Below are 288,358 nucleotides of genomic sequence, written 5' to 3' on the forward strand. Positions count from 1 at the left end.
TTCAGTAGAGTTCCCGGTGCTATACAGTAGGTTTTATCAATACTTACATATGTCTTGATTGAAGAAATTAGGCAGAGTTGATTTATGGTGGAGGCTAATTCATCAGGGTATTGTGGTGGTTGTTGAATTTTTGTTTATGTTACTTTTCTAGCTGTCCTCAGCCCTCAGAAATGGGAGCAGTGAAACAGCTGGTAGGTTCACAGAGTAAAATGAAAAGTAATTGATTGTTGTTGAGAGGTTAGCTTTGAAATATCTGACCATGAAATGGAAGCTGGGAGGGAAGATGTAAAATCCAAAGATAGAGCTGTTAGTTAAGAGGGCTAAGATGAGAAAGCAGAACCCCTCTTACTTTCTTTGTATTTGCTCTCAGCCTTTACCGGTATATTCTCTGCAGTTCTTCAAGACTCTTTGACCCTGAATCTTCAATAATCCTGTGTACCCCAGAGGAGTAAGATCACACCTTCGGAAAATGGCAGTATTAGCTGTCTTCAGCAATTTTATAGACCATTCTTTATCCCCAAAACATGAAGTTATATGTATGTAGCCTGATGTGATATATACACTTGAAAACGTCGGAGAGTTAACTGGAGCAGTTAACACATCACAAAAAAAAGCATCAGTTCTTGCTGGAATTTTTTTCTCTTATCTATGACATGAAAAGTTTGATGAATGAACTAATATGACCCTTCCACTGAATTCAGTTTTTCAAATATTCTAATGAATTCCATCCAAATCAAGTATGTGTTGTGTTAGTCACTCAGTTGTGTACAGCTCTCGCGTTCCCATGGACTGTAGCCAGCCAGACTCCTCTGTCCATGGAATTTTCCTGGCAAGAGTATGGAGTGGGTTGCCATTTCCTTCTCTAGGGGATCTTCCTGACCCAGGGATTGAACCCAGGTCTCTTGCATCTCCTGCATTGGCAGGCTGATTCTTTACCACTAGTGCCACCTGGGAAGGCCCAAATCAAGTATATATAATAGTCTACTCAAAAATATGTCTTTACTCTCTCATCTCATAAGTCAGAACCGTTTGGGGAGGGGGAAAAAAGATTTAACTTGACTGGGTATTAACACGACTGAGCGACTTTCACATATCACATTTTTTATTAGTCAAAATGTGGTCAATATTCTCATATCTCAATATCTATACAAAGATCATTTCCCTCTGATTGTTAAGAACACCTATGCATAGGATTATACACTATAGAGTGGGAGATTTGAAAGCATATTAGAACAGGAATCTGGATGACAATTTTTTTAATCTCAGTTTTATCATCTCAGCCACAAAGTTAAGCAATTCCTATATTGTCCAAGCTATTAGTTTGATCATTTGACCAATTCAGAAAAGTTGGTCCTTCCTAGAATTTATAATTAATTTATTGAATATCTATGAAAAGCTTATTCTGTGTGGAGGAATGCAAGGACCGCACTTGGGATTCTTGCTCTCAAGAATAACACTGTTCAGAAAGATGCTATATAAGCAGGAGGGGAGTCAAACTAAGTACTTGAATTTTTGGAAGGGACCTGTGAAAGTACTTTGAGGGGAGTACAAGGATTTTTAGGCATATGAGGTGACAGAGAGAGGAGTATAGAAATATCATCAGAGTGGGAAAACTATGACTCACCTGAAGTTGTAAAACATATTTCCACAAAACTGTGGATACATCTTATAATGTAATACAAACCAGACTCAGATTAATGACTGAGAGATGTTACTGAAAGATTAAAAAAGATAATCTGATGTATTCTATTAAATTTATTAATATTTTATTTGTTACTATCAAGTATTAGTAGGATTTCCTCTCTCATCCTAACGTCATCCTAACTCGTGGTATTGCCTATCAATCTGCTATACTTAGCATAAATAAAATATAGAGAAGATATTTACTTTCTATGGAATTATGGTTATCATTGTAATTTGTTGATGATTCACAGAAAACTTCCAACTGTTTATCACAAAACATAATTGTGGTCTCTTTTATGTATTTCATTTAGGAAAAACATTTTTACTCCAGAGCTGAGTCACATTTGGTAGAATTTTCTATAAATAGAACTGCTGTTGCTAACACGGTATCTTAAGCAGAAATGGAATAACAAATTAAACACTGGAGACAGAAAAAAAGGTAGTATATGCAGAGTTCTCTTTGAATGTGCTTACACCCAGATGTGGAGAAAACGCTTGGGAAACAGACACAAAATTGTGTTCTTCAACTTATGTGGTTGAATGAACATCAGTATTGTGTGATATTTTAAGGAAATTTCAAAATGTTAGAAATTATTTAAAGTATTGCAAAAGAACTTCTACCTTTCTGCATCTTGAATCTGACGTGGTTTTGGTGAAAATAAAAAGTATACTTTATTTAAATTATACCAGCTACAGTGAGGCATGGAGAAGGCAATGGCACCCCACTCCAGTACTCTTGCCTGGAAAATCCCATGGATGGAGGAGCCTGGAAGGCTGCAGTCCATGGGGTCGCTAAGAGTCAGACATGACTGAGCGACTTTACTTTCACTTTTCACTTTCATGCATTGGAGAAGGAAATGGCAACCCACTCCAGCGTTCTTGCCTGGAGAATCCCAGGGACAGGGGAGCCTGGTGGGCTGCTGTCTGTGGGGTCGCACAGAGTTGGACACGACTGAAGCGACTTAGCAGCAGCAGCAGAGTGAGGCAAATGGGACAGTGGAAACCGTTGTCCTGAATATACATGTAAGCTAACTGGGGGAAGACAGCATATCATACAATGAATGTTATATTTGTGGTACAAACCACTGATACTGCAGAAGCATATGACTAACCACAGAGACTCTAGGAAAGATCAGTATATTAGGGTTGTTAAAGAATATGACTTGATTGGATAAAATGGAAAAGAATGGCAGATACATATGCTGATGTCAAGACTGTAAATGGTGACATGAGAGAAGAGAGGCTTGAAATTCTGAAGGTTAGGATTTCATAGAGGTGACAATAGCTGCTATCCTTTATCCCTTAGTGTGTACCGTGAATAATGTTAGTGTCTTACTATTTTAACGTCATAATAGGTTTATTATTATTACTCCCAGTTTTCAGATGGAGAAACAGAAACTCAGCAAGTGTTTCAGTTGTTTTAGGTCTCACAGCTAAGAGATGATGCAGCCAGCTTTTATTTCTAAATATATATGGCTTCAGTCCTAATTATTCTTTATTCTGTGGCCTATGTTTTGAAGATTCTTAAGCAAACTGGAGAAGGAAATGGCAACCCACTCCAGTATTCTTGCCTGGAAAATCCCATGGACAGAGAAGCCCGGTGGGCTACAGTCCATGGGGTAGCAAAGAGTCGGACACAACTGAGCGACTTCAAGCAAAGTGGAGGTGTGTTATGTTGATAGTTACAAAAAATTACTGTGTTAGTGATGTGGTTGGTGACTTAGAGGGGAAAACAGACTAAAGATAAGAATGTCACACAGAGCACTTTGGTTGTAATTCCAACATTTCCATTTAATTCCTTCTTATTGTTTCCATCTCTGCTGAAATTACCTATCTAATCTTGCATGTGCTCTCTTTCCCACTGCAGACTTGAATGTACTAATCATATTTGTTTTATTTATTTATTTAAAATTTTCATTGGAGTGCAGGTGATTTACACTGTTGTGTTAGTTTCAGGAGTATAGCAAAGTGAATTGGATATACAGATATCCAGTTCTTTTAAAGATTCTTTTCCCATCTAGGCCATTACAGAGCATTGAGCAGAGTTCCCTCTGCTATATGGTAGGTCCTTATAAGTTATCTATTCTGTATGTATATACGTCAATCCAAATCTCCCAATTTATCTGCCTCTTACCCCAATCATAGTTATTCCTAATTCCCTGTCTCATACGTACAACTTCTGTGTCATATCTGAGTCAGGTTCTGATGATGGCTTTGTCCCTTCAGACTGCATTTCTTGCCTTTTTTGCATGCCTTGGAATTTTTTGTTCGACATGTTTGAGGGGGTAGGTGCTGAGGTAAATTGGCCTCTCGGGTGGGAATTTGAGTTAATCAACTTAGGAGGTGTGCTATGTTTGAAGTACATTGTTGCTGTGAGCACCAGAAGCTGACATTTTCTCTAGCAATTTTTTTCCTGTTTTTGGCTTTTGAGCATCCCTTTTGTAGCTCTCCCAGCTGTACTGAAGGCTTGTTAGCGTGGCAGCCAGGTGTTGTGATTGAATCTCCATCTCTGGCATGCTTATGGGGCTTGCATCTTAGGGCAATAACCTCCACAAAGGTTTCGGTCTTTCTTTGGGAATAGAGGTTTTTTTCCCTCTGTCCACAAGAATGGGCATCCTCCAGGGTTCTCTGTTTATCTAAAAAAATGATAAAGCATGGAAATGAGGAAAAATATGGTTATTTCCAGAAAAAGAAAGAGAAATACAGTTGCAGTAAAGCGTATTTGAAGAAGAAGAAGAATAAAGGGTGGCAAAAGAATGGGCCAATGCATAACCACAAGCCACATCATAAAAGGGAAATTAAGCTAACTGTTAAAGTGCGGGCTTTAGCCCCGGTGGCTCAGACAGTAAAGAACCTGCCTGCCAGTGCAGGAAGCCGGGATTTGAGCCCTGGGTTGGGAAGATCCCCTGGAGAAGGGAATGGCTACCCAATCCAGTATTCTTGCCTGGAGAATCCCACAGACAGAGGAGCCTGGAGGGCTACGGTCCATGGAGTCGCAAAGAGTCAGTCGGACATGAGTAAGCGACTAACATTTTCACTTCAACGCTTTTAGCAATGAAGAGGGTACCTGTGATTGAACTTGGCAATAGCAGTAGATGAGTCTGTTTCTTCTTGCCAGATGTTTTTCATGCCTATTCTTTATCCTGCTTTTGATATGAATCCCCACTGACTTTAAGTTCCAAATGAGGAATACTTAAAATCAAGAAGAGAATACTTGGAAGAGGTAATGTTTTCAAATGACCCCTCTGTGTAGTGACTCCAAGAAGACTGAATATATATGGTGGAAATACTATAAGGTGAAATTGGCAAAATAGGTTAAATGTAGCTTACAGTGGAATTTTTTAAATTGTTGTAAAAAAGATCCCACATAAATTAAAATCACCTTATAACCATTTTTAAATACACAATTCAGTAGTGCTAAATATATTCACGTTTGAAACATTTCTCTAGAAATGTTTCTTTCTGCACATTTGTAATTCCATATGCATTAAACAACAACTCCCCTTTCCCACCTCCTCCCAGCCCCTGGTAACCTCTGTTCTACTTTCTGTTTCCATAAATATGACTTTTAAGATCATCATATAATTGGAATCATAGAGTGCTTATCATTTTGTAACCAGATAATTTCACCTAGCATCATGTCCTCAAGTTTCATCCATTTTGTAATACGTGACAAGACTCTCATTTTAGGGCTGAAAAATACTCCATTATATATATAAACTATATTTTGCATATCCATTCCTCTGTCAATGGACGTTTTTGTTCCTTCGACTTATTCACCACTATGAATAGTGCTGCTATGAACATTAAGTGTATAAATAGATCCTTGAGACCCTGGCTTCGATTCTTTGGGATACATACACATAGGTAGGATCTCTAGATCATACTGTAGCTCAATCTTTTATTTTTTTGAGGAACTTTTATTGTTTTACATACTGCTTGCTGGCATGCTGCAATTCATGGGGTTGCAAAGAGTCAGACACGACTGAGCAACTGAACTGAACTGTGCCATTTTACAATCCTACAACAGTGCACAAAGATACTAATTTCTCTGTATTCCTGTCAACACTTGTAACTTTCTGACTTTTTTATTTTTTAATAGAAATCCAAATGGATATGAGTCAGCTTATTATGATTTTGATTTCTATATGTCTGATGATTACTGACGTAGCGCATCTTTTCATGTACTTGTTACGTACTTGCATATCATCTTTGAAGAAATATTTATTTAAGTCCTTTGCCCATTTAAAAAATCATGTTATTTGATTTTGTTGTAGTGGTTAAGGTGCATGAATTCTTCGTGAGTCAGTCCTGGTAGGTTGTGTGTTTTTAAGGATACATTGATTTCTTCTAAGTTATACAAACTTCAGATAGTTTTTATAGATGCAAATTCTTTTATCCTTTATATTTCTGTGGCATCAGTTGTGATGTTGTGTTTTGTCTGACTTTAGTTACTCGAATCTTCTATTTTTTTCTTAATCTAGCTAAGAATTTATCAATTTTGTTGATCTTTTAAAAAAACAAACTTTTACTTTTTAGAGCTTTGGTGACTTTTTTCTATTGTTTTTATATTTTCTGTTTCAATTATTTTTTGCTGTAATCTTTATTATTTCCTCCCTTCTGCTAATTTGGTTTGTTCCTTTTCTAATTTTCTGAAGTGTTAAGTTAGGTTTTTGATATGTGATCTTTCTTTTTCTTTAATGTTTATATTTATAGTTATACAATTCTTTCTTTGTACTGCTTTCTCTGTATCATGTCAGTTTGGGTATGTCATCTTTTGATTTTTACTTATCTGAAAGTGAAGCCACTCAGTCTTGTCCGACTCTTTGCGACCCCATGGACTGTAGCCTACCAAGCTCCTCTGTCCGTGGGATTTTCCAGGCAATAGTACTGGAGTGGATTGCCATTTCCTTCTCCAGGGGATCTTCCCGACCCAGGGATCGAACCCCGGTCTCCTGCATTGTAGACAGACGCTTTACCGCCTGAGCCACCTTGAGCTCTGCTTTGATCCATTTACTGCTTAACAGTGCATTGTATTTCCACATAAGTGGATTTTCCAGTTTTCCTTGAGCTACTGATTTTTAATTTTACTTCATTACAATCAGAAAAGATACTTTGTTCAGTTTTAATTTTATTGATTTTTTAAAAGGTTTGTTATATGCCTTAACATGTTAGCTATCATAGAGAATGTTCCATATGTACTTGGGATGACTATATACTTTGCTGTTGTTGAGTGGAATGTTCTGTAAATGACTGCTAGTTTTGAACGGTCTTTAAGTGTTATCTATGCTTCCCTGGTGGGTTAGCAGTAAAGAATCCATCTGCCAATGCAGAAGACATGGGTTTGATCCCTGATTTGGGAAGATCCCCTGGAAAAGAAAATGGTAACCCACTCCGGTCTGCCGGGAGAATTCCATGTATAGAGGAGTCTGGCGGGCTACAGCCCATGGGGTCATAGAGCTGGACATGACTTAGCAGCTGAACAGCAACAAAGCAGTTTTGTTCAAGCCCTCTGTTTCTTTATTGATCTTCTGTCTGGTTGTTCTATCCATCATTGACAGTGGGGTATTGAAGTCTCCTACTGCCATTTTGTTGCTATCTATTTCTCCCTTCAATTCTGTCAAAATTTACTTCATGCATTTACAAGTTCTGAACTATGTTGCCTAAATAATTATAATTGTTATATATATTTTAGTGAATTATCACTCATCATTATGTATCCTTCTTTGTCTCTTATAGGAGTGTTTTTATTTAGAAGTCCATTGTAACTAGTGTTAATATAGCCATTCCTGCTCTCTTTTGGTTACTGCTTGCTTGGCATATTGTTCTCCAAGAAAAATTTCCAGTGTATGTGTGTACTTAGATCTAAAGATAGCATGTAGTTGGATCCTGTTGTTTATCCAGACAACCAATATATATCTTTGATCAAAGAGTTTAATCCATATACATTTAAAGTGACTATTGATAGGAAGGGACTTACTATTGCCATTTTGTTGTTTTCTGTACGTCTTTTAGCTCTTTCTTCTCTTATCGCCTTCCTTTTTGTTTTGTTGATTTGGCACAATGATGGTGCCTTCTCATTTCTTCTGTGAATATTCTATAGTTATTTTCTTTGCAATTACCATTGCAATTACATAAAACATTGAAAAGATGTAGCACTCATTTTAAACTGATAACAACTTAACTCCAATTGCACATAAACATTCTACTTCTTACAACTCCACTCCCTCTACTTGATGTTATTGATATCACAAATTACATCATTATATTTCATGTCTATTAATATAAAGTTGTATTATTTTAAAGTGTTTTGTCATTTAAGTTCTATGCACAAAAATTACAACAGTACAGATTACTATATTTGTTCAAGAATTTTCTTTTACTGGAGAAACTTTTAGTTTTGTGTGGATTTTTTGTTGCTGTCTACCATTCTTTCATTACAACTAGAAAGACTCTTTTTTGCATTTCTTGTAGAGTAGATCTAGTGGCAATGAACTCAATTCCTTCAGCTTTTGTTTCTTTTTCTTTATTTTTTAAAGGATGGTTTTCTCAGATACAGTGTTCTTTCTTGAAATTTTCCTTTTGTCTTTCAGTATTTTGATCATATTATCTTAGTAACTTCTGAATTTCTAAGTTTCTGCTGAAAAATCCACTGATAACCTGATGAAATATTCCTTGTATATGACAAATAACTTCTTATTTTGCTTTCAGGATTCACTGTTTGTCTTTAACTTTAGACAGTTTGAGTTTAACGTGTCTCAGTATGACTCTGAGTTTTTTTAGTTGGAGGTTTTTCAGTTTCTTGTATCTACGTTATTGTCTCAGATTTGGGATTTTTCTTTTTCTAACCGTTATTTCTTCAAAGTTCTCTTTCACTTTCTCTCTTCTCTTCTCTTGAGAGTCTCATAATGTAAGCATTCATCCCCATGACATCATTCTGTAAGGTACTTAGTCACTCTGTACTTTCCTTTATTCTTTTTTGCTTTCACTCTTCTCACTCAATGATTTGAAATGCCTTGCCTTCAAGTTTGCTGATTCTTTCTTCTACCTAATCAGTTCTGGTGTTGAATACATATAATTAATTTTTCAGTTTATTTACTGTCTTTTTCAGTTCCAGAATTTCTGTTTAGTTCATTTTTATAGTCCATCTGCTGATATTATCCTTTTGTTCATTCATCATTTACCTAATTTTGTTTAGTTGCTTGTCTGTGTTTTCTTTTACCACATTGAGCATTTTGTGACAGTTAGCTCATAGGTCTGCATTTCTTTAGAGTTCTTCTCTTATCGCCTTCCTTTTTGTTTTGTTGATTTGGCACAATGATGGTGCCTTCTCATTTCTTCTGTGAATATTCTATAGTTATTTTCTTTGCAATTACCATTGCAATTACATAAAACATTGAAAAGATGTAGCACTCATTTTAAACTGATAACAACTTAACTCCAATTGCACATAAACATTCTACTTCTTACAACTCCACTCCCTCTACTTGATGTTATTGATATCACAAATTTTATGAAGTTTTATTTTGATTGGGCCATGTTTCCCTGTTTATCTGTATGCTTTTATTTTACTTGCTTTTTTTGCGGGGAGGTGGAGATAAATTGGGCATTTCCTGGTAGCTCAGCTGGTAAAAATATCCTGCCATTCATGCATGAGACCCCAGTTCAATTCCTGGGTCAGGAAGATCTGCTGCAGAAGGGATACGCTCCCCATTCCAGTATTCTTCTGCTTCTCTGGTGGCTCAACTGGTAAAGAATCTGCCTGCAATGTGGGAGACCTGGATTCGACGCCTGGGTTGGGAAGAACCCCTGGAGAAGGGAGCAGCTACCCACTCCAGTATTCTGGCCTAGAGAATTCCATGAACTGTATAGTCCATGGGATCACAAACAGTTGGACACGACTGAGTGAATACACAGAAGAACTGTACAAAAATGATCTTCACAACCCAGATAGTCATGATGGTGTGATCACTCATCTAGAGACAGACATCCTGGAATGTGAAGTCAAATGGGCCTTAGAAAGCATCACTACAAACAAAGCTAGTGGAGGTGATGGAATTCCAGTGGAGCTATTTCAAATCCTGAAAGATGATGCTGTGAAAGTGCTGCACTCAATATGCCAGCAAATGTGGAAAACTCAGCAGTGGCCACAGGACTGGAAAGGTCAGTTTTCATTCCAATCCCAAAGAAAGGCAATGCCAAAGAATGCTCAAACTACTGCACAATTGCACTCATCTCACATGGTAGTAAAGTAATGCTCAAAATTCTCCAAGCTAGGCTTCAAAAATACATGAGCTTCCAGATGTTCAAGCTGGTTTTAGAAAAGGCAGAGGAACCAGAGATCAAATTGCCAACATCTGCTGGATCACAGAAAAATCAAGAGAGTTCCAGAAAAACGTCTATTTCTGCTTTATTGACTATGCCAAAGCCTTTGATTGTGTGGATCACAATAAACTGTGGAAAATTCTGAAAGAAATGGGAATACCAGACCACCTGACCTGCCTCTTGAGAAATCTGTATGCAGGTCAGGAAGCAACAGTTAGAACTGGACATGGAACAATAGACTGGTTTCAAATAGGAAAAGGAGTATGTCAAGGCTGTATATTGTCACCCTGCTTATTTAACTTCTATGCAGAGTACATCATGAGAAATCCTGGGCTGGAAGAAACACAAGCTGGAATCAAGATTGCCGGGAGAAATATCAATAGCCTCAGATTTGCAGATGACACCACTCTTATGGCAGAAAGTGAAGAGGAGCTAAAAAGCCTCTTGATTAAAGTAAAAGTGGAGAGTGAAAAAGTTGGCTTAAAGCTCAACATTCAGAAAACGAAGATCATGGCATCTTGTCCCATCACTTCATGGGAAATAGATGGGGAAACAGTGGAAACAGTGTCAGATTTTATTTTTTTGGGCTCCAAAGTCACTGCAGATGGTGACTGCAGCCATGAAATTAAAAGACGCTTACTTCTTGGAAGAAAAGTTATGACCAACCTAGTTAGCATATTGAAAAGCAGAGACATTACTTTGCCGACTAAGGTCCATCTAGTCAAGGCTATGGTTTTTCCTGTGGTCATGTATGGATGTGAGAGTTGGCCTGTGAAGAAAGCTGAGTGCCGAAGAATTAATGCTTTTGAACTGTGGTGTTGGAGAAGACTCTTGAGAGTCCCTTGGACTGCAAGGAAATCCAAGCAGTCCATTCTAAAGGAGATCAGCCCTGGGATTTCTTTGGAAGGAATGATGCTAAAGCTGAAACTCTAATATTGGCCATCTCATGTGAAGAGTTGACTCATTGGAAACGATTCTGATGCTGGGAGGGAGTGGGGACAGGAGGAGAAGGGGACGACAGAGGATGAGATGGCTGGATGGCATCACCAACTCGATGCACACGAGTTTGCGTGAACTCTGGGAGATGGTGATGGACAGGGAGGCCTGGCATGCTGCGATTCATGGGGTCGCAAGGAGTCAGACACGACTGAGTGACTGAACTGAAGTAAACTGAGCAGCCACATGCTTTTAGAAATTATATGTTGTATAATATTTATAGGATAGGTGATAAGTAACCAGGCTCATCTAAGTTTTGGAAAGGGAATTTGCATAAAGAAAAACTGTAGTATTTTGTAATGTATTAAAGAGTTTGGTGAATAAGAAGTTTCAGATGTGTGTTTCTGGAAAGCTTAGTAGAGATAATAATAAAGAGAGCTCTATATAGTGAGAATCTTTGGGGAAAATGGAAGAGGGGAAGCTTAATCTGAATCATGAGAAAGAGTTTATAATTGGATACTAAAAGAAGGACTGTTGGCCTTTCCAAACTCAGCAAGTGAAATGACTAAAGGTACCAGTCAAAAATAGTCATTGCCATTGTAAATGATAACAAGAACTGCAGCATAATTTGACTGGAATGTTTAAGATAGTCATTGAGGGTATAAATATGAAGGTATATAGTGAGGGCTGTAGAAACCATTAAGACTAAATGGAAGAGCTTGATTTTTTTTCCCAATTTTAGAAGGGATTAGACCTTTATATTTGAAAAAAATGTTCAGAAAACATGGCAAATCAATTAAGATTTGATGACACACATATATACATATATACACACAAACTCACAATTAAAACAGCTTTAACTTCATAATATGGGGCTCAGGGGTAGTAAGGAGTTGGTTAGCTTAAAAAGTGGGGAAAAAGGCCAGTAATAATGGAATAATCAAATGATAGTAGGAGTAACCTACTTGTATAACTTACAAAAGTAATAATTTTTTTTGTATTTGTAGACTGATAACTCTTGTAGTAATTAAGAAATAGCTTAATGCTTAATATGAATTTGAATTAGGATTTTGGAAATGAGCTTGGATGGTATAGAAATCATTACTAATTATTTCATTAATTTGCATTATGATACTATATTTTATCTCAACCTATTTATTCATAGAATATCTATAATTGTAAGAGCACTATTCAACCCTTAAAATACGAAATTTCTAAACTTTTGTGTATTGAAATCTGTTATAAGTTTATAAATCTGAGCCATAGTTATAAATGACAATACTCCAAAAATACAAAGTATAAGCATTTATTAGCAGTATTATATCTGTTGTTCCAAATATTGCAAAACAAATATGCCCACCTTTAATAAATATTAAAAATAACATTTCTAGCAACACTACAAAGTTTTAATTCCATGTGCTTTCATGGCTAAGCACATTCTAGTTGGCTATCAACAGATATTTTCTTTTATATGTTCTAGTTTGTTTAAGGATTTCTCACTATTAATCTCCTTATGTTCTTAATAGCAGTTCATTTAAGACATAGTTCAGTACTACTGGGAAAATGTAACTAAAAACACAATCTCCTCTCAACCCAGAAATCTTCTCTACAAGGGTAGGAAGGAAAGTAAACAGTTTTTACTACTGAGTAAGCATTAAACCAGACATACATCACATATAATCCACTAAAAAGAGTTCACGGATTATAAAGAAATCTTACTCTTTTATGTAACCAAGCAGATACACCCACTGTACACATTTTCTCAAGATAAACCAAACCAGTCTTCACATAAGCACAGTTGTCAGCAACATTTACTCTTTATAAATTTATTTGTTAATTGGAGTGACCATCTGTGTTAGTTAATTGGCTTTATCTACAGGGAAAAAAAGTAAACTTTTCATATCTTTCTACTGGAAGGCAGTTCTGTGATTTGGAGAGAGGCAGCTTTGGCTGAAGTTAGGCTGCAAGGGGAGTCCTCAGTGACTCAGCAATAAAGAAGGCACCTGCAATGTAGGACACACAGGAGACATGGGTTCGATCCCTGGGTCAGGAAGATCCCCTGGAGGAGGGCATGACAACCCACTCAGATTTCTTGCCTAAAAAATTCCATGGACAGAGGATGATGGGCTACAGTCAATAGGGTCCTATAGAGTCAGACACGACTGAAGCAAGGGAAAAGCTGCCAAGCTCCCATTTACTGGCAGGTAGGGTTACCACCCTGGGTGATTACATTTCAAAGAGATGGTTTCCAGGCACTTGAGAAACACAGTTCTAGGCTGTAAAACTGGTAAGAGGCTTATTTAGCTTTTAAAAAGATTTACATACATTTCAAAGAGATGGAGAAAGAACTTACAAGTTTTCCAAAGTACATATTTTAAGAGAAGGAGGGGAGAAACAAATTTCTTCCCTTATTTTTAATGGAGAGAATTGTCTCTTATATTAATTTTTGCATACTGCCACACTACCTAGAAGTCAAGATTTCATTTTACAACGAATTTATAGCTAGTTTCTAACAAGTGCCAAAAAAAGTCATAATCTTATGGTGAAACATTAGTTATAAAATAGAACAAAAGCCATATGCTATAGCAGGATTAAGAATGCTGATTTCAAAGTCATCTGAGGTTAGCCTAAATTGCTTCACAGTGGGGTTTTATCATTCAAGTGAAAGGAATATATTTAAAGTAGAATTTTTAAAAAGGTATTACTTACACTTCTAAAAGCATTTACACCTAGTATCTACCAACATTATACACATTCTTGTCAAAATACATATTTTAACATCAAGGATTTCTAGTTTTTGGTAATGAAAGATACGGTTACTTAGATCAACTCTCCAACTGAAACTAATAAGAGTTGCTGGAAGAAATCTGTTGTCAGAAAAGCATATTATAAATTAATGTGGAGTCAGACAGACAAGAAGCTCCAATATTTTTGTAACACCCTTCTAGTAGAGAAAGTAAAAGTGGAAGAGTTAGCTGCTCAGTCATATCTGTCTCTTTGCAACCCCGTGGACTATAATCCACCAGACTCCTCCATCCATGGGTCTTCCAGGCAAGAATACTAGAATGAGTTGCCATTTCCTTCTCCAGGGGATCTTTCTGGCCCAGGGATCAAACCTGGGTCTCCTGAATTGCAGCCAAACTCTTTACCATCTGAGCCAGAGAGATGAACATTAAATCTGTTTTGCCTTGGGGACATTTGCTGATAAAGTTCTGGGGTTTGATGTGATAGCATTACACAGCAAGAAAGACAGAACTTAAGTCCCAGGACTTGACCAAGGTCTAGTGTCTGTAGAATTCCTTCTCTCAATAAAGCTGGGCTCTCAAAGACCCATATCCATGTGTGTTAGTTGCTCAGTCGTGTCTGACTCTTTGCAACCCCATGGACTGCAGGTTTCTAGGCTCCTCGGTCCGTGAAATTCTCCAGGCAAGAATATTGGAGTGGGTAGCCATTCCCTTCTCCTTGGGATCTTCCCAACCCAGAGACTGCGTCCAGGGCTCCTGCATTGCAGACAGATGCTTTGCCATCTGAGCCACCAGGAGAGCCTGGATACTAGATTGAATTCCGCTTTTCCCCACCTGATCCTGAAACTCCAGGGACTGCAGGGAAAGCTGTTATGGCTCTGAGGAATATAGGAGAACAAAATGGAAGAGAAAAATAAAGATTTATTACCAAGGACCTGTCCTTTAATGAATCTCCTCTCTAGGTATGCTTAGTCCAGGGTTATCACGAAACTGCAAGGCATGGGTTTTATTTGAGGTGATCCCTCACTAGCAGTAACTCTTTGTACCTGGCATAAGCACATGGAAAATGTTTCTGAAGGAGGCTTATGCCCCCTAGACCCAGAGAATGTTCACAAATAATTCATCAAAACCAATGACTCTTAATTTTTTAAAAAAATTAACAGTCACATTGAGAAACAAGGCATCATGAATATGAATTAGCAGAACTAAACAAATTGCAACCCTCAGACATAAATTTTTAAACAACTATGCTTATTCGGCTTAAATATATAATGTCAAACATCAAATCACTTGCAGGTAAGGTTTTATAAATAGAAAATAGTAGGCTTCAACAGTAAACCAAATTTATTTCAATGAATATCAAGATAACACAAATTAAAAACTTAATGTTTGTATGTGGCAGGAGATTGAACACAGCAGAAGAGAGAACTGAGTGAAAGATGAAAAAATAAATAATTATTCAAATATATCACACAAAGAAAAAAAGTAGAAAATTCAGAACAGAGGGTAAGACAGAAAACAAGTGCTATTCCAGATTTGGTTGCCAGACTAGCAACATTGGTCTCATCTGAGTATTTGCTTAGAATATAAATTCCTGCTTATTGATTTGGGGCTTGACCATGTGTATTGGCAATGCAATGTTAGGGAGAATATACAAGTAGTGGTATAAAATATAATTTTGGAATGAACCTCACTTTCTTGCACCCCTGACATGAGGTGAATATGCATGAAACATGCCTCTAAAATGTGGTCCCAAGCCAGTAGCAGAGGCATTACTCAGAAACTTATCAGAAATGTAAATTTTCTGGCCTCCACTGAAGACCTATTGAATCAGGAACCCTGGGGAAATCTCCAAGGCTATATAGTCCATCTTCATGTGATCACTACAGGGAAGTAAATAGCTGTGGGTAACAATTCAAATAACAGGTTAAAATTAATGAGAAGTTGAAAGACTGTGAAGAGATATACTGAGTGAATACTCATACCAAGGAAGTTGGTGCAGCTGTATTAATAAAAGACAAAAGCAGATTCTAGGTCATGGATCTAGAGATAGAAAGTTCAACTCACTTGGAATATGTAACAGTTCTAAGTATATATACTTTAACAACATAACCTCACGTTTATTAGGATTGAGGTATAGGGTTTTTGATGAGACATTATGTGATATTTCTGCAAAGTTCTGAAATGTAACACAGAGTTTATCTATCCAAATACTTATTCATTTATCAATCACTTCATAAACGCTATATGCCAGACATCATTCTAAATATTAGACATAAATAGGTGCACATGATTTCTATCAATAAGAAGATCATCACTACATGGGTTTAAAATGTTTTTTGATTTTAATCAAATTTCATTTAAATCTGAATGTTTGGAAAGAGGAACAATTGCTCTTTCTGCTTCACAGAATCTCCAACAACTCTAAGAAAAAGGTAGCAACATATTTGACTACAGACGTGGTCTTAGGAAGCAGTGGTATGCTTCAGTGGACACAGACATGGCCATCTGAATTTTGTGAAGAAATGGCCTAAATGGGGATGAAAACTGTAGGAAGAGTTCCCTCTGAGAAACTGCTAAGGCTCCATGACAATTAATGTGACCCTTTATATCTTAGAGTCAGTTCTTGAATGGTATGAAGAGAGAGTCTTAAGAGGTAAATTGGTGTGCAACATACCAAGCTGATGATGTCTCTCTAGTATTAACTCAAGAGATAGACAGGCGGGCTGCACACCCTGAAACACAGAAATACGCAACAGCAGACCTTTGTAGCCTCATCTGCTGCTTCTCCCCACAAGACAAGTACTAGTGACAATGAATTCCCAGCAAGGAGTGCTTCAGTGAGCTTATTATCCAGATGGTTAGCAATGCTCTCAGCTAGCTCCCCAGGCTAGTTTCTTTGCGTGTGTGTGTGTGTGTGTATTTATATAGGCAGTACATTCACACTGAACAAAAATCAAGACAAAATTAAAATAAGATGTATACTGTTCCCATCCACCTATGCCTTCTTCCTAAAGTGTTGCTTATTATTTTCTTTTCTGAAAATATAAGCAAGTAAGAATATATGTTAATAGCACTCACTTTTTTTAACACAGAAGGTTGGACACCGTGTATGCAATTCTGTTGCTTGTTTTCTTCCTTCATAATGCATTTTAAAGATCTTTTGATGACTGAGCATAGATTTTCATTCTCTTTTGCAGCTTCATGGCATTTCATTGTGTTGATATACTGTTATATTGTTGACTTGTGTCCCATTGAAGGCCATTTGTCCTTAATATTTTGCTATCATAAACAATTCTGCAATGAAAAACTGGTAAAGTACAACAGACACATTTGCTTACAAGTGGTTACAAGGTGTCAAAAAACAATCTCAATTTACGAGATTTTGTTCAAAATGACTTTTGCAATAAAGGGAGAGACGTTATTACGGTAGGGGGTATTCTCCAATTAGAAGATATGCAAACATCTAAAAGTCAGGCAGAAAAGGGTTATTCTTTCATAAGAAAGACAAATAAGGCTAGAAAGAACTGGGTTTGGGGAAGTGGAGAAGTGAGTAGTATAATCAAACAGATGAAATTTCTCCCTGAAGTCAAGGGTCATTTTACATCCCTGTGAACAGACGTTTTACAAAATACCATGTCCTCTGCAAAGTGCTGTAGTTTGATTTCATCCTTTCATGTGTGGATGGCCTCTGTCTCGCCTAATTGTCCTGGCTGGAAGCTCCAGTGCTGTGTTGAATAGAATTAAGAGAGCAGACACCCTTGACTGGAGAACCATCCAGTCTTTAATCATAAATTTCTGTCTCTTTACTGATAGCCACTACTTGATGTTCTCTTGTTCCCACTGTGTTCCTTAATTCTTCTCCTGGATTCAATAAGTATTTTTGTGACTTTGAACCCTTTATTAAGTAACTTGCTAATTTCATTTGGGATTTTTTTTTCTGGAGTTTGTCTTATTCTTTGTTTGAGAAATATTTCTCTGCCTTATTTTGTTTGACTTTCTCCGTCTTTAGGAAATTAGGCAAAACAGTTACCTATCCTGGTCTTAAGTGTGTGTCTTTTTGTAAGAGTGTCCCTAAGCCGACTGTGTGTGCCCAACAGCTTTGGTAGAAGAACTGGAACTGAAGCAACTGCAAGCTTGCTTCACCTTGTCAGGATGATCTAGATTCAAAGCCCAGCACGGGTCGGGCTGCTCATGGGGTGCACTGGTAGCTACCACACTGGTAAGGCTGTCTGGAAACAAGGGACTGGAGCTGGATCCCAGAACGATCTGGAGCTTCTTCCCTGATGCACTGAGGGCTGCCAACATGAGGGGAGTAAGGATGGAGCTAGAGCCTAGCATAGGCTGGGGTGCTGAGATGATCTTAGCAGGCTGGCTAGAGTGCCTACTTTTTTTTTTTTTTTTAATCTGTTGCCTCTGCTCTGGAACTTGATGAGAGTAAGTCTGTTTGTATGCTGTTTAAGAGCAAAGTTTTCTGTAGTCCTCTGGCTCTCCTGATCATAAACCCTGCTTGGTTCAAAGCTATTTGTTATTGTTCAATGCTCAGTCCTGTCTGACTCTTTGCAACCCCATGGACTGCAGCAGGCCAGGCTTCCCCGTCCTTCACCATCTCTGAATTTGCTTAAACTCATGTTCACTGAATCGGTGATGCCATCCAACCATCTCTTCCTCTGTCACCCCCTGCTCTTCCTGCCTTCAATCTTTCTTAGCATCAGAGTATTTTCCAATGAGCAGGCTCTTCACATCAGGTGGCCAAAATATCAGAGCTTCAGCTGCAGCAACAGTCCTTCCAATGAATATTCAGAATTGATTTCTTTAGGATTGACTGGTTTGAACTTCTTGCTGTCCAAGGGACCCTTAAGAGTCTTCTCCAACACCACAATTTGAAAGCATCAGTTCTTCAGTGCTCAGCCTTTTTTATGGTCCAGCTTTCACATCCATACATGACTACTGGAAAAACCATAGCTTTGACTATGCAGACCTTTGTAGACCTTTGTTGGCAAAGTAATGTCTCTGCTTTTTAATACATTGTTGGCTTTGTCATAACTTCTCTTCCAAGGAGCAAGCTTCTTTCAATTGTAGTCACCATCCACAGTGATTTTGGAGCTCAATAAAATTAAATCGACAGTGTTTCCACTTTTCCCCATCTATTTGCTGTGAAGTGGTGGGACTGGATGCCGTGATCTTAGTTTTTTGAGTGTTGGTTTTCAAGCCAGGTTTTCACTTTTCTTTTTCACCCTCATGACTAATAAAGGCTCTTTAGTTCTTCTTTGCTTTCTGCCATTAGAGTGATATCATCTGTGTATCTGAGGTTGTTGATACAAGCAACAACCAAGATTGTCCCAGCAATCTTGATTACATTCAAGGGGGCTTATTTTTCCAGGGCTGGACCCTAAGTCTGGAGTACCCAATATGGGGTTTAAACACCATATTCCTGAGGGAAGACCTCTGAATTTATGATATCTCCTTTTTCTTTTGGGTTGCCTTCTGAGGGTGTGAGTCCTAACCAGATTACTTCCCTTCCCCTTCTACACATTTCAGTGTTTTTTCTTTATATTCTTAGTTTTAGAAGAGCCATCCTGTTATTTTGCAAGTCAATCTTAAGAAGAGTTGTTCTACACGTGTATATATATATAGTTCCAGTTTTAGCGTGTCTGTGGGAGGAACTGAGTTAAGGGTATTGCTACTCTACCATTCTATTCCGTTATTACTGGTTTTTAAATTTTTCTTTGTTTGTTGGTAATTATAGTGACATGAGGTATTCTACTTTTTAGTTTTGAGAATTTATAGTGTTTTACTATCTGTTGCAGCTGTTCCCATCATTATTATTATATCTTTAAATTTATTGATTAAAATTTTACCTTTTAATTCTCCCCAGTGAAGTTTAGAGTAAGTTACCCTATCTCTACAACAATAAATACGTTAGTATTTTTATTAGTTTTAAGTTATTTTATAAATGACTCTGATAAAAATGATGTCGTAATAGCTTCCTGCGTAAGACAATTCTTTGGTTTCCATTTGTTCAAATTTTTTTTTGAATTTTTACTAGTGTTTAAAGAATTCCCTTATATATGATTTACATACACCTTGTTAAGCTTGTTCCTAGATATTTTATATTTTTGCTTGCTACTATAAATAATCTTTTCTCCTTTTGTGTCTTTTTATTTAATTCTTTACTTTTTCTTTTTTTTTAGTAATAATATTTCAATATATTCTTGCCTTTTGCCAGTTTGTGATCATATTCTCTAAAATGAGAAATTTTAAACTATTTTTTTATTTCTAACTATATTGATTTACATCTACAGTACAATATTAAATAGTATATATAGTAACAATATTTAATATTTTAACCTATTTTTGATGGAAATGTCTCTAATATTTCATATAAGCACATATAGCATATATTATATATAATCCTAGTTATACAATTATATGTAAGCATATTCATAATTTTAAAGTTAGGTTTTCCTATATAATTGAATAATTTATAGAGTAGGTTTTCAATTTTGTCAAATACTTTTCTAGCACTTATGAAAATTATCACATAACTTTTGTGTTAGCTCTGTTAGTAAGGAGAATAATATTTTTATATTTCTTAATATTGGGTCATTTCCAATCTGGAAAGAGCAAACATTCATGACTTTATTCTTTTAACATATTACTGATTTTTGTTCAGAAAGATTTTATTATTTTTGCATCAATATTTAAAAATGTAGTTAGTCACTCTTCTTATGCATGAAAACTATACATAAAATATCAATAATTATAAAACAACAACCAAAACAAATACACATATACATCTAACACCTGTTTAGAGATTAATTTAAAAAATTGATTTACTGGTAAGGGCACAGAAATGGAGCACAGTGACACTATTTTCTTTAATACTTATGTCTCTTTTGGGAGGGATTATCCAAAGTCTGGCTTAGGGATATGTGGCAGGGAAATAAATAGGAATCTGAATTTTGTAGGCTACAGGAAGAGAGAAGGATGGGGCGGTCATTATCTGGAAAATCCATGGATATCTCAGTTGAGTTCAGCCGCTCAGTCTGTCCAACTCTTTTCGACCCCATGGACTGCAGAATGCCAGGCTTCCCTGTCTGTCAAAAAGTCCCGGAGTTTACTCAAACTCATGTCCATTGAGTCGGTGATGCCATCCAACAATCTTAACCTCTGTCATCCCCTTCTTCTCCTGCGTTCAATCTTTCCCAGAATCAGGGTCTTTTCCAATGAGTCAGTTCTTTCATCAGGTGGCCAAAGTATTGGAGTTTCAGCTTTAGCATCAGTCCTTCCAATGAATATTCAGGACTGATTTCCTTTAGGATGGACTGGTTGGATCTCTTTGCAGTCCAAGGGACTTTCTTTTCTTTTCTTTTCTTTTCTTTTTTACCAACGGACTTTCAAGAGTCTTCTCCAACACCATAGTTCAAAAGCACCAATTCTTTGGTACTCAGCTTTCTTTATAGTCCAACTCTCACGTCCATACATGATTACTGGAAATAAGATACCTTTGACTAGATGGACCTATGTTGGCAAAGTAATGTCTCTGCTTTGTAATATGCTATCTAGTTTGATCATAACTTTTCTTTCAATGAGCGAGTGTCTTTTAATTTCATGGCTGCAGTCACCATCTGCAGTGATTTTGGAGCCCCCCAAAATAAAATCTGTCAGTGTTTCCACTGTTTCCCCGTCCATTTCCCATGAAGTGATGGGACCAGATGCCATGATCTTCGTTTTCTGAATGTTGAGTTTTAAGCCAACTTTTTCACTCTCCTCTTACACTTTCATCAGGAGGCTCTTTAGTTCTTCTTCACTTTCTGCCATAAGGGTGGTGTCATCTGCGTATCTGAGGTTATTTGTATTTCCCCCAGCAATCTTGATTCCAGCTTGTGCTTCCTCCAGCCCAGCATTTTTCATGATGTACTCTGCATAAAAATTAAATAAGCAGGGTGACAATATACAGCCTTGACATGCTCCTTTTCCTATCTGGAACCAGCCTGTCATTCCATGTCCAATTCTAACTGTTGCTTCCTGACCTGCATACAGATTTCTCAAGAGACAGGTCAGGTTGTCTGGTATTCCCATCTCTTTAAGAATTATCCAGAGTTTGTTGTGGTCCACACAGTCAAAGGCTTTAGCATAGTCAATAAAGCAGAAATAGATGCTTTTCTGGAACTCTCTTGCTTTTTCGATGATCCAGCAGATGTCTAGCCTGAAGGAAAACTTTTAGTGGGTGTTGCTACGATAAACTTGCAAGAGCCAAGATACATTGAATGGTTTTAAAACTCACTCATTCCCTCTGCCACAGTGTGTTGTACTTTCTCCTCCAAGATGCCTAATGTTTCTTAATCTGCTGATGCAAACACCTTGCATTAGTTATTTGTAAAACTAAGGGCAGGTATGGAGAAAGCGATGGCACCCTACTCCAGTACTCTTGCCTGGAAAATCCCATGGGTGGAGGAGCCTAGTAGGCTGCAGTCCATGGGGTCACGAAGAGTCGGACATGACTGAGTGGCTTCACTTTCACTTTTCACTTTCATGCATTGGAGAAGGAAATGGCAACCCACTCCTGTGTTCTTGCCTGGTGGGCTGCCATCTATGGCGTTGCACAGAGTCGGACACGACTGAAATGACTTAGCAGCAGCAGCAGCAAGGGCAGGGAAGGGGAGAAGTGCAGCCCCTTTCTCTGGGTCCACTTTGGCAGGAGCATCACCTTATGGAAGGATTCTAGGGTGAGACCATAATACATGCAGTGGAGCCCAAGACAGAGAGTCGTACTTCGGAATCAGAAGTAGGTCTGTAAACTAGTTTAGGAATGAGTGTGGAACAGACCATCTTATCTTGAAATACTATGGGAAGGTGACATTTGAAGAGGCAAAAATGTAGCAGGGTGATAATCAAGTCTTCTCTTGAACAGCATTTAAGACTGGAAGTTCATGTTCATATGCATAATTTCATTTTAACTTTATTGGCATTTCTTATGTTTGGTGAAGCAAGCTATGTCATTTTCTAGATGATTATGAGAGGTCCGAGATCACACAGCTAACAAAAAATGAGACCAGATTTACATCTAGGTCTTCTGAGTATCTTCCATTTTTAAAAAATAATAATTCAGACATATGTAAACCATGTGTGTCTAAGAACTCTTCTGCAATCACTTTGGGATGTGTTTGACTGTATTCAACTATCATAAATTTGATGTAATTCTTTGAGACTTTCCTGGATGTTACTGAGCAGTGCCAGCTAGATCCCTAAATTACAAAATTGCATTGTGGCTCAGATGGTAAAGAATCTGCCTGAATGCAGGAGACCTGGGTTCTATCTCTGGGTTGACAAGATTCCCCTGGAGGAGGCATGGCAACCCACTCCAGTGTTCTTTCCTGGAGAGTTCCAGGGAGGGAGGAGCCTGCTGGGCTACAGTCCATGGGGTCACAAAGAGACAGACATGACTGAGCGACTTTCACACACCCATTGATCCTCAAAAAGAAGTTGGATCTTGATTTTCTAAAACTCTTATTACACTTAAGATGCCATTTCTGTGCAAATTTAATGCCATTTAAGGTATTTTCAACTGCAATCAAAATGCATTTGTATGCTTTCTTGCTTTGAAAAATGATCCTGCTGCTAAAAGTAATTCAGTAGAGATCTCTGATCATTGCCAGTTTGACAGGTATGGATCAAAGTGAACTTCTTTGAGAGAAAGTAAGTTGCTCAATGATTCAGTAAACTGAACTTTAAAATGTGCTACTAGTAGTCTATGAATATAATGCTATGCGTGGATGACACCTCAGATTTCCACTTGGCTGCTTGCAAAGATTAATGACCAATGTCACAGGCATGAAAGAAAAATTGTACTGATTCTGTATAAATGCACAGCACACCATATAGTTTCCCTAAATAGCACTTAAGGTTTTTTTTCCTCTTGTGTAAAGCTATATTTTTAATCCTACCAATAAGTGAGAGTGTATTCTAGACGCTCAAAAACTTTATTAAAAATATACTGTACTCTGTGACATTCTGTGTCATGTCAGTAAGCCCTGCCCCCTTTTCGAATTAGGGTTACCTTCTTGCATTTCAAAATGCTTGACTCTACAATAGGATATATTTGACAAATGTGCTTGTGACATATTTTTCAGAAAAAATTTTAGAGTGCAAGTTATAAGCTTTTTGATTATGAAAGAATAAGAGTCCTTTAAAGCTCTTTAGGCTTTTAAGAAGGAATTTAAGGCATTTAAGAAGATGAAGTGCTATCCTGTGAAGTTGAAGAAGGAATTCATAGGGCCTGGACTCCATCTTAGGCCTGTTCATGCTGATCATGCTCGGCCACCTTTCCAATGGACTCTGAACTCTGTGTTTAATGCCTATGAAAACAACAACAGAAGGATAAGACCCCTTCCAGACAGGGGAACCTTGAAGAGCATATCTAGGTTACTCATCGCCTAAGAGAAAACATACACTAATCACCCCTTCCTCCAGACAGGCCATAAATTTTTCTGTATCTGTCGGAGTGTAACCTCAGGTTTATTGATTATTGGCTAATTGTTTGACTGTTTGAGCACATAGCATGTGAATGATGGGGTTATTGGGATAGTATTTTCCTTGGTTTATGTAAGTCTCAAGGAATTTGGAGTGGTGGGTTCAGACATGTACTCATGGGACATAAAAGACCTTCACAAATGCTGGTCGGGGTCCTTGGCTAAGAGGAGACTCTGCCTTGGGCCCGCCGGTGTAATACACTGCACTCCACTATCTGCATTGTCCTTCTGAGTGAGTTTGCTTCCCGGAACGTGTGGCTACAACAAAGTCTACCAGACTTTTTAGTGAAACCCTCTTATGGATTATTTAAGGTTTTAAACTGAATAGGCAAATTACCTTTACATAATCTGATACTCAATTACAGGGTTTAGGAGACTTGTTACAATTATTTTTCTTCTTGTTCAACACCATGGACTACATTGGGCTTCAGCCAGTGATATAGGGCATTCAAATGATGCAAATTAATTCTACTTGTGACAATACCCAAACCTTTTGTAGGGTTTATAAAAAGTAGAATCTACAGGACTATACTTCCCTAACTTTCTATATATGGCTAAACTAAACTATTACATGCTAATGAACTTTAGACCCAAGAAGGGCAAATGGATGAAATAATAGCTTCCCTCTATGCTACTGTCGATTAAAACGTATAGTCACAACCCAAAAGTAGAGAGTTATTTATTTGATGGGGATGTTTAGGACTCTGAGCCAGATGGGGAGAGAGCAATAGCTTTGAGAAAACTGCTCCAAGGAGGCAGGAGGGGAAGCCAGGCTACTTACAAGTTTGCAACAAAGAGAGCAGGCAGACTGAACATCGAAGGTCAGGGATCAAGGTAAAGAACTTAGCATTCTGTGTATGGGAAGCTGCAAGCCTCTAAGCTCGCTGAGTACACTCCTTTCATATGCACCTCAGCTATCTGGGGCAAATCCTGTTTCCTTGTTCACTTTGCTTCTTGCTTTCCCCCCAGCTCCTCAGAAATCACTATGAGGGGGCAGCGACATCCCCTAGATTGCAGTTTTGGGAGCCCTCATTCACATTTGGAGGCCAGAAATCGCTGATGTTTGTGACATACCTTGTTTGTTTATATACAGAAGACATTTGCATTTCACACTACACAATGAAGAGATTTTAAGTTAGCCCTCTTTATTTTTAGAGCGACTTTTATTTTTTTAGACTAACTTTATTAATAAGCTTTCACTTCAATTAAATAATTCTATAGTAGTAATAGTAGTGTTACCTGCTCAATCGTGCCCAACTCTTTGCAGCCTTGTGGACTGTAGCCCCACCAGGCCCCTCTATCCGTGGAATTCTCCGGGCAAGAATACTGGAGTGGGTTGCCATTCCCTTCTCCAGATCTTCTGGATAATTTACTTAAAAGTCAATTTCAGTTGTTGTTAATTATAATGAAATATTTTAATATTAAATCACTGCTATAAAACAAATATAATATTTTATCTTTAAGGAGAAATTTAAAACTATTATATTTTTGTAGAAAAGTAAGGTGATTGAAAGCAGGAGCTCTCATTTTTGAAATTTCTTATAATGCTAATGGAGCTTAGAAATATATGCTGTATTTGAGTTTCTTGGATGGGGTGGGTGAAAAACTAGTAAAAGCTAGTATGCAGAACCATATCTGTGCATGCTGAGGGGTAGAAATGAAACTAGATTAGAATAATCCTTTTTCCTAATTCTGCTCCTTAGGAACTTTTACCAAGCGATCCCCAAGTTTTCAGTTCAGTCGCTCAGTCCTGTCCGACTCTATGTGACACCAGGCACTATAGCATGCCAGGCTTCCCTGTGCATCATCAACCCCCTGAGCTTGCTCAAACTCATGTCCATCAAGTTGGTGATGCCATCCAACCATCTCATCCTCTGTTGTCCCCTTCTCCTCCTGCTTTCAAGCTTTCCCAGATTCAGGGTCTTTTCCAATGAGTCAGTTCTTTGCATCAGGTGCCCAAAATATTGGAGTTTCAGCTTTAGCATCAGTCCTTCCAATGATTATTCAGGACTGATTTCCTTTAGGACGGACTGGCTGGATCTCCTTGCAGTCCAAGGGACTCTCAAGAGTCTTCTCCAACACCATAGTTCAAAAGCATTAATTCTTTGGCACTCAGCTTTCTTTATAGTCCAACTCTAACATCCATACATGACTACTGGAAGAGCCATAGCTTTGACTAGACAGACCTTTGTTGGCAAAGTAATGTCTCTGCTTTTTGATATGCTTTCTAGGCTGGTCATAGTTTTTCTTCCAAGGAGCAAGTGTCTTTTCATTTTGTGGCTGCAGTCACCATCTGCAGTGATTTGGGAGCCCAAGAAAATAGAATCTGTCACTGTTTCCATTGTTTTCCCATCTATTTGCCATGAAGTGATAGGACCAGATGCCATGATCTCAGTTTTCTGAATGTTGAGCTTTAAGCCAACTTTTTCACTCTCCTCTTTCACTGTCATCAAGAGGCTCTTTAGTTTTTCTTTGCTTTTTGCCATAATGGTGGTGTCATCTGCATATCTGATGTTATTGGTATTTCTCCTGGCAATCTTGATTCCAGCTTGTGCTTCATCCAGCCCGGCATTTCACATGATGTATTCTGCGTGTAAGTTAAATAAGCAGGGTGACAATATACAGCTTGAGGTACTCTTTTCCCAATTTGGAGCCAGTCCATTGTTCCATGTGTAGTTCTAACTGTTGATTCTTGATCCACATACAGATTTCTCAGGAGCCAGGTCAGTTGGTCTGATATTCCCATCTCTTTAAGAATTTTCCATAGCTTGTTGTGATCCATATAGTCAAAGGCTTTAACATAGTCAATTAAGCAGAAGTAGATGTTTTTCTGGAACTCTCTTGCTTTTTGATGATCCAATGGATGTTGGCAATTTGATCTCTGGCTTCTTTGCCTTTTCTAAATCCAGCTTGAACATCTGGAAGTTCATGGTTCACGTAGTGTCAAACCCTGGCTTGGAGAGTTTTGAGCATTACTTTGATAGTGGGTGAGATGAGTTTTGCCCAGTTACAAAATGCTGTATAGTTTCTTCTGAATGTCCTACGGTTTCCATGGAACTGGGGCTTAATTGGCTGGGACCCTGACCATTCTACTCATTTTGCGAGATTCATTCTCCCAGGCCAAGACGTTGGTGTTCTGTCTTTGGTTTTCTATCCCAGTGACTGGGTTCCTATTTCAAACTTGGTAAATTACATGGAAATCTAGCAGTTCACTTTCCTGATAATATTTTAAAGGCTATGACTGATTAGACTCTCAACAGATAATTCCAAATGAAGATAGGACTTTCTAATTATGGCAAAATACTTGATTTTTTTTTTAAGTTTCTGCTTTAGATCCATGTTGCAAAGTTGGAAACACAGAGGACATCATAGAAAAGACTCTCTCTTTGGCATGCTCAGATACCATCTTTTTCACTTAATATAGTAGCAAGTTGATACCCACAGTAGAATTCCTAATCTTACATGGGGAGCAGTTGTGGAAGGCTGATTTATCAGTATAAGAGGAAAATGGGTCAACCATGGTTAGTCTATACTTTGGTTGCTAGTATTCAATACTCAAAAAGAGAAGCAGAGAAAAACCAATAAGATATCTAACGGAGGTTGTTTGTCATGCTTTTTCTGTGTCTCATTACTTTTCATTTTCTTCCAAATACGACCAAGAAATCAAAAAAGTAAGGCTGAAAATCCATTTCTGCTTTATTAATGTTGATGTAGATCAGGAATATACATCCTCTGTTAAATAATTTCATCAACAACATTCCAACTGCCACTGCCAACAGCAGCTAATGCTTGCCTGTTGCTAACCATGTATCAGGCACTGTTTTAACCGTTTGACATATTGTTGTTGTTGTTCAGTCACTCAGTCATGTCCAGCCCTTCATGAGAGTTAGACTGCAGCACACCAGGCTCCTCTGTCCTTTACTGTCTCCTGGGATTTGCTCAAATTCATGTCCATTGAGTGGGTGATGCTATCTAACCATCTCATCTTCTAGCACCTTCTTCTCCTTTTGCCTTCACTCTTTCCCAGCATCAGGGTCTTTTCCAGTGAATGGGTTTTTTGCATCAGGTGGCCAAAATATTGAAGCTTCAGCTTTAGCAACAGTTCTTCCAATGAACACCCAGGGTTGATTTCCTTTAGGAATGAGTCTAAGGGAATCTCAGTAGTCTTCTCCAGCACCACAATCTGAAGCATAAATTCTTTGCGACTCAGCCTTCTTTATGGTCCAGCTCTCACATCCGTACATGACTACTGGAAAAAACATAGCTTTGACTATATGGACCTTTGCTGACAAAACGATGTCTCTGCTTTTTAATATGCTATATTTGTCATAGCTTTCCTTCCAAGGAGCAAGCATCTTTTAATTTCATAACTACAGCCACCATCTGCAGTGATTTTGGAACCCGAAAAAATAAACTCTGTCACTGCTCCCACTTTTCCCCCGTTTATTGCCATGAAATGATGGGACCAGATGCCGTGATATTAATTTTTTGATTATTGAGTTTTAAGCCAACTTTTTCACTCTCCTCTTTCACCCTCATCTAGAGGCTTCACATATACTTACTCATTTTGTCTTCATAAAAATTTGCTAATCAATTTTATAGATGAGAAAACAGAGGCACAGTATGGGGCATTCTTATGGGTTGCACAACTGTTATGTAGTGAAGGGTTTTTGTTCAAGTAGTGTACAATTGACAATCTGTGCACTTAGCAGTGTTTGGGACAAACTCTTCTTAAATTTAGTCTATTGGGGTTTTGTTATCTTTCTTCTCAGCTATGAGATGAGCATTTCACAGGAAAGCACACACTTGCAGTTGAGTATGCAAATGAAAAGACATTTAGCAGGTAACAGGAAAAATGATTTTATGAATGTTACTTATCACTATGTAACAGAAGTAAAAAAGTATCAAAAGTTACACAAATCTTCATTAATTAAAGTTGAAGCCTCTGATTGAACACCATGTATGTTTAGGCTCTGAGGCCCAAACTTAGCAATAGATGGGGATAAACCCTTAATACACTCGAAAGAATTAGATTGGACATAATTATGCTGAGTCAACTGTTGATATTAATACATGTGAACCATAGATACATTCAAAATAATTATAGTAGGCAAAAACAGTCCAAGAATTGAGTATGTTGCATTATTCAATTAATTCAATTCTTACAAAATTTTAAAAAAGGAAAATTGATCCCTAGTGACAGAAGGTGGTTACTGTTTGCCTGGCAACAGGGGACTGTGGGATGATGGGGGATGGTGAAGGTGGGGAACATAGGAAAAGAATTAAAAAGTGACTTAAGGAAAGTTTTTGGAATAATCCATTTTTGTTACCATGGATCTATATGTGTACTTCGAATGGGTGCAGTGTTTTGTGGGCTTCCCTCATAGCTCAGTTGGCAAAGAATCTGCCTGCAATGCAGGAGACCCTGGCTCCATTCCTGGGTCTGGAAGATCCCGCTGGAGAATGGATAGGCTACCCACTCCACTGTTCTTGGGCTTCCCCTGTGGCTCAGCTGGTAAAGAATCTGCCTGCAGTGTGGGAGACCTGGGTTCTATCCCTGGGTTGGGAAGATCCCTTGGAGAAGGGAAAGGCTACCCACTCCAGTATTCTGGCCTGGAGAATTCCATGGACTATATACAGTCCGTGAACGTGAAGTCGCTCAGTTGTGTCCTACTCTTTGCAACCCCATGGACTGTAGCCTGCCAGGCTCCTCTGTTCATGGGATTTTCCAGGCAGTAGTACTGGAGTGGATTGCCATTTCCTTCTCCAAGGAATCTTCCCGACCCAGGGATCGAACCCGAGTCTCTCACATTGTAGACAGACGCTTTACCGTCTGCGATCTCAGCCAAAGTCAGACAGGACTGAGCGACTTTCACTTTCACTTATACCTCAATAAAGACAAAAAAAAAAAAAAAAGATTAAAACAAACAAAAGACATTGAAAGGATTGATTGCAGTGCTGCTGGTGTCTCTGACCCTCCTGGACTCTTCTTCCCAAGTCAAACAGAGCTGAGTTCTTGTGAGTTAGGGGAGCTGCTGTGTTTGGGGGAATTCTCCTGTGACAGTCTCTCCCACGAGCTGGTTTTCTGTACTACTTGAACTGCTTTAATGATTCTCAGGAATAAAGGAGGGAAGGATGGGGAGAACACTCTGTTTCACTTTGATTTCTGGTCTCAAGCCTGCGTTTATGGCTCTTACAACTCCCCGGTGCCTCCACCTCCATTCATGTTCCATAACCACTTCCAACAGTCCATGCCTTTATGTGGTAGTTCTAGCTTGATGCATGCTGGTGGGTTACTACTATACCAACAATGAATACGCCGTGTGTATACAGCATAAATGGGCCAGTGCAACATGGTCTATTGCTTCTTAATGCCCCATGTCTAGCTGTAATAGGTACTTAGCAGCAAGCCTCTGAAAATGATTTGTGTGGTATCATTTTTGCTTATTGCACAAGAGTAGCTTACTGCAGTTTTTTGGTCCATACTTATGAGTCCAACTCAGGTAGGCAGATTTTTCAGCTCTTAAACTTAAGGAGGAGAGCATCTTAATTTTATTGGTGTTGCTAATGCTGTTAACAGCTGTCCTGACAATAGCTTTTATGAGAATGAATGCTTTCTGACAAAAATTTCCTTATTAGCATACTCCTGAGAAACCCTCCATCAGATCAAACTAAACCAAATTTGTCTCCTGCTTGATATAATATCTTCTCTGCAGCCTTATTTAGATGTCTGGAGCTCTCAGGACAGCCTCTTGTTTTATGAGGAGGTATGATGCTCAAGCAATCTTAGTCAACACTTCCACACAACTAGGTTTAACACAGAGTTGTCCTTAATGTGTGCAAAAATACACCCCTTAGGAAAGGGGTGCTGTATGTTAGGAAAGTGACAAATGCAACCTTTGCTTCTATTATTTTTGTCATTCTTTCTAAGACAGAAAACTGGGCCAGGTATTTTTCTTTGCCACTGCTTTTTATTGCTCTTTGCTGTTTCCTTGACTTCATGGCACATTGAATTATCCGTCACAGCAAAACTTGAAAATGCACGCACTTTTTTCAGCAGATGGAAGAAAAGAAAAATTTTCTTCTTGTCTACCTTTCTTCTAATTCTGGCAAACGCAAACAGCTCTTCATTGAATGGGCAGCACTTCTGTCTGCCCTGTATATCTCCAGCTGTCCTTGAATTCTTTGTTTTCCTACCTTTAGTATTGGAAGTTGGTAGCAATGCTATTTCTGAAATATTGTTCATGATTCATTTTTCAAACATATTAAGAAAAGTCTTGTCATCTTGTGTACTTTATGCATTAGGAAAAGGGATTTTGAGATGGAATATTCATAGAGCACTTCACAATATATTTTCTCTTACTATGAAATCAATTCATCAGATGCAGAGAATTGCTTTAAGCACATAAATAAAAATAGGCCCCAAATGAGCAGTCATAGACTTCCAATATAGTATAAACTGACATTAAGATCCAGAAAAAATGGAAGGATGAATATAGTACAGCTAATAAAGTGGGAATATCTTAAAGCTAATAGGAATACAAAAACAAAAGAAGTAAAAAAAAATAATTAACATGAAAATGCAGAAGCTGAAGGTAGAACATTGCAGAGAGATCCCTAATGAGGACTAGTGAGAGATCATTAAAGCCGATGAATGTAGTGTTTTTGAGGGTTGCAACAGGGAGTTGCCATGAAATAATGAGTCATAGTCTCTGGAGCTCTATCACTCCCTGAGTTTGAGTGAACTACTTTTGGAACTGGAATCAACTTTTTAATGTACAGAAACCTTCCCTAGTAGCTCAAACTGTAAAGCATCTGCCTGCAAAGCAGGAGACCCAGGTTCCATCTCACGATCAGGAAGATCCCCTGGAGAAGGAAATGGCAACCCACTCCAGTATTCTTGCCTGGAGAATTCCATGAATAGAGGAGCCTGGCAGGCTGCAGTCCATGAGGTTGCAAAGAGTTGGACGTGACTGAATGACTAACACACACACAAACCTCACCAGAGCCAAGTTTACTTTCCAAATGTGTGCCATACAAAGTGGGACTTCCATGGCCTCTTCCAAAGGAGTTTAACTAAGGAAGAAGTAGGAGGTTTTTATTAGGAAACATGATACAACAAGGCTATCCCAATGCATATACACCAACCAAAGCTAGAGTTGTTTGTTGTTGCTTAGTTGCTAAGTCTGATCTGACACTTTGTGCCCCCATGGACTGCAGGACACCAGGCTTCCCTGTCCTTACTGTCTAGAATTCTAGAGTTTTCTTCAACTCATGTTCATTGAGTCAATGATGCCATTCAACCATCTCATCCTGTGTTGCCACTTTCTCCTCTTGCCTTCAATCTTTCCTAGCATTAGGATCTTTTCCAATGAGTCAGCTCTTTACATCAGGTGGCCAAAGTATTGGAGCTTTAGCTTCAGCATACGTCCTTCCAGTGAATATTCAGGGTTGATTTCCTTTAGGAGTGACTGGTTTGATCTCTTTCCAGTCCAAGGGACTCTCAGCAAGAGTAGCTGGTGTAAAGTATTAGGTTGGCCAAAACATTGATTCCAGTTTTTCCAAAAGATGTTAATGGAAAAACCCAAACAAACTTTTTGATAAACCCTATAGAACTAGTAAATTACACCTGTTTTATGTGAAAGAACACAAAATAGCCTTAAAATATCTCATGTCTTAACACAGAACTAGGAGTTTAGAAGGACATATATCCTTTATTTTGTATTTTTCTACATGTCAGTTGACTTAACAATTCCCCAAAGAAAGAAAGGGCAGAATAAACCTTATAGAACAAATAACTGTAAGGAATTCAGAGCTGACAGTTAATTTATTAAATGTTCTGTGTTATAGAATATAAATGACAACATTACACCCACACACTAATTCCTGACTTCATAATTTATTATTTGTATTATACCATCGTCATGTTCTTGCTTTAAATATCTTGCAAAGCAATGATCTTTTGAATGGGAGTGTTACCTTTTTAGAGCTGGATGAAGAGAATCACATTATTAGAAGGCAGCCTCTGTTTGTAAGTGTGACTCTATTTCTTGCTAATCCCTTCAAGAAACTTATTGCTTCTATTTAAGTCTCTTTAGGAATTTATTTCACCTCTGGAAATTTTTTTCCTCAACTAGCTTTAGGTAATTCAATTTTAAGTTGAATACTTGAATATTAATGGCAAAACCCTCAGAAAATTTAGAAAATCATCTTGCATAAACACCTACATTTTCCTTATGCATGATGGTTATTGATGTTACAGTAACCCACCATCAATAAAAGATCATAAATAAAACCACTTAGAGACGACAGGAGAAATAAAATCAGAAAAAGGTCTTAGTAGGATGAGTTATTGAATAAAAATAATATCTTCTTAAAATACATCAGAATTTTCAATGACAGATCAAAAAAATTTAATGAAAATTACTGGACTGTGTTAAAGATGTCCTTTGTGAAAATACTCAGGAGCGGAGGATAGAATCAGGTCTATGCAGCTTGACATGTAATGAGCCTGACTCATGCCCTCCTCTCTCACCTTGTGCACCTTGGGCTTTACGACCTCTCTAATCTTATCTCATAATACTCTTCCTTTTTTTCTTTTATAGAGGAAATGCAAACAATCTAGAAGCTCTTCTTTAAAGCGATTTGAAATAGTCCTAAAACGTGGGACATTTTACAGAAGATTGCTCAAAAAATCTAAAGTGCTAGAAATATTAAGAGTTACCTTCTCTATCAATACCCACTTCACTTGCATAAAGTTCAGTGCCTTTAGAAAATAAGAAGGAATATGATGGGCTATTCGTGGGAATAAAGAACAAGGTCTTTGCTGTATCTATTTTGCTGTTCTCAAGGAAAAACGGGACTCTTTCTGAACATCCTTTGACAGCTAGAGAACCCCTAAATTGAATTTATATTGTAGGTGTAATTTACTCAGTTGGAGCTAATTAAGAATAATTAATCATTAATTTTTCTCCTATTTCTTTTCCTTTTATAATAAATAATGGAAGAGTACTAAGATAATTTTAACATGAAAACTCACTGGCCTGAAACACTGTGAGGATGCGTGTTAATAACACCAAGCAAGTCATTGTATGTCACGAGGACTTAGTGGGCAAGCCCAGTTGTCACTAGCTACTTACTGTAAAACACTGACAGTAGCAACTCCACAACAACATCTGTTTTTCTCTTCTCCCTCGTTACACCAAAATTCTTTTTCCTTTTTTTCCCCTTTTCTTTCTTTCTTCTTTTTCCCTTCACTTGACTCTGTCCTCTCTCTCAACTGCAACATCACATTATTGTGTGTTCCCGATACCTTCTTTCTTCTAAACTCTCTGCAGTCTAGTTTTCTTTTTTTAAATATTTATTTATTTATTTGGCTGCACTTAGTTGTGCCACGTGGAATCTTCGATCTGCTCTTCCTTGAGCATGCAAGATCTTTAACTGCGGCGTGAAAATGCTTAGGTGAAGCTTGTGGGATCTAGATCCCTAACTAGGGATTGAACCTGGGCCCCCTGTATTGGGAGCACGGAGTCTTAGCCACTGGATCACCAGGGAAGTCCCGCTGCAGTCTAGCTCTCTTCCTGTGACCTCCGCTGTAACTGTTTATTCACTCAAATACTAGCGAGCACCTACCATGTGATAAGCACTGTGCCAAACGTTACAAGCTGTAGTGATCAAGACAGTTATTGAACTCAGAGAGGTCACAGCCTAGCTATTCTAGGTTTCCAACTACTTCATACAAGTCTGGTATGCTGCAGTCCAAGAGGTCGCAAAGAGTTGGACACGACTGAGCCACTGAACTGAACTGAATGCAAGTTTCTTCTTACTCAAGTCATCCTGCTCGACCCCTGCTTCTTTTCATTATTTCGTTTGACCTCTTTTTAAAACCCACCCTTTCTTTCACTTCACTGGCCTCTAATTAAGTAACTCCCAAATGAAGTGAGAAACTTTGATATGAGACCTGTGTAATTGGTCTCATTGCTTTATAATTTCAGCACTTTTTCTTATGACTTCTTGCCTTTGGCAAGAACATAACAGCACCTGTTTTCTTTAGGCTCATAATTCACAGATATGTAACTTTTGTTTAACAATTTTCCTAGTTCCATTTTATTATTGATTTCTCAAAATAGAGCCCTCACTCACTCCCTCTCCAAAATATATATATATATATTTGGTAAGTTTCTAGTCTTCCTTTTACTGAAGTAACCTCATTTCTAGTTTTCTGGATGTATCAATATTATCACTCTTCTCTCTGACCTAGAGCTTAAAATCATATTTATGATTGGTTTGCATTCTCTATAGATGAATGATTCTCAGACTTTCCTTTTTGTACCCTTTTGCTAAACACTATAAAATACTTTCTACTTGAGTTGAGAATAAAGAATACACATAAAATAAATCTTTGGTCTATTTCTCATCAGTCAAGATAATTTTGAATTCTATTTATTAATCTTGAATTTTTAAAAACCAGCTTTTTAATCAAATATAAAATTATTCCACAAAATCTATTATGCTTCTTAAAAGACACACACGCTCATACACACACACACACACACACACACAGACACACATACACACACTGTTCATATATCTCATATACCCACAAGTGAAAAAAGACTTTTTAAAAAATTCCATAAATTCCCCTATTTTCATAATCCCTCACCTGAGAATCACTATTTTACCTAATCAGCTTTTTTTTTGACTGATTGTTCAGTGTTTTGGGGCTTCCCATTCCCAGGTGGAGCTAGTGGTAAAGAACCCACCTGCCAATACAGGAGACACAAGAGACACTGAGGCAGTCCTGGATCAGGAAGACCTCCTGGAGGAGGGCCTGACAACTCCCTCCTTGCCTGGAGAATCCCATGGACAGAGGAGCCCGGGGGGTTACAGTCCATGGGGTCATAAAGAGTCAGATATAACTGAAGCGAATTAGCACTTGTGCATTGCCTTTATTTATTTATTTTTAAAAATATTACTCTAATATAATTAACACAGATAATAGAAATGAAAGTACTGCATTAGAAGTCCACAGTGAGGATAGACTATGTGGACAGGACATTATCCTTTTTTTTTTCATTCACATTATAAGTTTTTCTAATACATAAGGCATTTTACTTACATTCACATAGTGCTGCTTTAAAAAATAATTTTTTAAATTTTAGATCAGTTTTAGATTTACACCAAAAAATGTGAAAGTATTTAGGTTGATTCTGTGTCCTGACTTTACAGTTAAATAGTGCTTCAGTGAACACTGGGGTGCATGTATCTTTTCAAAGCATGGTTTTCTCCAGATGTATGCCCAGGAGTGGGATTGCTGGATCACATGGGAGCTCTATTTTTAGTTTTTTTAAGGAACTTCCATACTATTCTTCATAGAACAGAGTGAAATAATGCCATCTGTAGCAACATGGGTGGACCTAGAGATTGCCATACTGAGTGAAGTCAGTCAGATACAGAAAGACAAATATTATATCATATTGCTTATATGTGGAATATAAAAAAAAGTACAAATGAACTTATCTACAAAACAGAAATAGAGTTGCAGTCATGGAAAATAAACTTATGTTTGCCAGGGGGTAGGGAGGGTGAGGGATCAATCCAGAGATTGAGATTGACATATACACACCTGGTCCTGGTGGCTCAGGTGGGAAAGAATCTGCCTGCAATGCAGGAGACATGGGTTTGATCCCTGGGGTTGGGAAGATTTCCTGGAGAAGGGAATGGCAACCCACTCCAGTATTCTTGTCTGGGAAATCCCATGGACAGAGGAGCTGTAGAGGTTACAGCCCATGGGACTGCAAACAGTAGGACAAGACTGAGCAACTAACACAGCCAAAATAGGGGAGTAATAAGGACCTGCTCTGTGGCATAGGGAGCTCTGCTCAATACTCTGTAATGGCCCATATGGGAAAAGAATCTAAAGAGTATATATGTTGATATCGACAACGGATTCACTGTACTGTGTACCTGAAAGTAACTCAACATTGTAAATCAACTATACCTCATTAAAAATTTTAAAAAAGAGAGAGAGGGGTGGGTGAAATGTAAGACTACACCACCATTCTCACTACATTTTGTTTTGAAAAATAATTTTTGTTATTAAAATGTAAACTAAACTATAATGGATTTATTATTTTATTAATGAATAAATAAATATTTTTTAAATGAAAAAAAATCTTGAAGATAAAGAAGAGTTCCTATATATTCCACACCATTTCTCCTAGTATTAACATAGTATGGTACACTTGTTACAAAGAGTGAATCATTATTGATAAATAATAATCTAAGAATATGTGCTATTGACTCGATGGATATGAGTCTGAGCTAGCTCTGGGATCTGGGAAGCCTGGAGCACTGCAGTCCATGGGGTCGCAAAAAGTCAGACATGACTGAGCAACTGAACAAACTGAACCAAACCTAACTGAACTGAGACATCGCCAACTTGCTGGTACAAAGGAGGGTGCATTAATATATGTGCCCAAATAGAAGTTAGTCAGTTGATACTCCTACATGCAAGGTGACAGCTTCCCTTCTTGAGTTTTTTCCTCCCTCCCCCCACTCTGCTCTAGAGTCTCAAGAAGTCGTGGGCTATAGCATTAACAAACACAGTCAGCATCTTGGACTTCTTCCTAAGAAGTGTTTGCTTCTCTGCCAAACATTGCCTATGAAATGAATAATCAGGCACCTTGGTAGTGGTGGTTTAGTTGCTAAGTCATGTCCAACTCTTGTGATCCCATACGCTGTAGCCTGCCAGGCTCCTCTGTCTGTGGGATTTCCCAGGCAAGAATACTGGAGGGGGTTGCCATTTCCTTCTCCAAGTGATTTTCTCAACCCAGGGATTGAATCTGGGTCTCCTGTGTTCCAGGTGGATTCTTTACCAACCTAGCCACCAGGGAAGCCCAATTCCTCCATAAATGACTCTTGTAGAGTCTTGTCACAGTGGAATTTTGGGGCTCTATGGCGCCAGAGTGTGTACATTGTCTGCAATGAAAAATCTGAGAGAGTAAAATTAGAGAATAATTTAAGATTCCTACTAGAGTCCATTCAGTAAGATATTTAATTAGGACCATTCAAGCCAGGCTTATTTACAATGTGTCATATGATGGAGATGTGGGCAGGGTGCTAGGGAGCCGCAATAGTATAGAGACCTGGGATGCTAACAGTGGAGGTGATACCACTCCTAGGGCCAAAGAAGCAAAGAGATGGAGATAAAGTCATGTCGAGCCAGCTGCCTTGAACAGAGAACAGGCTTTGGTGAAGAGACAACCAGCATAAGGAAAGGAATCAGTGGAACACATGGTTTACAAATTGATAGTACCAGACTGAAGAGAGCAGAAAATGAATATAATGAAAGCACTTAAGTTCCCTCCCTTTCTCTGATCATTCTAGAGCTTCTCATTGGCTGAACTCAACTGGAAGCAAGAAGCATTGTTATCCTATTGATGCAATCCATACAGTTAATCCTCAGGGGCCCAGAAGAGGATGGAAAGTGGTTGTAGAGTGGCTGTAGAGTAGATTATGAAAATATTTGTCACTGCCAATCTCGACTAGTCATATCTGCTGTATATTAAGCAATCAGATACATTTCTTTTATGCTAACTGACAATTGTCAGAATTAGCCACACACATCAGGGTCACGATGAGCCACAAAAATCAGACTATCATAAAAGACTAAATTTCATATTGATGAACTTTGAATTTAAGAGGAAATTTCAATGTCACAATAAAAATAATAATGACTTGCACTTTGCATAGCACTTTATAATCTTAAATATTTTTTTACATATTCGATAGACATTAGTAAAACAATAAGTAATATCCATTGGTCCCATAGTATAGAATGGGTGCTAATCTGAAAGATTTAATTCTGATAATTCCAGGAAGTGGTCCACTTTATAGATAAGGAAAATGAGACACAGTGAGATTATCTCAAGTTGTTAAATAGTAGAGCCTCCCCTCAAAACCATGACAATATACTGGTGCTCTTAACATACACAGTGAAAGTGGAGAATAAATGTGAATTCATGTTTATTTTGCATAAGAAGAAACTGAGGCTTGAAGATAAGATGAAATGCTTTTGAGCAAAGAATTTCGCACTAGGACGATAGTCTTTAGACTATTCTAATTTCAGAGCTTTTTTCATGTTTTCCTATTCATAAGAAAGATTTCTTTGGAGGTCATGATGAATTCATGTTTCCAGATCTTGTTAGAGTTAATGCAAAAAAAATCAGATATAAGTAGCTAAACATAGATATATTCTAGTTTTAATGTAACACATAAATATAGAATTGAATTCATTTAATTTAGATATCCTTCAGTAGATGTTGATGCCAGTTCCTCTGGTAGTGCCTCCAATTTCCTGTGATGGGTGGTTGTCATCATTTTTATAGCATTGTGTGTGTGGAGTTCGTCTTGCTTTCTTAGTACTTGAAAGATGTCACTACCACATAACACAGCTGTGTAGAGCTGCAGAATCTATGATATTCTGATGCACCATACATTGTTTATGAATATTCCACTCAAGCAAACAATTTCAACCATTTTTATAAGAGCTATTTACGATCCAAAGTTTCTTATCTTCTGCATGAGTATGGAACAGCTTGAGTTTATATTTGGTACATATGTTCTTTACTTATTAATATTCTTTGTTGTCTCTAGCCTAGTATCCTTAAGATTCATATTCCTTAAGATGTTTGTATAGCTAAAAATCTTACCATCTCTATATTTTAGAAAAATTCACTTGATTCAACATATTCCATTTTTCTTAAAAGCCAACCTGTCTTGATTGCTTTCTTTGACTTACTATGTACTTCAAAACATTGGTCTGGTCTTACCTTATACTGAAAATGAGTGTTTATTCTTTAGAATACAAATCACAAAGCTGAGAGAGGAGGGGAATAAGAGTTACAAACTATTGGGAATAAATAAAGCTTTAAGGATATATTGAACACAGAAAAGTTTTATAATGACTATAGATGGAATATAACCTTTAAAATTATGGATCACCCTATAGTACACCTGTAACATATAATATTTTATAGCAACTATACTTCAATAAAAAATTAAAAATCTTGAAACCAGTAGACATGACCTAACTTTATAATACCTACTGTGCTCCACCTACACTGGCCTTCATTCAGCAACCCACATACATCAAATCCTTTTTCAGCTCAGGGCTTTTGCACATCCTCTTTTCTCTACTTGAACTGCTTCCAGTCTCTCTCAATACTTGGCCAATACTCCCTTCATATTTCAGATCATTCATTGATATTAGTGTCTAGAGGTCCATGAACTCCTAGTTTCAATATTGAAACATTGCTTTATAACACAATATATTTGGAAACTCAGCCTCTCAATTTATATTAGTTTATGAATCTGTGTGGCATCTGGTCCCATCACTTCATAGAAAATAGATGGGGAAAAAGTGGAAATAGTGAAAGATTTTATTTTCTTGGGCTACAAAATCACTGTGGAAGGTGACTGAACCCATGAAATTAAAAGACACTTGCTCCTTGGAAGAAAAGCTATGACAAACCTAGACAACATATTAAGACACAGAGATATCACTTTGCCGACAAAGGTCTACATAGTCAAAGCTACGGTTTTTCCAGTAGTCATGTACAGATGTGAGAGCTGAACCGTGAAGAAGATTTAGTGTCAAATAATTGTTGCTTTTGAATTGGGGTGCTACAGAAGACTCTTGAGAGTCTCTTGGGCTACAAGGAGATCATCCCAGTCAACCATAAAAGAAGTTAACCCTGAGTATTCATTGGAAGGACTGATGCTGAAGTTCTAGTACTTTAGCCACCTAATGTGAAGAGCCAACTCATTGGAAAATGAGCCAACACATCCCTGATGCTGGGAAAGATTGAGAGCAGGAGAAGGAGTTGACAGAGGATGAGATGGTTGGATGGCATCATGGACTCAACAGACATGAGTTTGAGCAAACTCCAGGAGACAGTGAAGAACAAGGAAGCCTGGCACCCAGCAGTTCATGGGGTTGCAAAGAGCCACACCTGACTTAGTGACTGGACAACAGTGAATCTGTGTAAAAAAAATTTTTTTCCATCATCTGTTGCTTCCATGGACAGTAGGCCCCCATGAGGTCGGGGATCATATTTCCTTTGTTCAGCACTTTATAGGTGGTAGAAAGCCCAGGGATCAGCAAATAGGAAGTATTCAACAGATGATGGCTGGGCGACTGAGCGACTCTTGATTGTCAACTGGATTTCAATGTTATCTGTAGTAGGAATAGTATTTGGACTCCTTGTAATATCTAGAGACTTTAATAAATCTTCATCCTCTGTCCTTTTCTCTCTTCCTTTCTGCCAAAACTTATCTACTTATTGCCTTGCTTGATCTAATATGAGAGCTTACTTGGGCTATATTAAGATTCTCACCTCTCTTCTGCTATTTTAATCTGCCTAAAATTTCGCACTTAGTTTACCTTCTTTCCTTTCTGATTTTACAATTTATTTATTATTCAAATCTCCCCCCAAATCATGTTATTTCCCCAGATTTGCCTTTTGAACAAGCATGTTTCCTTCCTTCCTCACTCCCTTCCTTTTTTTCATCCTTTTTTCCCAGGTTTTTTTTTTTTTGTTGTTGTTGTTGTTGTTTGTTTGTTTTGGTTTTAATTCTGAGACTTTGTACATATCATTACCCTCTCATTGCCCTCACTCCTGACATGTTCACTTAACAAACACAGCTAGTCTTTAATAATTACATCTTGGAAGTATTCACTTTTAATTAGAATGGGCTTACATTCATATCCACAATGTCTGAATTGTTTTTTCACCCCTGAAGAGTACCCTCCCCCCCAAAACGTGAGTACAAGTGTCCTTCTGTAGCTAGAAGATTTAGGAAATTTCTCCAGGATCTGTGTTTTGTTCACTTTACTAAAACTAATTTGTCCATGGTGCCTGGCTTCTGTGATAGCCTCTTTATTTTTTGTCTAGGCTTTGCCTGTCTCTCTCCCTTTGTGCCTTTTTTTTTTTTTTTGAGCCTTCTCTTACTTTCTGTCCCCAAATCTTTGATTAACCAAGATTTTCCTTCAACACTCAGTCCTTGTTCTCTAAAATCTGGATTAGAGCCCCAGGTCTCCTGCCTACAGAAGATAAGAGTTCACAGCCACAGCAGGACAGCATTTATTTTCTAACATTGTGTGTAAAAAGTAAACAAAAGATTAAAAAAGGATAAAAGTAGAGAAGAGTTGGTTGAAGTGGAAAAGCAAAATGTAAGTTCTGCATGAAACGGATCTTATACTACAATTTCTGAATATTATAATTAAGTTTGGTATGTTGTCTTCAATTTGTGTGACAATCTTAAAATATATGTGAATTGTCCATCCCCTTAAGTCAGAATGTGTCTACATAACCTCTGCAAAATATATTAATTCCTGCTGTAAAACATAGTCTATAAAATGTATAGATTTGGACAACTCATCCTAGAGAAGATGGGCCAAGTTTTTGATATTAGCAACCTTGCCTAGAATATAGGTACAAGTGGAGTCCATACACCATATGTGAAAATATCTTTTAAAATTGGAATAAAGCCAGAAAACTATTTTCTTGCCTAGACAATTGTCTTCCATAATGGCCTGAAAGGCCCGCTTTATATTTAAAATTCTTGGATTCTTATAGCGACTTGCAGGATGATGGTAGTCTCAGCCTTCAGCTCTTTTCGCCAGCCCACCTGTCTCTTCTTCCTATCCTTGCTGGGCCCCACACTGTGAGAGGCGTTATGCACATTTGTGGATACAAAGCCCACATGCCCAAGCTCTTTCCACACCTCTGCAAATGGCGGCTCCTTGGACTGGGGGAAAATATGTACTACATGGCCTCTCTCAGGAGAATAGACCTTGGGAAGAAGTCTGCACGTGCTCTGTATGCAGGTCTGGGATATTAGCGCAGTGGTCTCTGGCTTTAAGAATCTGAATTATAACCGAGAAAAGTAGGGTAACTTGAAGTGGGAACATCAGTTTGATTTGCAAACTCACTCTGTTTCTTGGAAGAGATATAGCCATTAGAAGGTTCATGAATCAAGGCAAAAATCTTCCTTCTTGGGTTGAAGGGTGGATTGGACTTCAGGATTGGGCTTCAGGGCTTGTTAAGAATTTCTGCTTTGCAAATAAATCAAGAAATATATTTTTTTCTTCATTTAGAATAAAAATTCAATGGAAGACCTTAGATTGGGTAACGTAAAGATTATTTTGTTTTCATTTTGTAAAGACTTCTAGAAACATTGTGTCCATCATCAAAAATCAAATGATCTGTAGTGAAATTAGACAAAGCTGAGTGCCACTAAATATGTAAAGTAACATTGGACCTGAACAGGAACTAAATTTCTTTACGGCTTAGAGACACAAATATTTCAGGAAAGGTGTAGGAAATTTAGCCTTAATATAAAATAATCTGAAGTATAATGTAGAACTTTAGGACTACTTAATAAGAATCTTTATCTAGATTCAGGGAAATTTGATAGGACCAGAGAATTACAAAATACAGTGAAACTCAGGACTAAAGGTGATATTGAAGTCACATTTAGAAAGACCAGCAAGTAGCTTGGGAGAGACTGAGACTCTCATTAGATGTCACAAAACAACCCACTGAAGTCATCTCATATTAGAATTTACTCAGTCAGAATTAGGGAAGAAGTTGGTAGTCATTGCAGGATATTCAAGTCCTTAAAAAATTATGCTAACCTTGAAATCTGTTACTAGACTTTTGTTACAAATTTAGAAATGTTCCCTATAACTATTCCTTTATTTATGTATTATTTAAAGTTCTTAGTAGAGTTCTTACATAACCCAAATGCTTTGTTGAAACAACAAAATTTGACTCAGGGAAATTTTAACATATACTTAATTTGCTGAAGAAAAATTGTATAGCTTGCAGAAAAATTGGGAAGAATGATGAAGAACATGGGTAGAATTAATCAAGGCTAGAGCCATCTGGGGTCAACATTCAAAAACTAAACACTCAAAATGCAGCATTCAAAAACTAAGATCACGACGTCCAGTGCCATCACTTCATGGCAAATAGATGTGGAAAAAGTGGAAACAGTGACAGATTTTGTTTTCTTGGGCTCCAAAATCACTGCAGAGAGTGACTGCAGACACAAAATGAAAAGACACTTGCTCCTTGGAAGAAAAGCTGTGACAAACATAGACAGCATATTAAAAAGCAGAGAGACCCCTTTGCTGACAAATGGCTGTATAGTTAAAGCCAAAAGCTATGTTTTTTCCAGTATTCGTGTATGGGTGTGGGAGCTGGATCATAAAGAAAGCTGAGCACAGAAAAATTGATGCTTTCCAATTGTGCTGGAGAAGACGCTTGAGAGAACCCTGGACATTAAGGAGATCAAACCAGTCAGTCCTAAAGGAAATCAACCCTGAATAGTCATTGGAAGGGCTGTTACTGGAGCTGAAGCTCCAATACTTTGGCTACCTGATGGGAAGAGTTGACTCACTGGAAAAGACCCTGATGCTGGAGAAGGTTGAGGGCAGGAGGAGAAGGGGGTGACAGAGGATGAGATAGTTGATGGCATTATCAACTCAATGGACATGAATTTAAGCAAACTTGACTTCCCTGGTGGCTCAGATGGTTAAGCGTGTGTCTACAATGCAAGAGACCTGGGTTTGATCCCTGGGTCGGGAAGATCCCCTGGAGAAGGAAATGGCAATCCACTCCAGGACTATTGCCTGGAAAATCCCATGGACAGAGGAGCCTGGTAGGCTACAGTCCATGGGGTCACTAAGAGTCAGACACAACTGAGCGAATTCACTTCACTTCACTTCACTTCAGGGAGACAGTAAGGGAGAGAGAAGTCTGGTGTGCTGCAGTTCATGGGGTTACAAAAAGTCAGATACAACTTAGCAGCTGAACAACACCTTGCTGGGTTGCCCAAACACTGCACGTTCCAAAGATCTTCAGAATTGGCCCCTGGATGGCTCCTGATATGTAACTTCTGAGCCAGTGGATTATCCTGGCTGATAAGAATATCTTTGTATAACTGAAACCTTGGTCTGTACCAGATAGATTATGTTCACGTGATTTAAGGTAAACGTGGATTTTTGCATGTGCGCCTCAGGACTTGAGCCATGTTATATCAGTTTGACCTCTGGGAGGCTCACACTGGAGTAGTTGAGGTTAATCACACAGGTGCTGCACGCCTAGATGAGTAGTTCTCAATGAAAATTACTAGATACCAAGGCTCAGGTGAACTTGGCTGGCTGGCAGCACTTCCTAGATATTGTCACATGTTGTTGGGAGAATTAAATACTAACTGTGTAAATCCACTGGGAGAAGACAACTGAACTCATGCCTGGTTTCTTCTGGACTTGGCTGATACGGTTCTTACTTTGCTGAATGTAATCTATATATTCGTTCTGTAATAAACTAAAACCACAGCAGTGCTTCTGGGTCATGTAAATCCTTCCAGTGCATCACCAAACCTGGGGGTGACTCTGTGGACCGCTGACACACACAGGATACAGGATTTAAATTATGATTTCCAAAAAGATCTTTAGCTAAAAAGTAGAGGCCATTTTCTCCTCTTATTAAATGTTTTCTTAGAGACTGCTCTCCTAATGAATTGTGTACATTTATATTCTGTTTTTATTTAAGGATAAATGTAATGCCCTTTGGATAGAAGGCAAAATACAATAAAATGGAGAAAGAATACTTGATCAAATATTTCATAAATACTGTGTGATAGTGTAAAGAGCAAGATAAATAAGAAACAAATGGAAGAGACCTAGAAGTTTATTATCCATACAAAGCAAAGTAACAATACAACAGTTTACATCATTCCTTTCATAGAATGGAGTTTATTGTACACTATTTTTGCATAAACTGTTTTTGTTGACTCCCTCCCTTGTTACCTTCTGTATTTGTCCCTATGAGATTGAGTTGGGGAAATGTGAGTTACAGTGACAAAACAAACATGATAAATTTCTGCTGCTCTGGTAAAATTTGTTCAGTGTAGCATTCTTTTGCTATTTTGAATCCTAATGTTATGCTCAAGCAGCCCTTTCCATCTATCAGATAGCATGCTGCCATCTGTAGAAGTGCCACAGTACCAAGATTTATGTGTTACTATTTAAGGAATTTAGGTTTGGCAACTCCTTACTGTTCATTTGGCCAAACAATAATACGCTAATTAACCTGCTTGACCTAAATTATACAGCACTTGAGGATGTGCAGCCAACCCAATTGCTCAGTTGGCTGAGCATTCCTGACCCTATAGTTTTGCATGTAAGGAGCTTTACATCATAAAACAAATGGTTATTGGACTTCTCCACTTCATCATCTGGAAGGGAATTAATTATCTTCAGTTTACTAAAGGAAATTTATATTTCATTTGGTTTGTTATGATTATACCAATATTTCACAATTAATGTACAGCAGCAGGGACCAAATATTCACCTTCTTTCCCAGGACAATCTGTATTTTTTAGTTGTTTAAAACACTGATAAGGAAGTGTAGATATTCATATATATATATATATATATTTTATTTTTTATTTTTTTTTTGCTTGAGCTTAGGATATGGACTTCAGGATCCATATGTAGGTTTCAGAGAACAAGGATGCCCAGAAGCTATATGCAAAGCTTTATACACCTGTCTAAAGCAGTTTACTGAAAAAAAATTTTCTTAGGATTCTCAAAAATGGATTATTGATCCCCCCAAATAAAATTCTAAAATACTCACTAGATATTTAATACTAAAGATCCTTTTTAAAAATAACTTCTGTCTGTAAACACATATAACTGGTTTTCTTAGGGTTATTTACCATATAATACTGAAAAATCATTGCAATATCTCTTACTGCCCCTGCTACTCACCAGTCTGCTACCTCAGCAGTATCCAAATAAATGACACTCTCCCATAATCAGAAACAAATTAAAACAGTAGAGATTGAAGAAATTATTGCAAGGAAGTTCATAAACGGTTACATTTTCTAGTATAGGCTAAAAGTGTGAGAATGAAAGTTTCAGTTGCTCAGTAGTGTCTGCAACACCGTGGACTGTAGCTTGCCAGGCTCCTCTGTCTATGGAATTCTCCAGACATGAATTCTGGAGTGGGTAGCCATTCCCTTCTCCAGGGGATCTTCCTGACCCAGGGATCAAACCTAGGTCTCCTGCATTGCAGGCAGATTCTTTACTGTCTGAGCCACTAAGGAAGCACCCAGCACAGGTTAAAACAGTATAAAATTGCCCAGATCCCACAGACTAAACATCTCTTGATATCTTGATAACAGAAGAACAGGAAAAGAACTTAGACAAAGAAAAACATTCAGCAGGGAAAAGAAAAAAATTCAGCAGGGAAAAGAAAACCTGAGAGAGAAAGAGAGAGAGAGAAATGGCAAGAAAATGCAAGGTAGAAAAATTTACAGGAGACTTTACAATACGTGTAAATACTGCATGTATATATTGTTGTTATTCAGTCGCGAAGTTGTGAGTAGCCAAAAAAGCTAGGCGTATTGTTCTGTAAATCAGTGCTTCTCAAACTTCACAGGCATAAACATCATCTGAGGCTCTTTTTAAAATGAAGACTCTGACTCTACAGTTCTGTGTTGGAACCTTCCTTTCTGCATCTCTAATAAGCTTTCAGGTGATACTTCAGCCATACTTTAATTACTAAGCTGTAAACTAAGATCAGGGTCTACTGCCTGCCTGAATTTCATAATCAAAGCTGAGACACTTTTAAAAACCTATACTAATAGCAAAAGGAAACTCTGTCTGAGCATGTCTTATGAGAAAGCAAAAATAAGTTTAGTAAAGAATGCAGGATTATCTCATCAATGCTAATAAGCATCATGTGAAGATGCTTTCTGTCTTCGCTAGTACAGTATCATGTAATGATGTAAACATCTTGAATCAGTGTGATTGAATTAGTGCATGGGGGAATGGTATTTAAATATTTTCCAATGAAATGATTAGGTAAATATATATATATGCTTGGCCTAATACTTACTAAAAAAAAAAATAACAACAATAGAAGAAAGCAATTTGCTAAGCAGTATAGGAGGCTTTAAGGTTCTGTCTCATCTTCCCAGTACTTCTGCTCTTTAACATATAACTGTCATTTGTATTCATACACAGATTCATGATCCAAATCCAAATAGAGAAATAAGCATTTTTATTATTTTTCCGTAAAAATCTGCATAGTATGCATACTCTTCTAGACTTTGCTTTCTTCGAACACATGACGTTATGCACATTTTTGTATTAATATATCATTATATTGTGGTTCACCTAATTTTGGGGCTTCCCAGGTAGCTCAGATGGTAAAGAATCTGTCTGCAATGCAGGAGACCTAGGTTTGATCCCTGGGTTGGGAAGGTCTCCTGGAGAAGGGAATGGCAACCCACTCTAGTATTCCTGCCTGGAGAATTCCATGGACAGACCATGGAGTTGCAAAGAGTCGTACATGACTGAGTGAGTAACACACACACATAGGATGTTCTTATTCATTTTATAGTGATTTATTTAACCAGTCTCCTATTTACAGACTTTCCCCCCCGCCCTTAAAACAGTATCATATCCAAGATATTTTGTACATGTGCAAGTATACTATGGGAAAATTCCTCAAAAGTGCAGTTGTTGAGTCAAAAAGTGCATTTGTGATTTTGATAAATGCTGTTAAATTGTTCTCCATAGAGGTTGGTACCCATGTCATTAATATCAATAGTATATTTTCCCCTAGCCTTACCAACAGAGGGTGTTAATGCTTCATTGGATATTTGCTAAGTTGATAAGTGAAAAGAATGTAAACCTATGCAGTTTAAATTAGCATTTCTCTTGTTATGAGTTAAATTCAGCAACTTTTATATGATAAAGAATCACTTCACTTTGATGACAAGTATTTGCTCATGTTTTTTACTTGTATTTCTATTGTGTTATTGACCTTTGTGATTGATATCTGGAGGCTTTTTGTCTATTAAGAAGATTAGCTTTTGTGATATGAGTTGCATGTTTTTTCCCATTTCATGTTTTACCTTGCCTATTTTCCCTTATTGCTTTGCCAAGAGTTTTCTTATTTTTTAATTTTTAATTTTATATTAAAGTGGGGCTTCCATGGTGGTTCAGATGGGAAAGAGTCTGCCTGCAATACTCTGGATTCTTGGATTCAATTCCTGGGTTGGGAAGATCCCCCGGAGAATAGAATGGCTACTCACTCCAGTGTTCTTGCCGGGACATACAGTCCAGTCAGACGTGCCTGAGTGACTAACACTTTCACTTTCACATAGCCCATTAACAATGTTGTGATAGTTTTGGGTGAACAGAAAAGGAACCCAGCCATACATATATATGTCTCCATTCTCCTCCAAACTCCCCTCCCTTCCATTTTTAGGTTCTAAGGGTTTATTAACAAAAGAAACTACATGTTACACACAAAGAAACAATTTCAATTTTTATAGAAGATTATTTGACTTAGTCTCAATATACAGTCACTGAAAGAAAAGGAATTGAAGCATCAGAGAGAAGTAACAGCATATACATCACCAAGCTGGGTCAACAACCTACATCCAGACTTGAACAGTGCTGGGAAGGCCCTCATTAACAGCAATCTGGGGCCCCTATTGGGAAAGGGTCCCAGGTAGTTCATCTACCCCGTGGGTAAGACTTCCAATCGCAGCTTTGACGGCTCCCATTTGTAATCCCAGGCCACAGACTGGTATCATTATCATTTTGCATGCAAAAATGCAGCTTTAGTTTTAAATTTTACAAAGCTGTTTGTCTCACCTTGTGAGTCATAAGACTTCTTAGACCCCAGGGTGAGGGGGGTGGAGTGGTTACCCAGAACTCCAGGGACTTAAGAAATTCCAAAACCTACTCCCTTTCTTATCCAACAAGCTGCTTAACTTGCTAGTAACATTTGATGTGTTCCCAAGCAGGCAGGTAGTCCAGGTGGGGTCCAGGCAAGGTCAGAAGTCGGTCAGAAGTCTGCTCCCCTACTTCTGAAGCCTGAACAAGACTACTTTAATTTTAATTTCCGTAGTACTTATAGAAGTTTTTGTTTTTTTTTTTTTTAAATTTTTATGAGGTTGCTTTTATCAGTCATTTATTTCATGGCTTCTGGATTTTGTCTAAAATCAACAAGGCCTTCCCTACTCCAAAATTATGAAGCAATATGCCTGTTTCCCCTTCAAACATTTCTTCACACCATATATTAAAATCATTTATATAAAGTTTATCCTGGTTTATGATGTGGGTTTTGGGTGAATACTATATTGAATAATAGATATTTCCTTACTAATTTGAGATGCTATATTTTTCATATACCAAAGTTTCATATATATATATATTTGTCTGATTTTTTTAATGTTATATTTTGTTTCTGTCCCAATGATTCATGGGTTGCTGCTGCTATTGCTGCTGAGTTGCTTTAGAGCCATATTATTTCAAATATTGAGACTTCATGTGTTTAAATTCCTGGTGTTTGGACTTTCTTCATGGACCTTTCATTAAAAGGCACTGAATATTTTTATTTTTTATAAGAATTTCAACATCTGTTTATATAGGTCTGAAGAAAGTCTATTGTTATTTGAATGTATTTTGTATGTGTAGGATAATTTATTTGGTACTAACTCTGTGCTAGGCATTGTCCTGATGCTGGGAATACAGAGTGCACAAAAAAGAAAATAATCACTGCCCTTAAGGAACTTAATTTTAGTGGTGCTATATAAACAATAAGACAATAAAATGGATCAATAGTATAATAAATTAAAGGTTTTTAGTGCTATGGACAAAACTTAAAAAGGGAATGGGGTACAGAAAGCTAGTATGAATCTGTCTATTGATCTATCTATCTATCTAATGTTGATTGTACTTATACAATAACCTAGTGTATGTCCCCATTTATGCAACCCTTTTTGTGTCCACAGTACTTGCTAACTGAATACTTGTTATGCACTAGAACTTGTCTAATTGATGGAAGTCAACTGCCTATGCAGCTCACATTATGGTGAAGGGAAAGAAATGATTCTGGTGAAAAAAAAAGTGCAATGAGTAAATGAAATGGTATATTCAAAGTGAATAAATAGTTGGTGTTAAAAGGCAGGAAAAGGGCATAGAATTTAGTGTGCCTACGTGTATGTGTGTGTGTGTGTGTGTGTTTACACAGGTGGGGGTGGAACATGGGGTAGACATTTTACGAAGCAGTGTTTTGAATTCAAAATATTCAGTATACATTTTCATCAGTTCCATCTTCATTTAATGTATTTATCTACTCTTTTAAAATATTCTCTGTATGTCTTACGTATTTTCTTTCAGTTCACAGCAAGTTATTTTAGCCTTTGCCTTTGGTGTTTCTGCCATTAAAAATAGAATCTTTTCTTCCACCATATCTTCTAAACACTTATGTATGCGTGTATTTATGACAGTATATGCTGATTTTAGGTTATTACTTTGGTACTCAGTCATGAAACTGAATCCATTGTTTTTTTTTATAGTTTGAACTCAAAATAGAGTTTAGCAAGCTTACTGTAACCAGAATCATATAGGATATATATATATATATGTTTAAATATATGTCATATGTGTGTACATATGCATGCACTATATATATGTATAAACTATATATACATATATTTCATTCAGTTGCTAAGTTGTGTCCAGCGCTTTGTGACCCCATGAAGTTGTTCAAACTCTCGTCCATGAAGTCAGTGATGCCATCCAAGCATTTCATCTTCTGCTGCCCCCTTCTCCTCCTGTCCTCAATCTTTCTCAGCATCAAGTTCTTTTCCAATGAGTTGGCTCTTATCGTCTAATTTCTGTTTTGTAAATAGGTTCATTTTTATCATTTTTTAGATTCCACTTATAAGTAATATCATATGATATTTGTCTTTCTCTGCCTGATGGTGGCTAAAATATTGGAGCTGCAGCTTCAATATCAGTCTTTCCAAAGAATATTCAGGGTTGATATCCTTTAAGATCAACTATTTTGATCTCCTTGCCATCCAGTTTTCTATCTTTGCCTCTGTCTTTGTTGCTCTCTCTTTCATATATAAATGTATAGACTATACTGACAAAGGTCCAAGAGTCAAGGTCTCTCTCTCTCATATACATGTAAATATATATATGTATTGACTATGCTGTCAAAAGTCTGTACATATGAGAGAGACTGACAAAGAGATATACAGAGGGACAACCTTGTAGAAAACAAAATGCAAAATATCTCTTTAGGGAAACAATATTGAAAAACACTGAAGAAGATAAGAATAAATGAAGTGACATACCATACTCCTGGATAGAAAGAAAAAAATCAACTATTCAAATCAATCTTTAATGTTAATGCAATTGCAAACAAGCTCTAAGAATTATACAGGAGAACTTGATTAGCTGGTTCTATCATTTCAGCTGGAAGAAGAAAGGCCAGAATATTCGTGAATAAAATAATCAGGTCAGTGATTTGCTTTTCCAGATATCAAGACATATCATAAGGCCATGATAATTAGATAGGGCATTTGGTACACAGATAGATAAAAACATTAATATGACAGAATTGAGAATTCATTGCATTCATAAAATTCTTGTATAAGATTAGTAGAGTTAGAGTAGAATACTCAACAAGTGTGCTGGAATGATTGGTTAGTCATAAGAGAATTAAATGAAAAATGTCTCTATGTCCAACCATACACAAAATCAATTCAAATAGATAAAGGATTTAATTATGAAAAGTGAAGTCCTAAACTCTTATAACAAAATATGGAAGAAGCTATAACTTCTTTTTTAATTTTTATTTTATATTAGAGGATAGTTGATTTATAATATACTAGCTTCAGGTATGGAGAAGGTGATGGCACCCCACTCCAGTACTCTTGCCTGGAAAATCCCGTGGACGGAGGAGCCTGGTGGGCTGCAGTCCATGGGCTCACTAAAAGTCAGACATGACTGAGCGACTTAACTTTCACTTTTCACTTTCATGCATTGGAGAAGGAAATGGCAATCCACTCCAGTGTCCTTGCCTGGAGGATCCCAGGGACAGGGGAGCCTGATGGGCTGCCATCTATGGGGTCGCACAGAGTCGGACATGACTGAAGCAACTTAGCAGCAGCAGCAGCTTCAGGTATAGAGCAAAGTGATTCAGTTATACATATTCTTTTTCAGATTCTTTTCCGATATAGGCTGTTATAAAGGATTGACTAGAGTTCCCTGTGCTATGCAGTAGGTCCTTGTTGATCTTCCTAATTTATCGCCATCCCACCTTTCCCCTTTGGTAATCTTAAATTTGTTTTCTACATCTGTGAGTCTGTTTCTGTTTTGTAAATAGGTTCATTTATATCTTTTTTTTAGATTCCACTTATAAGTAATGTCATATGATATTTTTCTTTCTCTGCCTGGCTTACTTCACTTAGAATGGTAATCTCTAGGTCCATTCATGTTGCTACAAATGACATTATTTCATTGTTTATTATGACTGAGTAATATTCCATTGTATTTATGGATTGGGAATGTCCCCTGGAGAAAGGAGTGGCAATTGACTCCAGTATTCTTGGCTGGAGAATTCCATGGACAGAGGAGCCTGGCAGGCTACAGTCTATGTGCTCGCAAAGAGTCAGTCATGACTGAGTGACTTTCACTTTCTTTCATATACATATTATACCACATATGCATTTAGTCATTTAAGGAAGGCTTATTTGAAAATCACAAATTTGGAAGTAAATATTTGTTCTAAATAGAAAAGAAATCTGTGCAAAGTTGATTCATTATTTTTAACAAAATAACTTCTTAGAGGTACAGTATAATGTTAAAATTTAACACTATAATAATTTATATCTGTGTTGTATGCTTGTTTATTTAAATGAAAAAGAAAGTCATTGTTAATCATAATTTACAGATACTCATATTCTTACATCCTTTTCTTCTTTTTCCTCTCTTAAGCCAGAGGAAACTAGGGATAATCTTCACATCATAGAGTTTAGGTCGGGCCCTAGGCAGAAGAGCAAAATTATTTTAATAAATAATAGGTGTCACTGAAGTCACTGCTGAAATACATAAATAAATATTTCTATAGAAACACTATGCTTCCCTATTCATATTTAAGGTGATATCTATTTACATTAATATTAATATTTGTTTTTTATCATATATAACAAAAACCTGAAGCTAACTGCGTTAGGATTGCAAATGTGTCTAAAACATGATGTCTATCCGTCCAAATTAGATGTCTATCCATCTAATCATCAACTATCAATCCATGCATTCATTCAGCAAATATCTAGTGATTCCACTATTCTCTGTCCCAAGTATAAAGTAGTAAATAAGAGAGATAAAATGTCTAAGATCTGAAAACTTTGATATTAAAGACAATAATTTAAAAGTAAAATGAAATCAAATATAATCCTGTGTTATGGTTTCACATGGGCTAATTGCTCAGAATTAATGTTAAAATTTTGGGTGTGTTAAATGTCTACTGTTAAGCCATTTTTATATTTCTTTTTTTCCCCCAACATCTTCTGATCTATTTAGCTATTTAATTATTTATCTTCTTTAGAAAACCAGGTCTTTTTGGTGAAAATATAATTTTCTTTCCCATTTCACACAAGCCCTGTATGCTGTGTGTTGATACTTCTTCACTTTATTTTCTGAAATAATGTTTGTTTTTTGCATTGTATTTTAAGTAGAATGAGTAAGCTTATTTGTTCAAATGTCTAAGTTTGTTTGTTTGAGATGGAAGGGAATGCGGGAGCCCCAGAGATAATAAAGAAGAATTCTGTACCCTATAGGGGAGAATCAAGTTTTTCTTCAACCCTTCTAGGTGCTTTGGCTGGTCAAGTAATTAATTTGACACAAGACAAATTAATAGGAGAAAAATCTAATTGTGTGTGTATAGGAGCCCAATAAAAGTATGAGACGCAAAGTCAGGCTGACAAATGAGACTTATACACCATCGTGAGCTTAGAAATGGGATAGAGGCCTGGGGCTTCCTAGAGGAAGAGGGTGATTCACAGGAGGACAAGAGAGCTAGATGTTAGGTAATCAGATTCCTGCCCTGCCAAGCAGCTGACTCCTTCAGATAAAAAGTTATCTCTAGTAAGAGCTCTCTTTACAGGCCAGGCCCCCATCTAAATCCTTCTAGGCAGTTAAGGGAGAAGTAAATGTTTTTCTTGCATCTGTTGAATCTTGATCACTTTCAGTTCAGTTCAGTCACTCAGTCCTGTCCGACTTTTTGTGACCCCGTGAATCGCAGCACGCCAAGCCTCCCTGTCCATCACCAACTCCCGGAGTTCAGTCAAACTCACATCCCTTGAGTCCGTGATGCCATCCAGCCATCTCATCCTCTCTCGTCCCCTTCTCCTCCTGCCCCCAATCCCTCCCAGCATCAGAGTCTTTTCCAATGAGTCAACTCTTCACATGAGGTGGCCAAAGTACTGGAGTTTCAGCTTTAGCATCATTCCTTCCAAAGAAATCCCAGGGCTGATCTCCTTTAGGATGGACTGGTTGGATCTCCTTGCAATCCAAGGGACTCTCAAGAGTCTTCTCCAACACCACAGTTCAAATGCATCAATTCTTTGGCGCTCAGCCTTCTTCACAGTCCAACTCTCACATCCATACATGACCACTGGAAAAAACATAGCCTTGACTAGACGGACCTTTGTTGGCAAAGTAATGTCTCTGCTTTTGAATATGCAATCTAGGTTGGACTTAACTTTTCTTCCAAGGAGTAAGCGTCTCTTAATTTCATGGCTACAGTCACCATCTGCAGTGATTTTGGAGCCCCCCAAAATAAAATCTGACACTGTTTCCACTGTTTCCCTGTCTATTTCCCATGAAGTGATGGGATCAGATGCCATGATCTTCATTTTCTGAATGTTGAGCTTTAAGCTAACTTTTTCACTCTCCTCTTTCACTTTCATCAGAGGCTTTTTAGTTCCTCTTCCCTTTCTGCCATAAGGGTGGTGTCATCTGCATATCTGAGGTTATTGATGTTTCTCCCGGCAATCTTGATTCCAGCTTGTGCTTCCTCCAGCCCAGTGTTTCTCATGATGTACTGTGCATATAAGTTAAATAAGCAGGATGACAATATGCAGCCTTGACGTACTCCTTTTCCTATTTGGAACCAGTCTGTTGTTCCATGTCTGGTTCTAACTGTTGCTTCCTGACCTGCATATAGGTTTCTCAAGAGGCAGATCAGGTGGTCTGGTATTCCCATCTCTTTCAGAATGTTCCACAGTTTATTGTGATCCACACAGTCAAAGGCTTTGGCATAGTCAATAAAGCAGAAGTTGATGTTTTTCTGGAACTCTCTTGCTTTTTCAATGATCCAGCGGATGTTGGCAATTTGATCTCTGATTCCTCTGCCTTTTTTAAAACCAGCTTGAACATCTGGAAGTTCACTGGTCATGTACTGCTGAAGCCTGGCTTGGAGAATTTTGAGCAATACTTTACTAGCGTGTGAGATGAATGCAATTGTGGGGTAGTTGGAAATGGCAACCCACTCCAGTATTCTTGCCTGGAGAATCCCACGGACGGGGGAGCTTGGTGGGCTATAGTCCATGGGTCTCAAAGAGTCGGACACGACTGAGCAACTTCACTTTCACTTTGACTTTGATCACTTTAGGCTCAAACTAATCCACAGGCCAACGTGGCACATTGTGGGGTGACATATTCTCTTCCCCTTCACACCCATGGCTGGATCTAGCACCAATTCTTGGAGAAACAACGAAACAAATGATATTAAGAGTTGGCCTTAATTGATGTCAGTATTACTATGCTTAACGTGTAGCTTTGCACAGGTGTTAGAGGACTATGCATGGATTAAGTAGAACAACCCAGGATACTTTGCAGACACTTAATATCTTAGAATTTGTTTGTATGACTTTAAATGTTATTAAAATATTGTTTATATTATATATTATCCTTATTTTAAAAGTTAGAGGCCTGAAACAGGGATGTGTGCATGTTCAGTCTTGTCTAAGTCTTTGAGACCCCATGAACTGTAGTCCACCAGGCACCTCCATCCATGGAATTTTCCAGGCAAGAACACTGGAACTTCCTACTCCAGGGGACCTTCTTGACCCCGAGGATTGAACCCACGTCTCTTTGGTCTCCTGCATTGGCAGCAGACTGTCTACCACGGCGCCACCTGGGAAGCCAGGAAGGTTGTGTAATTTGCACAAGGCAATATGGCTAAAAGTTGGGAGAATTAATAAACCAAACTCATCATTGTGCTGGTGCCCAGGACAGGCTTCCCCAAATGTGCCTCAATGGCATATTTGTTAGTCTAAATTAAAGTGTATACCTGTGGCGGATTCATGTTAATATATGGCAAAAGCAATACAATTTGTAAAGTAATCAACCTCCAATTAAAATAAATAAATTTATATTAAAAAAATAAATTAATCAACAGGGTGATAACAGACAAAAAAAAATTACCTAAGAGAGAGCCAGTGCATAGCATATACTCTACCCATTCTTTCTGTCTTCATAAAAGCAGGAAGTGAATCTCTCATGTAAAAATTGCACTCCCTGCATCTGGAGGTATGATGCCCTTATCACCAGAGATAGGGAATTGGGGGCAAGAAGGTTATACACAAAGAAACCTTGTTACTTCTTTAACTTACTACCCCAAGTCCAAAATGTTTAGATTCTTCATTAATTGAGCACCCCAAACCTAAGGTTTTTGTCCTGTCAGTTTCTTGCAAATTTATTGTTACCATGTTTGAAAAGTATAAAAGCTGCCTGCTTGGCCACAGATTAAAATTTGCAAATTAAAATTTGTTTCTTTCTCTTCTGTTAATCTGTCTTGTGTCAGTTGTATTATTAGTGCAGCCATAAGAACTCAAGAGAGGTAGAAGGAATTCCCCACTTCCTAACAATTGCAAATTCTGATCTTTTTCACCATGATATCTCCAAATTGGGGTCAGAGAAGGAAGAAAGAGAATCTTTTCTTATATAGTATCCCTTCCATCTGCCTTGTCTGCCTAGTTTATGAAATTCTTACTGATATACATACAAAAGAAGGTATGGATCTAATGATAAACAGGCTAATAACTTATTTTTGAAGTTATAATCTAATTTGAAAACATCACGTCATACAATTTGCTTTCTTTTTGAAGAAGGAACTATTTTGACCAGATGTGTCATGACATTAATATTACTTATTGACCAGATCAAATGCTATGCTTGGTGCTGATATCTCCAGGACATTTCTTTGTAAACTATTTATATATGACCAAGAATCATATTCTCCATATTTTGCAAGGCTACTTTATAGGTAATTGAATTTGGATGGCTGAAAAAAATGACTGAGTTCTCTTATTTTAGCTTGAATTTTTGATACTCATAAATAACCACATACAGATTATCAGAAACTTACCTTTTGTTCATATCTAGCATTTTCTCAGTAAATTATTGAATAGTGACAAAGAGACACTTTGTCACTATTACTTGTTGTTCAGTCACTAAGTCATGTCCAACTCTTTGCAACCTCATGGACTCTAGCACACCAGACTCCTCTCTCCTCCATTATCTCCCTGATTTTGCTCAAATTCACATCCACTGAGCTGGTGATGACCCACTTCAGTATTCTAGCCTGGAAAATCCCATGGAGAGAGCAGCCTCGTGGGCTACAGTCCATGGGTTGCAAAGAGTCAGACACCACTGAGTGACTGAGCATCTAATCACCTCATTCTTTGCCACTTCTTCGCCTTTTGTCCTCAATCTTTCCTAGAATCAGGGTCTTTTCCAATGAGTCAGCTTTTCATATCAGGCGGCCAAAGTATTGGAGCTTCAGCTTCAGCATCATTCCTTCCAATGAATATTCTGGGTTCATTTCTTTTAGGATTAACTAGTTTGATCTCCTTGCAGTCCAAGGGACTCTCAAGTGTCTTCTCCAGAAGAAGTGCTCTTAGTTATGAGAAATGTATTTTCTTTAGTCATAAGAAAGTGAAAGTGAAGTCTCTCAGTCGTGTCCGACTCTTTGCTGCCCGATGGACTGTAGCCTATCAGGCTCCTCCGTCCATGGGATTTTCCAGGCAAGATTGCTGGAGTGGATTGCCATTTACTTCTCCAGAGGATCTTCCTGACCCAGGAATCGAACCTGGGTCTGCTGCATCGCAGGTAGACGCTTTACCGTCTTAGCCACCAGGGAAGCCTTAAAGGAAACTTCTACCAGGGATCAGGCTTTTAATACTTATCATTAAAAGTGAAGACAGCTTAGCAAGGAAAACAAAGTAAGGAAAAAAGGAAATAGCTTGCTTTTATTGATAAATATCTTTATCTCACTAATTTCTAAAGGCCTGTTATAGTGAAATATTTGAATATTCTCTCCTGCACAGGAACATCTATGGATGCACAAATAAATACTGCTTTTTTCTTATTTATTAACATTAACATTAACATATACCCCAAAGGTCTAAACTCTTATTTTATTTTGTTAGGTTTATCCTTGAAACATAAGACTTTATCTCAATGATGAAGTATAAGAACATCCTAGATTTGCAAGGGTTGCTTTTAAAATAGAGTTAAAATATGGGTAGATAACATATTTTTCTCTAGTGTCATGCACTGAACTTCCAAGGGGAATAGCTATTTTAAGTAATTCCCAACAGCATCATTTACTGGCACGCTGTAATCCTTCTCTGTTATGGAAGACAAATCATTTCCAGTCATGTCTAATAAGAGAGAGTTACCCATCCATAATAGTTGCAAAAACTATTGATATCTTGACATTTTATCTTCATTACTGATGAAAATACCCTCTGCTAACTGAGCAAGGCCACCTCTGACCACAAAGGTTAACTTGTTTTCTTTGGAATAGAGTTAATGTAGCCTATAAACCTTCAGTTCATATCTGTTATGGGTAGAGATTGAGAGAGACTGGCCACTGACTAGTCATAATGAGAGTGGCACTATACAGTCAAGGCCAAGTTCACAGCTCCATTCTAGAGGCTGTGAGGTCATCTTAATACTGATAATGTAATTGCAAGGGGAATATTTTCCTGACCTTCTTTCATGTCACTTGACATGACATGAATCCTGACATGACAGTCGGGATTTTCAGTTTTCCCAAGTCATAGAATACATCTAAAAAATTAATTTCTCAAAACCTTTAGAAAATTAAGACTCTCTAAAAACATATTAAGCCATATATATTTATTATAATAACTATCAACATTTAATTATATTTACTGTATGTTTGCAAACCAAAACCAGTACTTACGTCTTTTTGGTGAGCATCTCTGTATGCTTTACTGATTTATTATTTTTTCATATTATTCAATAAACCACTATCTCAATGTTTTCATTTTTTTTTTGGTACTTCCAAAAATAGAAAGAACTTTTATACATCTATGGTTTACTAAGGAAGCTACTGTAAGATAGTAAATCATTTTCAGGTACAACTTCTAAAATCTTGGTAAAGAATTTGACCATGTTACCTTATACTTACATGTCTCAACTTTATTCATTCTGAGTAAACAAATTTGTTGGCTTTCCTTAAAAAAGTTACCTGAAATCCATGAACATTTGTTCTGGTAATAACAAAGGATAACTCAGAAGCATACCTTTAATCCTGGGAAAGTATTTGTTCTTTTATGGCTGAACTTTGTGTTTTTATATTTTTAATCTGGTTTTGCAGGCATTTTTACAATATATATTTAAAAATGATGAATACTAAGAAAAGATGATGATATATTACCATAAAGATAAACTGTGAAATACTTAAATTGCTGTTAAATTAAAATATTTTAGACTGCAGGTCTGATCCAACATACAGCAGTCAAGGACAGCTGACTGTAAGCAATATTGCTATGGCAGGAAACATTTCATAAAAAGATGGGCACAATAAAGGACAGAAAGAACAAACATCTATCTATCAGAAGCAGAAGTGATTAAGAAGAGGTGGCAAGAATACACAGAAAAACCATAAAAAAAGTTCTTAATGACCTGGATAACCATGATGGCATGGTCATTCACCTAGAACCAGAAATCCTGGAATGTGAAGTCAAGTGGGCCTTAGGAAGCATTTTTACAAACAAAGCCAGTGGAGGTGATGGAATTCCAGCTGAGCTATTTCTAAGCCTCACCGAGGATGATGATGCTGTGAAAGTGCTACACTAAGTATGCCAGCAATGTTGAAAACTCAGCGGTAGCCACAGGACTGGAAAAGGTCAGTTTTCATTACAATCGCAAAAAAGGCAAAGCCAAAGATTGCTTTACCATAAAATGGTGCTCATTCCATGTGCAAGCAAAGTAATGCCCCAAATCCTTCAAGCTAAGCTTCAGCAGTACCTGAACTGAGAGCATCCACATGCTCAAGTTGGATTTAGAAAAGGAGGAGGAATCAGAGACCAAATTGCCAACATCCATTGGATCATAGGAAAAGTAAAGGAATTCCAAAAATCTACTGACTTCTGCTTCATTGACTATGCTAAAGCCTTTGAATATGTGGATCACAACGAACTGTGGAAAATTCTTCAAGAGATGGGAATACCAGACCATCACACCAGTCCCCTGAGATACCTTTATGCAGGAAAAGAAGCAACAGTTAGAACCAGACATGGAACAATTGACTAGTTCTAACTTGGGAAAGGAGTATGTCAAGGTTGTGTATTGTCATCTTGCTTATTTAGCTTATGTGCAGAGTACATAATACAAAAGGCCAGGCTGGATGACTCACAAGCTAGAATCAAGATTGCAAGGAGAAACAGCAACAATGTCAGATATGCAGATGAGACCACTCTAATGGCAGAAACAGAAGAACTAAAGAGCCTCTTGATGAGGGTAAAACAGGAGAGTGAAAAAGCTGAATTAAAACCCAACATTCAGAAAACTAAGATCATGGCTTTTGGTCCCATCACTTCATGGCAAATAGACAGGGGAAAATTTGAAAGAGTGGCAGATTTTCTTGGGCTTAAATGGATGGTGAGTGCAGTCATGAAATTAAAAGTCACTTTCTCCTTGGAAGAAAAGCTATAACAATCTAGATAATGTATTAAAAAGCAGAGACATCACTTTGTGAACCAAGGTCCATACGGTCAAAGCTATGGTTTTTTCAGTCATCATGTATGGGTGTGACATTTGGATCATGAAGAAGCCTGAGTGCTAAAAAACTGATACTGTCGAATGTGGTGCTGGAGAGAAGACTCTTGAGAGTCCCTTGGACTGCAAGGAGATTGAACCAGTCCATCCTAAAGGAAATCAGTCCTGAATATTCATTGGAAGGACTGATGCTGAAGCTGCAGCTCCAATACTTTGGCCACCTGATGTGAAAAGCCAACTCATTGGAAAAGACCCTGACGCTGGGAAAGATTGAGGACAGGGGGAGAAGGGGGTGACCGAGGATGAGGTGGTTTGGATGGCATCACTGACTCAATGGACATAAGTTTGAGCAAACACCAGGAAATAGTGAAGGATAAGGAAGCCCGGCATGCTGCAGTTCATGGGGTCACAAAGAGTTGGATACGACTTAGTAATGAACAACAACCTGCCTTCCCAGGTGGCTCAGTGGTAAAGAATCAGCCTGCCAACACAGGAGATGCAGGAGACATGGTTTGATACTTGGGTCAGGAAGATCCACTAGAGCAGGAAATGGCAACCCTCTCCAGTATTTCGCCTGGAGAATCCCATGGACAGAGGAGCCAGGTGGGCTACAGTTCATGGGGTTGCAAAGAGTTGGACATGACTGAGCACACATATACACAGACATCTCCTTATCACATGTAAAGCATTCTGGAAATTCAGCTCCAGGTCAATTGTCAGAGTATATATATAATTAATATTGGTCTCCCAAAAAAGAGGAGATGCATATTCTGTCTTGAAGCTACTAAGTTTCCATGCATATACTTGACTGCATATGGCATAGAACAGAATCCTTATTGTCATTTTTTTCTTCAACTATTAAGCAACTATTAATGTGCTTTCTATAGTTCATCACACTGGCTTTCTGTCATTGATCTCAAACTGTAAAAATAACTGTTCTTTTGGGCTAGAGAGCTCAATGCAGAAAATTTTAGTTGTCACCATTATTTGTGAAAGTAGGAATTTGAGTACCCATCAAGACTATTCCTAATGGTAAGTATTAGGACAATGGTAAACATTAGGCAGATCTTTCTAACCATAAACTCATTTTTTCTCATATTTCTTCAAGAATTATGAAGTGTGCAGCTCTCTAAGACATTGTCTAAGCCATTCATGTGTTTGGATACCAAACGATATTTGGCCTTAGTATTTAATTATTCTTGGAAACACTTCCTTGTAAGAGAATTATTGCAAATGTCTGGTATTTACAGTGTGTAATACAAGAGGGAAAACTATTTTTGCGTTTACTCTTCTTTGTTGTTTTATTTGCTAAGTCATGTCCAATTCTTTGTGACCCCATAGCTGTAACCTGCCAGGTTCCTTCTTCCATGAGATTTCCCAGGCAAGAATGCTTGAGTGGGTTGCCATTTCCTTCTCCAGGGTATCTTCCCTAGTGAGGAACTGAACCTATGTTTCCTGCATTGGCTGGCAGATTCTTTACTGCTGAGCCACTAGGGAACCTTTACCCTTCTTTAGAAACGTAATTACAGGATGCTTGAGAAAAGATGGGAAAATGTATATTGGGAAAAACATACAAACTGTTGTTCTGGTAAAACATTCTTCAATGCCATTTGGTGTTTGGCTACTTTGACAAAGATCATTCTTACTGAATTGAATGTTCACACTTAAGGTTTTATAAGATATTTTTCAGCCTTCAAAAAATTTCAAACTCATTTAAACCACGTTTTCTGCATCTGGAATTTGAAAGTTTCATTGCTTTGTAAAGAAAATTCATGTTAAAATTTTGCAGTTCTTTACGTGTCCTATATAAACCCGTTTAAGATAAACTCAAAGACAAAGCATTTTGCTATAACCTATTCAAAGGTTGTCGGATTTAGTATAATAGGTTATGCTAAAATAGAAACCTATTTTCATTGCTTCAATTTTTTACATATACATATCCTGTATATGTATACATATCTTCTCAAGAAGATTTAAATTCTGGAGAGTGGAAATTATGAACTATTTTAATCATAATTGTCATAATCGTAACTTACAAATCAGTTGGGTACTGAGTAAACACACATGGAGAGTTCCTTTAGATGCTGTTGAGGTCTCACCCCAGGTTTCCTTTACTAGGTTGAGGGGCCCAGCCTCAGGTTCTGCTGATGTGTATTACAAATGTGTCAGATACATCCATATCTGAAGGATTGACTTGAGCTGTTGGGAATTGCCTTGCCTGATGATCCCATAGAGCAGGTGTCCCCAAACATTTTGTCACAAGTTTCATGAAAGATAATTTTTCCATGGACCTGGGTGATGGTTTCAGGATGATTCAAGCATTACATTTATTGAGCACATTATTTCTATTATTATTATGATATGATCATATCATAGAATTCTATTTATATGATCATATCATAGAATATGACATAAGAATATGAATATTCTTATTCTATTAATATTTTGAATGGAATGTTCAGATTGCCTGGGTTTAGTCCCCCTGATTTAGATGGTGCAACTGTGGTGCAATTTCTGCTCCAGAGTTCCCTGGGGGATCTAGCTGATATTGACTTCTCTTAAAACTACACCTTCTTCCTAGCTTCATCTCCCAATTAGTGCTTCTCTCATTCACTATAGATTTCCTTTGAGATTATCTTGAATATTATATAACTCTGTATTCTTTAGCACACGAGAGCAATTTTTTAAAACATTTAAAGAAAGAACATAAGAGCATGAAGACACAAGTCATCTTCTGATGGAAGCATGAGCTTAAGGTTTGATGACGGTTAAAATTAGTATGTAGGGTCTTAGCCTTTCTGAGGTTGATGCTATTTTTGCTTTTGCTATTGTCTGTGTAACCCTCTATTTTTATTACTGTGTAATGATAATAATTAAGATATAAGTAGAATGCACTCATGCTTATTGTTCCCAGAGGTGGCCACATAAATAATTTCAGTGTTTTCCTGTTGGTTAGAACTCAGAATGGAAATTCCCATTATTTTCCTGAGACTGCATAACTCTGCTTTTCCTGGGAGATGCTGCCTGAGCAGGCAGGAATTGTCTGGAATGTGGCAGATTGTGTAGAAAAATGTAGAAGAATGTGAAGGAAGGAAGGAAGGAAGGAAGGAAGGAAAGCTATTTTGAAAGCTACGTTAACTCTTTCAGGCCGTTAGGGTATTTAGTATAATAGGGCTATTCTTAACCGATTCCAAACTGGTGATTTACTCTAAATGATACGCTAGAGCCTTGAATAAGTTAGTACAACTTACAAACATGTCATATGAACAAAAGAGCAGCTGACACACAGAAAGAGCCCGGTGCATTGCGTGGGTGAGGCAAGATTCAGGGCAGGACAGCTCTGGTTGGTCCTTTCAGAGCCCAGAGTGGCTGGGGCCAGGCTTATTTTCAATGTGCTCCCTCATTTGTGTTGTGGAGGTGAATCTTCCTGAATGATAATCTATGAGTCTGAAGGAATTGACAGAGTCTTCATTTACTTAGAAATAGATGAGACTTTGGCTTAATCTGTGATCTAAAAAGGGAGATTAATTATTTCCAGTCTTTAAACAAAATCCAGGTTATTCTGAACCTTGTGCATGCCTGCTAAATCTCTTCAGTCGTGCCCAACTGTTTGTCATTTTCCCTCAAATTGCTAGATTTAATGCAATTCCAATTTTAAGGTAATCAAATAAAAATCTCAACATGTTCTTTTGGAGACATTGAGGAGAAATTTAGATATTTATGTTTAGATGTTAAAGAATTAATATCATAATTTCTTCAGGGTCAGTCATCCCCTCCTTTCTTCTCTACCTGCATTTGGCACTGTCATAGTCTGAGGGAAAGAACAATAGTTTAACCATCACTAAAGACTAAGCTTCCTATCATGCCTAGAAAATCAGGTGAATTAAAAACATACATTTATGCAAAATAATCATTGAACGGTTCAAAGGCTTTGCCTTCTATATTGGAAAGAGTGGGGCTGAATACTAAGGTGTATGAAGTCAGTCAAACAGGTATTGAATAAGGTTGCATCCTCTCTACTCAGCACAGGGCCTGCCACATTGTAAACACACAATATATTTGTTTTGAGCAAATGAGTTACTAAATGAGTGAATGTGTGAGCATGACAGAGTAGTGAAATAATTAATGAAAATGGACTCGGAAGGCGAATGTCTTTGACCCTCAAGTCCCACACCCATCAGCCTGAAGTGCAGTCTTACACAGCAAAACTAGGACACCATGATCACTAACGTTGGCAACCATGTTCTAATATTGCCTATTCTTGGGTTTTTCAGTTGGGAAAAGTATGACTCAGATATTTTCCACATAGTGCAATTTATTTACTAATTCAGGCTGTTTCTTCTTATCATTTTGTTGTTCAGTTGCTAAGTCACTTCTGATTCTTTGAAACTTGATGGATTGCAGCATGCCAGGCTCATTTGCCCGCCACTATCTCCAAGAGTTTGCTCAATTTCATGTGCATTGTGTTGGTGATGCCATTCAACCATCTCATCTCAACCAGCTGCCCCTTTCTTCTGTCTTCAGTCTTTCTCAGCAACAGGATCTTTTTCTTATTGTAAATATGAATAAATCATTTCCATTGAATAGAATCTGCTGAGAGAAACACTGTTCCCAATAATATACATAAGAGGAAATTTTCCCATTGGATAGGTGGAAATAGGTATTGAGTTAGGAAAATTCCTAAGAGAAGCAGGCATATCACGTATGTTGGGACTCATGAACATTTTTCCAAAGGAGCCAAGTTGATTCTTGTATTAAAAATTAAGCACCACAGTCTAAGGGAGTAGGGTGAAAAGGAAGATTAAGCACCGCTTTTTTCCTGTGGCTAGGGTAAATCCCAAAGAATGTATTTTCCTCTAACAAGTTTTGGATTTTATTTTTTCCAGTCCTGGAGAGTTCTAACTATAATTGACAAATGTCAGTATAGCTTTAAAAATATTTAGCTTGAATTAACCTAGATAGCATACTCAAAAGCAGAGACATTACTTTGCCAACAAGGGTCCGTCTAGTCAAGGCTATGGTTTGTCCCGTGGTCATGTATGGATGTGAGAGTTGGACTGTGAAGAAGGCAGAGCGCCGAAGAATTGATGCTTCTGAACTGTGGTGTTGGAGAAGACTCTTGAGAGTCCCTTGGACTGCAAGGAGATCCAACCAGTCCATCCTAAAGGAGATCAGCCCTGGGTGTTCATTGGAAGGACTGATGCTAAAGCTGAAACTCCAGTACTTTGGCCACCTCATGCAAAGAGTTGACTCATTGGAAAAGACCCTGATGGTGGGAGGGATTCGGGGCAGGAGGAGAAGGAGACGACAGAGGATGAGATGGCTGGATGGCATCACCAACTCGATGGATGTGAGTTTGAGTGAACTCCTGGAGATGGTAATGGACAGGGAGGCTTGGCATGCTGCAATTCATGGGGTCGCAAAGAGTCGGACACGACTGAGCAACTGAACAGAACTGAATTGAATACAGTAATAAAAATGTCTCTCACATTGTTTATTAGAAAACTTATGATGAATTAATTATCCTTCAGATTGTGGGGGCTCCATACCTACCAAAAATTGGAATTCTATGTGGTATTGATAGCTTGACAGAAACGTTTTAAAAGGAGAAATGAAATAAAATGCACACACACACACAAATGACAGACTGAATTCACAAACTCTGTTGAGTATCCTTGATGCCTACTTAAACGGTTTTTAATGACTATCTAGCAACAAGTTAGCAATTAGTTTATCACTGACCATTGATTGAAGTATGAGCAGAAAAGGCATTAAATATATGAAAGTGTTTAATAGTCCTCAAATCTGTCACATTTTCTTTTGAAGATATACATAGATTTATTCTAAGGCAATAAAAAGTAAACTAGATTCATCAGTACCATCTTTCTAGATTCTATAGATGTATGCATTAATATACAATGTTTTTTTCTCTCTTTTTGGCTTACTTCACTCTGTATAATAGGCTCTAGGTTCATTCACCTCATTAGAACTGATGAACTTACCTGCAAAACAGCAAGAGATACAGACAGAGAAGAGACTTGTGGACACAGTGGGGACAAATTGGGAGAGTAGCATTAACATATATACTTACCATATGTAAAATGGATTTGCTTTCCTAAACAATTTCTTTAGAAACTTTGGTTTAAGAAATTTTCTTGCTAGGTTAAAACTAAGATTGATTCAGCTGTAAACTTTCTCTTACCTGAAATTAAAAAAAAAAAAAATCAGGGGATCGTCTAAAGTCTTAGTAGACAGAAGCTATTGTTATGACTTTGGTGGAAATAGCTTAGCATTTCCAAACTAATTACTTTGGTCTAGACTTTAATGATGGACAGGGAGGCCTGGCGTGCTGCAGTTCATGGAGTCACAAAGAGTCGGACACGACTGAACTGAACTGAGACTTTAATTAACCAACTTTAATACATTCTTTTTACTCGTTTTACTCTTGTTACTCCTTGAGTCAGCCTTTGCAAAAACTCAAAGTAAAGAGAAAAAAATGAAAACTGTTCACATTCATTTTGTTCAAGACACTTGATTTTTGAAAATTGGTTAAAGTTTATAAATAGAATGAGGTTGCTTACTCCTCTGGGGAGTTTTGTTACACTGAATAACATGCTTCAATTCATAAGCATATATTGAGCTACTTCAGCATGGACTCTCTGTGCTTAATGCTGTGAATAATACCTGGATTTTTAGCTATTTTTATTTTTGCAAGTGAGAAAACTACATCCAGAGAAAATTCTGTCCCAGGCTATAAAGGGAACTTCGGGACTTAGCGGGAAGCAGGTCTCAAGTTGCTTACTCACGCCCAGTCCTGGGTTTTGCATGCCTCAGAATTTCAAATTTCAGTGAAATTTTGTATAATTTCTAACCAGAATAATCCCTTGATAGCTGTTAAATTCCCATCATCAAATCTTCACTCACAGTAATAGAAGAATCAAGATTAGATGCAATATTTCAGTTCATTTGCTTCAAACATGTCTTCTCTGAACTAAACCCAAAATAACAGGCCATGTTATCTTTTTTAACTCCAAATGAAAACAGACAAACCAATGAAAAGAAACCAAAAGTAAACAAACAAAACCTCCATATTATCTCCTGGAATGACTTAACTTCCATAACATAAGTTTTTCATAACTTTTTCCTTAAATTAATTTTCACAGGGAGAGCAGGGATAAATAGGATACTGAGAAAGACATGCTCAAAAAATATCATTAGAGGTGAGAGGCATAGAAAGTATTTTAAAAAATGCAATCCACATATATCCCCAGGACATTTTATATAATGTCATTTCTAATCCTAAATCCAGGGTGTGTTCTTTTTTTTTAAAGGTAAGTTCTCCTTATCATTGCATTGACAAAAACTGGCTCACATTTTCCAAAAGTTATTGAAAAAACAACAGAATATATGAAAAATTACTGTAGCATTTAGAATATTTTATTGACAAGAATTCATATCTAAATGGTATATTCAGTAAAGTAGACAATTATGGAAACAGCACTAGATTTGGAAAGGAAAACCCAGCTGAGAGATTTCAAACCAATTTCTTATAATCTAGTGTTTGTTCACTAAATAGTGTTTGTCCCCCACCCCCTACCCAATATCTGATAAATAAGTAGAGCATAAATAACACTCTCTGCTTTGTAAAAGCAAAGTTTTATAGTGATTTCTCAAATTACTTGCCAGAGTTGCTACAGTTTGTTTAAAAAAAAAAAAGAAAAAAAAAGCTGTGGACAGGACACTGTCAGTCAAAATCCAAATAGAATTTGAATTTAGATATTCTGTTTTTAAACAAAATGCCTCTTTGCAATGATACGAAAATGAAGGTGTTAAAATAAGCTTGGGAAGATGAAGTAACAGGAACAGACTTACCTTTTACCTGAAAAGATTAAAAATCAGACAAAATATACAAAACAATAATTTTCAGACTTTAGACATCAAACAGGGCAGGACTGTGATCTCTAAGGTGGGGGTGGGGGGTGATGAGGTATGCTCTCTGATTGGCTCAGTTAACTGGATCCTATTGGACTGGCTAAGCTGAAGAAAAGGGGGAAAATTAAATTAATTAAAACGTGCAGAGCAAAGCCAACTGAAAGAGAGAGGAAGTATGTGGATCTGAATATTTGAGAAGGTTTTCTTTCAAATCTTTAGCTAAGGACTGATAAATGCATGTGAGACAAGTAACTGAGCCTGGGAAAGGATCAAGTAAGAGACTAAAGGAAAAAATTTACAGAGGTCACAAAGGGTGAGAAAAGTTCTTGCTTCCATCGTTTAGCAGGATTGCAATTCTGTAATTAAAGGACTTCGGGAAGAGTACTCAGAAGTGTATTGTCCCAGTTCAGTTCAGTTGTGCAGTCGTGTCAGATTCTTTTTGACCCCATGAATGACAGGACGCCAGGCGTCCCTGTCCATCACCAACTCCTGGAGTCTGCCCAAACCCATGTTGATCGAGTTGGTGATGCCATACAGCCATCTCATCCTCTGCCGTCCCCTTCTCCTCCTGCCCCCAATCCTTCCCAGCATTAGGGTCATTTCCAATGAGTCAACTCTTCTCATGAGGTGGCCAAAGTATTGGAGTTTCAGCTTCAACATCAGTCCTTCCTATGAACACCCAAGACTGATCTCCTTTAGGATGGACTGGTTGGATCTTCTTGCAGTCCAAGAGGCTCTCAAGGGTCTTCTCCAACACCACAGTTCAAAAGCATCAACTCTTTGGTGGCTCAGCTTTCTTCACCGTCCGCTCTCACATCCATACATGACTACTGGAAAAACCATAACCTTGATTAGACAGACCTTTGTTGGCAAAGTAATGTCTCTGCTTTTCAATATGCTATCTAGGTGGGTCATAAATTTCCTTCCAAGGAGTAAGCGTCTTTTAATTTCACGGCTGCAGTAACCATCTGTAGTGATTTGGGAGCCCAGAAAAATAAAGTCTGATACTGTTTCCACTGTTTCCCCATCTATTTCCCATGAAGTGTTGGGACTGGATGCCATGATCTTCATTTTCTGAATGTTGAGCATTAAGCCAACCTTTTCACTCTCTTTCTTCACTTTCATCAAGAGGCTTTAGAGTTCCTCTTCAATTTCTGCCACATGGGTGGTGTCGTCTGCATATCTGAGGTTATTGATATTTCTCCCAGCAATCTTAATTCCAGCTTGTGCTTCTTCCAGTCCAGCGTTTCTCATGATGTATACTGCATATAAGTTAAATAAGCAGGATGACAATATACAGCCTTGACATACTCCTTTTCCTATTTGGAACCGGTCTGTTGTCCCATGTCTAGTTCTAACTGTTGCTTCCTGACCTGCATATAGGTTTCTCAAGAGACAGGTCAGATGGTCTGGTATTCCCGTCCCTTTAAGAATTTTCCACAGTTTATTGTGATCCATGCAGTCAAAGGCTTTGCTATAGTCAATAAGGCAGAAATAGATATTTTTCTGGAACTCTCCTGCTTTTTCGATGATCCAGCAGATGTTGGCAATTTGATCTCTGGTTCCTCTGCCTTTACTAAAACCAGCTGGAACATCTGGAGGTTCACGGTTCATGTATTGCTGAAGCCTGGCTTGGAGAATTTTGAGCATTACTTTACTAGCGTGTGAGATGAATGCAATTGTGCGGTAGTTTGAACATTCTTTGGCATTGCCTTTCTTTGGGATTGGAATGAAAACTGACCTTTTCCAGTCCTGTGGCCACTGCTGAATTTTCCAAATTTGCTGGCATATTGAGTATAGAACTTTCACAGCATCATCTTTGAGGATTTGAAATAGCTCAGCTGAAATTCCATCACCTCCACTAGCTTTGTTCATAGTGATGCTTTCTAAGGCCCACTTGACTTTACATTCCAGGATGTCTGGCTCTAGGTGAGTGATTACACCATCATGATTATCTGGGTTGTGAAGATCCTTTTTGTACAGTTCTTCTGTGCATTCTTGTCACCTCTTCTTAGCATCTTCTGCTTCTGTTAGGTCCATACCACTTTTGTCCTTTATCAAGCCCATTTTTGCACGAAATCTTCCCTTGGTATCACTAATTTTCTTGAAGAGATGTCTAGTCTTTCCCATTCTGTTGTTTTCCTCTATTTCTTTGCATTGATCGCTGAGGAAGGCTTTTTTATCTCTCCTTGCTATTCTTTGCAACTCTGCATTCAGATGGGAATATCTTTCCTTTTCTCCTTTGCTTTTCACTTCTCTTCTTTTCACAGCTATTCGTAAGGCTTTCTCAGACAGCCATTTTGCTTTTTTGCATTTCTTTTCCATGGGGATGGTCTTAATCCCCATCTCCTGTACAATGTCATGAACTACCATTCATAGTTAATCAAGCTCTCTGTCTATCAGATCTAGTCCCTTAAATCTATTTCTCACTTCCACTGTATAATCATAAGGGATTTAATTTAGGTCATAACTGAATGGTCTAGTGGTTTTCCCTACTTTCTTCAATTTAAGTCTGAATTTGACAATAAGGAGCTCATGATCTGAGCCAGAGTCAGCTCCCAGTCTTGTTTTTGCTGACTCTATGGAGCTTCTCCAACTTTGGCTGCAAAGAATATAATCAATCTGATTTCGGTGTTGACCACCTGGTGATGTCCACGTGTAGAGTCTTCTCTTGTGTTGTTGGAAGAGGGTGTTTGCTATGACCAATGTGTTCTCCTGGCAAAACTCTATTAGCCTTTGCTCTGTTTCATTCTGTACTCCAAGGCCAAAATTGCCTGTTACTCCAGGTGTTTCCTGATTTCCTACTTTTGCATTCCAGTCCCCTATAATGAAAAGGACATCTTTTTGGGGTATTAGTTCTAAAAGGTCTTGTAGGTCTTCAAAAACCGTTCAATTTCAGGTTCTTCCAATTACTAGTTGGGGCGTAGGATTGGATTACCGTAATATTGAATGGTTTGCCTTGGAAACAAACAGAGATAATTCTGTCATTTTTGAGATTGCATCCAAGTACTGCATTTCAGACTCCTTTGTTGACCATGATGGCTACTCCATTTCTTCTAAAGGATTCCTGCCCACAGTAGTATATATAATGGTCATCTGAGTTAAATTCACCCATTCCAGTCCATCTTAGTTGGCTGATTCCTATAATGTTGATGTTCACTCTTGCCATCTCCTGTTTGACCAGGAGATGTATTGCCCCAATAGTGAAGCAAAATTAGTTCTTCAGTAAAGTCATGTCTTCTCTCACCTAAAAGAAGATAAAATCAAGCTTTGAAAGAGTCAATCTGTTTCTGAGGAATTCTACTGCACCTGAAAATCAAGAATATTTATAGGAGTATAAAATATGCAGAATCCAAAAAGGGAAAATTCACAATGTTTGTGATATCTGATCCAAAGTGACTAGGTATGCAAAGAAATAGGCAAATGTGATTCAAAATGAGAAGGAAAAAAATTAATAGAAAAATTCCTATATAAGATACAGATGATAGACAAGCATATTAAAACAGTTATTATATGGCATATGTGTAAGAAACTAGGAGAAATCTTATGAATGTAAAGTAGATATATGAAGGATATGCTGCTACTGCTGCTAAGTCACTTCAGTCGTGTCTGACTCTGTGCAACCCCACAGATGGCAGCCCACCAGGCTCCTCTGTCCCTGGGATTCTCCAGGCAAGAACACTGGAGTGGGTTGCCATTTCCTTCTCCAGTGCATGAAAGTGAAAAGTTAAGGTGGAGTCGCTCAGTCATGTCTGATTCTTCGCACCTCCATGGAATGCAGCCTACCAGGCTTTTCCATCCGTGGGGTTTTCCAGGCAAGAGTACTAGAGTGGGTTGCCATTGCCTTTTCCATGAAGGATATACTATGACTCAATCAAACTTATAGAGATGAAATCTACAAGTTCATAGATGACAAATATATATATATATATATATATATGAAAAGAAGAACTGAAGTCAGTACCTCAGCTTCACTTTACAAAAGGCTTTACAAAAATAAAGCAAATTAAATCTGAAGTAGGAGAAGAAAGGTAAAAGTATATATCAGAAAAGCAATAGAAAAAAATAGAGTCCAAAATTTGACTTTTAAAAAAGCTTGATAAAGTTGATAAACTTCTAGTCAAACTAAAAAGGAGAGGTAAGACAAATTATCAATATCAACAATGAGAGAGAAGACATTAGTACACAGTTTCCAGAGTTTAAAAGGATTATCAGAAATATTATGGACAGTTCAGTTCAATTCAGTCGCTCAGTTGTGTCCGACTCTTTGCGACCCCATGAATCGCAGCACACCAGGCCTCCCTGTCCATCACCAGTTCCCTGAGTTCACTCAGATTCACGTCCATCGAGTTAGTGATGCCATCCAGCCATCTCATCCTCTGCTGCCCCCTTCTCCGCCTGCCCCCAATCCCTCCCAGCATCAGGGTCTTTTCCAATGAGTCAACTCTTAGTATGAGGTGGCCAAAGTCCTGGAGTTTCAGCTTTAGCATCATTCCTTCCAAAGAAATCCCAGGGCTGATCTCCTTCAGAATGGACTGGTTGGATCTCCTTGCAGTCCAAGGGACTCTCAAGAGTCTTCTCCAACACCACAGTTCATAAGCATCAATTCTTCGGCGCTCAGCCTTCTTCACAGTCCAACTCTCACATCCATACATGACCACAGGAAAAACCATAGCCTTGACTAGACGGACCTTAGTTGGTAAAGTAATGCCTCTGTTTTTGAATATGCTATTTAGGTAGGTCATAACTTTTCTTCCAAGGAGTAAGCGTCTTTTAATTTCATGGCTGCAGTCAGCATCTACAGTGATTTTGGAGCCCCAAAAAATAAAGTCTGACACTATTTCCACTGTTTCCCCATCTATTTCCCATGAAGTGATGGGACTGGATGCCATGATCTTCGTTTTCTGAATGTTAAGCTTTAAGCCAACTTTTTCACTCTCCTCTTTCACTTTCATCAAGAGGCTTTTTAGTTCCTCTTCACTTTCTGCCATAAGGGTGGTGTCATCTGCATATCTGAGGTTATCCATATTTCTCCCGGCAATCCTGATTCCAGCTTGTGCTTCCTCCAGCCCAGCGTTTCTCATGATGTAGTCTGCATATAAGTTAAATAAACAGGGTGACAATATACAGCCTTTACGTACTCCTGCTCTATTCTAATATATGACAACTTAAATGAAGTGTAATATTTATTGAAAGGCACAAATTACCAAGATTGCTTCAAATGGAAATAGATGAATGAATAATGCTTTTTCTAATAAACAAATCAAAATTGTCAAGAGAATACTCTAGACCCAAGTAATGACTTCTATTAACTATGTAAAGATAAAATGTTACCCATATATAATATGTTAGCAAACACCCCAATGAGAAAATGGTCAAAAAATCTTAACAGACACTTCACCAAAAACAAACAAAGAAAATAAAACCCTAAAAAAACAAAAACAGCAATGAAAAACTCCATGAGTTAATGAGTATTGCATGAAAATATCCTTAAAATCATTACTCATTAAGTAAATGCAGATTAAAATTACAATGAGATGTCCTTACATACTCTATTGAATGCCTAAAATTAGAAGCCTGACCTAAACAATTTTGGCAAGGATTTGGAACCACTTGCCCTCTTATAACTTGTTCATTTCAGTTCAGTTCAGCCACTCAGTCATGTCCAACTCTTTGAGACCCCATGGACTGCAGCATGCCATGCCTCCCTGTCCGTCACCAACTCCCAGAGTTTACCCAAACTCACATTCATCGAGTCGGTGATTTCATCCAGCCATCTCATCCTCTGTCGTCCCCTTCTCCTGCCCTCAATCTTTCCCAGCATCAGGGTCTTTTCAAATGAGTCAGCTCTTCGCATCAGGTGGCCAAAGTATTGGAGTTTCAGCTTAAACATCACTCCTTCCAATGAGCACCCAGGACTGATCTCCTATAGGATGGACTGGTTGGATTTCCTTGCAGTCCAAGGGACTCTCAAGAGTCTTCTCCAACACCACAGTTCAAAAGCATCAATTCTTCGGTGCTCAGTTTTCTTTATAGTCCAACTCTCACATCCATACATGACTACTCGAAAAACCATAGCCTTGACTAGATGGACCTTTGTTGGTAAAGTAATGTCTCTGCTTTTAAATATACTATCTAGGTTGGTCATAACTTTCCTTCCAAGGAGTAAGCGTCTTTTAATTTCATGGCTGCAGTCACCATCTGCAGTGAGTTTGGAGCCCCCAAAAATAAAGTCTGCCACTGTATCCCCATCCATTTCCCATGAAGTGATGGGACCAGATGCCATGATCTTAGTTTTCTGAATGTTAAGCTTTAAGCCAACTTTTTCACTCTCCTCTTTCACATTCTTCAAGAGGCTCTTTAGTTCTTCACTTTCTGTTGTTGGAATGTAAAAAGGCATAGTCATTTTAGAAAAATCACTTACACACATAACTATGACAGAACTTGGCTATTTCATTTCTAGGTAATAATGGTAACATTGTGGGATGAAAGTGTATTTTCACACAAAGATATGTGTATAAATGTTCATAATTTGTTTTTGTTCTAACTGAAAACTGAAAATGACCCCAAAGTCCACCAGTAAATAAGTTATTAAATAAATTGTAATACTCTTGCAATAGTATCCTGTTCAACCATTAAAAAAATGATCTTTGATTATATACAAGGTCATGAATGAATTGAGAATAATTAGGCTGGGCAAAAGCCAGACAAAAGAAAATACACACTCTATGATTTTGTTTACATGTAATTCTCAAAAATTTAAACTAATCTATAAAGAGACATAAAACAGACTTGAAGTTTCCTTGGGTTGGGAGTTAAGGGTAGATTGCTGCTGTTGTGTCCGACTCTGTGCGACCCCGTAGATGGCAGCCCACCAGGCTCCCCTGTCCCTGGGATTCTCCAGGCAAGAACACTGAAGTGGTTTGCCATTTCCTTCTCCAATGCATGAAAGTGGAAAGTGAAAAATGAAAGTGAAGCCACTTAGTCATGTCTGACTCATCACGACCCCATGGACTGCAGCCTACCAGGCTCCTCTGCCCATGGCATTTTCCAGGCAAGAGTACCGGAGTGGGTTGCCACTGTCTTCTCCAATTATAATTGACTCTCTCTCTCTCTCTCTCTCTCTCTCTATATATATATATATATATATATATATATATATATATATTCTTGATTTTATGTCACTAGTCCCTTGGACTGCAAGGAGATCCAACCAGTCCATTCTGAAGGAGATCAACCCTGGGATTTCTTTGGAAGGAATGATGCTAAAGCTGAAACTCCAGTACTTTGGCCACCTCATGCGACGAGTTGACTCATTGGAAAAGACTCTGATGCTGGGAGGGATTGGGGGCAGGAGGAGAAGGGGACGACTGAGGATGAGATGGCTGGATGGCATCACGGACTCGATAGATGTGAGTCTGAGTGAACTCCGGGAGATGGTGATGGACAGGGAGGCCTGGCGTGCTGCGATTCATGGGGTCACAAAGAGTCGGACACGACTGAGTGACTGAACTGAACTGAACTGAACTGATACTTCCCTAGAGCTATAAAACTTATTCTGCAGGACTCCCATACTCTCAAGATCAGACATCAATAAACTGACTCGGGTATCAAGTCCTCACGGACTCCGGGCCATATTGTGGTTCCAGGCAGTCCTTTTTATCCTCTACTTACCCATCTTCTCTTCTCACATGCTTTCCTTGTGGACTTGAAGTCCCTGTATCAGAATAGAAATTTCCACAAGACTCTTAACTTCATACATGCAATTTAAAAGCTTCAGCCACTTTGAATGAAGTCAGCCATCAATAGGATATTGTTTATCTGTGACCTCATTATCTTCCACCAAGGAACAGGGAAATCTTAGGAAGGGGAAAGCAGTTGTAGGCACAGAAATTAATCCACAGATTAGGATTCTTCTTGTTGTAAACCCATCTGAAATTAGGTTTAAAAAATGAATTCATTTCAAAACTCTTGAGGAATGTGTCAGTATTTGCATATGTATGTAGATCAGTTCAGTTGCTCAATCTTGTCTGACTATTTTCGACCCCATGGATTGCAGCACGCCAGGCTTCCCTGTCCATCACCAACTCCCGGAGCTTGCTCAAACTCATGTCCATTGAGTCAGTGATGCCATCCAGCCATCCCATCCTCTGTCATGGTATGTACATAGTTGTAGTGAAAATAGAGCTTTTGCTCTGGGAATACAGTTGGCTTTGAGGACCTCACTCACCTCTCCTGTCTTGTGCATATCTTGAAAGCTCTCAGCTGTCAGTACTACTACAGGATTGTGCAATCACCAACGAGGACTGAACTCTGCAGAAAGAAATTTCATTATGAATTGAGACTAGAGAAGGGCTAAGCTATTTGTCATCAATTTGGATAGATTCAGATATAGCTGGAGTTTTCCTTTGCTAATTATATTAATTTCTGCATTGTTTTATCAAAAATAGGAACAAAGGAAACTCATCTGGAAGTGCTGGCATTTTTTAATTACCTAATTTTGATGGTAATCTTGGTAATACCAACGATCTAAAAAGGCAAATATTGCTATTAGATTAATTTTTTTTCCTTTTAGGACAAATTGTTTTTTCTCTTTTACTTACACATTATTTCTATCTGGCAGAGTAAAGTATAATAGATGGGATCAGGAGAGACAGGCTCAAATTTCAGACTTTTCATGTCTACTGTACTATTTAATGCTCTGTTTTCTTGACTGAGTTGAGAAGCTGGATTAGATGTCTCAAAATTATTTTCTGTATCTATAATTTAATTATTATTTTCTCCTAACACTCACATGTAAAATATTACCCATTTTGGTTACATTTTTCATTAGATCATCCACATGACAACTGCATTTAATGCTATCAGTGAACTAACTCTTCTATATCAGCTGTCAGATGGTTTCACATCCAAAACTATTTTGCCAGCTCTCAAAACTTTTATCTGCTTTCTTTAAACTGATCAATGTTATAGCTATGAAACAAGGCTGAGAAAGAACCTTGGTAGCCTGAAGAAGTATAAGAAATGGAGATGGGTTGTATTTTCAATTTTATTAAAATTCTTATTTTCTGCCAGCTATATACTTTTTATGCTTGGCCTAATTTCCTTTTTGGCTGTGGGCAACTTTTCATGGGTTTTACAGTCTCTTCATAAACCACAACCTATCCCATTATCACATTATATATAACTCCATAGGCATGCAATATTTTGCTCAATTTAGAAATGGGGAAATAAAGGTAAGAGCAGTTTTCAAGGATCTGAACTTTTCATTAAAGTTAATTTATTGAAATTTGCTTCTAGTCACATATTAAACAATATACATGACAAAATACTTGAAATCTTTTTATTTACAGATTACTATGCATCTCTTGGGCTTCCCAGGTGGTTCAGTGGTAAAGAATCTGCCTGCAATGCAGGAGACTCAGTTTTGACCTCTGGGTCAGGAAGATCCCCTGGAGGAAGGCATGGCAACCCACCCCAGTATTCTTACCTGGAAAATCCCAAGGACAGAGGACTCTGGCAGTCTACAGTCCATAGCATTGCAAAAAGTTGGACATGACTGAAGCAACTTAGCATGTAAGCATACATGTATCTCTTATTTTTTAGATACAGGAACCCTTTTAACATGTAATTTTGTTTTCATTTTTATAAATGACACACACAAATTGATATTGGCTATCCTAATCTATCAAAGTAAAAATTTAATTACTCTCCACTCTCTACTCAGTTGGGCAAAGAAAGTAGATTCTTTATTTCCAGTGTTGAATGTACTCTCCACTAAGTGACAAGGGAATTTTTGCACATTAAGATCTCAGTGTTTCTTAGCTTAATGAGCTCTTTTCAGCCTGGTTAGTAATAGTCACTCTACCTAAATTTTAACTCCCTATCAGAATTTTTTAAAGATTTTATTTTGATATGGACAGTTTTTAGACTCTCTATTTGTCTCAATGTTTTTATTTTATTTATTTATTTTTTAAAATCACAAGGAGCATGGAATCTTAGCTCCCTCATCAGTGACTGAACCACATCCCTGCATTGGAAGGTGAGGTCTTAACCACTGGACTTCCAGAGAAGTCCCTTTGGGAATTGGTTTTATACAACAGACTGTCTATTAATTATTCCCTTTCTGTCAAGAGTCTTGAAATTTCACCCCCTACACGTCTACACATCGGGATCACCTCTGATTGTGCTGACCTATATCAGGATGGATAGAGGGAGGTTTTGGTTGACATATTGTTCTCTGGATTTGGGTTGATGGTAGAACGGCATTCCCCGTAGTTGTAGGCTGAGGTCCAGCACTGTTCCTCACTGCATATTGGCTGAGGGTCTTTCCATTTTGAGACTGTCCACATTCAATTCTTGTGTGACTCCCTCCATCTTCAAACCCATCCCTGAAGGCCAAATTCTTCCCATATTTCAAACCTGTCTGATGTCTTCTTCCATTCTGCCACCAATAGAAGGCCACTGCTTTTAGTGACTTTTATCTGATTAGATCAGGTTCACCTAAGTAATCTGCATATTTTAACTTAGCTGATGTGGCTCTTTAATTATATTTCCAAAATCCATTCAAAGCAGTACCTAGTTTAATATTTGAAAATCCACAGGGGCTGAAATCTTGGGAGGGTTGTTTCTAGAATTCTGCCTGCCACAGCCTGCCTTCTGGTCCCCCAAGATTTATGTCCCTTCCCAAAGCAAAATACATTTAGCCTGTTCCATGGTATTCAAACTTTTGATTTCATTATAGCATCATTTTAAGTTCAAAATCTCATCTCTATCACCTTGGCTCAAAAACTCTAAAATATCATTGTCTGAATCAAATGCAGATGAGGTTACATTCCTTTTGAAGACTCTGATGAAGAATTTGCTTCCAGGTTAATTCAGGTTGTTTTAGCAGAATTCAGTTCTTTGTGATTGTAGGACTGAAGTCCTATTTCCATGCTGGCTGTCCACCTGTGGTTGCTCTTTGCTCCTCGAGACCAGCTGCATTATACCTGCAAAGTGCTCTTGCCATATAACATAACATATTCACGGGATTATTATATTCATACCATATTCATGGATTTGTTTCCAAGGTAAACCATTCAGCATCACAGTAATGCAAATCTATGCCCCAAAGAGTGATGCTGAAGAAGCTGAAGTTGACTGGTTCTATGAAGACTTACAAGATCTTCTAGAATTAATACCAAAAAAAGATGTCCTTTTCATCATAGGGGATTGGAATGCAAAAATAAGAAGTCAAGAGATACCCATCAAAGTTTACCAAACAGACAAGTTTGGCCTTGCGGTACAAAATGAAGGACAAAGGCTAACAGAGCTTTGTCAAGAGAACATGCTGGTCATAGCAAACACCCTTTTCCAACAACCCAAGGGATGACTCTACACATGGATATTGTCAGATGGTCAATACTGAAGACAGATTGATTGTATTCTTTATAACTGAAGATAGAGAAGCTCTTTACAGTCATCAAAAACAAGACCCAGAGCTGACTGTGGCTCAGATCATCAATTCCTTATTGCAAAATTCAGGTTTAAATTGAAGAAAGTAGGGAAAATCATGAGGCCATTCAAGTATGACCTCAATCAAACCTCTTATGATTATACAGTGGAGGTAATGAATAGATTTAAGGGATGAGATCTGAGTACCAGTTAGTGAGAGTGCCTGAGGAACTATGGACAGTTTCATAACATTGTACAGGAGGTGTGATAAAAACCATCCCAAAGAAAAATGCAAGATGGCATAGAGGTTGTCTGAGGAAGCTTCACAAATAAGAAGAAAGAGAAGTGAACGTCAAGGGAGAAAGGAAAAGATGTACTCAATAGGAAAAGAAGAGATACCAAGGGAACATTTCATGGCAAGATGGTAACAATAAAGGACAGAAAAGGTAGGCCTAGTAGACACAGAAGAGGTTAAGAAGAAGTGGCAAGAATACACAGAAGAACTGTTCGAGAAAGATCTTAATGACTTGAATAACCATGATGATGTGAGCACTCACCTAGAGCCAGACATCCTGGAATGTGAAGTTAAGTGGGACTTAGGAAGATTTACTATGGAAAAAGCTAGTGGAGGTGATGGAATTCCAGTGGAGCTATTTCAAATCCTCAAAAATGATGCTGTTAAAGTGCTGCACTCAATATTTCAGCACATTTGGAAAACTCAGCAGTGACCACAGGACTGGAAAAGGTCAGTTTTCAGTCCAAGCCCAAAGAAGGGCAATGCCAAAAAATGTTTGGACTACCATACAATTGCACTCATTTCACATGCTAGCAAGGTAATGCTCAAAATCCATGAAGCTAGGCTTCAGCAGTACATGAACTGAGAACTTCCAGATGTTCAAGCTGGATTTAGAAAAGGTGGAGGAACCAGAGATCAAACTGCCAACATTCATTGGATTAAAGAAAAAGCAAGCGAATTTCAGAAAACCATCTACTTCTGCTCATTGGCTATGCTAAAGTCTTTGGGTGTGTGGATCAAACAAACTGGAAAATTCTTCAAGAGATAGGAATACCAGGCCACCTTACCTGCCTCCTGAGAAACCTGCACATCAAGAAGCAAAAGTTGGAAGCAGACATCGAAGAAAGGACTGGTTCAAAATTGGGAAAGGAGTGCTTTAAGAAACCCTACTTATTTAACGTCTATGCAGAGTAGATCCTGTGAAATGCTGGGCTGGATGAGTCATAAGCTAGAATCAATATTGCCAGGAGAAATATCAACAACCTCAGATATGCAGAAAATACCACCTTCATGAGAGAAAGTGAAGAGGAACTAAAGTGCGTCTTGATTCAGGTGAAAGAGGAGAGTGAAAAATTTGGCTTAAAACTCAGTCTTCAAAACACTAAGATCAAGGCATTCAGTCTCTTCACTTCATGGCAAATAGATGGGGAAACATGCAAACAATGACAGACTTTATTTCTTGGACTCCAAATTCACTGTGGACAGTGATTGCTGCATGAAATTAAAAGATGCTTTCCACTTGGAAGAAAAGCTACGACAAACCTGGACAGCATATTAAGTAGCAGAAATATCCTTTTGCTGACAAAGCTCCATATAGTCAAAGCTATGGTTTTTCCAGTAGTCATGTATGGATGAGGGCGTTGGACCACAAAGAAGACTGAGGGCTGAAGAACTGATGCTTTTGAACTGTGGTGTTCGAGAAGACCTTGAGAGTCCCTTGGACTTCAAGGTGATCCAACCAGTTAATCCCGAAGGAAATCAACCTTGAATATTCATTGGAAGAAGTGATGCTGAAGCTCCAATACTTTGGCCACCTGATGCTACGTATTGACTCACTGGAAAAGACCCTGATGCTGGGAAAGATTGAAGGCAGGGAGAGAAGGGGACAACAGTTGATGAGATGGTCGGATGGCATCACTGACTCAATGGACATAACTTTGAACAAACTCTGGGAAATGGTGAAGAACAGGGAAGCCTGGTGTACTGTAGTCCATAGGGTCACGAAGAGTTGGACCTGACTTTGGGACTGAACAATAACAATACTCAACTTAATGCAGAGTTCCAGGGAATATCAAGGAGAGACAACAAGGCCTTCTTTAATGAACAGTGAAATAAAATAGAGGAAAACAACAGAATGGGAAAACCTAGAGTTCTCTTCAAGAAAACTGGAGATATCAAGAGAACACTTCATACAAAGATGGGCACAATAAAGGACAGAAATCGTAAAAACCTAGCTGAGACAGAAGAGATTAAGAAGAGGTGACAAGAATACACAGAAAAACTATACCAAAAAATGTCTTAATGACCCTAATAACCAGGATGGTGTGGTCACTCATGTGCAGCCGGACATCCTGGAGTGTGAAGTCAAGTGAGCCTTAGAAGCGTTACTATGGTTAAAGCTAGTGGAAGTGATGGAATCCCAGTTGAGCTATTTCAAAGCCTCACAGATGATGCTGTTAAAGTGCTGCACTCAATATTTCAGCAAATTTGGAAAACTCAGCAGTGGTCACAGGACTAGAAAAGGTTTTATTCCATTCCCAAAGTAGGGCAATACCAAAGAGTGTTTAAACTACCATACAGTTGCACTTATTTCACATGCCAATAAGGTTATGCTCAAAATCTTTCAAACTAAGCTTCAGTAGTATGTGAATCATGAACTTCCAGATTTACAAGCTGGGGTTAGAAAAGGCAGAGGAACCAAAGATCAAATTGCCAACTACATTGGATCATGGAGAAAGGAAGCAAATTCCTGAAACACATCTACTTCTGCTTCATTGGGTACTTCATTGCTAGTGTATACCTAGGAAAAGAGAATCAAAAGTGACAGGCAGGGGAGAGTTAGGGCAGTGGCTCTAAAATAAGACTATGCTCGGAATGTTCTAGGAACTGCAATAAGGCAAGTGCTGCTAGAGTGGAAGTGATGCCGAGAGTGAGAGGACACATGTAGAGGGGTGGATGGGGTGGGAGAGAAGTCAGGTAGAAATATGCGGTTACTCTAAGGATTTCAGTTTTGACTTTGAAAGAAATGGGGAGACCAATGGAGACTTTGAAGTAGGCTTGATGTAATAATTCAACTCACCTTTTGAAACAATCACTCTCATTGCTTTATTGAGAGTACTTTTATAGGGCAAGGCTTGAGAAAGGACCTGAGTAGAAGTCTATTGTAATAATCCTAACCAAAGAAGATGATGCTTCATATTAGGGTGTTAGATGTGGAAATGTAAGTGGTGAGAAATTGTTGATATATTTTGAAAATATAGTCAAGAGAATTATTGAAGGATCAGCTGTAGGTGTAAAAGAAAGAAAGGATTCTAAGATAAAGCAAAATTTTTGGCTTGAGCATTTAGATTTAGAAAGATGGAGTTGTCGACTTAGATACAGGTACAGGCAGTTTGGAGGATATCAGAAGTTCAGTTTGAAATATTTATGAGATGTCCAAATGGAAATGTTTAATAAATATCTAAGCAGAATTTTCATTAGATGTGTGAGCTAAATCGCCTCAGCCATGTCCGACTCTATGACCCCACAGACTGTAACCTGCCAGGCTCCTCTGTCCATGGGATTTCCCAGGCAAGAATACCAGAGTGGGTTGCTGTGCCCTACTCCAGGGGATCTTCCTGACCCAGGGATTGAACCCACGTCTTTTATGTCTGCATTGGCAGACAGGTTCTTTACCACTAGCTCCACCTGAGAAGCCCCTTTCATTAGATATCCACCTACAAATGTTCACTAGAGATGCAAGGAGAAATGAGTAGAAATTTGAACACAGGACTCTAAAGTGCACAAGAGAGGTATGGGCTGGAGATAAAAGTTTTAAAGTTATTGATATAAAGACCACCTTCAGTTCCAAGAGACTATACAGAATCACTGATGCAGGGAATGTAGATGGAGAGGAGGATTAAGGACTAAGTCTTGGAACACTGTGATTTTAAGAGGTTGGGTGGAAAGGAGGAATAAGAAAAGGATACTCAAAAAGAAGAGGACAGTGGCGTAAGAGGGTATCAGGAGGGTGTATTGTTCTGAAAACCAAGGGAAGAGAGTGCATCAAGAAAGAAGCAAGTGAGGAAAGGCGATGAAGGTGAAATAGTACTGATGGGTCAAGCAAGATGAGGACTAAAAACTGACTCTTGGGTTTAAGGAACTGACTTTGGCAAAATTAGCTTCATTCAAGTGTGGAATGATAGCTGACATAGAGTGGGTTTTAAGGAAACTGGAGAGAGAGGAATGGGATCGACTGAGTTAGGACAGATCTTGGATGAGCAGAAATAGGGAGCTGAGCTGGCTTCTGTTGCAGCCAGAAAGAGATTTCCCTTTTTAAATGAGAGAACAACACAATGTGTTTCTCTGCTGATTAGAATAATCATGTAGGAGAAAAGTGATTATGTAGAAGAAAGAATTGCTGTGGCAAAATTCTTGAGTAGATGAGAAGGAATAAGATGGAATACTCAAGTGAAGGAAATGTTCATCTATTATAACATGTGAGAAGGTGGAGCACATGAATACAGATATTGTAGGTCTATATGTAAATAGTGTGGGAATGGCTTCAAATTTCACAGTAGAGAAGGATGTCAGGTCATGCACTGAGAATAAATATGACGGAAGAAGTGGAAAAACTAAATTTAATTGAGAAATTAAGTGAATATATATAGGATTTTAATTGGCATGCATGCATGTGTGTTTTCAGTCATGTCTGACTCTGTGCAACCCCGAGGACTGTAGCCCACTAGGCTCCTCTGTCCATAAAATTTTTTAGGCAAGAATACTGGAATGGGTTGTCATCTTTTGCTCCACGTGATCTTCCTGACCCAGGGATCAAACCCACATCTCTTATGTCTTTTGCTCTGCCAGGTGGATTCTTCACCACTAGTGCGACCTGGGAAGCCCTTTGAATTGTCATTTCATATTATATAAAAGCATTTCTGTATAATTAATATAGAGAAATGCTTTTATATCTGATCTTGTTTACTTTTTCTTATCATCTCTTGGTAGAATTTTGAGTCAATACACTTGTTTCCCAAGTATTTTTTCACAAGTGCCCTTGTGTGTTGGAACAGTAGTCTATTCCAGAAATGAGAGTACATTCTGTGTTAGATATTTGCATTTATGCTATGACATTCATAATTTATTTTCTCTTAATGACTTTTAGTCACATGCATTAATTTTGTTTCTTATATAGTTTTCCCTTTGGATATGAGAGCACTTTGCAACTTAATTCTTAAACATTTAACATAAAGAGAAGCAAGATCTATGAATGAGAAGTTGCTTAGTATATTTATTCCAGCCACAGAGCAGCACTGTGTGATGATAGTGAAGAAGAAGGAAGAGTCTTGCTGTCATAAATAATGCTATATAAAAATTGGCCACATCATTCTATTTATATTCAGTTCCTTTAGCACAAAATAGGAATTAGTGCATTTAAATAAATACTGGAATAAAAAGGCAAGTCATTCTTCTTCTTGTTCTTCAGTCACTAAGTCTTGTCTGACTCTTTGCAACCCTATGAACTGCAGCATATCAGGCTTCCCTGTCCTTCACTATCTCCCTGAGTTTGCTTAAATTCACATCCGTTGAGTCAGTGATGCCACCCAACCACCTCATCCTCTATCACTCCCTTCTCCTGCCTTCAATCTTTCCCAGCATCAGGGTCTTTCCCAATGAGTCAGTTCTTTGAATCAGGTGGCCAAAGGATTGGAGCTTCAGCTTCAGCATCAGTCCTTCCAATGAATATTCAGTGTTGATTTCCTTTAGGATTGACTGGTTTGATCTCCTTATTGTCCAAGGGACTCTCAAGTGTCTTTTCCAACACTGTAGTTTTGAAACATCAGTTCTTTGGCGCTCAACCTTTTTTATGATCCAATTGTCCCATCCATATAGGACTACAGGAAAAGCCATAGTTTGACTATATGGACCTTTGTCAGCAAAGTGATGTCTCTGATTTTTAATACTCTGTCTAGTTTTGTTGTAGCTTTTCTTCCAAGGAGCAAATGTGTTTTAATTCTGTGGCTGCAGTCATTGCCCACATGATTTTAGAGCCCAAAGAATTAAATCTGTCACGTGTTAAATTCCTAAGAAAAGATTTTAGGGCAATAACTGGTTAGGCATTTAGATACAAACCAGAAATATTATCTCTATTTAGACTCATTAGAACCAAGACACTTGTAAATAGAATTTTTTTGGATATCCTTATGCATTATTCTCACATTTACATCACAATAAAGGCATTAAACATAAATACTTATATTGCTGTTTTATTGGTAAACTCCAGTGCTTTTAAAACACTACAGATCAATAGTTTACACCTAGCAATACCATTTGCGTGGGAGAGTAAATACCTATATGAATTTGGAGTTATATGCTAAGGAAACTGTATGCAACATAAAAGCTTACTGATCAAATACCATTAAATAGAGGAAACTGAATTCTTTCCTCTGACACGAAAATGTATTTTGTTGTCATAAATAAGAAGTAAATTTCTATGTTCTTTCATTCTTTACTATAATGTATTTCCTTTAGTTTTTCCTCTGAATCTCATATTCACCAACACGAACAAATATATCAACTCTAATACCCTACCTATAATTTACACTTTGGTTGCTATGCAGTTTTTCCTTCTCCTCTCTCTCTCTCTTTTTCTCTAGAATTGCTCTTGCTCTTAGGGGCACAATGTAGGTTACTATTGAAAGAAACCAGAGATAAATAAAGTATAAGTGTAGGTATGCATGCTAAGTCATTTCAGTCATGTCTGACTCTTTGTGATCCCATGGACCATGGACCGCTAGGCTCCTCTGTCCATGGGATTCTCTAGGCAAGAATACTGGAGTGGGTTGCCATTTCCTTCTCCAGGGAATCTTCCCAACCCAGGGATTAAACCCACATCTCTTGAGTCTCCTGCCCTGGCAGGCGAGTTCTTTACCACTAGTGCCACCTGGGATTGCCATAAATGTATACACAATATAATTAGAGAGTCAAAGGGACTTAGACATCTATACCAAGTATAGAGAAGGCAACCTATGTCTAGAATGTGGTCTAAGTTTAAGTATAGGCAATTTAAATACTTTAAAAATGTTGCATATATAGCAAAAAAAAAAAAAAAATCCAGGACAGCAAATAATATATTTATGCAAGGCAATATTTTGCTGGGCTGTATATGAGGGGGTGATTAATAAAGGCTACAGGGAGGGTATGTAGGATAAATCATGCAGCCAGAAGTGTTTAAGCAGTTCTGGATTTTTCCTGAAAATATTCATTCTTCTAGCAAATACTGAGCATCTACCAATCAAATTGCTACTAGAACTAGTTTCTTGTGCATGGAATTTGGATTCTTTGGTCTCATGTTTGTTACAGGTGATTAATCTGTGGTGGTCTCAAAGTTTTTGAAATTATTTTGATACAGGTTATATAACAGTCTGGATAACAAGTTTTTCCATAGAAGTAAATGTACATTTGAATTATAAACTAAAAAATTGTACACTACATTTTAAAAAGATAGTTTACTGATGTTGAACTATAGATACATTATTTCTGTTCCTTTGTTTTCCATGATCAGTTTCTACATATCTATCAACTGTGCATTGTAATTGCTTGTATGCCTGTCTTTGTTACTTGGCTGACAAGTGTGTTCTTGAGGACAGACACAAGATTTATTGATTTGGATATTTTGTGTGACACACTTGTAGTCTTCAATGTTATACAGGGGTCATCATCTATGTCAGAGATTAACCAGTGGGTAATAAACATCTGGGTTGGTGGGTAATAGACCTCTGGGTTAGATCTCAGTTCAGTCTCTCAGTCGTGTCCGACTCTTTGTGACCCTGTGGACTGCAGCACGCCAGGCTTCCCTGTCCATCACCAACTCCTGGAGCTTGCTCAAACTCATGTCCATCGAGTCAGTGGGAAACCTAAGAAGACTGAAGACTGAATGGACATTGAAACCACAGCCTATACAAGCCAAGTTGGAACATAAGGCCTAAACTTAATCAGGTTAATTAATTTTAAAAACAAAACGCCAGTATTCTCTGTAGGATTTATATAAGACAGAGTCTTGACATAATATCCAAAATTCATAAAATAAAAAATGACTCATCATATAACAAAAACATGAAAATCTCAACTGATAAGCAAAGACAATTAGCACAGGTCAACAATAAGAAGACACAGAGGTTGAAATTATGTGATATTGATATTAGGACCACCACTGTAAAAATACATGCAAAAATATTTTGTGTGGCCTGCATAGTTGTAACATTTTTAATAAATACATTTAAGTGCTTGAGACTATAAAGGTGGGAACTAAAACTATAAGCTCCCTTCTGATCTAATCACTGTCTAGATTAATCATTTGAAGTGAAGTGAAGTGAAGTTGCTCAGTCGTGTCTGACTCTTTGTGATCCCATGGACAATAGCCTACCAGGCTCCTCCGTCCATGGGATTTTCCAGGCAAGAATACTGGAGTGGGCTGACATTTGGTGCTTATAATAAAAATATTTTGTACCATTTGAAATAGGCTAAATTTTCTTAGTTGTGATGCTGTTCAATTCTTAAGGGGAGTTTAAGAAATGCTTGAGAGTGCTTGGATGTTAATAATTGTTGAGAGTATTACTTGCATTTGATTAGAGGCTGTGAATGCTAGATATTCCGCAATGTAAAAAACACTTTGGTATGGCAAAGTCTTGCCTCCTTCAGGTATCTCTACATTTATCTAAATGTAGGTGAAAGATTTCTTTGTGTTAGCCTGAGTTGAGAATTTAACTTCATATTAACAATGAGCATAAGAAATACTTTATGTATTATTTTATGTAGATTTTTAGGAATGAAGATGTTGTGCAAATTGAGAACAGATTGTACCTAGTTATTCAGAACATTACCAAAAGTTGATTCACCATTTTGCTATTGTGAAACCAATGACTTCTCAGTTCATGGATTTTAAGCCTCCACTACATCATGAATATAGCTGTTGTTCATTTCAGAATAATAGCTAGAGAGTTACAAAAGTACCTTTTATAATCGAGGGTACTTCAGTTCTTATATGTTGTGACCATGGCATAAATCTTCGGATACATGCACATTTCAGTTTGTTTCTCAGGGGTCTGACAACTTTTTGGAATAGATTTGTGGAGGGGTTGGAGACCAACCTAAAATATATAACAAAATACCTCTCTTAACGTGATCAAAGGACAGTGGATCTAGGAATTTAAAACACTAAGATCTAGGAACTTCCCTGGTGGTAGAGAGGCTAAGAATCCACTTGCCAATGCAGGGGACACAGATATGATCCACGATCTGAGAAGATCCCACATGCTATGGAGCAACTAAGTCTGTGTGCCAGTTATTGAAGGCAAAGCAGCTAGAGCCTGTGCTCCATGATAAGAAAAGGCACTGCAATGAGAGGCCCAAGCAGCGCAATGAAGGGTAACCTCTACTTGCCCCAACTGGAGGAAATGAAGCAATGAAGACCCAGTGCAGCAAAGGAAAAATTTAAATAAATGAATACAACTTTATAAGGTATATACTAAATAATTCTGTTAAAAAACACTAAGATCTAACCTCACTTTTTGTAAAAAGGCAGAGATAGATAAACTTTTAACTTTTTACTAGAAATTCTATCACTCAAAGCAAACACACAAACTTGAAAAACAAAGCCCCAAGTCATTTCCCTGTAACTCGTCCCAGTGGTATTATATTAGGGTGGAGATTGTTGATATTACATATTAGTCTTATTCATAAGTCAAATAGCAATAATGTAATAACTTCCATGTAAATTAGATGTGAAATTGATATAATTCAATATCCTATTCAGATACATTTCTAAATAAACACAACTTTGACCCAAACTTCATATCTCATACAAAAATGGACTCAGTTATTTTGCTCACTTTTTAATCAGAAAGTTGCTAACAGACTAGATCTTAAATATTCTCACATGAAAAAGAAATTTTAGCTTTGTAATATAATATAAGTATTAACTAAGGCTATGTCGGAGAAGGCAATGGCAAGTCAGTCCGGTACTCTTGCCTGGAGAATCCCATGGATGGAGGAGCCTGGTGGGCTGCAGTCTATGGGGTCAGGAAGAGTCGGACACGACTGAGCGACTTCACTTTCACTTTTCACTTTCATGCACTGGAGAAGGAAATGGCAACCCACTCCAGTGTTCTTGCCTGGAGAATCCCAGGAACTGGGGCCTGGTGGACTGCGGTCTATGGGGTCACACAGAGTCGGACTTGACTGACGCGACTTAGCAGCAGCACGATGGTAATATTTTTACAATATATAAGTGTATTGAATCAACACCGTATTCACATTAAATACAATGTTACAGTACATCTCAATTCAAAAATAAACAACAATTAAGTGAACCGTGAAATAAATGTAAAACATAAAACTATATAGTTTTTAAGAAAGAAAATGAGAATTTGGGGATTCAGAACTGGACAATGAGTCCTTAGACTTGACTCAAAAATGAGAGTATCGTCAAGTGGACTTCATCAAAATTAAAATATTTTGTTCTGTGAAAGTCTGTGTTAAAAGGATAAAGAGCTATCAACTGGGAAAAAAAAATATTTGCAAGTCTCAAATTCAGCAAACAACTGTTATCTAGAGCAATAAAGAATTCTCAAAACTGCATAGTGAAAAATCAAACAATACCATTAGAAAATAGGAAAAAGGTATGAAGAATTATCTTACCATAGAAAGTTTACAGATGGAAAATAAGCATTAGCCATTAGGAAGATGCAAATTGAAATGACAATGAGATATCACTACTGATCCATTGGAATGACTAGGGAAAAAAAAAAAACTTCAATGGCCCCAGATGCTGGAAAGGATGCTGAATAATCATACAGCTGGTGGGAATGCCAGCCATTCTGAAAAACAACCACATTTGCAGCCATGTTAGAAAGCAATTTAGCAAATTCTTATAAAATTAAATGTAGTTTTACCCAGGATTGAAACTATGATGAGACAGGAGAGGCTCTCACCCTCATATACATGATTTTAAAAAGTGTGTGGGTCACAGAGTCAGACATAACTAAAGTGACTTAGCAGCAGTAGTAGCTGAAAACTCAGTAGTCACAATAAGCAACATTTTGATGCAGTTTTTTTTTTTTTTTGCAAAATCAGAATTGACAAAAAGCCTGTTTTTGTGAAAATATTTCAAGGTGTTAAAGACAAAATAATATAATTTAGCAAATGTATTCCTGTGCATTTGTCCCAGAGCAATAAAACCTTTTGTCCAAAAAAATCTGCATATCATTGTTCATAGCAGCAACATCCACAAATTGCAGTTAATGCCAAGTCCTTCAGAGGGTGAATGGTTAGATATATATACGGTGGTACATCCACGCAGTAAAACAAAGGAACAAACTGTAGATTCCCAGTATCACTTGGGTGGATCTCAGGGGCATTATTACTCTGAGTGAAAAAAGTCACTCACAAAAGTTACACAGACCAGCTTCTCAAGACTGAATTCTCAAGGTTACATACTAAGGTGAGGAAATTCTGCAGTCAACGAAGTGCCATGCTTTTAACTTCTCATATATTTTCCAGAGGGACTTCCCTTGTGGCTCAGTGGTAAAGAATCTGCCTGCAATGCAGGAAACTTGGGTTCAATCCTTAGGTTGTGAAAATCCCCTGGAGAAGGAAATGGTAACCTACTCCAGTATTCTTGCCTGGGAAATCCCATGGACAGAAGAGCCTGGTGGGCTACAGTTCATAGGGTCACAAGAGTTGGGCAAGATTTAGTGACTAAATAGCAACAATGTATTAATATTTTCCAGAAGATATTAATCCTACACGCAGATTTTACTAGTGTATTGACTTCTCCTCAGGTGATTAGAATGCTGATAGAGTCATGCTGTAATTTATTCCTTCCAGAAGCATCTTTACTATTGAAATTTGAGTACATTAGGTTATTTGAATATATTCAATTAAATCATTGAGACAAATAAAAACAATGTGTTGCCTTCAAAAATGTTATACACTGTATGAATCCATGTATGTAATTTTCTTGAAATAACAGAATTATAGAGATGGAGAGCAGTTTGGTGTTTGCTGGAGACATGGGCGGGGGGTGTTCCTTTGGGATGATGGACAGATCTGTATCTTTATTTTGGTGGTGGTTCCATAAGCATATACATGGGATAAAGTTGCATAGAACAACACACACACGCAAGAGATACAAAGCACTGCATGTAAAAACTGGTGAAATCTGAATAAGGTCTGTATACTAAACCTATGCCAATTTCCTGGCTCTTATTAACTGTTGTGGGGCTTCTCTGGTGCTCAGTTGGTAAAGAATCCACCTGCAATGCGGGAGACTCTGGTTTGATTCCTAGGTTGGGAAGATCCCCTGGAGGAGGGCGTGGCAACCCACTCTAGTATTCTTTCCTGGAGAATTTCCGTGAACAGAGGAACCTGGTGGGCTACAGTTCATAGGGTCCCGAAGAGTCTGACATGACTGTGTAACTAAGCACAGCACAGTAACTGTTGTACTATAGTTGTGTAAGTCATTAAAATTCTCTGAAGATTATAGATGACTTTACTATTTTTGCAACTTCTTGTGCATCTACAATTATTTCAAAATAAAAGAAAATTTTCAAGAAATGAATATGGGGATTTTCCTTGTGGTCCAGTGGCTAAGACTCCATGTTCCCAGTGTAAGGGGCCTGGGTTCAATCTCTGGTCAGGGATCTCTAGATCCCATATGCCTCATCTCAGAGTTCACATGCCTCAGCTAAAAAAGATCCAGCATGTTGCAATGAAGATTGAAGATACCACACGCCGAATCGAAGACCTGGTGTGTGTGTACATGCTGCTGCTGCTGCTAAGTCGCTCTAGTCGTGTGCGATTCTGTGCGACCCCATAGACGTCAGCCCACCAGACTCCTCCGTCTCTGGGATTCTCCAGGCAAGAACACTGGAGTGGGTTGCCATTGCCTTCTCCCATATACATGCTAGGTCCCTTTAGTTGTGTCCGACTCTTTGAGACCTTATGGACTGCAGCCCACCAGGCTCCTCTGTCCATGGGATTCTCCAGGCAAGAATACTGGAGTGGGTTCCCATCCCCTCCTACAGGGGATCGTCCCAACCCAGGGATCGAACCCCTGTCTCTTGTGTTTCCTGCACTGGCAGGGGGGGTTCTTTACCACTAGTGCCACCTGGGAAGCCCTAAGACCAGGCAAGGCCAAATAAGTAAATAAGTAAAAATAAATATGAAAAAAAAATGAACAGAAGGGTATTCCCTTAGTTGATGAAACTGTCTTGACTGAAATCATGCTTATTGTTGACACATAGGGTATATGCCTGGTGCTGTGCTGCCTAATAAGACTTCTAGATTATAATGTACTTCCAGAAGAGCTGTTCATAAATACGCTCTGTATTCCTTTGAATGGTATGTTTACTTTCTTTCATGATGCTGAATTCCTTCAGAGTTGCACTAAAGTGCTCTACATCTAGATGAATGCACTTAATTAATGAGATTTGGGCCAGAGAAAAGCTCTGCTCACAGTTCGCCCTTGGTCCTTTGTTTCCTTGGAAGGCACTCAGGCTTACGAGAGGCTGCATGGTTCTTCAAGGTAGTGGTGAGGGGTGAATGACCAGCAGAGGAAATGAAGCAGGCAACTCAAAATCCACAGGAGTAAATATGACCAATTATATGAAAAAAGTACTAAATTGCTTGCAAAGTGATGGAGAATTTGGATGATGAAATGAGAACTGGCATCATTAAGACATACCAAAAGATGTGAAGACAATTTTCACGTTTTAGCTTCTTTGTTAATATTACAGAGGCTATAGAGGATATTTTTTCTTCCTTTGCTTTAGTAGCATGTTAAAGGTGCTTTCATTACTGCTGTAGTCATTCACAATTTAGTTCATCCTCTACAGTCGCAAAAAAAGACATCTTCAGGTAAACTTGCCATGTCTTCGATATGAATTTTACAAAGCAGTGTTAGTAGCATTAGAATTATATTCAGCATAAAATTTCTCAAAAAAACAACAGAATACATTTATAAAAATAGTGGTGGTTACAACTCTTCATATAGCTTTAATAAAGGTAAATGTATTTTATATGTAATGGTATAATTTTCACATTGAAGGTAAAAGTTTTATAAATGGCATCTCACTACCCTCCTGTAATGATAGCAGGATTCAAAAGGGATCATAATTAGAAAATTCTAGTGTCATTCAGAATAGAACAAAATGATCAAGCCACAATCTCCTTTTATGGGACAACATATGAGAATTTTAGGGCCGACTCTGCCAAGACCATAACTGGCAATATTAAGCTCTGTCACATTAATTTTTGGCTCTCTGAAAACTGATAGCCATTATATATTTAATATTTATTTAGTTGGGTGCATGGACAAAACCTTTTCCTAATACTAAAAGTTTTAAGCTTGTTCAAATAAGGAATTTCTTACCATAAGCTTTTCTAACAATTCTTTAAAAGGCATTTTAATTATATATATATATTTAATTATATATACATATAACATATACATACATGTATATCTATATATAGATTTCTCTGGTGGTTTACCGGTAAAGAATTCACCTTTCAATGCAGGAGACATGTGTTTGATCCCTGGGTTGGGAAGATCCCCTGGAGAAGGAAATGGTAACCCACTTCCAGTATTCTTGCCTGGGAAATCCCATAAACAGAGGAACCTGGTAGGCTACAGTCCATGGGACTGCAAAAAGACTCAGACATGACTTAGCAACAGAAGAACACAAATATATCTATTTCTGTCATCTAGCGCTCTCTATGTACATATACACATAGATACATTTGTCCCTAGCAAACTGACACTGTGCTGTCTTCCCTTTTCCCTCTCAGAATATCAGTTTCCTGTGAATGACAGCTTTAAGGTGTCATCACCCAGCTGATGTATTGTGTAGTCATGTACCTCTTCCAAATGTTAGTCAATTTGTACTTTCCCAGTTGTGTAAGGTGTCATATGTGGAAGGCTTAGTTAACTGACATCCTATTTCCAATAGATTCCATTAATGTAGCATTTCATACCTACTGGGAAGCTCCCTCTAATTTGTTAATTTTGTTCTGCTTTCTGCTTTTTTTTTCCTCCCATATTTACCCCATAAAAGTAATTGTTCACTGCTGCTGCTGCTGCTAAGTCGCTTCAGTCGTGTCTGACTCTGTGCGACCCCATAGATGGCAGCCCACTAGGCTCCCCCATCCCTGGGGTTCTCTAGGCAAGAACACTGGAGTGGGTTGCCATTTCCTTCTCCAATGCAGGAAAGTGAAAAGTGAAAGTCAAGTCACTCAGTCATGTCCGACTCTTAGCGACCCCATGGACTGCAGCCTACCAGGCTCCTCCATCCATAGGATTTTGCAGGCAAGAGTACTGGTAGGAAGTAGACTGAGTGATATCATGAACTTGGATAGTCTTAAACTTTGGATACTCTGGAGAATTGTGGTTAAAAATCTCAATGAGTAAACAACTCAGATGGGTTCCCTGGTGGCTCAGTGGTAAAAAAAACAAAAACAAAAACAAAACAACACCTGTCAATGCAGCCAACGTGGGTTCAGTCCTCGGGTTGGGAAGATCCCTTGGAGAAGGAAATGACAACCCACTCTAGTCTTCTTGCCTGGAAAATCCCATGAACACAAGAGCCTGGCAGGTTACAGTTCATGGGGTCACAAAGAGTTGGACAGGATTTAGTAAGTCAACAAGAAGAACAAACAACTCAGATGGCTCTGCAGCTGTATACAGGACTGCATAGTTGGCTCATGGCCATACCACATTGTCTCTAAAGATTCTGGAAGTTCAGAATTGTATTGTAGCAAATTGTTAGCACACCTAATTCTCAATAAACAGTAGGTAGGTTTGCTTAGCCAGTTCCTAAGGATGCTATAGTTCTCCCAGGAGAAAAAGACACTGGCTTCTGGGGCATTCTGTTTTTAGAAAGAAAAAAAAAAAAAGATGATAAAGTAGAAAACTTATGTAATGAAGATATTGTCTCATTTAACATAAACATTCTGATCCATTCCACTTTCACTCCAAGTTTATGATTCCTGACACTCAAGGAAGATTTGATCAGTGCCGGAGTCCACCAGAACACCTGGAGTAATGTAGTTAGGAAAGATTTAAGAAGCACCAGGGATTGTCACCTGAATTTCACTGTGAATGATGACAAGAAGCTAATGCAAGCAATAAAGAAAAGACTGCTCCAGGATCATAATTTAGCCAACTGAGAGTTTCAACTACCTCCTTACTATTTTAAGTGTTTAATGACCACTAAATTTGAGTTGCATGTGGCTATTATGTGTGCTAACTGACAATTCAGCAAATGCCTTCCCCGAAACACACTCTTGCAGTATTAGAGAAAGTGAGCGAAACCAGGGAGTTATTTCTTCTATGACTCCTGACCAAAAAACTGCAATGGTGCTTTATCTTACTAGATTGAAGGCATAAGAACATGCCTTGAAGATATCTTAGATGGGTAATCAATAGTTCAATAGTAATGAAAAAAAAAAGAAATATATATTCACATATATATGTTTTTTTCTCTATGTTTGATGAATATTCTGTCATTTATAGAATTAAAAGCAACAGGTAGGCAGGTTTTAATTGTTTATAGCATATACTTTTGACAGTCTTCAAAACTTTCTCCAAAACTTTTTCTTTTTTATAACTTTTGCAAAGGTGCCAGGCAGATGTCAGGCAACTTCAAAAATTTTGGTGATCCCTAAACATACTTTCCATTAGGAAAATGTTGTCCCTTTAGGGGAAAAATTACAATTAAAACCAATTTTATTCCTGCATTCTCTTCGTACTTATAATATTTTAGTTGTCTTCCTTTTATTAAAATCCTGAATTTTTATCATCTGAAAAAACTGGAGCATAGAAATATTTTATGCAATATTTGCATTGCTAATTAAGTATGGGATTTATTTAAGGGTTGTAGTTTCTCAAACAGTGGAAATAACAGCTGTGACAGTTCATGTTGTGCATTTGAGACTCCATACTCTTAGGCAAAATGTGTAGAGTATAAAATAGTCTGTATCTAATATGGGACACTTAAAACTATTATATTGTTTTCTCTATGGTAAAAAAAACCCTGATATTCTCATTCTGCTGCTAATAACACTTCTTTCTCTGTCTCTCTCTTTGTCTCTCTCCCTCCCTGCGACTTAAGAGATGGGTTGGGCTTCCCTTGTAGCTCAGTTGGTAAAGAATCTGCCTGCAGTGCAGGAGACCCGGGCTCAATTCCTGGTTGGGAAGATCCCCTGGAGAAGGAAATGGCAACCCACTCCAGTATCTTTGCCTAGAAAATCTCACGGACAGAGGACTGCAGTCCATGGGGTCGCAAAGAGTCGGGCACGACTGAGCAACTAACACTTACTTAAGTATTTTCAATTTTAATTCTAATGAAACATTGTAAAAACTGAGAGTGATTTTATGGGATAAGTATGAAACTGTTCTGTAATATTATTTATGTTTTAAAATAGTGTCTGCTTTTTCAGAAAAAGCTAAACAATCCTAAAGATTTCTCACATTTACATAGAAACAGGAAATGTGAAAGTGTTAGTCACTCAGTCCTGTCTGACTTTTTGTGACCCCATGGACCGAAGCTCACCAGACTCCTCTGTCCATGGGATTCTCCAGGCAAGAAGACTGGAGTGGGTTGCCAGTTCCTTCTCCGGGGCATCTTCCTGACCCAGGGACCGAACCCAGGTCTCCTGCATTGCAGGCAGATTCTTTACCATCTGGGCCACCAGGAAAGCTGCAAAGGACATGAAAATGAATCTATTTTGCCACTGTGTGTTCACTGGGATTCTTTAAACTCTTTGTTTGGCCCTATCTGAAAATAGGAATAATACTAACTACAACACAGAGGATTTTCTAAAGATTAAATGAAACTGTGCCTATGGATATCTTTTTTAAAGCTTTCATGTTTTATAAATATACATTATGAACTTGATTTGTTTTATGTTCACATTTCAGCATTTTTATTTACAGAGTTCTACAAACATCATCACAATTTTACTTACTTTAAATTACATGATTGCTGCAGTTGTCAGGATTCTAAGATGGCCCTCCAGAATTCCTGGCCCTTGATTATTCAATCAAGTATTTTCTTTGAACGGCATCCTAGATCATTTGACTTAAAGATACGGATATGATCTGAGTAGGCTGGAATAATCACAGAAGTCTTTTAAAAGCGAACAGTTTTCTCTGGCTGGAGACTGAAAAAGTTAGAGGGATATGGAGCATGAGAGAGCTCTGACAAGGGAGGAGTCCTCCCCTACTAAGATGGAGCAGGCTCCTGGGCAGGGCACTGAGAGCCGTCTCTAGGATCTGAGAGTGGGTCCCAGCCCGGGGCCAGCAGAGAAACGGGAGCTTCAGTCCCTCAAAGAAGGGGTTGGAGTGCTTTAGAGGGGAGATTTCAGGTCAGCCAGCTGAGGATGGGAAAAGTGAAATAATAGAAGGTGGCGAGAAAAGGGTACTAAATCTCGCGGCCACAAAACATGCCTTGGCAGGCTCCTCCCCTTGACTCCTCCTCACGTCTTCACGGCTCACCTACTTCTGCCGTCACTTTTTGATTCTTAAACTCATGCATGCCTCAACTGCGCATTTCCACTACCTTTTACCAGAAGACTTTTCCCTAATTACTCAAAGGTGTCTCCGTACTACTTTATTCACATCTCTGCTCATCAACCTAAATGTTTTAGCACCTGTCAGTCTGACACTCCTTATTCTTTTTTTTTTTTTTCGGTCTTTTTTGAAGTAAGAGTTGTTGTACAATGTGTATAAGTTACAGTTGTACAGTGTAGTGAGTCCCAATTCGTAAAGGTTATACTTCATTTGTAGTTATTATAAAATATTGGCTATATTTCCCGTGTTGTAAAAATATATCCTTGCAGCTTATTTTATATCTAATAGTTTGTATCTCTTACTTCTCTACCCCTATATGGTTGCTTCTCCCTTTCCTTTCCTCATGAGTAACCACTATTTCTCTGTCAGAGAGTCTGTTTCTTATTACATGCACTCCTTTGCTGTATTCTTTAGATTCCACACGTAAGTGTTACCATGATGCCCTCCAAGTCAATCCCTGTTGCTGCAGATGGCAAAACTTCATTCTTCGCAATGGCTGAGAAGTATCTTTGTTCTTTATCCTGCTTTTTAACAGCAATTATCACAGCATTTGGAAATTTATATTTTGGTCCTCAACTAGACTGTAAAGTCCAAAGGGTACAAACTTTTCACTGTAAATCCAATTCCTAGATTATTGTTTGGTGGCGCTAGCGGTAAAGAACCTGTCTGCCAATGCAGGAGACATAAGAGACATGGGATTGACCCCTCAGTTGGGAAGATCCCTTGGAGTAGCAAATGGCAACCCACTCCAGTATTTCTTGCCTGGAGAATCCCACGGACAGAGGAACCTGCTGGGCTACAGTCCATGGGGTCACAAAGAGTCAGACACGACTGAAGCGACTTAGCACGTCCGCACGAAGGTACAAAAAATACTGATTGCTTATCTACATGAGTGAATACTTCTATTATTAAACCATTGGTAAGAAAGTAAAATATCACTTTTATGTGGAAATACACACGTACTAATAGCACAAACTTGTATATGAGATTGAAAATATAATTTCTCAGGGCAGAGAATGAGACAATTGACATGAGTGGGCTTAGGAATCCCCTCCCTAAATAATGTATGTTTTTAATTTAAAAAATCTGAAGATTTGCCAAATATTAGAATTAGGTAGAGGAGGATGATTGGTAATTGGGTGTTAATTTTATGTCCGTATGTTTTAGAAAAAATATTTTGACAAAAATGATTAAACAAACAACATAATTGAAGACAATCAGACTCGCTATGTTCAGTGCTAACTTTTTTTCCTCTTCTTGCTTTAAAGTAACCTTTCTACTGCCTTGATGGTGAAAAAGTACATTTAGCTTTATGTGAAAGTGAGCAATAATGAGAATAGGGAAATTAAAGAACGTGCTCACATAAAATTAAATTGTTGACCTTAAAGCACCACAAACATAAATTCTCAGGCAGCAGCATTTTCTGTTTTAAAAGTGGAAGTCACTACCTACATGGAGAAATAAAGGGGAAAAAAATGTTGAAAAGTTTTAGACCTTGTCCTCCAAATTGGAAAGACTATTTTTAAAATTCTAGTGATGCTTAGTTAAATATGGAGTACAGATCATCTCATTACATTTTAATCAAGACAAGAAAACTGAATGTTAGGTTATATGTCTATGCATTGTTCCGATTTCATTTAGAAATCTGTGAAAATTGCTTTAGTAATAGAATAAACAAACATTCCTCCTGATAAAGCTTCTCTCTTTGCCTTTCTTTGTTTTAAGCACTGTTTCAGGCTAAGAAGAACAAAAACACATTCAGACAATGTCTCTTAGAAATTATACACTGAGGCAAAGTTAACATTCTCATACTTTAGACACGCAATCCTGTGGTTGCATGAATGAGGGTGGGAGGGTAAACAATTATTTACAATTGCAGTTTGGTGTGTTGCCAAGATGCACAGCCTTACAGGAAACAGAGATAATCACTCAGTCAGGGGAGAGGCTTCCAGAGAGGAAGGAAGACTTTATGCATCAGACACTTTCCTTATCCTGATGCCCATCTGTTAAAATATGCACAAAGTGAATTCACTCCTTTGCCCAGCTTCCTTTTGTTACGTGGTGCAAGGCAGCTGCTAGGGGAAGCCAGAGCTTCTCTTGTTGTTTTTCAGCCACTCAAGTCGTGTCCAGCTCTTGGCGGCCCCATGAACTGCAGCACGCCAGGCTACCCTGTCGATCACCAGCTCCCGGAGCGTGCTCAAACTCATGTCCGTTGAGTCAGTGATGCTATCCAACCATCTCATCTGTTGTCGCCTTCTCCCTTTGCACTCAATCTTTCCCAGCATCGGGGTCTTTTCCAGTGAGTTAGTTCTTTGCATCAAGTGTCCAAAGTATTGCAGCTTCAGCTTCAGCACCAGTCCTTTCAATGAATATTCGGGGTTGATTTCCTTTTAGGATTAACTGATTTGATCTCCTTGCTGTCCAAGGGACTCTTAAGAGTCTAAGACCCCATTTACACACAAGGACTGCTGATGCTGTAGCATGTTTGATGCAGGTCTTGTAGAAGAATCATTCCCATGCCTGGGAGAGGCCGATACAGCTGGGGTATCAGATGACCCCAGTCAGAGGTCATCTGAAGTAGCTGAGGCTCTTCTTTGAGCAATTGGATGAGGATGGTGGGCAGAGGAATCAAGGGAATCTAGAGGGCACAGAAACTGGGCTGTAAAGTATAGGAACTCAAGAAGATTTTCCAGAAAAATTTGAATGGGTAGACTCTTCCCTAGCTGAACAATGAATACATGAAAACACTTTGCATAAGCAGAATCTTGTTTTGGATACATATACTTCTTGTAAAATGTGGAAGGAAATGAACAGTGATATTAATCTAATGGAAGCCAAAAGCTTTAAGTAAAAAAAAAAATTCTGAGAATTCTTTTTTTTTATTCTTTTGTAAAAATATTTTATTGAATTATGGCTGATTTACAATATTGTGTTAATTTCAACTGTACAGCTAAGTGTTCAGTTATCCATAATATATGTATTTGTTACTTTTATATTCTTTTCTATTATGGTCTATTAATAGAATATTGAAAATAGTTCCCTGTGCTATACAACAGGACCTTATTGTTTATCCATCCTATACGTGATAGTTTATATTTTCTAATCTTGTGCTCCCGATCCAGCCCTCCCCACCCACCCTGCCTGGACAACCACAAGCCTGTTCACTAGGTCTGTGAGTCTGTTTCATAGATAAGTTCATTTGTGATATAGTTTAGCTTCCACATGTAAGTGATATCATATGGCATCCCTTGTATGATAATCTCTAGGTCCATTCATGTTGCTACAGATGTCATTATTTCATTCTTTTCATGACTGAGTAATATTGCATCAAATATACATATCACGTCTTTATCCATTCATCTGTCAGGGGACATTTAGGTGGCTTCCATGTCTTAGGTATTGTAGATACTGCTGCAGTGAGCCCTGGGATGCATGCATCCATAGTTGTTTCTGTGTATAAGTTCAGGAATGGGGTTGCTGGATCATATGGCAACTCTATTTTTAGTGTTTTGACTGTTTTCCATTGCAGCTGCACCAATTACATTCCCACCAACAGTATGAAAGGCTTTCCTTTTCTTGAGGAGAATTCTTCAGTGAAAAAGACTGAGATGAGGCTGAGAATCCATTAAGAGCAGCCTAGTGTGTGACAGTCTCCAGCTGGGAAGAGCTGCTTGGAAGACATGCAAGCTGCACTTGATTTCTGTGATTGGGGTCAGGAAGCATTTTATCTGATCTAATAAATTCCTGTTTTTCACAGAAAGAATCTAGAAATGCTCATGAGAGCATGGCCAAGGCCTTTTTTAAGGTCCTTCTGACACCTCTTCTGGGGTTTCTCACAGGGACATCCAGGGCTGTCTGTTGAGACATTGCTGAAATAAACTGACTGAGCTCAAACGTTAACCTGGGTATTGGCATTTTGTTTTTGGCAGACTGCCTAAGAGGATCTATTTTGGATAGACTCTTCTCTGAGGCTTCAACAGCTATATTCTTTAATAGGGTTACAATCACATGTCTCAGAAACAATTAGGAGTACATCGAGTACTTTAAACGCAGAAAGCAGAGTGACTGAGCCTAAAGGCTTCAGAGTCCTAGCTCTACTTCACTGTGTGACTTTCTCCAAATTTCCTTCTCTATCAACTGTGAGGAGGGGATAGTCGTATTTAATCCACAGGTCTACAGTGAAAAGTAAATGAAAAATTCATATATAATGACATATATGTGTGAGTGCATGCTCAGTTGTGTGAGACTATTACCCCCTGGACTGTAGCCCGCCAGGCTTCTCTGCCCATGGAATTTTCCAGGCAAGAATACTGGAGTGGTTGCCACTTCTTACTCCAAGGGATCTTCCCAAACCAGGGATCGAACTTGCATCTCTTGTTTCTCCTGCATTGGCAGGAACTCCTGCCAATTCCTTCATTACCACTAGATCCTCCTGGGAAGTAATGGTATATATACAAGCACTTGATATGAGTTGATTATATTACACAGTTCTTCCCACAAACTCTTAGCGCCTTAGAGTAATCTTGACCAGTTTTAATGTTTTATAGCACATTAAATTTCATAAAAGCATAGAGTGATAACAAGGTGGGGGGGGACTTTAGGGTAAATTAGCTCATCCATTATTCTCCACAAAAATTCCTGTTTTCTGTGTTAGACCATTTTTAGTGAATGGTTATCTAGTCTCTGGGTATTACTCATGGTAATGAATGCACTACCTTGCATGGCTGCTTCAGTTCAGCTCAGTTCAGTCACTCAGTCATGTCCTACTCTTTGCGACCCTATGGACTGCAGCACACCAGGCTTCCCTGTCCATCACCAACTCCTGGAGCTTACTCAAACTCATGTCCATCGATGATGCCATCCTACCATCTCATCCTCTGTTGTCCCCTTCTCCTCCCACCTTCAATCTTTCCCAAATCAGGGTCTTTTCAACTGAGTCAGCTCTTCACATGAGGTGGCCAGAGTATTGGAGTTTACGCTTTCAGCATCAGTCCTTCCAATGAATATTCAGGACTGATTTAGTTTAGGATGGACTGGTTGGATCTCCTTGCAGTCCAAGGGACTCTCAAGAGTCTTCTCCAACACCACAGTTCAAAAGCATCAGTTCTTCTGTGCTCAGCTTTCTTTATAGTCCAATTCTCACATCCATACATGACTACTGGAAAAACCAAAGCTTTGACTAGACGGACCTTTGTTGGCTGCTTCACTACTGGGCAAACTTCCTTCTCCATGCTAAGTGGAATTGATCCTATGTCTCTGCAGTGAATTATATTGTGTAGGTTTCTGGAAATAGCAGTTAGTTACATTATATTCAATCTTATTTGTTGGCCATCTTCAACTGACACTGGAAAAATACAATTTTCTTGGTGGAATAAAAAAGAGAACAAAAGTAGTAGCAATTTATGATTTGATTTCTTATTCTCTATCACCAGTAATTAAACATTTTTAATGCCAGGAGTTGAGAATAGGCCTCTACAATTGCATTATGAATTCTTTTTTGTTGTTTTAAAATTTGTTACAATGTTCTGTTGGTTTCTTCTGTCCAACAGTGCGAATCAGCCATAATTATATATGCATCCCCTCCCTGTTTAGCCTCCCTAACCCCCAGCCCCATCCCTCCCATCCTACAGGTTATCACAGAGCTCCAGCCCGGGCTCCCTGAGCTACGCTGCAGTTTATCACCAGCTCTCCATCTTATCCCCAATAGTGTATATATGTTGATACTACTTTGTCCATGCATCCAACTCTTTTCCTCCCACACTGAGTCCACAAGTCCATTCCCAAACTCTGCGTTTCCATTCCTCCCCTGCAAAGAGGTTCATCAGTACCATTTTTCTAGATTCCATATTACGCAGTATGCATGAATTCTAACTTGGAAGTGACCTACAAAATTAGAGAATTCTTCTCAGATCAACACCAGCGTCACCACCACCATCATTATCAACAATAAAACCTGTCATACGGAACCATAGGCACAAAAGAAAGCTTTTAATTAACCTGTCCTATTAGTTGAAAGTCCAGGATATGTTGCCTTAATTGTTCTCTTTAGGAATCTACAGTAGGAAGATAAAATGCATATTGCTTTCTTCCAGTTGTCAAATGGAATTAGATAAAATAGCTTGAATAAATGCCTCTTTTCAAATTATCATATTTTCAGCTCACATTATCTATTCTCTGTGGAAATGCATGGCATATTTTCTTCTAATAGAGGGGAAGCACTGACAGCCCATTGTACTTTAGGTTAAGTTATTAATGATTGCTTTGAGGGTTGGACAGAAGCAAAGGGAAACTCGTACATAGAAGCCCAATAAGTGCACTGCCAGTTCCATCATCAATAGGTACAAAATTCTCTGTCTGGAAGCCTGAAACATGTAGTTGATTTTGATAGAATTAAAATACAACAACAGCATAGCTGTAGCAAGTAATTCAACTTTTTGCATATCATCTAAAGACTTTCATCTGATTATGTATCTTAAGAAGTATGGCATTGGAGAGAAAAAAAATGAATGCTTAAATTAACTATTAAATCTTCCTGAGTATTCATATTAATACAGAAAGAAATAAAAGCATGAATACTGATGTTTTGACTGGTATAGTTTACAAATGCGGATGTGCCCTTTTGCAAAAAAATGACTAGCTTTATACTTTAAACCACATTTATTTTATTTGTTATAATTATATAGGTAGTGTAAATGTGGACGGGAAGGGTCAATGTTATATATATAATTATTTTCCTTTCATATGAAGAATTATTTTTTAAAGAATCAATAGATGTCACAGAACAGAGCTTCCAAGGCATAAGTCAAATAAAGCTTATGGATGAAGATAGCATTGTTCTCTTTTGCACATATCTTTCCCTTTATCCTAGGAAAGCTATAGGATCAATTTGGAGCCATTATATTCCCATTGGTGAAAGAAAAAGAGAGATTACAGTCTATACTCTCCTTACATGACTGAGATTTTGAGATCAGAAGATGTATGTTCTAAAGAACTTTGTTTTGATAATGAACCTCAATGATACAAATAATTATTTTGATATTAACTGAAATGTGATTAATTTGGTGTTTAGCTTGAAGCATCTAGACTTTTGAAATTTTATCCCTGGAAGTGTTATTAAAAGTTCAATATTTTTAAGTGGTGATATTTTTCCCTCTCTAGATTAACAACACATCACTGTAAGTAGACAAAATGAGTAATTTCTAAATATTTCAATATCCACATATATATATTAAAATATAATATGTTCACATATTCTGGACTGATCCCTCTCTGATAGCCTGCAACTTCTTTTACCAACCACATATTTCCATACTATATTAAAACAATTTTTTGAATATTTAATTCATTTAAAATTACTATGAAGCCTATAAAAGCTGCTCAATATTGCAAATTGTTCAAGACATATATGACTTGATTCTCGTATCAATCTTTTGAGGTAGAATATATTTTTTGTAGATGAGGTAGTTTGTAGATAAGTTGCTATGGTTTATGTTTTTATTCCAGACAAGAAAGAAAATAGTATATACTAACAGCACTCACATAAGATTTATATCTAGAAAGTTTAATTTCCACTTGAAATAAAGAACATGGTGTTACATGTGCTGCTTGACTTTCTCAGAAAAATGTACACTATATAATCATAAAAATGTTTGAAAAATAAAGTAATATAGTTATATTTTTTAAAAGAAGTAAGGATACTTAAACATGAGTCAATAATGCTAAAACATGAAGACAGTTTTGTATATGAATATAAGATGTCTGTATACTGAGTGTATTTCAGATAGTAAACTTAGATAAAAGAGTTCTGATTAAAGAATTATAAGAAATCAAAAGGATAAATCTAAGTATTGTTGTTCAGCTGCTAAATCGTGTCCAACTCTGTGACCCCATGGACGTCGGCATGCCAGGCTTCCCTGTCCTTCACCGTCTCCTGGAGTTTGCTCAGACTCATGTCCATTGAGTTGGTGATGGCATCCAACCATCATTCTCTGTCACCCTCTCTCCTCCTGCCCTCAACTTTCTCAGCATCAGGGTCTTTTCCAACGAGTCAGCTCTTCACATCAGGTAACCAACTTATTGGAGCTTTAGCTTCAGCATCTTTCCAATGAATATTCAGGACTGATTTCCTTTAGGATTGGCCAGTTTGATCTCCTTACTGTTCAAGAGACTCTCAAGATTCTTCTCCAGAACTACAGTTTGAAAGCATCAATTCTTCAGCGCTCAGCATGTGGTCCAGCTCTCACATCTGTCCATGACTACTGGAAAAACCATAGCTTTGATCTAAATATACCAGTGCAAAAACTTAGTCTCCTGAGCATTTCTAAAAGGAGAAAGTTCAGAATGAAATACAAATCCAGTAATTATAAGTAAATGTCTGAAAGGTATGATGCATAAAATATATTATCTCTCTCAATTCTTTTAAAAATTATCTCCCTCCATTTCCCCAACCCTTATATTTCTATTTCAGGTGTGGGTATAATGCTAAGTTTCAAGACCAAACAATGATTTTTTAAAGTCCTTACCAGAAAATTACTAAGGAAGTTTTGTTGGAACGTGACTAGGCTTTCTTCTATAATATAGTTTTCATTAAGTTCTTTTTGGCCTTTTTGAGGCCAGGGACAGAAACAAACATCATATGTAAGTCAATAGCTTTTATAGAAAATTATTTTTATGTGTGTGATGTGGATAACGTTGTCTTTCAAAACTTAAATTTGTTCATCTTCTACATTGGAGGAAGATTTTAATTGTTAAACTTGAGAAAATACTAATATAACTTGAACTACTTGTACGATAAGAAAACAATAGTAATAATGGTATAGTAAAGAACCCCAGGTTCCAGTGTTGATTTCCCTTATAGCTAGTTTTTATTTTTGTATGTATTTATTTATATTTTGCTTTGCCAGTAAATATGGCATAGTTTAAGTTCTTTCTCCCTGTAACATTTTTCTGATAAGAAGCTCAAGTTTTTCTGGTCTTATTCAACTGAGCATTTTTATATAATTTTAAGAAACTTTTCCTTTATAGATACTTTATAAATAGACTATCCACTTACAACCAGAAAAAATAAAACAATTATGGATAATTCATGGTTGAGCACTTCTGAAGCCTACAGGAGTACTACAGGAAATTTTCGTAAAGTTAATGTTTAAGTGCTCCAAGAGGATAGTAGTCAAAAAGACTCTGTCTCCCAGGAGTGCTTGATAGCCTCCAGCCACGCTAAAGAACTTCTGTTAGTGGTTCAGTGCCTAGAAGCAAGAGCCTGTAAAACAGAAATAAGGAAGAGATAAATTGACTTAATTGAGCTGGAAAGTCAACTGAAAAGTCAGAGTGAAACAGAATCTGGGGGTTCGGGGGAGGGAATTGTAGGAAGACAGTAATGAAGGGGACAGAGAAACAGCAAGGTCAAGGTCAAAGAAAGAGTAGCCTGTGGTTTAATGTCTCTCAGAGCATTCTTCTTCCATTTGGTTAACAGAGTCATTTTGCTTTTGCTATCAGTGTCAGAAGTATGCCAAATATCAACTCGAATAGTGACTACAGAAATTGACAACCCACTCCTTGGCTGCACTGATTTTATGCCTAATCTATGTTACACTGGCCAGTTTAGTGGAACCCCTTTTGTTTTCTGATGTAGTTGATCAACACCATGTTTTATGCTTAACTGAGTACAACTATATTCTTAAATATTAATATTCACTCTGCTTTGAAAGTTTAGGTTTTCTGTCTGCTCCTGCAACCGTCACTTCATCTCCTCTCTTATTAATACAGCCAGAGAGAAACTTGCAGTTTGAAAGCAATATGGTGCCAGCTGTGATCCCAGCTCTTATGCCCTTGACAGATTCAGATTTGTCCAATGGAAGATCAGGCTGAGACTAAACTCAGCCTGGTGATTTCCTACAAGACTCATGTCTGGTGGTAAAAATTAGATTTCTGCACTCAGCTAGATCTGCATGAAAAATTGGAGCTTATATAATACTTAATCCTAAAACACTTTGCAACCAATAATTCTATGTTAGCCCACTTGCTCTGGTGATTTCTTCACTGCATTTTGTTTCATGGTACTGAATTCTATGAATTATCATGGTCTAATGCCTTAGAAATGTTTTCAAATTACATGATAAGCTCTAGTCAATTTTTTTCTGCACTACATTATAAATTCTTTGAAAGCAGAGACAATTTCATCTTTCTTAAATATCACCAAATACAGTCTAGCAGAGTTTTCTAGAAATCAATCCTTATTATTCATTGGAAGGACTGATGCTGAAGCTGAAGCTCCAACACTTTGGCCATGTGATGTGAAGAGCCAACTCATTAGAAAAGACCAAAATGTTGGGAAAGATTGAAGGCAGGAGGAGAAGGGGACAACAGAGGACAAGATGGGTGGATGACATCACCAACTCAATGGACATGAGTTTGAGCAAGCTTCAGGAGATGGTGAAGGACAGGGAAGCCTGGCATGCTGCAGTCCATGGGGTCGTAAAGAGTAAGACGTGACTCAGTAACTGAAAAACAACAACAAGAGTTTCCTGCCTATGAAACACTAAATCAAAATTTTTTTATCATTCTTAAATGAACTGTTATTACTTGTGATTTCCAAATGAATCACGTTTGAATTTAAAATTTAGTTTTATGTATATATATAATTAAAAAAAAACTGATTCCTGAAATTTGGGCACTGAATAATCAATTAATAAGTTAAATGATAATCAATTAATTAGTTAGTCACTCCATTGTGTCTGACTCTTTGCAACCCCATGGACTGTATAGCCCACCATGCTCTGTTGTTCATGGGATTTTCCAGGCCAGAATATTGGAGTGGATTGCCATTCTGTTCTCCAGGGGATCTTCGCCACCCAGGGATTGAACCTGGGTCTCCTACATTGCAGGTGGATTCTTTACCATCTGAGTACATTAATTTACTATTCAGAAGTGTCATGGAGGGGAAAAGGCTGAGATTAGAGCCTCTGTTTCAGGAACTGAAAATGTGAGCAAATCAGCGAGGCACTCAGATTTAAACTGGGGACGTCTTGATCTGCGGTCAGATACTCTACCCCTTAGCTATACTCCCTCTAATTAGTTAATAATTGATTTTTAATACTAATTAATCAATTAATTGGTTCTGTTAAATGTTATATGTAACATGGGAAATGTTTAAATTCTGGACATAGATGATCTGTCTGGGTGTGTTGTGATACAACTTGCTGGACAATTACAAAGCAGTTCAGTGCATTCAAGAGTATGTTTTGGGATCAGCTGTCTTCACTGTATCCAACACTTGCTTTCAAATATATTGAATTTGAGTTTACAGTTTCGACCTTGTTTGATCCTTACTTATGACAGTGTGCTAAGTCTTATCTCAGGCCAGCAGAGTGAGTGCCATGTTGAATACTGCAGCAACAGCTATTTCTTTTCCTTCTCCTGAAATATTGATGATCTCTGAACTTCCTATTGTGTTTAGCTTTCAGCCGTGTCATGGCCTCCTCCAGCAGAAGCTTAACAGTCCAAAGAGCTGATTGACCAGTGGGAAGGAATATGCAACTACAGCCCAATATCAAGGTTTAGGCTTCTGAGAAATAGTATTATAAAATCAAGTTATCAATATCTCTTTTAAAAAACTCACCTAGAAAGATTTCCCAGGTAACTTTTCTTCCTTGGAAAAAATGCAGATTGTGTAAACATAAAAGGAAGTTTTGTTCAAACAAATCAGAAATGATTGAAATGTGAACAAAAGTTTAAACCTAGAGAAGATGGTAACCAATCTAGCGTATCAGTCAAGGTCAAAATGCTGCTTGGTTAGAATCAAGCTAGGAGTGATGGATGGGGTAATATATTAAGTTGAGCAAATATTGGAAAAAGTGCTTGAAGAGAGCAAACCCAGTTTAATCCACTGTTATCCAGCCTCCTTTCAAGTTTTACGCTTGGATCTTAACAGGTTTTTTTTTCAGTAAATAAATATCATTCAGTCCCCAGTTGCTTGGATTCCTGAAGAACTGACTAGTTATTCGTGTTTCTTTTACTTGGAAAATGATTCTGTGTACGTAAAGACAAAATGTGTGCCCCATCACTCAGTCGTGATGACTATGGCCTATGTAGCCTGCCAGGCTCCTCTATCCACGCAACTTTCCAGGCAAGAATACTGGAGTGGGTTGCCATTCAGTTACAAAACATAGTATTACAAAAAGATAAGAGCTACTTTTTGTACTCAACTATATAAAATGCTGAACAATCACATATATACTATTTTTCTCTAAGGTCCTATTTTCAGGTCTGCTTTATATAACGTAACCATGGTTAAAGTGAGATTTTAAGATGTCTATCCTTTTAGTTTTTGAGGCTATGGTCTTTTGCTAATCATCTCTGATTCATATGTTTACTGGTATACTGTAAAACATTGAAGCCAATTTAAAAGAAGAATGACTTATCTTGCTAGGAAGTTTCCTTTACTCTGAAGAAGTTTTGTAAGCCTTCTGACACATTTATTATTAAAGAAGGCATCAGTTAGGAAATCATTAGGAAACAATACAGAGGCCACTGAAAAATCTGAAACGGAGTTTAGAGTGTTGAATTTTATGAGTAAGCTATATAAGTGCCATTATAGAGGCTAATTCTATATCATAGATGTCATGAAATTATATTGCCATTAATCTCCTAAAGTGAATTTTTCTAGAGGACCTTGGAAAGGTGTGTGGGAGCAAGAAACAGGGAAGCTTACATTAGTTTCCTTAGATTAATATTCTCTGGAAAAGCAGAGACTTGTTTAGTATTATTTGAAGACTACTCCTAATAATACATTTGGAAAACAAGCTAGAAATTTAAAGAAATGTTTACTAATATCAATATTAGTCTAGCAAATTATCAAATCTTAACATTGAAAGAAGTTTTTTTTTTTTTTCCTAAAAAAAAAGAACAGATTTCTTCCTTCCAGTCAATGCAGAAAGCCCTTTCATCCTATCTTCTATAACTGAGCAGTTGATAGCAGTTCACTTATTTCCAATACAAGGTACTCAGAACCCAGGAGTAAAGACACACACTTCATTCTGAGCCATTTTGAAATTTAAATCTTGGCTTTGTTGCTTAATCCTTTCTGAATCTCTCTGCTCTTACCAATAAACATTCCTAAAAATTTTACAGAGTAGTGAGGATTATATTAGTCTCTGTATATAAAGGGACTAGGTTAGCACTGTGAGTGTTACATATATACATATAGTTATTCACTTAGTTGTGTCTGACTCTTTGTGACCCCATGGACTGCAGCATGTTCGGCTTCCCTATCCTTCTACTATCTCTCAGTTTGCTCAAACTCTTGTTCATTGAATCGGTAATTCCATCGAACCATCTTGTCCTCTGTTGTTCCCTTCTCCTCATGCCTTCAGTCTATCCCAGCATCAGTGTCTTTTTCAAGGAATGGGCTGTTTACATCAGGTGGCCAAAGTATTGGAGCTTCAGCTTCAGCATCAATCCTTCCAATGAATATTCAGGGTTTATTTCCTTTAGGATTGACTGGTTTGATCTCCTTGCTGTCCAGGGACTCTCAAGAGTCTTCTCCAACACCACAGTTCAAAAGCATCAGTTTTCGACATTCAGCCTTTTTTATGGTCCAATTCTCACATTGGTAGATGGCTACTGAAAAAAAACCCATAGCTTTGATTATATGGATCTTTGTCAGCAAAGTGATGTCCCTGTTTCTTAATATGCTGTCTAGGTTTGTCATAGCCTTTCTTCCAAGGAGTAAGCATCTTTTAATTTCATGGCAGGAGTCACCTTGTGCAGTGACTTTGGAACCCAAGAAAGTCTGTCACTGTTTGCACTTTTTAACCATCTATTTGCCATGAATGATGGGACTAGATGCCATGATCTTAGTTTTTTGAATGTTGAGATTTAAGCCAGCTTTTTCACTCTCCTCTTTCACTTTCATCAAGAGGCTCTTATATACAGGGCTTCCCTGGTGGCTCAGGTGGTAAAGGATCAGCCTACAATGCAGGAGACTCAGGTTCAATCCCTGGGTCGGGAAGATTTCCTGGAGAAGGGAATGGCCACCCACTCCAATATTCTTGTCTGGAGAATTCCATGGACAGAGGCGTCTGATGTGCTATAGTCCACAAGGTCACACCGAGTCAGACATGACTGAGTGACTAAAGAAGAAAAAAAAAGCTCATGTTCTTTTTTCCAGTGCCAATTAAAACTGTCCTTTGTTTTGGAAAACAAAAAAATCCATCAAAGACTGCATTACTATAAATTCCATTCTGTCAATTCCTGTTGTATTACCAAGAGTTAGTCTATTTCATGTATATCATGATGTTTTAAATATTTAAAGTCAGCCTCAAAATTTATTTTATTTTTTCTAGACCAAATAAACAACCACTCCAACAAAATAGCAAACCCCTTGATTCTCAAGAATTCCTCAAAGACAGTATTCAGATCTTCCTCCACACATATTTATAATTTTTCTGAGCCCCTTTAAATAGAAAATTCTCACCTTAACTCAGAAACTAGGAAGAAAAGAAGAACAATTTTGATGTGAAGTGCTCCAGAAGTGTCATTTTAGTGAAATAGCAACTAGTGTGGAATATGATTGACAAAAGATTGAATGTGAAAAGCATGATTGAGAGATTGCTAAAACGTTATCTGGGAATTAGATTGAGACAGGTCTTGAAACCATATTAATATATTTAAGTAGTTTGAAGTTTCCATTCAAGGAAAGGGAGAAATATTGGTGATTTTCTTTAAAAGAGGGGAAAAAAATGTATCTGGATCTGCATTTTTTGGCAGAGATGAACCTGACAGCATTGATTGGCAGTGGAGGCTGCAAAGTGTGAAGTGAAAAAGATCTCGGAAATTTATGCAATAATCTAGATCAGAGTGATGGGACCTGAGTAGGAGCAATGACAGTGAACTTGGAAGATGCAGAAGCAAGAGAATTCTGAGATTTAGAAGAGGAAGCAGGGAGAGTTGACAATAGACTATAGCCCACCAGGCTCCACTGTCCATGGAATTATCCAGTAGGAATACTAGAGTGGGTAGCCATTCCCTTCTCTAGGGGATCCTCCCAACCCAGGGGTTGAACCCAGGTCTCCTGCACAGCAAGCAGAGTCTTTACGGCCTAAGCCACCAGGATAGAAGCCTCTTGTATGAGTGGGAATGAACAAATGGAGACTCGGATACAACTGAGACTCTGGGAGGTAGTAGGGTAGTTGAATGAGCAGATGGTGATAAATCCACTTAGAACATCCTTACCAGGAAACCCTTTTTCAGATACTCGGATGAAATAGTGCAACCCTACATTTCTTTAATTTTTAGTCATTCATTCAAAAATGTTTGAATATCAGCTTATGCTCTACCTGAAATAAAAATATCTCCTAGCATTTATAATATATTCTGAAGTTCCAAAAAGATTTCAGAGGGGCAGAATATTCATAGACCAAGAATTCTCTAAGGGCCCATGTCCTGTGGCAATACTTCCTAGAAGCATTTAGTTCTCACAGAAACAGAAAAAAAAATGTGAAAAAGTTGAAACATATCCAAACACCATATCATTAATTATTTCTACATGACTGAATCAATAATATCATTTTCTGTGTCTTTGGAATAAAAATGAAATATCCACATTTGAATAATAATTTTCAAAGCACATAGGCATGTATATGCCATATACATTCCTTACAAAGTCTTTTGAACAAACCTAAACAAAGCCTGAAAACATCGTTGCTTGTTAAAAAAAAATTCAAAAATAAATGCTAGAAGAGTTAGATACTTTTTTCTAAGGTTGGTAGTTTTTCCAGGTTATTGGAAAATATATATATATAACTATTAGCAAAACTTGAAGGTAAGCCTGGGTCTCCAGGTGAAATCTAATGAATACTCATTTTAATTCATTATGATAAGCAATTTTTAAGGCAATGCATAAACTCTGCCACAAGAATCTGCAAGATTCTTATATTGGATTAGCCAAAAAATTTTTTCAGGTTTTTCTGTTATGTCTTCAGAAAAACCTTTTGGCCCACTCAGTGTTATCAGAATCACTACCAATGGCAATGGGAGGAATGAGGAGAAATTGCAGGATCAAGCAGCCGGGCAGAACAGCATTCTGATGGAAACAGCTACTGCAGACAGTTGTTGCAATAGTACTAGCAAGATATACCAATTCCTGGCAATTGTTCCAGTAGTATAATGAGGGTTCCCAGGTCCTACAGGAGGCAAAGAATGAAAGCAGCTTTTAGAAAAAGACTGCTTCTGTACATTTGAATATTAAGAAGTTGTTTATACATTTGCCTTAAATGTTAAGTGTAAGGTCAGGCTTCAGAGGAAGACAGTTATATTTTAATTATATAATTAAGATTGATGGTTCAGTTCAGTCGCTCAGTCGTGTCCGACTCTTGGTGACCCCTTGGACTGCAGCACGCCAGGCTTCCTTGTCTATCACCAACTCCCGGAGCTTGCTCAAACTCATACCCATTGAGTCAGTGATGCCATCCCACCATCTCATCCTCTGTTGTTCCCTTATCCTCCCACCTTCAATCTTTCCCAGCATCAGGGTCTTTTCCAATGAGTCAGTTCTTCACATCAGCTGGTCAAAGTAAAGTTTATCCCTCAGCCAGGGACTCCACGGAGGAGAAGGTGGGAGGGGGATGGGGGCGAGAGCGGGCTCTGACTCCCCTGCTGAGGGGATGAAGGGAGCAGGGCGCCTAGGAGTCACGAATCAGATTCCCCAGCTACAAGGAGGCACTGTGGAGAGTTACACATGTAGAGCTGAAACGACTGAAAGATGCCTTCAGGAGGACTTGCGCACTCTCATATCACATGGTTCAGCACCACTTCATCAGGGAAGTGCTTGGGGATGGAGTGCCTCCAAAAGTTGCTGGGTGATAGATATGAGTCCAGCGTAAGATGGCGGGGTAGAAGGCTGTGCGAGAACTTCTCCTGCGAGACTCCAAAACTACAACTCACTGCTGAACAACCACTGACTGGAGAATGTTGGATCCCACCATAAAAGATACCCAATGTCTAAGGGCAAAGGAGAATCCCCAGCAAGATGGTAGGAGGGGTGAGATCGAATTTAGAATCAAACCCCTTACCTGCCAGAGATGCTCAGAGGGCTCAAACAAACCTTGTGTGCACCAGGACCCAGAGACCTCACAGACACTTAGACAGAACTGTGTTTGAGTGTCTCCTGCAGAGGTTCAGGTTAGCAGTAGGCTGCCGCAGGGGCAGGGGCTCTGGGTGCAGCAGACTTGGGTATGGCATAAGTCCTCTTGGAGGAGGTTGCCATTAACCCCACCACAGAGCCACCAGAACTTAGCCAGGACTGGGGAAACAGACTCTTGGAGGATAGAAATAGAACCTCGTGCACACCAGAACCCAGGAGAAAGGAGCAGTGACCCCACAAAAGACTGATGCAACTTGCCCGTGAGTGTCCAGGAGTCTCTGATGGAGGCGTGGGTCGGTGGTGGTCTGCTGCAGGGTCAGGGGCACCGAGTGCAACAGTGCATGCATGGGACCTCTTGAAGGAGGTCGCCATATCTTCGTTACCTTCACCATAGTTTGGCTTCCCTGGTGGCTCAGTTGGTGAAGAGTCTTCCTGCAATGTCGGTGATCTGGGTTTGATCCCAGGGTTGGGAAGATCCCCTGGAGAAGGAAGTAGCAACCCCAGTCCAGAATTCTTGCCTAGAAAATTCCATGGACAGAGGAGCCTGGTGGGCTACAGTCTATGGGGTCACAAAGAGTTGGACTGGACTGAGTGACTAATTTTCTTTTCACTTTCATTTGACCTCAGGTCAGACAACAGGGAAGGAACACAGCCCCTCCCACCAACAGAAAATTGGATTAAAGGATTGACCATTGGTGAGCAAATTTACCGTGGCAACATAATTATAGGACACCACCGTGCAGGGTTCAGTGTCTCAATCTGTGAAAAGAAAACTGCGGGTGAAAAATCAGGCACTCTAGGTAAAGGAAAAACAGATCAGTGGACATAATAATCCAGAAATAGACCCTCATGAATAGAGTCAACTGATCTTTGACAAAAGAGCACAGGTAATACGATGGAGAAAAGATTTTTCAGAAAACAAATAACCATGGGTAAAAGAAAAACATCTAAACACAGATGATATGATTTCACCGAAGTTAACTCAAAATGGATCATAGACCCAAATATAAAGAGTAAAACTCTAAAACTTCTGGAAGATAACACACGACAATACAGACGACCTTGGGTATGGTTATGATTCTTGAGCCCTGAGTATTTTTTCATGTGCCTGTTGGCCAAGTGCATGTCCTTTCTGGAGAAATGTCTATTCAGTTATTCTGCCCATTTTTAAACTGAGCTTTTTTCTGATGTTGAGTTGTATGAGCTTTTCATGTATTTTGGATGTTAACCCCTTATTGATCCCATCATTTGCAAATGTTTCTTCCCCTTTGGTAAGTGGTCTTTTAATTTTGTCAATGGTTTACTTTGCTGTGCAAAGCTTTTAAGTTTAATTAGCTTTCACTTGTTTATTTTTGCTTTTACTTCCTTCGCTTTAGGAGATAGATCCAAAAAGTATTGCTATGTATTGCTATGATTTATATCAAAGAGTGCTCTGCCTATGTGTTGCTATAGAAGTTTTATGGTTTCTGGTCTGATAATTAATTCTGTAATCCATTTTGAGTTTACTTTAGTATATAGTGTTAGAGAATGTTCTAATTTTATTCTTTTACATGTAGCTAGACGCTTACTTCTTGGAAGAAAAGTTATGACCAACCTAGATCGCCTATTGAAAAGCAGAGACATTACTTTGCCAACAAAGGTCCATCTACTCAAGGCTATAGTTTTTCCAGTGGTCATGTATGGATGTGAGAGTTGGACTGTGAAGAAAGCTGAGCGCCAAAGAATTGATGCTTTTTGAACTGTGGTGTTGGAGAAGACTCTTGAGAGTCCCTTGGACTGCAAGGAGATCCAACCAGTCCATTCTGAAGGAGATCAGCCCTGTGTTCTTCGGAAGGAATGATGCTAAAGCTGAAACTCCAGTACTTTGGCCACCTCATGTGAAGAGTTGATTCATTGGAAAAGACTCAGATGCTGGGAGGGATTGGGGGCAGGAGGAGAAGGGGATGACAGAGGATGAGATGGCTGGATGGCATCACCGACTTGATGGACGTGAGTTTGAGTGAACTCTGGGAGATCATGATGGACAGGGAGGCCTGGCATGCTGTGATTCATGGGGTCGCAAAGAGTCAGACACGACTGAGCGACTAAACTGAACTGAACAGTAGTTACAGTTTCCCCAGCAACACTTATTGAAGACTGCTTTCCCCATTAGATATTATTGCTTCCTTTGTCATAGGTTAATTGACCAAAGTGTATGGGTTTATTTCTATAGTCTCTGTTCTATTCCAACAATCTACATATCTGTTTCTGTGATAGTACCATACTGTTTTGATTACTGTAGCTTTGTAGTATACCCTTAAGTTGGGCAGCATGATTCCTCCAGTTTTGCTCTTCTTTCTCAAGGTTGTTTTGGGTATCCAGGATATTTTGTGTTTCAATACAAAATTTAAAATTCGTCAAGCAACTGTATTTATAAAGTTAACATGGGCAATGTATTGATGCCACAAAAATAATAGAAAGAATTCTGCAGGTTATCTCTAATGCACGGAAGTTGATACTACTATTGGGCTTTCTCCATATCTTCTGAAACTGACCTTTCTAATATGTACTACATATTTCCGATACTATCAAAAGTATCCTCCATTACAAGCAAAATTGACAATGTAAGTATCAATCAAAAATATCAGCTGAATAAAAAATGAGACTGAATGAAGAATCCATCTCAGCTAACTCCATAAGAGTGGATGAATTGTTATAGAGTCAACAAAGAAAATCAAATTAGGGTTATGTGAGTAAAGAGTGAACTCTGTATAAAAATTTCAACTGATATTTTTTCTCAACATGATTCTTGCCCTTTCAGTAACACATTGATCTTGCAATACCCAGGAATTCTTTAAAAGTAATGCTTTTATTCTTTTTGCAATTTCTTTTTCAAAAGCACCATTAGCTACTCTTAGATTTGGATGTCTATTTAAAAGGCAATAGTGTTATAAGAAAGGGAAGCAATTGAATTGACTCCAAGAATTTGTGAACCTTTTACCAAGTCATTACCTAACACTAGCCATCTCTACTACTGTAAATAGTAAACAATCCAACTTGATTTGGATCTTCTAGAAAAAAAGGCTTAGTTCAGATAATAAGGTATTAAATTCTGTCTTTATGATTAAAGAGGAAGTTAAAAAGAAAAGTAGGGTAAAACCTGGACTCTCTGAAAATATTATGTTCTGAGCAAATGAGCACAGTAATCATAAAAAATCATGTAACTTCAGTGCAAATATACAAATATGCTTCATTGTCTTGGAATTAGAGTAAGTTATTCACAAAAGCAGAAGTAGGTCCTTATATAAAAATTCTCTGTAGCAATTCCCCTTAGACAGGCAAATGATTCTAATATACTAAAGAAATACATGCAAAACAGCAAGGAAGGGAGCTTTTTAAATGCCATTTAAATGTAATTATAAATAGAAAATCGATTTCTAAAGTGATCTGGTGAGTTTTGAACACATTTATTCACTCTCAGTGACTTTTATATTGGATGTTCTCAGTTGATAAATCAAAAGATCATTTTTTTTGCTGCCAGTGTTGTAAATTCCACCTGCAATCTATTAATCATGCTATGTTCCCTTCCTCTGACATCATCAGCAGTAATAAAGATTCTGCAAATGGAACTTAGCCGACAGTGCTGGAGTTGATGTATGAGATGAAAAGAATCCAACCTGCTCTTTCATAAACTGCATTGGTGCAGCAGGAGGTAATGGTGTTAAAAACTTGCTTTCCATTACCGAAGTCTGTAGATACTGGGCCAAGATACCTAGGGAGAAAAAAGTGTTGAGTGAAGCTCTACAGATTTCACCATCTGGCATTAGCCATGCTTATGGTTTACTTCCATTCATTTGGCTCCCTTTTCATTAAATTGTATTTTGTTTCATTTTAACATAAGTACAGATGGGAAGGGTGATAGGCAAAACAAAATCAGGATTTCCTTCCAGTGTGTAGGTTCATAATTCCTTATAATGCTTTGTCTTTTCTCTGTTGTAATTGAATAATCAACCAGCGCAAAATTTTCATTATGTGGCTCAAGAGAACAGCCCAGGCCAAACTCCAAAGAAATGTCTGCCCTTTAAAAGATAATACTGTATTCTAAAAGAGAGGCAGGTAAACTGTGTACTGTACCAAAACAGAAATACAGAATATCTTTAGAAAAGATCCAATTCAAATTCTTCATTACAGATAGGAAGAAAATAATGCTGTTACACACCTCAAGTTCAAAAGCTAGTTAGTGTGAAAGAAGGTATCTGAATCTGAATTCTCCGAATCTTGTTTTGATCTCAAGTGTTCATTTTGTCACATTTTGCAGTCAAGTATACTCGAGTCTCACTCCTGATTGGACCATATATTGTCTTGTTGTTCAGTTGCTAAGTCGTGTCCAACTCTTTGCAACCCCATGAACTGCAGCATGCCAGGCTTTCCTGTCCTTCACTATCTCCCTGAGTTTGCTCAGACTCATGTCCATTGAATTAATGATGCTATCCAATAACCTCATCCTCCGTCACCCCCTCTCCTCTTGCTCTCAATCTTTTCCAGCATCAGGGTCTTTTCCAATGAGTTGCTTCTTCACATCAAGTGCCTAAATATTTGGAGCTTTAGCTTCAGCATCAGTCCTTCCAATGAATATTCAGGGTTGATTTCCTTTAGGATTGACTGGTTTGATCTCCTTGTTGTCCAAGGAACTCTCAGGAGTCTTCTCTAGCACCACAGTTCTAAAGCATCAGTTCTTTGGGGTTCAACCTTCTTTATGACCCAACTCCCTCACATCCATACATGACTACTGGAAAAACTATAGTTTTGACTGTACAGCCCTTTGTCGGCAAAATAATGTCTCTTCTTTTTAATGCACTGTCTAGGTTTGTCATAACTTTTCTTCCAAGGAACAAGAGTCTTTTAATTTCATGGCTGCAGTCACCATTTGCAGTGATTTCGGAGCCCAAGAAAACGAAATCTGACTCTGTTTCCATTGTTTCCCCATCTATTTGCCATGAAGTGATGGGGCCAGATGCCATGATCTTCTATTTATGAATGAGTTTTAATCCAGCTTTTTCACTCTCCTCTTTCACCCTCATCAAGAGGCTCTTTAGTTCCTCTTCACTTTTTGCCATTAAAGTGGCATCATCTGCGTATCTGAGGTTGTTGATATTCTTGCTGACATTTCTCCTGGCAATCTTCTTTCCAGCTTGTGAGTCATCCATCTCTGCATTTCTCATGATGTACTCTGCATATAAGTAAAATAAGCAGACTGACAATATACAGACTTGATGTACTCCTTTCCCAATTTTGAACTAGTCCATTATTCCATGTACACTTCTAACTGTTGCTTCTTGTCCTGCATACAGGTTTCTCAGGAGGCAGTTAAGGTGGTCTAGTTTTCACATCTCTTCAAGTATATTCCACAGTTTGTTGTGATCTACACAGTCAAAGGCTTTAGTATAGTCAATGAAGCAGAAGTAAATTTTTTTGGTGGGGGGAATTCCCTTGCTTTTTCTATGATCCAGCTCATGTTAGCAATTTGATTCTGGTTCCTCTGCCTTTTCTAAATCCAGCTTGTACATCTGAAAGTAATTGGTTCATGTATTGTTGAAGCCTAGCTTGGAGGATTTTGAGCATGACCTTGCTAGCATGTGAAATGAGTGCAATTGTGCAGCAGTTTGAACATTCTTTGACATTGTTCTTCTTTGAGATTGCAATGAACACTGACTTTTTCCAGTCCTGTGGCCACTGCTGAATTTTCCAAATTTGCTGGCATATTGAGTGCAACACTCTCACAGCATCATCTTTTAGGATTTTAAATAGCTCAGCTGGGACTGTCTTTGTGACTTTGGACAAAAATCGTTTTTCAGAGAATCCGTTTCCTCATGTCACAAGTGAAAATGGCCACAGATAATTCATAAGCTTGTACTGAGGATTATAACGGACTCCTCACTCAAAGCAGCAAGAAAATAACCTATGACATTTTAGGTGCTAAATAACTGGTACTAAAATAAATACATATCATCACTTGTTGGTTAATCTTATGTGTCAAGTTGGCTAGGCTGTCATATGCTGCCCTATGAGTTTTGGACTTGCTATCCGCCAGTTATGTGGGCCAGTTTTCTCTGTTACCTACTGTTCTCTCTTCTCTCTTTTGAAGAACCCTAACTGATACAGTCACTAAAGAAACAGATTTAACAAATGAAACAAATGACCCCTCACCCCTACAACACAAAGTAGTTTATTATTCTGGAAACAATGTCTAACTCTGTGTTCCACCATTACACAGCTGAAGGGAAGCTCCACAGACAGATTTACATGAAGCTATTTTATCCTTGGAAATCACAACTTGCAAGGTGTTATTGACTATAAGTATTAGTAGATAATTGGTGTTATTTTATAATAGGGAAAAGAAAGATTGTGATTGGTTCATGAGCAATCCATTTAGGTGCATCTTGCTTTTAATGCCTGGTTTTATTTGTAAAGGAACAGGTCAGCATCTTCAGGCTGAGAAGGGTTTGGTGATGAGAGGATTCAACAGCCCTCAGGGATCAGATCTAGGTCACATCCTCAGGTAAGACACCTAGGCCAGTAGGGGTACGGCTCAGGGCAAGGTGATAATATGCTGTAGGTTGGAGCAGACACAAATGTGCTTGTCATCAGGGTGTCAATGGGATCATAGAAACTAGGAAGAACAAAGCAAAGGAAGAGTAGGAGTATCGATTTTGATAGTTTAAGTCTAGTTTTTGTTTTTGGAACAAAGATTTTTGTTTTTCCTCTGTATGTTATGATGATTGGGGGTGTAAAAGTACAGGTTCTACACTGAATAATGGGCAGAGAAATCTATCTGCTAGTAAAGTTGAAGGGGACAAATCAGAGTGATCAAGAAAGATGGCAGCAGAGGGAATCAGTGACAGGAAGTGGAAAGCAGCCTATGGTGGGGAGGATGCAGACACACCAGAAATGGTCCCTCCTGGCCAGAAGACTGAATGTGGCCATTTGTCAATAGTTGCCTTTGTTGCTTGGGTTTGTTGATGAACTAGGGGATCTTGGTGGAAAAACACACAGTTACTGTTTCCATTGTTTCCTGATCTATTCACCTTGAAGTGATGGGATTGGATGCCATGATCTCATTTTTTGAATGCTGAATTTTAAGCCAGCTTTTCCAGTCTCCTCTTTCACCTTCATCAAGAGATTCTTTAGTTCTAGTTCCTCTTCACTTTCTGCTATAAGGGTGGTGTCATCTGCTTATCTGAGGTTATTAATAATTTTCCTGACAATCTTGATTCCAGCTTGTGCATCATCCATCCTGGCATTTCATAAGATCTAATCTGATACAAATTAAATAAGCAGGGTGACAATATTCAACCTTGGCATACTCCTTTCCCAATTTGGAATCAGTCAGTTGTGCCATGTCTGGTTCTAACTGTTGCTTCTTGACCTGCATACTGGTTTCTCCATTTCCATCTCTTTAAGAGTTTTCCAGTTTGTTGTGACCCACATAGTCAAATTTACCATAGTCAATAGGAAGATGGAAAGGATAAAGAGAGGAAAGGAAGGAAGTAGAAAAAGAAGGGGGCTTCTCTGGTGGTCCAGCAGCTGAGAATCCTTGCTCCCAATGCGGAGGGGGTGGATTTGGTCCATGGTCAGGGAACTAGAGCCCACAAGCTGCAGCTAAGAGTTTGCATGATAACTAAAATGAAAAGACATCTGGTGTGCTGCACCTAAGACCCACATAGCCACATAAATAGATAATTTTTTAAAAAAGAAAAAGTAGGGAAGAGAGGAAAAGGAGAGCTGAGCTAAGAAGGCAAGGGAAGGTGAGAGGGAAAGTGGGAGAAACAGAGTGATCAGGAGAAAGACAAAGCAATTGGAAAAAAAATAACTCTTTTCCATGTAGGGAGGAGGCAAAGGCGTGGGTGCCTTTGCCACTCCATTACTCTTGCCTGGAAAATCCCGTGGATGGAGGAGCCTGGTAGGCTGCAGTCCATGGGGTCGCGAAGAGTTGGACACGACTGAGCGACTTCCCTTTCACTTTTCACTTTCATGCATTGGAGAAGGAAATGGCAACCCACTCCAGTATTCTTGCCTAGAGAATCCCAGGGATGGGGGAGCCTGGTGGGCTGCCGTCTATGGGGTCGCACAGAGTTGGACACGACTGAAGCGACTTAGCAGCAGCAGCAGCAGCAGTTTCCATGTAGAGATGCTGAAACGATGAGCACCTTTTTAACTCTTAGACATCTATTTTCATGAACTTTTAGCACTCAATTTGAATAATCACTGAAAAATACAATCCCATTACAAATAATTTCATAAAGGTCTCAGGAGTGCATACTGTGGCTATAATTTTATAGAGGAAAAAACCTTGGCCTTGGCTTTCATCTGACCTAGAATCTAGCTCCCAGGGAGACTGAGGAAGCAGACATCTCTATGCAGGCATTCAAGGTTATGAAAGAGGTTAAGAAAGTCTGCATCACTTACGCCTACCTCAGTAGTTTTTCAGGTTTTAAGTGGGGAGATTATATCATGTTGATTATTTTAAAGCTTTTCCAGAAAGAAATTGAAGTTAATAAAAATAAAAGGAGAAAGCGCTTCTACGGAATTCTCTGTGAGGTTAGTAGATATGTCAGGTTTTCTCATGATAGGATCTTGACAAAACTCTGAATTCAGAGCTGTGCCTAGTGGTTGAGCAAAGTTCCTGGTGGATCCAGTCATTGCCTAACTTGAATCTACAAGGAACATGGGCCCAAAAAAATAACAAAACATGCAGAGAATGGTCAGAAGGGTGAGTTTATATGTCAAATACAACTTCACTAACGAAGGTCAACTCATGGGAATTGAAGAAATCATCCAACGTGTCCATGTACAAACTGTGTGGAGTGAAGCCTAAAAGGAGAGGTGTTCTATTGCAGACCTTCCTCAGAAACCATGATTCCTGTGGCCATCAGGCATTGTTCCTGGTTTTCATCTGGGGCAAAAAAGGCTGGAGTATTTTCAGGCAGAGGGCAGGGGGAATGCAAAAGGCAGTGCTTGAACATGAGACATAAAGGATGTCTGGGGACAAAGGAGAGACTGAAGGCTTCATTTGGGAGAAGAGAGAGAAAGCCAACTGACTAGTCAAGAAAGTGTTAAGATTGTGCTCAGTGTAAGGAGTTCAGACACGATGTAGCAAGTACTCAAGAGATTGTTGTTAGGAAGAAATGAGATAACGAATGGGAGAGCACTCTGTAAATGGAAAACCTCTATGCTAATATGAGGCATTAATACTATTATTATCATCCACTACAGGTTCCTGAGCAGGGGAGTGACATGATAAAAGCTTCATTTTAGAAGATTAGTGTGGGAGTGATGTGCAGATTGGCTTGTAAAGGAAGGGAGAGTGCAGACAGGGAGACTCACTGCATTCTGCTAAGGCCAGCAGAAGCGAGAGTTGGAAAAAGTGTTAGTTGCTCGGTAGTGTCCAGCTTATGACCCCCTGGACTGTGGCCCACCAGGCTCCTCTGTCCGTAGAATTCTCCAGGCAAGAATACTGGAGTGGGTAGCCATTCCCTTCTTCAGAGGATCTTCACAACCCAGGGATCAAACCTGGGTCTCCCACATTGCCAGTGGATTCTTTACCATCTGAGCCACCAAGGAAGTATTCCTTGGAAGGTAAAAGTCCTCTGTTCTCTCCTCTCCCTCCCTCCCCATGCCCTTGAAGAAAGCATCCTTTTGGCCCCAGGAGCCAGCTGACAATCAGATCTTGCTTCATTTTAAGGTAAACCATGAAATAATTGTAAAGGGTGCTGCACCATTACAAACACAGGTGATAGTGTAGACCTATCTGGGCTTCGACTTCTTCATTTGATTCAATGTATTTCTCTCTTCTCCCTGCACATTTTGCTCAAGAGAAACAGACGCTGCAGTGCTAAGATAAATCTATAAGTGATTCTAGGAAGAGAACTCCATGAAAACAAGACCTGGACCTCTCTTTTTGGCTTCCTTATGGCTTGGGAGTTTCTGAGTATGCAGTTTATACCACTAATGCAATATTAAGGTTAATCGAGTGGCTTTTCCCTACTTCCTGAAAAATCAAGCTCCCAAATCAATCCCCCTGTGTGCCTTGTAATAAAGTTTAATACCTCATTAATAAAAATACCATGAAGAAACATGCATTTTTAAACAAGTTAAATCCTTAGGGAGAGAAAGAACCCTGAGGTTTAAAAAAAAAAAAAAAAAAGGAGATAATGTTGCTTAGAATAAAGGATCAAGATGGATAATATGAAACTTCAATTCCCAGAAAGAATAATGTGTCTTACAAGTTGAATGATGAGCTGCCAGCAACAAAATTAGAAATCAATATTCTGTAGAAGAATTAGTCAGTGTAAGACCAATAGCAAAATACAGTAATCATTTTCAGAGATGGGATTGAGAATAAAAACAGAAGTACTTGGATCCAATTGAAGGCTGCCACACATTTGTCATGGGAAAAATACCGAAGACTGTCAATACATCATCATCTTTTCTTCTTCTCGGTTTAAATAAACAAAAGCCCCCAAAGAGTCAGCCTATATTTGTGAGCCAGGAGAAAAAAACATATATTAGATTAGCATTTGCTCATAAACCATGCTGTTTGCACACATCGTTTGTCATTTACATCATTGTAATAGGTGTCTATTTGCAGGCGGGCTTGGAAAGCTAGAGACAAATTACTATGGGTTACTTGCCAAACTTCATTGGGGAACCAGGAAGAATGGCTGAGGAGATCTCAGCCTCTCAGTGTAGAGGCTCTTATTTGGTCAAAGCATGTACCTATGCACACACACACACACACACACACAACCAACTATTTAAGTGGTCCTCACTCAAGGTAAGTATGAAAAAGGGATTATAGGATTTCTCACTTCATAATGGTTCATAGCAAAGTGTTCATAACTTACGGTATAATATACATATATGCTAAAACATAATTACATCTTATAACTGATAATTAAAACTTATAGTTCATTTATGTTATAACTTAGAATGTTATTATGAGTCAGCAAAGATCAATTAGAAATCCTAAGATACCCTACTTTTTCCATAGGGATAGTACAAGGTGATGGAACTATCTATTTATCTCTCTTAGAGAAAGCAACGAAATGTGCACAGGACCAAGGGAAGAGAAAGATAAAGGTAAATAATCACTTTAAGTGAACGAAAAGTATGTATGCAGGAGTGTAAAACATAAATGCTCCTAAGGATACATGACTTATAGTTTATAGATCAGAAGAGTGGGCAGTTGTTTTGTGTTGATGGTATTCTTATTTTGGTCCTGGATTCACTTGGCAGAGTGTTTTGGGAAAAGAAATGATGGAACTGGGCCTAAGAATAAGACTCTGTTACCTGTGGAACTGGATCTGCCTCGTCCTGGGGAAAGGATCCTCTGCTGCTGCTGCTAAGTCGCTTCAGGTGTGTCTGACTCTGTGCGACCCCATAGACGGCAGCCCACCGGGCTCCGCTGTCCCTGGGATTCTCCAGGCAAGAACACTGAAGTGGGTTGCCATTTCCTTCGCCAAAGAGGAAGTAAATATCTCCAGTTTGAGAGGCCAACTCCTTCTCCTAATTATTTATGCATGGCTAGGGTTTGGTATATACAATAACTTGCTAATGGAATGAAGAAAAACCATTAATAATGTGTAAATTGATTTTCTACTCACCTGGACAATGTTAGGTTCTTCAGGAAAACAGGACCAAAAACATATAGATGAGTAGTTGATAGAGCCAGAAGAGAAAGAGAGGAAAGAGAGAGATTGATTATAGGAACTGGCTCACATCGTTATGGAGGGCAAGAAGTTCCACGAGGTGCTGATAGCAAGATGAAAAAACCAGGAAAGAGGTGGTGTGATTCAGTCTAAGTCCGAAGATCTGAGACTTGGGAGCTAATGGTGCAAGTCTCCATCTGAGTCTGAAAGCTCAAGAACCAGGAACATTAACATCTGAGCAGGAGAAGATGGATATCTAACTCAAACAGAGAGAGTGAATTTGCCCCCCCTCTACCTGTGTGTTCTATCCAGGCCCTTGAGGGACTGAATGGTATCCACCTGCATGGTTGAGGGTGACCGTCTTTACTTAGTCTACAGATTTAAATGCTAATCTCTTTTGGAGACACCGTCACAGACATACCCAGAAATTGTGTTCTACCAGTTATCTGGGATCCCTTTGCCTGGTCAAGTTAAAACGTGAAACTGTCATCACAAGTCCACCCCTTCTCAACTGGCACTCACACTCATCTAGTTGGGGCTTCCCAGGTGGCTCAGTGGTAAAGAATCCACCTGCAAATGCGGGAGATGTAGGAGACGTGGGTTTAATCCCTGGGTTCCAGACCTGGGTTGGGAATATCCCTTGGAGTAGGAAATGGCAACCCACACAGTATTCTTGGCTGGAAAATCCCATGGACAGAGGAGCCTGGTGGACTACAGTCCATGAGGTCACAAGTTGGATATGACTGACGACTGAGCCCACACTTGTCTCCTTAAACTTCATCTCCAGACAAGACAATAGCAAGGTTGTGATTCCAGCTAACATGATATAATTATCCTAATTCAAACCAAAAATGTGCTAATCTCTTCCCAGGAGAAGAAGTATTTAAGTGTTATTTATTCTTCTTCTGATGTCCTATAACTTAAATACTATAATATAGAATTAACACTAATTAAATACTGATATAAAGTCAATACATCTTATGCAGTAAGATGAGAGAATGAAAGAGAAAAAAAATCTAGAGATATTTGTTTAATGTATGTATAAATGCATACAAACATATTTATTATGAAATAAAAAGAAAATATTGACCCTTGAATGACATGGGTTTGGACTATGTAGGTTCATTTATACACAGTTTTTTTTCCAATAAATACAGTCACCCCATCTGTATCCACAGTTTGTTTTGCATCCATAGATTCAGCCAACCATGGACTGAATTTTAATCCAAGGTTGGTGGAATCAGTAGATGTGGAGCCATGGACACAGAGGGTTGACGGTGCTGTGCCATTTCATATGAGCGACTTGAGCATCCTTGGATTTTGGTATCCACGGGGGTCTAGGAACCACTCCCCTGCACATACCAAGGGATGACTGTGCTTACAGTCTTCATTTCTGTAACTGCTCACAAGGTTGTGGTGGTATTTGTAACAACCTCCTTCTACTGCTCATTCTGTAGTCTCTTGGCCTTCATCAAGCACCTGATCATGGTTCTTTACCTGATGTTGTTCAGTTGCTCAGTCTTGTCTGACTCTTTGTGACCTCACGGAGTGCAGCATGCCAGGCTCCCCTGTCCTCCACCATGTCCCAGAGTCTGCTCAAACTCATGTGCATGGATTGAGTTGGTGATGCCATCCAACCTGATGGAGTGATCCAAACCTTCATTCTAAAAGCTTCTGGCTGAGTAATATTCCATCGTATATGTATACCACATCTTCTTTATCCATTGATTTGTTGGGCATCTACATTGCTTCCATGTTCTGGATTCTGTAAATAGTGCTGCAGTGAACATTGAAGTACTTGTGTCCTTTTGAATTGTGGCCTTCTCAGGTATATATGCTCAGTAGTGGGAATTCCGGGTCATATGGTAATTTTATTCCAAGTTTATTAAGGAGTCTCCATATTGTTCTCCATAGCGGTTTCATCAGTTTGCATTTCCACCAACAGTGAAAGAGGGTTCCCTTTTCTCTACATCTTCTCCAGCATTCATTGTAGGTTTTTTGATGATGACCATTCTGGCTGGTGTGATGATACAGCCGGCTGGTACATTGATACCTCGTTGTAGTTTTGATTTGCATTTCTCGAATAATGAGTGATGCTAAGCATCTTTTCATGTTTATTAGCTATCTGTATGTCTTTGGAGAAATGTCTGTTAAGGTTTTCTGGCCACTTTTTGATTGGGTTGTTTGTTTTTCTGGTATTGAGCTTCATTTGCTGCTTGTGTATTTAGGAGATTAATCCTTTGTCAGTTGCTTCATTTTCAATTATTTTCTCCTATTTTGAAGGTAGAATGAATTTGAGTCAGCCCATTATACAGAGTGAAGTATGTCAGAAAGACAAAAACAATATCATATACTAACACATATATATGGAATCTAGAAAAATACTACTGATGAACCTATTTGCAGGGAAGTAACAAAGATGCACACGCTAGTAAAGTAATGCTCAAAATACTCCAAGCCAGGCTTCAGCAACACGTGAACTGTGAACTTCCTGATGTTCAAGCTGGTTTTAGAAAAGGCAGAGGAACCAGAGATCAAATTGCCAACATCTGCCACATCATGGAAAAAGCAAGAGAGTTCCAGAAAAACATCTACTTCTGCTTTATTGACTATGCCAAAGCCTTTGACTGTGTGGATCACAATAAACTGTGGAAAATTCTGAAAGAGATGGGAATACCAGACCACCTGACCTGTCTCTTGAGAAATCTGTATGCAGGTCAGGAAGCAACAGTTAGAACTGGACATGGAACAACAGACTGGTTCCAAATAGGAAAAGGAGTACGTCAAGGCTCTATATTGTCACCTTGCTTATTTAACTTCTATGCAGAGTACATCATGAGAAACGATGGGCTGGAGGAAGCAAAGGTGGAATCAAGATTGCCGGGAGAAATATCAATAACCTCAGATATGCAGATGACACCACCCTTATGGCAGAAAGTGAAGAGGAACTAAAAAGCCTCTTGATGAAAGTGAAAGAGGAGAGTAAAAGAATTGGCTTAAAGCTCAAGATTCAGAAAATGACAATCATGGCATCTGGTCCCATCACTTCATGGGAAATAGATGGGGAAACAGTGTCAGACTTTATTTTTGGGGGCTCCAAAATCACTGGAGATGGTGACTGCAGCCATGAAATTAAAAGACGCTTACTCCTTGGAAGAAAAGTTATGACCAACCTAGACAGCATATTAAAAAGCAGAGACATTACTTTGTCAGCAAAGGTCCATCTAGTCAAGGCTATGGTTTTTCCTGTGGTCATGTATGGATGTGAGAGTTGGACTGTGAAGAAAGCTGAGCGCTGAAGAATTGATGCTTTTGAACTGTGGTGTTGGAGAAGACTCTTGAGAGTCCCTTGGACTGCAAGGAGATCCAACCAGTCCATTCTGAAGGAGATCAGCCCTGGGATTTCTTTGGAAGGAATGATACTAAAGCTGAAACTCCAATACTTTGGCCACCTCATGCGAAGAGTTGACTCATTGGAAAAGACCCTGTTGCTGGGAGGGATTGGGGGCAGGAGGAGAAGGGGAGGACAGAGGATGAGATGGCTGGATAGCATCACCAACATAATGGACATGAATTTGAGTGAACTCTGGGAGATGGTGATGGACAGGGAGGCCTGGCGTGCTGCAATTTATGGGGTTGCAAAGAGTCGACACAACTGAGAGACTGAACTGAACTGAACTGATGGAATCTAGAAAAATAATACTGATGAACTTATTTGCAGGGAAGTAACAAAGATGCAGGTATAGGAAACAGAGTTATAGACCCAGTTGGGGAAGTAGAGGGTAGGACAAATTGAGCAAACAACATTGACATATATACACTCTCATATGTAAAATATATAGCTATTAGGAAGCTGCTATATAACACATGGAACCTAGCCAGAGGTGGGAGTGGGGAGGGAGGCTAAACAGGGAGGGGATATATATATATATATATATATATATATATATATATATATATATATAATTTTGGCTGATATATATAAAATTGTAGCTATTTCCCATTGTTGCATGGTGGAAACCAACACAACATGCATGTGTGCTAAGTCACTTCAGTCCAGTCCAACTTTTTGCGACCCTGTGGACTCTGACCTGCCAGGCTCCTCTGTCCATGGGATTCTCCAGGCAAGCATATTGGAGAGGGTTACCTTGCCCTCATCCAGGGGATCTTCCCAACCCAGGGGTCAAACTTGCATCTCTTATGTCTCCTGCATGGCAGGTGGGTTCTTTACCACTACTGCCACCTGGGAAGACCAATAATCCTCTAATAAAAAAAAAAAAAGAAAAAAGCTTCTGGACCTTTCTTCCCTGACTGTGTTAGTTTTCCATTGACCTTAATTACAGGGCATGATAATACTAAGAATTGCCCTAAGGGATTTCCTGTTTTCCAGACATACTCTTTCTTACCTCCACTGCAGAAGTCATCCTGCTTTCCCTTGGTAGTCAGGATCCATCACCCCAGCCACAATGTCGTTCTTGCCTTTCCTTTTCCTTTAGAGGCCTGAATGCCCCAAGTGACCAGGTAGCAGTCTTAACTTCTAGTTCAATGGGATCATTGCTGTGTCTTCTGATGAAACTGTCCTTCCAACTGGAACTAAGATTTCTAGGCCAGCGAAGTATAAATCTGAGGGAACAAGAAGCAGCATTTTGCTTGCGGCTCCCTAGGGTAAAAGTGCCTGGTGCCCCTCCAATTATCACCCCTTGATTTGTGGACTCAGAGCACTGACTCAGCCTTTTAGAGCAGCGGTCCCTAAACTTTTTGGCACCAGGGACTTGTCTGGTAGAAGACAATCTTTCCATGAGTGGGGGACAGAGATGGGGGATGGTTTGGGTGGGGGATGTTTCAGGCAGTAATGGGAGTGATGGGGGAGCAATGGGGAGCAATTGGGCGTGGCTGATGAAATTCACCAGCTTGTGCCACTTACCTTCTGCTGTGTGGCCTGGTTCCTAACAGGCCAGGGACCTGCACTGCCCCAGTCCTGCCGGATATTGCCTGGAAAAGAACCTTCGACAGAACCCAGTCATTCTTGAACCTTGATCTTGGATTTCCAGCTTTCAGAACTGTGAGAAATACATTTTGGCCGTTTATAAGCTATGCTGTCTCAGGTTATGGTATCAGGTTGGCCAAAAAGTTCATTCGGTTTCAAGTGAAAAAAATAAAAGACCTATTTTCATATTCGTCAAGAATTCCATTGAACAACAGATTCCCTAATCGAACGGACTTTTTGGCCAATCAAATGTTTTGTTATAGCAGCCTGAACAGGCTAGGATGAATCCTAATATATAGTTTGGGAGATGTGCATGGTTTTTAAATTTTGCTTTATGATCGCCTTCTTTTTTCTTGTAACAGATTCACCAACAATATGGACTAATTAACTTTACGCTATGGCACAGCTACAGATTGTAATTTAATTTCAGACAGTTGTTCTGGGATGCAGCTCAGATCTGAAGAGTGGAGCAGGAAAGTGTGCAGATGGTTGTGTGTGCCAGCCCCAAAAGGCTGCAAAGGCAGCTCAAAGCACAGGGCCTTTTGTGTATTTGTGTGAATGAATAATCTCACTTCTAATTATTAATGATAAAATTGAATTTCAAGGATAATGAAAATCTCTAGCTGTGTAATAAAAACCTTGCAGTCTTGATTATAGTAACAGCTCGCTTTTGTTGTTGCTTTGTTGTTCCATGGATAAATCGTTTCCCACTGTTTTGTGACCTAATGGACTGTAGTCTTCCAGGCTCCTCTCTGTCCGTGAGATTTCTCAGGCAAGAATACTGGAGTGGGTTGCCATTTCCTTCTCCAGGGGATCTTCTCGATCCAGGGATTGAGCTCAAGTCTCCTGCATTGCAGGCAGATTCTTTACCACTGAGCCACCTGGGAAGCCTGGCTCACTTTTCTGAGACCTCTGATTTCAACCTCAGATATTTGGAACCCATTGGGTAAACCTGGAATGAACAACAAACCCGTTATCAGAACTAGAGTAACTAATTAAGAAAAAGTGTATTTATTTTTTTGTGGGAGTATAAATTTATTTAACTGCTAAAGAAAGAATTTGATTTTTGTAACTATTGCCTAAATTTTTCATAAACTTAGAGCATGAATTCACAGATAAAAATCTATTTTAATTGGACAAAAATGATTTTTATAGCATTAGATCCAAAAAATGAGAGCAATGGCAACATTATGTGGAACCAAGGAAAAAAGCAAGTAAACTGTGACATATTCAAGTCATGAAGTTCATGTGGAAATCAAAATTACTGTGTTTGAAAATTTTTTATTGACATGGGAAAATATTTCAATTTAAATTCTAAGTGAAAAAAAGCAGGATATAAGCTGTTCTCTTTATATATAATAAAAACATTAATGATAATCACACTAATAGTAATAATATTAAAATATGCAGAGTGGAAAGTATGTTAAAATATTGAGTTATCTGGCTGTTGAGATTAAATATGACATATTTATTCTTCCTATTTAGATCTTTCTACATTTTTTTTTTAACTAGTGAGCATGGGTTACTTTTCAGTCAGAAAAGTTATTGAAAGCAACCAAATATCTCCTGTAAAATGCAAGCTCATATGCTTTACTTTTAAATGGTCTCTCATAGCCAGCAGATTCCTATTTTAAACACTTAATGATTGGATTTCGAGCCAACAGCAAATTGGTAGCAGGAATTTAAAAGGAGGAATTATGGGAGCTGCTATAAAAAGGCAGAGTAGCAGAAAGATGAAAAGTAACTGACAACTTGTTCCCCATGGGAGGAGCAGGAATATTATGGGAAAGTGTGCATGTCCTCTAACACCATAGCTTCAGCAAGGCCATTTTGAGGAGGGACAAAAGAGCTGCCAATTTCAGCAGCCTTTTAGGAAATCAATAATATGTGGAGGAAAGATTTCTGCACCAGAAATTAAAATAATTTGATTTCCATCCTTGGTCTGACACTTCCTAACTTTCAGTTCTTAAGATAGTCATGTAAGATATTTAAGATGGGATTCTCAGCCTCTAAGTGGGGACAATTAAGTGTTCTTTGCAGTTTGTGCAATTTGGGTTTTGTTGTTTGTGTCATGTAAAAGCGCTTTAAAAATAATGATGTGCCAGGCACATGTGCTTGATAGTAATAGCCCACAGTGTATTAACTGACGTGAACAAACATACACATTTTAGAATCATTTATTTTCTATGTAGTCTAAGAAATTAAAAAGAGGTACAGCATTCTTTAGAAATATGTTTTTGCAAGCAGATTGCATTGAATGTTTTTGTGTTTGGCCCATCTCTGTTGCTACTCCTTTTCTCGAAGAAAATGTGTCATGTTGGAAAGAAGTTAGGGTTTAGCTAACCACTAATATTCTAAAGAAATCAGTATTTCTTGTAATTATATTGAAGAAGTATACTGTGGTTTTCTATTAGAAATGTTTATTTATTAAAAAAAAAACTGTGGCATCTGCTCTGTCCATCTAGCAAGGGAAGTTTCATAGTCTCTGAAAATTAGATTCTGAGCTACAGAGATTGAGAGCCTTCTATTCCTAGCACCTCTAACAAATTTCAAAACTGAGAATGAAAAGAATTCCAAACATCTGATGCAAACCAAAGTCAATATTTTAAAATTAAATTATTGCAGCTGATTAATTAAACTAATCACAATCATTTCCTAAGGCTTTATGAAATGTTAATCCAAATAGGAAAAGGAGTACGTCAAGGCTGTATATTGTCACCATGCTTATTTAACTTATATGCAGAGTACATCATGAGAAACGCTGGACTAGAAGAAACATAAGCTGGAATCAAGATTGCCGGGAGAAATATCAATAACCTCAGATATGTAGATGACACTACCCTTATGGCAGAAAGTGAAGAAGAACTAAAGAGCCTCTTAATAAAAGTGAAAGAGGAGAGTGAAAAAGTTGGCTTAAAGCTCAACATTCAGAAAACTAAGATCATGGCATCTGGTCCCATCACTTCATGGGAAATAGATGGGGAAACAGTAGAAACAGTGTCAGACTTTATTTTTTTGGGCTCCAAAATCACTGCAGATGGTGACTGCAGCCATGAAATTAAAAGACGCTTACTCCTTGGAAGAAAAGTTATGACCAACCTAGATAGCATATTAAAAAGCAGAGACATTACTTTGTCAGCAAAGGTCCATCTAGTCAAGGCTATGGTTTTTCCAGTGGTCATGTATGGATGTGAGAGTTGGACTGTGAAGAAAGCTGAGTGCTGAAGAATTGATGCTTTTGAAGTGTGGTATTGGAGAAGACTCTTGAGAGTCCCTTGGACTGCAAGGAGATCCAACCAGTCCATTCTGAAGGAGATCAACCCTGGGATTTCTTTGGAAGGAATGATGCTAAAGCTGAAGCCCCAGTACTTTGGACACCTCATGTGAAGAGTTGACTCATTGGAAAAGACTCTGATGCTGGGAGGGATTGGGGTCAGGAGGAGAAGGGGACCACAGAGGATGAGATGGCTGGATAGCATCACGGACTCGATGAACGTGAGTCTCAGTGAACTCCAGGAGATGGTGATGGACAGTGAGGCCTGGCGTGCTGTGATTCATGGGGTCACAACGAGTTGGACACGACTGAGCGACTGAACTGAACTGAACTGAATGTCATTAAGGAGATGGAATTATTGTCACTTCCCTGGTGGTTCTGTGGTTGAGATGCCATGCTTCCATCACAGGTGGTGGGGGTTCAACCCCTGGTCGGGGAACTAAGATTCCTCATGCAGTGAGTCTGGCCATAAATAAATAAACAAACTGTAGGCAATGCTTAGGTGACTTTGTAAAATTGATGTGCAAAGATATTTAAGAAAAAAAAAGATGGAAATATTTACTTAAAAAGTTATCAAATTTAGAAGGTTGTTTCAAAGCAATGAGTTCTCACCTTCTTAAATCAATTTTAAAAATATCTTATTCAGAGAAACTGCATACATGTTAGATGTTTTTGAACTGTGTCTAGAGTTAACAAACCAAAGGGAAATCAGTCCCGAATATTCATTGAAAGGACTGATGCTGAAGCTGAAGTTCCAATATTTTGGCCACCTGATGCAAAGAACTGATTCATTTGAAAAGACCCCGATGCTGGGAAAGATTGAAGGCAGGAGGAGAAGGGGACAACAGAGGATGAGATGGTTGGATGGCATCACTGACTCAGTGGACATGAGTTTGAGCAAGCTCTGGGGAGATGGTGATGGACAGGGAAGCCTGGCATGCTGCAATCCATGGGGTCGGAAATAGTTGGACATGACTGAGTCCATTTCACTTGATTAAATAAGAATTTGAAAGAATGCACAAATTTGCTATATAAAACTCTTTCATTTATAATTAATTTTTATATTTCGAAAGATCCAACTATGCTCTCCAAAAGCCAAACTCCCTTAATCTCTTTGGTACAGACTCTTCATTTCTATTTATTTTATCTGGACAAAAGATACTGATGTTTATTTGGTCTCAAAAAACCTTGTTGAATTTATCAAGATTTACATAACCTAGCAATTTTGGCAAACTGGAACAGTCATCTTGAAACCAAATAGAAGAGAAAAAAGGGTAAAGCACAGTTTAAAAAGATAGGAGTTGGGATCAGACAGTTTTCCATTAAAATCCCTCGTGTGGTTTAGGACTTACAGAAAGGTAATTGAGCTCAACATGCCTCAGTTTTCTCCTCTGAAAAATGGGGATCATTATATTAAACTCATATAGCTATTTTGAGTGTTAAATAGGATAAAACACTGGACACAATGCCTGGAGAATTTCAGTTTAATATCACTGTTTAATAAATGGTAGTTATTTTTTACTATAATAGTAAATAGATTAGACCTCAGTTCAAGGTTCTGAAGTCATTTTCTGGGAGACATCCAGAAAATAGTGACCAAAATTGTAGTTTGTACTTAATACTGGGTAGTGTCTGAGGAAATAATTTAGATAACTAGTATAATGATTTTATAAGCATAGATGATCTTTTGATAACAGCATCATTATTCATCCATCTTTTAAGTCACAGAGAAAGCTTCACTAGGACCATTTTTGGAGGATGGAGTGGATGGGGCAGGCTTCTCCATCTGCTGCTGCTGCTGCTGCTAAGTCGCTTCAGTCGTGTCTGACTCTGTGCGACCCCATAGATGGCAGCCTACCAGGCTCTGCCTTCCCTGGGATTCTCCAAGCAAGAACACTGGAGTGGGTTGCCATTTCCTTCTCTAATGCATGAAAGTGAAAAGTGAAAGTGAAGTCGCTCAGTTCTGTGCGACTCTTAGTAACCCCATGGACTGCAGCCTACCAGGCTCCTCCACCCATGGGATTTTCCAGGCAAGATTACTGGAGTGGGGTGCCATTGCGTCCTCTGTCTCCATCTAGAAAGCATGAAAAAATTCAATTGAGCCTTTGGTTTCTGGTCACTGGAACTGGAGAATCACCAGGGGAGTCAAGCTTATCCTATTTAAGGATGTTTTTAAAACAACTGAAGTCATAACAACCTAACTGCCAATATTGGATTCTGACTGTAACATCTTTGGTAAACTTGGCAAAATGAATTTGTTTCTTGATTCTGGAGAACAGAGTTGTCTATCGGCAAGGTGTCAATTTGAATATTTGACAGTCTTGTTTTTTTTTTCTTTTTTTCTTTGTACTCCTTATCTTTCTGCCTACATACATTTCTAGCCATGGTATAGATACATTTTGCTAAGGGAAGCAGATAAGATAGGAAATAATAATTTTGGAAGAGAAGAAAATGAAACACCAATTCTGATGAAACTCCTGCTAATTTCACAGGGTCAGTTATTCCTCAAGTATCCTAAAGAGAGCACCTAGCAGCATCATCTTCTGTCTGCCCTAGAAATGCAGCCACGTGTGTGATGAGAAGGGAAATAAGCTCTCCTGGAGGCCCAATGAATCCACTTCCCTGTGATTCACCAGATTATCCAGCACTTGAAACCAAAGAGCCTAAGAATAAGCGGGATTAGAAAGGTAAACATTTTTGTGATCATTTAATGTTCTCCTTCATGCCTTATGAAAAAGCTCTCTTCTCTGGAAGTTTTATGACCAAGAAATTTGGAAATCCATTCAGGTTTTTCTTCTTGATTAGCAGCTCCTAACACTTAGCTGACATACTTGTTCTGTTGAATCATTTAGGTAACATTTCTTCTTGGAAAATAGTTTTTAGATGACATTCAGTGTGCACTCACACCCCACCAGGTTAAAATTGAATTGGTGAAGCTAGTTTATTTTTGTTCCACTGTTGTTTTTCTAAAATGATAAGTAACAGACCTCTGCATTAGGAATATATTTTTGAGTATTCTCATACAACTAATGATGAGCAGAGGGACAGCAATAAAATGATGATTTTGTTAAATGTATGACACTCAACACTTCAAACGCTACCTGTTTTGAGTTTCAAGATGGAAAAATATTTTTTTCATAAATTATATGATGGTTGTATAAGAGAATTTATAGAGAGTACTTTAATAACCGGATGAGAAGATAATAAAACTACATAGGTAATGGCAATGGAGAGAGAAAATAGTGTGTTTTTGAAGGTAGCATAGGGTTCCAAGATTTTGTGCATGGTTTAAAAAATCAATGTAGAAAATAACATAAGCATAAATAGAATTAAAGAGGTGTTTGTGGTGGATCCGTGAGAATTTACTTTCCTCCCATCCAAAAAAATGATCTCTAGTCAGAGTAAATGTGACTATTTCTCCTGTAGTCAAAATAAATTAAACTTTTTGGGAGAAAAAAGTGATGTTGATCTATGACAAAGAAGAGCCAAACGGTTCATGGAACTTAATCACTTTCCTGATGGATCTTCAATGTCACAGAGCAGATGATTGAATAGGTTTTACTTTTACTTTTATTCATACATATGCTATGTTGGACATGAGCAAATTCCAGGAGACAGAGGACAGCAAAGCCTGGCATGCTGCTGTCCATGGGATTGCAGAGTCAGACATGACTTAGTGACTGAACATGCTAGGTTTCAGAACAAACCTGAATTTTCAGAGAAAGGCTCACACCCCCAAAGTAACAGATTTCATTCATTTTAATTCTTTACTTAAAATAAAAGTTGAGTCATTACCACAGGGAGATCAGTTACAAAGATTCTGAAGATGGACAGACAGACTATCTCTTTATTTAAAGAGCAATATCCAGACCTTTGCTTAGAGGCAGGTCAACAAACCATTCTTTAGGAGTTTATTAGAAAATGTAATTTCAGAATAGCATTGCCATGGGCTTGCCAAAGCTAATTAATTGCAAATCCCTTTCATTCATTGCAGGGGATGGTGGAGTTTGGAAAACAAACTGGAGAGTGTGTATGCTCTGAGATTTGCCTCAGGGCATTGTGGACTCTGTAATGAGAAAGAAAACAAAGTCACCCTGTGTTTTCTCCAGATAGCAGCCTTGTTCTCTAAAACTTAGAAGACTTTTCTTGCATAGCATGTACTAAATATAATACAACTTTAAATTTCTGAGCCAGCCATGAAAGTGCCGTATAGCAGAGAAAGTGATCAGGCTAACTTTCCCACATTGTAAGAAATGATCATTGTTTAGTTGTTAATTCATGTCCAACTCTTTTGCGAACCCATGGATTGTAGCCCGCCAGGATCCTCTGTCCGTGGGATTTCCCAGGCCAGAGTACTGGAGTGGGTTGTCATCTTCTTCTCCAGGGGATCTTCCCAACCTAGGGATTGAACCTGTGTCTCCTGCATTGACAGGCAGATTCTTTACCACTGAGCAACCTGGAAAGCCCTTAAGAAATGATATAAATCTATAAACATTAATTTTCAAGTGTAGTATTGATTATCATTTGCCTAATGTCTTATATTTACTACTAGGTTTGGCCAGTCCTTTGTGGTTTAAAATGGAGCTCCTTTATATTTCAACAGTTTAAAAACATGCACTTAAATCAGAAGGCTATAATTAAGGCTAGAAAAGCCTGAGTGAGTGAGTGAAGTCGCTCAGTTGTGTCTGACTCTTTGCGACCTGTGGACTATAGCCCACCAAGCTCCTAGTCCATGGGATTCTCCAGGCAAGAATACTGGAGTGGGTTGCCGTTTCCTTCTCCAGGGGATCTTCCCAACCCAGGGATAGAACCCAGGTCTCCCACATTGCAGGCAGACGCTTTAACTTCTGCACCACCAGCCTAGGAGAAGCCAAATGCTGAAGAAAAAATACAGACAAATAGACTATGCTGCTGCTGCTGCTGCTAAGTCGCTTCAGTCGTGTCCGACTCTGTGTGACCCCATAGGTGGCAGCCCACCAGGCTCCCCTGTCCCTGGGATTCTCCAGACAAGAACACTGGAGTGGGTTGCCATTAGGCCTCTGAAAATATGTACAACTCTATGAATTAGGATCTCACCTTGATACCTTCTGTGATATAACTTTTTTTTTTTAGCTTCTCTGCAGCAATGTTATAAAGGGCTAGCTCATCATGCTATCTATTACTTCATCCCAGAAAATGGATAAAAAAAAAAAAAAAAGAATTATAACTCCTATGACTGGTTGCCTACTTGATAATAAAATGAACGTGTGAAAAGTAGCCTTAGGAAGAATATTTTATTAGATCAATTAATATTGTAGAGGAGTTTTGTTCCTGGGTTAATCATTGGTATGAACTCTGAGCTTGTAGTCAAGGTTTGGGGCTAGTCATAAAAGTGACTTGAAAAGGACACCTCTGTTCTTTATTCTCTATCAAGGACTTTAACTCAGATTTATTCAGTTGGGTACCTGCAGATTTCTCAAAGTATATGGAGAAAGGAATTCTAAGAATAGTGTTGAGCTGCTTTTCAAGGGTGTTTCACTTGTTTTGATTCGGGTGTTTTTGCAGATGAGGAAAACATGAGAACAGTGAGGTACTCTCTAAGTTTTATTGCTCATAGCTGTTTTTAATAAAAATAATATAGATTTCAACTGAATGGAGGAGCAACCTAGATGTCTGTTGCTCTTTCTAACTCTCCTCTTTTTCCAAGGCATCACTTTTGCTCACCCATAGGATGGTCTTACTAACTAGTTTGCTCCTTCCTATTTTTTGCTGCCTAGCCTGCCTTGGGGTGTGGGGCTTTGGACCGAATAAATTCCTTTCTGTATCACATCCTTATGCCCTCCCACAAGGAAGAAGGACCAGACTTCAATTACACCTTAAGGAAGATTGTATCTTTCATATGAAGAGATTTTACTCCTAACAATTTCCAGAGCCTTCCACTTTCTGTAAGTGCCCTAAACTTTAGCTCAAGTGAGCACTGATTAATATTTTTTCTCCCTAGTATCCTAATATCATCATCCTGTCTGATGAGAAATGGTGAATGAGTATCCTTCAGTTCTAGGTCAGCTTTCTCAATACAGAGAGCACAGACTCACTAATTACTTTATGAACTGATATTTTAAGTAAGAACACATCTCAAAGATAAGTATTATTTGTTTCTCAGTGTCAGCGTACTTTAAATTGATGATAAGAGAAGAATATTTTCCTTAGCACTGGAACACACCATAGAGGGGTTGTTCCTCTTGTTTCCCAGCTCATCTGAAGCCTTGGTGACATTATACTAACGATCACAGAACTTGGTGTCTGCACAATCTGTTTCTAGGAGAACAATACTGTCTTGGTTTCACACACACACACACACACACACATTGTGCTCAGTCACTCAGTTGTGTCAGACTCTTTGGGGCTCCATGGACTGTAGCATGGCTGGCTCCTCTGTCCATGGAATTTTTCAGGCAAGAATACTGGAGTGGGGTGCCTTTTCCTACTCAAGGAGATTTTCCTGATGCAGGGATCGAACCTGAGTGTTTTCCATCTCCTTCATTGATAGGCAGATTCTTTACAACTAGTGCTATCTTGGAAGCCCCATATACACATATATGTGTGTATATATGCTCAGATATGCAGATGACACCACCCTTATGGAAGAAAGTGAAGAGGAACTAAAAAGCCTCTTGATGAAAGTGAAAGTGGAGAGTGAAAAATTGGCTTAAAGCTCAATATTCAGAAAACTAAGATCATGCCATCTGGTCCCTTCACTTCATGGGAAATAGATGGGGAAACAGTGTCAGACTTTATTTTTTTGGATCCAAAATCACTGAAGATGGTGATTGCAGTCATGAAATTAAAAGACACTTACTCCTTGGAAGGTAAGCTAGATAGCATATTCAATAGCAGAGCCGTTACTTTGCCAACAAAGACCTGTCTAGTCAAGGCTATGGTTTTTCCAGTGGTCATGTATGGATGTGAGAGTTGGACTGTGAAGAAAGCTGAGTGCTAAAGAATTGATGCTTTTGAACTGTGGTGTTGGAGAAGACTCTTGCAAGTCCCTTGGACTGCAAGGAGATCCAACCAGTCCATCCTAAAGGAGATCAGTCATAGGTGTTCATTGGAAGGACTAATGCTGAAGCTGAAACTCCAATACTTTGGCCACCTGATGCGAAGAGTTGACTCATTGGAAAAGACCCTGATGCTGGGAGGGGTTGGGGGCAGGAGGAGAAGGGGACAACAGAGGATGAGATGGCTGGATGGCATCATCAACTCGACGGACATAAGTTTGAGTGAATTCTGGGAGTTGGTAATGGACAAGGAGGCCTGGGGTGCTGTGATTCATGGCGTTGCAAAGAGTTGGACACGACTGAGTGACTGAACTGAACTGATATTATCTATCTATCTATCTATCTGTCTATCTATCTACTATCTATCTATCTATATCTATATACACACATATATACATATATATTTCCCCTTTCTTATTAGCTCAGGTAGAAAATTGGAGGAGAGAAGCAAGCTATTGATTCTTTACCACAATATAAAAATAACATCTTATTAAAAATTTGACTGTGCCCTGAGGAAGTCATAATCGAAAAAGACACATATATCCCAGTGTTCATTGCTGCACTATTCACAGTAGCTGGGACATGGAAGCAACCTAGATGTCCATCTACAGATGAATGGATAAAGAAGTTGGGGTGCATACACACAATGGAATATTAGTCATACAAGGGAACACATTTTATTCAGTTTTAATGAAGTGGACGAACCTAGAGCCTATTATACAGAGTGAAGTAAGGCAGACGGAGAAAACCTAATATCACATATTAACGCATATACACTGAATCTAGAAAGGTAGTATTGATGAATTTATTTGCAGGGTGGCAATGGAGATGCAGAGATAAAGAACAGACTTGTGGACACAGCCCAAGGAGAGGAAGGAATTCAGTTCAGTTCAGTTCAGTTGCTCAGTCGTGTCTGACTCTTTGAAACCTCATGAATCACAGAATGCCAAGCTTCCCTGTCCATCACCAACTCCAGGAGTTCACCCAAACTCATGTGTATCGAATTGGTGATGCCATCCAGCCATCTAATCCTCTGTCATCCCCTTCTCTTCCTGCCCCCAATTCCTCCCAGCATCAGAGTCTTTCCCAATGAGTCAACACTTCGCATCAGGTGGCCAAAGTACTGGAGTTTCAGCTTCAGCATCAGTCCTTCCAAAGAACACTCAGGACTGATCTCCTTTAGAATGGACTGGTTGGATCTCCTTGCAGTCCAAGGAACTCTCAAGAGTCTTCTCCAACACCACAGTTCAAAAGCATCAATTCTTCGGCGCTCAGCCTTCTTCACAGTCCAACTCTCACATCCATACATGACCACTGGAAAAATCATAGCCTCGACTAGACAGAACTCTGTTGGCAAAGTAATGTCTCTGCTTTTGAATATGCTATCTAGGTTGGTCATAACTTTCCTTCCAAGGAGTAAGTGTCTTTTAAAAAATAAAGTCTGACACAGTTTCCACTGTTTCCCCATCTATTTCCCATGAAGTGATGGGACCAGATGGCATGATCTTAGTTTTCTGAATGTTGAGCTTTAAGCCAACATTTTCACTCTCCTCTTTCAGTTTCATCAAGAGGCTTTGTAGTTAGGAAAGAGAGGGTGGGACAAATTGAGATAGTAGCATTGAAACATACACATTAACATGTGTAAAACAGATAGCCAGTGATATTTTGTTGTATGTCACAGAGAGCTCAAATCCAGTGCTTTGAGACAACCTAGACAGGTAGGATCGGGGTGGGAAGTGGGAGGGAGGTTGAAAAAGGAAGGGACATATATTTACCTATGGCTGATTCATTTTGATGTATTGCAGAAACCAACAAATGTGATAAAGCAATTATCTTCCAATTAAAAATAAATAAATTTTTTAAAAATAAAAAATTTCTGGCCAAACCCAGTTCAATGAAACCTACTCTGATAGCAACGTGTAAACACATCTTCATCAGTTAGCTAATATACCTGTTAAAAGTATTTAATAAATCTTCTAATTAATGCTGCTTTTGTTTAGAGGAAAATAGGATATTAAAAATACTTGTAATTAAGGTAATACTCCAAGTATTAGGTAAATATAGGTAAATACTCCAAGTATTAGGCATTATAAGTGTTTCTTAGAAGTGAAACCCAAAAGGCACAGCTCCTCTTGAAGACTTCTAATAAGATGCTAATAATTTAAAATGAAAGCGGTCTTCCCAGGTAGTGTTAGTGGTAAAGACACCTCCTGCTCATGCAGGAGACATAAGAGATGCAGGTTCAGTCCCTGAGTTGAGAAGATCTCCTGAAGGAGGGCTTGGCAACCCACTCCAGTATTCTCGCCTGGAGAATCCCCATGGACAGGGGAGCCAGGTTGGCTATGTCCATAGGGTTGCATAGAGTTGGACACGACTGAAGCAACATAGCACAATAAAGGAGAGTAATAGAAACTACAAATCTCTAGAGAAATAATTGGAGTACAAGAAACAAAATATTGTTATTTTATAAAGTTTTATAAAAAGGGTAGTGAGCGACTTCCCTTTCACTTTCACTTTCATGCATTGGAGAAGGAAATGGCAACCCACTCCAGTGTTCTTGCCTGGAGAATCCTGGGGACTGGGGAGCCTGGTGGGCTTCCGTCTATGGGGTCGCAGGGTCGGACATGACGGAAGCGACTTAGCAGCAGAAGCAGCACCTTTCATTCTATTTATATTTACTTAAGAAAATATTGGCCTCCTATAAGCACCAGGCCCTCTGTTGGTGCTGAAGAAACAATTGTGGAGAAGGTAGTGAGGTTTCTGATCTCTTGGGGGGCTTGTAGTTGACGAATGAATATTTTTTTCTTGTTTTAACATTGCAATCTTCTGGATTTTACAATAAAACTAAAGAGTTTGGGACTAAGAGATACTTATTTTATTGGGAGATATTTATATTTTAACATTGACACAATTTTGAAATTGGGTGGAATTTAGCCTCCTTAATAAATGTTGATGATAGGTGCAAAATCAATACTATTGTGTACCAGGATCAATATCAGGACTCAAAAACAATTCTGATTAGTTGTGACCTTTTAATTAGTTAAGACACAGTGAAATAAATACTTCAGTACTTGGTGACTATAAATTTGAGATGATTCAGAAGGTTATGGAGTAAATATGCACAGTACACTTATTTCATGAGAATTTCTTTCTCAACTACATGTTCTTCCCCACAGATCTTTTATGAAATCATCATAGTTGTAGCTTGGATTTTTGGTAATTGCTGTCTAGCATTCCAAAATAGAAATTTGTCTCCATCTTTGTAAATGTATATTTGGGTTGTTTAAAACTCTCTAATATTACAAACAATTCTACAATAAAACTACATGAACACTCTTATAAATGTGTCTTTGTACACAAATGCTCAGAATATTGGTTGGCCATATTCTTCCAAGTGAGATTATTAAGTTAGAGTCAGTAGATTTAAAATTTTGATAGATGGTGGAAAATTCCCTCTAACATTCCCTCTAGCAATATGTGAAAATGCTTATTTTCTCAGAACTGAATAGTGAACATTATTAAATGCTTTTAATTTTTGCCATTCTAATGAGTAATGAGTAATTTATCCTTATTGCTTAATCATTGTTTCTCTGATTATCAATAAAGATTAATTTTATTCATGTATTAATTAATATTCCTTTATTAAGTGGCCATTGCATTTTCCTCTATGCGAAAAGTATATTTTAATTAAACATTTTTTATGTTTTTATTGAAAAATTTCTTATATACTATATTGTAGACCTTAACATTTTTTTATAAATATTGTTAAGTTTTTTATTTCAGTCAACATCTTTCAACTGTGTGCATGATCTTATATCCTGTTCATATATTTTGAATATAGAATTATTTTCACATTTTACTATTTGCATTAGGATTTTATGCCTTTATTTAATGGCATTTGTTTGCTTTTTAGTGTGGTAGGAATAGCCAACATTCTCCTTTGCAATTATTGAGTACTTCAACTATTCTATTTATTTAAAATGCCATGCATCTTATATACAAATTCCCATGTGTGCATGGGTTCTTTTGTGTACTCACTACTGTTCTTCTAACCTATTTGTCTATCTGTGCATCAGGGATATAGTATTTTAATTATGGCATTTTTATAGTTTTTTTTTTAATTTGGTAGCTTTCATCTTTGTTCTTATTCATAATCTTGTTAGGTATATTAGCACGTTTATTTTTCTATGGGAATGTTAGAATCAGCTTGTCAGGTTTCAAAAATGCCATTGATAGTGAATTCAAGGAACAGATTAATTTGGGAAAATGAATATCCAGGTGTGCCATTTATTAACCATTCCCTTGTGGGTTTCAATAATGTATTTTCATTTTTCTCATATGAAACTTTGACGGTCTTATTGGATTTATTCGTGGAATTTTGCAATTTAGATGTAAAATAGATTGTTTTGGGTCACTTTTGGGTTTGTGGTAGGTAGGTTGGGTACTGAAGTATGATTCGTCTTTCTATGTTTATCCCACCATGTTGAATACATTGTACATTCTCCCCCTTATCTGCACTTTCTCTTTCCAAGGTTTCAGTTACCTGAGGTCACCTGAAGTCTGAAAAATATTAAAATGAATAATTCCAGAAACAATTCGTGTTTTAAACTGTGCATTTTTCTGAGTAGTGTGAAGAAATCTTACAGGGTCTGGCTCCATCCGACCCTGGATATGAGTCATCTCTTTATCCAGCATGTCCTGCTCTTTTGTCACTTAGTACCTGTCTTAGTTACCAGGCTAAAAGTACCTGTGTTGCAGTGCTTATGTTTGAGTAGCCTTTATTTCACTTAATAAATAATGACCCCCAAATTGCAAAAATAGCGATACTGACAATTCAGATATGCCAAAGAGAAGTCATCACATGCCTCCTTTTGGTGAAAAGTTATCGACTTAATAAAGAAAGATAGAGTTGTATATGAAGAAGGGAAAAGAAATTTGTGCTAGTTTTGCTGTCTCCCCTCAAACTGCAAACATTATGGCCATAATTATGGATAAGTGCTTAATTATGATGGAAAAGGCATTAAATTTGTACAATAAGATACTTTTTGTGTGAGAGAAAGCCTACATTTATATATCTTTTATTACAGCATGTTGTTATAGTTGTTCTATTTTATTATTAGTTACTGTTAATCTCTTACTGTGCCAAAATTATAAACTTTACCATAGGAATGAATAAGAAAAATCACAGTATATATGATCAATAGTTTCAGGCATCCACTAGGGGTCTTGAAACATAGTCCCTGTGGAAAAGAGGGGCTCCTGTAATATTGGGTTGGCCAAAAAGTTTATTTAGCCAGTGAAGGAAAGTGAAGTGATAATCTCTCAGTCGTGTCCAACTCTTTGCGACCCCATGGACTATGCAGTCAATGGAATTCTCTAGGCCAGAATACTGGAGTGGGTAGCCTTTCCCTTCTCCAGGGGATCTTCCCAACTCAGGGATCAAACTCAGATCTCCTGCATTTCAGGTGAATTCTTTACCAGCTGAGGCATAAGGGAAACCCTTGGCCAGTGAATACACTATTATATAAATTTCCTGATGAAAATGAAAAATGGGTCTTTTTACTTGAAACTGAACAAACTTTTGGCCAACCCAATATATTCCTGGTCAACATAGATGTTGGATGCTTTGGTAGGCAATTAATTATAGTTCTCCTTTTCTGTTGTTCAGTTCCACAGTCATGTCTAACTCTGCGACTCGATGGACTGCAGCATACCAGGCCTCCCTGTCCTTCACCATCTCCTGGGGCTTGCTCAAACTCATGCCCATTGAGTCAGTGATGCCATTCAACCATCTCATCCTCTGTCATCCTCTTCTCTTTCTGCCTTCAATCTTTCCTGGCATCAGGGTCTTTTCTAATAAGTTGGCTCTTCACATCAGGTGGTCAAAGTATTGGAGCTTCAGCATCAATCCTTCCAATGAACATTCAGGGTTGCTTTCCTTTGGGACTGACTGGTTTGATCTCCTTGCAGTCCAAGGGACTCACAAGAGTCTTCAACACCACAGCTCAAAAGCATCAATTCTTTGGCATTCAACCTTCTTTATGGTCCAATTCTCACATTCATATGTGACTACTGGAAAAACCATAGCTTAACTATACAGACTTTGGTGGCAAACTAAAGTCTCTGCTTTTTAATACACTATCTAGGTTTGTCATAGCTTTTCTTCCAAAGAGCAAGTACCTTTTAATTTTGTGGCTGCAGTCACCATCTGCATTGATTTTGGAGCCCCACAATATAAAGTCTGTTACTGATTCCATTGTTTTCCCATCTATTTGCCATGAAGTGATGGGACCTGAAGTTATGATCTCAGTTTTTTTAATGTTGAGTTTTAAGCCAGCTTTTCCACTCTCTTTCTCTTTCACCAAGAGGCTGTTTAGTTCCTCTTGACCTTCTGCTATACGGGTGGTGTCATCTGCATCAGTATCATCTGTTATTGATATTTCTCCTGGCAATCATGTTTCCAGTTCTTCTTTACCAGATTGTTAATTCCAATTTGTAGAAAGAAGGAGCTTTTTAAAAAAATCATCTCTATTAAGAATAAATGAAAGTCAAAGTTGCTCAGTCGTGTCCGACTCTTTGTGACCCCATGAACTATACAGTCCATGGAATTCTCCAGGCCAGAATACTGGCGAGGGTAGCCTTTCCCTTCTCCAGGGGGATCTTCCCAACCCAGGGATCAAACCCAGGTCTCCCACATTGCAGGCAGATTCTTTACCAGCTGAGCCACCAGGGAAGCTGGATTAAGAATAAGAACAGGTTTAAATGGTAAAATGCAACTTGAAACAGGATCTCAAGTTGCACCCTCTGGTCTTTCACTATGAATAAGAACAGTTTTAGACCTATTATTCTCTTATTAAAAGAAAAAAGAAAAAGGAGGGGGTTAGTATTGCGAGGTCTTTTGTCTTCATTGGTGCTGGAACAGGAATTGGTGGAAAAAAAATACATTTGCTTAAAGGGAAGTAAAACAGGGTACAGGAGTCTGTTTGGGTATATCGCGGAGTGTAACACAAATCTGAATTTCTTATTTTTTCCTACTTTTTGGGAGAGAGAGAATGGGGAAGAATTGGACAGAGGATTCAGTTTTGAGAGACTTTAGGGTCTTTGTGTGATGAGAGTTTTGGGATAATCAGAATCTCATCCAGCTAAGCTCACTTTGCTCAAAATCTCAGCCCTGTCTTTCTCCTTGGGTAATGCTTTTTCTCCCTTGTGTGAAGAAAGACACTATTAGTGCCTTGTCAGAGGAGTTTACCTTTTAAGAGGAAGTTAATTTTCTGCATGTCCCTTCCCCAACACGTCTCATTCTCTCAAGGCCTATAATTAGAATCCAGTTCCAGTATGTGGAGGGGACCAATTGCCAACTCAGACAAGTAGAGAGGAGGCTCACAAGACAAAGAATTTCAGAATTTAGATATTTTTCTTTTTCTTTCTTATCCCTTTCCTCCATTATTGTGTGTAGTATTTGTTTGTGGAGGCTAATTTTACTTTCTGGTCTATAGATAGCTGATTATTGAAACAAAATGGCAAAAGAAGCAGAGGGAAAGCAGACATGATTCAGGGATTCTTAACTTGGAGCTGAATTAGTTACGAGTTAAGAATTTGAATTGTCCTTTTTGGTGGGTTGTTAAGAGTGTGTTTTGGGCTATTTATGCAGTTGCTTTAAGTTAGTTAGGAACTTAAAAATATTTTATTGCCAAAAAGAATGTAGCTATTAGAAAAGTAGCTAGAACATGGTAGGAATTAAAAATATATGTATATCTGTTGATTGACTAAATGTGTTGAGAGGCCAGTGAGGTGAACTACAAAGTAATTTGAATTTTTCAAGGTTTCTGGCTTATTAGCATTCAAATATCCCTCCTCTTTAATGTAATTCCCCATATTGTACAAGGCTTGGTGAGCAGTTGTGTATGTCTTTAAACTAATTCTTTGAAATTCAGTTTTTCATCAATAAAATTTGCTCTTTTGAAATGATGCCCTGTTTTCAATTTCCTTGATTTCTGCTTGAATTCTTACGATTTCTTCTCTTCTGCTTACTGTGAAGTCCATTTGCTCTTCTTTTTCTAGTTTTCTGAGGTGAGAGCTTAGATTGTTGACTTTAAATACTTGTTTTTAAATTTCCCTGGAAGTCTGCTTTCACTGCATCCCATAAATTTTGATGGTATGTTTTCATTTTCATGTGGTTCAGAATATTTGAAAATTTCTCTTGAGATTTATTATTTGACCCATGTGTTATTTCAAAAGTTCCACATATTTTGGGACTTTCCAGTTATAGTTCTGTTATTGATTTTTAATTCCACTGTGCAGCCATTGTATGATATCTACTCTTATACCTTGTTAAAGTGTATCTTATGGCCCTAAATCTGGTCTACCTTGGTGACTGTTCAATGTGAGCTTAAGAAAAATGTGTACCTAATATTGTTAATGGGCCTCCCTGTTTTCTCAGTGGTAAAGAATCTGCCTGCCAATTCAGGGATGCAAATTCAGTCCCTGGGTCTAGAAGATCCCCTGAGAAGTAAATGGCAACCCACTCCGCTATTCTTGCCTAGGAAATCCCATGGACAGTGGAAGCTAGAAGGCTACAGCCCATGGGGTTGCAGAGTTGGACATGACTGAGCAACTAAACAGCAACAATATTGTGGGATGAAGCAGTCAGTAGATATCAATTACATCCAGTTGACTGATGATGTTGTTGAGTTCAATTGTGTTTTTACTGATTTTCTGCATGTTGGATCTGTTCATTTCTAAGAGAGTTGAAGTCTCCAACTATGATAGTGGATTTGTTTATTTCTGAAGATCCCCTGGAGAAGAAAATGGCAACCCACTCCAGTATTCTTGCCTGGAAAATCCCATGGACTGAGGAGCCTGGTAGGCTACAGTCCATGGGGTCGCAAAGAGTCGGACACAACTGAGCGACTTCATTTCACTTCACTTCACTAAGCGTCGTATCATCTCTGTTCCACATAGTTTGATGCTCTGTTGCTAGGCATATGCACATTAAAGACTATTATGTCTTCTTGGATAATTGACTCTGTTATCATTATTAATGCCCTTCTTTACCTTTTATAACGTTCCTTACTTTGAAGTCTGCTTTGTCTGAAATTAATACAGCTACTTCTGCTTTCTTCAAATTAGCAAGGTATGTATTTCTCTATCCCTTTACTTTTAATGTGCATATTTCTAGATATGTAAAGTAGGTTTCTTGTAGATAACATGTAGTTGGGTTGTGTTTTTTGATCCATTCCAGCAACCTCCATCTTTGAATTGGTGGTCTTAGACCACTGACATTCTAAGTGACTATGGATATAATTGGATTAATATCTATCACATTTGTTGCCCTTGTTCTGTGCTTCCATCTTTTTCTTCCACTCTTCCTGCCTTTTGTTGTTAATTGAGTATTTTCTATAATTCCATTTTATCTTCAGTCTTAGAATATCAGTTATACTTCTTTTCTTTTTGTAATTTCTTTAAATTTTGCAATATACATGTATAACTAATCCAAGTCCACTTTAAAATAACACTGATATGAAGAGCTGACTCATTGGAATAGACCTTAATGCTGGGAAAGGTTGAGAGAAGAAGGGGGGCAACAGAGAATGAGATGGTTGGATGGCATCACTGACTCAATGGACGTAAGTTTGAGCAAAATCAAGGAGATAGTCAAGGTCAGAGAAGCATGGCCTGCTACAGTTCATGGGGTGTCAAAGAGTCAGACACGATGTAGAGATGGAAAAACAACAACAACTGAGCTTCATGGGTAATGTGAATACTTTCAAAAGTAAAATAATACTAATTGTTTTCTTCTGTCCCTTCTTCAGTTCAGTTCAGTTCAGTCACTCAGTCGTGTCCAACTCTTTGCAACTCCACGAATTGCAGCATGCCAGGCCTCCCTGTCCATCACCATCTCCCGGAGTTCAAACTCACGTCCATCGAGTCGGTGATGCCATCCAGCCATCTCATCCTCTGTCATCCCCTTTTCCTCCTATCCCCAGTTCCTCCCAGCATCAGAGTCTTTTCCAATGAGTCAACTCTTCGCATCAGGTGGCCAAAGTATTGGAGTTTCAGCTTCAGCATCATTCCTTCCAAAGAACACCCAGGACTGATCTCCTTTAGAATGGACTGGTTGGATCTCCTTGCAGTCCAAGGGACTCTCAAGAGTCTTCTCCAACACCACAGTTCAAAAGCATCAATTCTTTGGCGCTCAGCTTTCTTCACAGTCCAACTCTCACATCCATACATGACCAATGGAAATAGCCTTGACAAGACGGACCTTTGTTGGCAAAGTAATATCTCTGCTTTTCAATATGCTATCTAGGTTGGTTGTAACTTTCCTTCCAGTAGTAAGTGTCTTTTAATTTCATGGCTGCAGTCACCATCTGCAGTGATTTTGGGGTCCAAAAAAAAACAAAAGTCTGACACTGTTTCCACTGTTTCCCCATCTATTTCCCATGAAGTGATGGGACCAGATGCCATGATCTATAGTTTGATATCTGACATGAATTTGGGAGAAATTCTCAGTCATTATTGTTTCAAATACTTTTCCTATTTCTTTCCTTTTTTAACCTTCTGGTTTTCTCACACTTTCTTTTCACTATTCTCACTATATTTAGGTTACATCTTTTTTGGTTGTCCCATGGTCTTAGCAAAAAAGATGCCCTTTTTATCATAGAGGGTTGGAATACAAAGTAAGAAGTCAAGAGATACCTGGAGTAACAGGTAAGTTTGGCCTTGGAGTACAAAATGAAGCAGGGCAAAGGCTAACAGTGTTTTGTCAAGAGAACACACTGATCATAGCAAACACCCTCTTCCAACAACACAAGAGAAGACTCTACACATGGACATCACCAGAGGGTCAACTCTGAAATCAGATTGATTATATTCCTTGCAGCTGAAGTTGGAGAAGCTTTATACAGTCAGCAAAAGCAAGACTTGGAACTGCCTGTGGCTCAGATCATGAGCTCCTTATTGCAAAATTCAGGTTTAAATTAAGTAGGAAAAATCACAAGGCCATTCAATTATGACCTAAATCTAATCCCTTATGATTATACAGTGGAAGTGATTAATAGATTCAAGGGATTAGATCTGGTAGGCAGAATACTTAAAGACATATGGTTGCAGTTTTGTACAGGAGGCAGTGCCCAAAACCATCTCAAAGAAAAAGAAATGCAAGAAGGCAAAGTGATTGTCTGAGGAGGGTTTACAAATAGCTGACAAAAGAAGAGAAGCAAAAGGCAAGGAAGAACAAGAAAGATATACTCAACTGAATGCAGGGTTCCAGAGAATATCAAGGAGAGATAAGAAAACCCTCTTTTATGCAAAAAAGTAGAAGAAAACATTAGAATACCAACAAGGGTCTGTCTAGTCAAAGCTATGGTTTTTCCAGTAGTCATGGATGGATGTGAGAGTTGGAACACAAAGAAGGCTGAGTGAGGAAGAATTGATGCTTTTGAATTGTGATGTTGGAGAACTCTTGAGAGTCCCTTGGACAGAAAGGAGACCGATCCAGTCAATCCAAGGAAATCAACCCTGAATATTCATTGGAAGGAATGATGCTGAAGCTGGAGTTACAATACTTTGGCCACCTGATGGGAAGACCTGACTCATTGGAAAAGATCCACATGCTAGTAAAGATTGAATACAAAAGAAGTGGGTGGCAGAGGATGAGATGTTTAGATAGAATCACTGACTCAGTGAAAATGAGTGAGCAAACTCTAGGAGATACTGAAGGACAGGGGAGCCTGGCATGCTTCAGTCCATGGAACACAGAAAGCTGGGCATGACTTAGTCACTGAACCACTGAACCACAAGAACTATATGTTCTTGGATTTTTTTTTTTTTTTTTGGTATCCTATTTTTCAATCTTTGTTCTCTTTGTTTCTTAGTTTTTGAGGATTCTATTGAAGTAGCCTCTGAGAGAGTCTTTCCTCAGCCATTTCCAGTGTAACTACAAGCCCATCAGACATTCATTTCTCAAACAAGCTTTTTTAGCTCTGCCATTTCTATTTGTTTGCTTTTTTCTTCCTTCTTATGTTTTCTATCTCTTTGCTTACACTCTCCATCTATTCTCTGCTGCTTCTACTTTGCCTATGAGAGTCCTTAGCATCTTAACCATGGTAGTTTTAAACTCCTAGCCTGATAATTCCTACATTTCCACTATGATTGGTTTTGATTCTTTCTCTGTCTCTTTGGATTGTATATTTTGTCTTTTGGCATGCCTCGGAGTTTTTTCTTGATAGTAGGCATGTTGTCCCAAGGAAAAGGAACTGCTATAACTGTGTCATTAATAATGTGTCAGTGTAACTTACAGGGGTGGGGAATATCTACATATTTATATTTGCCATTAATGTTTCACATATAATTTTCAGTTAGCATACTTATCTCTATGACTACAATTATATACATACTATTGCATTTCATTTCATGTTTTGAGCTATATTATATTTGTGTTAGTCACTCGGTCATGTCTGACTCTATGCAATCCCACGAATGGTAGCCTACCAGGATCCTCTGTTCCTGGACTTCTCCAAGTAAGAATACTAGTGTGGGTTACCATTCCCTTCTCCAGGAGATCTTCTGGACCCAGGGACTGAACCTGGGTCTCCTACATTGCAGGCAGACTCTTAACTGTCTGAACCACTAGGGAAGCCTACTTTGTATAGCAAAATTATTTTTGTTTAGTTGCATGAAATATTTAATTTTGTTGTATATTTAATCTAACAAAAGAGATAAAATTGCTTCCCCAAACCACACTCTGAAGCACAAGCTACAATCACTTTTTTTCATTGTTAAAAGTGCAAAACCAAAGTTTTATGATTAGATTTCAGTCTTTTAGAGAGTCTGTGTGTATCTGGGCCAAGAACTTCACAAAAGTTTCTCTTTTACTTTTGCCTTGGATGTGAGAGGATGGTTAGAATGGACTGAAATTGGGAATTTCCCACTTCCTATGCAGAAGACAAGACCCAGCTGAGGCTGGTTATCTCCCTTTCCTGGGTCAGTTAGACTCTGATAATATGCAACTGGTTGGGCTCCAGTCAAATACTTCTCCAGGAGGACAGGCCTTGTTGAGCAGTTAGGCAGCTCTGGAGTGTTTCAAGATGGCTCTTTCTCCTCTTTCCCTGTGGGAAGTCTGAGGGAATTTCTGATAATTACTGGGGGATATGGTTGAGCACCTGAAAGCAAACCTCACACAATTGTGGGAGCCCACCTATGGCATTGCTCAGAACTGTCCTCAATGACTCTCCAGCAATTCATCAATTTCGGTTCCTGTTCTCCTGCCCAGACATGGTTGGTGCAGTGATTTCAGCTTGTGACTCTCTGCTTCCATGAGTCTTGAATCCCGGTACTTGTCTGTCTCCAATTCTGGAGGCAACTGGTTTCCTGTGTGCCTTCCCCTCTCTTATCAGTTGCTGGTAATTTTTTAGCCTGTAGAGTTTTTTCCTTTTTTGTCTGTTGTAATGACAGGGTGGTGATTTGAAGCTCTTTACATGTGGAACCTATAACAGAATGTTTCTTATCTGCTCTTTTATTCTTTTATATGTGTGTATGTGAAGTTATCCTGGGCTGATCCAGTTTGCGGGATTTCTACCTCTGTTTTGTTATAGGGCATTTAGATTTAGCTTCACAAACTACCCTGAGATGTTTCTCACATTCTTGTTCTGAATGGTAATTTCTCCTACATATTACAGCTTTTATAATGTTTATTTTATTTTTTTACTACCTAAACATTTTTTCTAGGTTCTTTCAAAATTTGATGGTGTCTTAATTGTTTACATTCCTCTGTCCCATTTCCAGAAACTATAACTGAACCTTCAATAAAGATGAGAGGGCTAATTCTCAAACCTTTCCTTTGGAATCTCTCTGCTTGCTTCCTAGAAGAGTTTATGCTGTGTATTTCCCACTCCATAAACATTGGTTGTTTTTGCCCCATTCTCTCCTTTTGGAATTGGGTCAGGCCACTAAGTTACAGATACAATCTAAGCATGATCAGTCAACAGTTTATGTCCCTAGCTGGGATAAACTGTTTATCCAGTAGTAGTTTAGGGTTGTATGCATAATCTGTTTCGTTCGTTATATTATTATCTTCTCTGAGACTCTTCTATGAGGGGTATTAAGAAAGATGTTCCTAGAACTAAAAGGTGTATGCTTAGTTAAATATGTATCTTCCCACTGGCCTCATTTCTAACCAGGCAGACACAGCCTCAGGAAGATGGAGGGGTGGTGTCAGATGACAGTATTTGAATCTCTAAATTCAGCACCTTAACCATAGCAGTGTGTGTATGCTCAGTCATGTCCTACTCTTGGTGACCCCTGTGGCCTGTAGCCCACCAGGCTCTGTCCATGAAATTTTCCAGGCAAGAATACTGGGGTGGGTTGCCATTTCTTCCTCTGGGAGAATGTGTGTCTCTTCCATTTCCTGCGCTGGCAGGTACGTTCTTTACCACTGGTCCGCCTGGGAAGCCCATAACCATAATTTTAAGTGGGTTTCAATAACTTCAACAAAGTCCTATCAATACATTTCCTCTGTTTCTATTGTTCCAGTGGCTCATTTTTTCCTGTTTTTCTAGTGGTTCATTTCTGAAGCTTGTACTTAGTCTTGAGTATATCTCACTAAGCCCTCTCTGGACTTGTTGGTTCTCTTTTTCCATCTCTTTTCATTAAAGCTTCTGGAAAACACATGTAGAGCTTTTGATATATTCTCCACTTCCCTTTCATGGTAGTGCTGATTTGGCTTCAGTCTCTTCCATTCCTTTGAAAGTGCTATTGCTAAAATTATTAATGCTTTCACACAGAGAAATCGATTAATTGTTTTTCTGGCTTTACATTATTTATTGGTTTTGCTACATTTGGCATTGAATAGGCTTTCATTCACATACCCAGCTTTACCATTATTTCCTCTGATACTGTTTTCTTCTGTTTCTTTTCCAAATGATTTACTGGTTTATTTGATTTTTCATAAACTCATTTGCTCAATTCTTCACATTTTCAAAGATTGGTCTTCAAACCTTTAATCTCTCACTCTATTGTTGTGGTTGCCTCATTTAAATCCATGGCTTAACATATATATATATATATATATATATACCTACTTGTTAAACATTTGAAAATTGAGAATTCTAGTTTCTGATAATAGTGAGGTAGGTAAGTCAGACTAAGTATCCCATAAAGCCTTTGAAAATGCTATAGTAAAAATAAAAATCTTTGATTCTCTGAATATCAAAATACTGATTCAGTTCAGTTCAATTGCTCAGTCATGTCCGACTCTTTGCAACCCCGTGGACTGTAGCACACCAGGCCTCCCTGTCCATCATCAACTCCTGGAGTTTTACTCAAACTCATGTCCGTTGAGTCGGTGATGCCATCCAAGCATCTCATCCTCTATCGTCCCCTGCTCCTCCTGCCTTCAGTCTTTCCCAGCGTCAGAGTCTTTTCCAGTGAGTCAGTTCTTCACATCAGATGGCCCAAATATTGGAATTTCAGAAGCCAAAAATCTTGGTAAGATTATAAAAAAATCCAAAAAAAATTTGAAAGAAAATCAAAACAAGAATGCAGAGAGAGAAGCAGAGCACAAAACCTGCTATTACGTTAAGAACACTAAAGTGTTACCCAGTGGCTTTGTCCAGCCTGGGCTGCATAAATCCAGGCAAAGGAGAGAGACATTTCCCACTAGAATCTGGAAACTCATAGAGTTGAACCGTAAGTAATCAGCACTCTGTGGCTCTGCAGCTGTAGTTCGCATTGTCTCGGTTCAAGAAAAGACCTGATTTTTCAAAGGGATGTTGGAGTTTTAGTTAAAGACCTCAAAGTCCTTCAGTTCAGTCAGTTTAACTGAATGTGTCTCTTCACTAGGTCTTTTAACTGAGTAGTGAGATTATGCCAGACCATTAAATAGGCAAAGGATTTGTCTGTCTTCTTAATACAGGTCTAGAGTTTCAAGGTTTAATTTAAAGAGAATGTGCTAGAAGTTTGTGAAAATTTGTTCACAACAGTCAGTAGTAAAGGTTAACTTTAATTTTAATTATGAGTTTGAATCTTTTGAGTTATTTTTCACTAAGATATATTTTTAATTCTGAAATAGGATGACTTAGTTGGTAAATCGCTAATTTACCTTTGGAAAAGAAAAGATATGTTTTAATACTGCAAGGAGTGGATACTCCAGGTAGCTTTAGAGGCTAACCAATTTCCCTCTTTCCCTTTCTACTATTGTTTTCTCCACTAATTTTTTATACCTGTTTTCTCCTTATAAGTTCAGTTTCCACGTGATTTTGGCTTTCTGTAACTTCTTTTCATTTTGCTGAACTTTTTCTTTAAAAATTTTTCAAACACACATGAAATAAAGAGAATTATGACAGATTCACATTTAATAATTACCTTGCTTCAACAATTATCAATTTTCCCCATACCTCTTCACACATCTTTTCCAATTTTATGTGTTCATTTATTTATTGGTGTTCAGTCACTAAGTTGTGTCCAGCTCTTTGTGAACCCATGGACTGCAGCACCCCAGGCTTCTCTGTCCTTCACTATCTCCTGGAGTTTGCTCAAATTCATGTTGATTGAGTTGGTGATGCTATCTAATCATCTCATCCTCTGCCTGTATTATTTTTTTTTTGTAAAAGCTAATCCCAGTTGTCATGTATGAATCAGGCTTTTTTCTTGATGTAGCTAGTATCTCATTAGGAACTCATGAATTAACAGTAGCTTATTAATATCATTTAATGCCTAGCTCATATTTAAAGCACCCAGATTGTCTGAGATGCTTTTGAATTTGCTGATTATTCCCTCATGGAGTTATTTTGCTTCTCTCTCCAGTATTTCCTGAAAATTGAAGTTACATCTACAGACTTGATATTTAGGCAAGGATTCTTTATGGATGACTCTAATCTTTTTACATTGTATCATTAAGATAATGACGAATGCTTTTAGAACCCATTGCCTTAGTATTTTTAAATGGAAATTTTCTATACTGTCTTTTCTTCTGCCTTTATCTCCTGGAATTCTATGAAAGAGAAATTTACCACATCCACTTTTGGGTACTCTATATCTAAACGTAAGGCACAGGTAACATAAATACTTCACACTAATGAATTGGCGACCTAGCAACTTAAGTGACATTTCATATTTATTTTTTTAAAGTGTAATTATCTTATGAATTTTTAGACATTTACCATACTTCACCATAGTCATTTCTTCATACTGTTTAAGTCGTCCAATGGGAGCTCTGTCAAAATATCTTTGTTTTTTTTTTCATAACCTCATTGGACTTTTTCTTCCTAACACAAACAGATAGCCTTCGCTCATCTATTTGTTTCTAGATCGTTTTAATTCATAAGTCAGACAATTAATATTTTAAAGAGGAATAGCATGTACATATTCTGGTATTTCAAATTCAAATTTAATAGGCATTTGAATGTTTTTTATACTCAATAAAAATATTGCTTCATTTTTATTGAAATTGTCAGTTTACAATGAGCTACTTTCGGGTGTACAACAAAGTGATTTAGCTGTACACACATACACATGTATCAGTAAATCATGATTCTTAGCAATAGCAGCAAAATTATTTACTGTTCCTGCAACACACCTGTAATGGTTCCAGAATAAGAGCTCCAAGTATTTTACTTTTCAGTAATTAGAAATAATTATTTTCCTCTCTGACTTGCAGCCATTGTTATAAAGTTGGCTATATTTATTTTAGCTCCAACCCCTAGCCTCCACCCCAGAGTTTAGGGGTGTCTTATGGTTTGAATTTTTAACATATGCAAAATATTCACCTAATTTCAATGCCAAAATCAATGTTGTTTAGTCACTAAGTCGTTCCTAACTCTTTACAACCCCACGGACTCTAGCCCACCCATGGACTATTGTTGTTTAATCACTAAATTGTGCCTGACACTTCGTGTGACCCCATGGACAGGTTCCTCTGTCCATGGGATTTCCTGGGCAAGAATATTGGAGTGGGTTGCCATTTCCTTCTCCAGGGGATATTTCCAACCCAGGGATCAAACCTGTTTCTCCTGCTTGGCAGGAAGTCTCTTTACCACAGAGACACCTGGGAAGTTTCCAAATAAATAATAATGTATTTTCCCATAAAACTTGTTTTTATGCCTGTTCTTTCTTCTGTTTTCTCTATTTAGCTGTAGGAAATCATTATGACTACTTTTCTTATTTTTCCATACTGATACTCAGACACAATTCTGAAAATTAATTAGCAATTTAGAAGCAAAGTTTTTTTTTTTTAACATCTTGTCATGTGTCTAAATAAATACCATAATTAGTGAATAGCTACAGGTAAAAATTAAGTTAATTTAAATAAAATGGCATTTAATGTTGATCTGAGTTCTAAGAGAAAAAAATTATCTAAATATAGAAGCTCTAAAACAAAAACACACTGAAACAGAAAACTTTCTTCAAAATAAATTACCAAGTTAAATGATAAATTATCATAGGAAATTTTTGCAATAAATATAACAAAAGTAAATTATAAAAAAAAAGTACTATTTATTTTCTATTCAATTCCAGGAACTTTAAAAAATCATCTTATTTGATGCTACTTTTGTGATTCTTTTAATTTGCCATTTTAGAAATAGAGAAAGCTTTAGAGAGACAAATTAATTTGGTGTTTAGGCTCAATGTGTCCCTGCAAAATTCCTGTTGAAGCCCCATTCTACCCATTGTGACTGTGTGTAGCCTTAGAGACTTCATGGGGTGTAGTTATGATGAATGAAGTCTTAAGATTGGGTTGGCCTGCTTTCTGATTCCCCATGTTTTCTGGGATCTTCATGGTGTTCAAGCATCATATGCAAATTTGGCCCCAAGGGTGTTTTGATACTGTGGGGAGGCTGAGAGGCCTAATCTGCTTAGAGGCCCTCTATATGCCCATGGGTTTCTTTCCTACAGCAGCTTCTTGATGAATACAAGAATATTTGACCTAAGGATAATCAAATTTGGGGTAGACATTTCTCACCAAAAAAGTGAAATAAAAGCTTAACTTATGTAGCCCAATATAATTCGATTTTAATTGATGAATGGAAGTTTATTAGTTCAAAATAAGGAAGAGACCTCCAACAGAAGGAGGACACTTAAAAAGGAAGTTCTCTGTCCTGGTGCACTGAAGGCTCAATGGCTTTGCCTCCAGTGGACCACCCATGGGATTCTTACCTCAGATAACTCCTGAACCTTGGAAGCTTCCTTTGGCTCTCAGTTATGTGATGTGATCCTATGTCATCATTTTCATTTTCAGGGCCATATTACTTTCTACAGTATATACTTGAGTCAGTAGTTTCTTTGAAATTAAAATGTTGCATCCCAACAGTATCTTATAGAATACAATCTTTTCCCTTCACTCAATTTATGGTTAGCATTTATTTAGCCTAAGTTTCTCTGTTCCCTCTCTTTCATTTACTTCCAGTCCTCTGCATCCTTGGACACTTGTCATTTTTCTTTTCCAAAGGAAAACACATTTTCATTTTACAGGTATAAAGACTTGGGGTATAACTGGGCTATTGAAAGTGAAAGAGAAATATATTGTTTAATAGCTATTTCTATACTAGAAAAAGGGCTTGAATACTTTCCTTCTCCCTATAGATGTTTCTTTCACTTAACTGACTTGATATTGTATATATATTTCATCTGAGGCAAAATTAGAAAGACCAGGAGACAGAGCAGAAATGATCCTGCTGCCAATTCATCTTCACTTGCACTTTTTTCATTGAGCCTGTCAGATGCAACGTGGAGAGGAGACAAAGCTGCAGGGTGACAAATAGACCCCATGATTATTTTCAACAAGTCACAAAATAGTAGGACAAAATATCTTAATGTTTCCCTCTTCCTCCTCATCTTTCATTCAACAAAGATTTGCTGTCATTTATAAAGGTCATTGAGCCTGTGAGGAGTCAGGTGGAGAAAAAGTTTGGTCATTGCTCAAGTAGACTTCTAAATAGTGACTGTATTGAAATACTATAAAATAAGAGCTTGGATATAGAATGTGTCCATGTCTTTCAGGGGAATAGATTTTATTAGGCCACTCACTGACTTCTATGTAATGGGGCTGTCATGAGCATAAGATAATACAGCATTTTCACATGGAAATGATGTGAATATTAAAAGCACATTTTCCCCCTTTGTTTCTCTCTATAAGTAGTTCAGACATGAAGTTCTAAAGAAAAAAGAAAGTTCACATAGGATACTCTTTGGCACTTAATATATATACTGATTTATTTAGGAACTTTTTTCTCCTCTTGGGAGCCGTTTTGAAGTAATAGACTCCTCAAACTGTAAATGTGAATACAGCTAACATGAATAAAAGATGGACTGAAATGAATATCTATAACCACTTAGCCACAGTCACTTTGGTCTTAGAAATGGGCATCATACCTGAAGGATTTATACTAATTGAAGAACTTTTAGAGGAGATATTGAATAGAGTGCCTTCAATTTACTCCTGAGATAAGCCACGACTGTACTTTTACTAGGAAACTTGTCACTATAAATTTTTATGTGACACTGTGATATAGCAGCAACAAAAGGAAATGGCTAATGACTGCTTATTGAATGCCTAGTCTGTGAAAGGCATTAAAGGCGTGGTGGCACGGGGGTCAGAAAACTATTCAAGGGACTCCAAACCATCAATATTATATCAGTCATTATCTTACTTGATTATGGCAGCATTTGAAACAACTCAGCATTTCTCTTTGGAAGCACTTTCAGCTGCCTCCTACAGCTCTCTTTATACTCATATTTCCTTAGCTTTTCTTTGCGGTCTTCTGTATTGACTCTTTAAAAGTTGGGGTGCTTGAAGGATCAGTTCTAGAATCTTGCTCTCTTTGACTGTCCGCCCCTAAGTAGTCTTATTTGCACGCTGAAGTCTCCCAAATTGGTATCCCCAGTCAAGACTTCTACTTTTCTTTCCACTTCTACTGTAACCTGACTAATCCTCATTCCCACTTAGATGTATAATAGAAATACATAAGTAGAAATTTTCAAAACAGAATTTGTGATTTTCCACCATGTGACTGCCCTTCTTTCAGTTTTCCCCATCTCGTTTAATTGGATTTGTATTCTACTGGTTTCTCAAGTAAAAATCTTAAAATCATCTTTGAAGCTTCCCTTTCTTTACCCTGTACTCTAATCCAACCCATCAGAAAATCCTATCAACTTTGCCTTCAAATTATATTGAAAATCCTAGCATTGGTTCCCTAGCCCAGTACTACCGTTAGTTTAAGTCTTCATCTGTTATTGTCTGATCACTTACACTGCCTGCTTCCTCATAGTCTTCAATAAAGATGCCTGATATGATTTCGATCTTCTTGATTTTATTGAGGCTTGCTTCTAGTACACCACATGGAGCATGTTCCATGTGCACTTGAAAAGAATGTGTTTTGAGCTGATTTCTGATGAAATGCTCTATAAATATCAATTAAGTCCATTTAGTCTAAAGTGTCATTTAAAGACTGTGCTTATTGATTTTCTGTCTGGTTGATCTGCCCGTTGATGACAGCGGGGTTGTTAAAATCCACACTATTATTGCTTTATTGTCAATTTCTCCTTTTATGGCTGTTAACATTTGCCTTACATATTGAAGTGCTCCTAAGATATGTGTGTGTGTGTGTGTGTGTGTGTGTGTGTAATTGTTATATCTTCTTCTGGGATTATCCCTTGATCATTATGTGGTATCCTTCTTTGTCTCTTGTAACAGTTTTTATTTTAAAGTCTGTTTTGTCTGATATAATCATTGCTCCTCCAGGCTTTCTAAGAAAGAAGTGAAGAAAGCATAGGGTAAATGATTGGGGAACTGGTTGAGCGGATAACTGAGGGCAGTAGATCAACAGTTATAGCATATTAAGGAGAGGAAAATCATGTAATAAATATAGGTCAAGGCCAAATCATGGATTGACTTAAAAGCAATCAAGATTTAAAATCAAAAGAAGTATAAATTTTATTCAAGCAGCGAAGGGGCCTAGGAAAACTTTTAAACAGAAGGCATTATGAAAGTCATATTTTAAGCTGTTTAATCTGGTTATATCAGAAAGAATGCATCTGCCTTAAGCAATATGAGCCAGCAAACTAGGTCATAGGTGAAAATCAAAAAGTTACTATTCTGTATACTGGTAGAGTGAATTAGAATGATGTAAGATGCATTGCAAACATACAGTTGGGTATTTAATAGGGTGAATCTAACAGCTGGATGTAGGAAATAAAGGAGAGAGATAATGCTTACAGTAAAACTTTAAGTTGGGAGAATGTAAGGAAAATAAGCAGAAGATTGTGGACAATGGGGCTTTACTGTTCTACTAGAATTGTTTTGAACTTCCTGTAGTAAAAGCCATTAAGAACATCCATCCAGTAGACAGTTACTAGTAAACTCCTGGTCCCTGAATCAGAATTAGTAGCTATCAGATTTTTAACAGAAGTAATATTTTCAATATTGAGGGTACTGGAACTCTCTAGCAAAGGAACTTAGAGAACAGATATTTGAATTTTGAGACACAGATTTTGGATTGCTAAATGTATTGGGTTAACTGAAAACAAAAACTGAGTGAGAAAAAATGATCAGAGAATCACAAAAGGAAAAAGAACAGTTTATGCAATGCTATAATACAAAAAAGTTGGAAGAAAGGATTTTCAGGCAATAAGGAGCACTTCCAAATGGTTTAGCTCAGTTCAGTCGCTCAGTCACGTCTGACTCTTTGTGACCCGTGGACTGCAGCATGCCAGGCTTACCTGTCCTTCCAAATAGTAATGAAGAATAAAGATTTTTCAAAAAGTATGTGTATTTGGTGTCTGTGGCATCATTGCTAATATTCCATTTTTCTGTTATAAGTGCTAGAGAAAGCTCACAAAAAGTGAATGGGTCATGACAAAACTCATGCAATTGATGTGATAACATTTTCTGGAGAAATTTCATAGTAAAAAGGATAGAGGTAGGTTAGGCAAAATAAACTTTTCCAAAACTTGGAAATGTAAAAGTAATGATAACTCTTTGGTTTAACTTGAGTATTGCCTTACAAATCCTTCTGAGGTCAACACACCTATTGGTCATCTGACCCTAGGGAAATGTAAATTCATTTGGCTTGCCATTTATTATTGATTATGCATATTTTCTTGTAATGTTTTTTGACTTTATGCTTATTAATACTTTGTAACTCTAAAATTAGAGATATATATTTTAGATTAATGATGGAGGTTTTTTTTTTTTTTTTTTTTTTTTTTACTGTCTAGTAGAGAAGTTAATCTCAAATTCATGCCTTTAAAACCTTTGCTCTGGAGGACATCAACTTGTTTTGTGTCTAAACTATCTTATTTTAACCTTTTTTTTTTAACCACTGAATGTAAAATGCAAATTTTCCAAATTTCCTTTTGAACTGGATTTGTTTTCGTTTTGCATTTTTATTATTGAGTTATATGAGTTTGAGTTTGGCACATCCTCATTCCCATTTGTATGGGAATTACATTTTAATTTCTTTTTAATAATACTTTTACAGTAGCGAGGTTATTATTATTTAATTTCTGTTTTGTAAAATGGAGAAGATCGTTGTACATTAAAATAAGAGAGTAAAATGCATTGTGTCTGAAAGTTAGGCTGCCTTCTCATTGTCAGCAAGAATGTGAGTTGAGTTCTGTTATCAGGTATTAGGAGTAGATGGTCCAAGAACAAACAAGCTGCCCAAAATGTATTCTGTGGTTTAAATTAAAAAACAAAAACAAAACAAACAAAGAAAAACAAGCAACTTAAGCTAGTCCAGGGAAATATAGTCTGCAGTTTAGTATTCAAAAAGAAAAGTTAGTTTAGGGGCTTGCAAAACTTGGAGCAGAAACTGATTAAAAATTTTCTTCATCTCCCCTATCTCCCAGCTTTTTATGCATCTTTGTAAGTCTTTATTTCTGAGTACTTGGAGAAAGAAAAATCAAGAAAAAACCCTAAAGATAGTGGCGGAAGGTCTTAGTAGAAACAGAAGAGATAAAATAAAAATATTAGTGTAAATACTCTTTCTCTGTGGCAAAGATCTTTATTTAGAGAGTAACTCAGTAAGTCATATGCCTGAGCTTTTCTTTTCTTCTGCATTAAATAGGAGTATTGATGTTACCTTAATATTTTTTCCACTGTGAATCCATTCTGATTATCCTAACATAGGGATAGGAACTTAAGTATGCTCTTCTTTTTTCATTCAACGGATATATGTACATAAGTTCAGTTCAGTTCAGTTCAGTCGTTCAGTCGTGTCCGATTCTTTGCGACCCCATGAATCGCAGCACGCCAGGCCTCCCTGTCCATCACCATCTCCCGGAGTTCACTCAGACTCACATCCATCGAGTCGGTGATGCTATCCAGCCATCTCATCCTCGGTCGTCCGCTTCTCCTCCTGACCCCAATCCCTCCCAGCATCAGAGTCTTTTCCAGTGAGTCAACTCTTTGCATGAGGTGGCCAAAGTCCTGGAGTTTCAGCTTTAGCATCATTCCTTCCAAAGAAATCCCAGGGTTGATCTCCTTCAGAATGGACTGGTTGGATCTCCTTGCAGTCCAAGGGAATCTTAAGAGTCTTCTCCAACACCACAGTTCAAAAGTGTCAATTCTTCGGCACTCAGCCTTCTTCACAGTCCAACTCTCACATCCATACATGACCACAGGAAAAACCATAGCCTTGACTAGATGGACCTTTGTTGGCAAAGTAATGTCTCTGCTTTTCAATATGCTGTCTAGGTTGGTCATAACTTTTCTTCCAAGGAGTAAGCATCTTTTAATTTCATGGCTGCAGTCACCATCTGCAGTGATTTTGGAGCCCAGAAAAATAAAGTCTGACACTGTTTCCACTGTTTCCTCATCTATTTCCCATGGAGTGATGGGACCGGATGCCATGATCTTTGTTTTCTGAATGTTGAGCTTTAAGCCAACTTTTTCGCTCTCCTCTTTCACTTTCATCAAGAGGCTTTTTAGCTCCTCTTCACTTTGTGCCATAAGGGTGGTGTCATCTGCATATCTGAGGTTATTGGTATTTCTCCCGGCAATCTTGATTCCACCCTGTGTTTCTTCCAGTCCAGCGTTTCTCATGATGTACTCTGCATGTAAGTTAAATAAGCAGGGTAACAATATACAGCCTTAACGTACTCCTTTTCCTATTTGGAACCAGTCTGTTGTTCCATGCCCAGTTCTAACTGTTACTTCCTGACCTGCATATAGGTTTCTCAAGAGGCAGGTTAGGTGGTCTGGTATTCCCATCTCTTTTAGAATTTTCCACAGTTTATTGTGATCCACACAGTCAAAGGCTTTGGCATAGTCAATAAAGCAGAAATAGATGTTTTTCTGGAACTCTCTTGCTTTTTCCATGATCCAGCAGATGTTGGCAAATTGATCTCTGGTTCCTCTGCCTTTTCTAAAACCAGCTTGAACATCTGGAAGTTCATGGTTCACATATTGCTGAAGCCTGGCTTGGAGAATTTTGAGCACTACTTTACTAGCGTGTGAGATGAGTGCAATTGTGCGGTAGTTTGACCATTCTTTGGCATTGCCTTTCTTTGGAATTGGAATGAAAACTGACCTTTTCCAGTCCTGTGGCCATTGCTGAGTTTTCCAAATTTGCTGGCATATTGAGTGAAGCACTTTCACAGCATCGTCTTTCAGGATTTGAAACAGCTCAACTGGAATTGCATCCCCTCCACTAGCTTTGTTCATAGTGATGCTTTATATATATATATATATATATATATATGTATGTGTATATATATATGTATGTATATGCTTATCTATTATACACTATAAGAAATATATAAATGATAGTTCCAGAATCTTAGAGATCTATATTGGTAGATGAGCATTTATGTATAAATAGCTTTATGAGTACAGGGTAAGTCTTGATCCTTTCCAAGAAAAATTGGAGGCTGAAGCACTGTGGATAAATTCACCAATGTTTCCATGTTTAAGTGCTCTTCTATTATCTAGATGGATATAAAATAGTGCGGGTTCGTGGTGGATACACAGTACACAGCAGTCAAATGAATTATTTTCCAAATGAACAAATGGGTGAGTAACTTCACTAGAGAATATTTATTATACACCACATTGAGGAAACATAAAAAGGTAAAAAAAAATAAAAAATAATATCCTATTATGGTAAATGCTATGATGGAAATGGGGATGAGATGGTTAAGTAGCATCACCGACTCAGTGGACATGAATCTGAGCAAACTCTGGGAGACAGAGAAGGGCAGGGAAGCCTGGCGTGCTGCAGTTCGTGAGGTAGCAAAGAGTCAGACATGACTTAGTGACTGAACAACAACATCGTGAAGGAAATAAATATGTTAATGAGTCAGAATATTTGGAGCAGGCCTTATCCCAGCTGCTACCAGAGAGGTGACAGATAAAAAGCCCCCGGCTCTTTGGGGTCTCTTAGCCTCAGAGTACTTCCTGTAGCCCCTGGGAAGTAAGTCTTCTGAAAAGAGTGACACCTGGAGGGCTGTGGAGGCAAAAGCATGCTTAAGCCAGGAAGGGGTCCATATTAATAGAATTAAATATTCCCTGGGAACCTGGGTGGACTGTGTCCCTCAAAATGGGCAAACTTACCTGCAAGTATCCTTTACTGTCATTTACAGCTAAGATAATCCAAGTTCCTTTGTGAGATATTTGAGTCATTTTGACTGGAAAGCTGTCCTTGGAATGTAATCACCAATATGATTGCAAAATTGTTCCAAATATATAATCTGATCATGAAATGAAAATATTTTCTGTCATCCGATGTTAAACTTCATTGTGGTTACTCTATACTGGAAAGTAAAACGGCCAAAGCATTTTCTAAGATGTTTTATGTAACTTGCAAAATGGGATTTTTTTAGACCTGTGGGCTATATTCACTGTTTTTACTTTACCTTAGTGTTTTATTACTATAAAATACATAATTCTTAACATTTAGATAATAAAAGGTAAAATTTACCTTGATGAAGTTAGCTTTAATTTTAATATGTAAGTTAGCTTTCGAGTATTTACTTTTCTGAAGATAAAGGAATTTTAACTTAAAAAGTGTAATTCAATTTAAAAGGAATTATGGGTCTGGTAGCCAGTGCTGACTCAAGCAAAGGGCTTTCTTTCAAAGGCATTTCTTGAGTTATTACAAGGTAATTTGAAATTTAAAAAGTCTTAAAAAATTGTTTTGAGTTTTGTCTTCTCCAATGGCAATGTGAAAAATTTATAAAACACTGAGTTGCTAAAAAATCTATCAGTTTCTACATCTATAAAATGGAAATAATAATTCTTAACAACTTCATGAGATTACTGTGAGCATTAAGTATGCAAAAACATTTACCACTGTGCTTGAGAAGATAGGAAATACTTCATAAATGAAGTTTATTTCATTAGGGACATTGTCAGCTGCAGCCAGCAGAGTAGTAATGATGATGTTAGTAATATTAATGATGGGAGAGGTAATACAGTAGTAACATTAGCAATAATGACTAATACCAGAGTTTAAAATATTTATTTGCATGTTCAAACACTTGTGGTTTGTTAGTGCTTACATTACGATTACACTACAAGTCTTCTAAAACATCCCCTCTCTCTCATTCTGCTTTCTATTATTATTATTAATTTTTTAATGTAACACTCATCACTACATAGGGACTTCCCAGTTGGTCCTAGTGGTGAAGAATCTGCCTACCAAAGCAGGAGACCTAGAGACACCAATTCCAATTCTGCTTTGGGAATATCCCCTGGAGGAGGGCATGGCAACACACTCCAGTATTCTTGCTTGGGAAATCTGCCTAGCGTGCTGCGATTCATAGGGTCTCAAACAGTCGGACACAACAAAGTGGCATATCATGTACCTATAACTCCCTAAAATATATTCAGTTCAGTTCAGTCACTCAGTCGTGTCCGACTCTTTGCGACCCCATGAATTGCAGCACACCAGGCCTCCCTGTCCATCAGCAACTCCCAGAGTTCACTCAAACTCATGTCCATCGAGTCCATGATGCCTTCCAGCCATCTCATCCTCTGTCGTCCCCTTTTCTCCTGCCCCCAATCCCTCCAGGATCAGAGTCTTTTCCAATGAGTCAACTCTTCATGTGAGCTGGCCAAAGTACTGAGTTTCAGCTTTAGCATCAGTCCTTCCAATGAACACCCAGGATTGATCTCCTTTAGGATGGACTGGTTGGATGTCCTTGCAATCCAAGGAACTCTCAACAGTCTTCTCCAACACAATTCAAAAGCATCAATTCTTCAGTGCTCAGCCTTCTTCACAGTCCAATTCTCACATCCATAAATGACCACTGGAAAAACCATAGCCTTGACTAGATGGACCTCTGTTGGCAAAGTAATGTCTCTGCTTTTCAATATGCTATCTAGGTTGCTCAAAACTTTTCTTCCAAGGAGTAAGCATCTTTTAATTTCATGGCTACAATCACCATCTGCAGTGATTCTGGAGCCCAAAAAAATAAAGTCTGACACTATTTCCACTGTTTCCCCATCTATTTCCCATTAAGTGATGGGACAGGATGCCATGATCTTAGTTTACTAAATGTTGAGCTTTAAGCCAACTTTTTCGCTCTCCTCTTTCACTTTCATCAAGAGGCTTTTTAGCTCCTCTTCACTTTCTGCCATAAGGGTGGTGTCATCTGCATATCTGAGGTTATAGATATTTCTCCCAGCAATCTTGATTCCAACTTGTGCTTCTTCCAGTCCAGTGTTTCTCATGATGTACTCTGCATAGAAGTTAAATAAGCAGGGTGACAATATACAGCCTTGACGTACTCCTTTTCCTATTTGGAACCAGTCTGTTGTTCCACGTCCAGTTCTACTGTTGCTTCCTGACCTGCATATAGGTTTCTCAAGAGGCAGGTCGGGTGGTCTGGTGTTTCCATCTTTTGAAGAATTTTCCACAACTTATTGTGATCCACACAGTCAAAGGCTTTGGCATAGTCAATAAAGCAGAAATAGGTGTTTTTCTGGAATTCTCTTGCTTTTTTGATGATCCAGCGATGTTGGCAATTTGATCTCTGGTTCCCATGCCTTTTCTAAAACCAGCTTGAACATCTGGAAGTTCATGGTTCACATATTGCTGAAGCCTGGCTTGGAGAATTTTATATAACATATCTACTGCTTATTTATCATGTCTTCACTACTTCCATCCTCCCTGAGAATGAGAGATAGATCTTTGTTTTGCCAATGCCAGCGTAGTTCAAGCAGTGAAAAGCTACTCTTCTTGAGGCTATTGGTGAATGAATGAGTTCTTTGACAGCTTTTTGTATTTCTGGTGGTCCTATAGGGCTTCCCTCTTCCAATAGTCATGTATGGATGTGAGAGTTGGACTATAAAGAAAGCTAAGTGCTTAAGATGCTTTTGAACTATGGTGTTGGAGAAGACTCTTAAGAGTCCCTTGGACGGCAAGGAGATCCAACCAGTCCATCCTAATGGAGATCAGTCCTGGATGTTCTTTGGAAGGACTGATGCTGAAGCTGAAACTCCAATACTTTGGCCACCTGATGCGAAGAACTGACTCATTGGAAAAGACCCTGATGCTGGGAGGGACTAGGGGCAGGAGGAGAAGGGGACGACAGAGGATGAGATGGTTGGATAGCATCACTGACTCGATGGACATGAGTTTTGGTAAACTGGGAATTGGTGATGGACAGGGAGGCCTGGTGTGCTGTGGTTCATGGGGTCGCAAAGAGTCGGACACGACTGAGCGACTGAACTGAACTATAGGGTTTCCCAGGTGGCTCAGTGGTAAAGAGTCTACCTGCCATGCAGGAGATGCAAGAGACCTGTGTTTGATCCCTGGGCTGGGAAGATCCCCTGGAGAAGGCAATGGGAACCCACTCCAGTATTCTTGCCTGGAGAATCCCATGGACAGAGGAGCCTGACAGGCTATACTTCATGGGGTCACAAAAGAATCCGACACAACTGAGCACAGCTCAGCACATAAGAAATTAGACAAGTATTTTTCTGAATTTTTAATTATGACTTTTCTAATTTTGATTTATATTTCAGATGACTTATAGATATGTCTTCAAAAGTTTTTTTTTTTTTTCACTCCAAGAGAGGATTGGAGACATTTTTTTTTTTTCAATCTTCAGATACAGAGATGTTTCAGTCTTCGGATGTTTCTGTTGCTTTCATATGATCACTACTGGACAAAAACAAGTTAGGTCTAAAATTATTGGGTTACCAAATTTTGCCCCAGAATCCATAAGTAATTGCTATATTGTCACCTGAAATTTAGTTTTGTCAAAGAGTCTACTGCTAACCATAATTTTCTTCCTTTTAAGTGATTTGTTTATCTTTAAGTGATTTGTTTACCTTTACTTTTTATAATTCAAACATATTCAATGAGCACTTTAATGCTTGAGTTATGTTTTACTAATTACCTTATTTTTTTCTTTCAAAGACATCAATAAATCATGAGTTGAATTTGTGTTGTCGCTATGCCGTATGTGTCACCTTTCAAAAATATTTTAGTCATCTTTAATTTTTTTCATGTTTTTATTCAGTGATGGATTATAAACTTTGCTCCTTTTTTGAAAAAATATTCAAGTATTAATTGAACACTTACTACCCCTACTGTTGTTTACCCGTCACTTCATGGGAAATAGATGGGGAAACAGTGGAAACAGTGTCAGATTTTATTTTGCAGGCTCCAAAATCACTGCAGATGGTGACTGCAGCCATGAAATTAAAAGACGCTTACTCCTTGGAAGAAAAGTTATGACCAACCTAGATAGCACATTCAAAAGCAGAGACATTACTTTGCCATCTAAGGTCCGTCTAGTCAAGGCTATGGTTTTTCCAGTGGTCATGTATGATGTGAGAGTTGGACTATGAAGAAAGCTGAGCGCCGAAGAATTGATGCTTTTGAACTGTGGTGTTAGAGAAGACTCTTGAGAGTCCCTTGGACTGCAAGGAGATCCAACCAGTCCATTCTGAAGGAGATCAACCCTGGGATTTCTTTGGAAGGAATGATGCTAAAGCTGAAAGTCCAGTACTTTGGCCACCCCATGTGAAGAGTTGACTCATTGGAAAAGACTCTGATGCTGGGACGGATTGGGGTCAGGAGGAGAAGGGGACGACAGAGGATGAGATGGCTGGATGGCATCACTGACTCGATGGACGTGAGTTTGAGTGAACTCCGGGAGATGGTGATGGACAGGAAGGCCTGGCATGCTGTAATTCATGGGGTCTCAAAGAGTCGGATACAACTGAGTGACTGAACTGAACTGAACTGAACTGAATTAATTTTTTATCTCAGTGTCTTATCACTTCTTTCAATTTCCAGGTCTTGTGAATGTTACGATTTTTTTTTCCTCTCCAAAAACATGGATGACATCAGTGCTTACCATTACAGTTCTTTCCTGTCTCTGACATGCTTAATGTACTTTATATACATGGGGATTAAACTTGCAAGTGTGTATAACAGCATTTTGTTTAGTCACTATGTCCTGTCTGCTTTAAAAAGAGGTATAAAGTATATTCCCTTCTATACTCATATGAATATAACACATGTTAATCAACAGTTATATTTCTCAATTGTGTTAAAATAGTTCATATTTCAGAAAAAAGATCTTTTATTTTTGGTTACAGCTCTTAGTGTTGCAGTTAGTAATTTGAGAATTATGTACAGTAATATGTGCATCCTTACTTATTTACTTATTTTAAACATGGTGACTGCTTTTTTTAATGATGTTACAGGTTTTCATCTTTTTTTGCCTTTATGTTTATTTTTGTGGGAAGTCATAAAAACAGTATCAAGACAACATTGCCGAATCAATTTAAAATCAGAGGTTACATTGTTTTTTTCTTATAGTGTGATTTGAAAGATTCATGGGAAACTAGATATTATTTGAATATTAGAAACTAGTTTAAAAAGAGCCTAGGAAAAATCAGATAAATATTTTCACTTTCTTTTCTGTAGAAAGAATATCCTTTACCTTAAAAAAATTATCAGATATGCTTATTGTAAAAGTGTTAAACATAAGGATATGTGTACAATAAAACGTTAAAAGCTTCTCATCTACCTTCGCAAAGCTATTCTACTGAAGTAACTATACTTTAGTATACTCTAGTATTTTTGACAAAAACTACAAATTCTATATATACTATTATTCCTTAATAGCTACTAAATACCTAAAAAAAGATCAAGATCCTATTTTAGGAATTGGAACTGTACATAGACATGAAGAGAACGTCTAGAAGAATCATGGGCCAAACTAAGTTATGCCTAACATATGAATATAGATAACTTCTAATCCCTCACTCATACCATTTCAGAATTCACTGTTGGGTTAACCAAGGCTTCTGACACTGCATTCCAGATCTATTTTTCCCTCTGTCCAATTCTGGTTCCTTCCCTTCCCTTCCAGAGATTTGGATCTCAAAAACACCACCTATACATGTTAATCTCCATCTCAGGGTACATTATAGGGAGCCCAGTCTATGGTGCCATCTTCCCTACAAAGTTGTTTATTCAGACTCTGTACATACCCTTCTAACTATATTTCAACTTACAGGCACCATATCAATAGTACATTTCCAATAAAGATAACCCAGCTATATTTCATACGATCAAATATACATTCTTAACCCCCAAAAGATAAAAGCCAAACTCCCATCTGTTTATGTGTTCATTTTATAATGACCTACATTCTTCTCTTTCCTTCACAGTGACCTTTGTTACCCTGTAGCTTAAAGGTATAATTACATGTTTAACCAAGTTCACTCTTTAAATAAATTATTAAGGAAAGAGAGGGGAAAACTATAGTATATGATGGTGTATTTGCATAGCCACTATAACTTTTATTTCTGCAAGTGGTCACAAAAATCATATTTGATACTTATATTTCTGTCTTAATGTTCCTTTTGCTCTCCGTCAATACCACCATAGGCAATATAACTTTTAACTAATGCAATAACCCAAACTTTTATTCCTGTAGGTTCTAATAGTGTAGTTCCTGTATTTGATTATGATAATATTTTATTTAACTTAATCACTTCACAAGAAAGTATTAAGTGATACAGAATAAAATCTGTTATGTTCTAACAGTGAGATCTCTTTTTTCTGCTATGAAGAAAGCCTTCATATTCCCATGGTACTAAGAAACAATTATCCCAGTTAATATAAGCAGTAGCCAGCATTTGCTATGGCATCAAATTAACCCTTAAAATCCCATGACTTACAAAAGTAAATATCTGCATCTTACTTATGGTTGTGAGAATATGCTTGGCTCTCTTTTGTTTGTATCATCTTGGGAGAGTTCTGTTCCATGTGTCTTCTCATCCCCAAACTCAGACTGATGAAACACTCCCTGCTGTCCCCAGGGAGACAGCAGCACGTTGGTCTGAGCCAATCCACTCATTTATGCTTCCACTCCATGGTGGTTTCCTGTTGAACAAAGCAAGTCATACAGCTCAGGCTCACATTCCTGAGTTTTATAACATGGAATTGCAAGCCCTCATTGTCTGTTTCACTGAAATGCAGTTTTCCTATAAAAACCACTTTTTTGTTTAATGGTGAATCAAACCAATTCATAATTATTATAAATCGAGCTAATTAATAACAACTAGCATTTCTGTTACCTTTGGTCCTTTCTTCATCTTCGTACTTTAGACTCCACCCTCTTTTTCCATCTTTCTTTTTCCTCTTCCCTTTTCCGGGGTTCCCCGCTGCATTTATTGCTGTTCATCTTTTTATTCTTTTGTGTTGATGTGGTATAGGGAAATGCTAGCAAACACTTACAAGGCCGAAATTCACTCCATAGTGTGCCCTCTTAGCTCATGACCTCATCAGTGGAGCCAAAAGATAGCCTTAGAACACACAACAGGTTAGAAGCTCACAACTTGTGAATAACACATAGGCTTGTGTTACATATGTAACATCACACTAATTTCATTCACTTATGTTCATTGCCTACTCATTGTCCCTACTAACTATGTGGCACAATAATCATTCTTATCATTAAATGTGATATTAAATGTTTAGGTCATACTCATTTGGAATACTAAATTTGACTCTTGAAAATCCACTGACAAAGATTTTCATCTTAAAACATAGAAATAGATAGATAAAGACAACTCATTATTTTGAAGACTATTGACAGTTAACTGGGAATCTTTGTGAAAGGGACCCAGGCATAAGTGTCTTGTGAAGCTCCCCAGGTAAATTTCAGTGAGTGGCCAATTTGAGGCTCAGATAACCTGATTATTTCCCATGTTGCAACTTTCTTTTCTCCCAAGAGATGAGTTCCTGACACGAAACTGAGTTTAACTCCTTTTCCGTCTCTTCAAGCCTTGTCTTCTGAGATCTTTGATCTACCACTGATAAAGGACCTGATCTCAGAGAACTTTGTTTTCTTTGGGAGTGAGTAGATCCATCTATTAAGGAGTGAATTAGTTAACATCAATTTCCATCTTTTTGACTCTTCAGTACCTCTTAATCAAATCCAAATTTGGATAATAAAGTCTTTATATAAGCCCATTTAATACCAACAATAGTCATTATACAATCATTGAAAATACAATACACTAGACATTCATATTACAATGACCTCTTAAGGGACTTACATTTTTGAGATTTCTTCTCTGCTCACTTTTTTTTCACTGGAGTGATTGTCATTTCCTTCTCCAGGGGAACTTCCAGACCCAGGGATCAAACCCACATCTCTTACACCTCTTGCATTGGCAGGCAGGTTCTTTATCAGCTGAGCCATTAGGGAAGCCTTTTTACTTTTGCTGCTAAGTCACTTCAGTAGCGTCCAACTCTGTGCGACCCCAGAGCCAGCAGCCTACCAGGCTCCTCTGTCCCTGGGATTCTTCAGGCAAGAACACTGGAGTGGGTTGCCATTTCCTTCTCCAAAGCATCAGAGTGAAAAGTGAAAGTGAAGTCACTCAGTCGTGTCCAACTCTTTGTGATCCCATGGACTGTAGCCTACCAGGCTCCTCCATCCATGGGATTTTCCAGGCAAGAGTACTGAAGTGGGGTGCCATTGCCTGTTCCGACTTTTAGTCTACTCCTGATAGGAAAATCTGTTCAATGATTTTATCCCCTCTTTTTCAGACTTACAAAAAGTACTCAATATTATACAAATACGTATCTGTTAGAAACTTTTAATGTTTCTATATATAGTAAGAAATTTTAATCATCCCAAGACACTAGGTACATTTAATACTAGAACAAGGAGAATGCATGTATAGTCTAATTCCACCACCCCTGCCCCCAACGTTGTACTCTGCATTAAGGAAGATTGAAGAATCTGATTTTTTCCACCCAAGATGACAGAAAGTTAGGACTAGTAAATAGGATAATGGAAGTTTTAAACGCTACTGGTAGGTTGTCAATAATTGAAAGTATTTCTGAAGTCAGGGCATCTACCTATATGTACTGTCAATAGAGCCGCTCCCCAGTAAATACATCATATGATGTATTTGAGAACAGCAATGAAACAAAAATATTTTTTAAAAGTCTTATATTTAGACTCTTCACAGTAGAGAGATTCATAAATCAATTAGTATTAAAGATACTATTTTATGTGACTTATTTTCTTAGACAAGATATATAATTGTGTTAGAATAAAGCTCAACTACTACTTTGATGGTCTGAACTTAGAAAAGTACCTATATAAATCAGAGAAAATAGAATTAGAAAGGTAAAGAAAAAATAACTAATAATGGAAAGTAACCAATATACATCTTAGTTTTTTCCTAAACATGAGGTCAAAATGGAACATGGCACTTTTAAAAATAATTTGTATTAAAGGTTTATCCCACAGCGTTTTTTTAATACTCATTTTATAAAAAGAGAAATGCATATTCATAACAAATTAGAAGGAGGAAGCCTAGAAGTCAGATATTCAAATGGTTCTTTTCACTGGAAATTCCCTCAGGCCATCATAATTCATCACTCCTAATTTCCTTTTGACAGAAAATGTCAGGCATGAATGCTTAACAGAGCTTGAGCTTTAAGTGTTTTGAAAGATCAGTGAGTAGATTTGGAGTAGGATCTTTAGAGTTTTCTATGTGCTGTGCTGTGCTTGGTAGCTCGTGTCTGACCCTGCGACACTTTGGACTATCTGTCCATGGGATTTTTTAGGCAAGAATACTGGAGTGGTTGCCATTTCCTTCTCCTGGGGAAAGGAGAAGGAATCGAACACTCATCTCCTGTATTGCAGGCTGATTCTTTACCATTGAGCCAGCAGGGAAGCCCAGAGTTTGCGATAGAAAAGCTTTTGAAGCCAAATAAATTATTTTACCAAATGCTTCGAAGTACACAATAAATTTATTTATTGAGAACTCTGACTTAAGCTTAAGTGTATATTGATAGTATCAATAGGTTTTATGATTACATGTAGGGAAAGGATGCAAAGGAGTGAGAAGTTAACACTCTCCAGATATGGCTAATTTTTTTGCATTATCACAATGGGAAATGCTACTACAACACTGTCTATATGGAAAATATTAATAGACTGTTTCATGCTAAGTCTCTTCAGTCATATCTGGTTCTTTGCAACCCTACAAAATATAATCCAGCAGGCTCCTCTGTCCATGGGATTCTCCAGGCAAGAATACTGGAGTGAGTTGCCATGCTCTCCTCCAGGGGATCTTCCCAATCCAGGGATCGAACCCACATCTGTTATTTCTCCTGCATTGGCTGGTGGGTTCTTTACCACTAGCGCCACCTGGATAGACTTGTTAAACCATTGCAAACCTTGGGTTTCAATATGTCAATCTTCCAATGAGTCCTTCATTGAAAGGACTGATGCTGAAGCTGAAACTGCAATACTTTGGTCACCTGATGGGAAGAACCGACTCTTTGGAAAAGCTCCTGATGCTGAGAAATGTTGGAGGAGAGAGGAGAAGGGGATGACAGAGGATGAGATGGTTGGATGGCATCACCGACACAATGGAAATGAGTTTGAGTAAGCTCTGGGAGTTGGTGATGGATAGGAGGCCTGGCCAGCTGCAGTCCATGGGGTGGCAAAGAGTTGGATATGACTGAGTGACTGAACTGACTGAAATGAATGTCAATCTTTGGGAATTGTTTGCATAAAAATGATTAAAATTGATTTTTTTTCACAGATATGAGATAAAATTAATGGTTTAAAGAGTTGCTCTTCATTCATTTAAGAAGAGTTGTGGATTTATGGACTTAAAGTTTTTATTTAATAGTTTTAATAGGGAAAGGGGCAGGGTACAACCTTCAAAAGAATGATACAGCTATAGGATATGACAAAAACTGGTTAGAAACAATGAGGTCCAAGGTGGCCCAAGATCCAGCTTACAGTAGACCTTGAGTCTCATCATGCTCTCACTGCAATATATTTGCAAGCTAAATGCACACCCACCAGCCCCATGACAGTTCTGAGGCTAACCATAAAAAGTCAGACAGTGGCAACCATTGGGTGGTTGCCCAATTCCTGGAAATATTTCCTCATTAGTGAATTTTCCTCAAATAATTTTGGAAATTTCCCTCAAATAATTGGAATAATCCTTCCACTCATCAGCTTATGAAATTACCTAGCCCATAAGAACTAACCACATCTTATTTGGGGCTCTCTCACCTTCTGAGATGGCCCATACTTCTTGGAGTGTGTTTCTCTCTAAATAAATCCACTTCTTACTTATCGCTTTGTCTCTCACTGAATTCTTTCTGCAATGGGATATCAAGAAATTCAAATCTACTGGGAGCAATTATACTTTTTGCCTTTGGTAGATATTAGCTCTTTAATCTTTCACTGGATTCTATTTCCTTAAAACTTTGTTGTATGCTGGCTCTGCGTAAACTTGTCACATTCCTTAACTTTTCTTCATCTGTTCTGGCCTCTATCACCCTCATCACCCACCTTCTATCACAGTCACTATACACATGAACTAAGCCATTCTTTAAAAGTTGGATTATTTCCTGACTTTATATTCTGATATCATTGATATTTCTAAAGAGTTGAGTTTATACATTAGATCCTCAAGATCTTAAAATGCAGTCTTTGAAGATTTCATTGTTGGGCTTCCTGAGAGTATTAACAGCACAAAATTATCATCTTTTTCATCTGCTTCATCATCACTGACATCATCTTTATTTAAAAAAAAAAAAAAGAAATTTAATTGAGTGCATTTTAAAGATCTTACTAACTTTATTCAACAACTCATGAATTGGCCAATATCTAATCTAACAGATAGAAAGTAGACCCAGAAAACTATACAAGTCAAAAGATTTTACAGACAGAAAGCAGTGGGAATAACGAAGCTATACTGGGAAAAATGTGATAGATTATTGCAAGGTTACTTTCCTTATAGGGGATAGGAGAAGATATCTGGCAGGTTATCTAATAATGCTGATCAAATGATTTCTGATTAACAAGTAAAGATTTCATTTCTGGAAGAACTGAAACTAATTAAGTTAAATCTTGTTTTGGTGACATGGAGTTTAGTGAGGAACTACATTTAGAGTTTTTTGTCTGTTTTTTACATCTCCATTAGCATTATTATTCTTGTAAATTACTGAGCTGTTCCTATATGGCAAGCAACTTTTAATACACTTTATATGTATTATGTAATGCAATCCTCAGTTCATTCTAGGGGTGGTTATCCTTATGTCACTATGAACGGAGATGTTAGGGATTAAGGGTTATTGCTCAATGTGACACTCTAGTATTTAAAGGTTCAATTCAAATTTAGGCATCTCTATTCTAGGACAAAGCATACTAACCTATGAACCTATTATGTTGGGCATGATACTTTTATGGTATTTAAAAATAACTGTAATTATTGGGAGTTCCCTGGTGATCCAGGGGTTAGGACTTGGCGCTTTCATTGTTGAGGGCATGGGCTCAATCTCTGATCAGGGAACCAAGAGTCAGCAAGATGCATGGCAGCAAAACAAAACAAAACAAAAATTAGTAGAAGTTATGAATTAAAAGAAAGAAGTAAAAATATTGAAAACATTCTGATCAGTTAGTTTACCAGTGATCAAGTGAACAAATATCCAATTCTTTGCTAATATTTGCCAAAATAGATATGTGTTACTGAACTCAGGTTCAGCTACTCTTGAAAGCTGATATGTGAGAGATAGGTGTTGGTTGGAAAAGAAAAGTTTGCTTTATTCAGGAGGCCAGCAACCTGGGGAGAAGGCAGACTAATGTCTAAGAACCAACTCCAAACAGTCTGCTTGACCACAACATTTTTAAAGGGAGAAAGGGGGAAGAACCTCAGTTAAACATTAAGGTGGTCATCAGATTCTTCATCACCTTTCACTGTGTACAGACTTGCTGACTCCTCATGACCTTCCTGCAGATGCTCGTTTGTTCAAGTAGTTTGCTCACAGGATTACTGAAGGGGAAGCTAGGGAAAAGATATAGTCATCTGTTAACTACTTCCATAGTTTAACACATTATTGACCAGAGACGTATTAACACGTCTTTTGTTAGCCAAACGTTATTGACTGGAGTGTTTCAATGTTCACTTATAAAACAAATTGCCAGCCACAGACACTAGTTTCTTCAAAAACCCCCCAGTCAATAATGCGTTAAAAAAAATTCAAAATGTTAGGCAAGGCATTGCATGATCAAAAAACTTGAAAAGCACACTAGGGCTGAAGGTTAGTGAAGTATGGGAGAACATGCTGTAAAGGTTAAGTTAACATACTGCTTGGTGAAGTCTGTTAGCTGTTAGCTTTTAAAAGCTGCTTACACAATCATTCCAAAATAATTTCCTATTTATAAATTATAGAAACAAAAATAAAAATAATCAAATTACAAAAATTTGAAGTAACTATTAGTTGCCTTTTATGGCTGTAACAAATTACCACAAACTTGAACACACACACACACACACACACACACACACACACACACATATATATATATATATTTGGTATAGTTTTAGAAGTCAAAACCTAACATTAAGGTGCTGAAAGGACTGCATCCCTTCTAGAGGTTTCATGAAAGAGCCCATTTCACTGTCTTTTTCAGGTTCTAGAGGCCATACATATTCTTTGACCTCCTTTTCCATCTTCAAAGCCAACAGAATAGCATCTTCTGTTCTCTCTGAACTTCTGCCTTTCTACTATAAAAGTATTTATAATTATATTGGCTCAATTGTATGGACCAATCCCAGAGTAATCCCTTTATCTCAAGATGATTAATTTAATCATACCTGCAAAATTATTTTAAATTTGCGATATATATTCACAGGTTCTGAGGACTGGGAGATGAGCATATTTGGGGGATCATTATTTAAGACCTCATAATAACATGATGTTAGGGTCCAGGGTTCAGTTCAGTTCAGTTCAGTTCAGTCACTCAGTCGTGTACGACTCTTTGGACTCCATGAATCGCAGCAAACCAGGCCTCACTGTCCATCACCAACTCCTGGAGTTCACTCAGATTCATGTCCATTGAGTCAGTGATGCCATCCAGCCATCTCATCCTCTCTCATCCCCTTCTCCTCCTGCCCCCAATCCCTCCCAGCATCAGAGTCTTTTCCAATGAGTCAACTCTTCACATGAGATGGCCAAAGTACTGGAGCTTCAGCTTTAGCATCATTCTTTCCAAAGAAATCCCAGGGTTGATCTCCTTTAGAATGGACTGGTTGGATCTCCTTGCAGTCCAAGGGCCTCTCAAGAGTCTTCTTCAACACCACAGTTCAAAAGCATCAATTCTTTGGTGCTCAGCTTTCTTCACAGTCCAATTCTCACTTCCATACATGACCACTGGAAAAAGCATAGCCTTGACTAGATGGACCTTAGTTGGCAAAGTAATGTCTCTGTTTTTCAATATGCTATCTAGGTTGGTCATAACTTTTCTTCCAAGGAGTAAGTGTCTTTTAATTTCATGGCTACAGTCACCATCTGCAGTGATTTTGGAGCCCCCAAAAATAAAGTCTGACACTGTTTCCACTGTTTCCTCATCCATTTCCCATGAAGTGATGGGACTGGATGCCATGATCTTCATTTTCTGAATGTTGAGATTTAAGCCAACGTTCTCACTCTCCTCTTTCACTTTCATCAAGAGGCTTTTTAGCTCCTCTTCACTTTCTGCCATAAGGGTGGTATCATCTGCATATCTGAGGTTATTGATATTTCTCCCGGCAATCTTAATTCCAGCTTGTGTTTCTTCCAGTCCAGCATTTCTCATGATGTACTCTGCATATAAGTTAATAAGCAGGGTGACAATATACAGCCTTGACGTACTCCTTTTCCTATTTGGAACCAGTCTGTTGTTCCATGCCCAGCTCTAGCTGTTGCTTCCTGACTTGCATACAGATTTCTCAAGGGGCAGGTTAGGTGGTCTGGTATTCCCATCTCTTTCAGAATTTTCCACAATTTATTGTGATCCACACAGTCAAAGGCTTTGGCATAGTCAATAAAGCAGAAATAGATGTTTTTCTGGAACTCTCTTGCTTTTTCCATGATCCAGCAGATGTTGGCAAATTGATCTCTGGTTCCTCTGCCTTTTCTAAAACCAGCTGGAACATCAGGAAGTTCACGGTTCACGTATTGCTGAAGCCTGGCTTTGAGAATTTTGAGCATTACTTTACTAGCATGTGAGATGAGTGCAATTGTGCGGTAGTTTGAGCATTCTTTGGCATTGCCTTTCTTTGGGATTGGAATGAAAACTGACCTTTTCCAGTCCTGTGGCCACTGCTGAGTTTTCCAAAACTCAGGGTCCAAGGTAGGCTGTCCTAAATGTGCCTCAATGTCACATTGGTGATTTTGAATCAAAGTTCCTTAAGAAATGGCCCATACTTGAGGAACACTCTGACCTTCCTTTCTGTCTGCCAGAAAGAGAAAATAAATCTGTCATATGAAAGGTACCCTTCAGATATCTGGAGGTAAAAGAACACCAATTATGGTCAAAGAGACAGAATTTGGGTTAAGCCTATATAAACAATCTTCTTTAATTTAATACCCTAAGCCCAAACTCTGTTTACAGATTATTCACTAATTTGACACCCAAAACCTAAGTATTTTTGCCCTTTCAATTCCTCACCAATGTATTACTTCTTTGCCTAAAAAGTAAAAAATTCTGCCTGTTTTGGCCACTTCCCCCACTCCCCACTCCCTCATTTCTGTGAGACCTCCAAACACATGATTAAAATTTGTTTCTTTTTCTCCTGTTAATTTGTCTTGTGTCAGTTTTATTATTAATACTGGTGCAAGAATTCAAGAGGGGTAGAAAGGGAAATTTCTCCCTCCATGACAACAATATAGATGATGTTTCAGAATGATGCATCTGTTTTTCTTCATGTATGATGTTGATGGTGTTTATCTGAAACAAATAGCCTGACAGATATTTCTCTAGCAAAGATAGATTCAGATTCAGAATCAGCAGAGAATTGCATCTTGGGGTCTGCCACTATGAGCCAGATGCAACACCCCACATGGCAAGAGGAGAATGCATTTAGAGAGAGGAAAGAAAAAAGTTGGGAGGACTGCAGTAAACAGAGTGCTCAGCTTTTCATTGGCTGAGTCCTTGCCAGGAAAGAAGAGGAGCCCCTCTTCTTCCTGTTGGCTTTGCTCTTATCACAGAAAGGAGCTCCCCCTTCTGGTCTCTCAACTCTATTTAATTGAGATTTCTGTTTATTATTTCTTTACATTTTCCCCTTTTGACCAAGATTTTTCTCTGAAAGCACTGCTAATCAAGAGTCAAGTTGTATAGTTTCCGTTTTTTTTCCTTTTTTTAATCCTTTCTCAGTGTCAGAAATGATCATTCATGTGACTGATGTTTCACTTCAGAGGGAAAGTACACAGACTAGAAATCTACCAAAGACGCATTCAAGTAAAGGAGGAGTAAGAGAGCGATTTCTCAGGTACTTTTAAAATCTAAATTCCATATGTTACTAAGATCATAGACATTGGAGATAATCTGAAGTGTTACATCATCATCAAAGATGATGTCCAGTTATCTTGGGAAAGCTGTATCATTAGATGTCATCTGCATTACTTCTAGGAAATGTTTACTTTCAAATGATGGGCATGTTCAGCCAGAGATAAGTGCTTTCTTTCAGTGAGTCACATGAATCCAAGAGTCTAGTTCTTGGACTCTGGTAGCATAAGTGTTGGTTAGCAGTACCTGGTAAGAGCCTTTCCCACAAGCTTGAAGAGAGTTCTCATTGAGGTATCTTTTCCAGTAGGAAAAACCTCCAACTTGCATGGTGTGATGCTTAAGGTCTTTATCTCCCAAAGGCACACTGGGAAAAGATTGCTCTATTGAAACATTTTTATTTTTTAATAAAAAGCTAATAGGCATTTGCAATATTGGATTATGTCTCCTTTTATCAGAAAAGAAGCAGAAGCTAATGCATTGAGCATCCTGTAACTATCTCAAAGAGTAAAAGTCTATAAGTTCCCAAAGGAGTGGGACCAAGGCAGTAACTTTTTGCCAAGGTAATTTGGAGGATCTTGACAAATTTTGCCTGTCGAAGCACCTGGACAGCAAAATGGGTTCCTTGATCACTGTAAAGTCTGAGAGGATTTCTGCAGCTAGGGATAATATTTTCCAAAAAAGCCTTAGTCACAGGAGAGACAGTGGCCTGTCTACAAAGTGAGGCTTTATTCCACTGTGAAAACCATGACTAAAATCTATTTATATCCATTAGATAAAGGAAGTTGTTTGAAATCCACAGTCATGTGAAATGGGAACCAGATATCAAATGGTCCATTAGACAGTTTTAAATGCCTGGTAGCAAAACAGACTTCTCTGGGTTGTATTTTGGACAAGTGGGACAAGTGAGGTGTGGCACTTTTTTGTGTGTCTTTGCTAATGTTTCCTCACCAATATTGATTGATGATGGCTATCATTTTTTCAGTAGACCAATGATTTAATGAAGGTGTAGTGATAAGAAATAGAAATTTTAGAGTCTCCATTAAGCCCGAGTTGTCATTTGGCCCAAACAAGAACTTTGTCCATAAGGAAAACAGTACTGATTCAATATGGTCAAATGATTGGTGTTTCCAGGTTTTGTTCTGGTACTATCAGAGATAGTACAAATCAAAGATCCCAAGGGGTCACTTAATGTGAAGATGGGTTACTCTGAAGATGATTGCCAAATTCTATAATTATTTCCCCTTTCTGGGAGGAACAATTTTGCTTGAAGTCTCAACCCAGTAAATGGGCACTGGCAGAGAATCTAAAGGAAAAAGGGTGTGTTATCTCTTGAAGGGCCTACAAAAAGGGATAAGTTGACAGGAACCTCTTGAAGTTTGTTAGAGATTCTGACTGTTTGATCTGTTTTAATACTCCAAGACAGGGGCTGTGTTACAGTATTGTGGTTGAGTACCATGCGTGCAGCTCTGGTGTCAGTTGGGATTGAAAGAGACTAATTCCATGCCTGGAGAGATGTTTCTCTGAGCTGAAGAAGAAGGAGAATTGGGAAGAACACTTGTACTTTTCTGGAGTGCCATCACTGAAAATGGGAGGACATTGAAAAGGCTAGTTAGACAGCTGAAAGAACCTCAAGTGCTTAAGTTTGTAACCATCTCTTTTTCAGTATCCTGAATCTTTGCAATAATAGTCAGACTAGGAGGCTTTGGACTTCATTTAGAAGCCTTCATTTGCTGGAATTGAAGATTGAGAATTTGAGGGGTGTTCCTTTGAAGTTATTCATCAGACTGTGAGAGAGGTCCTTGGCACATTAAACCTAGAGTGGACACAGTTTTTTATTTTGATAGAATTAAAAGCTACTCATGTTGAATCAACATCTGAAGGAACACCAGAACTTATTTAAAAACAGTCAGAAGTTAATGGTGATATTCATGAAGATGTTCATCAGATTTCTATGTGCAAGCCTAAATTTTATTCCAGTCAATAGGCTTTGGAAAAGCTCTAGAAATTGCTCGATGACTTTGCCTAACAATTCCCTGAGTCTGATCAAAGAAAGTAATGCACTGGTTTCCTGGCTGTAACTCTAGAGACCTATCAGAACTTTTCCAATGAGCAGCTTTCACCCAATAATTGGCCTGACTTTCACCAACAAGGAAATAAATTAGCTGATGTAAGTCAGGGAAACCACGTTGGTCAGTTTGAACATCTGTTTTAAATTCCTCAGAAGATCTATGAGGATCTTCAGTTACTTTGGAAAACCTTTGACTATGGCTCACAGTTGAGCTTCAGTTCGGGAGTGTAAGAAATTAAGGGTTTATTCTGACCAGTGTGAGGTGACATCTCTTTGTAGTTTTGATTTGCATTTCTCTAATAATGAGTGATGGCGAGGATCTTTTCATGTGTTTGTTAGCCATCTGTATGTCTTCTTCGAGAAATGTCTGTTAGGTCTTTTTCCCACTTTTTGATGGGTTGTTTGTTTTTCTGGTATTGAGCTGTATGAGCTGCTTGTATATTTTGGAAATTAATCTGTTGTCAGTTTTTTTTTATTAGCTATTATTTTCCCCCATTCTGAGGATTGTCCTTTCACCTTGCTTGTAGTTTCCTTTGCTGTGCAAAAGCTTTTAAGTTTAATCAGGTCCCACTTGTTTACTTTTGTTTTTATTTCCATTACTCTAGGAGGTGGGTCATAGAGGATCTTGGTTTGATATTTATATCATCAAGTGTTCTGCCTGTGTTTTCCTCTAAGAGTTTTATAGTTTCTGGTCTTACATTTAGGTCTTTAATCCATTTTCAGTTTATCTTTGTGTATGGTGTTAGGAAGTATTCTAATTTCATTCATTTACATGTAGATGTCCAGTCTTCTCAGCACTATTTATTGAAGAAGCTATCTTTGCCCCATTATATATTCTTGCCTCCTTTATCAAAAATGAGGCACCTATAGTGCATGGATTTGTTTCTGGGCTTTCTTCTTGTTCCATTGGTCTATATTTCTGTTTTTGTGCCAGTACCATACTGTCTTGATGATTGTAGCATTGTAGTATAATCTGAAGTCAGGAAGCTTGATTCCTCCAGCTCCATTCGTCCTTCTCAAGACTGCTTGGCCATTCAAGGTCTTTTGCATTTGCATATAAATTGTGAAATGTCATTAAAAAGTCTACAAACAATAAATGCTGGAGAGGGTGTGGAGAAAAGGGAATGCTTTTGCACTGTTGGTGGGAATGTAAATTGATACAGCCACTATGGAAGACAGTATGGAGATTCCTTTAAAAAACTAGGAATAAAACAACCATGTGACCCAGCAATCTCACTCCTAGGCATATACCCTGAGGAAACCAGGATTGAAAGAGACACATGTATCCTATTGTTCATTGGAGCACTATATACAATAGCTATACCATGGAAGCAACCTGGATGTGCATCGACAGATGACTGGATAAAGAAGTTGTGGTACATATGCACAATGGATTATTACTCAGCCATAAAAAGGAACACGTTTGAGTCAGTTCTAATGAGGTGGATGAACCTAGAGCCTATTATACAGAGTGAAGTAAGTCAGAAAGAGAAAGATAAACATCGTATACTAATGCATATATACATAGTCTAGAAAAATGATACTGAAGAATTGATTTGCAGGGCAGCAATGGAGAAAAGTGTTCCCTGGTGGCTCAGAAGATAAAGCATCTGCCTGCCATGCAGGAGACCTGGCTTCGATCCCTGGGTTGGGAAGATCCCCTGGAGAAGGAAATGGCAACCCACTCCAGTATTCTTGCCTGGAGAAGCTCATGGACAGAGGAGCCTGGTAGGCTACAGTCCACGGGGTAGCAAAGAGTCAGACATGACTGAGAGAGTTCACTTAATGGAGAAACAGACATAGAAAACATACTTATAGACATGGGGAGAGGGGAGGAGAGGGTAAGGTTTATGGAGAGAGTAACATGGAAACTTACATTACCGTATGTAACATAGAGAGCCAACAGAAATTGGCTGTATGGCTCAGGAAACTCAAACAGGGGCTCTGTGTCAATCTAGAGGGGTGGGATGGGGAGGGAGATAGGAGGGAGGTTCAAAAGGGAAGGGATATATGTATACCTATGACTGATTCATATTGAGGTTTGATAGAAAGCAACAAAATTCTGTAAAGCAATCACCCTTCAATTAAAAAATAAATAAACTTAAAAAAAATTAAGGGTTTTGTCTCTGGATCCTCAGAAACCTTAATTTTAAAAGGACAAGTTCTGACAATTCAGAGGAAAAGGGAGTAGAGAGAGTTTCATAGAAATGGCTAAGTTGGGTGAGAATTAGTTGAGGGGGGAGTTGAAGGTATAGCGGTAGAAGGCAAGGAAGAAGATGGTGTCAGAGATACAGCCTAAGACAAGTTGACAAGAAGGAAGAGCCTGAGGCTTTGGATGCCATTTTATCTCTCTTTACTCTTACTTCAGTTAATCTTAAGATCTTATTTTGCAGAGAGGCAGTGTTAGACTCCTGATGACAATGGAAAGCCTCAAAATATGAACTGAAATAAACATTCTGCTCAGTTCTGGAAATTGAATGATTGTAATCCAGATCAGTTTTAAGAATGTTAAGTTTGGGGATTTCAAAAGTTTATTAATTTTTTACAATGCTTATTGCTTAAATCCCTGTTTGCACAGCAGATAAAAGGATAACCATATGAACACTGTGGTTATAAAGAGAATAGATAAGGAGGCATATTGTAGAAAATAAAAATCATCATGTACTTGTCTTTTCTTCTTCTTAACTTACCAAATCTGAAAAACTAATCTAACTAAAATGTTTAAAAGTTTCCATATTTAGAGTTAGTTGGAAATGTATTTTAAATAATACCATCCATGCCAAGTACTATAACAAGTTCTCTGTTTCATTTAGAGTTTTAGAAGCATTTTGGAAGTATTTTACTTTAATAAATTTAGTATTTCACATTAATAAATTATCATTGACTCTATATAATAGTATGCAGATTTTTTTAAGTTGGAGGACAGAATATTGTCTGATAACCTGGAAGAGAAATTAATATTGCTAATGAAATTAATAATATTAAAGTCCTTTGAAAATAATAAAATATATTTTGCACTTTACCCAACACATGCAGTAAAAAACAAACAAACAAATAAACAAACAGAAAAAAATTAGTTTCACCTTGTTTGTATTCCAAATAGATCAAGAGAATATTTTTTCTAGTAGTTTAGACTGCTTATAAGCATCACATTATTTCTGTGACAGCAATCTTTGTCACTGTTTCATAGAGAATATTGTTGTTTATGTTTAAATGCAACCACTGAGGGGTTGGGAATGCAAATCAGATAAGCTACTTCAAAATACGTAAAAGCTTCAAGTCTTCTTCACTCAAGAAAAGGAAGCCAGTTTTCAGCTTTCAAAATGGTGTTTCTCACTGACACTAAAACTTAAGAACCCTATGTTGTAAAGTTAGAACAGATATAAAAAGAATACAGAAATCTTGTCATAACTTCAGTAAATGACAGTTTTCTTATATGTTGTCTTATTGAGACTAGGTTCTCTATTTCTATTGTATTTAAAAATAGATTTTCTTTGGAGATAAATTTATTCCCACAATAAGCCTGCAACTGGAACTTTGAAGCACATTTTAAAAATGCTCTGAATGGAATGTAGTGTTTTTCCTGGAAATAGAATCATTTGGATTTCACTTAATCCTTTCTTTTCATTAACTTTTCAAAAGACAATTTGCATTGGCATCAGTGGTTATAAAAACCAAAGTTGCTTCAAACTGTAATTACTTCTAACAATTAAGGAACAATTTCTTCAACAAAGTAAAATTTTACTAGATTTGAACCTACATCAGATTTTAGAAAGCCAAAGAAAATGCCAATTAATATTTCAGATGTGTAGGGATATAAGTATATTCTTTGCATAAATGAAGTTTAAGCTAATAAAGTTCAGACTTAGTCTGACTGCTACAAGCATTATTTTAACATTACCGAATGAGGTGAACACAAACGGAAAGTAAAAGTGATTCTTTGTTGTTAAACATTAGCATGTATTTTCTTCTTAAATTCTCACTGCCTGGTCAGATTTCATTTGTATTTCCCATTTTATACAGTAGAAAAATGAGGTTCAGTGTCTACAGTTGCAGAAATAATGAGGACAGTGCTATGATTCCAATTGTGACCTTCTTGATTGAACCCATATTTTTATTACTCTATGATATCACAAAAATAAGTTTCACACTTAAATCTTGACCTCCAAGAAACACACAGACCAAAATAAAAAATGTCTAACAAGTTAAGATTTTACATTATGCAGAACAATGAGGACTGGATAAACAATCAATTCTAGGAGCTTAGAGAAGAGGGACTTTGGTATTTAATGGATGACAGGTGAAGGGGAGATTTTTAGGACACTGATGGTTCTTGAGACGGTCTCCAAGAATTAGAGAGGAGTTGCGTGGTCATGGAGGATGGTGGGAAGCATTATGGAAAAAGAGAATAGCTAAAACAAAGTAACATTTGGACCTAGGATTTTGCAGATTGATAGTAGCACCAGTCTAACCATTGAGGATATTTATTGAATTAATTATGAAATGGAAAAAATAATGGGTTCAGGCATGGCCAAAGATGAAATATACAAATAGATAATGCCCAGACTATGTATTACAATAGAAGTCTGATCCACAGTCTACAGCTCTGGAAGGCAAACTACAACCTCTGCAGCAGGTTGGTCCCTTAATGCCAAATAAACTCCGCTAACAAGTTATGTAAGATGTTTCGCTTCTAGTTGGCCTGCACCCAACTTTCCTAATGCCAACAAATTCTAATTAGGGCATACTTTAAGTCTTCTTTTTTTCTGCTATTACTATAAAGCTTTCTCATTCTTTTGCCTGCCTTTGAGTCTCTGTTAAATCCAAGTGATTATGTGGTGGACTCTGTTACTACTGTTGTTGTTCAGGCACTAGTCTAACTCTGACCCCAGGGACTTCAGCACACCAGGCTTCCCTGTCCTTCACTATCTGCCAGAGTTTGCTCAAACTTGTGTCTATCGAGTCGGTGATGCCATCCAACCATCTCATCCTCTCTCATCCCCTTCTCCTCCTCCCCTCAATCTTTTCCAGCATCAGTATCTTTTCTGTTACTAGAGGAAACCCTGAATAAACAGCTGTTGCCTGTTTTCATTCAAGTGGTCATTATTTATTTCCATACCAGTTATGCTTGATTGGAGGCAGTAGTCATACAGGCATATATACAAATATAGTGACCATGAAAATTGTTATTGTAGAAGGATTAAATGTAGGAAGAGTGAAAAATTAATACCTGAGTGAAGACTGAGTAGTTAAATTATTGCAAGGTTAAGTAAGTATAAGATGAGAATCCATGAGTAGGATAAAGAAATGGAAATAAAATAGAAAAATAAAAATAGAATTGTCAACAATTCATTCATTCTTTCTGCTACAAATATTTACTATACTTCTACTTGGCCACTTAATTAGAATCTTCTGGATAAATTTGTTTCCAAGAATGATATATTTTTCCATAATAATGAACATCCTCAAAGTAGTCCTGCCCTATTTCCCCAGCCTTTATCCCTGCTACATACTTGGGTCATAGAGGACAATTATTGCATTTAGGTGCATAAAAGCTATTGACACTGAGGGCCCAGGGGATATGTCTCTCTTTTATCCTTTTTTTTTCTGTAATGCAATCAGCGGTTAGTCGAAACTTGGGAATGTGAATTTACTCTACAGACATTTGGGGAAATATAATTTAAAACAAAGTCTCCTTCCAACCCAGAAAACCTCTCCACAAGGTTTGTAGGGAAAGAAAACAGTTTTATCATTAGATAAGCATTAAACCAGAATTAATTCACATCACTGACATTTTGCTAAGAGACTAGTTTCCCACTTGGTCTCCTTTGACACCCTGAGGTAAATGGTGGAAGTCTCATTACTGCTGAGCAGAAATGGGATTTCCTATTCTTCAGGAATCGTCTGCTAACTCAACCTGGGTGGCAGAAGGTGAAAACCTTGTTCTTTCTCTCTGTGTAGCTTCTACAATATGGTAGCAGAGCATGGCTTGTTACCAGTGGGGCGTGATGAGATTTCCAGCTTCTAATCTGGCTCTTCTGACTCTAGCAGGGACCCTCACTATACCTTGTTACTGCTAGATGAGGTGAAAGTTCAGAATCCCTGCATGGTCCCCAGTGATGCCACGCTCATGTGGGGTGTCGGCACCTTGCCATAGCCAGGCAAAACCCTATGCCTAGTGTTCCTACTCGGCCTGTGATGACAGGGTTGTTGCTGAGAAAGCAATTTTTCCCACGGTATTTTCTGGGGTAGAGTTCTTGTTGTCCAAACTTCGGTGGTTGTTTTTGTTTTACTAAGTTGTCCTTCTCTCCATATTCATTCTCAAGAAACAGAAGGCTTTCCTTGGGTCTCCCTTGCATGGTCCACTGGCATTTCTGTGTCACTGATACTTCTAGCAACCAGTTTGGGAAATGTGAGGGGAAAAAAGAAAACCCAACAAGCTCACTGCTGTGTTGTCCTTCAGGTACTGATCTTCCTGGCCAGTGTACTTTTTCTCTTCACTTTTCAGAGTTTCTTGTATTTTTGTCTTATATGAATTGTCCAGGGTTTTTAGCTTACCTTAGCAGTCTCTCTCATATTGGCCTGGATATTCCTTTGAATATTAAATATAAAAAGTTAAATCATAACTTTTTAATATATTGCCCCACATCCCAGTGCAAAATATCTTGTTATTTGGGGGGGTATTTTTACAAATCTGTTTTGATTAGGTAAACCTTTTCCTTATAAGTAATGTGTAGGATCTCTCTGAAGGATGAAGTTATCTATAGTGTCAGGACACTGATAATCACAAGAATACAAACTAGAAATGGATGAACAAACTTCAGGAGGAACCTTTCTCCTTTAGTCCGCTGGATCATGGAAAAAGCAAGAGAGTTCCAGAAAAACATCTATTTCTGCTTTATTGACTATGCCAAAGCCTTTGACTGTGTGGATCACAATATACTGTGGAAAATTCTGAAAGAGATGGGAATACCAGACCACCTAACCTGCCTCTTGAGAAACCTATATGCAGGTCAGGAGGCAAGTTAGAACTGGACATGGAACAACAGACTGGTTCCAAATAGGAAAAGGAGTATGCCAAGGCTGTATATTGTCACCCTGCTTATGTACCTTATATACAGAGTACATCGTGAGAAACGCTGGGCTGGAAGAAACACAAGCTGGAATCAAGATTGCCAGGAGAAATATCTATAACCTCAGATATGCAGATGACACCACCCTTATGGCAGAAAGTGAAGAGGAGCTAAAAAGCCTCGATGAAAGTGAAAGAGGAGAGTGAAAAAGTTTGCTTAAAGCTCAACATTCAGACAACGAAGATCATGGCATCCGGTCCCATCACTTAATGGGAAATAGATGGGGAAACAGTGTCAGACTTTATTTTTGGGGGCTCCAAAATCACTGGAGATGGTGACTGCAGCCGTGAAATTAAAAGACGCTTACTCCTTGGAAGAAAAGTTATGACTAACCTAGATAGCATGTTGAAAAGCAGAGACATTGCTTTGCCAAAAAACGTCCGTCTAGTCGAGGCTATGGTTTTCCCAGTGGTCATGTATGGATGTAAGAGTTGGACTGTGAAGAAAGCTAAGCACCGAAGAATTGATGCTTTTGAAGTGTGGTGTTGGAGAAGACTCTTGAGAGTCCCTTGGACTGCAAGGAGATCCAACCAGTCCATTCTGAAGGAGATCAGCCCTGGGATATCTTTGGAGGGAAAGATTTTGAAGCTGAAACTCCAGCACTTTGTCCACCTCATGCGAAGAGTTGACTGTTGGAAAAGACTCTGATGCTGGGAAGATTGGGGGCAAGAGGAGAAGGGGACGAGAGAGGATGAGATGGCTGGATGGCATCACTGACTCGATGGACGTGAGTCTGAGTGAACTCTGGGATTTGGTGATGGACAGGGAGGCCTGGCGTGCTGCGATTCATGGGGTCGCAAAGAGTCGGACACGACTGAGTAACTGAACTGAACAGCTAAGAAATAAAGATGTCTAAGAAACAGTCTAAGATATTAGAAGTTGAGTGATAATTTTCACAAGGAAAAAATGTCTTTATAAAACTTTGGGAATTACAGCTCACTTAAGACTATGTATCCAGACTCTAGCAGTATGGTATTGTGTCATAGAGTCTGTATATTCCAGGCTGGTGAATGCTTGTTCCACTATGAAAATAAATGTCCATAGTGTTGCAAAAGCTAATGAATTGTGGTCAGAATTGTAAAATATACTGATAACAAGGATTCTGTAAATTTTCCCAGTTAATGAAGAATGGAAAAAATATGGATCAAATGTTTGGGTCATTTTTGAATGTGTTCTGAGCAGCAAGTATTATTGGAGACTATCTTCTCCACTGACTGTGAGGAGTGGCTGAGATTGAATCTTTCATGGAAGATCAGAGAGAAGTTAAGGTGTCTTCAAGGTTCATTGATACAAAGGGAATAAAGTGGGAGATTTACACAGGTTATGTGAGCATTAGTGGTGTTCCACAGAGCAGGAAAAAAAAAATAGTAAAATGGGATATTTAGCAGAACAGAGAGGAAAGTCCAGGGCAGTAAAATGGATGACTGAGGAATTTGAAGAGAGAAAGACATATGATAGTAATTATAAGTGAAGGATAGTTTCCACTCTATCTCATATCCACTGTAGAGAATCAATCCTATATATACTGTTTTATTTTTGGACAAGTGATATGCATGTAATCTTTTCACAGGAAAGACTTTGGACATGGAAAAATACACTCCTGGATTAGAAAAGAAACTGGAATATTAGATTTCTGAAGATATAGTCAATAAACATGCTTTAAAGAAAATGTAATGATCAATTTTTGTACCCATTATTAAAAAGTATTTTATTTGTTATGATTTCTTGATGAATATTTCTAGGTTTATTGCATCCTAACTCAGTATTTTAAATTAATTTACTTACTGCAAAAATATTGATGTTAAGCTAAATATTATTAAGATATTTTGGATTCCTCCCCATTTTGTCTGTTTTAAGTTGTTTTCGTTTTTATTCACTTTCAGTCAGTATTAGGTTCTCTGTCATTAATCATGCCACAGTTACTGTGAACTGAATTCCACTAGTCAGTTCTTGATGACTACTTCTATCTGTAAGACAATGCAATAAATCTCCAGGAGAGCACTTTTATTAAGCATATATTTTCTATGGAATTTTAGAAAACCAAAAATTAATTTTTTTGAAGTTTCAAAATTATGGGCACAGGAGTTCCATCCCCAGAAAAAATGGAATCAGGACACCTTAGCCTGTCTCTCCCACTGAATGCACAATAGACTCTTGACAAGATGCATGGACCAACTATTAGGGATGGCAGTACCATCAACCTGGCTGTGAGCTTACTGTGGCTTTGTCTCCAGTATTTCCTGCCCTGGGCTCAAGCCCACCCAAAATTAGGAAGTTAGCATTGGCAGCACAGAGACTATTCCTGGAGAGTTAAGTTCTGGCTCAAGGAAAGCTGACTCGTAAAGCCCAAAGAAACAGGGATTTTTTATTTTCTCCCCACTTGCACACAAATCCTAAGGCATTTCTCCCACAGCATAATATCCTGGTCCTAGCAACAGCTGTAGCAGAAGGGACTGCAGTCCCCTGAAGTTCTGGCTTCCCTTGTAGCTAGGTAGATAAAGAATCTGCCTGCAATGCAGGAGACCCAGGTTCAGTTCCTGGGTTGGGAAAATCCCATGGAGGAGGAAATAGCAATCCACTCCAGTATTCTTCTGGGAAATCCCATGGACAGAGGAACCTGGGGGGCTATAGTCCATGGGGTTGCAAGACACAACTAAGCAACTAAAGTACCCTCCAAAATTCTGAGGGAGCGGAAGCTTCTACTTTGATCAGAGAAGTTGAGTCTCAAGTTGGTGAATCAAGCTTTAGTTGCTTTTATTTTCTCTCTATCCTGCTGCTTGGCCTTAGATGTGGGAGCATTTTAAGGAAGTGCACAGTAGAGTGAACAAGTAAAGCCACAGATTTCACATTTTTCCACAGAGGATGGAAAAATGAGGCCCAGGGAACTGGGATGCATTTGGGAAATAGATCTAGCTAATTTTTAAAAATGCTTTAGTGAAGAAGTACCAGCATACCTGAAATAAATAAAAGGCTAGAAAATCTTAGCAAAGATTTAGATTATATAAGAAAGAACTAAATGGAGATTTCAAAAATGAAAAATACAGTAAGCAGAATAAAACAATTCCTCATTACATTGAGGCATAGCAAAATGGAGATGGTAGAAAAGAAACTAAAGATGGAGATGTATTAGTAGAAATTATGCAATCTGAAAAACAGCTTCATAGACCAAAACAGCAAACTTTCACGTTATTGAAATCCCAGGAGAAAATCAAGGCAAATACATATTTATGTAACTTATATAAATGAAATTAATATATATATAAATTAATGAATTTATATAAATTCAAGTACGGTATATATATGAATTATATAAATGAAAGAGTAATGCCTGAAAATCTCACAAATGTGGTGAAAGCTATGTAACTGAAGATTATGAAAACTCAGCAACTGCAAAAAACTCAAATTCATGCCTACATATAACCAAATAATAAAAACTAAAGTAAAAAAGAAGAGCTGGAACAACATATCAGAAAAACAATACTTCTAGAAAACAATTAGTATTATCAGTGTTTACTCATATGAAACCAGGAAGGCAAAAGGCAAGTGAAACATCATTTTAAAGTACTTAAAAAAATTAACCCACAATTCTATATCCTTCACAAATGAAAATATCCTTCAAGGACGAAGGAAAAATAAATAGTTAAAAACCAAAATAAGATAATGTATAACCGGAATTGTTGCTGTTCAGTTGCTAAGTTGTGTCTGACTCTCTGGGACCCTGTGGACTGCAGCATGTCCGGCTTCCTTGTTGTCCACCATGTCCTGGAATTTGCTCAAGTTCATGTCCATCAGGTCAGTGATATTATCTGACCATCTTGTCCTCTGCTGCCTTCTTCTCCTTTTGTCTTCAGTCTTTCCCAGCATCAGGTCTTTTCCAGTGAGTCAGTTCTTTGCATCAGGTGGCTAAAGAATTGGAGCTTCAGCATCAGTCCTTCCAATGACTATTGAAGGTTGGTTTTCTTTAGAATTGCTTGATCTGATCTCCTTGCAGTCCAAGTGACTCTTAAGTGTCTTTTCCAACACCACAATTCGAAAGCATCGACTTCTTGGCACTCAGCCTTTTTTTATGGTCTGACTCACATGTATCCATACATGATAAAATCAGTTATTCAGCCAAAGGGAAATAATGCCATAAAAAACTTTGAATATCAGAATGAAGAAATAATATAAATTTTAAATATCTGTGTGTATTTCTGCTTTAACAAATCACCATCAGCTTTGTGGCTTTCAGTTCAGTTCAGTTCAGTTCAGTTGCTCAGTCTTGTCCGACTCTTTGTGACCCCATGAATCGCAGCACGCCAGGCCTCCCTGTCCATCACCAATTCCTGGAGTTCACTCAGCCTTGCATCCATCGAGTGAGTGATGCCATCCAGCCATCTCATCCTCTGTGTCCCCTTCTCCTCCTGCCCCCAATCCCTCCCAGCATCAAAGTCTTTTCCAATGAGTCAAATCTTCACATGAGGTGGCCAAAGTACTGGAGTTTCAGCTTTAGCATCATTCCTTCCAAAGAAATCCCAGGGCTGATCTCCTTTAGAATGGACTGGTTGGATCTCCTTGCAGTCCAAGGGACTCTCAAGAGTCTTCTCCAACACCACAGTTCAAAAGCATCAATTTTTCGGTGCTCAGCCTTCTTCACAGTCCAACTCTCACATCCATACATGACCACAGGAAAAACTATAGCCTTGACTAGATGGACCTTAGTCGGCAAAGTAATGTCTCTGCTTTTTAATATGCAATCTAGGTTGGTCATAACTTTTCTTCCAAGGAGTAAGCGTCTTTTAATTTCATGGCTGCAGTCACCATCTCCAGTGATTTTGGAGCCCAAAAAATAAAGTCTGACACTGTTTCCACTGTTTCTCCATCTATTTCCCATGGAGTGATGGGACCGGATGCCATGATGTTTGTTTTCTGAATGTTGAGCTTTAAGCCAACTTTTTCACTCTCCTCTTTCACTTTCATCAAGAGGCTTTTTAGTTCCTCTTCACTTTCTGCCATAAGGGTGGTGTCATCTGCATATCTGAGGTTATAGATATTTCTCCCAGCAGTCTTGATTCCAGCTTGTGTTTCTTCCAGTCCACCGTTTCTCATGATGTACTCTGCATAAAAGTTAAATAAGCAGGGTGACAATATACAGCCTTGATGTACTCCTTTTCCTATTTCCTACCAGTCTGTTGTTCCATGTCCAGTTCTAACTGTTGCTTCCTGGCCTGCATACAGATGTCTCAAGAGGCAGGTTATGTGGTCTGGTATTCCCATCTCTTTCAGAATTTTCCACAGTTTATTGTGATCCACACAGTCAAAAGCTTTGGCATAGTCAATAAAGCAGAAATAGATGTTTGTGGCTTTAAACAATACAAATTTATTGTCTTTTAGTTTTTGTAGGTCAGAAGTCTAGCACAACATGCTTTGACCCTTTCCTCAGATTCCAGCAGGCTGTCATCAAGCTATCACCTGTGATTGTGGTCTCATCCAGGCTTTGAGTTCCTTAAAGTTCACTGGTTGTGAACTGAACTCACTTCCTTCTCATGTTTCCCATATGGGCCCGTACATCTTTTAAGCAACATTGTACTGAGTTCTTGTGCCTTATATCTCACTGCCTACTCTTTCTGCTATCAGTCAGGGAAGGATTTCTACTTTTTAAGTCTCATATGATTGTACTGGGTCCACCTGGACAATATCCTTCTTAAAAGCTTCTTACTCATCTTAATTACTTCTATATGATCACTTTGCCATATTACATAAGCTAAGGAGTAACACCAGAAGAGATTATGAAGGTTAAATCTGCCTACCTTACTAAGTAAATAGAAGAGAGTATTTAACTACTGAATTATTGAAAACTTAAGAGTTGAAACCAAACTATAGAACCAGATATTTATCTGCTTTTTATAGTTACTACCATTCTTTCATTTTTCATTGAAAATTACCAGTTGCTGAATTTTCTGAGAATATTCACCAAGTATTGCTCTAGGCTCTTCATTGCTTTCATTTCTGGCTATCCTCAAGGCATAAAAGTATGTAAAGGCTTTCATTAAGACGGGGTGTGTGTGTGTGTGTGTGTGTGTGTGTGTGTGTGTGTGTATGTATTTGTGGCAAGTAGCAGAAAGTGAAATAAAATTGTGATATTGATCAGGAACATTTATTTCACCTAGTAATAATTCAGGAGGAAGGTTGCTTCAAGGTTAAATGTATATTTTAACAGATGTGAAACAAGGATCTTTCTTCCTTTCAATAATCATGATATGATAATTATGTCTAATAAGTTTTTAAATACATTTTTGGGGATTTGGGGACTATTTTTATTACTAGAATATAAACTTCTTGAAGAAAGAGACCATGTCCATTTTCTTCATACTTAAATCTATAGTTCCTAGTAGAATGTCAAGCATACAGTAGATATTAAATATATTATTTTTTGAAATATATTTTTCATGCTTCTTGAATGAATGAATAAATAAACGTCTTAACTTTCCCTTTAATGCTGACAAATAGAAACTGATAATTTCTGTAAATGTAGATTTTCATCCTCTGAATTAAAGACTATAATGTTTATAATCAGTGCAAATTTTGCATTTTCATCTCTGTCCCAATTTTATGTAAAATATTTATTATTCACAGAATTTGGTTCTAAAAGTTAGGTGTTTGTAAGTTTCAGATTCCTCCAAATAATCATAATTATCATTCATGCCTCTTAGTGATTTCTCTATACCAGGCATTGTATTACAACTAAAGAAAAACAGAGACAAATGTATGCTGATGTTTAGATTACCAAGGAGAGAAACAAATACAGAATAAGTGTGAAATCAAAGGTACTCCCATGAAAAAGAATCAATTAAAAAATTATGAAAGGCTTCTGAGAGGAGGTGACATTTGAGCTAAGTTGAGAGAAATAAATTGGGGAAAAGAAATCTTTAAAAGGGAGTATTTATGGTCTAGAAACATTGACAAATTCTTGTAGATTTACCTATTTAATATGACCCATTAATTGGTTTCTAGGGAAGAGACAAATGACAAGATTTGGAGATGGTTAAGTCTTCATTTTAAATTAATAGACATAACAATTTTCCTATAAAGAGATCCCTATACTTCCCTTCCACAATGCCGTTCTCATTTTATCCTCTCCAGAGACATCTTCATCCCCACTTCTGTGGGATGTCACTGTGTTGTTGTTTAGTCACTAAGTTCTGTCCAACTCTTTGCAACCCCGTGGACTGTAGCCCACCAGGCCTCTATGGCCATACGATTTCCCAGGGAAGAATACTGGAGTGGGTTGCCATTTCCTCCTCCAGGGGATTTTCCCAACCCACGTATCAAACCTGCATCTCCTGCCTTGGCAGGTGGATTCTTACCTGCTGAACCACAAGGGAAGCCCCATATCTATATTACAAATATGTGTATATATCTGCTCCATAGGCATTTACACTATACATATGATATATGTATATGTACTATATTTAAAGAGCTATTTTGTACATGTTAAAAATGGTGTTGTTGGTGTTTAGCCACTAAGTCATGTCTGACTCTTTGCAACCCCATGGACTGTAGTCCGCCAGGCTCTTCTATCCATGGGACTTTCCAGGCAAGAATATTGGAGTGGGTTGCAATTTCCTTCTCCAGGGGATCTTCCAGACCCAGGGATGAAACCTGTCTCTACTGCATTGGCAGGCAGATTCTTTACCCACATTTACTTGCCTTTAAAGTGTACATCATTCTATATTTAGCATAATTATTTTCTTTCAGTATTATATTCATGAGATTTATGATCTTCATAAGTGTATTGGTTTGTTGACTTTTACTGCTATATATTGGGTTGGCCAAAACATTTGTGTGGAACTTTTTGGCCAACCCAATATTATCTTTAAAAGAAATAACTATGATTTTTAAAATCTATTATTGATTAACTCCTAGGTTATTTCTAATTTTATTCTTTTAAAAGCAATGCTTCTATGCATATGTTCTTGTGCATAAGAACAGGAATTTCTTTAGAAAATATGACTAGGCATGTTATGACTGAGACCAGGATATAAACATGTTCAAATTTCCTAGACACTAACAATTTATTTCCCAAATATATTGTTGCAATTTCTATGCTCACTTCCAGTTGCCATTTTCTCCATATTCTTGCCAACAGCTTATATTTTCAGAATCTTAAAATTTTAAGACTTAACTAGATATGAAGCAGTATGTCATTGGTCCTTTAATTGCTGTTTCCTGACTATCAACCAGAATCCAATCATTTGACTGGTATTAAAAACATAGGTAAGATGTGGTTAACTAATTAAGGGATGGAAAGGAATTTGTTTGTTGTGGAGTGACTATTTTTCCTCGGATAGTGAAGGAAAGTTAATAAAAAGGAACCTGGAAACTCAAAGGTGGGAGAATGGCAAAACTAAAGTTCAGACCACTGAGGAGAGGATGTACTTGCCACAGGAATATACTGCCCAGGGCTGTGGTAACAAAGAAACTGACTCCCAGGATGCTATGGCAGCAAGAGCTCCTGCCAATGTTGGGAGGAAAAAAACCACTAGAAGGGTTTCAGCTGCTGAGACATGAGAGCCAAGAAAATCTCTCAGTGTGGTAACAAAGAAAGTAGCTGAGTGGGATTTGACACTAAACTGCAAAATCAACCTGCCTCTATGGTTATCTTGCTGGGACTCAAAAGTCACTGGGAAACAGTCTGTTCTTCATCTTCCAGTTTGGCAGGGTCTATCTAGAGTCCTCTGTGGAGCCTAACGTTGATCCAGCTGGCAAAGGAGAATGTAGCTTGCAGAGTCCGGTTCCAATATCACAAAAGGTAACACAGATGAGTGGGCTGGAAGCCGACAGGAATTTTAACTGCACATCCACCCTTTTGACTACTCTGACTACTACTACCCATTCTATATGAATGTGGACTTCTCAACAGCAACAAAACAACTCCAGCCAGCCAGGTGGCTCTCTTCTTTGTAGAAGTGATGATCTCACCTTTTTCCCCAAATAAGGAGACACAATTCCAAAAATTATATTCATGGCTGCTTCAAATTTAGCTATAGACCCACTGAATCTTCTCTTACCTAAAGACTGAATTGTAGAGCCAGACACCAACAAACTTGTATGAAATAATACAGAGGGAAAGGAGAGATAGGGAGGGAGGGAGGGAATGGGAGAGAGAGATGGTATTAATTCATATATTCAAGTAAACATATGCATACTATAAGCAAGGGGAAAGCATGTGAAGTTTCTACACTGATTCCCGTAATTGGTCCAAAGCTGTGCTTTATATTTATCACTGCCTACTATCACTATACTTTCCATGTGTCCTTTGATTTAAAATAAAAGTTCAGCTGATGAGAGTTCCTTCAGTTCAGTTTAGTTCAGTCGTTCAGTCGTGTCCGACTCTTTGCGACCCCATGAATCGCGGCACGCCAGGCCTCCCTGTCCATCACCAACTCCCGGAGTTCACTCAGATTCTTACCTGGTAGACAATCCAAATCTTCATTCCTGAAGAGTCTTAGTCTGTGGGCTGTTGTATTTTTCTGTGACACTTAGGAAGGAAACAGTATTGATAAAAGTCACTCAGAGTGCTCTGGCTTGTAAACCTTGTTCTTGTCTCAGAGGCAGTAGCTACACAGTTTCCTCTTGCTAATTGGGTGCGTTGGAGAAGGAAATGGCAACCCACTCCAGTGTTCTTGCCTGGAGAATCCCAGGGACGGGGGAGCTTGGTGGGCTGCCATCTATGGGGTCGCAGAGTTGGACACGACTGAAGCGACTTAGCGGCAGCAGCAGCAGCAAGCTCCAAGTAAAGTAGGATCTGTTTTCTGATTGGTTCTTTGGAAAAAGGAGCCCAGAATGCCCAAGTCACAGTTTTATCTCATAGTTCACTGGAACCATTGTATCCCCTGATGAAATCTTTCTCCTTCTAGTAATCAGCATCTCTAAATCAACAGAGGTCAAAGTTGTTAGGACTGGAAACAAAAATTCTACGAATGAATTATCAAGTAAAATGGAGTTGGGGGGAGAATCTAATTCTACTTCCATCCCTTTATTTTTGAACTCATGTATTTTTTGATACAGGGTTAATGGTCTCTGATCAGAGAAGGCGATGGCACCCCACTCCAGTACTCTTGCCTGGAAAACCCCATGGACGGACGAGCCTGGTAGGCTGCAGTCCATGGGGTCGCTGAGGGTCGGACACGACTAAGCCAATTCACTTTCACTTTTCACTTTCATGCATTCATTGGAGAAGGAAATGGCAACACACTCCAGTATTCTTGCCTAGAGAATCCCAGGGATGGGGGAGCCTGGTGGGCTGCCTTCTATGGGGTCGCAGAGTCGGACACGCCTGAAGCGACTTAGTAGTAGTAGTAGTAGTAATGGTCTCTGATATAAAGCATATACTTTGTCCTATGAGATTCTGTCTTATCCTACTTTAAAAAAATATCCACTCTTAACTGGTACCATAACTGTGTCTTCATTAAACAGCTTCATCTTTTAATTTGGTCTAGGTATTCTGTGTAATAGGACATGTGGTCAGGCCACCTAATTACACAGGCAAGAGCTCAGAGCTATACTTTCTTTGCATTGAAATGAATTCTTTGATCCAAAGACATGCTGTTAGTACCATGACACCATCACTGGATAAACTCTGTGATATGAATTTTTCTTTCAAGTCTATAATATTCTTTCGGTACTGCCATCCATGCCCTCGTGGAATACCTTATCTCCTATCATGTTACCATAAGTTTCATGACCAAATAATTGACAGCCACTGGGGCTACTTTGCTCATTAACTCATTGAGCAAACAGTGAAAATCAATGGCCTGGCTTGGGTAACAGGCTAATTGACATGCATGAAAAGTCACGTTGTCAGCTGCAGGAGATGTTCTTGGATAAGCATTTACATAGAATATGAATATCTGCACTAGCTGTTTATTCTGAGCTGCTCATCCACACAGTTCTTCTCTACACTTCCTTGTCACCATCCTTCTTCATCCTTCCAACTCTTTATGGTCCACCAAAACAATAGCAATAGTTTTTTATAATATTCTGGATACTAATTCTTTAGCTAGAATTGAGTTTGCAAATATCTTGCCTCAATCTCTGGCTTGTCTTTGTTTTCAGTGATCTACTTTAATTCATAGATTTTGAAATTTAATGTACAATAATGTGATTTCTTGTGTCTGTCAGTGTTTTTATTTTGGAATAATTTTAGACTTATAGAGATTTGTTCAAAGTTCCAAAGTAATATTTGCCAAATTTCTTCCACAATTAACATTTTATTATCCAGGTGCATCTGTCAAAATTAAGGCATTGACCTTGGTATAGTATTATTAACTAAACTTCAGACTTTATCTGTATTTTATCTGTTAGTCCATCTTTCTGTTGCAGGGTCTAACTCAGAGTACCATATTGCATTTAATTTCTTTGCCTCTCCAATATCTTCTGTTCTGTGGCCGTTTCTTAATTGTTATTTGGTTTATAATTGTGATCATCTTGAAGAGTATTGTCCAGGTATCCCGTGAAATGTCTTCCAATCTGGATTTGCCTGATGTCTATCAGAATTAGTCTGGGATTATTTGGCTTTGGAAATAATATCACAAAGCAGAAACGTTCTCTTCACATCATAACAATGTATACATGATATTTATCTGACATTGTTGGTGACATTAAGTTTTACTGAAAGTTAAGACAATTTCGCCAGGATTCTTTAATGTAAAATTACTATTTTTCCTTTTCCTACTTTGTTCTTTAGAAGTAAGTCATTAAATTTAGTTCACCCACAAAAGGAGGGAAGGACCAGTAATTAAACTCCATCTCTTGGAGGGGGAATAGTTGAATACATTTTTTGGAATTCTTTTGTACGAGTATGTCTCTTTCCTCCATTCATGCATTCAGTATTCCCATCTGTGTGAAATTAGGAATATTCATTTTATAGCCTGGATTATAATACTTTGTGTGTGTGTGTACATATGTGTATGTGTGCATGTGCCTGCCTGCCTAGTCGTGTTCAACTCTTTGCAATCTCATGGACTGTAGCCTGCCAGGCTCTGGAGTCCATGGAATTTTCCAGGCAAGAATACTGGAGTAGGTTGCCATTTCCTACTCCAGGGGATCATCCTGAACCAGGAACCGAACCTGCGTTTCCTGCCTTGGTCTGTGCATTCTTTACCATTGAGTCACCTGACTTACTTTGTTTAAAATTGTTCCAGCTATGAATGTAGGAACATTTTTAAGGTTAGTTCATCTGTCTCTTTGAAATAACCCTATTTTTTTGTATACTTTCTTTACTTTCTGATACAATTAGATGCTTGAGTCTCATCCTATAGTTTCCCCAACCTAGCATTACATTCAGACGTTTCTCTAAGGAGTCCTGTTCTTTCTATTTGAAAATAATATTTAGAAACAAAGTTCTGGGCTCTGTGAGTGCTCATTGCTTATGAAGTGTCGTTGCTTCTAGACCCTTAGTATGGTCAGAGCTAAGTAATAAATGTACTAGTACCAGTTTACATCTATCAAACTACTCTTTGTCCATGTTTATATCTACATGAACATCTATATAAATATTTTATATATGTGCATATATATATGCAACTGAATAAATTCACCTTTTCCTTCTTTTACTGCTAATGTTTTTTTATACACCCAGCTCTTGTGCTCTCATATTTATGTTGGTCTGTGTTTACACTTGCTTTTAAGTTTCACGTATCTATTTTCCATGTACTGACTGATAATACATGTGGATAAAAAAGCAAGTACAGAGCAATTTAGATTGACATATTGTTCTTCTTCTTCTAAGTTTTAGATGCAGTCTACATGGTCCTTTGCCCTTTCATATGAATTCTAGGATCAGCCTTTTGAGTAAGACAAGATGAAACTGTGGGAGTATCAGTTCAAATTATATTTCACTTCAAGAATAATTTAGGGATAACAGAGACTGTTTTAGTGTTCAGCATTCCCATCCATATCTCCAGTCACTCAAGTCTTCCTAAAATAAACTTAAAAAATATTTATAATAATCTCAGTGAAGGTCTTATATCTTGCATAAAGTCAAAATGCCATCCATTTTATTTACATTAGTAGAGAAAAATAGGCATTTCTTTGCTTTTTTTTGACTTTCTCATACACAGATTCTAACTCTAATAGTTGTCATTGACTCCCACCCCATCTGCTCATATTTTGGGGATGGGGAAGAAAATTGTCATCTAATTTGTTTGCAGGTGCTGCTACAGTTTTTAGCTTTGATGTTTTAGCTCTGTGTGTGTGTGTGTGTGTGTGTGTGTGTGTGTTTAATAGCAGGATTTGGGGAGATTTAAAAATAATGGCAATACTTCCATCTTCTCTGATTCTCCTGTGTTGGGCTGAGGGGGGTGGTGTAGATATTGGTATAGGAAATCCAGGTCATGTTTTCTGTGCAATATGTACATTCAATAATTTTGTAGTTTTTGCATCTCTAAAGGAAATCCTACAGGAAGTTGCAATAAGGAAACTCCGTATAAAAACATGGCCCTTATATATTTGCCTGCCTTCTTCACATTGGCATTCAGATTGTATGCTTTTGGTTTCAATGGGACACAATTTTTTTTTCTTTTGCTTGTTTGTGTTTAGTTACCTGGTAGCAACAATTTCTGAAGCCAAGTAAGAAATTCAAGAGGAATCTTCTTGAAAAGGATCACTTTAACTAAAATTAGATATATTACCATGTCTTAATTTTGCCAAAAAAAGAGAGAAGATATCTTACTTTTTGGGTTTTGGTTGTTTCATTGATTAAAGGCCTCTCTTATTTATATCTGAATAAATATCATAGTACCTGATAATTTAAGTAGCTAAAATTTGATATGGTACATATTTTTTGCATTACTATGTACCAGATACTTTCCAAAACGCTTTGGCTACAGTAGTGAATAGGAATAGCATGGTACCTCTTATTTGATCAAAGAAGACGTTAGTGGGTGAATTATGAGAATCTGTTAGTATCAAGCATCAGACCCACAGTATTAGCCTACATACTAGTCATCCTTTGTTTCTGAGCAGAACTAGACATTTACTGCACAATTCCATGGACTCCAATTCTAATTAATTCTCTTGTATTTAATGTCTAATCCTTTCCCCTCACTCCAATAAAGTGTAAGCTCATTGTACACAAAGCAATGACTTAGTCACCTTTGTCTTTTACTAGTCACAACACAGAACTGAAGTATTCAGTCAGTTAATGCAAAGGAAGTGGCAACACAGAAGAAAAAGACAATTACGAACTAGAAGCAGTATCACTGTTAATCCTCCTATTAACTCATTCTTAGATTTTCTTTATTAACTCATATAGAACATCTTAGGGTGAGTTTATATATTCATAAAGTGAACGGTCTCAGAGAACTTACCTCGCACCTTCTGTTACCAATGTTTTGTGAAAACGTGGATGAGGGCCCCAAAGTCATGTTGATTTTATTGATGAAATGAATTAGGAGAGGTCATAAATAAGATATTAGGGTAAATATTAAAACTGATTTAATTATTTTTCAATTTAATCAACATATAATCAACAAATAAACTTGAACACAACTTCTGCAGTGTAATGATTTGACATACGTAGATGTTAAATATTTTTAATCAACTTAACACATCCATCAGTGGCTCAGATGGTAAAGCGTCTGTCTGCAATGCGGGAGACCTGGGTTCAATCCCTGGGTTGGGAAGATCCCTGGAGAAGGAAATGGCAACCCACTCCAGTACACTTGCCTGGAAAATTCCATGGACGGAGGAGCCTGGAAGGCTACAGTCCATGGGGGTTGCAAAGAGTCAGACACGACTGAGCTACTTCACTCACTCGACACATCCATTACTTCACATAGTTACCGTGTGTGTGTGTGTGTGTGTGTGTGTGTGTGTGTGTGTATGGTAATAATGCTTAAGATCTGCTCCCTTAGCAAATTTCCAGTACACAATATTATTGATAATCACCATGCTGTAAAAATAAACAGGAAAAATGTATTAAGGGTGCATGTTAAGTCATATAGTTTGAGACCCATATAAAAATGGATTTCACAGACTTAGGTTCTGAGAGATTAAGATTGTCCCAATGTTATATTACAAAGAATATTTAGTTACAACTGACTGCAATCTTTGTAGCTCCGAAATTTCTTTCCAGCTGAAAATACTTTGTAACTCAATAAGCTAGGCATTGCATGAGGTATTGAAGTGCAGCATTCAAAACAAAGGAAAGATAGACTTAAGCTGGCATTTCTCTTTACTTCTTGGATGGAGGGGGTATATTTATGCATGTTGATAAGCCAAGATGTGCTCATTGGAAAAAACTGGAGGGCGTAATATTTATATATAAAGCAAGCAAGTGAAGAATGGTAAAACAGGAGACAAAGTTTAAGTAGGTACTTGGAAGTTTTAAACAATGATTCAAATAGTGTGAGGCTAATTTGGTTATTAATATTCTAGGAATATTATACCATGGATGCATCTTTAAAAGTCATATTTCAACTATTATGGATACAAAATAGAAAATAATGTATAATAAAAATTCTCTTAATTAAATGCTTCAAGCAGAGTTTTAACAACCAACTTCTGTGAAAGACTGAATTGTTGGTTAAATCTCATTAAGTTCTCTCTTAAGTCCCTTTTACAACTACGACTCAATGGCTAAAGAGTATCATCTGTATTCATTCTATCTATTTAATTGACATTATGTGTTGCTTCATACATGAAAAGCTCATTAAAAATACACTCTCTGGGGGCAAATAGTAAGCCTGGCAATATAGCATTTTTATGTATGAAGTGGCCTTAATGTAGAGAGAACCTCATTAAAATCATGAGAAAATTGCTGATTCTGTCTTTGAGGGACATAAATACAAACACACACATAAGCACGCACACACATACCCATATCCAATTTAGATATATTCCCCTGCCAAAACCTTAGGAAACTTTCTGTATTAACAGGAGCTACGTAGTACCATTACTATACTTAAAGAATAGTGGTACTAATGATGATCTGGAAAAACAGAACTTATTTTGTGGTTTCCCAGGTGGCTCAGTAGTAAAGCATCCACCTGCCAATGCAGGAGACTTGGGTTTGATCCCTGATCCAGGAAGGAGAAGAAAATGGCAACTCACTTCAGTATTTTATTGCCTAGAAAATCCCATGTACAGAGAAGCCATGTGGGCTACAGTCCATAAGGTCACAAAGAGTCAAACAGAATTGAGCTACTGAGCATGGACACACACATCCATAAAAGCATTACATGTTCTTGGATTCAACATCGATCCTACTAAATCATTCTGAATTGGATTAACATGTTCATAAATATTTTAACTTGCCAACCAAAGCATGCTGCTGCTACTGCTGCTAAGTCACTTCAGTCGTATCTGACTCTGTGCGACACCATAGATGGCAGGCCATCAGGCTCCACCATTCCTGGGATTCTCAACGCAAGAACACTGGAGTGGATTGCCATTTCCTTCTCCAATGCATGAAAGTGAAAAGTGAAAGTGAAGTCACTCAGTCGTGTCCAACTCTTAGCGACCCCATGGACTGCAGCCTACCAGGCGCCTACATATTCTTACAAAATATTTTGGCTATTTTTGTTTCACTTAAGAAAAGTCCTATAAAAATATTGGAAATAACTTTAAGGTGGTCATTGTTGATAGGAGAAAAAATAGAACTAGATAAACAGAAGTTTAGAAATACAATCAGATACAAACAAAACACAGGACAAGAATAATCTAGACTGTCAGAAAGCCAAGATATTGCCTTTCTGTTTGTCCTTGAGGGTGAATACATTATCACAGATTAGTAATGTTATAGAAATTAGATCCTAGGAAAATGTCACACCTCTTTGACAGTAACTACCATTCAGAACCAAACAATGTGAAATCTGGATTCTGTGTATATCTTTAAATGAGCCATGGAATGACGTCACATCACTTGTTTTCCTTTTTTTGTGACTTAGTAAATTGACTGGGCCTGCAGTAGCTGATTTTTGTTTTTAATTTAAAGAGGTATTCAGTTGTGTTCATAAAACAGAATAAATGTTTGGCTTGATTTTGTTAGTGTTGCACATCACTGCATAGAAATCTTTTTTAAGTAACAATTCCTGTTTACCGACATATCTGCCAGAAAAGCTCTGATGACTGTTCACCAAGCTCTTGAAAAAACTGATGAATAAAACACCGTGTCAGGTAGCTTGTATGTCTTTTAAGTATTGGCACACTATCTGCATAATGTTACCATTAAAAATGTTTAGCAGCCAATAATAATATAATTTTCTAAAAAATAATCTATTTGAAAAGAACAATCATGGGAAAGAAGAAACTTAAATACAGCAAATTAGAGGGCAAAATATGTTTTCAAAGTCCATTCTTCACAATTTTCTAATCCCGAGACACTCCCTAAATTTTAAATATTGGAAAAAAAAATCCATACATCCTGCAAAACTTATTTGGAGGCAAAATCTGACCCTGGAGAAATGTGAGACTGTCAGTTTATTTTAATTTGCTTACATGAATATGTTTTCCCTTCAAATATTGAAGTGTTTGATAATAGGATGTAGCCTCAAGTTCTGCAAGGATGAACTGTGGTGTACGAAATATATCACCTTTTCAAAATCTGAAACATTTCAGATATAATACTCTCTGGGCTTCGAATGATAAATTATTGACTTGTGTCACCATTGTTGATTGACTTTTATGTGAAAAGCATCAGGGTAAATCTTGATGAGTCATACCTACTGGGAGAAATAAGCCTGAATGATGTGTAACCTAAAGACTAGTGTATTATGATAAAAAATTCTAGTGTGTATTTAGAGTGAGAAGTAGTTTTGATTGAAGACAAAAGGAGAAATGGATGGCAGAAGATGAGATTGTTAGATAGCATCACCAACTCAGTGGACATAAAACTGAGCAAACTCTGGGAGACAGTGCAGGACAGAGGAGCCTGGTGTGCTGCAGTCCATGGGGTCACAAAGAGTCAGACTTGACTTAGCTGAACAACAACAACAACAGAAATCCAGATGAAGTTCCTGTGGTTCAGGCATCTTTCAGATGGGATGATGGGAACTTCCTTAGAGGAATCCTGTACCTAACTGAGATATTCTTATGTATGTTTGGTTTCACAGGTTTTAGTTAAGGGAGGAGTTAAGAGATAAAATTATTCTGAGTTAACCTCCCTCTTTCAGTTCTTTTAGAGAAAATTGACTGTTTTCTCTAAAAGTAGTGGTCTTGTCCCTTAAGTCCAAACATAAGCTTTTGTTCTTCTGAACTGTTCCAGACTTCATGAATCTAAATATTACATCCTTCCAAACAGAAAAAACAGTAAGAGGTAAAAAGTACAATTATATCACCAACATCAAGTTATACACCTTAAATGTGTATATTGTTTATTTGTCAATTATACCTCAGTGAAGCAAAAAAAAAAAAAAAAAAAAAAACAAGGTGTTAGCTGCTGTGTACTATATTTTCAGTATATAGCAAATGACAATATTTTATGTACTTTTATTATTATTTCATGGCCTGTATTATATTCTCTATAATATGGATACCAGGTTTTTTCTATTGTCATTCAATGTTATTTTGTATATGCTTTATTTGGTTGAAATTTATCTGTTTAAATGGTTTTACAACTTTGGTAAGAACATTTAACATGAAATCTATTTTGTGGCTTAGTGGTAAAAAATCTGCTTGCCAGTGCAAGAGACGAAGGAGATGCAGATTCAATGCGTGGGTTGGAATGATCCCCTAGAGGAGGAATTGGCAACCCACTCCAGTATTCCTGCTTGGAAAATCCCAGGGACAGAGGGACCTGGTGGGTTACAATCCATGGGGTGACAAAGAGTCAGACATGAGTGAGCGTGAGCATTCACACACCTCAAAATTTAAATGTAACTATTTTGTTAACTATGTTTTACAGCAAATTTCAAAGGTGAAATTCATTAAATAAGAATTTAGTTTTAACAAATTTTTATGAACTATTAATACAGCTCAGTTCAGTTCAGTTCAGTCGATCAGTCATGTCCGACTCTTTGTGACGCCATGAATCGCAGCACGCCAGGCCTCCCTGTCCTTCACCAACTCCTGGAGTTCACTCAGACTCGCATCCATCGAGTCAGTGATGCCATCCAGCCATCTCATCCTGGGTCATCCCCTTCTCCTCCTGCCCCCAATCCCTCCAGGATCAGAGTCTTTTCCAATGAGTCAAATCATTGCATGAGGTACTGGAGTTTCAGCTTCACCATCATTCCTTCCAAAAAAATCCCAGGGTTGATCTCCTTCAGAATGGACCGGTTGGATCTCCTTGCAGTCCAAGGGACTCTCAAGAATCTTCTCTAACACCACAGTTCCAAAGCATCAATTCTTCGGCACTCAGCCTTCTTCACAGTCCAACTCTCACATCCATACATGACTACTGGAAAAACCATAGCCTTGACTAGATGGACCTTAGTCAGCAAAGTAATGTCTCTGCTTTTGAATATGCTATCTAGGTTGGTCATAACTTTTCTTCCAAGGAGTAAGCGTCTTTTAATTTCATGGCTGAAATCAACATCTGCAGTGATTTTGGAGCCCCCCAAAATAAAGTCTGACACTGTTTCCACTGTTTCTCCATCTATTTCCCATGGAGTGATGAGACCGGATGCCATGATATTCATATTCTGAATGTTGAGCTTTAAGCCAACTTTTTCACTCTCTTCTTTCACTTTCATCAAGAGGCTTTTTAGCTCCTCTTTACTTTCTGCCATAAGGGTGGTGTCATCTGCATATCTGAGGTTATTGATATTTCTCCAAGCAATCTTGATTCCAGCTTGTGTTTCTTCCAGTCCAGTGTTTTTCCTGATGTAGTCTGCATAAAAGTTAAATAAGCAAGGTGACAATATAGAGCCTTGACGTACTCCTTTTCCTATTTGGAACCAGTCTGTTGTTCCATGTCCAGTTCTAACTGTTGCTTCCTGCCTGCATACAGATTTCTCAAGAGGCAGGTCAGGTGGTCTGGTATTCCCATCTCTTTCAGAATTTTCCACAGTGTATTGTGATCCACACAGTCAAAGGCTTTGGCATAGTCAATAAAGCAGAAATAGATGTTTTTCTGGAACTCTCTTACTTTTTCCATGATTCAGCGGATGTTGGCAATTTGATCTCTGGTTCCTCTGCCTTTTCTAAAACCAGCTTGAACATCTGGAAGTTCACGGTTCACGTATTGCTGAAGCCTGGCTTGGAGAATTGTGAGCATTACTTTACTAGCGTGTGAGATGAGTGCAATTGTGCAGTAGTTTGAGCATTCATTGGCATTGCCTTTCTTTGGGATTGGAATGAAAACTGACCTTTTCCAGTCCTGTGGCCACTGCTGAGTTTTCCAAATTTGCTGGCATATTGAGTGCAACACTTTCACAGCATCATCTTTCAGGATTTGAAATAGCTCTACTGGAATTCCATCACCTCCACTAGCTTTGTTCGTAGTGATGCTTTCTAAGGCCCACTTGACTTCACATTCCAGGATGTCTGGCTCTAGATGAGTGATCACACCATCATGATTATCCAGGTTGTGAAGATCCTTTTTGTACAGTTCTTCTGTGTATTCTTGCCATCTCTTCTTAATATCTTCAGCTTGTGTATGTGACTGGTGATAGAAACAAGGTCCGATGCTGTAAAGAACAACATTGCATAGGAACCTGGAATGTCAGGTCCATAAATTAAGGTGAATTGGAAGTGGTCAGGAAATGGCAAAAGTGAACGTTGACATTCTAGGAATCAGTGAACTAAAATGGACTGGAATGGGTGAATTTAACTCAGATGACTATTACATCTACTACCATGGGCAGGAATCTCTCAGAAGAAATGGAGTAGCCATCATGGTCAACAGAAGAGTCTGAAATGCAGTACTTGGAGGCAATCTCAAAAATGTCAGAATGATCTCTGTTCGTCTCCAAGGCAAACCATTCAATATCACAGTTATCCAAGTCTATGCCCCAACCAGTAACGCTGAAGAAGCTGAAGTTGAACGGTTCTATGAAGACCTACAAGACCTTTTAGAACTAACACCCAAAAAAGATGTCCTTTTCATTATAGGGAACTGTATTGCAAAAGTAGGAAGTCAAGAAACACCTGGAGTAACAGGCAAATTTGGCCTTGGATTATGGAATGAAACAGGGCAAAGACTAATAGAGTTTTGCCAAGGAAATGCACTGGTCATAGCAAACACCCTCTTCCAACAACACATGAGAAGACTCTGCGCATGGACATCACCAGATGGTCAACACCGAAATCAGATTGATTATATTCTTTGCAGCCAAAGATGGAGAAGCTCTATACAGTCAACAAAAACAAGACCAGGAGCTGACTGTGGCTCAGATCATGAACTCCTTATTACCAAATTCAGACTGAAATTGAAGAAAGCAGGGAAAACGGCTGGACCATTCAGGTAGGACCTAAATCAAATCCCTTATGATTATACAGTGGAAGTGAGAAATAGATTTAAGGGCCTAGATCTGATAGATAGAGTGCCTGATGAACTATGGAATGAAGTTCATGACATTGTACAGGAGACAGGGATCAAGACCATCCCCATGGAAAAGAAATGCAAGAAAGCAAAATGGCTGTCTGGGGAGGCCTTACAAATAGCTGTGAAAAGAAGAGAGGTGAAAAGCAAAGGAGAAAAGGAAATATATAAGCATCTGAATGCAGAGTTCCAGAGAATAGCAAGAAGAGATAAGAAAGCCTTCTTCAGTGATCAATGCAAAGAAAGAGGAAAACAACAGAATGGGAAAGACTAGAGATCTCTTCAAGAAAATTAGAGATACCAAGGGAACATTTCATGCAAAGATGGGCTCAATAAAGGACAGAAATGGAATGGGCCTAACAGAAGCAGAAGATATTAATACAGCTCAGAGTTTGTTAATTCAATTGAGGCTATAAATTATTATCTCTTGACATTTTCAAATGAGCAAACATATCATGTGTTATGCTTAGAAACTCTATGCGACCCCATGGACTGCAGCCCACAAAGTTCCTCTGTCCATGGGGATTCTCCAGACAAGAATACTGGAGTGAGTTGCCATGCCCTGCTCCAGGGGATCTTCCTGAACTCAGGTCTCCATCATTGCAGGCAAATTCTTTATCATCTGAGCCACCAGGGAAGCTCATGCATACTGGAGTGAATAGCCTATCCCTTCTCCAGAAGTTCTTCCCGACCCAGGAATTGAACCAAGGTCTCCTACCTTACAGGCTAATTCTTTACCAGTTGAGCCACCAGGGAAGCCCATACTTTCTTTCTTAGATTTCATGCATTTACAATTTTGCATTTGATGGGTACCAAGCATACATACAAGGAGAAGGCAATGGCACCCCACTCCAGTACTCTTGCCTGGAAAATCCCATGGACAGAGGAGCCTGGTGGGCTGCAGTCCATGGGGTCGCTGAGAGTTGGACACGACTCAGCAACTTCACTTTCACTTTTCACTTTCATGCACTGGAGAAGGAAATGGCAACCCACTCCAGTGTTCTTGCCTGGAGAATCCCAGGGACAGCGGAGCCTGGTGGGCTGCTGTCTATGGGGTCACACAGAGTCAGACACGACTGAAGCGACTTAGCAGCAACAGCAGCAAGCATACATACAAGAAAAGTAAAATGCAGAAAAAGCTTATTTTTCCATTTACTGAAGTTTGTGTCTGATCATTGTTCCCCAGCTCCTTCTCGGAGTAGAAGAGGCTTGTGTGTGTGGCATTGCTTTCAGCATGGGTGGTGCCTTGGTGGTAGCACTTCTGTCTCTTGGCAGAAGGTTGTTCAAGGGACCAGGAGCTGAACCCATGATGAACTAGGCTGGGACACTCATTTTGGGGATTGTTGGGAAATTTTTTTTCTCAGTTGGAAGGTGGTATTTGGCAAGGTTGAGGCTCAGATTATGCTATACTTTTCTTGTTTTGAACAACTTTATTGAGGTGTAATTGGTATATAAACCTGCACTTATTTATACAGTCTGATGAGTTTGGATATACGCATTTACCTGTGAAACTATCACCACAGTCAAAGCAATAGGTCTATCCATCACATGCAAAAATTTCCTTGTGTTCCTTTTTTTTTTTTGTAGTAAGACACTTAATCTTGACCAATGTTTACATCTATAGTACAATGGTGTTAATTATAAGGACTGTCTCTGCATTCTCATTTTAACTAAAGCATTCTCACTACTGCCAAGATACAGAAACAGCCTAAATGTTCACTAACAGATGAATGGATAAAGAAAATATGATCATGTGACAAAATGGATGAACCTTGAGGACATGATGCTAAGTGAAATAAGCCAATCACAGAAGGACAAATACTGCATGGTTTCACTTATATGAAATGTCTAAAATAGCTAGTCTCATAGAAGCAGAGAATGGTGTTTTTCAGGGCCTATGGCAGGGGCAGAGTGATAGGGGGAGGAATGTGAAGTTGTTCAAATTATAAATTTCATTTAGGTAAGATAGTTGTAAATTTTTGGCATATTTGGGATTGTACTTTCAGATGAATTTTCTGATACATCCACTAAAATTAATGTATGCAGGAGTCTTGAGTTTTCATAGCATGAAGAGAAAATTAAGTGAATAACAACCTTGTTTATATCATATTTTTAAGTGAAGCATTATTTGACACACTCCAGGGAAGATTTTTGTTTTTATGGTGTTTCCATCCTCTTATTCAAGACTGCCAGTTGTAATAAAGCTGTATTTGGGAAGAATGTCTACAGACAGCTTCCTGAAGCCAGATTTCATTCATTAATGAATATTCCATTTCTTGAGAAGGTTAAAATGTAGCAGCTGTTCTGAAGTTTAGGTCAGATTCTGTCCACTCAGTGGCCAGTGATCAGGACACATAAAGCAAGTCCTGACATGGTGAACTTGCACAAGCCAGATGTAAGCTATTAGATACAATTAGTGATTCTGAGTCCAAAGAGTATTTTTCTGTGCCGATGGCAAAAATGGAAGATATTAATTGCGCTGCTTAGATTTTGAGCCTCTTCAGCTGAATGAGATGTTTTGCGATTTCCCCAGGAGCATGCAGGCTTGAAGCTGAAATATATTTCATGACAGATTGACAAATAGGGCAGCTTTTAAAAACGTATTTTAGATTCAAGAGTGTAAAACAAGAACAAATAATAAAGGGTTTTATTTTCTCTCTCCAGTACAAGTAAATTATTCGTGAAGAATTCTCTCTTTTTATAACATTTTCAATTTTCTTTTTTGCAGAAAGGTACTTGTTTTTCATCTATTTTGCTTATTTATGGAAGTACATTAACACCATATTTTAGGAGTTTTGAGGGAAGCAGTAATCAGCTATAATTATAATTTATGGATATTCGGGTTGGGGATACACATGAAAAATAGTCCAGTGTTTCACCTTATATGATATTAGTTGTGGTATTTGTTATGAAGTATGTGCTCTATAGCAACTGCCAAAGATGTCCAAACAGAATCAGTGGAACCTGTGAAGATGTTACATTATATGGCAAAAGGGACTTTGCATATGTCATTAAGGTTATAGACCTTTAGAGAGAATATTATCCTGGATTATTTGGTTTGAACAATCTAATTGTATGAATCCTTTAAAGCAAAGGATTTTCTCTGGCTGGAGTAGAAGAGAGATGTGGTAGAAGTCAGGTATATTCCAAGATAAAGGGAATAGGGGGAATGGCTATCCTATCCAGTATTCTTGCCTGGAGAATTCCATGGCAAGAGGCTACAGTCCATGGGGTCTCAAAGAGTCAAACGCAACTGAGTGATTAAAAAGATGGGACTTTGGGATTTAGGGGCTTAGGGACCTATGCTCAAGGACCATAGCATGATTTCAAAGGATTAATCATGGCTCCCAGATGGCATGGGCAAGAAATTAGATTCTGCTAACCAAAGGCTTCCCTGGTGGCTCAGATGGTAAAGCATCTGCCTACAGTGCGGGAGACCCGGGTTCGATCCCTGGGTCAGGAAGATCCTCTGGAGAAGGAAATGGCAACCCAGTCCAGTACTCTTGCCTGGAAAATCCCATGGGAGGAGGAGCCTGATAGGTTATAGTCTATGGGGTCGCAAAGAGTCGGACGCGACTGAGTGGCTTCACTTTCTTTCTTTCTAACCATGTGCACGGATTTGAAAGTTGACTTTTTCCCCAGAGCATCTTGATAACAGACCAGTAGTAGACACCTTGATTTCCTATAACCTGTGTAACCTGGAGAGCAAAAACTAGCCCAGCCAACCCAGACTTCTGACCTATGGAACAGTGAAAGAATAAACCTGTTCTTTGTGGGTGCTAAGCTATGGGTAATTTGTTGTGTCAGCTATAGAAAACTGACACTAATTTATGTCTTACCTCCTTTCAAAACCTATATGAGGTCAATTTTAATAAACAGGAGCATGAATCGGTTATAGTGAAATATTTTAATAATTTAAGGTTAATAAAATATTTAATATTGATAAGGTGATAATTAATTCAATGTAAAATCAGCAATAAATGCAGCTAACTGTAAACATATCAATTTTTCAGAAGAAATGTGGTTTTCCTTAATTTGAAAGTCAAAAAGGGTATTTTTCATTAATTTTAATTAGTTCATTTTAACATAATTGTCAAAGAGCAGCATAATGGGCTTTACCTATTGGTATGATATACAGGAAATTCATGAAATAGCTACTTTTTACAGAGTTTCTCAGTAGATTTAAAGATTATAAGCACAATTCAGAGATAGTTCTTCATGAAGTATAAATTGGCTATGGTTTTTCCAGTGGTCATGTATGGATGTGAGAGTTGGACCGTGAAGAAAGCTGAGCTCCGAAGAACTGATGCTTTTGAACTGTGGTGCTGGAGAAGTCTCTTCCGAGTCACTTGGACTGCAAGGAGATCCAACCAGTCCATCCTAAAGGAGACCAGTCCTGGGTGTTCATTGGAAGGACTGATGCTGTGGCTGAAATTCCAATACTTTGGCCACCTCATGCAAAGAATTGACTCCTTGGAAAAGACCCTGATGCTGGGAGGGATTGGGGGCAGGAGGAGAAGGGGACAGCAGAGAATGAGATGGCTAGATGGCATCATTGACTCAAAGGACATGAGTTTGGGTAAACTCCAGGAATTGGTGATGGACAGGGAGGCCTGGCGTGCTGCGATTCATGAGGTCACCAAGAGTCAGACACGACTGAGTGACTGAACTGAACTGAATGTACATGCTTTATGGGACCTAGGAAACAGTAAACTGATAATGGAGAAACTTATTTCAAGTGCTATTACCTGGAGTTTCCCAGATAAATTGATATAATTTAATAGTAAAAATAACAAACATAATGATTATTCAATAGGGTTGTCATTTTTAGTGAAATAAGATGCTAAAAACAGTTTTTCACTGATGAACATTTTTTCATGACCAAAACGGAATTAGCATCAAAATGTAGATACATAATCACATAAAGAAATAAAGCAACATTTATAACTTTAAAACATTTAAATGTATATATTTATATGTGTTCTTTGTTCAACTATATGACATAAGCATATGATAAGTATTACTAGACCTAAAAAGGTATAAATTGAAAAGTCTGCTCCTGCTCTTGTGTCCATATACACCACAATCCCTTTCCTTAAATAGGGCCTCATCACTGTTTTTATGCAGATTGAGGCAAGTACAAATATGCTGAACATTCCTTTGTGCTCCTATCTTCTTTCACATAAGGCAGAACACTATGTACTTTCTATACCTTAAGTTTTATTTGTCATTTAACTGTTCATATGAGTACAAAAATTTTACAGATTCTTTCTATAGCTACATAGTATTCTATTGTGTGGATGTAGCTTAGATCTTTCATCACTATAATCAAAGCTGCAACAACTGCTTTGTATATATATGTAAGTGGGTTTTTAATTTGTTTTTGGTTTTGTTTTATTTTTTACTTATACTGTTATGTTGGAAAGATACAACTCCAGAAGAGGGACTCTTGGGTCACAAAATAATTGGGTTAGGCTAACAAACACATGAAATGATGCTCAACATCACTCATTATCAGAGAAATGCAAATCAAGACCACAATGAGGTACCATTTCACGTCAGTCAGCATGGCTGCCATCAAAAAGTCTACAAGCAATAAATGCTGGAGAGGGTGTGGAGAAAAGGGAACCCTCTTACACTGTTGGTGGGAATGCAAACTAGTACAGCCACTATGGAGAACAGTGTGGAGATTCCTTAAAAAAACTAGAAACAGAACTGCCATATGACCCAGCAATCCCACTGCTGGGCATACACACTGAGGAAATCAGAACTGAAAGAGACACGTGTACCCCAATGTTCATCACAGCACTGTTTACAATAGCCAGGACATGGAAGCAACCTAGATGTCCATCAGCAGACGAATGGATAAGAAAGCTGTGGTACATATACACAATGGAGTATTACTCAGCCATTAAAAAGAGTACACTTGAATCAGTTCTGATGGGGCAGATGAAACTAGAGCCGATTATACAGAGTGAAGTAAGCCAGAAAGAAAAACACCAATACAGTATAATAACATATATATGGAATTTAGAAAGATGGTAATGATAACCTTATATGTGAGACAGCAAAAGAAACACAGATGTATAGAACAGTCTTTTGAACTCTGTGGGAGAGGGAAAGGGTGGGATGATTTGGGAGAATGACATTGAAACATGTATAATATCATATGTGAAATGAATCGCCAGTCCAGGTTCAATACATGATACAAGATGCTCAGGGCTGGTGCACTGGGATGACCCAGAGGGATGAGATGAGGAGGGAGGTGGGAGGGGGCTTCAGGATGGGGAACACATGTACTCCCATGGCGGATTCATGTCAATGTATTGCAAAACCACTACAATATTGTAAAGTAATTAACCTTCAATTAAAATAAATAAATTTATATTAAAAAATAAAACATCAGACCTAAAAAAAAAATTGAGTTAGTAATTTTGATAGTAGTTCCTCATGTTTGTTCCCAAAGACTATGAAGAAAGTGTGCAGTTCTAACAGCAACATATTAGAGCATCTAATGCACCATACATTGACCTCGAGAAACTTTTGCAGTTTTTCCTTAGATTTGGGGGAAATGGTATGTCAGTTTATTTTTAATTTTTCTTTTTTCTTAATTGTGAGTGAAGTGTCCATCTTTGCATATATTAGAGATTCATGCATTTTAAAATTTTCCCTATCACTTGTTTATGGATTTGAAGTTCTTTATATTCTAAATACATATTCTTTCATGCATGCTCAGTCATATCTGACTCCATGATCCCATGGACTACAGCCCACCAGGCTCCTCTGTTTGTGGAATTCTCCAGGCAAGAATACTGGATTCTCCAGGCAAGAATACTGGAGAAGGTAGCCATTCCTTTTTCCAGGGGATCTTCCAAACCGAGGAATTAAACTCAGGTTTCCCACATCGCAGGCAGATTCTTTACCATCTGAGCCACCAGGGAAGCCCCGCTTTCATGTATATGTGTGTATGCAAATACAAGAGTAAATGAATAAACATATATATGTGTGTATATATATATAAACAAAACTAATAGCATCTCCCCATGTGGCTTGTTTATTGTGTAATTGAATAATTTTCTTCTTCTGGGTGGTTGAACATTTTCTAAATATCTAGGACTCCCGACACTTAAATTCCACCATCCACTTGTAATGTAGTAAATACTACCAATCAATTTTCAAATGTTAAACCAATACAGCATTACTAAAATAGACTTCATAAGGTGAGGATGTATTATATTTGGATGTAGTTACCAAATTTAATATAATTTATATTTGAGGAGGTTATTACATTTGTAATCATAAGAGAGATTTGTTGGTGTCCATAATTGTTTTTTCATCTTGCTTGGAGTTTGATGTTGAATTTGTTGTTGCTTTCTGAAACAAGTTGAAATTGGGCCCTCTCTTCTGTATTATAGAAAAATAATAATTCTATATATTAATACATAATATTAATTATATATATATTAATTATTATAGAATAATTTGTGTATAATGTTGTTTTCAAATGTTTGCAAGAATCCATTGAGTGAAGGTATATTGAGTCTTCTGTGGGAAAATATTTAAAAGAAATTCAGTTTTTCTAGTAAGTGGTGGACAATTTCTAGTAAGTATTGTACAATATATTAATATGCATGTCATATTAATAATATAATAATATTATAATTATTATAGAATAATTTGTGTATAATGTTATTTGTTTTCAAATGTTTGCAAGAATCCGTTGAGTAAAGGTATACTGAGTCTTCTGTGTGGGAAAATATTTAAAAGAAATTCAGTTTTTCTAGTAAGTATTGGATGATTAAGTTTGGAAAGTAGTATTTCTCTGAAAAATTTGGACATTTCGTGGAATTTTTAAAAGCAGATTGACATAAAGTTGTTCTTATATACTCTGGTTAACTATTTCATGTCTAAGAATAGTAGTGATATCCTCATTTTTGTTCTTAACCTTGATGAACTATATTCTTTCCTTTCTTGCTATAAAATCTTTCAATATTAATCAATTTTTTGAGTCAACTCTTAGCTTTTTTTTTTTGCCTTCATATATTTGTTTCTATTTCATTTTTGTCTTCTATCATTTTTCCTACTTGATCGTGAGGTTGTTTTCCTCCATATCTTAAAATAATATATGACTTCTCTCCTTTTATTTTCTAATATCTGTTTAAGGTGATTCACTTGATTATATCACTACTTTTAGCAACATCTATAACGTTTGAGGTGTTTTTTTTTTTTAATTTACACTGTGATGAATTTTTTACTTGTCATACATTGTTTATATTTCTTTTACTGTCTGCCTTGCCTTCTTTTGTAAGAGCCAGTGTTCTAATATTCTACTTTTATATTAGCTTGATGCAATATACCTCATATAGTCTTTGAGAGGCTTCCTAGAGATTAGAACATTCATCATTTACTTCTTACAATCTAAGAAAAAGTACTATTTTTGACAAAAAATACACTGAAAATACACTGAAAAATATGCAAATCAGATTTCCAGGGTTATAGGAGCTCTTTACCAAAAATCAAGGAGCAGAGAACAACAAACATGCATTTTGCATGATTTCTTTGAGCAAGTTGTCTTCTAAAAGAGCATATATTTCAAGTTGGGGGTTAGCTTATTAGTTATTGACTTTGTATTTTCCAGGCTTTTTATTAGTTTCATTTTAGAATTTATGATTGTTCCAGTTGTTGCTGTTCAGGCAATAAATCATTTCATACACTCTATGACCCCATCAACTGTGGCATATTAGGCTCCTCTGCCCTCTACTGTCTCCCAGAGTTTGCTCAAATTCATGTCCACTGAGTCGGTGATGCCATCTAACCATCTCATCCTCTGTCGCCCCCTTCTCCTGCCTTCAATCTTTCCCAGCATCAGGGTCTTTTTCAATGAGTCAGGTCTTCACATCAGGTGGCCAAAGTATTGGAGTTTCAGATTCAGCATCAGTCCTTTCAACGAACACTCAGGACTGATCTCCTTTAGGATGGACTGGTTGGATCTCCTTGCAGTCCAAGGGACTCTCAAGAGTCTTCTCCAACACCACAGTTCAAAAGCATCAATTCTTCGGCGCTCAGCTTTCTGGTCCAACTCTCACATCCATACATAACTGCTGGAAAAACCATAGCTTTGATGAGACGGACCTTTGCTGGTAAAACAATGTCTCTGCTTTTTTTTTTTTTGAGACCAAGCAAATAAAGACTCACTGTTTCCATTGTTTCCCCATCTATTTGCCATGAAGTGATGGGACTGGATGCCAAGATCTTGGTTTTTTGAATGTGAGTTTTAAGCCAACTTTTTCACTCTCCTCTTTCACTTTCATCAAGAGGCTGTTTAGTTCTTCACTTTCTGCCATAAGGGTGGTGTCATCTGTGTAAATGAGGCTGTTGATATTTCTCCCAGCAATCTTGATTCCAGCTTGTGCTTCATCCAGCCCGGTATTTCACATGATGTTCTCTTCATATAAGTTAAATAACCAGGATGACAATATGCAGCCTCGGCGTACTCCTTTACCAGTTTGGATCTAGTCTATTGTTCCTTTGACTATATGGACCTTTGTTGGCAAAGTGATGTGTCTGCTTTATAATATGCCATCTAGTTTTATTATCACTCTCACCAAGTTAGGTCAAGCCAAGTCAACCTGTAACTTTCTGGCATTGTGAGCATGTGGTGACTGTTATTGGCTTAGTCAATATTTTTATTTGGGTTTTTTTCCATAAGATAGGACAGAAAAACCCAAAGAAAGTTTTTGGCCAGTCCAGTGAAACAGAACACTTCTGGGATCTACCTGAATGCTTTGTGTGTTTAATACAGTTGCTCCCGTTTTAGTTTTAAGAGTTCAACTCTCTCCTGGTCCTGTGTGTGCTGGAGAAATTATTTTATTTCTTATATCCCCTTGTTATTTCCCTGGCATCTTTCACCCTAAATATTATAACTTATTATTCACCAGCACACTCTGACAGGAGAGTTCTGTAGATTCTTCTGTCTGTTTAGGTCCTTTCTCCACACTAATCTTCCCCATCAATTCTAGCCACTTTGGCCTCCCAGGATTTTGAAACTCTGGCTCTTCACTCAGTCAGAGCATCATCCATGCTGACTTTCATCTCCCTATGGTGCAGTCAAAAATTGCCTGTAAGAAAAAATTCAATAGTCATACACCTCACTCGTTTATTTCCTGTATATCATGAAATGAAATTCTGCAATGCCTTTGCCCCATATCTTAAAGTTTTTCCACCTGTCAAATTGTTTACAATGGGCCGGCAAATCCTGCAGTGGCTCCCCCATCATAGCAGAAGGGGAAGCCCCCTCCCCCCACACAGCAGGGTAATTTTTAATTGGAATTTTTTACAGCCTCTTCTCTGAAATAATGCTTACATCCTTATTGTTTGGAACTTTGTTCATGCTGTTGCCTTTTCCAAGGATGAAAAATGATGAAGAGACTTGTTTTGAAAATTTATCTACACCTTTCAGAAGTCTTGGCCAACATGCGACTTTTGGACCTACAACGGGAGAATTATTTCATTGCCATTGTGATTAAAGTCTTTCACTGACTCCTCTACCAGGTAGAACAATCAGGGACTTAGGTTCAATAGAATTGTAATGGCAAATGTCAGGCTGCAAACATGAAGGAACGATGAAATGTGAAGGAAGTGGAAGCATTATATATTGACTACTGCTTTTATGAAATTTTTTACAAAAATGGAGGAGAGTGGTACCTTTTGATGGGATATCTGAAGTGGCAGGATTGGAGAAAAATTACTTCTGTTTGAGGTAAGAGGACATGTATATGCTTTTAGACTGAGGGAGTAAATCATCTGAAAGCAAGGTAGGAGATGGGGAGGCAAATATTTGACAGAGGAGAACCCAGCAGAGTTAGAATCAAAGAGGGAACAGGGGTTAGGAGTGAAGTTCACTTTGAAAGGAATAAGAATATTGCTTTATCTCACTCGAGAGGAAGAAATACAGAAAAGAAAACGTGTGTTACTGATATGTTACTATGTGTTGGATATCATGCATACTAGTCTAGTCAGTGCTCATGGGACAGCCTAGGTGAGAGTATTCCTATTTCAAACATGAGAAACTGAGATTGCAGAGTTTACATAATTTGCACGTCTCTATTAATAACCAGTGTGAACCTTTTACAGCAACGGCTATAGTCAGGCCATTTTTCTATTCAACACCTCCATAGATTTCCCATCCTGAAAGAAAAAAAAAAAAAGTTGAAGTGTTTGTCACTCAGTCATGTCTAACTCTTTGCAACTCCATGGACTGTAGCCCACCAGGCTCTTCTGTCCATGGAATTCTCCAGGCAAGAATACTGAAGTGGGTACCATTGCCTTCTCATAGGGATCTTCCCAACCCAGGGATAAAACCCAGGTCTCCTGCATTGCAGTTTCTTTACCCTCTGAGCCACCAGGGAAGCCCTCTCCATCCTATGCAGGTTCAAAACCAATATGGTCTGGCCTACAAGGCTCACACAACCTGACTTCCACGAGTTGGTCTGAGCTCATCTGCCCATTCTTTTCCATGATGTGTCCTGCTTTTGCCACCTGGACGGTCTTTCTTTCTCTTCTTCAAACTCCCAGAGCCCCAGTCCTTCCAGAGCTTTACGCTCACTCTCCCTCTACCAGGAATTTCTGTGAACTTTGTTTCATTCTTCAATTGTGTTTGGCTCAAATACTATTTCCTCAGAAAGGCTTTTTCTATCCATTTTATTAAAAATTGTACTCCTATCTTATTCTCCCAATGTATTCCACTTTTGATATCTATCTAGCTGCCCATGTAATGGATTTGTTTAATTTCTGTCATATCCACTAGAATGTATGTTTCACAAGGAAGACGATAGATTGTTTGATTGGTTCACTATTGTGACCCCAGAATCTGCTGGAGTACCTGGCACATGGTAGCTACTCAATAAAAACATATTGAATGAATAAATGAAATGAGACCCATACCAAATAAATCACAAGAATATTAATTCTATTTATTTTTATTCCAGCCAAATAAGGGAGAGTGAGGATTCTCATATCAGGTGAAAAAAGTATGAAAAGTTTTAAATAGCAAAATCAGGAATAGCATTTTCCTTATGGGAGCAGAAGCAGAAAGTTCAGCTCAGTTCACTTGCTCAGTCATGTCCAACTCTTTGCGACCCAATGGATTGCAGCATGCCAGGCCTCCCTGTCTATCACCAACTCTCCGAGTTTACCCAAACTCGTGTCTGTTGAGTTGGTGATGTCAACCAACCATTTCATTCTCTGTTGTCCCCTTCTCCTCCTGCCTTCAATCTTTGCCAGCATCAGGGTCTTTTCAAATGAGTCAAATCTTTGCAGCAGGTGGCCAAAGTATTGGAGTTTTAGCTTCAACATCATTCCTTCCAATGAACACCCAGGACTGATCTCCTTTAGGATGGACTGGTTGGATCTCCTTGCAGTCCAAGGGACTCCCCAGAGTCTTCTCCAACACCACAGTTCAAAAGCATCAATTCTTCAGCGCTCAGCTTTCTTTATAGTCCAACTCTTACATCCATACATGACAACTGAAAAAACCGTAGCCTTGACTAGACAGATCTTTGTTGGCAAAGTAATGTCTCTCTTTTTTAATATGCTGTCTAGGAAGAAAGTTGGTGACATCTTTTTTTGTTATGGTGGTCACGATAAAAGCTAAACTTAATTGAACGTTCCACATAATATGACCTTTCAAATGGTGATTAATAGATATGTAAGACATTATTAGCTTTGATGACTGGGGAAAAAAAATGAAAGGGCAGGATCTAGGCATCTGAACAAAGAAGCTGTATTCCAAATTTACATTATGGGAAAATAAAAATTTTGTTTTAGAATTTAATTTGAAAACAAAGTGTTTCAATAAACTTACTTTTCAATTTGGTCAATTTTAGCACTCTGAAGGTTACTTAGATTGCTTAATTTTTTCACTTTTTTTTTGCATAGAAAGATACTGCTTTGACATAAAATGTATTTTCCTAGATAATGGTTATCGCATTATATGAGGGTTTACAGAGGACAGGTCAGGCTGACAAATAAAAAAGCAGGACTAGATTATACATCTGCAGAAATCAATAAGTACATAAACAAAATCACCTTTAGAAACTAGGCAGATCCGTTAACACATCAGTGCTTCGTTTACATTTCACTTTTTTAATGATGAGATTTACCTTGAGGCACTCACCACTGTAATAATCTTTTCTACTTCAAAAAAGAACAAAGAATTTGTTTAGCATATGAAATAAAATTGTTTTACTCTTCATGTGCTTTGATTGTTTTTGAATTTGGGTGTTATTGATTATGGTGGATAAGCATTAAGTCACAAAGCAGTTTATCCATGAGCACTGTAATTCTTCATCCTGTTTATTGAGGGCAGGTTTGAAATTGAAATGCCATACACCATTATAAGGAACCAGCGGTTTATGCATGAGGGCAGCCTAGAATAGTTTGCTGGGATTAATGTCATAGAAACTCTAGGAACTCTGAAGAAATTTGTAGGTTTTCTACTCTCATACTTTAGCCATTGTTACATATTGATTTAAAAAACTAAACTTAAGAATAATAATCATAGATTAACATTAGATTATTAATCATTCTTGCTATTTCATTATTTCACAAATTTATCAAGGGAGGAAAAAGCTGTATCTTTCTATTGACTTCTTGGGCTCATACGAAGCCATAATCCTATAGCCATATAATCAGCACAAATCAGGGTAAGTTAAGTAAATCAGAAATAGACTGAGGTCAATTTGAATTTTCTTTAGAAACTTTAAAGAATTCTTGATTTTACTTGACCTGATTTAGAGAAAAAGCTAAGAATGTGTTTCTCCATTCATAATAGATCTCACATATATATATATACTACCAAACTTCAGGGAAAAATGCATTTTTAAATACTGTTCCTGATTCATGTAAATGACCATATAAATTTAAGGAAGGGAAAAGAGAATATATGTTAATTACTATTCAGTTAAAAACTAGTCCTAGGTGTTTACATCTGAGGGAAAAAAATGGTAAAATACAAATTCTAGTTGTCACTTGTTCAGGTCAAATTTGATTTCTTCAGTACTAGAAATATTTTCTTAGATCCATACTCAAGAAAAAATTTGAAACTTAAATGTTTTGTTCTCAAATTATGGTTGAATTGATTCTGGTGTTATATAAATCTATTAAAACATTATATTAATCACAGTGTAAATAAAGAGCTGTAGATATAAACTACCAAAAAATCTTGGTCATAATTTTTTAAAAGGGGGTAGGAGAGGGAAGGGTTGGGAGTTTGGGAAGGGATCGAACCCACGTCTCCTGCATTGCAGGCAGATTCTTTACTGTCTGATATAAAAGGGAAGCCCATATATATAAATTTAATTACTTTGCTGTATAGCAGAAATTAACAGAAAATTGTACACCAACCATACTTCAGTAAAAGTTTTAATTCCTGAGGTAGGAGTTACCTGGGCTATAACTGTCGCCCTTTAAAAAGATTACTTTTAATTCATTTTCACCTTGGGAAAATTATTAAATATCTCTCTACCTGTTATCTCATTTGAAAACTGGGTACAATAATATTTTTGCATTTCAATAATATCTTTAAGAGAATCAAACAAAACTTTTTCAAAAGATGTGAAGGAAGACTCAGTGAAGACATAGCTGTTCAGTTCAATTCAGTCGCTCAGTCGTGTCCGACTCTGTGACCCCATGAATCGCAGCACGCCAGGCCTTCCTGTCCATCACCATCTCCCGGAGTTCACTCAGACTCACGTCCATCGAGACGGTGATGCCATCCAGCCATCTCATCCTCTTTCGTCCCCTTTTCCTCCTGCTCCCAATCCCTCCCAGCATCAGAGTCTTTTCCAATGAGTCAACTCTTTGCATGAGGTGGCCAAAGTACTGGACATAGCTGTAAACAGGTTGATTACATAGGTGGCCATGGAGATATTATTGCAGCTCCAGCAAACGGATTTGCAGAAGGTGTTGAGAAAATAGAGAGCATTTGTGGAATGAAAACCTGCAGAACAATGGTTAAGATGTTCTCACTTACCCATCAGAAGAAAATATGAACCTGAAAGGGTAAAAAAAAAAGATAAAACTGAGTTGAGATGGAGGAAAGGAATAAAAAAGGGATGTGGAGAAATGTGAGCAAATAAAAGAAAAGTATTATTTTGCAGATTATTGATAATGGAAGAAGAAAATAGAAACAGAAGTGGCAGTATTGATGAGTGTCCAAGAGTCTGTGAACAGCCAGTTTTCTGAAAGCTCCATGAAATACGGTAGGTCATTTATCATTGTAAACTGAAGTGAACCAAACAAAAATGTTTGGTTACAATCTCTTGAAAAAATTATTTATTCATCTGTTGCAAGTATATATAATCATATTAAATTGAATTAGGGAAATATTTAAATCACATAGGCTTTCATGTATTTTGAGAGGTTACTGTCTTTCTTAGCTGGAATGGATTACTATATTTAATGGTTTCAATCACAGCATGTATTTAATAATTAGATTTGTATGCAGAATGAATTAATATTTTTTAAAAGCTTCAATCATAGTGTGCATTTATATAGATTTTTAAAATAAGTTATTCACTTATTTTGCACAATTTGATTTGAGGTCGGTTTCTGCAAATCTTAAGTTTTTTTTCAGTGTCAGTACTGTCTTTTATGGCATCACACACAGTAGGAATTAAAATATTTCAGTATGCCTATGGACACAAAAGTAAACCAAGGTGGCAGAGTGATAAAGATGGTCCAAGGAGGAAACTGTCAAGCTGTGTGACATGGTATTAATAGAATATGTTCTGGGTGGGACAGGGATGGGGTGGGGAAAAGGGGCAATGGTTAGTTGTTTTTTTTGTACTGGCTCTTTTAAGTATTACCTACTAATTTGGGTAAACATTTTAATCTCACTGAACCTGTCTTGCCATGTGTAAAATGGGAAAATGCTTTATGTGCCCTCTGCCGGCAAGAGACAGATGACGTGTACTGAAAATACTTTGTAATCTGTGAAACATTATATGCATGTAAGATGACATAAGCTCTCCTGGAGCAACTTTGTGCTGCTGCTATTTAGAGGCAGTATGAAAAGTTTCTGGTAGTCTCTTTAGCATGAACTCATTGCTAGAGATGGCATTCTTACAGTGCCATGACCAAAGTGTGATCCTCTAATATTTTGGAAATTCCAGAGAAAAGATGGGATAGTTTGAGATTTGAAATGGAGATTATATATGGGAAAGAAAATTTTTGCACAGCACGTGGAGGATGGAGTTAACCACCTCTCAGGTTTGAGCCCCATAAGCAGAGAAGGATTATGGTTCTACAGGGGACACTCAAAGATATGCTGTAAATGTGACTCAAAAAATCATTTGAGTGTAAATGTAAATTCAGGAAAAGAGTTCCAGTGTGGAGGACAATATGTAGCTGTGCTTTCTGGAAAAGAGATTTTGGGATAACCTCTGTGAGGAAGGAAGTTCATACATAAACAAACTATTCAAAAAATGATTTTAATTTCCTTTTCTCTAGTTCTTCATGTTTAATGAATTGCAATTCTTGAAAATCCTCGTTTGAGTTAGATTGAGCTATATTAAGTGCTTAAAGTAGGGAAACTTTCATAGGATCCTTTCTGGTAAACCAAATTGTAGGTGCTGAAGACAATTTAATTTCAATGTATAACTCACTGGGTCTTAGTAAACATAACCCCTATAGGATACTTAAGGGCAATGAGTGTTCATTAGGGAATTTAATCTGATGTTTAAAATGAGGCATATCTATTTTTGCTCTGTTTTCTATTTGATAAGATTATAGGTGATACCTTTTTATAAAATTGAGCAAGATTCCCAAGTATGTCTGTAATTTGAGTCTTAGTATTGGCAAGTTCATGAAGCTTAGCCAATTCATCCATTTCAGTAGATACTAAAGTTAATTCAGAAAAAGACAAATAGCATGATCCTTAGCTTTTGCTGTATAATTTCTAGCGAATTGTGGATATCCATTTGGGAGAAACTGAATTGTGAGCCTCTTACAGATTTTTGTGCGTTTATTTTTATATTCTCCCATAGTTCCTGAATGTTTTTCTTTCTTTTTTCTTTCCTGTCTGTTGTGGTGACTAGATATACTTTGGATGCATATGAGGGTGGGGGAGTTTCTCTCTAACCTGCCTACCTTTTATATATTTCTTCCACCAGAGAGATTGGAATTAGTATAGGGTTAGGGGTCTCATGGCAATGGTAGATGAAAGTGAAAGTGAAGTCGCTCAGCTGCATCCGATTCTTTGCAATCCCATGTTATGTAACTGCCAGGCTCCAACATCTGTGGGATTTTCCAGGCACATATACTGGAGTGGGTTGCCATTTCCTTGGTAATGCCCTGGGGGTGGCATGGTTATTGTTCTCTTAACCCTGAGGATCAGAACCTTATTTCAGCAGTGCCATAGGCAGCAGTGGCTGCAACTAGGGCATTTTTTAGGGTCTTAATGAGTCATGTGATTTTAGGAGTGTGGCTCTCAGTAATTTTCACATGGTGACTGTTCCTCAAATGTACCTGCTCTTCCTACACATAAGCCACCATCTGAGAGGCCTTGTGATTGCACAGGGCTTGGTCTTTCCTCTTGAGCACTCTATTAGAAGGGGGGCCAGTGCGTGATTGAGACACAGTCTGTCACAGGGTGAAAGTAATTCCCCTGACTCTGGCATAGTTGCAGCTTATGCTACAATTAACATACACAGTTCATTCTAAGACACAAAGATAGTCCTAGACCAGGAGATATGGCCCAGACCACTTTTAAGAGAGATCCAATCCTGTACTCTTGTCCCTACATGTTAATTAGTTATCAAAACTCATGACATAGCTCAATTAGATTTATAATAGAGGATCAGTAAAACCCAGGAAATGCAGCACAAAACACTACAATGTGAGGCTCCAGCCATCGTGCAACAGGTTTATGCTTGTCACCAGGCCAAAAGGAGCCGGTTTGCAAGTCAGCATAAAAGAAGAATGACCCTGGTGGTCACGGCTGTTGTGTAGACAATCTTGTTCACAATGCCAATTGTTGTGACCACTCTGAAGGATTAGAATGCTCCCCACTTCAAAATTTGGTTTGGAAATGAAGAATTATGACATATACTGCTGCTGCTACTGCTGATCTAAAAAGGTTTACCTCTTTCCTGATGAGACTTTGGAGAATAGAGTATGTCTCCTAAGCCACTCTGAGAACAGGTGGAGAAGACTGAGAAGAGAGATGGACCTGGGTTTTTACAGTGAATGAAGTGAAGTGAAATGAAAGTCACTCAGTCGTATCCGACTCTTTGTGACCCCATGAACTATATAGTCCATGGAATTCTCCAGGCCAGAATACTGGATCGGATAGCCTTTCCCTTCTCCAGGGGATCTTCCCAACCCACGGATCGAACCCAGGTCTCCCACATGGTATGCAGATTCTTTACCAACTGAGCCACAAGGGAAGCCCTTTGGGTGCTGCATTTGACCAGAGGGTTCCTTGGCACAGGCTGGAGCTTCTGTGCTTGGAAACTCCCTCTGACACCACAGGAGGAAGCATTCAGGCTTTCTGAAGAGCTTGGCAAGATGTGAGGCAGAGGAAGAAGAGGGAAGAGGGGTGCTACAAAGCTGTTAGCAAACATCAAAAATGGAGTCAGACTCTTTATTACACCTCTAAAGTGATTTAGAGATTTTATGCCTTCACAGTCAAGAACCTATCAGGGTTTTTGGTAAACATCTCAAAACTAGTGTTCAGTCACTCAGTTGTGTCTGACTCTTTGCCGCCCCAAGGACTGTAGCCCTTCAGGCTGCTCTGTCCATGGGATTTTTCCAAGCAAGAATACTGGAGTGGGTTGCTATTCCTTTCTCCAGGGGATTTTCCTGACCTAGGAATCAAACCTGCATCTCTTGCAATGGCAGGCAGATTCTTTACCACTAGCCCCACCTGGGAAGCCTCAAACCTAGTTATGTATAGGACAAGCCAAAGTACCTAAAAAGGGCAACATTTTTTTTTTTTTTAAGAATAAAATTAGAGGGCTTGCATTCGCTGATCTCAGGACCTAATATACAGTGATTAAGAACACAGTATGGTGTTGGCATGGACAGACTAGCCTGATGGGCTATAGTCCATGGGACCACAAAGAGTCAGACATGACTCAACGATTGAGCATGCATGCAAGCATGGTGTTGGTGTAAGGCTAGACATATAGATCAATGGAACAAAATAGACTTGCTTGAAATAGGCTCACATTTGTATGATCAAGTCATGTATGATCAAGATGCCAATGCAATGCAATTAAGAAAATATAGCTTTTTCAACAAATGGTGCTGAAACAACAGGCTATGTATATGACAAAAAATAAACTTGACCTTCACTTAACATCATCCATAAGAGTGTGAATCATAAGCCCTAATTGTAAGAGAGAGAATTTTTACATTTCTGAAAGAAAACTTCGGAGAAATCTTGGTGACATTGAGTTAGGCAAAATTTCTTACCTAAGAATAAAAGATGTATATGAGCTATAAACAGAAAAACAGTTGTTAAGTAGATTTCATCAGGATTAATGACTTTTGTTCTTTAAAAGATATATTTGATAAATGAAAAGGCAAGCCATAGAATATATTTCCCAGATTATGTTAAATAAGAGGCTTTTATCAAAAACATACAAATGATAAATGCAGAGTTCAAGGGTACTGATCATGTGTTTTAATTTATAGTTAGCCCTCTGTATCCAGGGTTTCTCAGACTGACAATTCTTCCATATCTGTGGTTTCACATCCAGGGATTCAGGCAACTGTCAATCCTGCACTACTGTAGTATTTACTATTGAAAAAAATTCTGTGCATCAATGGACCTGTGCAGCTCAAGCCTGTATTGTTCAAGGGTCAACTGTACAAATCTTAAACGTCAGTAGTAGACAATTCAATTAAAACTGGACAAAAGGTTTGGAGAAACACTTCACTAAAGACATATAAGAGACCAATAAAAATATGCTAAATTACATTAGTCATCAGAGAATTATGAAATAATCTACAATGGGATGCTACTATACACTCATTAGATTAGCTAAAATTAAAAAGGCTGACAAATACCTACTTTTGGCAACAATATGGAATAACCAGAATTCACATACAGTGCTAGTGGAAATACTAACCACATTGGAAGAGCGTATAGTGATATCTTTTTTAGTGGAACATATATTTATGACATCAATCAGGAACCCTACTCTGATATTTTCCACAAGAAAAATATGAAAATGTTTGTCCATCTGAAGATTTCTGTATCTATTTATTCACACCAGCATTATGTCTAACAATTAAAAGAAAAAAAAAAAAGGAAAACTAAAACAATTCAAATGTTTCCTAACTAGTGAAAAGATAAGCAAATTGTGAGATTACCTAGCAGGAGAAAAGAAAATATTTACAAGAATATGACTAAATCTAAAAATATGATCAATAGAAACAACTGCATGAGACTGTATCCTGTGTGATCCATTCATATGAAGCAATAGAAACAAAATTATAGAGACAGGAAATTTATGGCTGCTTTGGCTGGATTTTGGGAAAGGAGATAGTCTGTAAAGGGTCATGAGAAAACTTTTTAAGACAGTGAAACTCTTCTTTTTTACTTCGTGGTAAGAGTTAAGTGATAGTATACAACTACCAAAATGCCTCAAACTATATATGGTACTGAAATGGGTAAATCCAATTTGAACAATTTAAAAAGTACTAGAGAATTAGGTTTTACTTTCACCTGTGCCAGTTTTTACTTTTGTGACTTTAAGCAAGTTATTTTCTGTAAAAATGGAGAAAATGGTACCTCCCTACTTTGCATGGTTGTTGTTATGATTAGTGTCACATATACAGAGTGCTTGTAATTGGGCAGGTCATATAATTTATTATATAAAAGAAGATGAGAATGTTTACTTTTATCACTGGCATAAGACATCTTGAGTAGGAAGAGAAAACCTTGGGTTGTTTTGTGTATCAAATTATTTGGTCATAAAATCCAAAGAATTTTCATATTAATATGTTAAAAATGAAGATTATTTAAATGCTCTTTAAAGTTTAATTATTTTAAAAAGCTTAAATTCTACCAGGAGTATTTTGTAAAACTAAATGAATTTGATGAGTACCTACAAATTCGTGGAGTAATTCAACTCCACGTTTTTGATTGTTTTACAAAAATAAAACTGTGCCCTACACCAAAGAAAGGTTGACAAGACAAGAGCCCACAGAAACGGAGTTTAACATTATCGTTCATGGAGGCATCATTTTTAGACAGTGATATAGTAGATTTTGTGTCTGTGTGTATGTATGAGGTAAGGATGATAGTGATGGTTACTCTTTGTTAGATTATTTTATTCAGGGATTTGTAACTCCATTTCCAGAGCTAAGTGCCTAAAGGTATCAAATGGAAAGAATGTATCTTTGGCTTGTTGTTTAGTGGCTAAACTGTGGCGAACTCTTTTGTGACCCCATGGACTGTAGCCCTCCAGGCTCCTCTGTCCATGGGACTTCGCAGGAAAGAATTTGAGAATGTGTTGCCATTTCCTTCTCCAGGGGATCTTCCCAACTGAGGGACTGAACCCCTGTCTCCTGCATTGGCAGGCAGATTCTTTGTCAGTGAGTCCCCAGGCAAGCCCATATCTTTGGCTATATATATCTAAACTATTAGCATGAAGACAGAATGATGGTGATAAAGTAAGTGATGGAAGGGAAGAGAGATTGAAGAGAGAATAAATGAAAATAACTCAGATGTTATAAAATGACCTTAATTATTTACTGTGATCTGAAGTGGCTGTTTCAATGATTTAAAAGTGAGTCATATAGCAGTATGTCACAACTGATGATTTAAATGCATCTTATGAATTGGCATGTGAACCATATTCATAATATTGTCTGAGAGTTAAGGGGAAGTCTCCAGAATATTTCTTAGGATTACCCTCATGATTGCCTATTCTAGACAAAGGGACAAATATTAATTTGATGCCAACATCACTCTCCTAAGTTCCCATCAGCCACACCTTGGACAGGAAATTTTGTTCAATGCCGTGATCATCTCTGGATGCTGTGGCAAATTGCTAGGTCGTGTGGGGAACTTTTATGCCCCAAGGACTTGCCTTCACTCTTCATATTTTCTTTTTCATTCTACTTTGCCACCTCATTTTTCTCTGGCTTCCCTAGTTTTCTTCTTAATTTTTAAATGAAAGCTACTTTATTTTTTCTCTTTTTTTCCTACCCATATCACACTGTATAATGGAGAGAAAGAGTAGAAGTTATGGGTAAAATGAATTTATCTTACATAGAAAATTTGTCCAATTTGGTGTTTGTCTAAATAATAGACTATCTCATTTCAGAAGTGTATTATTCTACTTCCTAAGAAACAGAATTGGCTTGGGCCAATGTTTGCCTTGAATGGTGTTTTTTCCCTCTTCATTAGCCATATAATAATTTGTGAAGTTCAGTATTCAATAAAGAAATATAAATTAAAACACAAATGCTGTTTCTCATAAAAGTAAGAGGAAATTATAAAATTCAATGCTGACAAGAGTGAAATGAAATGTACTCACTCATGTGTGGCTATTGGACATAAGACCCATGATACCGATCACATTATTAATCTCCACTTATGGATACAGAATGTATGATTGTATTCATTTTCCTGTTTCCCCATCAATACTGAGTTTATCTTTTTAACTTTTGCCAGCCTGATAAGTAAGGATTGTAACTGCTTATTTTAACTTATGGGCTTCCCTGGTGACTGCAAGGAGATCCAACCAGTCCATTCTGAAGATCAGCCCTGGGATTTCTTTGGAAGGAATGATGCTGAAGCTGAAACTCCAGTGCTTTGGGCACCTCATGCAAAGAGTTGACTCATTGGAAAAGACTCTGATGCTGGCAGGGATTGGGGGGCAGGAGGAGAAAGGGATGACAGAGGATGAGATGGATGGATAGCATCACTGACTCGATGGACGTGAGTCTGAGTGAACTCCGGGAGTTGGTGATGGACAGGGAGGCCTGGTGTGCTGTGATTCATGGGGTTGCAAAGAGTCGGACATGACTGAGTGACTGAACTGAACTAGACCTATGAAGTTTTCTCTTGCCAAAAAATAAAAAATGTATAAGTATAAAGCAGACTATCTATTTCCCAAGATGGGAAATAGATGGTTCACAAGGGCAGCAGGCTAAACTTCAGAGCAGGTAGGTACTGGCTTATTAATTAATTTTCTCTTTTATTATACCTATTCTCTATGTTTTGTAACCTACTCCAAGCCAGGGAAGCACTTTATGAATAATAGCATCTTAAAATGTAGTATAGGTCTTCCCAGGTGGCGCTGGTGATAAAGAACCCTCCTACCAATGCAGGAGACATAAGAGATACGGGTTTGATCCGTGGGTCAAGAAGATCCTTTGCAGTAGGAAATGACAACCCAGTCCAGTATTCTTGCCTGGAGAATTCCATGGACAAAAGAGCCATGGACAATCCGTGGGGTCGCAAAGAGTTGGACGTGACTGAAGCAACTTAGCATGCCGTGTATAACGTGGAACTGCACTCTTGAAACTTTAATGTAGCAATAGGTATTCCATCTCACACATCCTCTAAGATGATGATGGCTGGGGACAAGGGGTTAGAGGTGGACATGTGAGAAGTTGTCAGGTACTGGGTGTGTTTTGAAATATTAGATACAGGATTTGCTAGAGAAATTGATTGTGAGATGTAAAAGCAAGAGGAAGCCAGGATGATTCTAAGACTTCGGCCCGAGTGACTGGAAGAATATAGTCACTGAGATGGAAAACAGAGTTAACTGAGATGATGAATAAAGATAGAACAGCGGGCATGGAGTACGAGCAGAAGATGCAAATTTCAGCCTAGAAGATAATAAGTTTGAGATGCTCATTAAACACTGTGATAGAGGCAATAGGATATATGAGACTGGAACACAGGTGAAGGATCTCAGTTGGAGAAATAAATTTGGGAGTCTTCAGGGAATGGATATAAAACTACATAGTTCTGGCTTTGCAGATAAATACTTTGAACATTGAGTTATTTTAGTGTTTGATCTCATGTATTGGTTTAGTTGCTAAGTCATGTCTGACTGTTGCAACACCAAGGACTATAGCCCACCAGGCTCCTCTGTCCAAGGGATCCTCTAGGCAAGAAGACTGGTGGGTTGCCATGCCTTTCTCCAGCTCTCATGTATTAAATAATTTCTATAAAGTCCTAGATTTTTGTGAAATGATAGAACAAGATTAACTTCTGTTATGGAGAGCATTTTAGGAGCCTTTATGGACAACAATAACGCTAGGCTTTCCAAGGATTGCAGATGAAAAAAGTATAACATATTCCTTGTGATATTACTGCAGGTGAAAGAAATACTGTGCTGCAAAGTTATATAGATAATTTTACTATAGATTTAACAATGATGAACTAATATGGAAAGTTCAGTATAACATGGAAAAGCTATTTGCTTATGTATAAGAATGGCATTGTTTTTAGAATGCTTTGACTGTTAAGATCTTTTTGTGATCAGGAGTAATCCAAAATTTTAGAAATTTAACATGATACTACTTTCACTGAATTTGACATTTTAATTGTGTTCAGTTAAATTGAATTAGCACAATTTATTTGGAAGCACTAGACATAAGGCAGGAAAGTTAATATTTATCAACTTAAGTACTCAAAATAAAAGATGATTAGCTGGAATTTTTATTGAATTATAATTAATTTACAGTATTGTTTTTCAAGTATACATCAAATTGATTCAGTTATACATACACACAAATAGATTTTTTGGATTATTTTCCATTATAGATGATTACAAGATATTGAGTAGAGTTCCCTGTGCTTTACAGTTGGTCCTTGTTTTTACCTGTTTTATCTATATATATATTTATATATATCTATATTTATATATTTATATACATATAAATCCCCAAAGTATCATTGTTTTAGATTCCGTATGTAAGTGATATCATATGATATTTATTTTTCTTTGTTTGGTTTACTTTACTCAGTATGATAATCTCTAGGTCCGTCCATGTTGCTGCAGATGGCATTATGTCATTCATTTTTATGGCTGAGTAATATTCTATTATAAATATTTGCTTTCTATAATATTTTATTATATATAGGGCCTCCTCGGGTGGCTCAGATGGTAAAGAATCTTAAGAATCTGCCTGCAAGGCAGGAGACCCAGGTTTGATAGCTGGGTTATGAGGATCACCTGGAGAAGAGAATGACAACCCATTCCAGCATTCTTGCCTGTGGAATTCCATGCACAGAGGAGCCTGCCAGGCCACAGTCCATGGGGTTGCAAAGAGTTGGACACAACTGAGCAACTTACACATCTGCATCTTCTTTATACACTCGTCAGTCAGTGGACATTTAGGTTGCTTCCACGTCTGGCTGTATTGTAAATAGTGCTGCTGTGAACATTAGTGTGTGTGTATCTTTTCTAACTAGAATTTTCTTCATATATTATGCCCAGGAATGGATCATATATTAACTCTAATTTTAGCTTCTTAAGGTACCTTCATGCTGTGTTCCATAATGGATACACCAATTTACATCCTCACCAACATGTAGGAGGGTTCTCTTTTCTCCACATCCTTTCCAGAATTTATTATTTGTAGACTTTTTAATGATGATCATTCTGACTGGTATGAGGTGATAAAGCATTTGTTAAATGTGTTTTGTAATATGTCATGCAAACAAAACTTTTATAAAAATTCAATAATAATTGCCTGTGAAATACTCCAAGAGAAAATTATAAATAAGAATGTCACTGAGCACAGTTGAAGGAACTGGAGCAGAAAATACATCATATACTGTGTGATTGGAAATCTAAGGGATTCTACATATGCCCTTTCTGTCTAGTTTATAAAATAGGTTGTTTAGTCTCCTCCTTTCCAGAGCACAGTCTTTGAAGATGTATATGAAAATCCTCTTGTCAGTTTGTCATCAAGTAAGAAGCTGCTTGTTTTGCCTGCCAAACAGTTTTTTCTCACCAGCAGGTACCATCAGAAAGTAATAAACCTGGGGTTTTGTGTATTAATTGGGCTTATAGATCTTGGGAAAAAAATTTCTTTGTAGCAATTTTAAAACACAATGAACATGGTTATACCTGAACAAGCAAGAACTTCTCTTTGTCATTGGTGTCTAGATTTGTTATTTTTTATTCAAAATTCACATCCTCATGAACACATATTTGTGAACTTATAAACACAGGGCAATATGCTTAGTGTTCAGCGAAATAAATAAGTTGACTAAATGTCTCCTAACCTCAGAGGATTTATGACTTTTATGAACCAATAGGAAGTAAGTAAGAGAAAATGAATCTTGACAGTAAAGAGGATAACTAAGTATCATGAGAGTGATTAGGCAATTAAAAAAAAGCTGTTAGTAAAATTTGAAAAGGATTTGTATAACATTAGAAATTGCTCATGTAGAACAGATAATGACTTAATAGATAGGGTAAAATTCATTAAGAATATTCCATTTGGGAAAAAGCGTACGTAAAAGAACATGCATTAAGCTGAATGTAGAGCAACCAATAAGACAATTTGTCTTATAGGCATGTCATATCAGTTCAGTTCAGTCGCTCAGTCATGTCTGACTCTTTGCGACCCCATGAATCGCAGCACGCCAGGCCTCCCTGTCCATCACCAACTCCCGGAGTTCACTCAGACTCATGTCCATCGAGTCAGTGATGCCATCCAGCCATCTCATTCTCTGTTGTCCCCTTCTCCTCCTGCCCCCAGTACTTCCAAGCATTAGAGTCTTTTCCAGTGAGTCAAATCTTCACATGAGGTGGCCAAAGTACTGGAGTTTCAGCTTCAGCATCATTCCTTCCAGAGAAATCCCAGGGCTGATCTCCTTCAGAATGGACCGGTTGGATCTCCTTGCAGTCCAAGGGACTCTCAAGAGTCTTCTCCAACACCACAGTTCGAAAGCATCAATTCTTCGGCACTCTGCCTTCTTCACAGTCCAACTCTCACATCCATACATGACCACAGGAAAAACTGTAGCCTTGACTAGACGGACCTTAGTTGACAAGGTAATGTCTCTGCTTTTGAATATATTATCTAGGTTGGTCATAACTTTTCTTCCAAGGAGTAAGCGTCTTTTAATTTCATGGCTGTGGTCACCATCTGCAGTGATTTTGGAGCCCCCCAAAATAAAGTCTGACACTGTTTCCACTGTTTCCCCATCTATTTCCCATGAAGTGATGGGACTGGATGCCATGATGTTCGTTTTCTGAATGTTGAGCTTTAAGCCAACTTTTTCACTCTCCGCTTTCACTTTCATCAAGAGGCTTTTTAGTTCCTCTTCACTTTCTGCCATAAGAGTGGTGTCATCTGCATATCTGAGGTTATTGATATTTCTCCCGGCAATCTTGATTCCAGCTTGTGTTTCTTCCAATCCAGCGTTTCTCATGAGGTATTCTGCATATAAATTAAATAAGCAGGGTGACAATATACAGCCTTGACATACTCCTTTTCCTATTTCGAATGTCATATGGGAGTACAGTAATAAACAAGGGTAAATGTAGGACTTAGACTATGATAGATCTTGGTTGCCAGTTGGTTTAAATCTTATTTTCTATGTGTTGAGGAACCACTGAAGACTTTTGGATCAAGAATATAATGCCGATAAAGCAGAGATTTAGGAAGCTTAATCTAGTGCAAATTTATAGTCAGTGGGGTAACAGTTAGAAGTGAAGGACTTAGGCAGCAAGCTTAGTGGAGAAACTGTCAACACTCAAGGTAACTAGTGATGAGGTAAATAGTGATGAAAATCCAGTGGGAGGGACACCTAAGACAGAATGAAAACAGATTGAACACTGAGTACTTTCATTTGAAGGCTTATTAAATAAGAATCTTAGACTATGATCAGGGCTGTAATATCAATCAATCCATAAGAAATATTTTGTTAGTTTCAGGTGTACAATAAAGTGAGTCAGCTATACATACACAGGTTCATGGGCTTCCCAGGTGGCTCAGTGATAGAGAATCCAATTATCAATGCAGAAGACGCAGGAGACATGGGTTCGATCCATGGGTCTGGAAAATCTCCTGAAGAAGGAAATGGCAATCCACTCCAATACTCTTGCATGGGAAATCTCATTCCATGGACAGAGGGCAGGCTATAGTTCAAGGGGTTGCAAAGAGTCGGACACGACTTAGTGACTAAACAACAAAGATACATACCATGTATCCACTCTTAGATTCTTTCCCCATAAAGTCCATTGCAGAGTGTTAAGTAGAGTTCCCTGTGCCATATAGTAGGTCCTTCTTAGTTTTTGCTTTTATATACGTGCTCTGTGCTTTCTTGCTCAGTCATGTCCGACTCTTTGTGACCCCATGGGCTGTAGCCCGGGAGGTTCCTCTGTCTATGGGGATTCTCCAGGCAAGAATACTGGAGTGGGTTGCCATGCCCTCTTCAGGGGATCTTTCCAACCCCGAGATTGAATCCGGGTTTCCCACATTGCAGGTGGATTCTTAACCATCTGAGCCACCAAAGACTACTACTATGTAGTAGTGTGTATATGTCAATCCCAAACTCCCAAATTATCCTTCTCCCTCTTCCCCACTGGTAACCATAAGTTTGTTTTCTCCATCTGTAATTCTGTTTCTGTTTTGTGGATAATTTCATTTGTATCCTTTTTTTTTTTTTTTTTTAGAGTCCACATGTAGGGGATAAGCGATATCATATAATTTTTTTTTCTTTCCGTGTTTAACTTACTTCACTCAGTATGACAATCTCTAGGTCCATCCATGTTGCTGAAAATGGCACTATTTCATTCTTTTTCAATGTCTGAGTAATATTTCATACTTATAGGTACCACATCTTCTTTATCCTTCTCTTTGTTGGTGGGCATTTAGGTTGCTTCATTGTCTTGGCTATTGTAAGTAGTGATGCAATGAACATTGGGCTTCGTGTATCCTTTCCAGTGATGTTTTTCTCTGGATATATGCTCAGGAGAGGGGTTGTTGGATCAAATAATAGCTCTATTTTTAGGAATATCCATACTCTTTTACACAGTGGCTGTACCAAATTTACATTCCCACCAATGGTTCAGAAGAGTTCTCTTTTTTCCATATCCTCTCCAGCATTCATTATTTGTAGTTTTTGATGATGGCCATTCTGATTGGTATGAGGTGATACCTCCTTATAGTTCTGATTTGCTCTTCTTTTGTAATTAGTGGTGCTTAGCATCCTTTCATGTGCTTTTTAGTCATCTGTATATCTTCTTTGGAGAAATGTCTATTTAGATCTTCCTCATAAATTTTACAAAATAACTTTGGTAATGGAAGTTTATTTTAGGCATACATGGCAATGTGGGATAGCAAATAGTCTATCTGGGTCTATGTGCTATGTGGCTTGTGAGCTTCATGAAGCTTGTGAGCCTTGAAGCTCATGAGCTTCAAAACAGTTATACCTCATCTTCTGAAATATAACTTAAAATGTCCTTGGTTTAGCCAGGTTTTGATGAAGCTAATGAAAGCTAATTCTCAGTGTCTCTCACTTAACTCTCTTTTAATGAGCCCTGCATTGCATTTAGAATTTAGAAATTCATATCCATTTTTTGTTTATAAATATCCCCACAAAGTGCATCAGTTTCAGACCCCCTAGAACCTGTGTATATCAATGCAGCACAAGTAATAGGAATGCTTGCAGAAAATAAGAGATTTATGTCATTTAAAATATCTGGGGAGATAGAAAATACTTGCACAATTAAGAACTCCTCCTGTATCCAGTTCAGTACAGACCATTGACAGAACCATTTCAATGGGTGAATTTCAGTGAAGGGGTGAGTTGGTGCATTAGTTTTGATTGATTTTGACATGTAGAATGTAAGGAGACAGTCTATATATAGCAGAGAGGAACACTGCACAGAAACACGAGAAAGGCCAGAGCAATTCAATTCCTCACGGCTGTTCTTGGCTTTAGTTCAGAACTGTCTAATATATGAGTGCTTATTCTGATTTGAAAGCGGTGTCCCGACAAAAGGCAGACTCCAAATCTTTGCATGGTCTGAAGTGGGATATCAGAAAACTTATCACTTGAATTTGACCTAACTTTTTTCATTTAAAGTTTTCATTTGAATTTTGAAACTCTAATTCTTGAAACCCTGGGGATATGATTATTTCAGAAGAGTACTTCCCAGATGGTGTAGTGGTAAATAATCTGCCTGCCAACGCAGGAGGTACAAGAGACGTGGATTAGATATCCCTGGGTAGGGAAGATCCCTAGAGTTGCTGTTGTTGTTCAGTTACTGAGTTATGTCCGACTTTTTGTGACCCCATGGACTGCAGCATACCAGGCTTCCCTCTCCTTCACCATGTCCCAGAGTTTGCTCAAGCTCATGTCCATTGAGTTGGTGAGTAGGAAATGGCAACCCGGTCCAGTATTCTTATCTGGAAAATTCCTTGGATTGAGGAGCCTGGTGGACTACAGTTCATGAAGTTGCAGAGTCAGTCATGACTGAGCACACACACACACACACAGAGAGAAGACAGGTTAAAGGGACACCTGGCAATGGCACCCCACTCCAGTACTCTTGCCTGGAAAATCCCATGGACGGAGGAGCCTGGTAGGCTGCAGTCCATGGGGTCACTAAGAGTCAGACACGACTGAGTGACTTCACTGTCACTTTTCACTTTCATGCATTGGAGAAGGAAATGGCAACCCACTCCAGTATTCTTGCCTGGAGAATCCCAGGGATGAAGGAGCCTGGTGGGCTGCCATCTGTGGGGTCAAACAGAGTTGGACACGACTGAAGCGACTTAGCAGCACAGCAGCAGCAGTGATGTTTCTAGCATGGAATCTCAGGAGGCACTACTATTCTCTTCTATTACAAAAGAATCCTTCTATCTGTGCTCACGAGCCCATGCCCTTCCATTTCTACAGGGATATTATCAATATATGTGCTCTCTCCTGTGTATCTAATTTTTTTTCTCTTTAGTAATTTCTTAGTAAAGATTTTAAGGATCCCAATATCTTCCTGCACATCAAAAACTTAGCTTTGTTATCTGTTTTTTCCATTGGCTACATTCTTATTTTTCATTTGTCATACTCCACTAAATCCTTCCTAATTTTCACATCAGGAAGATGTACAAGAAAGCCAACCACTGCCCCTGAAGTTCTTGCATCTCCTGCTCTTTAATCTTATCAACTGCTTTTGGGCTTAAGTTGCTACCAATCCAGGGGGATCACATTGATCACTGCAATTGATGATCCTACTGACTCCAGTGGATTCTTTCTAGGGATCATTGTCTTTTCATATCTGCACTGTTTGACAATATTAACCATGGGATTCTTCCTTAATTACTACTTATTCCTCTGGCCTCTACCTATGGATTACACCTGGTTCCCTTTCTATTTTTCTGATACTTTCTTCACAGAATTTTTGTAGGTCATTTACCCTCTGTCTACTCTTAGATGTTGTGATCTTAAACATTTCTTTTTATTAAGTTTCCCCTCATTCTCCATTTGTATTCAAATTCAGTGGTCATATTTAATAGTATGGCATTTTCCTATGAAAATCTAAAAGGTTGTTCTGGCCGCCTGTTTCTTTAGATGGACCTCACATGAGATTAGCCTCTCTTATGCTTCATTCTACAGATAACTGATCAGTAAGTCTTGTTGATTTTGCTTCCAAAATATTTTACCTGTATTTTTCTCTACTTTCCTATTCTATACCCTCATTTTCTCTACTGTAAGACAGCTTCCTATCAGATATTTTTGCCTTCAGTCATTTATCCTTTTAATCTACCATCTCTGTTGTAGCCATCTTTTAAAAACATAGATATAACCATCCTACCCTTTTGAATGAGTCCTCATCAGGTATAGAACGTCAGTATATTTCGGAATTTAATACCCTTCACAATTTGGTCCTAATATAAATTTCTAAACTACACTTATGTGTTTGTATAAGCATCATACACTGAACAGCCACCTGATGCAGAGAGCTGACTCACTGGAAAAGACTCTGATGCTGGGAAAGATTGAGTGCAGGAGAAGGGGACGACAGAGGATGAGGTGGTTGGATGGCATCACCAACACAATGGACATGGATTTGGGTGGACTCCAGGAGTTGGTGATGGACAGGGAGGCCTGGCGTGCTGCAGTTCACAGGGTCACAAGGGGTTGGACACGACTGAGCAACTGAACTGAACTGAATACCCTGAACACACATGACAATTAAGGCAATTTTCTTGGTGTTAAGGACCCTGTTATGATGGATGCACAACTATAGAAGTTTATAGTCAGAAAACACTAGGCCAAATATAATTGAGACAAAAACACTAAAGCTTAGAGATGTAATTTGACATTCTATGTGTGAAATTTGTTGTTGACAAAATAAGAATAAAAACTTTAGTCCAATTCATTGGAGGTATTAGTCTCTTACTTGGCAGTGCAACTATATACTACAAGTCTTTAAAACTATGACTGTTACTTAGGTACAGATACTCTGGGCAGCAGAAACATACAATGATTGTATTGATCTACTTGTTGCTGCTTGGTGACTGTCAACTTTTCCATCTAGAATCCATCTTGCTGCTAAGTCACTTCAGCCGTGTCCGACTCTGTGTGACCCCATAGATGGCAGCCCACCAGGCTCCCAGGTCCCTGGGATTCTCCAGGCAAGAACGCTGGAGTGGGTTGCCATTTCCTTCTCCAATGCATGAAAGTGAAAAGTGAAAGTGAAGTCGCTCAGTCGTGCCCGACTGTTAGCGACCCCATGGACTGCAGCCCACCAGGCTCCTCCGTCCATGGGATTTTCCAGGCAAGAGTACTGGAGTGGGGGGCCATTGCATTGCATTAGAATGTCTAATATGTGTAGTTAAAAATCTTTATGGAAGCAGATTATGTTTCCTTTGTTGTCTTTAACTTTTAATGGAAAATGAGGTGATTATATGATTATAATTTTATACTGAGGCTCTGAATATTGATCAGTATTAAATAATAGAGGAATTCATGCTAGTCATTAATTGTTTTAGTATTAATGCAGAGTAAGAGTGAGGGGGGAAAAAATAACTATTAATTCTTTCTTCTCATCATTCTCTTCCAGCAAGGTTGCTATCTGTTCAATATGAAATTACCATAAATGTTGAAATGTTTTCAAATGCTTATTTTTGTTCCCTTGTTTATTGACTATGGATTGTTTGGTTGTGTTAACATGGAAAGCCAAACTTAAGTCTTCTGAACATAATAAGCATTAGATACATGACTTTATTATCCTTTGGTTGTAAAGATAGGAGGAAGGATAATTTCAAGATTTTCTTACAACTTCGTGAATGCTTTCTTATTTAAATTAGAATTTGGCAGGCCATCCCCTTATTTGCTTTGCATGGTGAATAGCATGCTGCTGCTGCTGCTGCTGCTAAGTCACTTCAGTCGTGTCCGACTCTGTGCGACTGCATAGATGGCAGCCCACCAGGCTCTGCCATCTCTGGGATTCTCCAGGCAAGAACACTGGAGTGGGTTGCCATTTCCTTCTCCAATGCATGAAAGTGAAAAGTGAAAGGGAAGTCGCTCAGTCGTGCCCGACTCTTAGCAACCCCTTGAACTGCAGCCTACCAACCAGGCTCCTCCGTCCATGGGATTTTCCAGGCAAGAGTACTGGAGTGGATTGCCATCGCCTTCTCCAGGGTGAATAGCATAGTCTTCTTTGAAACAGTGAAATCCCATTTTTAAAGTTATTCATGGTTAATAGGTTGAGAGGAGGTGTGTCCTGTCATCAGAGATAAACTATTCATTGAAAGAAGTTTTAAAAAATAGTTCTAGTGAACCTCATGGTATCTTTTCAAGCATTTCACAAAAATAACTTACTTTCCCTCCTAGTTGCTTACTGTGGAATTGATAGATAACAGACTCATTGTGCTTCGGGTCCTGGAATGTACCATGAAATTTGCCTAACAAAGTTTTGGATGTTAAAGGGTTCATTCTTTCGCATTAGTTAATAACTGATGGGCATGGGCCTCAAAGTGCTATTTTCTCTGCATAGATTATGCGTTTTGGAACTCATTGCTCTTCAATTTAGCTTTCTAAATTAACTCATATCATAGCCATTATTGAGGGAGATGACCACCTGCCACCCCCATATGTTGGCTTTAAATATAAATATTTCCATTTGAAAGTCATAGAACTTGACCCAGTCCCCTACTCTATATACGTTCAAACCAGGAGAACCAAAATGTCATGAAGCATTTTTGAATAAATAATACCTTATTATGAGGGTCTTCATGTCAAAGACAGGATGATGACTTGTGAAAAAGGTAATATCAGAAACACAGCAGATGGCTCATAGTAAGATATCTGTTAACCTAGTTACATGAAGCTTCAATAATCTTTGACAACTAAGAATGCATGATAATATATTTTTGTTTCCTGCTCATTATAATAGCTCATATGTATATTTTTTTGGTTTGCTTAGTTTTGGAATAATTATTTTTGTCCCTTTCTTTCCCTCCTTTCCTTGCTTCCTTCTTTCTTTGTGTGATGCATCAAGCAACAAACACCATTAAATAAAAGTTAGCTTTAGACAAAATTTCCTAAGCAAAATTTGTTGTCAGCACTTGGCTTTCAGATTCCCTATCAGCAGCTATTATTTTCCTTCTGGTTTATTTTCAAGCAGGATTTATTACACTGTTTTTATGTTCCAGATACTTTATAGTTGCTGAGAATACAAACAATATTAAAACATGATTCTTTCATTCAGTGACCTCTCAGGGTAGAGCTGAAACAGACATGTCAACATAAGTGTCCCAATAGGGGTACAAATAAGCTATACAGTTATTACTAGCATGAAGCACTTACTGGCCTGGAAATATCAGGAAATTTGACATTAAAAATGTATGGGCAACAACCTGATAGATGCTTAGGAATTTACTAGAAAGAACCATCCTGATGGAGATGGGAGCACAAGAAGAAATGTGAATTTCCCAATGTTGACACTTATTCCCTTGGGAAGCTTACCTCTGCCATATTTTGTAGGAAATCATTGCTGTCTATTTCAACCTAAATTTTAGCTGAGAGGTTTTATTAATCTGTCTCAAGTGCTTTCTGTTTTTACAATGCTTTTCTTAGAAAACTAAAAGTCCTATAAAAGAAAAATGGTTTCAAGCACTGTAGAAAGCATTTTTAAAAAAACTTATTAAAGGCCAAGAATTATTTCCTTTAAACCTTTCCACAATATTATTCCTTGGAGTAGGAAATGGCAACCTGCTCCAGCATTTTTTTCTGGATAGTTCCATGGACAGGGCAACCTGGTAGGCCCCAGACTGAGCACACACACAAATATTTAAATTATGCTGTTTACTTTAAAACTTTCTACAGTATTATTAGGGGTCAGTTCAGTTCAGTTCAGCTCAGTTGCTCAGTCGTGTCCAGTTCTTTGTGACCCCATGGACTGCAGCACACCAGGCCTCTTTGTCCAGCACCAGCATCTAGAGTTTATTCAAACTCATGTCCATGGAGTCGGTGATGCCATCCAAGCACCTCATCCTTTGTCGTCCCCATCTCCTCCCACCTTCAATCTTTCCCAGCATCAGGGTCTTTCCATATGAGTCAGTTCTTTGCATCAAGTGGCCAAAGTATTGGGATTTCAGCTTCAGCATCAGTCCTTCCAATGAATACTTGGGACTAATCTCCTTTAGGATGGACTGGTTTGATCTCCTTGCAGTCCAAGGGACTCTCAAGAGTCTTCTCCAACACCACAGTTCAAAAGCATCAATTCTTTGGCACTCACATTTCTTTATAGTCCAACTCTCACATCAGTACATGACTACTGGAAAAACCATAGCTTTGAGTGGATGGACCTTTGTTGGCAAGTAATGTCTCTGCTTTTTAATATGCTATCTAGGTTGGTCATAACTTTTCTTCCAAGGAGCAAGCATCTTTTAATTTCTTGGCTGCAGTCACCATCTGCAGCGATTTTGGAACCCCCCAAAATAAAGTCGGTCACTGTTTCCATTGCTTCCCATCTATCTGCCATGAAGTGATGGGACCAGATGCCATGATCTTCTTCACTCTCCTCTTTCACTTTCATCAAGAGGCTCTTTAGTTCTTCTTTGCTTTCTGCTATAGGGGTGGTGTCATCTGTATATCTGAGGTTACTGATATTTCTCCTAGTATACTGATTCCAGCTTGTGCTTCATCCAGCCCAGCGTTTCTCATGAAGTGCTCTGCATATATAAGCTAAATAAGCAGGGTGACAATATACAGCCTTGACATACTTCTTTTCCTATTTGGAACCAGTCTGTTGTTCCATGTCCATTTCTAACTTACTTCTTGACCTGCATACAGATTTCTCAGGAGGCAGGTCAGGTGGTCTAGTATTCCCATCTCTTTAAGAATTTTCCACAGTTTATTGTGACCCACATAGTCAAAGGCTATGGCATAGTCGATAAAACAGAAGTAGATGTTTCTCTGGAACTCTCTTGCTTTCTCGATAATCCAACGGGATGTTGGCAATTTAATCTCTGGTTCCTCTGCCTTTTCTAAATACACCTTGAACATCTGGAAGTTCATGGTTCACATATTGCTGAAGCCTGGCTTGAAGAATTTTGAGCATTACTTTACTAGCGTGTGAGATGAGTGCAGTTGTTTGGTAGTTTGAGCATTCTTTGGCATTGCCTTTCTTTGGGATTGGAATGAAAACTGACCTTTTCCAGTCCTGTGGCCATTGCTGAGCTTTCCAGATTTGCTGACATATTGAGTGCAGCACTTTCACAACATTATCTTTTAGGATTTGAAATAGCTCAACTGGAATTCCATCACCTCACTAGTGTTGTTCGTAGTGATGCTTCCTAAGGCCCACTTTACTTCACATTCCAGGATGTCTGGCTCTATCATGATGGTGATAATCACACCATCCTGATTATCTGGGTCATGAAGATCTTTTTGTACAGTTCTGTGTATTCTTGCCACCTCTTCTTAATATCTTTTGCTTCCATTAGGTCCATACCATTTCTGTCCTTTATTGATCCCATCTTTGCATGAAATTTTCCCTTGTTATTTTCTTGAAGAGATCTCTAGTCTTTCCCATTCTGTTGTTTTCCTCTATTTCTTTGCATTGATCACTGAAGAAGGCTTTCTTATCTCTCCTTTCTATTCTTTGGAAGTCTGCATTCAAAAGGGTATGTCTTTCCTTTTGTCCTTTTCCTTTCACCTCTCTTCATTTCACAGCTATTTGTAAGGCCTCCTCAGACAACCATTTTGCCTTTTTGCATTTCTTTTTTTAAGATGATCTTGATCCCTGCCTCCTGTACAATGTCACAAACCTTTGTCCATAGTTCTTCAGGCACTCTGACTATCAGTTCTAATCCCTTGGATCTATTTGTCACTTCCACTGTATAGTCATAAGGAATTTGATTTAGGTCATACCTGAATGGTCTAGTGGTTTTCCCTACTTTCTTCAATTTAAGTCTGAATTTGGCAATAAGGAGTTTCTGATCTGAGCCAAGTCAGCTCCTGGTCTTTTTTTTTTTTTTTTTGCTGACTGTATAGAGCTTCTCCATCTTTGGCTACAAAGAATATAATCAATCTTATTTCAGTATTAATAATCTGGTGATGACCATGTGTTGAATCTTCTCTTGTGTTATTTAAAGAGGGTGTTTGTATTAGGGGTATTTTTTACAAATGAGTAAGTTTTGTGATATATCAAGTAAAGGACACAGAAAAGTTTGAGAGTATTGCAGAGTTTGATATTAAACTAATTTGTTTTCCTAAAATAGAAGAAGATCATATGGCACAGCCTTTGGCCCTTTGATTTTCTTGTTCGTTCTTGTAAACTTCTTTTGAAAAATTCATCTGAATGTCCTCTTTCCTTTTTCTGTGTCTGCTATTCTCCCATCATTGTCACACAGATTGCCCTAGGTATTTCAAACCTGAGGCCAAAGACATTTTCTCCATGAAATATTTTCTGATTCAGTCAATTCAGTTCAGTCACTCAGTCGTGACCGACTCTTTGCGACCCCATGAATCGCAGCACGCCAGGCCTCCCTGTCCATCACCAGCTCCCGGAGTTCACTCAGACTCACGTCCATCGAGTTAGTGATGCCATCCAGCAATCTCATCCTCTGTCGTCCCCTTCTCCTCCTGCCCCCAATCCCTCCCAGGATCAGAGTCTTTTCCAATGAGTCAACTCTTCGCATCAGGTGGCCAAAGAACTAGAGTTTCAGCTTTAACATCATTCCTTCCAAAGAAATCCCAAGACTGATCTCCTTTAGAATGAACTGGTTGGATCTCCTTGCAGTCCAAGGGACTCTCAAGAGTCTTCTCCAACACCACAGTTCAAAAGCATCAATTCTTTGGTGTTCAGCTTTCTCACAGTCCAACTCTTGCATCTATACATGACCACTGGAAAAACCATAGCCTTGACTAGACAGACCTTTGTTGGCGAAGTAATGTCTCTGCCTTTCAATATGCTTTCTAGGTTGGTCATAACTTTTCTTCCAAGGAGTAAGCATCTTTTAATTTCATGGCTGCAATCAACATCTGCAGTGATTTTGGAGCCCCCCAAAATAAAGTCTGACACTGTTTCCACTGTTTTGTGAACTTTCAGATGAAAGTTTGCTGGTTTTAGAAAAGGTAGAGGAACCAGAAATCTAATTGCCAACATCTGCTGAATCATCAAAAAAGCAAGAGAGTTCCAGAAGAACATCTATTTCTGCTTTATTGACCATGCCAAAGCCTTTGACTGTGTGGATCACAATACACTGTGGAAAATTCTGAAAGAGATGGGCATACCAAACCACCTGACCTGCCTCTTGAGAAACCTACATGCACGTCAGGAAGCAACAGTTAGAACTGGACATGGAACAACAGACTGGTTCCAAATAGGAAAAGGAGTACGTCAAGGCTGTATATTGTCACCCTGCTTATTTAACTTCTATGCAGAATACATCATGAGAAATGCTGGGCTGGAAGAAACACAAGCTGGAATCAAGATTGCTGGGAGAAATATCAATAACCTCAGATATACAGATGACACCACCCTTATGTCAAAAAGTGAAGAGGAACTAAAAAGCCTCTTGATGAAAGTAAAAGTGGAGAGTGAAAAAGTTGACTTAAAGCTCAACATTTTCTGATTACTCCTTACAAAATATTTTCTTTCTCTGAGTTTCTAAATGATTTGCCTCTTTTGCCTATGAACAATGATCTAGGCCCTGATTAAGTAAATAGCTTTTGTGAATTCTAATACCACAAATGAAAAATTTTAGAAAACAAATTTTTGTCTCACTTCCATTAGCATCTACTCTGCATGGCAGGCATTCCCACTTTCATGGAACTAGAGAAGTCCAACATAAAGATGTGATTTTTCACCACGAAGCTTGGTAGACCAGCCTCCTTTAAGACAAACCCTACTGAACTAAAGATACCACTTGGCAGTAAGTCTCCATGAGAATACCCAGTTCTCTTAAGAACAATCTTGGTTACTCTTTATACCACTAAAGTAGCCTCCTTTGCTTCCTCCTATTCCATCATGAAAATAAAATCTTTGACAGAGTTTCTGAACTTCAGCAAAAATTCCCTACTCACAATATAATACATTCTGCTATAGCTGAACTACTTGGCTGAATATGTCTGCATATTGCAACTCCATTTGGAGTTGAGATCTGAAAATTTCCATTATTGATCATTCATCTAAATACTTTCTTGATTAATCCATCCTTGACCAACCCATCCTTGACCACTTGCCTTGTGTCAGGATCATCTTAGTTAAGTGGTTATATCAACCACAGTTTAGAGGCAGGAAAAAAAACTGCTTTACTTTAAGCAGAAATGGATGTGGGAGGCTGCCACTGAAATTACTGTCAAAGCTATAATCTAGCATCTACTACCCTTGCTATATGGACTAAACACTGGTTCCAGTGTCAAAAATTTTATAGTGGTATGTTGGTTTGTAATTCTCAAAGGAATGTGGCAGTACTTTTGCTTTACTATTTTGCTAGGGAGAGAGAATTTCAGAGACTATCACTTGGAACTTTCTATCAAATAACCCATGGACCAGGGAGCCATTATTAGTGACATTTTGCCTGCTAAAATATGTATTTTATGTGTAAATGCAGAATAAGTTTATAAAACCATTAAAACAAGTGTGAGGTGGTTCTTGCTTATTAGCTTTGCAGTAAATCACATTGGAGACACAAGACATATTAAGGGACTGCTAAGTCACTTCAGTCGTGTCCGACTCTGTGAGACCCTGTAGACACCAGCCCACCAGGTTCCGCCATCCCTGGGATTCTCCAGGCAAGAACACTGGAGTGGGTTGCCATTTCCTTCTCCAATGCATGAAAGTGAAAAGTGAAAGTGAAGTCGTTCAGTCATGTCCAACTCTTCGCGACCCTATAGACTGCAGCCCACCAGGCTCCTCCGTCCATGGGATTTTCCAGGCAAGAGTACTGGAGTGGGTTGCCATTGCTTTCTCCCATATTAAGGGAAATCACACGTAAATTACCCTCTTTTAGACCCACTCAAACCTGAAGACACCTTTCTACTTTTATGTTTTTGTTTTTGTTCAGTAAGTTTTTAAAAACTGAGGTATAATGGATATATTATTATTTTCATATGTAAAACATAATGATAACCATAGTAAGCATAGTTCACATTCAACACCACACAAAGTTACAATTTTTTTTTCTTCTCATGAGAATTTTAAAGATGTACTCTCTTAGTAACTTCTAAATGCATAATACAGTATTATTAGCTATAGCCACCATATTATACATCATGTTCCTAGGAATTATTTATTTTATAATTGGAAGTGTGTACCTTTTGATCTCTTTAAATCATTTTGCTTATCATCAACCCTCTGCCTCTGGCCATCATCAATCTTTTTTTGTTTCCAGAAGTTCATTTTGCCTTTGTTGTTTTCTAAGATTCCAAATAGAGTGAGACCATATGGTATTTATCTTTCCTTGTCTGACATATTTTACTTAGCATGATATTCTCAAAATCTATCCATAGTCTGGCAAATGACAAGATTTCTCAATTTTCCTAATGGAGTAATATATATCTATATCATCTGTATCTATATGTCTATCTTCTATGTCTGCCTATCTTAAAACTTCTTTATCCATATCCATGCCATATCCATGTCAATTTATACTTAGGATGCCTCCATGTCTTGGTTATTGTAAATAATGTTTGCTATGAACAATGGGGTGAAATTATCTCTTTGACATAGTGTTTTCAGGTTTTGATTCCTTCAGATATATTCTCAGAAGTGCAACTGTTGGATCATATAGCAGTTCTATTTTAAAATGTTGAGGAAACTCTGTAATTGGCTATACCAATTTAAATCCACCCAACAACACACAAAGATTCCCTTTTCTCTACAGCCTCACCAGTATTTAACTTCTTCTTAAGAGTCTTTCTAACAGTTGTAATGTATCTGTGACTTTGATTTCCATTTCCCTGACATGTAATGATGTTGTGCACCTTTTCATGTACCTTTTGGCAATTTGTATATATATTTTTGGAAAAAATGTCTACTCAGGTCCTTTGCCCATTTTTAAATTGAATTATTTGTTTCTATTACTATTGACTTGTATGCATGCTTTTGTGGATGTTAACCCCTTGTCAGATACGTGGTTTGCAAGTATTTTTCCTATTTCACAAGTTGTCTTTTCATTTGTTGATCATTCCTTTTGCTATATAAAAGCTTTTTAGTTCAATATATTCCTACCTGTTTTTTATTTCACTGCTTGTGCATTAGGTGTCGTATCCGAAAGAGCTACTGTCCAGACTCATGTCAAAGACCATTTTTTCTATATTTTCTTCTAGAAGTTATATGGTTTCCAATGTACCAATTAGTTCTCATCTATTTCAAGTTAATTTTGATGAGTAGTGTAAGATAGGAGTCTAATTTTATTATTTTACATGTGAATATCCAGTTTTCCCAGTATCACTTATTGAAGACACTGTTTTATTGAGCATTCTTGGCTCTTTTTGTCAAATACTTCTTGACTATATATGCATGGATTGATCTATAGGCTCCCAACTCTGTGCCACTAGTCTATGTGTCTGTTTTTGTGTCTGCACCACACTGTTTTGATTCATATAGCTTTCTAATATATTTTGAAATCAGGCGATGTGATGCCTCCCACTTTGTTTTTCATTTTTTCCTACTTCTATAAAAAATATCATTGAACTCTTGTTAGGATTGCATTGAATATATAGATGGTTTTGAGTATTTTAACAATATTAATTATTTCAGTCCATGAACCTAATACAGTTTTCCATTTATTTGTATTTTCTTCTGTTTCTTTTATCAATGCCACTGTCTTGTTTTTAGTGTAAAGATCTTTTTCCTCCATGGTTAAATTTATTTATAAGTATTTTATTGTTTTTGATGTTATTGTAAATGGATCATTTTCTTTATTTTCTGTTCAGATAAATATTATTATATAGAAGCACTACTGATTTTTGCATGCTTGTTTTGCATCTTGAAACTTTATTGAATTTGTTCATTAAATCTGGGAGTTTTTTGGTGGACTCTTTAGGAATTTCTGTATATATAAATGTTACCTGCAAATAGAGCCAATTTTATTAATACTTCTTTCTCTCCAATTCTGTTTCCTTTTATTCCTTTTCTTGCCTAACTGCTTTGTTTAGCACTTCTAGTGCTATGCTGAATGAGAGTGGTGGAAGTAAGTACCTTTGTCTTGTTCCTGATCATAGAGGAAAGTCTTCAGGTCTTTCACCATTGAGTATGATGTTAGTTGTGGATTTATCCTATATAGTCTTTAATATATTGAGGTGCATTTCTTCTGTACTTAATTTAATAGTCTTTATCATAAATGGACATTGCATTTTGTCTATGTCCACCGAGAAGATTGATTTTTTTCCTTTTATTCTATTAATGTGATATCACATTTTTTGATTTGTGTAAGTTGGAACACGTTTGCTTCCCAGGGATAACTCCCACTTGGTAATTTTGATTGATGATTCTAATGTGCTGCTAAATTTAGTTTTTAATATTTTATTGGAAATTTTTGCATCTATATTTATCAGAAATATTAGCCTATAGTTTTCTTTTCTTGTAGTCTCCTCTTCTGGCTTTGATATCGAAATGATGGGGGCCTTGTAAAATGAATGTGGCAGTGTTCCCTTCTTTTTTTGTGTTTTGGAAGAGTTTGAGAAATATTAGCATTAAATGTTTGGTAAAATTCACCAGGGAAGCCATCTGGTTCTGAGCTTTTCTTTGAGCAAGTATTTTGATTACTGGTTCCCTTTTTAAAAAAAATAAATTTATTTATTTTAATTGGAGGTTTATTACTTTACAGTATTGTATTGGTTTTGCCATACATCAACATGAATCCACCACAGGTATACACATGTTCCCCATCCTGAACCACACCCTCCTTCCCTGTACCATCCCTCTGGGTCGTCTCAGTGCACCAGCCCCAAGCATCCAGTATCATTCATCGAACCTGGACAGGCTGTTTGTTTCATATATGATATTATACAGTTTCAATGCCATTCTCCCAAATCATCCCACCCTTGCCCTCTCCCACAGAGTCCAAAAGACTGTTCTATACATCTGTGTCTCTTTTGCCATCTCGCATACAGGGTTATCATTACCATCTTTCTAAATTCCATATATATGCATTAGTATACTGTACTGGTGTTTTTCTTTCTGGCTTGCTTCACTCTGTATAATAGGCTCCAGTTCCTTAATAATTGGTCTGTTCAGATTTTCTATTTGTTTCTGATTCAGTTATGGTAGGTTGTATTTTTCAAAGAATTTCCCCATTTCTTCTAGGTTTTCCAGTTTGTTGCCATATAGTTGCTCATAATATCCCCTCATAATTCTTTGTATTTTTGTGGTATCAGTGTAGTGTTTCCTTTTCCATCTATACTTTCACTGATTTGGATCCTATCTACTTCATCACTGGTACTTATTCTGCTTGATCAAGTCTGCTTTGAAGCTCTCTATTGAGTCCTTTAATTCAATTATTTAATTTTTCAGCTCTGGAATTTCTGGATTTGTTTTGGTGGTTGTTGGAGTTATTTTATGGTTTCTTTTCCTTTGCTGAACATCTTGTTTTGTTCATGCATTATCCTTCCAAGTTTCTTTAGTTGTTTTTCTGGGTGTTCTTGTAGTCCACTGAACTTTTTGAGGAGGATTGTTCTGAATTGCTTGTCTGACAGTTCATAGACTTCCAGTATTTTAGGGTCAGTTATTATTGGAGCTTTATTAGTTCCCTTGGTGATGTCATGTTTATCTGTTTTTTTGTGTGATCCTTGATTCATTATGTTGGTATCTGTGTATTTGAGCAAACAGTGTACTCTTCCAGACTTTACAAGTTCACTGTGACAGAGCCAGTTCTCATTAGTCATCTTAGTTTGCATTTCTGGACATGTCCATTGGTAATGTACTTGGCCAGACAGGGCTTGCTATCAGGGCCTATGTTTGAGTAATGTCATTGCTCAAGCTCTGAGATCTGGAGGGGAGGGTACCTGTGGGTGATAACTGTTGGACAGGATGGCTTACTTGATCCTCTGCAAGCGAGCGAGTCTGTAGGAAGGGCTTGAACGTTGTCTGCATTCTCTGGTCAGCCTAACTAGGTGGCTGGGACTGGGTACTATATTCAGTAGTAGGTAGAGTTATAAATTAATTATTCTGTCCTGGTAAGGCAATAGAACAGGTTCCGGGATCTGCACAGTTCATTGTTTGCAGACTTAAACCAGGCAAGACTATGCACTGAATCCCCTGGCCAGACAGGGCCAGAGGTTTTGCTCTGTAAATTGAAAATCCATCGGCTATGTTCTCTATTCAGGACCGACAGTAAGCAGGGCTGTTGGGTGGGTTATGAAGCTTCCTGTGTGCTCTGTTATGTTCCGTGGTTGGGAGGGATGAAGACTGTTTCCAGGAATAGGTGGAGCTATAAATTAGTCCCTGCCCATGTAGGACAAGCGAATTGGCTCCAAAGTCTGAAAGACTGTTTGTGGTCTTGACTCTGAGCTGATCCATGTTGCAAGTTCTCTGGACAAACAGTGCCCTTGACTTTACTATGTGGATGCTCATCTCTGCCTGATGTACTCTCTGTTCAAGCATCTCAGGACTACACAACTGCTAGATACTCTAGTCAGCCTTTCTATTCAGGTAGGGCTGGGAGCTATACTCAGCCCTCGACTGAGCAACGACTTGGCTCCCCAAACTGAATGAAAGTAGATGAGGATCCAGTGCTGGAACAGGCTTTCTGCTTGGGGACCCGAGTCAGGCAGACTAGCACCCCACCAGCTTCCCTAGTTAGACGGTGGGTCGTATTGGCTCTGCAGGTAAGCCAAGCTGCTGGTTGGACACTTGGGCACTACAAGTATGAATTTGTTCTGCCATAATCCAAGTGCTGATGTTGCAAGCCCTTCTTTCTTTTCCACTATAATCAGATTTCTTATGTTCAAACCCTGTAGATTCCCATGCAATCCACGTGGGGGTGAGATCACAGTGCGGACTCCCAACGATTGACACACAACTGTAGGTGAACTGGATATCCCACCCTGGGCTCTCTTTTCCCACAGGAGAACCTTTAGGTTCAGTGGAGACCATTCAGCATGGTGCTACACTGGAACTGATACAGGGGCAACATGGTCTGCCTATAGTTTCTCCTCTTATCCTTCTGATGCCATCTGTTTGGGTCTCTGTGGGACAGAGGTGTGCTTTAGCCTCCACTCCATATCCTAGAATTTTTTTCAGTGGAGTCTTGTCTGTGACTAGTTGTTAATTACTATTATTTTGAAAGGAGGTAAAGTCAGGAGCCATCTACATCACCATGTTGGTGACGTCACTCTGTTTCTTTTCCTTGCTCTGACAGTAAAACTTTTGTTGCTTTGGTTAAGTCCTTGGCATTTCTCCACTTGAATTTTTATATATATAAAGAAAGGTGAATGATCTGAATGACTTATGAAGTTCCTTTTAACTTTAACGTAGTGTCGTTTGTGTTCATTTTTACTTCTCAGTGCATCCTTAAATGTAGTTAACATACTTCGTCAACTGTTTGCGCTGGTCTGTGTGTTTCCCACTATAATGTAGGCTCCATAAGGATAGAGAAGGTAAACATTTTGTTTATTGATAAATGTCCATAATGCTTTAAAATGTTATTTAAATGATTCATTCTTGATTATTCATTTATACTTAAGCTATATTTCTTATACTTAAGCTATATTCATTCATGCAACATATGTCAATTTACTTAGCAAATATTTAATGGTCACTTCATCATCTGCTTCTTTTTGATTCTCTGAATCCTATCTGCTTTCAACATCAACTGTGCTTCAGCTTTTCTATTAAACTCTGCTGAACATTCCAGCTATAATGAATCTGTATCTTATTTGAACTCCTTCCATATACATAGTAGTTGTTATCATGGACTTAAGAATAAAATCTTCAAAGATTTATTAGTATTCTGCTCATTTATAGTATGCTTATTATTACTGTACTAAAAGACTCTGATGCTGGGAGGGATTGGGGGCAGGAGGAGAAGGGGATGACAGAGGATGAGATGGCTGGATGGCATCACTGACTCGATGGATGTGAGTCTGAGTGAATTCCAGGAGTTGGTGATGGACAGGGAGGCCTGGCGTGCTACGATTCATGGGGTCGCAAAGAGTCATACACAACTGAGCGACTGAACTGAACTGAAGAATATAGCATACTACTAATGTTCTGCTTATTTATATTATGTATGCTATTAATTAACATATACTTTAACATTAATGATTTTGTCAATGTCTGTGGATTTTTCAAAGTCAAGGATATTACAATACATGGTTTCTACAATTTACCCATGACATGTAATATCAGTTAGACATAGAATCTGAAAACTGTAATTTAACACATTCTCTTTTTCTTTCCTCTTCTTCCTATTTTCCTTTCTCCCTGTAACACTTGTGTAAGCATACACATATACACATACAATCTCGAATGGCACTTTAGTATCCTTGATTTATTGTGATAGAAATTGAAACAGAAAGAAAGGAAAAATTTACATTGAATTGGCAAGGAATGGATATTTGCCAAGAAATGGCTATTGAATTTTTATCTAACTTATGGGAATAATGTTTAATTCATAATTACCTAAAGTATATCATCCCATTTCTTGGCTTTGACAATGATATGGAAATGTTCTTTCTTTCCTTGTCTTTGCAACCATTTCTCTTTTTGTTGTGAGAGAAGCCAAGTAGTCTGTAGTTATGCTGGTGCACAAAGCATTTTAAAATAGCCTTCATTTATGAGCGATCATCTATGAAGGACTAGCATTTAAGGAACCTTGCTGTGTCCTTTTCTGAGATTACAGCTTCTATACAAGTGACAAATATATTTAGACAGAGCATAAAGAGTTCTCTGTACAGTTTTTGATTGGTATTGTTAGCATTCATGGGGAAATGTTGAAGAATACTAATAACTACAAATAAATAACTAAAATAGCTGTTGTCCCAGAAGGGTGACAGCAGGCCATACTTCTGGGGAATAAATTTGGATACATGATTTATGATTCTTTTCTGAGAAAATGTTGTTAATAGTTTTTATGATTGCACATTTCCCTATTCACTTAAAAGATTCAGAGCGAGATGAAGGGGAAGAGAGAGACAGAGAATGAAAAAGAGAGAGAGACTCCCAACAGGTTATCTTGTGTCTACTCCTTCTGTTAATAGATGAATACTATCTATGACAAATCTCAAAACAAAATAAATTTCTGGTAAGTGAAGTGAAGTGAAGTCGCTCAGTCGTGTCTGACTCTTTGCGACCCCGTGGACTGTAGCCCACCAGGCTCCTCTGTCCATGGGATTCTCCAGGCAAGAATACTGGAGTGGGTTGCTATTTCCTTCTCCAGGGCATCTTTCCAACCCAGGGATCGAACCCAGGTCTCCTGCATTGCAGGCAGATGCTTTATCCTCTGAGCCACCAGGGAAGCCCTAATAATTCCCTATTTATGTTTTTTTTTTTTTTTTTTTGGCCAAAGCTCTACTTATCTGATAAACCTCTGCTAAAAAGAATGTTATATAAACCATTCCTAATCATAAGGATGACAAATAGACAATTATATAAAATATAGGATCAAACTACATCTCTCTGTTATTCTTACTTAGGAAAGATTATAAGATCTGACTGAATTTGGGTTTTCTCCATATTATAAAAAATGAGCAATATTTGGATAAGAATAAATAAAAATGAGAACTCTTTATGTTAGGAGAAAGTTGCTCATTTAAAAGTCTGCTATATGACATTTGTTAAAAACTTAGACAAATGCCAAAACTAAAAATAATAATGATCACCTTTAGCATAACACAGGAGATTTCTAAATATTGGAGTTGGCGCCTGAAAAAAGATGAATATTCAGGCTAAACAGAGCCTTAGAAATCATCTCTTGACTCATATCTGATGATTTTGAAGCCCAGGGAGGTGCAGTGACATCTCACAGATTTACACAAGGACCTAGAAATCCACAATCCATATTTCTGAAATATACAGTGTCCTTTTCTTTTGATATTTAAATTGATTAGTTGAAGCTCAGTAGGTATTTTGAAGTACATTTATTTTTATTTATAATTGTATTATTATACAATTCTCCTTTTGGAAAGTAAATTAAATGCTAAATTTAGTGCCCTTTCAAAGCTCACCAAAAATAAGCTCCTGACATAGCTTTTGTTTTCTTTGTTTTTCTGTCGATGATGTTGCTGCAGTAAATACATGTAACAAAATTTTTCCCATTTTAGTCATTTTTATGTATACACTTCTGAGGTATTAAGTATATCCCCATTGTTCTGCAACCATCACTAAAATTTTTAGAAGTTTTTTATCCTCCTCAACTCGAACTTTGTACTCAAATCACCAACTTCCCATTTCTAACTCCTCCCAGCCCTGGAAACCATAGTTTTTTCTATCTCCATGAATTTGGCTACTCTAGTTATTTCATATAATTGGAATCATACAGTATTTGTGCTTTAGTGAATAGCTTTTTTCATGCAGCGTAATGCCCTCAAGATTCATCTATGTTGCTATTCATATTTGTTTTTTATAAGACCTATTTTATTTTTGCCCCATATCTACTGAGGTATATCTGACAAATAAAATTATATATATTTAAGGTATACAACTTGATATTTTGATATATGTATATATTTTGAAATAATCACCAAAATTAACATATCAATCATCTTGCATAGTTGTCATTTTCCTTGTGTATGTGTGTGTGTTATTTCTTGCTTTCTTTTCTTGGTGTATGGTAAGAACACTTAAAATCTATCCTCTTGGCAAATTTTGAGTATATGATGCAGTATTATTAAGTATATGCACGTTGCTGTACATTAAATCTCAAAAACTTATCTTGAAGGTGATAAACTTATCTAGATACTGTTTATATCAGTCTTGTTCCTCAGGTCCCATAAACTGTATGTGAAGGTGTCAGATACATTGCACTCAACCCAGCTGAGGATCCCTGAGTTTAGGGAATTCAAATTGTTTCTGTTAGGCTGCAAGTAAACCTGGTCATTTCCCCAGAGAGAGGTATTATCTTTGTTACAGGGGACTGTAAGTAAATTTGTCCTTGGTTTCTTAGAGATCTCCATTTTCCAAGGCTGTTGACTCTACAAACATCTTTGAGAAGACAGTCTGGGGAAAAAAGGATGTCAATTCTTCACTCATAAGGCATGCAGAAGACATGGAAACTGATCCAACCATCTTCTATTATTTTTTTCATTTATTAATAGAATCATTAATGTAGTCACTCATCCTTCTCCTCCCCTTTTTCTACAATTTATTCAGTGAATATTCCATCTCTTTGCCAGAGACTGCCCTGTTCTTCCATAACATTCTATTTCAGCCAAATGGAATAGATTTTTCTATTTTATTTATTTATTATTTAAATTTAAATTTATTTATTTTAATTGGAGGCTAATTACATTGGCTAATGTAAAGTATTTTAAATGAACCAATCCATTGATTTTTTTACACAATGACAGTGTCTTTTCTGATGCTCTTCCTTCAACTTAAAAAATCCTCTATGATTTACTTCTCCAAACTGAAATCCTCTGCTTCTCTCAATATAATATAATGCTCTATTCATTATCCACTTGTTTTTTTTCCCCCGATTCTTATGATTGGAACTAAGCATCTACTTTTGTTTGTTTAGCAATATAGCTTACACTCTTAGAACACTGTTTGAATTCTTGCTTACTTTGATATTTGTCAGAGTTAACTTAGATAAATACTAACTTCCTATCTTGGAGGATAAGTTCAGTGGGAAGAGAGCCTGTTCAGTCCTCACATTGTTAATACCCTGCGGTGCTTTGTAGTTTCTTGCTCAGAGTTGGATCCTACATTCTAATTAAAACTGATATATTTGGAATTTGGTCTGTGATGCAGCTGGGGTTTTGGTATGCAAAATTACAGTGATTAACAAGTGGTTACATCATTTCACATTTTTGTCAATGTACTTTCACTTTTATAGAGTATATATAATATGTGTATCATACATATATATATTTTATGTAAAATGCAAATGGCACAAACAGATACAGGTATATCACTGTATATGTGCCATATACATTATCTTTCTATCTATCATCTACTTATATGCCTTATATGTAAATTACTTAAATTTTTGAAGAAGGAGAAGGAAATGGAACTGTGATTTTGGTAAAATGAGCAAAGCCTGAGGCCTAGGACCTGGAGACTGGAAAATGCTCTGGGTATAATTCATATTTTTGGTACGCTGCCCAAGGTAAGAGGTGAGGTATAGGATGAGAAAATGCTGGAGAGACTTATGGTTTACATTGTAAAGGGTAGAGAGCAATTCAAGGAAGCACAGAATAGATCCTAATTCTAAATATGAGGAAAGATTTAGAGAAAACAGAAATAGAATTTCTTTGTATGCAGTTTAGGGAAATAGATGTGCATGTTGAAAAAAATTAAGTAAAGAATGAATTCTCATACTAATACTTGAGTTGAGGCTAAAAACAGAGATCTCATAACAACAGTGGAAGTCAGTAAGTAAAGGGCTTATATCTTCAATCATTAGAAAAGTAGTAAATGTCAACCCAGCATTTTAGAGGGAATACACTTACCAAGAATGAGAAAAACAACACAGTTTCAAAAAACAACAACGGAGTTTACTATTAAATGCCAGTTTCAAAAAAAAAAAAATTTCAAAGAGTATGCTGTGTAGGATAGGATTCCCTAATGGCTCAGACAGTAAAGCTTCTGCCCACAGTACACGAGACTTAGGCTCAATCCCTGGGTCAGGAAAATCCCCTGGAGAAGGAATGGCAACCCACTCCAGTACTCTTGAAAAACTGTGAAAAACTGTGAAAAATTCTGAAAGAGATGAGAATACCAGACCACCTGACCTGCCTCTTGAGAAATCTGTATACAGGTCAGGAAGCAACAGTTAGAAGAGGACATGGAACAACAGACTGGTTTCAAATAGGAAAAGGAGTACGTCAAGGCTGTATATTGTCATCCTGCTATTTAACTTCTATGCAGAGTACATCATGAGAAACACTGGGCTGGAAGAAGCACAAGCTGGAATCCAGATTGCCTGGAGAATTATCAATAACCTCAGATGTGCAGATGACAACACCCTTATGGCAGAAAGTGAAGAAGAACTAAAGAGCCTCTTGATGAAAGTGAAAGAAGAGAGTGAAAAAGTTTGCTCAAAGCTCAACATTCAGAAAACTAAGATCATGGCATCTGGTCCCAACACTTCATGGGAAATAGAAGGGGAAACAGTGGAAACAGTGGCTGACTTTATTTTTCTGGGCTCCAAAATCACTGCAGATGGTGATTGCAGCCATGAAATTAAAAGACACTTGCTCCTTAGAAGGAAAGTTATGAGCAACCTAGATAGCATATTTGAAAGCAGAGACATTACTTTGCCAACAATGGTCCTTTTAGTCAAGGGTATGGTTTTTCCAGGAGTCATGTATGGATGTGAGAGTTGGACTATAAAGAAAGCTGAGCACAGAAGAATTGATGCTTTTGAACTGTGGTGTTGGAGAAGACTCTTGAGAGTCCCTTGGACTACAAGGAGATCCAGCCAGTCCATTCTGAAGGAGATTAGCCCTGGGTGTTTATTGGAGGGACTGATGTTAATACTTTGGCCACCTGATGCGAAGAGCTGACTCATTTCCCTGATGGTGGGAAAGATTGAGGGCAGGAGGAGAAGGGGATGACAGAGGATGAGATGGTTGGATGGCATCACCGACACAATGGACATGGGTTTTGGTGGACTCCAGGAGTTAATGATGGACAGGGAGGCCTGGCATGCTGCAGTTCATGAGGTTTCAAAGAGTCAGACACGACTGAGCGACTGAACTGAACTGAAGTGATTAAACCACTACTGTGTAAGAAACGTGATCAAGATTAGAAAATTGGAGATATATGAAACATGGTGAGAAAATAAATTGATGTGGAAAATTTAAGCAAGTATTGATTATTTTTAACTACATGAAATAATTATGTCATAGTATTGATAGAAGAAGACATTGAAATACTTTAATAGTAAGGAAAGTAAAAGTGAAAGTGGAGTCACTCAGTCGTGTCCGACTGTTTGCTACCCCATGGACTGTAGCCTACCAGGCTCCTCAATCCATGAGATTTTCCAGGCAAGAGTACTGGAGTGGTCTGCCATTTCCTTCTCCAGGGGATCTTCCCAAACCACCCGACCTGGTGTCCTGCATTGCAGACAGGTGCTTTACCATCTGAGCGGCTCAGATGGTATAGTAGGGGGGATTGTAATAAAAGATAAGCATTCTAAATTTCTTACATTTTTCAGGAGAGTAAAACATTGACTAATCATATAGACTTCATTCTATGTAATGTGCATATTACACTTGACTAAAATAACTGATAGAGTGAATTTCAGTGGGGTAGTGAGAATGCAATATTAATAAAAACAATAATTTTATTGTGTAAAAAGGTAAAATTACAGTGAAATAAAAAGAGCAAATATGAATGTTTAACATAGGTGCAATATTTCTATATATATTACCAACCACAATAACAGTAAATAGATAAAAGTCTTCCATTAAAAGATAAATCTATTTAGGTTAGTTTAATAAAACACATATGCTTAGTCACTCAGACTTCTTGTCACCACATGGACTGTAGCTCAGCAGCCTCCTCTTAAATGGGATTCTTCAGGTAAGAATGCTAGAGTGGGTAGCCACTCCCTTCTCCAGGGGATCTTCTCAACCCAGGAATTGAACCCAGGACTCCTGCAGCTCAGTTGGTATAGAATCTGCCTGCAATGCAGGATACCCTCGTTTGATTCTTGGGTTGGGAAGATCCCCTGGAGAAGGGATAGGCTACCCTCTCCAGTATTCTGCCCTGGAGAATTCCATGGACCATATAGTCCATGGGGTCGCAAAGAGTTGGACACGACTGAGCAACTTTCACTTTCACTTCACTCCTGCATTGCAGGCAGATTCTTTACCATATGAACCACCAAGAAAGTTCAATAAAACATATATCGTCTTCTGAACAACTCGAGTCAAGGGTGAAGTATAATTGTCTATAAAAATGTTTAGTAATAAATGTAAATAAACTATTGAATAAATGCTGAAATGATGCTAAATATTTTATAGGGGAGGTATTTACCCTTAAAATGCTTAACCTTGCTGCTGCTGCTGCTGCTAAGTCGCTTCAGTCATGTCCGACTCTGTGTGACCCCATAGACAGCAGCCCATCAGGCTCCCCTGTCCCTGGGATTTTCCAGGCAAGAGTACTGGAGTGGGTTGCCATTGCCTTCTCTGACTTAATCTTAAAATGGCCCAAAATTAATGAGCTAAGTTTTATGTTAATATATATTATAGAAACCAGTCAATCTTAAAGGAAAGCAACCCTGAATACTCATGGGAAGGGCTGATGCTTAAGGTAAGAGCTCCAACACTTTGGCCCCCTGATGCAAATAACACTGGAAAAGACCCCGATGCTGGGAAAGATTGAAGGCAGAAGGAGAAAAGGGCAGAGGATGAGATGGCTGGATGGCATCACTGATTCAATGGACATGAATTTGGGCAAACTCTAAGAGATGGTGTGGGACAGCAAAGCCTGGTGTGCTGCAGTCCATGGGGTAGCAATGAATCAGACAGGACTTGGTGATGAAACAATAACAGTATTACAGAAACAGAAGAAATCTAAATGACATAGAAGAAAGAAAGAAGAGTGATAGTAGAAGGAATAAAATGGAAAACAATCATAATATAGAAAAGACCAAGTATTATGCTAGTGCTTTGAACTGATTAAAGAGAAGAAAATATCAATAAATGAAAATGAAATAATATAATAACAATTTATTCTGTAAAAGAGGACATACCTACTGATGTTGAAGAGATGGGAAATGTTAAAAAAAGTAATAATTTATGTCAGTAAATGTATGAACTCTGTGAAGAAAAGCTTTTAAACCTTAGTAAAATGAAACTTGCCAAAGCTGACTGTAGATGAAATAGAAAACCCACAATTTATAGCCATCAATGAAATTAGTTCAGTATTTAGATATGTTACCTCTAGGAAATCGTAAGACTAATAAACATTATTTATGTCAGTCAATTGTGATAGTTAGACTTCAAATACTAAGTAAAATTTTCCATATGGTAGAAAATTGGGGAACATTGTGTAATTTATTTAAAAATGCTAAGATAACTTTGATGCAAATCCAAATAGGGGCAGTACAATAAAGGAATAAAATAGATTAAACTAAGTCAGGGTAAGAGTATAAAAACCTAAACCAAATATAAATAAATGAATTGAGTAAAACATAAAAAATAAATACATCATGAATACTTTGAATAATATTAGTTTAATGTTAGATAATAATAATAAAAACAAATGTAATCTACATCAAACCCTGGAGGAGGAAATGGCAATTCAATCCACTCCTGCCTGGAGAATCCCATGGACAGAGGAGCCTGGTGGGCTTCAGTCCGTAGGGTTGCAAAGAGTCAGACATGACTGAACATGCACATACCAGATGAAATGTTTAGGAGAAAAGCCTAAATTTCCTAAAATAGAGAAGTGTTCCACTGCTATATTTTAAATGGATGACCAACAAGGAGCTACTGTATAGCAGATAGAACTCTGCTCAGTGTTATGTGGCAATCTGAATGGCAAGGTAGTTTAGGGGAGAATGGATACATGTATATGTAAGGCTGAGTCCCTTTGCTGTTTACCTGAAACTATCACAACTAGTTGGAGAAGGAAATGGCAATCCACTCCAGCACTCTTGCCTGGAAAATCCCATGGATGGAGGAGCCTGGTAGGCTACAGTCCATGGGGTCACAAAGAGTTAGACACACAAATAGTTAATTGGCTATAGTCCAATACAAAATAAATTAAAAAAAATAATAAAACTGGAGAAATGTTTTTAAATATAAAATGGAGAAGTGTTCAATAAATTCAAAATGAATTTAAAAGTAAAAAAAAATTTACAAATTCATTGGATTTTTTTAGCTTTATGAAGGGAATCTATAAAAAAGTTACAGCAAATGTGATATCTAATGGGGAAATACTGATAGTTTTCTTTGGGTCAGGAAGAAGATAAATATGCACACTAATCCAATTTCTATTTAACATGGTAGAAATTTACAAAAGAAGACTACAATAATCACATAAATATAGTACCATAAGATAAATAAAATATGGCTGGAGAGAAAAGAATCAAACTAATTGTATGCAGATGTTAAAATTTTTTATGGAGAAATATAAAGGGATATTAAAATATTTTATAGAATTAAACTTTATTAAGATTGTTAGAAACAAAGTCAATATGCAAAAATTTACATTTTTATGTAAAAGAAAAAAAACTCAGCTAGAGACTTTAAAAGATATGACTTAAAATAACAGATTATTTGCAGTGCCTGAAAAAAATCTAATAAAAATGTTTATATTTTCACGGAGAATATAAGATTCTACTCTATGAGAATAAAAATAGCTTAATAATTAAGAAATATGGAATGCCATGGATTGGAATATTTCATATCATAAGGATATTCAGTTCAATTCAGTTCAGTTGCTCAGTCATGTCCAACTCTTTGTGACCCCATGAATTGCAGCACACCAGGCCTCCCTGTCCATCACCATCTCCCAGAGTTCACTCAAACTCACGTCCATCGAGTCAGTGATGCCATCCAGCCATCTCATCCTCTGTCGTCCCCTTCTCCTCCTGCCCCCAATCCCTCCCAGCATCAGAGTCTTTTCCAGTGACTCAACTCTTCGCATGAGGTGGCCAAAGTACTGGAGTTTCTTTCTTTAATATTATTATTTATTTATTTATTTATTTATTTACTTTACAAGGAGTTTCAGCTTCAGTATCATTCCTTCCAAAGAACACCCAGGGCTGATCTCCTTTAGAATGGACTGGTTGGATCTCCTTGCAGTCCAAGGGACTCTCAAGAATCTTCTCCAACACCACAGTTCAAAAGCATCAGTTCTTCAGGGCTCAGCTTTCTTCACAGTCCAACTCTCGCATCCATACATGACCACTGGAAAAAGCATAGCCTTGACTAGATGGACCTTAGTCAGCAAAGTAATGTCTCTGCTTTTCAAAATGCTATCTAGGTTGGTCATAACTTTTCTTCCAAGGAGTAAATGTCTTTTAATTTCATGGCTGCAGTCACCATCTGCAGTGATTTTGGAGCCCAAAAAAATAAAGTCTGACACTGTTTCCACTGTTTCCCCATCTATTTCCCATGAAGTGATGGGACCAGATGCCATGATCTTCATTTTCTGAATATTGAGCTTTAAGCCAACTTTTTCACTCTCTTCTTTCACTCTCATCAAGAGGCTTTAAAATTTAGTTCCTCTTCACTTTCTGCCATAAGGGTGGTGTCATCTGCATATCTGAGGTTATTGATATTTCTCCCAGCAATCTTGATTCCAGCTTGTGTTTTAATTCTCCCCAAACTCATCTACACTTAATGAATTTTATTAAATGTCCTAATGGTTTTGTGTATTTGAGGGAGAGAATGAGTGCTTGAAATTGACATGCTGATTCCCAGATGTATGTAGAAAATTCAAGAGGCAAGCATCCAAGGAACTCTTATAGGATAAAAGCAAAATTTGGGGAATTTATCTTAAGGACCTTTATATTTTTAAGGGGTATTAGTAAATAAGGCAGTGATATATTAGTAAATAGACTGTTCAGATTTTAGAGCAATGAAATGGAGCGTACAATGAGACTCCAGAAATAATGTAATGCGACAGAACTAAATGGCAGAGCCAATCAGTGAAGAAGTAACTGGCTTTTCAATAGATGGCTCTGGATCAAAAGATAATTACACACACACACACACACACACACACGTAAAGTTCAACCTATATAGTTAATATATGTGAGAGCCTTGCACCATTCACAAAAATCTAACTTTGGGCAGATTACATAGTAAAATATGAAAGATAAACCTAAACTGCTCTTATAAGAATAGGTATATTAGCTCATTTAATCCTCAATAAACATAGTGTTATTTGTATCTTTTGTTATTCACAATTTATAGATAAGCAACTTGAAAATGAGAGAAGTAAAATATCTTGCTTCAAGTCATGTAGCAGTTAAGTCCTGAAACCAGAATTTAAACACGTGCTGTTTGTGTATAGAATCAAGTTTGTTAGCTGTCTTGGCCAAAATGCATCACTTTGATACCTTGTTCAATATAGAATTTCGTAACTATATTCAAAACATGCAGGAAAAAATGGTAAATTTAACTACATTGAGATAAAAATAATAACATATCTTTAATAAAAAGGTCTATAACCAAGAAGAATATATTTGCAGTAATTTTATGAATTTATTATCCAGAGAAGTTAGATTCTATGAATCCCCTAAAAAGAAAAGACAAGCACTTACATAGTAAAATTGGCATATGGACAGAATAGACATTTTCTAGGAGGAAAAAACGAATGAGAATTTCAAAATTCAATAGCTATGAAATGCCATTTTACTAACAGTTTACAAAGATTATAGAATTCCTACAAGAGTAAATATTGTGAAGGTGTGAAACAGGAAGTCTCATTCCCTCACGGTAAGAGAATAAACTAAGCTAACTGTTCTGGCCACCACTTCAGCATTACCTTGAGGAGCATAATGGCCCAACAATACCAATGCTCTGTGTGAGTAGACCGGCCCAATAGAATTAGAACACAAACCACACACGTAATTTCAAATTTTCCAGTAATAGTCGTATACAAGTAAAAAGATGAAGATAACTTGACAAATATTTTGACTTCGTATTTACAAAAGGTTATCTTTTCATGATGCAATCAATATAAAATTGTTAACAAGATAGTTCACATTTTTGTCCTGCATTTGAAGTCCACGTCTCAGCATAGACTAGCCACATGTCAAGTGCTCAAAAGCCACACATGGTTAGTGCCTACCACATCATATAGCACTGCTCTAGATAAGCTTGCCTCAGATTTTAAGATGCTTACAAGTGCCATGGAAATCTTGATAAACGGAAGATTCTGATTTGGGGGTCTGCACCAAGTGTTCTGAATTTCTGATAAACTTTAAGTAATGCCAGTGCTTCTCAGTACACTAGTTACAGTTGACTAGCAAGTTTGTAGAAGACATACAAGGAAAGATGTACAAGGATATTCACATTAGGATGCTCATTTTAGCAAGGAAAAAAAAAAGTGGAAACAAGTCAAATGTCCATCACGGAAGAAATGGTAGTATTACACTGTAGGACTCAATTTAACAGGGAAAATGAACCTTAGTGGCAAGCATGCATGTAACAACATTAAAGTAAATAACGTATTGTTTAAAGATATCTTCATTCACAAGAAAATTAAAACTAAAGTCAAGGAAATTATTATCTGCGTGCCCACATTCATAGCAGCATTATTCATAGTAGCCAAAAAAGTAGAAACTGTCAAAATATCCACTGGATGAATGGATAAACAAAATGTAGTCTGTATGCATGATGGAGTATCATTTCAGGCTTATAAGGTAGGACATTCTGACCCACACTACAATGTGGCTGAAACTTGAAGACATTATGCTAAAAGAAATAAAAGACACAAAATGGCAAATAGTATATGGTCCTACTTAGATGAGGTTCATACAGTAGTCAGTCTCCCGGAGATGGAAAGTAGAATCCTGGTTACCGGGGTTGGGGAGAAGAGGTGGGGAGTTGTGCAACGCAGTGTTGTTTTCAGTCTTACGAGATAAAAACAGTTCTGGATTGACAACACAGCATGAGTGAACTTAATACTACTGAACCGTATATTTAAGTTGGTCAAGTTGGTAAATGTTACGATATATATAGCTTATCACAATTAAACACAAAAAAAACAATTAAATTATTAATGTTAAATTCAGAATAGTAATTTCCTTTGGGAGGGTGGTGTTTCAGAAGCAAAGATAATTTTCTATTCCCTAAACAAATATGACTTTTATTAACTTAGCTATACAAATACATCATGTGAAATATTACATAATACATTTTTAAGAATGGTGGGAGTTAGAAGTTGCTAATCAGAAACTATGCTTGCTTCCCTTTAATTTGATAGATGTTATTTCTGACTACTTTTTTAAAGATTTTTTCTTTTTCTTTTTTATGTTGGAGTACATTTGATTTACAATGTTGTGTTAGTTTCAGGCATACAACAAAGTGATTTAATTCTATATGAACATATATCTTTTTTCAGATTATTTTCCTATATAGGTTATTACAGAGTATTGAGCAGAGTTCCCTGAGCTAAAGAGTAGATCCTTGTTGAGTATCCATTTTATATATATTAGTGAGTATCTGGGCTTCCCTGATAGCTCAGTTGGTAAAGAATCTGCCTGCAACTCAGGAAACCCTGGTTCGCGAAGATCCCCTGGAGAAGGGATAGGTTACCCACTCCAGTATTCTTGGGCTTCCCTTGTGGCTCAGCTGGTAAAGAATTCGCCTGCAGTGTGGGAGACCTGGGTTTGATCCCTGGGTTGGGAAGATCCCCTAGAGAAGGGAAAGGCTACCCATTCCAGTATTCTGGCCTGGAGAATTCCACAGACTGTATAATCCATGGGGTTGCAAAGAGTTGGGCACGACTGACAACTTTCACTTTCACAGTGTGTATCTAATATATATAATCTTGTTATATATTCATTATATATGAATGTTAATCTTCACCTCCTAGTTTCTCTCTCCCCCTACCTTTCCCTTTTGGTAAACACAAGGTTTGTGTGTGTGTGTGTGTGTGTGTGTGTGTGTGTGTGTGTGTATTTTCATTTTGTTTTGTTTTTGATGTCTGTTTCTGTTTTGCAAATATGTTTATTTTAGGTTCCACATACAAGTGATATCATGTGATATTTGTCTTGACTGACTTCACTTAGCATGATAATTCTACGTCCATCCATGTTGCTGAAAATGGCATTATCTCATTCTTTTTATGGCTGAATAGTGTTCCATTGTGTATATGGGTCAATCTTCTTTATCTATTCCTCTTGTGATGGACATTTGGGTTGCTTCCATGTCTTGGTTACTGTAAACAGCACTGCAATAGACATTGGGGTGCATGTACCTTTCAAACCATGTTTTTCTCCAGATGTAAGCCCTGGAGTGGGGTTGCTGGATCATATGGTAGCTCTATTTTTAGTTTTTTAAAAACCTCAATCTTATTCTCCGTAGTGGTTGTACCAGTTTACATGTTCACCAACAGTATAGAAAGATTCCCTTTTCTCCACACCCACTTCAGTATTTATTGTTTGTAGGCTCTTTTTTGGGGGGGATTTTTAATTAATTAATTTTTATTGAAGGATAATTGCTTTACAGAATTTTGATGATGGCCATTTGATGTGAGGAGACACTTCATTGTAGTTTTGACTTGCATTTCGATAATAATTAGGGATGTCAGGCATCTTTTCATGTGCCTCTTAGCCATCTATATGTCTTCTTTGGAGAAATATCTATTTAATCTTCTGATTGAGGGTTTCATTTTTTTTTTTTTTCACATAGAGCTGCATGAGCTCTTTGTATACTGTGGAGATTAGTCCCTTGTAGTTTGCTTTATTTGCAAAAGTTTTCTCGCATTCTTTGGGTTGTCTTGTCATTTTGTCTATGGTTTCCTTTGCTGTGCAAAAGCTTCTGTGATAGGGCTGTGCCATTCTGAAAGGAGCTTTGTTGAATGTACCTGCATCAGTTTACCTTGTTTGATAGCCACGCTGTCTGTTAAAATTACACCTTCTCCATACCTCAGTTTTGCCAAATGAAATGTGCAAAATAATGCCCACCCTTTAGCCCCATCAGGGAACTGATAAGGTTTATACTTCTGTAAGGAAGTGCAGTGACTAGCTCAAATATCTGTGTTGCTTGCTTTTCCTTCCCTATGTTCCCTTGGAATATTATGTTCACTAATATTTTCTATTCTTGTAACATCCAACATCCTCTTTTCCTAAACATGTTTTTGTGTTTTCCTGCACTGGAAAGGACATGCTCCATCTTCTTTTAAGCTGTAGTTGAGTGGTCTTAGTGCCAGTGGCTGGTGATGGCTCTTAATCATGCTGAGCTCAAGGCTACTGGTTACCTTGATCCAGATTGAAGTGTTTAAGGTTTATTGAAAGGAGATACTACTACTAGTACTACAAACAGTGTGAAAGCACAAATGCTTTTAATAACTGCAATGGGGAGAGGCGGGCCCAAGTGAGAGAGAGGCTGGGGAATTGTGGGAAATTTTGAAAGGCGAGGCAATGTGGAGAGAGATTTACCTCCATAAATGTTTGTGGAAGTTTTTTTCCTATGGGAAGTGTTAGCGATTTTATATTTTCTACTAGGTCAATAAAGTAACCTAAGTTTCCTTAAGACAAGCCATTATAGTTCCCTAGTAACTCCATAGGGCTCATGAGTACTAAAGACACCTTGAGGATTATAAAAACGACCACTTGGTGTTGTTTTGATAATTAGATAGCACATAGGAAGATAGCTAACAGAGCCATCTTGCAGTAGGTACTCATTTCACATTAAATTATAAATAAAACCCATTTATCTCAACCTGATATATGATGTATGAGAAATAGAATATTGAGCTATTGATATAAAATCTTTCTTTTCCCTTTTTAATCCTCATAAAACCCCATGACATGGCCAGACACTTCTGTGTCTGGAGAAGGGAGGAAGCTGCAGGTAGTGGATAAATGGCTCAGGAAAGTTATTATAAAAATAAGAAAAACCAAAACAATCTAATTATGCAAACATTAGTGATCATGGAGTTCTTAAAGTGAAGAAGACTACACGGGGGCAATGCACATCCTGATAAGCTGAAATAATGCATTGGAGCAGGGAAAATTAAAGAAATCTTTTCATCATTAAAGGAGATAAATCCAACATACCTTAGATTTCTTGGAACTTTTATATTCTCTAGCCCCATAGAGATCATTTCAACTCAAGATAATTTGACTGTGAAATTCCACCCACCAGTTATCCCCTATGTAGAATGGTATGGGAACCAGTATCATAGAACTGTTAAGAGTCTACAGAAAGATTCTCTGAAAGTTGAAGTCCTGCTTTACATTTTAGTAGCATGTGACATGGGACAAGCCACTTCAACTCTGCTTTTCATTCCTTCATCTATGAAGCATTAAGAATGATGAGTACTTTCTGCATAGGGAAGGCATGAGAACAAAAAGGCAGTCTAAGAGAAGCCCATGGCCTGTGTTCTCTAAATTTCTCTATTTGTATTACCCAGTGAGCAGAAGGATTCTGCCAACACTTTGAAGGGCTCTTCAAATTAGAGCTGAAATCTTTTAGTTCCCATAACTTCTACCGTTCATCAAGTCACTTCAGTTGAGGTTATTAATCTATTTCAGTTGATTGGCACTTGCACAGTAGTCAGATATTTGATTTATAATTTGGACTGAGTTATTGAATTTATAATTTGGACAGAGCTCTAAATGCATTTTTGATTTATGTGTATCCCCCATGCAGTTACAACAAATCATTGGTGGTTGAGCAACATTTACTGTAAGACATGCACATTTAGCAGTGGATTTTAAAGGGCAAAGAAATTTATATTTCTTCATGTAAATGTAGGGAATCAATGCTGCAAATAACTGCAAAGGAAGCAATGTCATCAAGAGAGAAAAGTCATACCACTTCATAAGCCCAAATTCTGTTTATAATTTTGTCCCTGTCTAGGCTGCATTATAGACTTTCAGAGTTATGCCAGAATATGGTGAACATCCAGGTCAGAATTTCTACTTTACATACAAGAGGGCTAATGTGCTCAAGGGCATCAAGTACTCAGTGGTTCAGTTGGAAATTTAACCAACTTTCCAGATTCTTGCTTAGAAATCTTTGCACTATTACAGTTTCTTCTGTATTTCAGCTTCTTTCTCACAAAAAATATATGGAGAGTGACAGAAGCCGTGGTGCTCAATGCAGTATTTTTAAATACATTAGACTATGGACTTCAAAGAGCTTCACAATATAAAAGCACTGTACACATTTCTACCTAGACCCAAACCTTGGTTCCACTGGCATGAAAAGATGGATTATAAGAGGTAGAGTCAAGTGTACCTATTTATCAAGAGCCTGCTATTAGCACAGGGCTTCCATCTCCCACCCATTTTCAGCTTTAATTCTCACAAGACACCATGACATTTTCTTATTTTCAGATGATGAAACTGAGGCTCAGAGAAGTTAAGGGGATTGTCAAGCTAGGATTTCAGACACCCATGGCCTGTCCTTATGTCACGGCTGCAGTGCCATTGGATACACCCAAATAGGATCTATCAGGCTCCTTAAAGGGAGACTGAATTTAATGTTTTCTTGCAGAGCAAGCACACCTGCCTCTTTAAGGTCTGACCCTAATTGTAAAACAGTTTTCTTCTTGCTGCATTATTAGGTGTCATATTAATCTTTCTTTCTGACCTCATTCTGACAAGTTGTCTTGGAGAGAGGAATAAATAATGTTCCTGTAAATTGATTTATATGAACTCTAGAGATATGGTACTAGCAAAAAATACCAGGCCATGTCTGGGCCTCAGTTGGTAGATCAGAGGTGCCTCTGCCTTATTTGTCTCCATATCAAGTTCAGAATGATTCTGAAATGCCTACTTTCTTAACACCATATCTTCAGTCAAGCATCCTGCACCTGGACCTCTGCTGATCTGGCCTCAAATATAAAGCAATAACATCTTGCAATAGTCAGGAACAACCAGCTGTAGGAATCTGAACTTGAAGTGAGATGTCAGACTGGAGCTTCCAAGATGAACAATCAGAACAAGGAAGATCAACCTTTAAATTTCTCAAGTCCCGAAATGAACTCTGGAAAAATATCCTATTTTAGAGCATCTTTCATTCTGAGATGCATGATTAAAGCCTGATGGTTTGGTTACACTTTTCATGTCCCCTTTGATTGTTACTAACAGCAGCTTTCATCCAGCTCAGCAGATACCCAAAGCAGAAGAGATCAGTTCAGTTCAGTTCAGTCGCTCAGTCATGTCCAACTCTTTGTGACCCCATGGACTGCAGCATGCCAGGCCTCCCTGTCCACCTCCAACTCCTGGAGTTTACTGAAACTCATGCCCATTGAGTCGGTGATGCCATCCAACCATCTCATCCCCTGTCGTCCCCTCTCCACCTGCCTTCAATCTTTCCCAGCATCAGGGTCTTTTCCAATGAGTCAGTTCTTCTCATCAGGTAGCCAGAGTATTGGAGTTTCAACTTCAGCATCAGTCCTTCCAATGAATATTCAGGACTGATTTCCTTTAGGATAGACTAGTTGGATCTCCTTGCAGTCCAAAGGACTCTCAAGAGTTTTATCCAGCACCACAGTTCAAAAGCATCAATTCTTCGGCAGAAGAGATGGTGATGTCCATAACCTGGCAACTGTTTTAGTCATTTCCTCCTCAGTGGTAATTGCTTCACCTTTAATTTGGCGGTCATTATCCTCTTCTACTCAATGCAGAAGGTAGTTTTTGAACTCCTGGTATTTGATTAGTAGAAAGGACACACTCATTGCCTAAAAATTACTAGTATTTTACAGAAGGAGAGGAAAGTAACATGGCCAAAACATGAAATGTAGTGTGGGATCGTGTGTTAAAGTAATTGTTACCTGTAATTTCAATAGAAAATGAATGACGGAGGAATAAAAGGTTTAGGAAAGCATCCCAGAAAGCATTTGTATGAGAGTTTGATAAACTAATCAGATGAGAAGACATGCATATCTAAGAAGACAAGTAGCCTGGCTCAGTGGGATGGAGGCGTACAATTAACACATTTAATTGAAAGGCATTTGGGATGAGGCACTAGTTTGCGAAATGAGTGGGAAAGAAGTTGAATAGAAAGATGCATTTAATTAAGAAGGAGCCTGAAAATTAAATTAAGAATCTGGCTGGCCTCCGTCATGAATGTACCGGAGAACACTGGAAGATTTTAGAGCAGATACTATGGGCATGCCAGAAAGGTTTCAGATGGCAGGCACAAATATGTCAGATAAGAATGACTTGTGAGAAAGGATAAGGAAGCGTATGTATTAAAAATGGTCCAGGAGTGAAAGCAACAGTTGAAGGGACTAAACAAAATAAGAAGAGAAAGAAATTGAGGGAAAGAGAAAGGAAAAAAAAAATGAAGCAAGTCTTTTTGGGGAAGCCTAATAGAATCTTGGTAATAATTTCCTGCTAGTGTTGCCAGAGTTAACAAATAAAAATACACTTAATTTGAATCTAAAATAAATAATTAATATAGTTTTGATATAGGTAAGACCTACATATGCATAATTATACAGGGTTATTTGTTAGTTATTTGAAATTCAAATTTAACTAGGTATCCAGTATGTTATCTGGCAATCCTGTCTGGGGAATCTTCCTGTATCGATACTACTGCAAATTACAGAAACATGCAAAGAGCAATTATTCTAGTGCTACAGAAAAATATGAATTTATGTATTTAATGTCAGAAGTACAGACTAGACTTAAGTAAAAAAATGATGTATACAAATAATAAATACTGCATATTGAGGCTAAACTTGCATTAGGAAAGTTGCAGCATTCATTTAGGTAGGACTTTCTTAAAAACACACATTTGACCAGCAACTTTAAGAGGAAAAGTGGAAATTGTACAGTTTTAAGGGAGAAGATATAATTACCTAGAATTTGTAGTTTCAATATGATAACAATAAATTGTATTTCAGTGTTTTGAAGAGATTATAAGGACCAAAATGAATTTGGATGTATTTTTACAGCATAATGATGCCAATTTGACTAAACAACAGGACTGCCCAAGAAGGAGGTAAAAATAATTTGTTGTTCACTTTTTCATATTTTGGAAAGAAAATGATGATCAAGTGTAAGTGTTAGGGAAATAAGTACTTGAAACTTCCTTAAGGACTAAGATTACACTAAAATTTCTAAGAAACTCAAGAGTTTATGTCAAAAGTTAAAAAGTGGTCATAGGCGCAACAAAAGCATTGAATAGTACTTGATCAAAGAGCAATGCAGAAAGAAAAAAAGACTTAAATATATTTAAAAAGAAATCACTTCAATTTTGTATAACTTATGTAGAACATTTAGGAACAGAAAAAACCCATACAATACAACCAGCAGGCTATAAAGAGTGGTTGGTGGTAGGATACATGCTTGATATATGAGGTTTTCTTAGAAGACTTGAAAGTGAATGACAAAAGGACTTGGTTTTAGTTGTGAAATTTTGACATCTATTTCTCCTTTCCTACTTTCAGCATAACCAGGTTCTACTCCCTCATATCACACGCTTGTCATCATGCAAACTTTCTGGATTACTCTCACCACCAGTAATTCTTCTCCTTTCATAAACTCTCAAAACCATTTTACTTATTTTTTAATAATGGCCTACAGCTGTATCTGCTTCATTAGAAAGTCAACTATCTTCTTTCACCTTCATGAGAACAGGGATATAGTGATTTTATCCTTTGTATGTAGTTCTAAACACAGAAGAGTTGCTTCATGAACACTGTAAATTCAAGACAAAGATATGAAAGAAAACATCATAAAACCTTGAGTAGTTATTGAGTTTTGATTTAGGAACTAAATATAAAGCTCATTTGTCTGAGGGCTTGAAACATGGAGGCTTGACTTGGAGCATGTTGTTCATATAGGCTTCTTATAGTACAAAGAAAACTGCTTTGAAGGAAAGGGTCCCCTCTGGTGAAGGACAATAGATAACAGACAGCTTGAAATGTTGCTCCTTCTTATCTATACATCATGGCAGTTTTTAAAAATCCAGCATGACTGCCATATGACTTTCTAATGAAAGACATTTTCATTTTGATTGCTGTCAATTACTGAATAGTTATTTTCATAGAAAGAAACAACAGAACGGTTGTAGCAGTCAGAACTTTACATGAAATGAAATGTGATACCGAGAAGAATCCAGTCATTCCTTCAAATCACTAATTTTCAGAATCATTTGGGAACAGATCAAAAGTAAAGATTTCCAAGATGTACTGGTCATAATGTATTTTTTTTAAACTCATTATTCCTACATAGATGAACGTTGCAATTTCCCTAATCTCATTGTAGTTTCAATGTGCAGTACTATTTATAGACATTATTTTTTTCACTTAACTCTGTATTTCTGATATTAGGTAAATATTATTAACTCATATTTTTTGCAGCAGCAAACCAATTGTTCCTTGACTGTCTCTATTTTGTAAGGCAATCATTGTCATAGGGAGACTCCCCAGATGTGGTCATCAGATTCTTTAGATGTCAGATGGAACCCAGGAATCTAAAATTGAAAGAAAATAAATCTCAAGGTGATTCTGTTTATCAGCTGTATTTTGGAATCACAAATCATTCTGTTGCCATGATTTCATATTTAAAGAAATTGAGACCTTGGAAGGTTAAAGAGATTTCTGAGTGAGTATCATGAAGTTTTCATTGTGGAAACTGAGCTGAAGAGCTCATCTAGCCTTTCAGCATCCTGGAACTTTTGTGTCTACACTTCTCCTGTGGTTATTTTCTTGGATGAATAAATCCTGTCTGATTGACAACCAAGTTCCTTTTTACATAAATGTGGCTGGGAATTAAGTTGAAGAAACCATGACAATCTGTCCCATGGAAGCAATATTTTTGAAAATGGAAAAATTCATAGGATTGCTGGAAATCAGGCATCAAAGAGTTATTTAAAGGTGAGATGTGTATTAACTTATTTAAGCATTTAATTAATATATGAAAGAAATGGGCAAAATCTTCTTATCACAATGTGGGATCAAAATCCGATATTCCCATCTAGAGTTCATTTTTTAAAGCTAAGTGTTACTAATAACTGTAATACACACACACACACATACACACACACATATATATCAAGACTATGTATCTGATTAATTCCAGAATATATTATTACCCTACCATTAATAACAAATAACCCCCCAAAAACTCAAATGTGTTCTTACAATACCATAGTGTATTATTCTCCACAGAAGTGTTTTATCTGGGTCAGAGCTGACACTCAAAATAAACCATGAAAAGAGATAGGTGACGTAAGGATGAGTTCCCTTGTATGTTTTTTGCAAAACCAAACGAAGCAACAGCGGGTAAACACACCAAAAAATAACAACAATAAGGAAGCAAACCAAAGGAAAATTTTAAAAAAGGCTTCTTAATTTTCATATAGCAACAGGCAAATATCTGTTTCACCATAGTTCCTTATGTACTTAGGGCTCAGAAATCCCAAAGAAAAGAGCTAGGGAGTAAACATTGAAGAGAGCTATGATTCAGAGTATTGAACCAATTTTCCCTCAATATACCTTGTACATGTCCCAACTATCATCCCCATACACACTCCTGCAAATCACAGAGCTGTATGATTAGAAAAGAGAGAGAGAAAAAAAATTTCCTTTTTCTGTTAGACACGCTCTAAAAGAGGTAAGCAGGAGAAAGAATTTTCTCTTGAATTAGAGAAAAAGTAGGCCAGAATAACAGGAGGCAAATTGACCATAAAGAATTACTGACTACAGAAGTCTAACCGGAGTAGATCTCACCCACATGCAGTCTGAAAGCCTAGACTGTGAAGAGCGCCTCCTAGAGGCAGGGGATACCAGTGAGGAAGGGAGCCTATTGACCGCAGAACTAGAGGCAGATATAATTACATAGGTGGAAATCCCTACCTCTTCAACTTTGCAAAGAAATGAGATAAGATGGCCATCTGACAGCCGGAGATTACTGATGCAGTGGGCCTAGAAATCTAGGATAGAATTGCCAGGTAGAAAGTATATTTTGTTAAATATGAATTTTAAGTAAAGAACTTTTGGTGGGGGAGTGGGGATATAATGGGGCTTCCCAGGTGTGCTAGTGGTAAAGAATACACCTGTCAATGCAGGAGACGTAAGAGACATGGGTTTGATCCCTGGGTCAGGAAGATCCCCTGGAGGAGGGCATGGCAACTCAATCCAGTATTCTTGCCTGGAGAATCCCATGGACAGAGGAGCCTGGTGGGCTACAGTCAATAGAACTGCAGAGACAGACAGGACTGAAGTGACTTAGCACTCTCCACGCAATGGGAGTAAACCCTGAATATTCATTGGCAGGACTGAAGCTGAAGTTGGAGCTCCAATACTTTGGCCACCTGATGCAAAGAGCCAAATCATTGGAAAAGACCCTGATGCTGGGAAAGATTGAAGGCAAATGGAGAAGAGTGTGGCAGAGGATGAGTTGGTGGGATGGCATCTACAACTCAGTGGACATGACTTTGAGCAAACTCCTGGAGGTAGTGAAAGGCAGGGAAGCCTGGCGTGTTGCAGAGTCAGACATGACTTAGCAACTGAACAACAGTGTCTAAATATGTCCCAGGTGACATTTTGGGCATTTTTACCTTCAAATATTATTTGTTGTTTATTTAAAGTTACATTATAGTAGTACACTATACTATATTATCAACAACTGTATTTTAGTTGATAATCTGGTAATCCTAACCTAGAGACATTCCAAGGGCCCATCTTAACAGAGAATGAGTTGTCAAATTGACTCTCCTAAGACGGTGAATGCAAGCATCACTGACAAATATATACAAGTGAATCATGTCAGACAGTAGTGGGTACAAATGGGACTGCATTAATAATAATCATCCTTGTGTAAACATCCAGGTTTATGAAGAAACACTCACCTTTGTTAGCACCTTCCCGCATTCCCACACCCACCACATTCTGGTTGGCTGGGACTTTGAATTTTCTCTTCCTGATGCTCCTCCTCAAATCACTAGTGGTTACCACCTATGTTCAACCCCTTCAAGTTCCTCATCATCGCCATTACTTTCTGGTGCTTATCTACTGGCATCTAAGACAAAACTTGGAAGAAGTCAGGGTGACACTGATTCCCCCAGAGAATCCAGTGCACCAAGACACCAAAACAAGGCTGTGCCTTGCAGGTATATGGAGTAATTTTCCTTTCAATTCAGATCCAGACATTTTTCTATGACCATCAGAGGAACCCTATTTTTGCCCCATGATTTGCCAAAAAACTCCTCAAGACTTTGTTCTCCTTCAAGCCCTCACCCATCTCTCCAACACTGCCAGACACAAGGTGTGATGCCAGGCCCCAGGGCACTCTTACAACTTGCCCATCCATACACATTTCTTTTGGCATTTTTTTTCATACACATCTCAGCTCTCTG

Source organism: Budorcas taxicolor, chromosome 4, assembly GCF_023091745.1.
Source record: "Budorcas taxicolor isolate Tak-1 chromosome 4, Takin1.1, whole genome shotgun sequence".
NCBI classification, from domain to species: domain Eukaryota; kingdom Metazoa; phylum Chordata; class Mammalia; order Artiodactyla; family Bovidae; genus Budorcas; species Budorcas taxicolor.